At 34.3% G+C, this 243793-nt stretch overlaps 1 protein-coding gene across 4 annotated transcripts; it reads left to right on the plus strand.

The window, feature by feature from the left end:
• Positions 1-61571: 61571 nt before the first annotated feature.
• On the plus strand, positions 61572-242768 carry LOC150092458 (ectonucleoside triphosphate diphosphohydrolase 1-like). 4 transcript variants are annotated; one of them, XM_090414937.1, is made up of 13 exons: positions 61572-61847; positions 98515-98774; positions 99811-99867; positions 115967-116094; positions 124072-124189; positions 138271-138415; positions 157311-157476; positions 174367-174561; positions 191983-192123; positions 199575-199724; positions 211014-211121; positions 228660-228794; positions 239721-242768. In XM_090414937.1, the coding sequence occupies exons 2-13, from the start codon at positions 98540-98542 to the stop codon at positions 239943-239945; spliced, it is 1803 nt and encodes a 600-aa protein (XP_090271063.1). In that variant the 5' UTR covers positions 61572-61847; positions 98515-98539; the 3' UTR covers positions 239946-242768. The 4 variants fall into 4 exon arrangements, with proteins under 4 accessions (XP_090271063.1, XP_090271062.1, XP_090271061.1 ...); XM_090414936.1 differs by lacking the exon at positions 61572-61847 and adding an exon at positions 71838-72011; XM_090414935.1 differs by lacking the exon at positions 61572-61847 and adding an exon at positions 92440-92558.
• The last annotated feature ends 1025 nt before the right edge of the window (positions 242769-243793 follow it).

Below are 243793 nucleotides of genomic sequence, written 5' to 3' on the forward strand. Positions count from 1 at the left end.
AAATAGAGAAACAATACAAGAGTGCTGTCAGTATTGAGTCAAAGAACGCATGATCACGTGATGCAAGCGAAAAGCCTTATCTACTGCAAGCACAGGCTTTTCATTGTATGTTTCGATGTTCACACATTTATTCTTTCTCTCCTTCGGGCAGTCCCAGTATCTCGGGAGTTCCTCGCCAGCTTAAACTAGTCTACATGTGATTATGTGATCGAGAAAGTGTACCATAAGTGGTCTATTGTGTAAACCAAGCAGCGATAATACAAAGAGCAAGTTGACTTTGATGTAAGCCGTCTGGATGTTCAACTTGAAAGATGTTTGACGTATATGCCTTGTTGAGCTAATTCATACATAATTTTGATTAATTAAATATGCTGTTACAGTAAGACCACGATATTACTTCATTCTGTACAGCACAATATTTTTTTTTTTTTGATAAGTGATGTACCGCAAACAACAAACAATGTTTTCTTTGTAAATTATAATAGACAAGAAACCATTTTCTTGGGTAAACAAAGTTTGTGCGTGAAGTTACTTCAGACTAGTTTACTTGTAAGTAGAGTCTTCACCTCAATTACTTCAGAAAAAAATATAAAAAAATGTTCAAATACACATATATCAACACTAACTATCGAAGTGAATTCAGAATTCATATACTTCTCATATACAAATAATATGATGGTGTATTGTCGTATTATTAAAATATTTTGTATTAGAATCAAATTTAGAAAAAAATTTTACTTGGTTACTAAGAAAATTATAAACGACAAGAAATTATATTCTAATTTTAATCATTTACATTTATAGTGAGTGTTTTATAGCTCAGCATATCCGAGTCTTTTAACGTGTTTTATTTTCATTTCTCTCTTTTGGCCTGATTTTAATGGGCGAATTTAAAATTCTCCTGGATTCCGATTTATAGCATCTCTCCTATAAAAAATTACATTTTAAATATCGCGCATATTATCAGTAGAATTTTAACTTCCTCTTTATTCAACAATGTGTATAATAAAAAAATAAAGTCTCCGCATTTGTCTCTTTCTGAACAAAGTACTAGTTAAGATATAGCAATTGCGATAATTACAGTCAACTTATAGATAACGTATAATATATTACAGACTCCGATTTATAGCATCTCTCCTATAAAAAATTACATTTTAAATATCGCGCATATTATCAGTAGAATTTTAACTTCCTCTTTATTCAACAATGTGTATAATAAAAAAATAAAGTCTCCGCATTTGTCTCTTTCTGAACAAAGTACTAGTTAAGATATAGCAATTGCGATAATTACAGTCAACTTATAGATAACGTATAATATATTACAGACGGTGTCTCGCGTTTTAAAAATTCATATACAACTAAAATATATTTTTATACTTTAAGAATACGTTGTAAACTTTTAAAATGTTTCACAAGGTTATAAATAAATCTATTATAATATATTGAAAAAATAATACCGCTTAGAAATAATAATGTATTATTATTTTCAGTAGGTATTAAAATAACATGGCACACATGCGCAAAAGTTGCATCCATGACGTCACTTCCGTCTTCAGACCAAACATGATATTGATATTAAATTATTCCCCTATGAAAATGTACACAAACTGTATATATATTGCTATATTATCTTTATAAATAAAGTACATTTACGTCACAACGTAAAAGAAATATTTTATATATAAAGATATTTCTGTAGCTATCTTTGAAAAGCCTACATATTTATTTATTAGGATTTTCACATTTATATTATGTTCTGTACGTATGCAAATGCTAACCTAGTCACTGCCACGAATAAATAAGGCAGTCTGATACAACAAACTATTTTGGTCGTTAAGTAATTTTGAGATCTCGTGGAAACGAGTGGCCACAAAGCAATCCAATCAATATTCATTAGGCGAAAGCTTACTAGTGACGCGGGGAATAAACTGCTTTTATTAGAGTCTTAAAAATATCCTTGTGTAATGATTTGTCGATAACATCCATGAATTATTTGTCATAAAGAATTCTATATTAATCTGCGATGTTCTGGTGGAAGTTAGGAATCTCTCGTTATGAGATACGATAACAGCTTAGGACTAAATTGCTACTATTTCTGCTTACCAATGTTGATTAGTATTTATGTAGGGTTGCCAGACAGATTTTCGATTGCTTATTTCTACTAACTTTCATATCGGTAATATAGTTTAGCGAGTATGCCAAGAATGGAGGATTCAAAGAGACAATTGTCAATAGAAAGATAAGGTGAGCCTGCTCTTGTCGTTTCGACCAGTAACATTTAAAATTGGCTTCGAAAGGGTTTCTGGGCAGCGGATTTTTTTTTACAAAAAAATTCTTTGAACACCGGCTGTATACACGTAAAATTTGCTAATTTAACGTAGATTGACTGACGGATTGATGCGTCAAGAGCTGCTAATGATTGATTGTTCTACTTGCAGCATAAAATTATAGCGCACTCTAGTGTTGATTGATTAATATTTAAAATATGGTCCTGTAAGGTTTGACAAATTAATTGCCACTTTGGCGTCGAGAGGGCGCTGTTAATGCAACAAAATTGGCAATATCAAATCTCGTCTTGTGTTGGAGATTCCGTGCATTCTCCAAAGATCCAAAATTCCGCTAAGAAAGTGACATTTTCCGAACGAAAATTACACAACAATTTATAGAAACGGATTGTATTGTATTTACTTGTTCTAGCGAGTAATTCTATTATTCTACGAACAGCCGAGAATGTTCGATGGATTGATCTGTTTTAAAATATTAACGGTGATGTCATGTAATAAAATAGCAGTCAGCGACAGCCAATGTGGCGCGCATTCTCTGACAACGGAGACTGACACGCCAATCGATAAAACGCAATATATTTATATACTGCGTTGCTTTAACAAGTCTGCAGGTTTATTAACAGGGGAAGAAAAGGGGGGGGGGATACAGAAGAGAATAACGTATCCAGGGAGGTGGAGAGAGAATAGAAATCTTGCTGTCTGACTTTTAACAGTGGTATCAATGTAATTACGTCATATTTCAATTATAAGAAACTCAGTTTATATTTTAAATACACACGCGGCTACCAAGAGATTCAAACTTGATTATTATTTTTGGATAAACAAGTAATGTTGAAGAAATTTAATTATAAATGAATTTATTTTATCGTAATTATGTTAGTATTTTAATAAGGCTTTAGAATAATAGGATTTATGTCAGTAAACATTTTACGACTTATGAGTAAAATGTTTAACATTCAAGAAATATAAAGAATATATTGATTTGGAAAAGGTGTATTTGTAAATGCCATTTTTTTACTTTTAAACTTTTTTAAAAAAAGCTGTATACACTAATTTACTTTAAGATTTTATATATATAAATTTTTATATAATTTTTATAAAGAAAAAAAGCAAATCGATATTCATAACTTTAAAATAAAAAGACTGAATACAAACATTTTTGAATATTTATTTCAAAATATGGAAGATAGTGTTTGGGGAAATAATAATAATATTCTTATTAATAGTTTATGTATATTAAGTACATATTCATATTAATACGTTTACAATTAGATTGAAGTGGATACTAAAAGTGGCGTATTTAAATTTAACTAAATAGCACGTATATATTATAATACTCAGGAATATCTATAAAATCTTAATATTCTATTTTTATATAATATTTAGGAATGTCAACGTAAATTTTATTATTATGGCGTTGCATGTATATAGTGGATAGTGTTTTGTGTGTAGATAAAGGATTACGTAATGAGGTAGGTTGTGTGAAACGGAGCCCTCTCACAGGAGGCATCACGTAATAATAATTTGATACATCTAGAAAATTTTAATTATTATTTTGAAATATTGTATAATATCAAGGGATTTCTAGAAAATAATAATTTCATACATCTAGAAAATTTTAATTATTATTTTAAAATATTGTATAATATCAAGGGATTTCTAGAAAACATTTTAATATTCTAGTACAATTCGATAATATACATTTAGGGAAAAAGTACTATTCAATTTAATAATAAACCATCTATTAATATTAAGGAATGTTTACAAAAAATTAATATTCTTGAAATAAAAATAATATATTAATTTATAAAAGGTGTATTTGTAGATGTCACTTTTTTGCGTTAAACTTTTTTTATAAAAAGCTGTTTACATTAATATACTTTAAGATTTTATATGTATAAATTATTATATAACTTTTATAAAGAAAAAAAAAGCAAATCGATATTCATACCGACAAGGACAGACTTTACTGAGAGTATACGAAATATATGTCTAGTTTAGAGTGATACGTGCTAAACAACTTCTTGCTTGGTTTCCAAATGTGTGAATATTTATAAATTTATTATTTTTTTAAAAATGACACACACATGAGTCAGTTGGAGACTGGAGAAGTAAGCACAGGAGTAAAACATCTCCTAGGTTATACATAATTTGAGATGCGACTTACGAGGGGATCTAAAAGTCATTTTAAGTTTGGAAAGGGGGCTTGATGGAAGCACGTGTAAAATAAAATAATCAAAACCTTAACACACACAAAAAAGCAACATATAAAATTATAGTTATAATTATTGAAATTAAGGGATTTCTAGAAAACATTTTAATATTCTAGTACAATTCGATAATATACATTTAGGGAAAAAATAATATTCCATTTAATAATAAAGCATATATTAATATTAAGGAATGTTTACAAAAAATTAACATTCGTTAAATAAAAAGAATATATTAATTTATAAAAGGTGTATTTGTAGATGTCACTTTTTTACCTTAAACTTTTTTTTTTAAAAAAGCTGTATACATTAATATACTTTAAGATTTTATATATATAAATTATTATATAATTTTTATAAAGAAAAAAAAAGCAAATCGATATTCATACCGACAAGGACAGACTTTACTGATAGTATACGAAATATATGTGAATATTTATAAATGCCTTCGATTTGATATTAATATTTCTGTAAACAGAAGCACTTTTGAATAATTTTTGAAGCAATTTTACTCTAATTGCCTCCTCCCGGGATCTGTCCTTGTCTATTGTACACCTTTCTCTGATTACCAATACGCTCCCGTACATATACTAGCGATTTGGGTTCTATTGGTCTTGTTTGCACGTAACCACGCTTTTCAGTTGCCCGCGCTGACTTTCCCCTGAGGGGAATGGATATTCTCCTCCACACTAAAGGGGGGGAGAATGATCACCGCATCAGTGGACGGGAGAGAGAGAGAGAGTCACTAAGCAAGGATGGATTCAAATTGTTACTGACGTGTACTATTCAGCGATGACGTAGATAGGTAAACAGCATCGTAGATCTGACGTCTAAAAGTAAACAGCTCATTAAAAATAAATAAATAAAAATAAATCTTATGTTGAGTGTGTAGGCTACTGACTCCATTAGAAATAAGAATTAAATGCGATACGCTCTGAGCCAACAATTAAAAAAATGAAGCCCTAAAATCAAGTCCCATTCATCTGCACCACTTAAACTATCCAACTTCCGTTCTTTAAAAAAATCCTAACAATTTCCTGAAGTACGATTTCAATTTGAAAAGAGATTAACATGTTTGTGTTGTTTGTTAAGAATTTTCTAAATGCTTTATTTAATTTTTACGCTTACGATGTAATTGCTTTTTTGATTATTTTAGACAAGCAACTTCCTTCACTTTTGTGCTTTGTTGGCCAAACAATGAGTCATCCCTATTTAATGCAACCATAACCCCCATGTTGCAGTTGTGCAACTTAGGGGATGCGAATTTTGTTTTCCTTCTAAGCTAAGAATTTCCGATTGGCAGACAAATTCACAAATTATGTGATCAGGACTAGGATTACCAAGTCGTCCATTTGGGGCACGCTGATCTTTCTTTAAAAAAAAAAAAAACCTTCTACAATTTTATTTAAAATAATTTCAACAGATAAAAACTGAGAAATTCTATAAGAAATACACAATCTTTTTTTTTTTTAAATAATAACTCTCACCCAAGAAAGGTTGAAATCCATGATACATTACTATCATGGGTCGGCTAAGGATTATTATTTTTTGTATAATCCACAAACCCTGCTGTTAATTGGTTGACGAACTTGGTCTCTCACCTAAAATGGAATTCATCTCGCTAAAATGAGAGAAATTATGCAAATATCAGTTTAATATGCATATCTACTGCCTACACACATCTCCCAGTATCAGGACCCTGAAGGAGAAAACTACTGCAAGGTCTATTGCTTTTACGTTTTTTTTCAGGGACAACTATTTGTTGTAAGTAGCAATAGATCATGACCAGCTGGACGGCCATGGTATTCCATCTTACGAGGTGTCACTCTGATGGTCGTCAGTCCACGAACTATCCTGTTCTCTTGATGACCTCGTATGTAATTTCAAATCATACTGATGGCAATCTTCATCTGCCAAGCTCCGGAAAAGTGATGACATAATCTGGGTTTTCAGAATTTGCTGTGTGTCTACTCAATATTAATCATTAAAAAAAATACTTTTTTTTTTCACATGCAAACTTGTGACACAATTCAATGTTTTCCTGTTGATTTCTAGGTAACGTTATAGTAGCGCCACTGCCATCAGATCCTGTTCTGAAGGACCGCTTCTGACAAGACTGAATGTTCGTGTGAATAAGTAGACGGCAGGATGGGTTCAAGTTTATGGCTGCGTTCTAAATATTTCACTTAACAAAACATCAAATGGTTACTTAATATAGAATAACCAAATATAGATAGAACTCTACCAGGGAGTTTTTGTAGACAGCACACTGAAATTCCAGATGGTCCTTGAAAGACAGGAAGCATTAGGGGAAAAGCAATTAAAAAACAAAACACACACACCATGGGGATGGGTGGGTGGGTGGGTGGGGGAGAAGTAGAGCATACAATGAACAATACAAGCAGGGACTCGGAGACATCAAAAATGCCGAGTTATGGCCGTAGCCAGGTGGTAAAGTGAGACACACAGGGAGGGAGCAGTAGGACCTTTCACTAAGAAAGAATATGGTCACAGCTACGGAGGCAAATTTATAAACCTATATTTCGAAACGCCAGTTTTTATAGATTACATTTAAATTGGAAATGCTGGCATTCCTTTGTAATCTCGATAGTGGGGTGCACTTTGGTCGCAGTGAGTCCGAAATCAGTTAGGCTTATCTCTTCGTATAGCAAGAAATAAATTCATTCCGGCAGAAATAGAAGTTCGATTTTAACATAACGAAGTATTATTAAGCAGTTTGACAGCATACAATTGAAATTCTAAAAATTTGAAAATGGCGAAATTCAATGGGAGAAATAAAGAAAAAACAAAAATAAAGAAAAATAAAGAAAAATAAGAAAAGACGTTGTTTTCTTATTTTTGAATGTCTACATTTATTAAAATCAACTCGAGCCTGATTTTCCTTGCATATTACGGGTTTAAATTAAAATTAATGGAATTAATATTTAAGCAACCCCCCATATCGCGAAAAGACTGTCCTTATGACTCATTCATGTACTGTACATATAAGCCTCCGTAGGCGCAGAAATTTCTCTTTGGGTGGTAGACCTGAGCTCGATTCCTTCATACGAGTAGACCTTGATAAGGATTTTTAAGTTAAAGGTGAGTTCTGCATAGCACACAAACCAGCCAAAGAACTCAGGTAATTTATAGACAATGTACAATCTCCCTTTAGTTATTGCCATACATTAGAAGAATGGCAAGCCAATGCATTAAAATGACAATTCCCACGATAGGGAACCCAACCCTTCTACTAGGTAGAACAGATAATCATATCCCTCAGGGTGTGACACACCTCACAGTACCTTTCCTGTGTTAAATAAACGTTGAATTGGGGGGTTAGCAAATTGTTTAGTGAGGGTTTGGTTGGTTGTAATTTGAGGAGGTGAGTAAAAAGGTAAGAAGCGCTGGAGTATTGTTTGTTAACTTCGTGTGTTCCACGTACAGTTGGTCTGTTTTGCTAACCGGAAAAGCCTCAAAGGTTCATTGTGTAACAACTCCTTTTTGAATTCTAGTTTTTCTAACCGAATGACAAATATCGCGATGTCCAGACAATATTGGGGAGGGACTAATGAATACTAATAAAAAAAATGAAACATTACATAATTCTTCTGTTATTCCATCCAGTTCTGATGGAACTGGATGTTCACTACGTCCTAGCGTGTATTTACAAGGTTTTATTTCATATTCACGTTTCATATTCCCAAAATAGTTTACATATCAAATCATAGCACGTACTAAATGTTGACTGCACTTAGCCTATTATTGAAAATAAGCAAGTCCAGTTCGTGTCGTTTTGGAAACGTGTCCCACATGCAGATATAGTTGACTTGCGAGAGGTGGAAATAGTTCAAATGTTAGTTTATCCTGGAAAGTAGCATTTTTTTTTTTCAATTTTAATTGAATGTCAATTTAAAATAATCGATTTAAAATATATATACAATTGTAGAGAAGAATTCTGTTTGGAATCCAAATACGTTTTTAATAATATTTGAATGTATGTTTAAAACATACTGATTTAAATATTACTTGTATGCGACATTGACATCTCAGATAACCAAATTAATAACATATGTAGGGAAAGAAATACACGAAAATAGTTGCTTTTCCATATAATAATATATAACACAAAACTCTAGATAAGAAAAAAAAAAAAAAAAAATCGATGTTTTTATTTAGTAGTTTTGGCCTGACCGCCAAAATTTAGGCTGCTAAATCTTGATTTTAACAAAATGAGGACAAAATGGCCAACTACTAGCTAAATCAAGATGTATGAGAAACCTGTCATGTATAATTACATGATAATTAACAAGATATTTATTAACTAGATAATAAATGTAAACAACGAATGTCTAATAATAATAGACTACACTAGATAATAATAAAAACGGCTAATATACCAGAAACATATCATTATCCTATAGTAACAAACTGTATAAAGAAAAAAATTAAATAGAACTCCAACCATGCGACCACCTATTACTCTATCAGCATCTGGAATGCATTCCAGGAAAGGAAATGTGTGTGTGTGTGTGGGGGGGGTATAGCTACATTCACACAATACGTTGGCAAACGTATTGTGTGAATCTGGCTAATATTCAATGTGGTATTAATTCCTGAATTTTTAGACCATGTGACTAGGCTGTCACAGTTTATTAGGCTTCGCAACATAACCAATGTTCAACTGCAATTACTATTAATAATCAGAGCAATAATTTCAAGTGATTGAATTACAATAATCCGAAAAGAATTACGAAGTTAAAACAAATAATCTTTAAGGTTTTTAATGGCCAATATATATTTTTAATATTTCCAAAGTTATTGTTATTAAATATTTTTTATCCATTGACACAATATCTTTTATATCCAATGCTGAACTCCTAGATACATTTCTCAGTTTATTAGACTTTTATTTTTGAATTTAATTCTCACGCAAATTTTAATTTTATTATTTTTTCGAACAGAAAATAAGTCAATAAATAAATATAAAAGTGCAACAGGTTGTCGAAATATCAATGTTTGCAATACGGTAAAACACATATGCAAATTGGAAAAATTAATAATAACAATCTAGCAAAAAGAGAACAGATTTTTTTAATTTACTTTTTTTAAATTTATTATTATTTTTTATATTAGTTGGAGGTCGTAAATAAGCAGTAGTCACCAACAGTGCAAGAGAGCAATCATTCAAATAAAATCGGAAGATGCGAAAGAAATACCAACAGAATTCAAGATAACAACTTGTATTGAGTCCAATACGTTTACAACAAATCATTATAAAAATACGAAAAATAAAGTTTTCCTGCTATGTCCACAATCAAATATATGAAAACTGTTTATAGCGGTAGTTAGCCTTTTTTTTTTTTTTTTTTTAAAGGGGTGAAGGATTTGCAAATAAAGAGCATATAAAGAAATCCTTATTACATTTTTTTCACGTTGATTTTATTAATATAATATCGATTCAAAATTTTTACTTTTTTACAATATTTCAAATTTTTAATTTGTATTAGAATTCACACGTGCAGATTTCTTAAAAAATTTAAAATCCGAATTAACATTTTAATTCCATCCCAAGCTCAACACACACAGCAAACCTTTTTCCTTTACATTATCTGATAATTACTCATCCAAGCTGCTATTTTTTGGAGTAAACTCTCTTGATACGAACCGTATTTATTATTATTATTGTTTTAACTGTACAGGTAATAAACTATAATGGCAATAACAACATTCTTTCGCTCAACTTTTCACCTATCCGCGTACTGGTATTAGTTTGCATACATAGTGATCAACTCTCATGTTTGGTATCATAAAAAAAATAAATAAAAAATTAAAAACACAGTCCTCTGAAATTAATGCCATGTTTAATAATAATAATAATAATAATAGATTTCTTAGTTCTTAATTATCAAATAAATTATGATAATTTAGCATATGCAATATTCATGTTAGTAATAATTAAAAACATTAACTACATTCAGTAGGATTAAGTCATTCTATTACAATATAATTATCATAATTGTCAATAATTATTGACAATTATTTATGTTAATAATTGTCAATTAATCACACACTTTTATTAAATGCAAATATTATGATTCACGTTCGATACACTAATCTTTAATATTTTCTTTAAGCGATCTTTGCTATCCACTTGCAGAACTCGATCCTTATCAATATTTGTTTACCGCTAAAAATCTAAAGCGAATCTCAAGTACGAACGTATCAGCTAATCGTGTTGGTGTGTTTATCGTTTCGATGTGTCAATGCAAAGCATTCTAGTTTGTCTTTAATTGCATACAAATCCGATTTTACCTTCCGCTAATTATTTTTACGTCACCTACACCTTTCCGCTATCTACGAGGCCTTGTGTAACTGTTTTTATTTATTTATTATTATTATTTTCACAACGCAATTCAAGTTACTCTTTTTTCTTGCATTCCAAACCATCTGATAGCCACATTAAGTGCTGGAATAATTCCAAGGCTGCACGGGAGGAGCGAATTTCTGAGAACCAGCTGTACACGACAACTAGCGTTCTGGTAATCTATACCATTACAGAAACATATCATCTCTGTGAACTTCCCATCTGCGCCATTATGAAATTTTCTACAATAAGAATACATTAAAGAACAGAGAAGGTAAAATAACGTAGTTGAAAGAAATGCAGACTATTACGTATGAAATGTTGGATAAATTTTTTTAATTTTCAACCTCTTTAGATGAGAACAATAGGCCAATATTAACTGAAAAATATTTGTATTGGCTGTCGAAAATCTTTTCATGTAAACTGCGTCATTAATCTCACTATAAATTACTTAAAAATATTTCGAAATCTACATATTCATATGTTATTATTATTGTATTATACGACGCCACACTGGTTGACGACAGGCGCCACCTACCAATATCACTCCGAAAGACAGAAATTGTAAACAATGTTTTATCGCTAAGCCTAAACGCGTGTAAATAACGAAGTGTTACTGAAAAAAAAAAACTAAAAAATCAAGTAAGTTATTATTATTGACTTGATTTTTTTTCGCTCTGTCAAGAACTATTATTGATTAATAATTGCATTAAATAATTATACTGTTTTTTTTTAATAATTGGTAAGTTCTGAGAAACACAATAAAAAAAAACGAATCGTTATCTAAATAATGTTTAATCGCTAAGCCTAAAAGTGTGCAAAATAATAAAGTGTCTAAAAAAAGACTAAAAAATCAAGTAAGTTATTATTATTGACTTGATTTTTTTTCGCTTTCTCAAGAACTATTATTCATTAGCAATTGCATTAAATAATTATATCTTTTTTATATAATTGGTAATTTCTGTAAGCGTGGTTCGTAATGCTACTCAGTTGTCAAAGCCTTGCGTCCACTCGGTCGGGTTTTGACTGTTTGTTCTGTAATCGCGAACAGTTACCTAAGGAAATAGCTTATTGGATAATGTCGGCGCAGGTAAGAGTGCACCAGCCGACAAAGATTTAAACCCCAAACCTAGCAGAAGCGTTTAATCTACTAACCGCTAGCAAATGCATATACTACCTAACAAACTTTTCAAGAATACAACTCGGATTAGGAAATTTTAGCGTGTTCTTGTCAATTTGTTACAATGACAAGTATTCTGTGCTTACGGGATACAGTAAAAGGGATGACATTCAATCCCTTGGGGGTAATTGCGTAGCTAAAGAGACGCGCAATGTGGAACGCTAACAGCAGGAACGCGCCGCTCAGCCAGCAAGCACCCCTCTTTCCCCCCATGTCATATACCAGTACACGATTTGTTAGAGTCAGAGGAACGCTACGTTCAGTTGAACCTATGCACGGCATGCTGTCAGCCATTCGCTCGCATCGCTTTCTTTCCTCTTCACACATTATAATCTGCTGTTTCCTTCCTGTCCAAAATTATCATAACCAGTAACTGCTGAACAAGTTTTGATATACGAAACACCTCAATGCCTCATATTAACATGTTAATGTATTTATCATTAATAAATGGGCCACTTTTTTCTTTAAGAACTCATTAATTTTTATCAATTTTAATTAAAATTTTAATTAAACATCGAATCTAATTTTATTGATTTATAGTTGTTAGCTTTTAGGATTGTGTCTGTCACTGCATATTTATTTTATAAGCGCGCAGAAGAAATATCAAAAAATAATAAAATAGGCAGACGAACATTGCGTGACGTCATCAATGCGCACGCACAAAACCTGTCAATTCTGTTTGCGAACCAAAACAAACAAGATCACTGCATTAACGCTAAAATATGTTAACACAATTTTAACTCTTATTAAAAATGAAATATTCATCAGTTTATATTTTATGAAAATAAATACTCAAAATTAATATTATTTTATTAATACTCATTCAACTGAGCTAATATATAACAAGCAAATATTAAATGCTCCAAAATTCAGTTCTACGACTCAGTTTAAAAATAATAAACTAAAATTTATTACATTTTCTGATTTTATTTTTATATGAATGATATTAGTCTCTCCGAATCATGTGAATATTACTGATTATTATATATTTATTACGTGAACATCTAATATTATTTTCAGTATTTTCATGTATTTAATATTCTTAGAAATATTATATTAATATTATTCTAGATCATATTTAATTGCTGGAATTATTGATATTTGATATTCACTCCACTAAAATATTAATTATACAAATATTTACACGACTAATGCATTGATATTGTAATACGACATAATATTGATTCAAAAATCGATCCGAAATATCGACGTGGTTAATATTCCATCTTGAATATTAATAATAAAATTCTTTTATTGCCGTTATTGTTAATATTTTCAATTTTATTTATTTCAGATAATTCAATTCTTAAAATAAAATTAAAAACTATGTGATTAATATTTCTTTTTTAAATATTAATAATAATATTATTTAATTGTTAATATTTGTTATATTTACATTTGTTAATTTGGTAATATTTGTTTATGAACTTTGTCAAAAAAAATTAAATTTTGTATATAGCAGGAATTTAATTGATAAAATAAATTCTTTCGGCTATCATTACTTTAAAAATTTTAATTATTTAAACAATATGGATTAAAAATCAATAAAAAGTAAATAAAAAACAGTCGTTTGTTTAAATTAAAATCCGATAAGATGCAATATTAAAAAAAATTATTCAAATCATTAATAATTCAATTTTTACTAAAATTCACGGGTTATTTATATTTTAAATGAATTATATTCATCGTTGATTTAAGAATAACGCGATGCAAAAATATAGGGATTTAAAAATTTTGTAAAAAATATTAAATCGTTCTGTGGAAATTAAATAAATTAAAATCCGATACGTTACAAAATTAAAAATTATATTTAAATCATTAATAATTAAATTTGAATAAAATTAAAGCGTTATTTATATTATTAACAATTTTATTGCACCGTTGATGTATTAACGTGATATAAAATACCTTAAATATTATCATTCGATCCTGGAATTTAAAATTTTTTATTAAATATTACGTCATTGTATCTGTAAAATAAGCGACTATTTTTGTTTCTAAAAAAAACTATCCAATTTGCACAAACGCGACGTATTTTAGACGAACTATATCGAGCGAATAAAAAGCAATACATATGCAAGCTTATCTCGGAGAATGAGGGCAGTAACACTGAGCGTGATATCGTAGCTAAAATAAACAAACTGGAGCGCCGTACTAACGTAAATATTATAAATAATAACGTACACTGCTAAGCCAGTCGCATTCTTCGACTTACCGATCAAAGTTAACGAAAAAAAAAATATCTATTCAATTAATTGAACAATTTTAAAATACTTACTTCGCCGTGATGCGATTGTCGACCCTCTGGTGTTTGTTCCGGTAAGAAATAAAGACGCATACTTGATAGGAGTTGATCGCTGTTCTGGTCGTCCCACAGCAACTGCAGTTCTCCGATACACGGGTCTTCGGAAGGTGATATCCGTATAAAGAAAAATTCTCCTAGTGTCAAGATCTTGTATTTTCCGTTTTTGAAATATTTGAAGGCTTTGTAAAATGTGTAAGGGCCATGGTGGCCACAAGGAGCTCCTACAAACTGTGGAAACGACATTTAGAAATCAATTCACACCGCCCGCGATCAGCCAGCCACTGCTCACAACACGAGAGCGCACATGCTACTAGTGCTTACCAGATCGCAACGCTAGTACACCTACAGCCCTAAGGCCGACCCCCCCCCCTCCGCTCCATTCCCCGCGTCTCCGCTCCACTATCAATGGATAAAACACACTGGCGTGTGCAACAAGTGTTGTTCTATATTCGGCCATGCGCAAATTTATTTGAATATAGTTGTTTAATAATAAAGATTTTATTTTCAAAGCGGATATTTAGTTACGACATTAAAATCAGAATTGACGATGTCTCGCCAATCTACTACTGGAAAGACAGGAAAATGAGGCCGCTATGTTAACGTATTTAGCGACATGTCAAATATTAATATTAATGATTAATTAAACAGCAAATTAATTTGATACAATTAATATAAACAAAATATTATTTAATATTTAATATATATTTAGATTATTCTAAGCATCTCAATCGATTGTTTGCCATAATTAAATTTTACTTTCTCCTTCTACGAGATCTCGTTTGGTAATGTTAAAATTTGATGACAAATAACTTGCCTTTGTTTACGTTTGAGTCAAAATACATTTCGGCGCAATGCTGTTTGGGAATAATATGCGCGCGACATCTATTGTTGTGTTTTTGTTTGAATTTTAATTGTCTCATTTTCTCCAATAGACGAAGTTAGCTAGTGGAAGTTAATTCGTTTATTTAAATAAATGAATTAGTTTGCACAATATTTAAATTCTTCGGGTGGTTTAATAGAAAAATATGTCTTTTAATATCATTTATGATAAATTGAATATTTAAATATTTCTATTTCTCGTACACAAGTAAAAATGAATTGTAAATTTGAAAAGTAAATTAAAAATAGATTTTTTTTTTTTTTGAAAGTCGTAATTAATTAAAGAATTCTGTAAATTAAATTTTTGGTTCTTTGATTACAAAATAAAAGAAAATATCCATGCGGTAATTTGTTTTTAGATAATTTCTAATGCATTTCATTAATATTAATTGAAGTCAATTAATATGGAGCCAGTATTACAAGTTTCGTAAAAATTTCATTATTCTTATGTTAATAAATCATCTTAAATAAATTTTGAATATTATAATCGTAAAATGTGGATATTTGGGTGGATTGATCCCAATCTCAAATAAAAAGTTAAGAAATCCTCTCCCCCCCCTCCCAAAAAAATCAATTTAATTGTTAATTAAAACATAGAAACATGGTTTTAAGCTGCCTAAGCCACGTAATAAAGAAAATTATGTACTAAATTGATGATGGGTGACCAAAATATGCGTAGGAGGGGACCGGATCCCAAAGTAAAGTGTAATCATAAGGAGGAAGTTTTTTTTTTTAAATATATTTTTATGAATATAATTTTAATTTTTTTTTCAGACCACCTGATTGGTTAAAAAATACTGCTGCAATATGCAAGATATTAATTTATTTGAGGGTGTTTTTTCATATATGAAAATAATTATACACTATTTTAATAGTATAAATTAAATAGCATGTAGTTAATGTAATAAAATAAAATAATATAATTAAAATGCTAAATACGTTGCTGTTTTATCGTAAGATTTTAATACCAGTATAGACACATTTTTTCCGAGAAAAAAAAAGCCGTAATACCTGAATTTTAAGCATTTCTAGCAAAAGAAAAAAAATCTCAAAATAATGGATTTATTTATGTTTTAATTTGAACATTATTTTAAAAAAAATAATCATAAATTAGATTATTCTAAATATTAAACATTTTTTTAATGTAAATTTTATTGTGTGAAACAAAATTACCACCCAACATTCCACACATGCGCACTTACGACGTCCAATTTCGATTGTTTATTTAGTAAGCGTTTACAATTAATTTGATATCACAGAAAAGGTGTAAGTTCGATATTTACTATCGCTTCGTTATTGGACTTTATGATTTATTTGTGTTACACTTTATGGTGTCGGGCTCAAGAAATGCGACCTTTAGTTGCCCAATACGTAGTTTATCGTACGTTTTCAAAATATAAAAATACTCCTATTACTGTCGATAATTATTTATTAAATATAATTTATTATTTAATATTATTATTAAATAATATTAATAATATTATTTAATAATTAAATATAATTTATTATTAAATAATAATAAATAAGTATTCCAGTAATAAGTGATCACTGTGAATAATTACTTTAGTAGTACGTCATTGATTTTTTTCTCATTGCATTCACCAAAATTGAGAAATCCTTAGTGTATTAGTATTTTGAGTGCGGATAGCGAGAATCAGAAAAAATAGGGGGAAGGGGGGGGGGAAGTAGAGAAACTGCTCTGAGAACTACAGTTTAATGTAGGCTCCAGTAAGCACATAGTGAATCAACTACTTGGAGTGACAGAAAATGATGGGTTAAAAAGAATTGTCGATATTTAGTTAAACAACCAAAATAAAATCTATTTCTTTATGTATTTTTCATTATAATAATAATCATAAAAATTTTAATATTAATAAAAAAAGAAGAAACTAAAGGATTGTGAAAATTTCCATTATTGTTCAGTTTTTCAATTTATTACAATTTTCGGTTTTGAATATTTTTTTATTTAAATTTGTAATTTTATAAAAATGTCATAAATATAAATTAAACGTTTTTCAGAAATTTTTAATTTACTGCAAATATTTGAATTTTTTTCAGTTGTCAACAAATTTTAATTTTTTTTTACTTTTTATTTATTAGTTTTAATTTTTTTCTTTATTGTACTTAAAATACATGAACATGACCTTGTTGTGGTGGTATATGTATTTCGCAATATATTTTTACTCTTTTTTGTGTAGATAGGATCATTCCCCCATCCGTTAGTATTTTTTTCCAGTGTGTTGCAGTTTAACACTTCATTTTCCTAAATTTCGCTTCAAAATTGAGCTTAAAATTTTCACTTTTACTACAGTTTAAAGAATGGAACAAGGTGAAACATTAAAATAAATTATAGTCGTAATAAAACATTAAAAAGAAGTATATTTTGTTCACGATCTCTCTTAAACTTGCCACTTTCCCCTAAACTGTGTATTCATCTCTCCCACCCCTTAAAGGGGTTGTATTTTTAAGGGAACCAGTTTTTCCAGAAATGTTTCCTAGTTTCAATCTTACAAAACATTGTTGCAACTCAGCTCCCAATAACTCTAATCTCAAATAAAAGAAATTGTTGTGTTGAGTTAACTTGGTGACCTCAATAGGTTTGATATCAAAAAACGAAAAAAAAAAAAATGTAAATTCACTAAAAATTAATAATAATATTAATAATATGACAATGTCTCAGATAAATTACATACATATATTTAGTACAGAATGCTAAGAAAATATCTTATTTAAATTGCATAAATAATGATATTAACGATGTGTTTTACATCTTTTTTCACATTCATATTTACAATAATTCATTTAAATTTCCGATGATTCATTTTTTATTAAATTGTTTATAATATTTGCTTGTTTCTTTGGGTGGCTTCTTCCTCGAAGCTTTCCAGAGCTTATCTGAATAATGTTATCAAATATCTTCCATAATCTACAGTCTTTGATTATGAGGATTATGTATATAATAATACTATTAGTAATATCTTATATTATTTTAAGTATAATTATATCTGGCACTTTCCTTACTAGGTATTAAGGAAAGTGACAGACTCTTCTCTTCTATGGGGAGAAGACGTCTGTAAATAAAACTTTGGTTACCCTGCTACAAGATTTTAGACACTCAACTTATCGAATACTTCAACTATCACATGTTTCTTTCGATACATGCGATTTTCGTTTATTACTCATTTTTTCCATAAATTAAACTGTACCATCATCAAGATAATTAGATTTCCTTAAAACCGCATAAAATCTAATTTAAATTCATGCAATGACAATTTTATGCATGGATGGGATGATTAAACTGAACGCTGTTTAAGATACTAAAAGTTTTAATCTCACACAATCAGTGATTGCGATTAAAATCGAGATTTTAATTGGCAATTAAAATTGTCTCCAATCTAAAGACGTTCATAAACATCCATGCCAAAGTGGATTCGAGTCCACGGTGTCTGTGGTAAAGCATCTTAACCTCCCAGTACAAAGAAGGAATTCAAAATCAACAATAAAAAATTGTGATTTTTTTAAGCAGTACAATCTGTAGTTTCCGTAGTCTGTATCGTCCCGTCGAGGACGAACCTTTAAATGTTTTCTGCTTTTTTTTTCTTCTTAGAGAATCTCATACGGAGGTGGATGGGTTTTGATTCCCAGAAACGGGGTTTTTATTCTGCAAAATAGGCAGATAGTACCTCGTTATCCTTAGCTGCTTCAGCCATGATTCCAAACAGTAACAATTAATGCATAGTTTGCTAATGTTCTCCATGGATATCATAAAAAAAAGGGATAGAATTTTCTAAAAAATCAAGTGTTCCAGAAATTTAAAAAATACATTCTTAGAGATAAAGTCAACAGAATTCTCAAAAGGGCTTTGTCAATTTAAAAGAATTCGGTATTATTTATTGTATCAATTTTAAGACTACTTTTTTTTGCTTGAAGTATTTACAATCTCATCAATGTCATTTAAACGAAAACCTAATCGGCTTTTGTTCTAACAAAGTAAGCATAGCTGAAGTGTTTTGGTTGCCAGTTATGTTTCCCTTCTTGTTTTCAAAACTATCATTATTATACTTCCGCAAATTTGATACGATTACCATCAAAGAAATAAATGGAGCACTTAAAAGGTTTTGAAACAGACATGATTAAAACTAAGCAAGGTTTTATACTGTCAATGTGTTCTTTATGTTCTCCGAAGTGCTACAACACTTTGAGATATGTGGCAAGTGTACCCAGCACTTTGCAAACGTTTTACCCAAGTATGATCTAATTAGAATCAAAGAAGGAAAAAAAAATATCGTTTTTATGAAGGCCGATTGTTCTCGTGAATCATCAGACGAATCATGTTCTGTTTTTATACCGTGTACAGAGTTGGGAAACGACATTAATCCAAGTGTGCTTCACACAATTTTAAAGTTATCCATATGCAAAGCATCTCATTTGTAACAAATGCAATTACTTCAAGCGTTCGCTTGATTAAAAGTGTTATTGGCAACGTAAAAAAAAAAAAGGAAGAGGGAAATGTATAATTTGTAAATAAATAAATAAATAAAAAGGAAATTGGTCACACACACAAAAAAATGGGTCCTTGTGATCGTACCCTGGGCTATATACGTAAATTGATTGATTATAATCAATATAAAATGAATTAATAATTATTCATTCATTTTATATTGTAAAAACTTCATATAAACATAGATTGCATATTGAATTATAACGGAGCTACCTTGAATAAATAGAAACAGAGATCGACATAGATTTAAAAAAATAATAATTCAAAAAATGTTCTTTTTAAACCGGAAAAAACTCCCAGAACAAATCAATTATTATTATTTTTTAAATTCAGGAGTATATTCTTCCACGTCATTTTGGAACATCCTATATACTGCATCTATGCCAATCTTAGCAAGTACTCGCATTGCATGCATTGGTATACTGACTGGATTTTGTTTGGTTTCCTCGTTCGATGAATTCATTTCAAAATTTCGTAATACTTTAACTGAAACGAATAAAACGTGTCACAAATTACAGTAATTCATTAGTTTTGTAACATTCTATTTATAACTGAAAGGCTTACAACGCTAAGTTGTCCTTGAGAAAATGCTATCATTTTATTGCCATCCCTCAATTGAACCGTTAGTTGTAGCATTTTTGTTAAGTGCATCGGAGTACTTGATCAACATAGCTTCATGTGTGTTACAAGAACTCAGTGATGCTTTACTACAGTCAGGCAGTGCTGACTTTTCTAGAGCTTTACTATTGTCCATAGAATATAAGTACTGTATTTGTTTAAATAGTGAATACAGTTTAAGGTGTTTTTTCTTACATACTTACTTACATACATACTTTATTCACAATATGATACAATGCGAATAAACTATGTAATATTGCAAATTATGGTCTTCCAAGTCTCTCTATCTTGAGCTAACTGGTAGATGTCTGATGGAGTTTTGCAGTTCAGTCTACTGATGGTTTGACATATGAATTGCCAAAATTGTTTGCATGGGCTTCCTCTACTGCGTTTGCATCTCCTGGTTTTGTACAGGATGAGGGATTCCAAAAAGGGCGAGACTTCAGGATGTCTGAGTTGATGCCCAAGTCATCTGAGTTGTAGTTTTTTGACTATACTGACAAGTGGTTCTTGCTTAGCCAGACTTAGCACAGCAGAGTTAGTGACGCGGTCCATCCAAGGATCAGTCTGAGACATGTAGTTCCAAAGAATTAATTCGATCTGTAGTTTTTTGGTGCTTAATGTCCAGGTTTGAGAACCATACAAAAAGATGGATCTATTGGTTGCATGGTGTAGTCTTAATTTTGTCTTTAATGATACTAATGATGAATTCCAGATGGGGCGGAGTTTGTTATGGAAGACTAAAGCCAGCTGTTTATGTTTTCTGATATTGTTTTCTGTATTGCTGATGTACGATCCAAGGTATTGAAAGTCCTTTACTCTTTCTAGGGGTTTATTGTTTATATCAAGTGTAAAGTTTTCACAACCTATTGAGAATACTTTGGACTTTTGGATGTTGATCTGCAGACCAATAAGTTTAGCCTGTGCCTCTAGTAGACAGATGTTTTTGTGCATTTGTTGGTTCTTTATCTATAAGTACTACATCGTCAGCAAAGCTAAGATCAGTTATTTGCATGGTGTGGATGGATGTTCTAATATTAAAAACAAAATCTTCTGTGTTGATGGTCTGGAAGATGTAGTCCAAGCATACTAAAAACAAATAAGGTGCTCGTACATCACCTTGCAGGACTCCTGTTGTCACCGAAAAGAATTCAGATGTGTCTGTTTTAAAGATTACTGTAGCATTGTAATCTTTATAAGGCGCTGAGATTGCTTGTATGAGTTTTGAGGGTAGACCATAGAAGCTGAGTATTTTAAACATTGCTTCTCTATTAATGGAGTCAAAGGCTTTTTTGAAGTCTATAGAGGTTAAAATAAGTTGTAAGTATTATGCATACAGTTCAAAAAAGTACTCATTATTTAAATTAACTTTATGTCATTGTTTACATTTGAGTTAGGAAATAAATTTTATTGCCCGGTGTGAAACCACCGTCCTGCTCATCGGAGACTTGAAGTGGTTTAAAAAAGTTCCATGTTTGATCTCTAGAGCAGGATTTACGGACTGTGTAAAAATGATGATAAAAATTCATTAAAAAATAGAAAAACCTTAGCCCACTCACGGTACTGATGTACTATAGGCTTACAACCTTTCATGAGAGAGAATTAAAAAACAAACAAAAAAAAAACGTATAAATATCTAACAGAAGGATTTATTTTACAAGTTCAACTTTTCAGTGCTGTTTCAAAGGTCGTTTCGGAATACTTTTGCTTCATCAACAGGTACTGTATTTGTTAGAATTTTGTACGAAACAAACAAGGCTATGAGACCAGTATATTGTTGTGGTAATTATGTGTTCCGAAACAAACAAGGCTATGAGACCAGTATATTGTTGTGGTAATTATGTGTTCCGAAACAAACAATGCTATGTGTTCACCAGCTGGATTGTCTGTTTTTAAACGTCGAAAAAACCCTTCAATCCAAGTAAGAGACCGACTAACTCACTTGGAGTTTAAAAAGTTCTTATAAAAATTCCTCTCATTCCAGATTCGATTCGAACCTGGGTTTTTCCAATGGAAAGACAAATAGTGCGTCGTTCTCTTGACTGTGCTATCCATTATATGTTGTACTGAAGATAAGAAATTGTGTTTTTTTTATTATAGTTGTGAGCGAAGAGAAATATCGAACTGCCGCAAATATACAGGGATTGTTAGAGAGCGGCAGTGATTGGGAAACAGCACAGCTGTCACTGACACAGTTACAGAATAAAACCCTGCACTCTTATAGCTGCTGCCACATGATAAAGTAACGAAGTTTAAAGGGGTGGGGTGTAGGTAACTACAAGCTAAAGTAAGAATGTAAAATTCTATTTGTGTTTTCGCATTTGAAACCCTTCCAATGCATGGCAAGATGCTAACGCTCAAAGACTCTGCACGAGAAGAAAAGCCAATGGATGACGAAATATTTAAGGAATTAGACATGAAACTGTGCTGGAAAATATTTATCCAACAAAACACTTTGCAATAAAGCAAGGGAGGAGGCCATGGAGTGCAATGAGTGACGGGTAAAACAGGAGGAGCACGGAACGCATGATTAAGGAGTCAAGAGGTTAAAAGTTCCACCTACAGTCACGTGGTTTAATAATTGCGAAAATAAAAAGAGGTAGTGGGCAAATCAGCAGCTATTTCAGAAATAGGACATCACAAAAATTTCTCATTACAAATGAGATAGACGCTTTTTGTCAGTAACGTGTTTTTACATAAAAAAAGGGTTACAAAAACAGTGTGTAATCCACCGAATATTTCAATATGGCTGCCACACTGAACTTGGTAATATTTATATTTTAGAAAAATTAACTGGGTGTCGTAATTATTGATTTAAAATACGTAATCATGATTTTGATAATTAAAAAATATTGAATTTAAAAAGAATAAAGATAGCATTCCCAACATGAGTCATAAAATCGAATTAGAATCCATGAAAAGAATATTTAATCAACTTGGTATTCATCGGTGGATGACGTCATGAACAATGACGTCATCCACTGTTGTTGTTGTTTACTTTCTCTTGTAGATATTACACGCTTTGGGCTTTCGTAGTCATGGTAATCCAATATTGTAATCAGAATCGAGGAAAAAATTAAAGTAATATTGACGTGTTTAGAATATCATCTATTGTTAAAAAAAAAAAAGTCAACTCTAAGTTGGAATATCGTTTGTCATTTAGGGTCATTGTAAATGTTGACACACATAAATAAATAAATAAAATTGCTGCGCCACAAAATTGCAAAAAAATTTGCGTGTCCTCTTGCTGTATCTGGATGTAAAAACCCAGTCTTAGAGCTCATTCTAATATTTAACACCGATGGAAAAATGCTGAAGTTATTAGGGACACCTAGTGAGTAATACAGGAACTCGCATCTATACAGAATAATTTCCCAATTCTAGAATGAATGTTTTGTTCATCACTCGTTGTTTTTCACTCGAACATTTCTACACACTTTAACCGTGTACTTAGCATTAGCCCGATATTATTTGATACTGCGAATTCTCCTCTCTATGAATATCCTATCTAATTGCAATTTTTTAAAATTGTCGATGCACTTGACTGCTCGATGATTTCGCTGCATATTATGTTGTCACTCATTGACAGAGTGTGTCTAGACAATTCGTTTTCATAGTAAACACCTCTTTCCTTGTCTACACATGTTTTCTCAGATAATGGCAATGGATCGTTCTCAGTCATGTTTTCTTAGATGCCGATGTAGTCTTTAATAATCTGTTTTCGTTGAAGTTTGATTCATGGGTGGTCATTTCTTTCCATTCACCGAACATCTACGTAGCTTGGGAAGCAGGAAAAGCCTTTGAAATGTGGAATTCAACTCCTGTCTGTAATATTTTAAAGAACTCTTTTATATCTGCGTGGATTCTGTTTATTCTCCGATATAGAGATTGCTTCGGGAATGTCTGGGCTACAGATGGATTACCTACGACAGCATTGAATATTCAGTTTCTGGCTTTGAAAATGTTTTCTTTATAATATAGAAAAAAAAGCACGGCTCTTCAGAGTGGTATTAACGACTCTCTTTCAATAAACACGGTGATACGTGATAAAAATGTTACTGTTTGGAGAAAGATTTGGCAGAGGAAAAACAATTATCTCTTTGGGATCTCCTTCCGATACCAGTGGATGTTTTTATTTGGGCTGATACATCGTGAATTTTATGTGATCCTACTCATACGTCTAAATCGCTCAAAAATATATTATTATATCCCCAACACTCAACTTGGGTACCTGCATAGCCTCACAGCATTCCCTGATGCTAAAAACTTCTCTTATAGGTTATAGATTTTATTCATTCGAGGACGCGAGATACATCATTTTCTTGGATTTTTTTTTTAGTAAGTTTCTGAGTGAGTCTAACTTTGGTATAGGAAACTAAGTTTTTATTTATTTATTTTTTAAATCCCGGAAACTCACTCAGAAAAATCGACTGCTAAACTCATACCATTAGACACAGTAATATACGAATTAGGGTTAAGGATAAGATGGCCACGAGCGTATTTTCTATGGAAGTCTATAATATTATTCATGGCCTGATACGCCATGTTTGTAATAGAAAAAAATATCCCGAATTCAGCAACGCACCTCAAAAGACATCTTATGATGTTACTGATTGTTCTTGTTGTATCATAATTATTAACTCATAAAATATATTAACATTTTTATTTGATACTTCTATAAAGAATTTATTTTAATATCAAATATTAAACAAAATAAATTTTGACCATTATATAAACATTGTTATAATAATATTGTAACATTAATGTAAATTAGCATTAGTATAAATTGAAACATTATTGTAAATATAATAATGACATTATTCCAAATTACTTATCACTCTGGCAAAATCAGTTATCTGATCCATTAGTTGATCAAACGACGTATTCTTTCAAGATCCAGTTTCCGTTTTGTTTTATGGAGGTGTTCAGTTTTTCCTCCTGGAAACTCAAGTTCCTTTTCCACGTCAGTAGACAAAAGCGAACGGAAATCCATGTACTTAACAGACATACTCACCTTATGCGCTGTTTCTTCATTGTAATCTTTAAAAAAAAAGGAATAAAAAACACTGAGAGAAACAATTCCAGTTTCATTAGCCAACGGAAATAAAATGCCAGTTGATGCTATGCCCATCGATAGACTAACCTGCTTATTTATGGCAATTAAAGTACTATTTCGTCGGGATAGGTATAATTATCCCTAAATACGTCATTGAATACCTTCTTAGTCACATTCTTACCTAGTCAAGAACAACTACAAGTGGAGCTACACAAGGGCTAAAGACACTAATCTAAAGATGTACATTAATTTCTTGCGAAAAAAAAATTTGACTGTAACATTTTTTAGTATTTTTAAATGTTAGCACGGCTATTAAGCATATATTTAACTTCGCGATCATTAAAATAATTATGATTAAAAATGGGGTCATGCGAAACTTGACAACATTTAAAATGAAACAAACGGGTTTATTTTATTTCTTTTTAATTTTTCATAAAGACATTGAATTAAGTTGGTTTATCTCACTGAAATCTTATATTGGAATAAATATTTTGTTGTCTCTTTCTTTTTTTAGTTTTTAATTGTGTAATAAACAATAAGTTACAACTTAGTATCACGTTACCTAAATTCCCCTCAATTTCATTAAAATGGCGTCGCTTTATCAGTCACCAAGGGAAGGAAACAAACAATATTAACTGCAGCGCCCTCTCAATAAGGTTCATAACACTCGGAAACGTAAGAAAACGATTATAGACGTATAAATAAATTAGAATGTTAATATATATAAAGAAAATTAGCATTAATTTTCTTAATTGCTCATATTATAATTAATATTATTATAACATTAAATCTTATACCACAATGCGCAACCCTCAGTGCGTATTTATGCATTTGAAAAACGTTACCAAACAACTAAATTTCCCTCATTTCATTAAAATGGCGACGAAACAAACAATATAGACTACAGCGCCCTCTCAATAAGGCTCATATCACTCGGAAATTCAAGAAAATGATTATATACATATAAATAAATTAGAATGCTAATATATATATATATATATATATATATATATATATATATATATATATATATAGAGAGAGAGAGAGAGAGAGAGAGAGAGAGAGAGAGAGAGAGAGAGAGAGAGAGAGAGAGAGAGAGAGAGAGAGGAGTGGTGTGGAATTTGTGGATGTGTGGAGTGAGTTCGATGGGTGAAAGGATTTATATAAGGTGGATGGTTTACATTTGAATGGATTTGGTGTACGGAGACTTGAAAAGGTGTTGTTGAATGAAGTGGATGTGCAGAATCAGGGAAACTAGAGTTATTAAGGGAGGGGGGGGGAGCAGATATGCAGACTTTAGGTAGAGAGTTGAGTGTATGAATGTGTGTAATATGCCCGAGCGAGTACGAACGACAACAAATCAGAATGGGATAGTTAGTATAAGGCATTAAAATAGGGATGGGACAAATGGGCTTCTGCAATTCAAGTATACTAATGCTAGAAGTATTAGGAACAAGAAGAAAGAATTTTTGGCCTTGGTTGGCACTTCCAGACAGCAGGTTATTGGCATTAGTGAAACATGGCTGACTGAAGATGACACAGTTAGTGGGATTGAATGTGAGGGGTATAGTGTGTTCAGGAGTGACAGGGAGAATAAAATGGGGGTGGAGTGTTATTGATGATAGCTGATGAGCTGCAGCCAAGGAGAATAGAAGTTGAACTGCAGGATAGAGAAAAGAGCACATTTGAGGCTATTTGGTGTGTGATTGAAACTAGCAGAACAAAATATACAATTCGGTGCTGCTATAGACCAGGTGATGGAATAGATGGTGGAGATAGTATGCATAACCAACTAGAAGAAATGAGTGGAAGGAGGGTAATTATTATGGGAGATTTCAACTATGGTAACACTGATTGGAAGGAGGAGAGGACACATGGGAGGAAGGAAATTCATTTTATGCGGTTATTAAGGAATAACTATCTGCAACAGCATGTAATACTAGGGGTCAGAGAGTGCTTGACCTAATAATTGCATCTGAGAATTTGGCTGTAACGAATATGACCATGTTGCCACTTATTGGTGAGAGTGATCATAGGGTCTTGACTTTGGAGGTGGCTAAAGGTGTGGAATTTTCAATTAAGACAGGGTACATGTGGAATTATCGGGCTGGTAAGTATGACAAGCTTAGGAGTTTGATTGGTTCAGTGCCATGGCATGTACAACTGCAAGGACTAGAAGTTGATAGTGCATGGGAGGCAGTGAAGAAGTGTTTGCATGAAGCAGTGGCTGACTGTATACCTAGAGTCCGAATAATAATTCAAGTAGGGGTTAAATAGATGAATAACACCATTAAGCTTGAGCTGCAAAAAAAAAAGAAACAACTGTGGAGGGAATTTAAGGAGAAAGGTGACCGGCAGGCACATGAACGATATAAAGCGCAGGCCAGAAGGGTAACGAGTGTGGTAAGAAAAGTAAAAACGGACTATGAAAGAACATTAGCCACAGGCTAAAGAGAATCCCAAACAGTTTTTTCGATATGTTGCAAGTAAAAGAAAAAATGTATATGGCAGAATGATTTTAAAGAATGCCGATGGTAGGGAGGTAACCGAATCAGTTGATATAGTTGAGTTACTGAGCGAGCACTTTGCAAGAGTATATCATCCAGGTGGTGGTGACATTGCATAAATGGAAGAACCACCAGCTTATACGGGAATTGTGGTGAATGAAGTGGAGGTGAATAGTCTATTACAAAACCTCAATGTGAATACATCTGCGGGATTGGATGGTATACCAGCTCGTGTAGTACGAGAAGAGACTAAAGAATTATCAGTGCCCTTGACCATTTTGTTTAATTTGAGTCTCGGGTCTCGGTTAGTCCCGAGGGGGTGGAAAGAGGAGAAAATAGTTCTACTGCATAAAGGAGGTTCAAAGACTGCTGTTGTAAATTACCAACCGATCAGCATATCAGGAACCGTTGCCAAGGGTTTGGAGAAAAGAGTCAAGAGGAAAATACAAGATTGGATAGATGAAAATGAGATAATGTATGGGGGACAGCATGGTTTTGTGAAGGGTAGATCATGCCTCAGTAACTTGCTCACGTTTTATAACACAGTGACGGCTGAACTGGATAAGGGAAATGGGTTTACGGTGATTCTACTAGACCTTGCGAAGGCCTTTGACAGGATACCACATGGAATTCTAATCAGTAAACTGCAGCATATGTAAATGGATATAGGGTTGGTGAGATGGATAGGAGGGTGGTTGATGGAGAGATATCAGAGAGTGGTTTATTCAGGAGTAGAATCCAAAAGACGGACTGTGACTAATGGTGTGCCACAGGGATCTGTTCTTGGAGCACTGCTGTTTAATCTGTTCATTAACGATATAAGAAACGATCTGAGAGGAAGTGTTCATTTGTTTGCATGATGCAAAGTTCGGTAGAGTAATAGTGAGTGCAAAGGATGTTAAAATTTTGCAGGATGATTTGGATAGTTTGGAGGACTTGGCTAAGGAGAATGGATGTCAATTTAATGTGGCAAAGTGTAAGGTTATGGATTTTGGGGTGAAAAGATTAGCAGCAGTATATCACGTTGGTGGAACCGTACTCCAGGAGATTGACGAGGCCAGGGATTTGGGAGTGTTGGTGAATAATGAGTTGAAGTTTAGGGGGAACATCACAAAAGTGGCTAAATCAGCTCATCAAATCACTTGATTGCTGAAAAATACTTTAACAAGCAGAGACAAACAGGTTATTATTCTTATGTATCAAGCCTTGATAAGACCCCATCTAGACTACTGTGACCAGATATGGGATCCAGAGGCGAGTGACCAAGATGATAGCAGGTCTATGGAATGAATCTTATGAGAACAGGTTGAAGATTTGTGGGTTTCAAAAATTGGTTGATAGGCGGAAAAGGGGTGATATGATTCAGACATTCAAATTACTGAAGGATTTCTATAAGATTAATCCGGAAGATATTTTTGAGAATAGGACGGGTGGTGGGAGGACTAGGGGCCATACATGGAAGCTTGCCAAGAGTGTGGTTAGCAAGGGTGTTAGAGCTAAGTTTTTTACTTGGAGAGTGGTGAATGAGTGGAATAAGCTGCCAGAGTCTGTTGTGGGTGCCATGACTGTAAATGAGTTCAAGGCGAAGTATGATAGATACTCTGTGAATGTCGAATAGTTGTTCTTGACATGATGTTGGGTCTCTCTTGTTGAGTCTGTGGATTCCTTGGAGTTGCCCGTAATAATAATAATAATAATAATAATAATAATAATTATTATTATTATTATAACATTAAATCTTATACTACAATGTGCAACCTTCAGTGCGTATTTATGCATTTAAAAAACGTTACCAAACAATTAAATTCCCCTCAATTTCATTAAAATGGTGTCGCTTTCATCAGTGACCAAGGAAACAAACAACATAGACTGCAGCGCCCTCTCAATAAGGCACATTACACTCGGAAACCCAAGAAAATGATTATAGATATAAATAAATTAGAATGCTAATATATATAAAGAAAATTAGCATTAATTTTCTTAATTTCCCATATTATAATTAATATTATTATAACATTAAATCTTATACTACAATGCGCAATCTTCAGTGCGTATTTATGCATTTAATCACAATAACTTTGTCAATAGTCTGAATTATTATTTTTTTTTTTTTAACCACTCGACATAGGAAAGGTTTTGTTGCATTTTTCCTCCACCTGTTGAATCTTTTTGTAGAAACAAATGAAATTGAGAAGCAGCTGAATCAGTGATTTCATGTGATGGCTGAGATTTCTTTTAATAATTGAAACACACGCACGTTTTTAGTTTAAATCAGTGGCGACTTGTACATAAGCACTGCGACACTGCAGCGCCCCCAAGGAAAAAATGAAAAAAATTAAATTTTGTCCGTGTTTATAAATAATAACAATGCTCACAACACGTTAAAGGTTACAGCTTATGTTTTGACATCGATTGAATAGTTAATGATTGGAATTGTTCGATTAACGCTTTAGATTACGAAACAAATGCACTGCCATCTAACGCAGTGTCGATATTATCACGTTCGATCAGTTGCGGCTAGACTCGCCTATATTCATTTGCGCATGTCACTGCACGTAACAAGTGAATCCGACACTGCTCGTTTGGGCAATGTCGCTCACATAAATTTATGCTTTCTCGCGTTATTTCCGTGTACCAAACTTTTATTATTAGTGTGTGTTCGTGGTGAAATATTTAATAAAGCATTTTTTTTAATATGTAAATTTACTCATTATAATAATGAAAGTTTCACCGACCGCCACTGGTTTAAACGAAGATGTTCTTGTACTGAACCCCCCCCCCCCTTTACTCCGCGGGAGTTCATTCTTCCATTCCGTGAAACTTGACTGATTATGTCTTTTTTGTCTAGTTAAAAAAATTCTTTTTTTTATCTGAAAAATGTTATAAAGTTAAAAATCATACTTATGTTGTTCATAATAAGGTTTACTCATATACTCGAACAAGTCTACAGCAACGCCTACCACTAGGAGATCAATATTCATCACTAGGCTCTATACTACGCAGTATTAATTAATTACTGAAAAATAAATTAAGATCCAAAATGCTATTGTTATTGGCTTTTTTTTGTAGTGGAGGCTGCTGTGTAATGTAGGACTTTTTTTCTATTTGAAGCATTTTTATTTAAATGATGGTCCAAAATGTTCGAAGATTTTCGTAATTTTTTTTCGTTTTTTTTTTTTTTTTTAATTTTATTAATTTTTCCCATAATTTTTATTTTATTAAAATTACTTTTCATTTTCGAAATATTTTTTATTATTTTTTGGCTTTCTTCATTTTTAGTTCGAAAAAAATATTTTGTATTTTTAAAACTATCGGAATTAAAATGCAAAAAAAAAAAAAAAAAACCACCTCATCCTTCTTTAAACGAAAACAGGTTTTCTCATCAATCAATTCGAATATGTGATCACTGACGACCTTTGATCATAAACCGAGAAACACTCGACCAGAAAATAACTGCCAGTTTTAACTCGGACCTGCTAAGAGGCATGCAAAATGTATACACGCAACAAACGCACTGAGCGGACATTATTGCTAAACACATCAGACATTTTGCAATAGGGATTCCGTGAAAGTATGTATCAAGTATTCTATGAACAACTGGAGGTTGGCAGAAACCCAAAAGTGCAGCGAACTTCCCCAATGTCTACGTATAAAACTATTAAATCCCTAGGGTTACTCAATCGAAGATTACAACACTATAATAAATAAACAATCGATTTTTGTATTATAACAGATAACTGTTGTAATTATAAGAGTGTTTTGTGTCTCTTCATCATTTTTTCCTTCTCTCTTGTCCCTTCCATAAAAATCTGTGAATGACGTCAATCAATGATTAAGCTCGCTAATTTTCCATGCTTCTCCTGATTCATTCCTGTAATAGCACAAAAGTACAGTTGGGAATTGTGTTAATTCTAGGAGTTCACAATGTTTTTTGGGGAAAAAAATCCATTTTACTTTGCGTGTTAGGCTCAATGGCCTGTCACAAACAAGTAAGTTGGCTTCTTTGAAAATCTAATCAATTCTCTTTTATAGATCGGTTAATCCTAGGGGCGGCTCGTGCATAGGCACTAAGGAACTGCAACACCCCCAATTTTTCTCGATATATAAATATATTTATTAATTTATTTATATTTGCTTGTAATATTTAATTTTATCATCAACAATCCCATACAATTCTCTTATTTTGTATAAAAAATAATAAAAATCCATCTTGTAGCACTTAAGAGGGCGCTAGCAGCACTGTGTTTTTCCACAGTGTCATATTGCTACGCGCGCAAGCATATGCACGTCATAGTGAGATGCGAGCTATTAGCGTAATGCGGCACTGTCCGTCGCGCAGTTCCACTGTTGCTTCTATGCAGTTTGCGCCAGTAGTAGAGTGTTCGTAGTGCTTATGGTGTTTACTCCGTCTCTTTAAATATTTGGACATTACAATTAAAGACATAACATTTGTTATAGTTTTTATTTTAGAACATTATTGGGGTTATGATAATGGATTTTATTTTTAAGTAATTTTGAATTATACCAAACTGTATAATTTTATCGATAACAAACAATATTTTTTCATTTTTATATTTTTTTAATTTTTACCATAATTTTTATATTTTATTCAAACACGTATACTGTACTTACAGTGTGTATGTATATTTCGAAAGTTGCAGCGCCCCCACGATTTCAAGCCACGAGCCGCCAGTAGTTAATCCTATTGGTCTTCTTCTTCTTCTGCTTAATGTTTTAGATAGAAAGATTCTTCGCACTCTAGACGGGATCGGACCAAACAGTATCGCTGTTACCGACTGAGCGACAGACGCTCTAAAAAATCATAATTGACTAAGGTTAAAATCCTTTTTTTTAGGTAAATCCCAATTTGTTACGTCACCCATCATGTCAATCTCAGCTGTACATAGTATATAAAGAAACCTAATATGAATTCGGTAGTACAGGATGAACAAATGAAGAGAATAAAACCGAAAGAATAGTTGAAAGTAAACCTCGTAATTAACTGAAGGTTGGGAGTTGGATTAAGGGGAAATTCTAGAGGGCGGTTGAGTTATTTCATATTAAAGACATGTTTCATGTCGAACAAGCAACTCAAATTTCGTTAAACAAATTGCTATTTTATTTTCTTTGCGCATTAAAATCGCAATTCTTGTGTAGTACTGTTGCGTTTATAATGGAAACGAAAAAAAAAAAAATTGCTGTTGCTCATTATGTTTTGTTGCCAATGGCAACCCATCTAAGTCATGTTTTCCGCATCGGTTTTTAAGCAATTGAGAAAAAAATCAAACTTGTTTATCAAAATTATATAAGAACTACATCAGACTGGAAAAAATTATATTTCTTTGATTGGAATATACTAAATGGACATTAAATAGCTAATTGCAATAATTGAGCAGTTATTACATTGATTCTACGTGCTTTTCTTTTTAAAGATAATTTCATACACGAGTGGTTGTTTAATTTGAAGCAGATTAGTATCATGGACGGGAATAATTAAAAGTTAAGGAGAAACAAGAAACTTGTCACGAGTTCGAATCCCGCCATGGACATGGATGTTTGTGTTTGTCTTTAGATGGCACATGACTTCATTGTCCATTGTACCCCCCCCATTGGAGGTTTGAAGTTCTTGTTACTTCCAGATTATGTAAAAATAAAAATACAAAATAAATAAATAAATAAATAAATAAAAATAATGATGAAAATCCTTGGCTTGTCCTCGCTACTGATGTGTGATGGGTTTACAACCACTCGGGGTTGTAATCATATCAAAGATTTTTTTTTTTGTATACAGAAATAATGAATCATCATAGCACTAATTACGGGTGTACCATCTTGGTCTGTTCCGGTCTCATTATCCATCCAACATCCTTTTTCGAGGTCTCCCCTGCCTTCTCTTTCCAATTGGCTTATATTTTAGTATTGGTTTAGGATGCTGGGTGTTGGCCATCTGGTTTACATGTTCAATCCATTTTTGTGTTTATAATTGTTTAGTTTTTCTTCTATTGATTTTGTTTTTAGTTCTTATAAAATGTCTTCGTTCCTTTTTTGATCTAAAAATGTGTATTTTGCAGTTCTCATAAATCTCATTTCGCTTGTTTTTATTCTTTGTTTATCTTGTTTGTTTATTGCCCAAATTTCACTGCATTATAATAATGTGGGCACCGCTAAAGTACTGTATATTTTCAAGCGTGTTTCTTTTTGTACTAGATTTGGGTTGAGTGTTCTATTTATCAGGCCTATAATCTGTAAAAAGTTTTTAATTTTATGTCTTTTTCTCCTTCATATGATATTTCACATCCAAGATAACTGAAAGTATTTATCTGTTTTATTATTAATAACTATTTTGCTTCTAACTGGAGTTTGTCCACAAAATGCCCTTGTTTAGTTTTATCTATGGAAATTTTCATTCCAAACTGTTTTACTATAATGTTTATTAAATTATATATTGCTTTTTGTAGATTGTCTTCCTTATCTGATATTATTACCTGATCATCTGCAAATAATAGCGTATTTATTTTGTTATTCCGGGGGATTTCTATACCTCGATTGTTCAAAGTGTTTCACTGTATTAATATTTGATTAATGTAAATATTGGAAAGTGTTGGAGACAGAGGACACCCCTGTCTTACTCCTTGGTTTATAGATTGTTTTTCAGACACCCTTCCATTTATTTTTATGTTTTATTTCATTATCTTTCTGTATATTCAATATTGCATGTAGTAGAAATAATAAACATTTAATGTATAATAATACATTAAATATATATTGCAATACATACAGCTAACCTTACAACTTTTTCTTTAACTTAGGCGAAAACCCATTACTGGGTCCTCAATCATTTCCTGGATTATTGCTAAGGTTACCATCGAAGTGAGCGGAAATGGCCGATAGATTTAAACATGAATGGAAAAGAACAATAAGTTGTATAATATTTGTCAATTTAATAGGTGAATAATAGATTTTTATTAAAAATGAAAAAGCAACGCCCCCTTCTAGGACATTAAAGAGACGAAAATGATATAAATACAAATGCCTATCTCTTATAGACAAAATTGAAATTTTCCATCGAACAGGATACTTAAAAATAGAACAAAGACTGCCGAACAAAAAAACGCAACGTAAAAACATTATTTTCGTAATAAATTTATATAAACAAAGATTAATTAATTATTTATAAAAAAAAGTAGAATAAAATGATCCCGTAAAAAGAATGGAATAACAAACGAAAATCATTATTGGTTAAAAAAAAAATCAAAATCATAAATAGTATAGAACGAATAAACAAAAACTGTAATAAAAATAAAAAATGTATGTGTGGTTTAAATAATATAGTAGGCTAAAAGAATTTCTTGTAAACAATAAAATACATTGTTTTATTGTTTGCAGACTGGTGGTATCAGATACAAACAACCTGGGGTATGTATAAGTGATTTAAACCAGTACAAACATTTCAATAGAAATGTTTCGAATTTTTTTTTTTTTTCAAATAACATTTTAAAACAAAAGCCTTTTTTTTTGCATCATATTAAATCTTTGATCAGGATAGTAAGATAGTATCACATGATTAAGTTTACATCATTAAAAATCTTTTATGTACAATTTTCCTCTAAATCAATCTGTTACGTGTCAACATTATTCGATTCTCGCATTGAGTTTAGTTTTTCTTTTAAAAAATGGATAATACAAGAACACAATTACCTGAAATTCGACTTTCGTACCAGTTCTCGAGAAGTTTTTAAATATTAAAAAATAAAATTAAATTAAGCGTCTTTAAAAAAATAAATTTGTAAATCATTGCCCTTTTAAAAAAACCCCATTTGTAACATTCCATTTTTATAATTATTTCACGAATTATTCTTATTATAAGTACGTATTTTAGGCATTATTTGCGATGATTTTTGTTGTTTTAATCGGTTACAGTAATGCATACGCTATAGTTACAATTCATTAACAGAACTATAAATATAATTTATAAAATATATATAATTAATAAAATAAAATTAATTTTTTTTAAAATAAAGTATTTTAAAAAATATTTTTCTATTTTTTTATAATTAGCAATCGGATAAACACATTAATTACATTTACTCAAAATTACAAATTTATTTTTCAGTTGCATATTACGGTAACACTTGTTAATCCGATGAAACGCCCCCTGCCGTAATGCATCCATCGTATAGCACTATTAAAAATTATCCTGAAATCCTGGTTTTATTAGATGCAGTGTTGTGTACAACAGGATTCCCCCGTTTTTACTGGCATCAAAATACCCTAGAGGCGGGGAGCTTGCGTTCGGACTTCAAAACACAGTGTACCACATTTTGACGCCTTCGACAGAGGGAGAGGAGGGTATGGAGCAGATATGTACGCCCATTGAACCATTCTCTACGGTGCTTTTCTGTCTGTGGGGTTATCTTGACCCAGACGTACGCGGTACTGAGAAATCTCGGGATTATTTATCATTCCGATATTCATTGGTTTCATATTTGGTTTCGTGTTTAAAAAACAGTAGCAATAAAGGCTTTATTAAAACGCTTTTTCAAGGTTTTTTATTATTTTTTATTATTTTTATTAATATATCTTTATTGCTACTGTTTTAAAAACAATAGCAATAAAGGCTTTATTAAAACGCTTTTTCAAGTTTTTTTTTATTTTATTTGTATTTTTTGCAACAATATTTTGTTGCAAAAAAGCAACAAAACTTAAAAAGCGTGTTTCAAAATATTACCCGATATTTATAGAAACACGCATAAAAATGATACAAAAGCCAACAGCAATTTCTCAACAATGATATCACATGACAGTGCACGAGTAAGCTCGTAGATTTCAGAAACGTCATCGAAGTAATTTGAAAGGTTAACACCAGATGTCAGGATAAGTAGAGAAAATTACATTTAATGGAAATCCATCTAGATTAATTCTTTTTATTAATTCTACAATTATTCTCCGATAAATAATATTATCGGAGAATAATTGTATTAAAAATAACACAAGGAATCAACTATGCGTTTTAAATTTTTATTAAACTAACTAAAAAAAGAAACACAATTTATTTTTAATATATAAATATTAAAAATATTTGTTTTTAATATTTAAAAATCTCAACAATGATATCACATGAGAGTGCACGAGTAAGCTCGTAGATTTCAGAAACGTCATCGAAGTAATTTGAAAGATTAACACCAGATGTCAGGATAAGTAGGGAAAATTACAATGGAAATCCATCTAGATTAATTCTTTTTATTAATTCTACAATTAATAAAAAGTATTAATTGTAGAATTAATAAAAATTGTATTAAAAATAACACAAGGAATAAACTATGCGTTTTAAATTTTTATTAAACTAACTAAAAGAAACTAAAATATTATTTTTAATATATAAATATTTGTTTTTAATATTTATAAAAAATAAAAAAATATAAAATAATATCTGTTTTGTCACTTTATTAAAAGTAATTATAGTGTCGAGTTCCGGGCAACTTATTTTGCAATCCACTTTCATTCATTACTGCTTTGTAACTGCCAAATACGTGAAGGTTGAAGCTATTTCACATAAATTTAATAATTAGTTTATTGTATGCGACAGAATGATTATTTCGAGGCACAATATTGAAGTCTTTTCTTCTAAAATATGCATCTATTCATGCAAAATATTGCGACCATCCCTGTTGTTATCAAGGAGATAAATCGTGGCGAAGACTGGAAGAATAAAAAGAGTTAAACTGTCACTACTAACATGCATGCTAGTCACATTTGTAATCAACAGCCCCTTATCGGGTCTTCGTGTGATATGTAATCTAGAATGTCAAGTAATATAATGCACTCCAAAACAGGCCAAGAATATCTAAATGATGTTGCTAGTTATCTCGTAATTACCATAGCAACGAGGCAAAATTGATTGTTTTCCTAGGAAAGAGCTAAAATATCATCTCATTATTAGACACAGTTTGTTGAATCAGATATGCGTTGTTTTTAAAATCTCGTTTGTTTTTAGAAAAACAGTTTTAACAAAAATTCGGAGTGGGCAGCGTATCAAACCCCTATTCAAAAATACGGGGGTTTCCATAAATAACCTTGGTCGGTAGCAATTTTTGCGTTAATTATTATTAACGCGCGCGCACACGCACACCCACCCACCCACCCACCCACCCACACCCACACCCACACGCTGATGCTGAGTTAGGAACCATAGATTCATGGGTTATTTGGAACTACACAGACTGGGAACCTTCGCGAGGTTCATCAATTGCTCTCCTTCTAACATTACTTATAATTAACAATGACATTATGATTAATTATAAGTCACGTGATTGTTTTCTCGTCCCTCCTTAAGCGGGGGGGGGAGAAATTCGATGCATTTTTTTTTCCCATTTTAAGCAGAGTTTAAGACGTAATAATAATAATAATAAAAGACTTAATACATTATAAGTCAATTAAATGGCTTGCCGAAGTTACAGGAATACTTTTATCTGGAAAAACGTTATACATTGATGTTGCATTTATTTATTTTAATTTGTGACGTCACACAAAGAAGCAAAGAGAAGTTATGGGGAGGTGAAGGAAGAGGGGGGGCCCAAAATTCCTGTAAACAAGTGTGTAATAACATCATTTGAAAATTATTATTATTATTATTATTATTATTATTATTATTATTATTCCTGACACCTCCAAGGAGTCCGAAGACTCATCGCGGGAGGACACCTACAACTGGCTCAACCACCACCAACGCCATCTACCGCCCACCACAACTAGTATTTTTTGTCTGTAAATTGCGTGTGTTCTGAAGGGCCGATTTGTCTGCATGCGGGATGAAAAACCCGAGTCTCCGGGAGAAAAAACCCTGCTACTTCCGTATGAAATCGGCTAACTCACCTTCGATTGAAAATCGTCCAGATAAAGATTCCTCCCGTCGCGACGAGAATCGAACTTAGGCCTATTCCAATCGAAGGACGCAATGTACCGTTGTTCTTCCAATTGCGTATACGGAGGCGCTTATCCTTTAAATTATCCTTCAAGTTTCGGTGAAGTATACTTGCCATCGTTGTATTCTAGATGTAACTTGTTCAATAAGTAAGCGCAAATGAACTTGAAGAAAAGAAAAAAAAAAAAAAAAACTTTTTTGTTTTTTTTTAAACTTAGATTATCTGAGAAAGGTGAATGGTGAAACTTTTATGCCCTTTCCTAGTTTGTGGTATTATTATTATTATTATTATTATTATTATTATTATTATTATTATTATTATTATTATTATTATTATTATTATTATTATGACGTGACGCCTCCAAAGAGCCCCAAGGACTCATCTCAGAAGGGACTCCACACCATCCAACCCATCATCTACAGTAGTACTGAATCCTCCAATTAGATATACAAGGGCACCATAAATCATCCACACACAACGCCACCTGCCTCTCATCAATAGTAATTTTGTATATTCATTGCGTATGTTCTCTGGTCGATTTGCCCGTACGAGGAGTGAAAATCTCGAATTTTTGAGCAATAAAAACTTCAATCGAAAAAAAAAATCAATATAAAGATTTCTCTCCTCATGACGAGTGCCTTGTTCCATCAATCTTTTATCTGCGCTAAGGCCTTTAATAATCAATTTTTCTTTTAATTTTTTTATTTTATTACAGCTTATTTATTTATTGTAACCATTTTAAGACACACACACACACCACCTTTTATACATGTTTATATATAAACCGCCGATAACATTTTATTTACGTGATATTAACCATTGATTTTTAAAATATTTTTAAAATTTAAAAAGTATTTTTAAAGATTTAATCGATGACTTGGCGGTTTCATGTTTTAAAACCACGACCTACTTTCCCCCCCAATATTATGCCAGTTAATACAGAGGAGATCTTAAAAATAAAGTTTAAAAGTTATAATGTTAAATAAATTTAAATACAAAATATTAAATTACTATAAATATATACTAAGCACGAAATGTTTAATTATTATCAAAAATCACAATAATTTAACGTCATGAGTGCAAAAATAAAATAAATAAAATAAAAATAAATAAAATAAAAATAAGACAAATACTTTTCAAGAATTATACGGATGCACTCTATCAATAGAATAAAAAAAATTGGTCGTTTTACTGAAAACTATAGTGTGTTATTTTATTTGAACATTCTGCACGACTGCATGCCGTATTTCATGCTGCAAAGCACGATATCTATTAGAGAAGCTCCTGTCTGGTTTATTTATTCTTAGAAGTTACCGTGACTCACCAACAATTCCCCTAGTTATGCATACGAAAACTTCAATAACGTCACACCCATTATACTGCCAAGAAAAATGATTTATTAACAATGATTAATACATCAAGAAGTAAACATCGCAATAAGTATTTCATTTTTTAATTAATTAATTTTAATATTTGCTTAGCATGCTGATTAAAAAAAAACGACAAAAGAATTATATTCATAATCCAAATTGTAATTTCCATAAAATTTAAAAGACGCGAAAAAAATGTGTACATTTCTTTTTTATTTATTTATTTATTTTTAGTTTCATTATTTTCCGCTACGCTACAATGTACATTTCTTGATGCGCACGCATTGACAACCAGACTCACCATACAACAATACGTTCACTTTCACTTCCACGAGATGCACATTTCTTCATGCGCACGCATCTCAACAATAAATATTTCATTTTCACCGGACTTTGTCTGCTGCTAACTGTACATTTCTTTTTTCTATTTTTTATTTGTTTTCACTTTTTTTTTTTTTGCAATGAATACCGCATGTAAGAACAATGCAAGTAAATTCTGTTCTTTTCAGCTAAATAAACAAACAAATGAAGATAACAATCGAAAGCTTTTTAAACTAGATATTCCACTTGAAGTAAGTTTGTGTATTTATGCATATTTAGTATACTAATTACTCGATTTAATTTTTATTTTTAAAATAAAGCTTTGTTATCATCGTAAAAAACAACTTTTTTTTGTCTTTTAACAAATTAAACTTGTTTCATTGTTAAAAACGTGCTTCTATAGAACTGTTACAACAAAGAGGATTAAATTGAATAGAGAAATACCGAATTCATCGTATTTAATAATGGCAGCTATTTCAATAACTACAAGTCTTGTATTTCTATAAAATGAAAATTTCCGCAGTTTAATTATGAGCAGAAGCAATTTTAATATCCTGTCTGATCTGTTACTAGGCGACTACTATTACGTTTATTGATTAGAGTTTAAAAATATTCAAGCCTCTTTAAATAACCGGGTCGAAGATACCGATTTCGAAATTGGCATTCATATTGTGCAATATTTAAATAATTATGTCTATTATTAAATTTTAAATATATAAATTACTTATTTATTAATACATATACCTTAATTGTTCTATATTTCATGGAAAGTAATATCTTTTTATTTATTTATTTTATAATTATAATTATTTATTTATTTTCTTCAATTTCAAATCAAAAGCAATTTATTCAAGGCTTATTTCGCGACAATTTTATGTTTAAAAAAAATAAACAAATTTTGTTGGATATATTTTATTATAATTTCTTTGTTTCGATTGGCTAACGTACCGTTGCTATGTTTAAACATAATTATAGCACGCTATTTTAGTGGCGCCCTCTCTTGGTTGTGAACGAAACTATATCCATAAATTCTCACACAAATGATTATGATTGTCATGTAGCTAAGGCAAGCTGTTATTTTTAGGTGAATTTTAATTAATGCTGTCTCTTTGTCGGGATTTTTTTCCTTCTTTCAACATTTGATTTAGTATATATATATATATATATAATTAAATTTTTTTTAATCAAAAATCATTTTCGTTTTGGTTTAAACAAATTTAACCAGACTTACTATTTATTATTTATAACATTTTTTTTATCTACTTTCTTTAACCAAAGTAGGCTTATGAGCTTGCCATTGCCTTTCTGTGTGTATCGTAATAACTTTTGCATCCGTGAATACCAATCTCTCCAAATCACTTTACATAAAGATCACGTCACCCCAGGGCATTTCATTTTCTTTTACCAGAGTGATGAGCCATCTGTATGTGCCGGGGAGAAGTTTTTTATTTTTACTTTTTCGTTTTAAATAAGCATTCAGGTAGAACTTAGATCTGGTACACACGTAACAAATCTTGGATTATTGTCCAGAAAAAAAAAAAACCCACTAAATTTCACATAGGGGTCGCTGGATATTCTTTAGCGAGAACTTCCATTCTCAAATTCACATTTGAAATTTAAGATCGATCTCCAGGGGGTGCTGTAAAGAGACATTAGGAAATCAAGTTTAAAAAAATTCTATATATAAATTTTCAGCTACCTTGGATCTTTCAAATTCTTTGAGTAGATCCAAGTTTGGCATGTTATATATGGAGCGGACCCCCATACCGGTGGTCAGGGGTGGCTCGTGCTTAGGCACTGCAGTACCCCCAATTTTTCTCGATATATAAATATATTTATTAATTCATTTATATTTGCTTACAATATTTAATTTTATCATCAACGATCCTATACAATTCTCTTATTTCGTATAAAAAAGAATAAAAATCCATTTTGTAGCACTTAGGAGGGCGCTAGCAGCACTGTGTTTACCACAGTGTCATAATGCTACGCGCGCAAGCATATGCACGTCATAGTGAGATGCGAACTATTAGCGTAATGCGGCACTGTCCGTCGCGCAGTTCCACTGTTGTTTATATGCAGTTTGCGCCAGTAGTGGAGTGTTGGTAGTGCTTATCGTGTTCACTGCGTCTCTTTAAATATTTGGACATTACAGTTAAAGACATAACATTTGTTATAGTTTTTATTTTAGAACATTATTGGGGTTATGATAACGGATTTTATTTTTAAGTAATTTTGAATTATACTAAACTGTATAATTTTATCGATAATAAACGATATTTTTTCATGTTTAATTTTTTTTTAATTTTTACCATAATTTGGATATTTTATTCAAACACGTATGCACTGTACTTACAGTGTGTATGTATATTTCGAAAGTTGCACCATCCCCACGATTTCAAGTCACAAAATTGTCTTATATTCCCATTTGCGATGTTTCTAATTACGATCATCTGTTCGTTAGGAGGTTATTCATCATGGCTATTCACGTGATTACAGAAAAAAATTCGTACGACCGATCTGTAAAGTGGAATGTCCAAAACTATTCAAAGACCATCATTACTGGATTTACAAGAAATCGGCTTGCTGGATGCACTCAAACGAATAAAAGCGTAACATGGAAGTAAGTGACAGAAATGGTTCGTATGAGAATTACAGAAGCAGTTAGGGTTTTGAGACTAGGTGTGTTTATGTGTTCTGAGGCCTGTTTGCCTATTTTTTTGCTAGAAGAAACCTGACTTTCCAGAAAAAACTCTTCGCTTATGTATAAGACTGCTTAACTCATCTATATATATGTATCCTTTTCCATATATATATATATATATATATATATATATATATATATATATATATATATATATATATATTCAGTTCGCCGAATCTTTGTCTGTTTTTTTTTTTTTCGGATTTTTTTTAAATTATTATTTTTTATTGGTTTAAAAGCTCCAAGTGTATTTTTTTGTTTAAAATTTGTAATTGTATTTCTTTTAATAAAAGGCACTCCTTAAAAATACTGTCACATAGTTGGATTTCATAGATACACTTCAATGGGGGACCCTTAGTAGTATTAATTATCCAAGTAGTATTTTATCCATTCGAATAAATAATCACTGTTTTTTTTTTTTTTTTTCATTTTTCTCATTTAATATTCCAGTTCGCCCTTGTGTAATTGAAAATTTGTCATGTCATTTATTTATTAATTTATTTAAATATTCTCTTTAATAGCGTTTACGGTTAAGAATGTTACTTTTATAGATTCTAATATCTTTAAGGATGAGAGGTCCGCTGCGTAGATTTGTGGAATCTATTTACTGGATTATCCTTAACCTGTTTATGTCACGTGCACTTAAGGTCGCGTATCTCTTTAGATGATCCTGTATTTATTAAGAGTTACAGCAGGGACTTTTGAAACTAAGCCCTATAGGCTGAGTAATGTCATCATTCGCAATGAAATTCGACCAGTTAGAATCCTTGCCACTGTTATTCAACGTACCAGTGGTAGCTCGTGGCTTGAAATCGTGTGTGGGGGGGGTGCTGCAACTTTCGAAATAGACCATATATGAGTATACAAGCATATACAGAAGAAAGACTAAGGTTCGACTTTAGTCACCGTCTAAAAGAACCTTCTTTTTCTACGTTTTTACAATTCCAATTCCGAAGTAGTCAATCCTCATCATACTTAAGAAGGGGGTTTTCTTAACGAGAAACGAACTCAGTGGGTTTAACTGCCCGAAACTCAGCAAATTCGACCACAAAACGCCCCACGCTATATACGAATATATATTTTTAAAATAAATCTTTGTTTTGATAAATACTTGCAAGTCTGGTTGATTCAACAACCAGCATTTATTCTTTATTTGTTTATTTTCTGGTGTCACTGCCACCCACGAAAGGTTCTAAAACTGTACGTTAATACTGGGGTTGGGCTAAGGATTCTTTTAAAGTAATATTTATATATATTTTTATTTTTTTTTGCATTTTTTATCTGCTTGGAAAATCCTTCTGCAGACACCAAACATTTCGGAGCCACTTCATGCCTCCAGTAAGCGGGGAGGTCGACTCACACCAAACGACGAGGTTCATCTAACCATCTAAAGACAATCCCAAACATCTATGTGGTCCAAAACATCGTAAGCACAGTTCTTTCTTTGAAAGATGGACTTGCCAGTCGTATACTTCAGTCACGTTTTGTTTTCTCGGATTTTTCCTCGTAAAGAATACAGTAAGAACACATACTTACTGAACCCCTCCCATTTTCAACCCATCATATGGAGATCTTTCAAAGAATAAAAGAAAATCTTGCTTACAGGCTGCTGAGACGTGAGAAAAATCAACAAATGCTTTCTCACAGTGCTCTTGAATAGATTAGAGGGGGAAATATGAACCACAACACCAAACGAAATCTGAATTATAATTTTATAAATTATACGTGTTTCGGATGCAGATTTTTTAATTAATTTCCCACATCCTTAGAAAAAGAAGTCTTCGATTTTACAGGCAACACCGTAAATAGAAAACAAACTGCCATTGTACAACAATGGGAATATTAAATAAAGCTAAACCAGAATACAATCATCCTCGGATATAGCAGCCTCGGTTATAACGTTGTAAATATCTTTCGACAAAATAATGTGCAGCTCAGACACAACATACCATTCTCCAAATGAAATGCAGTGGCGCCCCCTACATGCCTTTCTCATAAACAATTATTACAATAAGCATTTTGCTTATGTAAAATGTATTAAAAATTAAATGACTTAGGACTTAGATCGTATGTAGGTAGAAAAAGAAAATTAATTCATAAAAATGAATACCTCACGTATTTCAAATAATATAATGAATGTCAAAGGTGATATTTATTAATATTTAGACTTGTATTTTCTGCGAAAGTTTCTCCAATCACAGAACTTCTAAGATACACCCTCAGTTGAAGTTAATGTGCGCAACTAAGATGGTAATTGTTAGTAAAATTATTTAAAATAGCACCACCACCATATTTTCTTCTTCAACCTTTTGGTTCTGTCCACTGCTGGACGAAGGTCTCCCCCATGATTTTCCAGACCACTCGGTTTTCTGCCTCTGACTCCTGCAATTTGTTCCAGTTCATCCCTCCACCTTCTCGATCTTCCTCTTTGTCTTGCCCCATCCATTGGTCTCCACTCTGTTGTTTTTCTAGTCCATCTCCCGTCACTGCATCTGGCAATATGGCCAGCCCATCTCCACTTAGCCTGTTTATTGTATTTTACAATATCCATGGCACCTGTTTGAGATCTTATCCAGGTATTTGTCTTCCTATCTCTTAATGTTATTTTTAGCATACTTCTTTCCATGCGATGTTGTGTTGTTCTCAGCTTTTTGTTTAGGGCTTCTGTTAAAGTCCATGTTTCTCCTCCATATGTTAGGACAGGAAGTATGCACTGGTCGAAAGCTTTCCTTTTTAGACTCATAGGGATGTCACTTTTGAATATGTCTCTCATTTTCCCATAAGCCATCCATCCAAGATGTATTCTTCGTTCAATCTCTTTTCTTTGGCAATCCTCAAAGGATAACAATTAGCCTAAATATACATACGAAGTAACTTGTTCTATTTCATGGTTTTTAACTTTGACAGTTCTATGGTTTATGTATTTTTTCATCATTATTTTTGTTTTTTCTCTATTTATTTTTAATCCAATTACTCTGGAGGCTTCATTTAGCTGATTTAGCCTTTCTTCCAGATCTTCAAGGTTATCTGCTATTAGGACAATATCATCTGCATATTTCAGATGATGCAGCCTTTCACCATTCATGTTTATTCCTTTTGTTTCCCAATCAAGGCTTCTAAAGATTTCCTCTAATGCAACTGCAAATAGTGTGGGAGATATGGTGTCGCCTTGCTGGATGCGTTTTTGTATTGGGAACTTTTCACTGTTTTTATATAATTTAATTACAGAAGTTGCATTATGGTAAATATGTTTTAGTGTTTCGATATATGGTTTTTCAGTTCCCTGGGTTTCAAGTGCTTTCAGTGTTTCAGATGTTTTATCTGAATCAAATGCTTTTTCGTAGTCTATATAAGGCCATACATGAGGGTTTATTGTATTCAATTGATTTTTCAATGAGTTGTCTTAATGTGTGAATATGGTCCGAAGTATTGTAATTCTTCCTAAATCCAGCTTGTTCACAGGATTACATTCCTTCAAGTTTATTAGCAGTCAAAATTTTTAAATATTATTCTTGTCGATATAAGCGATTCAAGTTTGTAAAAGAGTGATATGGGACAATTTTGTTTAAAATTGCATATAAAATATTGTATAAAAATAGCGTCCAAAGTGTAGAACGCGATTGATGAGTCTACCTGGATGTGCCGAAGTAATAATAATAATAATAATAATAATAATAATATATTTATTTATTTTTAATTTTTCCGTTGATTAGTATCTACAATAACCCACCTGTTCAAAGAAACAAATAAACAATACACATATATTTATTTATTTTTTAAAGTGGAATTGAGCAAAATGTATGTGCTTTTATCATTCTGTATATATTATGCATACATATATGCGAGAAAAAAAAATGAATTTTTAATTTTCATTATTCGTAAATAATAATAAATTGCAATTAAAATAGTTTTATTGGCGAGAAGAGAATACGTTTAAAGCAAAAAAACTTATCGTTGCCATGGCAACACCAAACATTGCTTCACATCCGTCTTAGTAAACAACAAACAAACCAAAACCGATCTAGGGATGGCGTACACGATCTGCTAACAGACCCAGTTCAATTATTAAAAACAAATGTCTGGGTGAGCGCTCCTACTAAGATGACCCCCGCAGGGTTCGAAACGGTGGCTTCGGTTAAAATCGCGAAGGTTCGAGCGGAAGCAGAAGTTCCCGACTAATTCCGTACCAACATCGCTTGTATGAATGAACAAAAGGGGGGTGTTTATTGTGGGAAGCTCAACCCTCAAACAGCTACGTTATCTGCTAACTGCATTCAGAGTGCACAACAAAAGACAGCGGTTTGGAAACCCCAGCGTCGTTATTTAAAGCGAGAGAAGTCTCACAAGTGAGAATTGGCTTCGTTAAGTTCTCGTGCGGAGTTCATTTCCATTTACGAGTCTTCAAGAGAACAAAATCTTTGCTTGCGCGTTAATTAAGTTATACAATTTTTCGCCAGCATTTTTGCTTTCTCGGAGAGCTTCCTGTAAAAATAACGAGGTTTTCTATAAAGCAAATAGCTTGTGCAGAAGCGCAATTAAAATCTTTTCTCCCCATTCAACCCCCCACCCCACGACTTTTTTTTTTTTTTTTTTAATTTTTTTAATTTTACTAGTTCGAAATAAATGTATTCACTTTAATTTCTTTAGTTTGTCGATATCTACAACCAACCGTAAGAGGGCGCACTGATCTCGTTTTGACTTATTGTTGCATTGCGCTAACAGTAAACATTTGTCGTATAACTTAATGACTTCAGACATTATTTGGGTCATTTATTATAAATTACAGTGTTCTATTAAATAACGGTATTTGCAATTTCCATCTAAAAGAAAATGTCTGTGATATATCTGAGTGGATATTACGTGCGGGATATTTATGGGAGCCAACTGAATGGCTTGTAAAACCATGAAAGATTTTTATCATTAAAAAATAAAACACTATTAAAATATCTCCGGTGATCATTGTTGTTGGCGTAGTTATGGTGCTGCCCTCTAGTGGTAGAGGTGGAATACAGACCTGCTGTAATATGGTGTTTTAAAATACGTGATTATTTAAACATATAATTAGCTTTAAGTACAGTATCGTGTTTGAACTACGATTTGTGATTTTGTGTTTCTTTTATCATAGATTTTAGTCATTTTTATTGGAAAAATTGTTCGAAATAATATTCATAAGTTCTGGACATTCTATTATTAACTTTTTTTTTTTTTTTTTTTGTTTTCGTGTATTAATTGATGTGTAAACAGCGCGTTTTGCGCCCACACTCCATATTATTTCTAGCAATAAAATTGTCTTGCTTGAATGTGGATTCTCTGAATGTTCTGTAACTTTTGATAATGAGAAACGTATTATTACACGTCACACGCGCTACGAAACGCCAGCAGCGATGCATCAACGATGAATCAAGGCAGCGGTTGTATACAAGAACGTAGACATTCTCAGTGTTAATTACCCTCAGTCAATTTAGTTACTTGTTTAAAGTTAGTTTTTGGTGCAAGTTTAAAAGGTCAGATAACTATGTATATATATTTGTCATTCTTACACGAAATGATAAAAAAAACTATCATATAGATTTGAATATGTTTGATAATTCTGTTTTTATTTAGGTGTTTGATGCCAGGATACGCTGTAATAGTGTTAGATTTTCCCTTTATAAAGTGTTCGCTTTACGTCTATTGTATTTATCGCTTAAAATTATAAATAGACTTTATATATATCCTTTTGAATTCAGAATTTGTACATCGATGCTTTTTTTTTAAAAAAAAAATATTTTTTACTGCTTTTGTTTTGTAAATCGGCGCCATTTTGAATTTTCATGGAAAAAATCCTCCAGATGCGAAATTGCCTATCGCTGACTCCATCCCTTAAATCAGCAACAAAATATCACTGATAAATATTGGGATAGCATCGAGGAATCTTCATGTTTCGGTGAATAATAAAAAATAACCGAAATCAAATGAATAAGAACCACTATTGTTCAAAGTGGAATATTTTTAATGGTGTCTCATTTTTATTTTTTTGGGGGGGGATTTTTTTTTAGCACTTATCTCCCCAGTCTATTGCAGAATGACATGAATGATTTTTATGATTTTGAAAATGTTAAGGAAATGTTATGTTTAATAACATTTTAGTCCTAGGTGTCTATGAGAACTTTTCAGAATTTGCCTTGTATAATTTGAAAAATTCATTTTTTTTTTTAAGAAAATTCTTTAACCTGGTAAGGGGAAGTGTCACCTATTTAGAATTAATTAAAAAGAAATCGAACATTTATAACAAAATCATACATAAATAATAACAGGAAGAGGTAGCAACAAATTAAAGGTCATTTACGTATTAATCTTTTCCGTAAATCAGCAGTTAGGTTGATCTGCATCGGCGAGTTGTTAACAATGACGGTCCCATAAGACAAGGGCTCACTTCGCATTTCAGTTTTATCCCACCAGACCTCTTCGTGTGGGGTCAAGGAAGAAATGTTACAGAATGTAAACCCTATCACTACCAAGATCGTTTATTGAACTCAAAGAATCATTTGAACTAGTCAATGTGGATTATGCCATGAATCCTGGCTGATATTTCTCGTGTTACTAGGGAGAGGCACATATGGAATCTTTGAAACATCTTGAATCAAAAAATCCATTATCGTAACCCCAATAATGTTCTAAAATAAAAACTATAACAAATGTTATGTCTTTAATTGTAATGTCCAAATATTTAAAGACACGGAGTAAACACGATAAGCACTACGAACACTACTACTGGCGCAAACTGCATATAAACAACAGTGGAACTGCGCGAAGGACAGTGCCGCATTACGCTAATAGCTCGTATCTCACTATGACGTGCATAGGCTTGCGCGCGTAGCAACATGACACTGTGGTAAACACAGTGCTGCTAGCGCCCTCTTAAGTGCTACAAGGTGGATTTTTATTATTTTTTATACAAAATAAGAGAATTGTATAGGATTTGATGATAAAATTAAATATTATAAGCAAATATAAATAAATTAATAAATATATTTATATATCGAGAAAAATTGGAGGTGCTGCAGTTCCGTAGTGCGTATGCACGAGCCGCCCTATATTTTTCGAAGTTAAAGAATAGACTTTGCTATTAAATAACAACTCTTTAAATTTATAAAGAAGCCACTAAAAAGATTGTATTTGTTTTTTTTTACAAAGAAACCCGATCTTTGCGAAAGTGCTTATCCAATCTATCTGATGTAATAAAATTTTTGCCGAAAAAAAAAAAATATATAAAAAATAAAAATAAAACACTTATTCAAATAATGGAAGCCCGGATGTAGCTTTCAAACACAATCCACTTGTGCAGCTGAAAGTAAAAACCATCCAAGTTAATTGTGTGTTTATGACAGCATGGGCGACCGTTAGTTTAAAACTCTATTCTCTTGCATGCAATGCTGTCGCTACACACGCTCCAGGGAGAACAGAGAGTGAGACTAGAAAACAAATCGATAGACGAAGCTTTCTTTTTAGAGAAAGAAGTTTATGCCTGTAGATAACAGAAAAATATCTCCACCTGAAATTCTATCAGTCTGTTTTGTTCGACCGATAGTGGATTATAAACTACATGGCTCTGATAACATCAACGGACTGTTATACAGAAGTAGGCTTAGCTACAGATACTGTAATAGTCAATAAATGTTAATTTTTTCCCTTCGAATGGCCTTTCAGTTGCTATAGCAACCGACCAGGGGGGGGGAAATAATGTAACTGATTATTTTGTCATATCGAGCTGCTAACATGAATTAGATAGACTCGCTTATAGAAATAGGATTTTAGAGAAATAAAAAAAAAAAAAAAGAACGAACTCTGATTTTTTTTTTTTTTAAATTGCTTTCAAAAGAGTTTATGATCTTAGTTTTTAGACAGATGAACATTTTTTTTTTAAGTAACATCAACCGATATGTCATGAAAGGGTAAAAAAAAAAATGCTACTATCAGTGCCACCTGGCGGTGATGGTTATCAACCACCTTTGACCTCTCGTTTTTGAAAAATGCTACTAGCAATATCACCCACCTAGTAGATAATGTATCGTTGCGCGCCCGTTGACATCAAAATTTAATCACTGGCTAAGTAATTTTTAACCTTCATTAATTTTTATGGCACCAACGTAACCTAAGAAAATACATGGCCACGCATTAGTTTCTACTCTGCCAACAAACCTGGGCAGTGTAACGTTAAAACATAATAAATTTTATTCCAAGCTGGTAATTTGTAAGGGGGGGGGGAGAATATATTTTTTATCGTAACAATGTGATCTATAAAAGCAGGAGCTCCATTGTAGAGATATAATCAGACAGCAGTCCAATCTGTCAGCGTGCATTAACTTTTATTGTTACGATAAAATCTGCCAATAATGTATTCTGTCAACGCGTAGACATTTTTTTTTTTTTTTTTTTTTTTTTTTTTATCCTCGCACCCATTATGATGTGCGAACAGTATAATCCGTCAATGGATAATGAGTGTTTTTTCACAGCGGACAATGTAATCTGTCAGAGAGCAGGCATGCTTACAAGCACACACGTTTAGGCAATGCGAGTAAAAGTGGGCTTCAGTGAATTTTTGGGTTTTGGAAGATGATGAAAGTCCTAGTAACGACTTATCGATGTTTTCCATGCTTACAGCACCTGTGAATTGAAGAGAGTGTTGTCTAAGAAGCTATTCAAGAACTCGATGCTCCTATCATCGTTTTTTTTTCTAAAGCCATTGGTGTCCACAACGTCTCTACCAGAATTCGAATATTAGCTTGGCTATATCTCCATTTATCAGCGGTATCAATGGTAAATATATACCAGGCAATCGGGCTTTGTGTATGTGTGTTATTCAGAGCCGCGTGCTTCTAGAAGCTGTGTGCATGTGGGAATGGCTACAGTGCATTGAAGATATTCTTGGAGAAAGAGAAAAAAAAAAAAAAATTCGAGTGTATCGAGCAATAGAAGTCCCGCGTACGGCACGCACGAGCGAACACGTATCCCCCCCCCTTACACACATATACACAGTGTTGTGGGTGGAAAATATTCTGCACACAACACTTTAATGATAGAAAAGATGACTAGGCAGCCTCCAAAGAACATAAATGGGTATTGCTTGCATTTTTTCGTGTTTGCTTACAAGCTAGTCTAAAGAGCAAATATGGGGGATTTTTTTTTTTAAAATAAAAGTTTTATTTATTTGGAAGATGATGTTTTTTACGGTGTTTTAAATAGTGGCTAATTATCTAGCAGATTTTTATGCTAGAAATGATAAATTCTACAGTTTTATAATATATTATTTTCAAGAATATTTCATGTTATCGATCATCTGCTCACGAATTTAATTTTAATCTAATTTTTAAATTTTAAAATAAATTTTATTTTAATATTAATAACTTAATTTGAAACGGAAGATTAGTATTTTAAAATTTTATATTCAAATTAAATTATTTCAATACATAAATGAATTAAAATAATAATTTTTTTTTTCAATTTCTATAAATTAATTTAAAACGAAGAATTTCATACATAAAATTAATGAAAATTGAAATCTTTAATAAATTTAAATTCTTTTTACGATTAAAAATTTCGAACGAAAATCAGTAAACTGTAGTGAATTTTTAGGATTTTTAACAGTAAAGGAAAAAATAGAAATAAAAAATTGTAAATCTTTAATTTAAAAATTTGAATCGAAATTTAATAATACATAATAAAATCTTAATGTGAATTATCTAATACGGAGACAAAAAATTATTGTCAATTATTTATTTAATAGGGGCAGAAAAAGTTAGCCATAAGCTAAGTTTTGAGCATTGTTGTTAGATATTGTAATTATCATTACATTGTTAAGCCTATTTTATTATGCTTATTGTTAACATTAGTATTATTGCTGATTACTAATACTAACATTATCCAATAATATTATTAGTATGCACTACTACTGAAATATAATGAATTGAATAAATTATAATAAATAATAGCAATTTGAAAATATTATTAATACAATTTATCCATCTGTAAACGATAAAGAGACTTGCAGAGAAAACAAATACTTCCAAGGTTGAAATCGAGTCTTGCAGCTCCCAGCGACGCGATCTTCTTAATCAAGATTGACAGAAGACATTCTGGGGGTGCTAACGAACGTATGGATTTAAATGACAACCATCTTGATTTTAAAATAGGTAATTATGTTTATTTCCTTATCATGCTAGTGGAAACACGAGAGCTGATTGATTAAAAAAACGAGCCTCTCTCTCTCCGCGCTCGCGCGCGCGCACACACACACACAGTGTTGCTAGGTGGATCTAAAATAAGCCGCAGGCAACATTGATTGACAGGAGGGTTGCTACCATCTTAACTTTAAGCTATTTCGTTTGGCTTCGGAGCCCATCTAAACCCGCTTTCATTAGCGAACAAGAAATATTACTTTATATTCCATTAATTAATTAAATTATGATTGGGAAACTACGCTGGCAATAAGAAATTGCCAATTGAAACACGATTCGGTGAGGAAATATTCTTCGCGTTTCTTGGCTGAGTGTTATTTATTCCAATGCTTCGCGCGCGAACAAACCACAACGTTAAGCCTAAACGAACGCATTACATTTTCTCAACACGAAAAGATCGATTTTCCCCCCTCTTTTCTAAACAGAATAACATTCACAGACTCCCTGAAAACCTCTTTCACAGGTTGGGGAATTAAATTGAGAAAATAATATGCTTTGCAGTCTGAGACGTAATCTCTTACATTAACTTTATATTAAGATTTAAGGGATGGTTGGATAAAAGTTCTTTTGAAATACTCCGTTTAATGTTCCTTAGTTGTTTTTTTTAATCTTTTTTTTATTAAGAAAGATATCTGTCTTATTTTGTTTTTTATTTGCTATTTTCTTTCTTTTTTTTCTTCATTTTTTTTATCCTCCCGTATTGCTATCTGTTATTAGCAATTTGGCTATTTTTTTATCGCATGTTCTTCAATTTTTTTATGTTTATGTAGCTATTATTATTAAATAAAGTTTAAGTCTATATTTTGATAATTCTTAAGAAAAAATATTATTTTTTCAATTTTTCAATCAAGACTTTGTTTCCCACGTAAACCTTTCATTTCAGTAACGATGTAAATTATACAAGAAACATAAAATATCATTTTCTGCCTTTCAATTTACTCCTCTGTTCTTTCAGGAGTGATGAATTTTTTTTTTTTTTTTTTTTTTTTTTTTCCAGCTCTTATCACTTTTCCTTGATCTGTTTTTTTTGCTTCACGAAGTCCATTATCACAGTACTTTTCGATTCCAGTTGCGAATTCGCATTGTTTGTTCGAATAGACGGTAATTTTGTTTCTTGGAATTCCTTAAAACACTTAATAATAGCTAATGGGCTTTTATAGGCAGTTTGCGAAGCGAACTGCCTTTGATTTTATATTTCTTAATAAAATATAAAAATATTTTATTAACAAACTCAAAATAAAAATATTATTTTGAGTTTGTGTGTTCTCTGCCAGAGACAATTTGATTGAGCCCCTCCCATCCATACACGGCGTCGATTACGTGTCTAGTTGCAAAATGTTTTTTTTTTCTTTCACTTTTTTGTTGTTTTATGATTATCTTTACGAAACAGGTAACATTATTAAAAAAAAACGAGATTTATCTTTATTTATGTATGATAATCAATACCTCAATGCAACCCCCCCCCGTCCACCGCTTGTTTACTCAACCTGTAGAATGAGAGTCCTTGGAAGCCAGTTCTTCCCGACCGCTGTGCTAATATAAACTATTACGTGTCTAAAATTGTCGCTGTTCTAATGTAATAGTGATGAAGGACATTTGAATCCAGTTTTTTTTTATATTTTTTTTTTATAAAATTGTACGTTAATTTTATACAGCAAAATGATCGCTGTTTTACAACATTAATTCAATGTTGTCCGGTCTCCATTAGATAAAAATTCTTCCGAATAAATAAAACTGGATTCAAAAGTCAATTTACGAATAAAAGCAGACAAAGATCAAAGATGAAATCCACAAACTACTGTAATTGTTGCATTTCATAACAATATCATTGTTATGAAATGTAATTCATAACACGGATTACATATCACTAGATGAAATCCACAACGTAATTTTTTTCCCACTTGCTTCACGTGAACAACATCTAATAAGGAAAACTACTATTATTGCTGTATATTTCATAACAATATCATTGTTGTAATTCACGAGATGAAATCCACAACGTAATTTTTTTCCCACTTGCTTCACGTGAACATCTAATAGGAAAACTACTATTATTGCTGTATATTTCATAACAGTATCATTGTTGGAATTCACGAGATGAAATCCAAACGTAATTTTTTTCCGCTAAGAAGGAAAACTATTATTATTGCTGTATATTTCATAACAATATCATTTGTAATTTACGAGATGAAATCCACGAGATGAAATTCACGAGATGAAATGCACAACGTAATTTTTTTCCCACTTGCTTCACGTGAACAACATCTAAGAAGGAAAACTATTATTGCTGTATATTTCATAACAATATCATTGTTGTAATTCACGAGATGAAATTCACGAGATGAAATCCACAACGTAATTTTTTTCCCACTTGCTTCACGTGAACAACATCTAATAGGAAAACTGCTATTATTGCTGTATATTTCATAACAATATCATTTTGTAATTCACGAGATGAAATCCACGAGATGAAATCCACAACGTAATTTTTTTCCGCTAAGAAGGAAAACTTATTATTGCTGTATATTTCATAACAATATCATTGTTGTAATTCACGAGATGAAATCCACAACGTAATTTTTTTTCCACTTGCTTCACGTGAACAACAGCTAATAAGGAAAACTACTATTATTGCTGTATATTTCATAACAATATCATTGTTGTAATTCACGAGACAATTTTTATTGTTTAAAAGCTGCAACGTGATGAATTGTTATTATTACAATCCTCCATCAAAATAACTACGTATCTCAATCTCAAAATAGAAAAAACAAAACAACAAAAAAAAAACTATTGAATTTTGCAAAGAACTTTTTCTCTCTACCATATGATTTATAGCGATATTAAGAAATCAAATATTTTATAAAGAACTGACAATATCGTACCAAATCTTACTTTTTTTCTTGCTCATCAAATAACAATCTTATATTTTATGAGATAAATTTGCCACAGGAAAAGTGGAAGTGCTGTTTCGCTCTGCAGAGTTTGACATTAAATGATAGAAGACAATAAAAATGTATCGCAGAACTGCTTCCTACGAAATAAAAATAAAAAAAAATCTCAACTATTAAAAATTTAATCAGTTTTTGAGTTTACCAATGTTCAGATAGGAATCGTCTGCCTTTCATATTTTATGAATTAATTCTATTCTCTCTATCACCTTTTTTTCCCCGTTCAAAACACGACGTTCTATAAACTTTAGCTAGAAACTCCCTTTCATGATAAATAGCAATCTAAAAAAAAAAAAAAAAAACTTTTATAAAATATCCACTACTTTTATGGTCGAGACGTTTTCTACGTCATCTAAGATAATGCAGTAAACTTGAACATATTTAACAGACTTCAGATAACTTGGAGTTATTTCTCTGGATATTGATATGCTTATTGCAGGCACAGATAAGAAAAATAAACATGAAACTAATCTCCGATGATAAAAGGGATGGTTTTGTGAATTCTAAATAACCCAAGCCTGCAAGCAATGGAGAAGCATTACGTGTAATGCTATTCATAAAAACCGAAGCCTGGCGAAAATACAGGTTAATAAATATTGCACCCTTTTCAATTTTAATAGCTAAACTCCGTATTTTATATGCAAAAAAATAACTGGAGGCAGCTCTTTGTACGGTATTTGTAAAGCGTAAACATTACTATCTTAAATATTAACGGAAAAAATCCATTTCTTGGAAAATTTTTCTGTTTTTTTTCTTGAAATAAAAATACAATCAAAGAGAAGCAAGTTCATGATATTGATTTCTCTTTGTAATCTCTTTCGTTCGCTGTGTGCCTGTAGAGAATGTGGATGATACATTTTTCACTCTTAACTGTGGATTTTTTTTTTTTTTTTTTAAAGAAAAGAGACAGTGATTAAGTGTTTTTTTTTTTCTTGGATACAAATAATAAGATAGATCGGACATCCTAGTTAAAAAATAGTTTAATTTTCCTGTCTATTAAGATTTTAATTTGAGAAAAATGGAAAGACAATTGATCGAAGAAATATCTATGACCGCATTCTTTCTTTATTTTTTTTTATTTTTAATTTGTTTTTCCTGTCTGGAAACAAAGACTTATGACGTTACTCCAAGAAAGGAAAACTAAGACGATATTTTGTCTCTATAGAATTCGCTGTTAAACAAATATACAGATAAAAAAAATATACTGTAATACTGCCTTACGAAAGATAAAAAACAACAAAAAAAAAAACACGAATATTAATATTTAATCTGTTTCCTAGTTTACCAATGAATTTCAGTTGGGAGTCGTCTGCTTTCTTTTTATTGGTTGATGTAACGATTCGCTTGCATTGTTGAAATTGCTTTATTCAATACCCTTTGATTTTCAAACAATAGAAGAACATTATTTATTTAATGTTTATTTTTATGTTTAAATCTGTTATTCAAATAATTATTAAGAAAACACGTTTACAAATCTATTTATTCTACAATTTCGTTTTATTCAACAATAATTATAGAAGTACATTACTTCTTGCTGTCAGACTACAATTTCTATAGTATTACGGCCACTGTAGTATTTTTTATTTTATTTTATGTTAAATATTCTCCAGAAAAATGCCGGTTAATTTATGAAAGCTATGAAAACTAAGTGACGCCATTAGCGGTTGTACACGAATATGTATTTCTTTATATGTCTACAGAGTTAGGTGCCCTTTACACAGTACACGTGGTGCTCAATAGATAAGATCGTTTTAAGTACTTAGCGACCCAAGAGACTCTAAAGAATGGGTATTAGCAAGGTGTAAGGCAAAGGAAGGAGTCATTATCCTGCGTTCCTTAATGGTAATACTCGGGAGATGATGAAAAGGAGAATTAACTTATCCGGATATGCAGTCTCCTCTCTTTGCTATTCCATTTTCGCATTTTAAGGCTATTTTAGAAGCAGAAAATGATGGTGTTCCCAGAATGACTTCAACTGGCGGGTTAAGAGTTCGAAATTAATTCTCTAAATAGAGTTGGATGAACAATTTCAGACGTGGCTAATACATCGCTATTAATGCAATGGAATTATAGCGAACATGGTAATGTCTCTTATCGTTCTACGGCTGCAAGCATCTAAGTTGCTTTCCTTGTAATCCATCAAGTGTGCTTTGCAGTGTCTTGCGCTGTAAACAGGGGACTATTCATCATATTTGTAATAGTGCGGTGTGTGGAGGGGGATATCGTGCAGGCAGTTTCCTTCCTGGAGACGACTCTACTTTAAATGTAGGTAAATGTATCATTGCATGGTAACATAAATTCGTAGAAATGTGGCTTCGTGTTCTAAGGACTTTTGTGGTAATGCATTAAAAATGTCCCTTAACCACAAGAAATATTTAAGAAGTGTACACTTTGATAGCTTAGCTGTGATAAGTTCGGGTATTAAACTTAGATGGAGATTCAATAATAAATCGTTTCCTTGGTTATTTATTTATTTTTTATAATAAGAGGATCAGGATCTTGATCGGGAATGAATAACTGAAGTACTTCTCCCGTTATTCATTTACAAACAGTGTTTGTAAATGAATTACAAAAATGTTTGTAATAAACTGTTACAAAATTTTCATACACTTACGGTTATTTTGATTTTTTTATGAACATTTTTAAAGGTTTGAAAATCAATAATCACTTTAATTTTTATGACAGCATGCAATTATTATATGCTGTCATAGAAATTAAAATTTTAAAAAAAATTAAATTAAAAAAATTAACGTAATCAATTTGATGGAACGTTACTCCTAAATGATGTAATCATTTATATATTGTTTTGATTATTGTTAACTTTTTTTCCATCAAGACACTTTAACGTCTATTTAGAATCATGTTGTGATCCTAGATCCACGTGGTCCGTTTGCTATTTTCTGCTTTCGAAGATTGGTTTTATGTTCGTGAGAATAAAAACGCAATTAGTATGGTTAGAGGATAATCAACTCCATAACTACAATTCGAGACCAAACTATTTTGGTCTGCTGAAAAAATAAAGTAAGAAAAAAAAAAACAGGAAAAAGAAAAGAAAACCGGAATAGAAAAAAAAGCTAAAAAAATAATGAAAAACAAAACTTGGAAAACCAGAAAGAGAAAGAAAAATGGAAAATAAAGAATGAAAGAAATGAAAAAGCTATAAAAAGAAAACAGAAAAAGAGAAAAAACTGAAAATAGAGAAAAGAGGAAATGGAATGGAAAAGAAAGAATGAAGGAAAATAAAAAAACTGGAAAAAGAAAATAAAAAAACTGAAAACAGGAAAAAGAAAACTTGAAAAAAAAGAAAACTTGAAAAAAAGTAGAAAACTGGAAAAAGAAAGAAAAAAGGAAAAAAAAACTGAAAACAGGGAAAAGAGGAAAGGAAAAAAAAGAAAACTGAAAAAAACTTGCAAAAAAGAAAGAAAATAAGTAGAAAACCGAAAAAAGAAAGAAAAACTGAAAAAAAAGAAAAAACTGGAAAAAAAGAATAAAGGAAAAGAAAAAAGCTGGAAACAGGAAAAATAAAACTGAAAAAAAAAAGAAAATTTGAAAAAAAGAAAGAAAATAAGTAGAAAACCAAAAATAGAAAGAAAAAAGAAAAAAACTGGAAAAAGAATAAAGGAAAAGAAAAAAACTGGAAAAAGAAAATAAAAAAACTGAAAACAGGAAAAAGAAAACTGAAAAGAGTAAAGAAAACTTGAAAAAAAGTAGAAATCCGGAAAAAGAAAGAAAAAACTGCAAAAGAAAGAACAAAAGAAAAGAAAAAAACTGAAAACAGGGAAAATAAGAAAAGAAAAAAACTGAAAACAGGGAAAATAAGAAAGGAAAAAAAAGAAAACTGAAAAAAATAAAAAAGAAAACTTGAAAGAAAATAAAGAAAATAAATAGAAAACCAAAAAAAGAAAGAAAAAACTGAAAAAAAAAGAATGAAGGAAAATAAAAAAACTGGAAAAAGAAAATAAAAAAACTGAAAACAGGAAAAAGAAAACTGAAAAAAAGTAAAAGAAATCTTGAAAAAAAGTAGAAAACCGGAAAAAGAAAGAAAAAAAGAAAAAAACTGGAAAAGAAAAAACGAAAGAAAAGAAAACTAAAAAAAGAAAAAGAAAACTGAAAAAAAGAAAAAGAAAACTTGAAAGAAAATAAGTGGAAAACCGAAAAAAGAAAGGAAAAAACTGGGAAAAAAGAATGAAGGAAAGGAAAAAACTGGGAAAAAAGAATGAAGGAAAGGAAAAAACTGGGAAAAAAGAATGAAGGAAAGGAAAAAACTGGAAAAAGAAAATAAGAAAAACTGAAAACATGAAAAAAATTGAATAAAAAAGAAAAAGAAAACTTGAAAAAAAGTAGAAAACTGGAAAAAGAAAGAAAAAAGAAAAAACTGGAAAAGAAAGAACGAAAGAAAAGAAAAAAACTGAAAACAGGGAAAAGAAGAAAGGAAAAAAGAAAACTGAAAAAAAAAAAGAAAACTTGAAAGAAAATAAGTGGAAAACCGAAAAAAGAAAGGAAAAAACTGGGAAAACAGAATGAAGGAAAGGAAAAAAACTGGAAAAAGAAAATAAAAAAAACTGAAAACAGGAAAAAGAAAATTGAAAAAAAAGAAAAAGAAAACTTGAAAAAAAGTAGAAAACCGGAAAAAGAAAGAAAAAAAGAAAAACTGGAAAAGAAAGAACGAAAGAAAAGAAAAAACTGAAAGCAGGGAAAAGAGGAAAGGAAAAAAAAGAAAACTGAAAAAAGAAAGGAAAAAACTGGGAAAAAAGAATGAAGGAAAGGAAAAAACTGGAAAAAGAAAATAAAAAAAACTGAAAACAGGAACAAGAGGAAAAAAATAAAAGAAAACGGAAAATAGGTCTAAAAACTTTCTCTGTTTTTTTTCTTATTGCGTAAATAGATCCAGAAGAGAAAAGTGCCGAAACTCACGAGGTAGTGCAGATGAAGGTGATTCATTTTTTCCACCACAGTTCCTTGTAGATCGCTTTCAAATCAGCCTCGTTGTCTAATCCGCAAAGTTTGTGTATCAGATCTTGTTCACTGTATAAATATTTTAATTTTACACATACATTTTATTACACGTCACTTTTTTTTTATTTTTTAGCGTAGATGGAAGCATTCGTTTTGGAGAAGGAAATACGGGGAATTTGAGGTCTGTAGAGACAGTATCCTTGTAAAAGGTACAGGGAATTAATTTATCGATTCCACTCTTTTGTTGCAACTTTCACTTCCTGTCGGGACCCGGATGTCAACTTCTCTTGCGATTTTATCAACTCTGTACACGTTACAAATAGACGAGGCTGATGAATCGGTGATGCAATCGTTAGCTGAGACAAACGACAAAAATGATAACATTAAGAAGATAGCGATTAAAAACTGCTGCCAACATCGCACAAGTATCGGATACAAAAATTATATTAATTAAATCCATTAATTAAACTCAGCAACCATAGATTCCTCAGTGGTCAGGTAAGTGGGATTTTTATTTCTATTGTTTCTGTAGCTCCTTTTTGTGGTCTTTCTCAACGCCTTCTCAGGGACATTAAGCTCATTTTAGCTGTCTTCACACCTGAGTAATGTGCTAACGATGGCTTCCTACGCTTTTTAAAGAGTAAGGCAACGATTGAAAATATTATTCGATATGTAAATATGAAAAAAAAAAAGAGAAAGGTAACATTTGCGATCAAGTGGCAGTTTCGTTGACTACGTATCCCAATGAAGGCTTCCATGAATTATTTTAATTAGCTAAGTACCGCTACTTAGTACGGGAATAATCTCTCCATATGCCATTTATTGTTTGAAGGCGGTCGAGTGTACAAATATTTACAATCCTGATCTTTTGAGTATACTGGGTTTACGATAAAAATTAAAAACAAAAGAGCAACTTAAAGTATGCGGTGTTTGTGTGATAATCTGAAGTTGCACAGGAGCACTTGTAATTATGAGAAAAAAATACTATTAGTGTGCGGTAGATGGCGTAGTGTGTAAACAAAGACTACAATGTGTATGGGTTGTGACGTTTCCTCCCATGGTGAGTCCTTGGACTCCATAGAGGTGTCACGCAATAATGATGATAATATGCCTTAATCCTGCGGTTCATTTTCAATAAATATAAATTTATTTTCACTTATAATTTTGAAATTATTGAACAAAGACAGAAAAGCAAACTAAACCAATACGCGGTCTCTCTCATATACAATTTATACCACCTACCTTTACATACCACGTGTTAAACCCAAACTAACTAAACAGTGTGGAATATCACTCGTAATATACGCATGCGCCAGCTTGTCATGACCTCCAAGCAGAACCGGCGCTAGGGTCTTTGTCGCCCGCATGCAATGTCTATCTAAGCGCCCCTGTAACGATCCGGGCGTGTGTGGTTCTTTTACGATAATAAACATTTAAATTATTTGAAATTTCTTAAATAAGTTTTGACAGAACAGCCACACGTGGGTTCGCTAAATGTAACGAACCCGAATTAAAAACCTGAATATTCAAAAAATTCTCAAATGTTAAAGCAAGTTCTGATAAAGCCACTTCACTTTAATCGTTGAATATAATGATACAGGGATTATAGCCTTCTCATCGACCCGAATCGCTAACAAAATTAAAATGAATTTTTAATTAAAGTTAAAATTTATTTGAACTAAAGTTTAAAAAATTCTTGCATTTTTTTACAAGTTACTAAATTCTTAGTTACTTGTAAAAAAATTTTAATAATTTTTATAAGTGGAACTCTCTTTTTGGAAAATAAAAGAAACTGAAGATAGATGAGAAAATAAGAAAAGAATTCAGAAATAATTAGAACATTTAATATAAGTATTCAAAAAATAACATCTTTACAGAATAACAGAAAATAAATTAAACTGCACAAATATACTTGAAATTTTTTTAATTAAAATTTTAGGGTTTTTGATTTCATATTCACAAAATTAGAAATAATGGTCTTAACGTCTAATTCCGCACATATATCATTTTCAATAGCTATTAATGGCAAACTAACAAGCTTTTTTGCGACATACTTGTTCTTAAGTAGGTTTTAATCAATTTCAACTTGGAAAAGGAACGTTCACCGCTCGCTACACTAACAGGAAAGGCTAATAGTATTCTTGAAGCAATTGAAAAGTTAGGGAAAGATAAATTATTGGACACAATAAAATTAAGAATATCGAAAGAGTTTTGAATATTTAAATTATCCTTCCGAGTTATTGCTATCCTTCCGGAAAGCACATAACTCGTCATATAGTTCTATTGTATTTACCTCTTTATTGTCGCAGTCCTTCAAGAGAATCTCTAAATCGTCACAATTTCTTCGTAAATCTTCGTTATTAATTTGTAGTAATCTACACAAGAAATTGAAATTATCATAATATGTTTTTAGTTGTTCAAACGTTTTATTAACGAACACATTGCAACGTCTAGAAGTGTATAAAACACATTCACTCTGAATTTATCTTCTGGCGATTGTGGCGTTTCGTCATGAAGCTCGTAGTCAAATTGTCGTGTCTTCTTTCGTCGTCGGACTTCCGTACCAGTTTTAAATTCTTGTTCTCTGTCCACCTCTTCACTCAGTTCTTTTGCCGTTTTTAGAACTTCTTTAAAATGTGTATCTGATCGATACTCTTGTAAGAATATTTTTAAGTTTTCGATAGATTCTAAAGCAACAAATGTTTTGTACGAAAATTCGTCTCTGCGCATAAAACCGTTCACCGTTTCACTTTAGATAGACTTCAGCAGACACAACATTCTTTAGGCAAACATTTAGCCTGCTCTCGCTGCAAAATTGTAAACAGCCGGCTGATCAAAGAGGCGGCAATATACAATTTTTTAAAAATTTTTATTCGGTGTATCCGGCCTTATTTATTTTAATATTGATCATTCTAAGAACTCTTTGTTTTTATGATAAAAATTTTGTTTCTTAAAATTAAACTTATGAACTGTTCCCTGACGGCAGCGCCCCCTTTGTACCAGCGCCCGCATGCTCTGCATGCCAGCTTCCGCCGGCCCTGTCTCTAAGCTATACACTGGATATGTGAAGAATATTTATATAAACAATTTGCATGTATCTGTCCGATCAGCTGCGACCTCTGCAGGGTTAATATTGCAGAATATAGAATAATTCGTGAAAATAATATTATTTTGACGTTTATGTTAATTTAAAATTATTATAATAAAGAAAGCTTGTTTTTCATATTCCAATTTTGAAAATTATAGACTGTAGGGAAAAAAAATTATATATATATATATATATACTGACCTGATTTTAAGAATTCCCAAGGGGAATCTCCCTCGCCTAACTTCAATGGGCATGTTGGGAGCAAACACGTGACCATACCTTCACTGGAGGAGTGAAGTTCTTGCACACAGGTCATCGAGTTCTGAACACACACTAAAATGCACAAAATATCCGCGATGAAAATATCAAAATGATGAGAAAACATAAAATTAGTTCCATATATTTAGCTCTGAATATCAGTAGGCCTAAGTTCAATTCTCGTCATGACAGGAGGAAGCTTTATATGGACTTTTTTCAATCGAAGGTGAGTTAGCCGATCTCATACGGAGGTAGCAGGGTTTTTTCCCTCCCGGAAACTCGGGTTTTTCGTCCGGCATACAGTCAAATCGACCCTTCAGAACACACGCAATTTACAGACAAAAAATACTAACTGTGGTGTGGGCAATAGATGGCGCTGATGTAGTTGATTGGTAGTAAAGGATCGGTGTAGTGGCGGAGACAGAGAGTTGTGCAGTAGATGTCCTCCCGCGATGAGTCTTCGAACTCCTTGGAGGTGTTAAATAATAATAATAATAACAATAATAATAATAATAAATCAGGAAAACAATCTTCAATTTTCGTATTCTTAAGAAAAAATTAAAACTGAGTCCCTCTCCTTTTATGGCCTGAACGCAGAACGTTTGAAATATATTTTTTTTTATTTTGTTTTAACGTTTCCATTATTAACTAATAAATATATAATTTATTTATTTATTATATTATTTATAATTTATATTCCGATTCCTGTTATTATGTTTAAGTATTGAAGCACTCTTAACATTCCCTTCTCCAAAACACGGAAGTATTTATTGAATTTATTTCAATTTGTAGTTTTAAAAATGAATTCTGTTCTAGAAAAATCAAATTAACAAAAAAGAAAAGAAAAAAAAACTGAAAATCAGAGGATCACGTGTTCCAGATAGAAGGTAATAAACATCGATTTTCATTGCACTGAAATATAAATTTAAAAATAATCTTGAAATACTTTTATTTGTTGCATTGTGTCAGCGATGATTCATTAAAATGACTGGTAACCTCTTTTGGGTGAAAATATGTCGCATCTGACAAATATTTCCATTTTTTGGCACTAGCGAATACACCCATCTTTCCTTTTATACAAGGGAATAACTAAAGGGAAACGTAAGGGGGGAGAAGACTTTTCGATCGTCCTATTCCCCCCCCCCGTAGTGTACTTAACAAAAGGGACTGGCTAAACTACAGTTTTTCTGATAACCTGAGTCAGCATTTTGTTATTGATCGTTCAGAGTGTCTGCTGTGTCTTCTTACGTACCATTTGTCCAGTTTACATAAGCGATCAATCCATTTTATTGGTCTTTGAGACAGTCAATCTACCTTGCAGTGTACCAATTCAGAAACATCTGTTTTCAAGTATTCTCAGTCATACATGGGTGAATAGCAGAAAATTGGGTTTCGCTTGTATTCAACTGCTCACCAAGAAAATATGGAGACTCAGCTATCTCAGCAGCCGAAGGGACCGGTCGCTTGCTATTCTATAGGTAAATATTGAAAATCAAGTATTCACAGACTTTCTCTACCTGCACACACACACACACACACACACACACACACACACACACACACACACACACACACACACACACACACACACACACACACACCCCCACACACACACCGTTCAATCAGAAACGACTATGCGGGGCAAATCTGTATTAGCTTCCTCCCCATTCTACTGCAGCTCTTTCATCTCTATTTGGAGAGAAAGAATAAAATAAAATTGAATATGGTAGTAACATGTCATGAAATGCATGGCGTGTTTATTTTTTATATTATTTCTTCATCGATGTTTCGAATTGCAGATTGTTGTCTATTCACATAAACTGTATACATTTTTTTAGATTAAAAAATGCAGACTATTTATTTATTTTTTTCCATTCAAAATAGCAATGCGACATCAAATTTAAGTTGCAGGTTTTAAATTTACGTTAATTACGTTTCTCGATATATAAATATATTTATTAATTTATTTATATTTGCTTGCAATATTTAATTTTATCATCAACAATCCCATACAATTTTCTTATTTTGTATTTAAAATAATAAAAATCCATCTTGTAGCACTTAGGAGGGCGCTAGCAGCAATGTGTTTACCATAACGTCATTTTGCTACGCGCGCAAGCATATGCACGTCATAATGAGATGCGAGCTATTAGCGTAATAGCTCGCATTTGTTATAGTAATTTTTAAGTAATTTTCAATTATACTAAACTGTATAATTTTATCGATAATAAACAATATTTTTTCACGTTTAATTTTTTTTTAATTTTTGCCATAATTTTGATATTTTATCCAAACACGTATACACTGTACTTACAGTGTGTATGTATATTTCGAAAGTTGCAGCGCCCCCACGATTTCAAGCCACGAGCCGCCACTGGTAAAATTCAATAACTGTCCCATAAAGTTCAATGAATTTTAATTCCGTGCTAGTCTTCTTTAAAAATTGACTACATACTGTAGATAATATCTTTAAAATCACTGATTGATTGTTATTATGCTAGCAAAGAATTCCAAAAGGTAAATAATATTTTAAATGTGTTTAGAACTCAGGTAGTGAAAACTTATATCAGTATATCCAGCTATACTTAATTTCGACCGACTTCAAATTTCATTATTATTATTATTATGTGACATCTACAAGGAGTCCAAGTACTCCTCTTGGGAGGACGGTCTACTCCACCACACACAACAGCATCTAACACCTACCTAAGAGTATTTTTTACCAATGATATTTTTGTCTAAATCGCGTGGCCTTGTTAGCCGATTTGAATGTATATCGAGAAAAAAAAAAAAAAAAAAAAACGTGTTTCCAGGAGGGAAAAACCCCTGCTATAAGAATCTTATTTTTCCGTGGGAAGAACAATTAGCATACTTCCTGCAAATTAATGAAAATCAATTTAGAAATGATCGCATTTATTCAGTTGGTTTTATCATTATTTTGGTTTCTTAATTTTTTATGTCTTTCTCACTCATGGTTTTTTTTTTTTAAGAATTATGTTTTCTATTTTATGTATTTTTGGTATTTATTTTTTTACTATTATTTTACTGACGCATTTCCCACACAACACATGTAGTTCCTAGTGTTTACACGGGTATAGTATTGCCATGATTTGCAATTAACCTTTGAATTCATTGAGTTGAGATCAATGGCGGCCGATCAAATTTTTAAGTGGGGATGCTGCATATACAAAAAAAAAAAAAAAAAAAAAATACACCTTTTATCCCTAATCAGTAACCAATTTATTAATAAATAAATTTACATATTAAAAAATTGCTTTATTCAAAATATTTCACCATCACCACGAACAAACATCAATAATAAAGTTACTCGTATTAAATTCATTTTATTGGTTCGTACTCAAGTTATGCCGGGACCCTGACTTATGGTTTTTAGAATCCTTACAATCTTTTAGCAGTCATCATCGATTTCAGTTTGAAATTGGACCAAGCACGTAACCTAGCAGCGAAAAAGAGGATGATGTTAACTCAAGGATCTGAGATAGTGGTATGGCCAGCACGTCAAGATAACACGATACTAAAAACGTTGCAGCATCATATTTTTAGATGGATGTAGCCTGTGAAATAAGCATTCTCTTCCCCTTATCTCTGAGTGGGGTCTCGTTTCGATGACTCCACTGATCGAAGAGTTGGATTCGAAATACAAGAGATAATCACAGATTGAAGACTGAAGATCTGAGAGCTTTGAGGGAAAATAGGGAAGTGAACACTTGGTATCAATAACAGAAGCGCATGTTTAAAATGAAGATGCTGATCTTGACGTTGTTAATATTACTGAAATGTATAAGAAGTACAATTGAATTTAAGATGGTATGGTCACTTCAAGCAAAATTGGAGACGAAACATATCACTCAAATATATTGAAGAAAATGATCTGAGAAAACCATGATGTAGATAGTTGATGCAGCTAAGAACGTATCAGTTCATTTATAAGAAACTTACAAGCCAGAAATCCATTAATTAAAAAAACAAAACAAAAACTTGGATGGTAGAAAAGAGAAGATCAAAATTCACTCCTCCAAATTCACTCCAACACATTTTTGATGGGACATTCTTCGTCGAAATAAAACACGAGATAACTGTGATATCTTCATTGTGTGTTATGTTCCATCGACTCCTGGCGACTCCACGAACATACTCAGATCTGTCCCTGGCCATATCTTTCAAATTTTCTAAGCGAACTCCAGTTGCTTCTTTAACTCCATCCACCCATCTAATTCTTGGTCTTCCTCTTCTCCTACTTCCATCAACGTTAGCAAGCATCATCATCTTCTCCAGACTGTCATTTGCTTTCATAATATGTCCGAAGTATGGCAATTTTTGCTCGATGATCATAGCTTCGAGGGAGCATCTGGATTTATTCTCTCTATCACTGATTTATTGGTTTGCTTTGCAGTCCGTGGTATTCTTAGTAAGCGTCTCCAAACCCATAATTCAAACGCATCTATCTTCCTTCTTTCACTCTTTCTGAAGGTCCAACTTTTACATCCATACAGCACCACAGGGAACGCCATTGCTTTCACGATTCTGATTTTTGTTGTGAGGCTAATATCTTTATCTTTAAAGATCTTGCTTAAATTTGTCGTTGCTTTCTTTCTGAGTAATAATCTCCTTCGAACTTCTTCGGGTACAAAAACTATCTTTAAGAATTCTGGCTCCTAGGAACACAAAATTGTTAACCTTCCATTTTCTCCGCATCTACTTCAAAATCATTAAGTTCACATGTTGCCATAACTTTTATCTTTTTGGGGGTTAAGTTTAAGACCATATTTAGCACTTTCTTTAACTTTCATAATAAGTTCCTTCAAATCTTCTTTGTATTCTGCTAGCAAGATGGTATCGTCTTCATACCTCAAATTATTAATGTTTTTTCCACCAATTTTAATTCCAACTGAAGACTCCTCCAGCCCTGCCATTCTTAAGATGTATTCGCTGTACAAGTTAAACAGGTACGGAGCTAAAATACATCCTTGCCGCACCCCTTTACCTATTGTGAAATACTCAGTGTCTCCAAGATCTGTTCGAACAGCAGCTTCTTGTTCATAATAAAGATTCCTCAGAAGGATAATGAAATGCTCTGGGACTCCCATTGTTCTTAACACATTCCACAGTTTCCCATGATCTACAGAGTCAAAAGCCCTGCTGTAGTCAAGGAAACAAAGGTAGCCATTCTTGTGATACTTCATTACCCGTATGAAATTGATAGTATTGACTCATTTATGGTTTCGCTTTTTCATTTTAGTCAGCTGTAAAGCGTTACTAAATAAAAAATACAGTCATATTTTATATCGCAATCCTAAATAAGTACGACATATTTTATATCTATTTCACATATCATACTTGGTTACGTTTACAATATTTCATGTTGAACGTAATCGGAAGTCAATAGGAAAAAAGTCAGGAAACTGGAGTAGGTGAGAATTATTATTATTATTATTAATACGCGATACCCATCATAGAAATCACTTCACACCCTATCGTCCATAACAGTATTTCTTAAACTTTTTAAGACTTCGGCATCTTACATGGGAAATATTTCTTCGCCATGAAATCCCTATGAAAATTTTCATTCCGATTAAAAATGATCGGAAAAGACATTATGACAATGTCTGTATGCTCTGGGGTAAACCTGTACATTTTTTCGCAACCCTAAGGTTCCACGGAACACAGTTTAAGAAACATCAGTCTAAATTATTTAATTCACCATTTACCATAATACAGAGCGGCCATAAAATAACTTTCCCTCTTTGGAGGCATCTGTAGCTAAAACCAATGAACGGAATGAGACCAAATTTTATATTTAGACTTTCGAAGGCATGGGGAGATGATTTCCGCGAAATAAAGATTTAGTACCAAAAGTCGCCGATAGGGGGAATTTTGGTGCTGGCGGAGCCGAAAGCTGTCAAATATTTGCAGTAAACGCAGGTTAAAAAGGATTATGCGAATTTCACTGTGCGTACGTGACAGCAGCGCCAACAATGCCACTTAAAAAGGGATTGGGAACGTTCAGGCAGTTATTCGAATGATTGACGAATCGGACATCACTCCATGTGACTTTTGGCTGTGGGGTATTTGAAATCCGTTGTGTATGTTGGTGGTGTTCCCAACTTGCATGTCTTGAAAGAGAACATAAAACGAGTTGTTATGAACATTCAATCCGACTCCTTACGCTCAGCTGTAGAGCATGTCGCACACCGGATGCAATTTGTTGTACACAAGAAAGGTCAGCACATTGAAAATCGTGTATTTGGTCCAGGGGACCCTGATCCTAATGAATAAAACATTATTTCCTGTGAGTTCAATCACTACATTCATTTCTGCGTCTCTCGCAAGTTGTTGTTTTAGTTGAATTATTATTATTATTATTAGCATTGTGACACGCCACATATCCAGCTGGAATAAGTGACTCGGCTGTCGCTTACCGCTTGTTTTCGGCTCCGCCAGCGCCAAAATTTCCCCTATCGGCGATTTTTGGTACTAAATCTTTTTTTTTTCGCGGAATCGTCTACCCATGCCTTCAAAAGTCTCAATTTCCCCTATCGGCGACTTTTGGTACTAAATCTTTTTTTCGCGGAAATCGACTCCATATGCCTTCAAAAGTCTCAACATAAAATTTAGTCTCATTCCGTTTATTGGTTTTAGCCACAGATGCCTTCAAAGAGGGAAAGTTATTTTATTCCACCCTGTACGTTATCCGTTACACATGTACTTTCCACTAATAGTATTTACGGCTGTTAATTGCGTGTATTCTCTGGCAGATCTGCCTGTATGCAGGCTGAAAAAATCCCTGTTATCTCCGCATGAGCTTTTAATATAACGTTTCCAAGTTCGTTATATTCAAAATATATATAAAAAATTAATAGAACGAATTTAGGTCCTTGTAGGGCATAATAAAAATGCAAATATAGAGAAGTATGTTCGTGCACTTGACTTTGATATGATGTCCGTCTCTTGTTACACTGAGCACAAAGCAATTCGTGTACTTTGTGGCTGAAGGGTAGTTATGCTATGTGACTCATATGTGGACTCTGCTCACGAATTCCCTGTAGATCGCTTCCTTAAATTTCACAAGGTAGCCATTCCATGAATTATTCACAACACTTAACAAGCACGACTTTCTTGAGTATGAATAAATGCGCTTGTTTAAATTTTAATGAGATTATGCGCGACTTTGTCCTCAAATACCCATTCACTAAACATTTAAAATGATTCCGCCGATGTGACTCCAGCGAACAACCGACCCATTTTAAGATTTAATGGAAAATATCCAACGTCTTGAAGAGATTAAGGAATTTAAAGTAAGTAAGAGTACAGATCCGAATAAATTTTGTTAGGTGATTAGCAGTTTCTGTAAATTTGTATTTTGAATTGTTTATATATAAATGCATCAACGAATAGTCGCAATATAAATATAGAATTACATTGGTTATATTTGAATATTTACGAGAATTATATACATAGTATAATGAGTTTTTTTCCTTGTAAGCATTGGTTGCATTTTTTTTTTTATTTCATTTGATTTTTTTTTTTAATGAGTCGAGATTGTTTTCGTTAAGAACAATTCCATGGTTGGACACGTGCCAAGTTGCTAGTTCATATTCTGTGTTTGATTTAATTGATCATGTAAGGAGACCATTATATTGATCAAATGATTCATTAGATGAAGCAATAATGTATTGACCCTTTCTTTTGGGCAGTTTGCCAAACTTCGTATAGTATTGCATTTTTTTTTTTTTTTTTTTACTTGGATGATTATGTCTGGCTGCCAAGTTTTACTGGCAGACAGTGAGGACACAGATGATACTTGACACAGGCAGGACGTGGGCAATAACGCATATGAAAAAAACAATTAGGTTTACGACTTCTTTACACACACACACACACACACACACACACACACACACACACACACACACACACACACACACACACACACACACACACACACACACACACACACACACACACACACACACACACACACACACCGAAAAAACAAACAAACATTTTTTGATCTTAAATTTTGTCCAAGAAACTCTTGCTACTAATTCTTATTATAGGCCTGATTGTAACGTATTATACTTTGACGTTATTCAGGGTCCAATTAAAGTCTTATTGGTTCCCTTGGGTTTATGGATGGCAATGACGACTGTTTTTTTTTTTTTTTTTTTTTTTAATTAGATTGCAGGTAACCCTCGTATAACGCGGATGTTAGGTTCCATAGAAATGCCGCGCTATGTGAATCGCGTTATGCGAGACTCCGATCACATCGAAAAAGTAGGTTTATGTTCCTAAATAGTTTTTTTTTAAATTATATAAACAACAGTGACCATTGGCGCACCCAGAGAGGGAACAACGGGCCCTGCCCCCCCCTCCAAATGAAAAAGGAAAAAAGACTAGAAACATTTAAAAAAAATTTTCCTTATTAAAATTCATTTTTTTATGTTGTGTCGTGTCTTCTATTTCTATACCACTTATGAATTAGGGGTAACATAAGGTGGGAATACCCTCTGACTCTCGGTAATCACGGTCTTCGTTCGCCTTGCGTTCACAGCGAACGCAAGGCTAACGAAGTAGTGCTCGGCCTCCTCCAAGATTAAATCCTGGGTGCGCCACTAACAGTGACATATCCAACAAAAAATATTTTTATTTAATCTTAATATTTTTATTAAGATTAAATAAAAATATATGTATTTTTCTCATTGTTCATGTAAGTTAAGAAAACATGAACTATGAGAAAAATACATAGTATAAAAGTATAAAAATATGAATTGTACGTAAACTTGATTGCACATCATACATAAATGTTTTAGGCAAAATAAAATAAAGTGCATATTTTACTCGTCATCACTCTCTTCAAAACTAACATTTCGTAGATGGTCTTTATTTACGAGTGGCCCGGACGTCGTCATCACTTGATATCGCTTGGATATCATTTGTATAATTCTCATTGCATACTTCGGCTGGTTTAGTTATCAAGAAGTCCGTAATAAGACCTTGCTTACCACTATGCTGCACTTTTTTATTAAGTTCATAATATGGAGCTAAACAAATACTATAAAAATTACTCACTAGAAAATATAAAGTGCTCATCTTGAGATGAACACACTTAGGATTTTTAATGCACTTTTCTGGAAGAAAACGAAGACAATTTTTAACAAAAAAAAACTTTGTACGGTAAAGAATGGACGTGCATGGGTGCTTAAAGGGTATTTCCCCTAATATAAATTCGCTACTTACAACTACGTGCGCGATGCGGGCAGACGCAAATTTAATAAAGATAAAATTTGATTTTTAAGTCGCGCGATTAAAAAAACCAAAACCAAACAAAAAAAAACAAAAACAAACAAGACTTTTGTATAAGTCTTGATTTTTTTTCAGACGCGGACTTTTGTATAAGTCCGCGTTGAGCGAGGGTTACTACAATTTGTAGATCGCGTTATATCGAAACCGCGTTGTGCAAGTATCGCGTTAATCGAGGATTACCTGTATAGGGTATTCCGAGACTCTATTTACATTTAATCAAAAATAAAACAGCCTCTAAACAGTAGAAAACTAAAATTTACATAATTTGTAGCATTTTAATAAGGCAAGGATTACTATTGGACGTTAATGTTGACAGTATTTCTAGAATTTCAACTAGTGATCGCCGATTTACAATGCAGTTCGATCGTAGAATAAATTCCAAAATGTTCACACTTCTTCCTTTTTATAAAATCGGTTTATGTGGAGATGAGTTTCCACCATTTTTAGTAACCATGCTCGACGCATGACAAGCCTTTTCGGAAGCACATCTTTGTGAGCACAAGACTGTCAAGAATAAATCAAGAAAGCAACTCGACGATGAAAGATTGGCGAGTTGCTACTTCTTAAATAAAATACTCCTAGATAGCGAGAACTTGGCGAACAAATAACCATCTCTAGCGTCTTACTGACAAGCTTCTGCCGTCAGATTAGAAGTTAAACCCGAAGGAATACGATCATTAATCCAGTTTCTTGTTATTCATATTTAGTTTTCGAGGAAACATAAAATGTATTCAGAAGAATGTCTTACAGCTTGGGCAAGGTTTGAGTTTTTTTTTTTTTTAAATAGCTTCCTATTTCACGCAACCCTCGTGTTTTAAACCCCCTCCATGAAAACTCAATGCAGTCTGCTAGGATAAACACATTTGTCGCCACAGCTGTAAGAGGTAGACGGTCTTACTGTTACTAGAAATATTTTCTCGAAGTTTTAAAGTCACCGGAATAATATTCTTTTTTTAACATTCAGTTTTAAAGACAATAAATGTACTTTTTATATTTTTATTTTTCAATTTTAAAGCTGTTCTTTTTTAATAAATGTCATACATTCTAAGAATTGTTCCTTAAGCTCTTGGGTTCCCTAAATTTCCGATCTTGGAATGTTTAATTCATTAAAAATGGGAAGTTAACAACCTGTCTTTTAAGTGTTTAAAAAAAAGTCATCTAACATATTTTTATTCCCAAAACAGACTACATGGAGCTCTTTTAATTCTAGTACTTTTTTGAAAATCGATACTCAGCCTTTTTCCTGCTGTTATCCATCATTAGTAGCTGAGCTCATAACTACTTACGATTTCAAGGTATTAGGACAACAGTACGGCAGACAATTACCACCATCTTGTGATCCTAAACCTAACACTTGTATGTTTGTCTAACAGTGACTTCAACGGGTGATTTTTTAAAGCTGCGGATAAATACGATTTCAAGGTATTAGGACAACAGTACGGCAGATGATTACCACCATCTTGTGATCCTAAACCTAACACTTGTATGTTTGTCTAACAGTGACTTCAACGGGTGATTTTTTAAAGATGCGGATAAGTAAAAATCCGTATTTTTAAAAATAAAATAAATTTATAAATTATAAATAAAATAAATAAAAGCCCAAAAAGAAAGTTCTGGTTGGCTAGATTCGGACCTCTTTCTTCTTACGTTATGACATTATTAAGGCTGTATACGGCCTTTGTAAATAGTATATAATATAAATGTGTATTTTCATAATTTAACTCTCATCTGATTAACGTCGACTAGCAGACGTTAATCAGATCTTCGATCTGTCCAAAGGTTCATTAACTTTTTATAAAGAGAAAACAAACTTGTTTAATAAATAAGCTTCTATTTGTGTCTCTGTAATTAAAGTTTAGTGCACTTTTATAATCTATATTTTATTAAATTTCTGACAGATTATAATACAATTTAGATTCAAATAAGGTATTCTCATTATTTTGTTTGTTCGATTCAAACGTAGTGAATGCCATTTATGATCTAGACTGCGTTAACTAGTTTTTTTCATCTATGTAATGATACTTGCAAATATGACCGCCAGGGGCTTGCAACAAACAAAGTAGTTGATGTAGGATATTCAAGTGCCTATGTCAACAGTGTCACGCTTATCACATAAATAGATAATCGTAGTTAATGTCGTTTGTAAACATATAGTAAAGAGTAGCATTTACTTTTCTAAAAAAAAAAAAAAAAGAAATTATTTTTGTTAAATACAAACAACTACTTATGAAATTTTTCGTCTCACAGCATTGTTAATTAGGTTTCTATGAAGTTATGTTGCTTGGGCGTGACAGGTCATATAGATAAGTTCTAATAAAAGCTAGAAACGAAAAGTAACGAACAAACATCTAATAAACAATTTAAATTCACCTCCAAGAACAGGAGAGAAGGTATAGAAGAAATAGTAATGGAAGAATTAGAAAAATAATTAAAAAAAACTCAAGAAATAGAAAAAACCCCAGACCTGTATGGAATATGCGTTGAACTCTTTAAATATGCAGATAATAACTTAAAAGAAAACCCACTTAAACTCTTCAGTAATATCTGGAAATATCAAAAGATCCTAAAAGGATGGGAAACTGGAGCAGTAATAAATATTCACAAAAAAGGTTGCAAGGACAGATGTGGAAATTACAGAGGCATTACCCTCTTAACGGCATCTAAACTATATGCAAACATCTTAAAGAACAGGCTGATTATACATACAGAAAATTATTTAGAAGAAGAACTGTGTGGTTTTAGAAGAGGGAGAGGATGCACAGATGCCTCTTTCACAATACAACAGATCCTAGAAAAGAATTTAATCTCTCACTTTTCTTCTATTTATTGACCACGAAAAGGCGTATGATAACTTGAATAGAAATCTACTCTGGAAAATATTACAAGATGATAAAATACCTCCTCAATTAATGCAATAGAAAGTCTATACAGAGAAACAAAACTTGGCATCAAATTTGCAGATGGAACATTATCGGAACCTATAACTATAAATAAAGGAGTAAGACAAAGCTGTGGCTTATCCCCAATCCTATTCGATATTTATATAAACAGAATCTTAAAAGAATGGAAAACAATTGTCCAAGATGGAATTGAACTAACAAATAATAAACAGCTAGATACAGTACTTTATGCAGATGATCAAGTACTAATTTAGGTTTCAATTAGTACTGTTTTTTCCAAGGTCATCGCAGAGACGTAGAGGGGGGGGGGCGTCGAAAATATATATGCCAATAAATGAGATGAAAGCTTACGATTTGGATTGTGGGATCGGATGTGCCTAAGATAAGGCCGAATTATTTTCGGCAATACTAGTCGAGGTTTTAAAATAAAAACACCATCATTCTGGAGTTTCATGGACGACGCAAATTTGACAACGTAAATGTATCTGAAAAACTATTGTTATATAAGGGAAATATCGATAAATTGAAACAGCTCTGAACAATTAAAATAACTTTAGCCCAGGTTGTGTTAGCCAAGCTGATTAGGATTGGTTGAAGAAATATTAATTACCTTTTTTTTTTCCGGTTTTTTTGGCGTTTTAAATGATAAAGAATATAATTCTTCTCTTTTGCTATAAGTCTGCCAATTTGAATAATAATGTCTTTATTGCTTGACGGAATTTAATTAAATTATTGGCTATAGTTAGAATCACTGTTTAAACTTCTCACGTTAATGGATTTTATTGGCAATTGTTTGTTTCAAAATAATCTGTTTCCAAAATTTAGCATCAACAAGTAGTGTGAAGTAACTATCTTCATCACTGACTGCTTTTAGTACAAGAATCATTAGGGCCAAAACTTGTCTGTGTTCAGTATTAATGTTGTCCCGTAACTATTATATGATCCAATGATCCTCCTGACATTATTATGGTTAAGGTAACATTAATTAAATAGTAAAACATTTAAAATTAAACTGGAAACGATAAAGCTATAGTAAAACGAAGACATGACTATAGCTTTAGTTTTCAATGTAATCAAAAATTAATTAGTCATCTTTTATGAGGTTGGTGTACTGATGTTGGACACTTGTGTCGAAGTAAATATATGTGAAATAGTAATTTCTCATGTTTAGTAATAAAAAAAAATATGAAAAATAAAATAAATTGCTCTAACTGATTTTAAGGTATATTAGTGAATGAGTTGTAAGATCGGTATTGTGTGTGTGTGTCATTGGTTGATTATCCCTGAGAGTTGGTTTTGTAGTTTTAAATTGTAAATAAAGTCTAAATCTGTTGTACAATAACTAATGTTATATGTCGAGTGGAGGTACAAAGGTGTCAGAGCCAAAAGGCTTCATTTGGGCGATGTAAAATTGCATAGATAGAGTGAGTATTAAATCCAGCATTATTTCAAAGCCTAATGTTCGTAGAAACTATGAAAGATTCGTAAGTTGACGTGAAATGCGGAGGATTGTATTCTTGTAAGCTCTCAGGTCAACTTACGAAACTTTCAAAGTTTCTACAAACATTCAGCCTTGAAATAATGTTGGATTTAATATCCACTCTGTCTATATTGTGTTTCGGAAGTTTTAAAAACATTATCACAATAAAACGAAAAAAAAAATCGTAATGAATAAGCCAATATAATAAAATATTACTTCATTGATACTCAGGGGCAGCTCGTGCATAGGCACTACAGAACTGCAACACCCCCAATTTTTCTCGATATATAAATATATTTATTAATTTATTTGTATTTGCTTTATATTTAATTTTATCATTAACAATCCTATACAATTGTCTTATTTTATATAAAAAATAATAAAAATCCATCTTGTAGCACTTAGGAGGGCGCTAGCAGCACTGTATTTACCAAACGTCATATTGCTACGCGCGCAAGAATATGCACGTCATAGTGAGATGCGAGCTATTAGTGTAATGCGGCACTGTCCGTCGCGCACCGCTGTTGTTTATATGCAGTTTGTGCCAGTAGTAGAGTGTTGGTAGTGTTTATCGTGTTTACTCCGTATCTTTAAATATTTGGACACTACAATTAAAAACATAACTTTTTTTATAGTAATTTTGAATTATACTAAACTGTATAATTTTAGCGATAATAAACAACTTTCGAAATATACATACACACTGTACTTACAGTGTGTATGTATATTTCGAAAGTTGCAGCGCCCCCACGATTTCAAGGCAATGAATAAAATGAATGAATAATAATTTTTAACACTTTATTTTCACAAATAAATTGCAATTTCCAATTACAATTATTCATTTTTTCAATCATAATGAACTTATTAATTCTTCTTTTGGAGGATTTACAATAAAATACCGGCTAAACATCTTAATATACTTTTCAAAACGCTTTCACTGAATAATCTTCCTCATAATTTCTCCCGATTCTAGCAATCTTCGGCCTGATAAGAGTATTTAGTGCTATTTCAACACTTATTTGTTTCTGATTACAAAACTAACCATTCTTCCTTAACAGATGAGCAAAGTCTTCGAAAGATAATTTTCTAAAACTATTGTGAGTACATATAGTATCGAGGGTGGAGTATTTGGCACCTATCTGCAACAGCCACTTAAACACATAATTAAAGAATTACCGGAGACAAAAAAATCGAACCGGTTTTTCTTTCTTTACTGAATTTTTTTTTTAAAATTAAATGTATTTGTTTTAGTTTTCTCAAGAATTTTTAGATTTTAAACTTAATTAAAAAAAATATTTTTTTAAATTATTATTTTTTAATTTTAAAGATTATCTCATCGAATTAATAATTGGACAACATTTACTATCGTTAGGCGATACTGTTAGACAGGGAAAGTAACTGGGTTCAGGAAAATCACACACACACACACACACACACACACACACACACACACACACACACACACACACACACACACACACACACACACACACACACACACACACACACAAATCATCCCTAGAGTCAACTGTGAGGGTTTGCTGAGAAGTTGTTATAATCAACGTACAGGAGCGAATTCTCCATGCTTGCTGCGCAAGCTCATTAATTGAAAAAGAAGTAATATTTATTTGTTAATAAATGCACGCATTTATAAGCATTCCATTTAGGCTTTTATTTTTGTAGACAGAAGATGTTTTAAGCTTGCGCGGCAATAATTGAGCTTTGCGTTGTGTATCGACGGCCGATGCTTGCTCATCTATTCAAAGCTACCTTGGCTTGCTCGGTTGTAAGAGCTTCCAGGTCCTCGCAGCAGCATTGTGATTTCATGCGCGCGCATAGCCATTTCCGCTCCCTTCACTTCGTCTTAAACACAGTCCATACGCAGTCAAAGTAGCTCTAGCCAGTGAGCTTCAGTCAATCTTTACAAGTGTGCGTGTTGCTTGGGAAAATTAAGTTACAACCAACTTTTTATGACGATGTTATTGACCAGTTCATAAAGAAGAACCGTAGGGTAGAATTTGTATTCAAGTAGCTAAATTGAAAAAGATAGAATATCATTTGTAAAATAAATGTTGTATTTGTATGTTTAAATGTACATAAATTTCTAAATATACAGTTTTAAATGGTCAGTAATTCATTATTCTGCTAATCAGACTTCAATCACACATCTGACTCCCTGAATGATAACATGAGCAAGCGTAAATTTCAAGACCAGCATTTGCCCGTGGTAACGTACACATTATTCTAACATATTCCCCACGAAGTGTTATACACTTGTTGCAACGCTTCTGCATCATCTGCAATCCTCTGAGAAAACAGTATTTCCTTGTTGCATAAGCCAGCCATTTTTGTTCTAGGTGTTTATCAGAACTTTTTAGCTTCCCATCTCGTATATCTGCAGCTCGCGCCCCAATTTTTCTCGATATATAAATATATTAATTAATTAATTTATATTTGCTTGTAATATTTAATTTTATCATCAACAATCCTATACAATTCTCTTATTTTGTATAAAAAATAATAAAAATCCATCTTGTCCCACTTAGGAGGGCGCTAGCAGCATTGTGTTTACCACAGTGTAGTATTGCTACGTGCGCAAGCATATGCACGTCATAGTGAGATGCGAGCTATTGTTCACTGTTGTTTATATGCAGTTTGTGCCAGTAGGAGTGTTCGTAGTGCTTATCGTGTTTACTCCGTCTCTTTAAATATTTGGACATTACAATTAAAGACATAACATTTGTTATAGTAATTTTAAAGTAATTTTGAATTATACTAAACTGCATAATTTTATCGATAATAAACTATATTTTTTCACGTTTAATTTTTTTTAAATTTTTACCATAATTTCGATATTTTATCCAAACACGTATAAAAGACGGCAAAGTTGCGGCACCCCCACGATTTCAAGTCACGAGCCGCCACTGTCCATGATGAAAATAATTTTAGAAAAAGGAATTTGAAAGGGTTCAAGTATTCTTACAGTAAATTCTAAGATTTGGATAAGTTTCAGTTGAAGTCTTTTTAATTTCTTCCCTATTCCATATGACTAATTGATTGCCATTATATTTTTTGTACTTACTAAATATTAACTTTAGTAAAAATTCCGATGTTACAACACATTTCTTTCTAAATAGTTGAAGTAGCTAAAATGAATGTTTCAAACTGAATCACGTAACATTAATTTATCACGTGGTTCACTAAACAGGTCGTCTGCTTTCATGTCTTAGTACTGTATGGCCACGTGGAGCGCATGAATTATCGGCGCTTGCAAACAACAGCAATGACGTTATATCAATAAAGTGGCAATACAAGATTTAATTGGGTTGAGATATAGTATAACAGAAGCAATTCAGATTGGCCTGAAAATACGGTAATCTTACCACAAACATGTAGATGATTAGTTAGGCAGGTATTTAGGTGATTTCGTTATTAGCTCGGATGGCAAATGAATCGCTTTCAATTGTACATTCACTTGTGTGAAATCTTTTGCAAAATATCTCCTGTAAACGACGCCGTTGTGTGACGTATTTGTCCTCTGGACGAGCGAAGACTGTGGCTTCTATTACAGAAGAGATGAGTAACCTTTTATTATTTCATGTTTCCTATTATTTGTCTGCTTGTGTTATTTTTTTTCTTCATATTTGAATTCGCATACTTTTTGTTTGTTTGCTTCTTGATATTCCATTGTGTAATATTATGTTCGTTGATATTAGAGGCAACTGCAAAATGCCACCTGCCGGTACCACTATCCATAATAGGTATCAATATTCAGAAAATTTATAAATTCAGATATGCATGCGAGCTGTCAATGAAAAAAAAAAAAAAAAAAAAATCAAGTTATATATATAAACGATAAGAAATAAAATTCAATGACAGAAACGTGCTGTAATCCCCCCCCCCCCAAAAAAATAATAAATAAATAAGCCATATTCATTGTCTAGCGAAAATTTACTACATAGATATATGTACTGTATGTGTACATAATACAAACAATTATACTGAAAAAAATTAAATAATATATATATATATATATATATATATATATATATATATATCTTAGTTCGTCTCTTAGTTCCAAATATTCTAAATAAATTCATCCATCCAATTCTCGTCCGTCCAAGATGGGTCGAGTCCCCTAATTAGGAATCTTAAAGCAATTAATGTAACTGGCTTGCCATTCCTCTGCTACATCCCAAAAGAACTATGCTTATAGATTTGTGTGTTCACGGGGCCAGTTCGGCTGTTTTGAGGGATGGAAAACCGGAGTTTCCGGGAGAAAATCCTTCACCGAAAACAGCTGATAATGGTTCCTGATGTCATAGAACGGGATTTCAACCCGCATCTTTCCAATCAAAGGGCTCACCTATACCAACTGAGCTGAGGAGGTTCATTTTGTCTCCTTTATCTCATTATTGTTTTGTATTTTGTCTATATTTGCATTTTGTTTTTATTTGGTTTTACTGTATGGTGCCTGTGTAGTTCTGTAGTTCAGTTAAGTAGAGCTGTTCTCACTAAAAAAAAAAAAAAAAGAAAAAAAAAAAAGAAAACCACTTGAATTTTTAACTTATTAGGTAAAAAGATAAAACTTAGATCGTTTGGACATGATCTAACGCAATGTTTCCCAAACTTTTTCTTCGACGGAACACTTCACAAATCCTGAAATTTTCACGGAACACCTTGGTTATTTTGTAACGTATTAATTAATAATTAATTGTTAATTTAGCTGATTTATTATTATTAATAAATAGTTGATTATTAATTAATAATTTAATTAAAGATCAATTAAACATAAACATCATTAAATAAATTTGTGCTGATTTTCATTGACATGTCCCATTCTGATTACCAAAAATTTATAATATTATTATAAGTATTTACGAGTGAATGCAGACTTTTTCTCTTGTGTGCTGGTAGTTTTCCCTTCCTTTTGTACATCCTGGAGATCGCTTTGTTGACTGGTGGTGGATGAGTCACTATCTGTTGCGTCACAAACACCTTCAATAAGAGATTTCTTAATACCAAAATTGAACAAAGTGCCTTGTCTCTTATTCATATTAGAATTTAAATCTGTATTTCTATTACTTTTAAAAATATGACGGCACTCTGGTTTCAGAACAAGCACTTACACGCTGCAATACGAACTGGCGAAGAAAGTATTCAGTATTAATAGATATTAGAACCGGATACAGACCACCTTGATCTTCAATTTCAGTGGAAAAATTTTCTTTATACTTCCTTGCTGATTGGTCACTAACATTTGCAACACAAACGTTATTTCTGTCAGTTTTGAGAACAGAGGATACGCCACCCATTGTTGTAATCGGCTTGCATGCAATTTTTATGATCGCTCATAAACAGAAGTACAGTATTCTCTTTCCCGATTGTTGAAAGATTTCGATGTGTGAAAATTAACGATAATTCATGAATATTTCCATGTTTAAAAATATGCCGCTTGGTCACCAGCATTTGCTACATAGATGTCATTTCCTTCAGTTTTGAGAACAGAGAATACGCAGCCCATTGTTATAATCAGTTTGCAGGCAATTTTTATGACCGGTCATAAACAGCGGGATTCCCTTTTCCAAATGTTGAAAGGTTTCGATGTACGAAAATTAACGATACACAGATGTTATTAGGCGTTCTGGGTCTGAGCTTTTCGACATATTCACGAATATTACTCTCCTCAGAATATTTCTACTATAAAATATTTATTCATGAAAAATGCTTAGAAAACTAAAATGACAAATTCCAGGAGAACTTCTCGCGGAACACAGTTTGGGAAACCCTGATCTACCGAATGGAGAAAGACGTATAAGAAGACCTAAACGGACGTTTAGGTCTTCTTATACGTCTTTTTAGGTCTTCTTATACATCGGAGCATTTAGAGAGGGCGCAAAGTCATAACTATATAGATGCAGCTCTTCACGATAATGCAAAGTTTCCTACAACCTAGCAGAGTTATGGAACAAACACCAATGTCTCTTTCTATAGGATAATGCACCATCTTATACTGAAGGTGCTACGAGGCATGAGGAAAATCTTGGGAAAATCTAACAAAATAGTCCTGCACAAACTTTCACAAAATCTCTACCTCTATTCATTAAAGGATACCTAAAAGGATGAAAAGTGTAAATGTGATAGGGGCTAAAGGAACGCCTTAACTGTATTGAGGTGTATAAAATTTCTCTGAAACATGCTGTTAGAAAACTTATTTTAACGTGTAAAGGATTTAAAGTTAGAACAAGATTAACTTAGAACGAATGAAGATGAAAATGGTCTGAAAGAGTAAGGAGTGAGGAGACAAATGTACAAATGTTAAAGAAAGCAACTAAAAAGTATGGTAGGTACAAACTTGAAAACAAAAAACAAACAAACCAAAAAAAAAACATGTCAATATACGAAAATTTCGATATTACTTTTAGGTTGTATCAAGATATTCGTGTTTTATCTTAAGATCTACCGAGACAATCTTCGATTAGAGAAGGGCTAAGAAACGACTTGTGAGCGGTAGGCACATGAATAAAAAAAAAGAGGATGAGAACGAAGAATTAATGATACGAATGGGTAAAAGCACTATGATTTTTAGTCCATATACTCACAATCTGTCCTCGTAAGCTAAATTCCACAATCCCGAATCTTTGTAACTTTTCTTTGCACCCTTTCCACAGCTTCTTTATCCCCTTGAAACCCAGGAAACGAAATCTGTGCACAGTAGTCTTATCAAGGCCTTATGAAGAGACAGAAGGACTTCCTTATCATGTCAAGGTTCAATTCAACGTCACAATTATCCTTTGAGTCGTATTTAGAATTTTTGCTATGTGACTCTTGAATTTCAAATTCTTATCCACCATTACGCCAAGATCCATAACCTCATCAGTTTCTTTTAGCATAATCGGCAAATATAATATACTGTTTGATTTGTCATCACGCTAAAGTGCATAACTTTACACTTACTAACATTACTAACTGATAGCAATTTCCGTTTGCCCAAATTTCCAGCCTATTCAAACCATTCCCTAAATGCTGTATACCTGTAGCATCCCTGGCTACCTTTGTACCATCGGTAAAGAATTGCACATCGAACACATTGCACACGTAGTTCAGTCTGCAACGACGATGACGTTATTAAAATTGTATGACGTTATTCTTATTGCTTTATGAAGGAATGTGATTTGCAAAGTTTAACATTAGCAAGTAGAGAGTCGATATGTTGCGGCACCCTTGGTGTGAAGAATTTCACCATTTTTACAAAGTTAGCGAACACTCTACACGTACACACTGTAAGTACAGTGTATACGTGTTTGGATAAAATATCAAAATTATGGTAAAAATTTAAAAAAAAAATTAAACGTGAAGAAAATCGGCCGTCGAACCCACACTATTTTCAGACATTAAATATATTGTGTTAGGATTAGGGACTACCAGATGGCGGCACTTACTATTCGCCTTCTTCACTGAGTGCCGATTAATTAGTGATAGCCTGGGGTTAGCTATCTATGATTGGCTACCAGTGGAGATTGAACTCTCCACTCAGTCTCCAAAGAGTTATATAGGGCTAAAAAAACGGCCTCGCATACTCCCTATACCTGAACAAAAAGGCGTCAGCTGATTATTATTTTATTTTATTTTTATAAAATAGAAAATAAAATTATAATAATCCCATGTCCTAACTTAAATAGATAGTCGTCATCGCCTCGCCATTCTTTGTCTGTCTCAAGTCACAGAAATTTTAACATGCAACTGTAGGGTGATTATATCTTTTATTTTTAACGGAATCCCTCCGTTTTTCTTGTGCATATTCGATTATCACAATAAAACGAATAAAGTCCTGTTATGATATTTTAAAGTTTTTTTATTTATTTTTTATTAGCGTACCGTTTGTAGTATACAGTCGTGCGAACAATTTTTTTTTCTTCACTTTCTTTAAACACATTTACTTAATATTGTATATGTACAATTATATTATTATTATTATTACATCTGAGTACTTCCATGGAGTCAGTAGACTGATCACAGGCGGTCCACTACATCAACAGCCCCCATCAATACCTGTACAATGATCTGTCATATTTTACTTCGAACCCATTCACCGACAAAGCATTCACAGCTAACTCTGGCAATCCATTCCACTTATTCAGAACTCCAAGCAAAAATATTAGTCCTCACGCCCTTACGAACCACATTTTTATTTCGTTTCCATCAATGATCCCCTAGTTTTTTTTCCACATTATTCATGTACTGAAATATTTTCTCCACATTAATCCTATAAACTCTCTTAAGAAACTTATATCCCTCTTCTCTTATCCATCTAGTAACCAACCTTTCAACCCATAAATCTTCAGTCTCTTTTCATATGCATATATGCAAAATCCCACGATCTGCCACCATCTTGATGACTCAACTCCGAATCCGTTCCACCACTTCCTCATCTTCACGAACCATGCAACCAGATCCAAGCGGAAGAATCCAGATGAGGCCTTATCAAAGCCTTATAAACAAGAATAATAACCGACTTATCTCTGCTTGGCAGGGTTTTCTTCAATAACTAAGTAATCCTCTGCACTGTTTTAGGCACTTTGAAATGTGTCCTCTGAACCTCCTCTCCCCAAATCTCTAGTATCATCAATTTCCTAGTTCCATCCATATGTTACATAGCTGGTAATCGTTTTACTCCAAATGCATAACTTGCATTTAGCCACATTAAATTGACATCCATTCACCTTGCTCATACTGCCAGTTTATTTAAATCATCCTGTAAGATGTCAACATCGTCTCTTACTATACCTAATTTTGCATTATCTGCAAACAACTGTATTGCCATTATAATTGTAATAATGATTCATTTGTATATATCCGCGAACTATACCAACATCTTTGATACAAAGTATGACTTATTGATTAAATATAATTCTATGGTATTAAAAGTGATCTTAATCCATTAGATCACATTTTGGGAAAACTATATTTGGGCGTTAGCCATATCAGTGCATCAAAAAATAGAGTATGAGTTGGTGTTGTTTCAGGAGCGTGCCAAAATCCCTCGCTTATGTCATCATAAACTGATTATATGCCTAGAATGGCAAAACGGTGATCAGAACTAGAGGACTACACCTTGTGAGATTTGTGGGACTCACTTTTCTCTAATCTAGTGCTTTCCAGTACTAATTTCAGCATTTTAATCCATATTCTTTGTAATATGTTAGTCTCTGTTAATTTTAGCATTTTATTCTATCTTCTCTTTAATACGTTTGGTTCAATGATCTTTCAAAACCAAGTCACTGTGCTACATATACACCTATTTTTCTATAATATGGTAATTCAGTCTACAGTGACTGTCAAGGCTTATATTCAAAGGTCAATTTGGTTGTTTTGGGAATGAAAAAATTGAAAAAAAAACTGAGTTTCTGAGAATCACATGCAAATGAGACCAGATATACAACCTTCATTCGAATTCTTATAAAAGTTAGAACTGGATTCGAATTCTGGTGACAAAGGTATCATTGCTGCTGACTGAGCAATGGAGACTTTTTGTTTTAACATACTACATATGTGTGTGTGTGTGTGTGTGTGCGCGCGCGCGCGCATATATTTGCTTTTTTGTATGCTCTCTGAAATATTTTGCATTTCATTCTTCATTTATTATTTTTTCACTTGAAATTAATATTTCGTTTTATAAGGATCGAACCTAAAATGGAATATTATATCATTTTCATTTCAAACGCGCCGTTTTGAAATAAATAAAATAAATCCCCTAATGCCTTTTATTCATCAAAGGAAGTAAGCGACGCCATTGAGCTGCAACTAACTTTTTGAAGACAAGTGGACAGCCAGCTGTCTTTTAGCCAATCATTAACAGACAACATGTATCAGTGATTTTAGTTGGCAATAGGGTAGGAAAGTATGGCAGACAACTACTGTCATCTCGTTGTCCGTAACCGTAAAATATATCATTGTCTGGCATAGAATGATTTCTCCAAGCCAATCAGCTATCTCAAAGCGTTGATTATTTTCTTTTATTTATTTAATCACTCCTACACACAGTGGTGCACTCAGGATTTAATCTTGGGTAGGGCCGAGTTGAGTTGACGATTTGAGAATACACCCTACGCATTGCATACGACCTATGACTGAGCATCTGCAGTGATCACCAATACATGAAACCCGTGATCTCCTCTGGCCCAGCTCGGGCAAACGAAGTACCACTTGGTCCTCCTGAGCACTACTTCGTTCGCCTGAGGCCGTGATTTCCGAGAGCTATAGGGTATTCCCATCTTATGTGCCCGCTAATTGATAAGTAGTATAGAAATAGAAGACACGACACAACCTAAATAAAAAAATGAATTTTAATTAGGAAAAGATTTTTGGAAAATTTTCTAATGTTTTTTCCCTTTTTCTTTTTTTTTTGGGGGGGGAGGGAGAGACAGGACCCCTTCCCCCTAGTGCGCCACTGCCTACACACGAGAAGTTTCGGAACTTATAACAAATCGAAGCCGTTTTAATTTCTATCCTGGTGATGGATGGAAATTATGTATTGTTGTCTGCTATGATTAGCGAAGTTATATTATATATGATATCGCTAATCGAGGCATTCCAAGTCGAAGTATGTTTAAAGCGTTTTCTAGAAATTACCAGAGAACGGAACATTTTATATCGTTTATATTCCACTTGAACATGTATTTCGAACAGTGGTCACTGAACGAGAAAACAGCGCAATAACTATTTTAAGTAGTAAAAGCTTTTCACCATAGCATGTAGATCATTATACGAAGAAGGCTTTATCCACAACATGCAGCGTATTCATCACCTCGAATCCGGGGATTATGTAACTGCTGGCAATTTGTAAATTTCTCAATGCGAATTGTTTATCGTCAATGGACATTGATTCTCGAAGTATCTATGGGATATTGCTTAACTGTCAATCTGTGGGGCATCCTGTACGATAATTTCATTAGTTCGTTTATTTTCGAAGGCCTTGTAGGTAATATTTATTGAAATAATTTTGTAAACTTGTAATTTCAAATTGCAAGCCAAGTCTTGAATAAACACTTGAATATGCAGAAGAGCGATTTTGGTGAAAAATACAGATGACAGCGTGATACTAGATCATTTGGTGTTGTCTGAAAGAAACATTAATTATCCAGTCCCACTGGAGTTTAAAGAATTTGGCGACGGTGGCGACTCAGGCATATACCTGGATTCATTTACCATGTTTTTTTTTTTCTTCTTTCCCCCGAAACTTTATTATTATTATTATTATTATTATTATTATTATTATTATTTACATTTATTATTATATTATTAATATAATAATAAATTAATTAATATAATAATAAATAATAAATAATAAATAAATAATAATATAATTATTATTATTTACATATATTATTATATTATTAAATATTATATTAAATATTATTATAAATATTTACACAATTACAACAATTGTTTTTAGTGACATTCCAGCTTGTAATTTTTACAAAATTCAGCACGTAGTGTTGCATATGTGATTAATTTTCTACATTGCATTTCAATTAAAATTTTGATAATAATACTTTTTTGCATCTATATTTACGTGTTCTTCTAATATTGACAATGAAGATTGCACGGAATTTTTTAATAATGGATAATAATAATAATATGATAAAGTCGCATATAAATTTAAAGTTTAACAGTTTATTGGCATCACGTATACAAATTATACATATTATACTATTCAACTTGTATAATTATAAATATTTCACAATACAATTCAATGCACAGTACAATATTACAAAATAAAATTTAAGTATTACTATCATATTCTGTTGGCTTACCAGTTATAATAATGCACATGTTGATATTTTAATTCCTAATTGAATGAACCAATTTGTAAATCAATACCTTAATTGGTTATGATATATGAGTTCTAATGATCTCTTTTACTATACGTTTAAAGTAATTGTTAACATTGTTTAATCCCATAAGGTAGTTTCTCAATCTTTTTCTGAATACATATTCTGAGGTTGTGGATTTAATTTTATTCGGAAGTTTATTATAGCTACTCGTCGCAATGTACTCGAAAGATTTATGAAAAATTTCTTTGTTAGTCTTAGGTAATTCCAGCGTGTTTCGACCGCAGCGCAATCTATAGTCTATATTATATACCAAGAAACTGTCACCGTTCATTTTTACGTATAATAGACAACCATAGGTATAGTTTCTGAAATATGAACGATATACAGATCATTGGTGTGTGCGAGGTCGGTAGTAGTTATGGCTCTAATTATTCTGTTTTGTATTCTTATTAATGGAAGCAGACATTTTTTGCGTTTTACGCATTATGTATAAAATAACAATTTCTCTATTTTCATCGTACAGAGTATTTACAATTAATGCGTATTACACTTGATTCGCTGTACATTATACTGCACGCAGTTTAAAGCACATTATTTCTTTTCAATATTTTTTTTTCTTTGGATACAAATTCATATAATTTTTTTTAAATATCTGTATTATTATTATTATTATTATTATTATTATTATTATTATTATACACCGTAATGACTGTTTTGTTACGTAATTTGTTGTCTTTGATTATGAGGATTACGTGTAGATGAATGAGGCGGATTAATCCCACCTACTTCGAAGCTTTGGTTAGCTTTTATGAAGAGAGTGGGATTAGCCTTCACTATTTATGCTGTGTTTACTGTTTATGGGTGGGATGTAGGCATTGGATGCTGGTGATTTGTTCCAGAGTTCGTGTTTTAATGTTCTGTAGTTATCGATGTGTTTTAAATTACTTGGTAGGTTGTTGAGTAGTGTGGGTATCTGATGTGATCTCACCAAAGAACCATATAAGTTGTTGAAGGGTGTAGGGATGTAGAGAGTTGTTGTAGGTCGTGTTATACGATATGTGTATAATTTTTTTTAAAATTAATAATAATAATTTATTACATATGATATATACATTACATACATTTGTTTACATATGATACATACATGTATTCTGATAATTAATAATAATAATAATAATTTTTTTTCTCAATAATAATTATGATAATTTATAACATATGATACATACATTACATACTTTTCATTACATATAATATAACATTATATACATCTGATTACATATAATACATATTTTTTATCTTATTTTATTTATTTATATTTTTATCTTGGATGAGATGTTATTTCTCAGCTTTCATCCTCGAAGCTTACTTGTTAGCTTATCTGAGGATGACACCAGTTATTATTTATTATTATTATTCCTGAAACCTCGAAGGAGTCCGAAGACTCATCGCGGGAGGACACCTACAACTGTCGCAACCACTAAACCGAACCTTTACTACGAATCATCTCCATCAACGCCATCTACCGCCCACCTCCACCACCACAGCTAGTTCTTTTTGTCTGTAAATTGCGTGTGTTCTGAATTTATTGGTTTCTTTGCTGTGTTGGGAAGCTATGAAATCAAATCTGTGTTTAATAAGCTTGATTTCCTCTGCACCCGTCGATTGAGAAATTCGCGCGCGCACACACACACAAACTTGGAATGTATTGATGCGTCGCTGAACTGGAAGCCTGACCGAATATATTCTGTTTCATTGAGTTTGTATGGTATTTTGGGTGCGTGTTTCTTGTTCATAGTATAATAATAATAATAATAATAATAATAATAATAATAATAATAATAATAATAATAATAATAATAAATTGATCGATATTCATTTCTAAGGAAATTTTTAAAATATTAAAATATGGTTTCTTAGAAGAACCTTACAAAGGTTCTTCTAAGAAACCTTACGTTTGTAAACTTCTTCCTGTCTTAAATGGGATTAAAAAGCAGTTTTTTTTAACCACTGGCTATCAGACTTAACGACAAATCTCTACAGAATGTCTGCAGTATTTCTTATTTTCTCTCAAATTGTAGTATTATTTTAAGTTACTAGATGGCGGTATACTACACTACAGGCTGTTTCTGTCACTATACTCTAACAATTTTTTTAAAAAAAGAAGAGAAAACTGAAAGCGGGTGTACACACTAGCAGAATGTGTGTTTGTGTTGGATGACTAGAATGGGAGGGCAGGGAAGCACGTGTCATTATCTCTTGAGACTTGGTCAGTACGTTTAAGTGGAACTGTGTTAATGTGCAGAGCTGAATCATGATAAACAGGTATGCGAATTAGCGTGTTCTATATAAAATATGATGAAAAGTAGTTTATGTACCATCATATGTCAAAATTTATTTGGATTTTTTAATTTCCTTCTATTTCTTATTTCCATTTGTTCTCATTCAAACTGTTATTAAGTTGCAAGACTAATATTTGTTCTATAGGAGTGTTCATCGTTATCATCAGTGATAATTATCTTAATTCTAAATCCAGGTATGCCTAAGATAATACTAATTTAATATTTGGCTTAAAATGTGTTACAAGTGTGCGAACATAGGCCAGATGCCTTTAGAGTTCAGAAGCTTACATGGATTTGTTAAAGGGCGACTTTGTTTTAGTAACCAGGTCGCATTTTACAATGCCGTTATAAGAATAGTTGATGAAGGAAATGCACATACTGTGATTTTTCTGTTATTGCAAAAGCATTTGATAATTTGCCACGTTTAGGTATGATTTCTGTAACGCTCAGTACCGCTGTGTGGGCCCTTACTGTTAATTTTATGTTATTGATATTGTGAAAGGATTGTAAGGGAATATGCAATAAATTATATAAATATGCATAAATATAAATATAAATAAATATAAATATAAATTATGCAAATAAAGTAATGTACTGATTCTTCAGGAGGATTCCTGTAGGTTTTAAATTTAGGAACTCAAAGAGGGAAGAGATTTGTGCTCAGTTGATGGAATTGCATTGTTGGTTAATTGAAATTAATTTTCAATACTTACAGACCCTTAAGTCCTATGACATACCCAAATTGACTTTTGTGACCATAATTTTATCTTAAATATATAATTTTGTGTGTAAATGGTATGTGTTCTTCTTATTGTTTTGCTTATTTGTGAAATGAAAGCTCTTCTGCCTCTGTATGAGATTAGCTCACTCACCTTTTGTTGAAAAGCCCTGGTAAAAGTTTTACATGGAATTTGAACTCAGATTTTTCAACTGGAGGACTTTGGCAAAACCTGCTGAGCTATGGAGGCTGGTGATATATGTGCAGAAGTGAGGATAGTATTTTATGCAAATAAATGGAGGAAATGTAAGCTGCAGAGTTTAATAGTTACAAAGAACGGCATGTTTAGGTAGATTTTCCAAAGGACAAGACCAATTCTGGAAGTTACACAAGGGAGTTGGAATTTTTTTTTAATCATCAACATACTCATCCTCTCATGCAATACAGTTGCATGAGAAGATGATGAGTATGCTGATGGTTAGTGATTTTAAGGTGTAGTATGACCAACTTTGTGAAACAAGAGCTGACATCTGATGAGTTTCTTACAGTTCATGTGATGATGATGTTATATCCAGGGGCGAATGCTGGTCTTTAAATTCACACTTGCTCTTGTTATCATTCAGGGAGTGAGAGGTGTGATTGAAGTCTGATTAGCGGAATAATGAATTACTGACCATTTAAAACTGTATATTTAGAAATTTATGTACATTTAATCATACAAATACAACATTTATTTTACAAATAATATTCTATCTTTTTCAATTTAGCTACTTTAATGCAAATTCTACCCTACAGTTCTTTATGAACTGGTCAATAACATCGTCATAAAAAGTTGGTTGTAACTTAATTTTCCCAAGCAACACGCACACTTGTAAAGGCTGGCTGAAGCTCACTGGCTAGAGCTACATTGACTGCGTATGGCCTGTGTTTAAACAACAGTGTGAAATGACCATGCATGCGCATGAAATCACAGTGCTGCAGCGAGGATCTGGAAGCTCCTACAACCGAGCAAGCCAAGGTAGCTTTGACTAGACGAGCAAGCATCGGCCTTCGATACACAACACAAAGCTCAATTATTGCAGTGCAAGCTTAAGATATCTTCTGTCTAAGGAATGCATTTATTAACAAATAAATATTACTTCTTTCTCAATTAATGAGCTTGCACAGAAAGCATAGCAAGCATGGAGAATTGGCCACTGGTTATGTCTTATATTATACATCGGCTTAACTTGCTAATATTGTGAGTGGTTTGCAAGAGATATTCATGTTTGCAGATGATACAAAGTTGGACAAAAAAATAAAGAGTGAGCTGATTTAGTGGCTCTTCAGAATAATTTTCATAGATTAATTATGTGAGCCAAAGAATGATGGATGAATTAATCCTAGATAAATGTAATCCCAACTTTTTTGCTACTTATATATGGATAATATATGATTTATACATTAATTAAACCTTTATCTTTATGGTCTGGCTACTACTAATGAGACCTCAATAAAGGTTGAATCCACTCTGGTGGTGACTTTTCCCATAATGCATAGTAACATATACCTCTGAAAGGAAGTGTGCATTATGGGACACTAAGGCAATTGATGTGAACTTAACAGCCTCTGTATACAAGTAGCATAGTTGTGAAGATAATTCACATGCAAGCATTGTTTGCTTACATGTGAATATTTTGGTAAAGGTTTAAACAACAATATAATTTATTGACAAGAGAGCTGTGGCAAGGGCGAAAACGAGGGCAGTTGATGAGGTTTATGAAGAACTGGAGAGAAACGGTGGCGAAGCTCAGTTGTTGAGAATAGCGAAAGCCAGAGATAAGGCCTCGAAAGACATAACATCAGTCAAGCAGATAAAGGTTGCCTCAGGAGTAGTATTACAAGACGAGGACAAAATCAGAGGAAGATGAAAAGAATATTTCTGAAAACTACTAAATGAGGAGAATCCAAGAGAGAGGTGCAAGGATGGAGAGGTAAATGAGAGACCGGTGCAAGACATAAGTAGAGAGGAAGTGGTATGGGTACTGAGAAAAATGAAGAATGGAAAGGCTGTGGGAGCAGACCAGATACCTGGGGAAGTGTGGAAAAGTTTGGGCAGTGAGGGCATGGATATGTTATGGGATCTGATGTGTAAAATAGCCCAACAGGAAAAGATACCAGAGGAATAGAGGAAAAGTATTCTCGTCCCAATCTACAAAGGAAGAGGAGATGTTCAAGACTGTGGCAACTATAGAGGAATCAAGCTGATGTCACACACATTAAAAATATGGGAAAGAGTAATTGAAGCAAGGTTACGGCAGGAAACAAATTGGTGAGGAGCAGTTTGGATTTATGCCAGGAAGAGGGACAACGGATGCAATATTTGCACTAAGGCGATTGATGGAGAAATATAGAGAGATGCAAGTGGATCTGCACATGGTGTTTATAGACCTGGAAAAGGCACACGACAGAGTGGCCAGGCAGGAGGTATGGAGGTGTATGAGGAAGAAGGGGGTGTCGGAGAAGTACGTGAGGTTGGTGAAGGAGGTGTATGAGGGAACAGAAACTCAGGTCAGGTCTAGTGTCGGCATGACAGAAGGGTTCCCTATTGTCATAGGGCTACACCAAGGGTCAGCTCTGAGCCCCTGCCGCTTTGACCTGGTCATGGATGTACTAGTGGAGGATGTCAAGAAGGAGGCACCATGGAGCATGCTGTTTGCCGATGACATTGTTCTATGCGAATCATCCCGAGAGAAGCTTGAAAATACCCTGGAAGAGTGGAGAAAGGCATTGGGGGAAAGCGGCATGAGAATTAACCGGGTGAAGACTGAATATATGTCAACGGGAAGTGAAGAGGATATCGTCATATGACTCCAGGGTGAAAGGCTAATTTCAGGGAAGAAATTCAAGTACCTTGGGTCGGTTGTCGAGAGGAATGGTGACCTGGATGAGGAAATACAGCACCGAATAACATGCGGTTGGATGAATTGGAGGAAGATGAGTGGGGTCCTGTGCGACAAGAGAGTGAGTTGTAAGAGAAAAGGAAAGCTCTATAAGATGGTGGTGAGGCCGGCGATGCTCCATGGTGCGGAGACGTGGCCTATAACCAAGGCACAGGAGAGGAAGATGGAGGTAGCGGAGATGCTGATGTTGAGATGGATGAGTGGTGTGACAAAGAAGGACAGGATAAGGAATGACTACATCAGAGGGACGGTTAAGGTGGGGCCAATTGGCAAGAAGATACAAGAAAGTAGGCTGAGGTGGTTTGGACATGTTGAGAGGAAGGGTGAGGAGTATGTTGGTAAACAAGTGGAGTATATGGAGTTGGAGGGAAAGAGGCAGGCCCAAGCTCAGGTGGAGGGATAAGATGACAGAGGATCTTAGGGAGAAAGGATGGAGTCCGAAGGATGCTCTGGACCGGAGAACTTGGAAGAGGAAGGTTAAAGATTGGTGCACCAACCCCGTTTAACATGGGATAAGGCAGAGTGAAAGAAGAAGAAGATAATTTATTGGCAAGTATAATCTATCCAATATGCCAGGTTGATAGCTCTTAGCAAAATGGGCATTCGTTATTTGTACAATCATTTCTGCATCTGCTACCAGCACACCATCCACATTCAGGAGAGTTATTCTTTTACATCTTGTTTCTTTTACTTGCAATTTAATGAGAGAATTCTTTTTGGGTTGTTTTTAACTTGCAAATCTAGTTCTTTGCATATATTAGTTGTAATTCTTCTGGTCTCTGTCTTATAATTTTCATAAATGACATAATCCTTATGCACTCGATATTTTTCGATATCTTTTTTATTTTTTCTTAAGAATCTCTTGCTTAATAAGATTGCACATCCATTTCACTTCCACCTGGTTTCTTTGAATTTCTGATATTGCATCATTGATGTATTTTTTAGTACTTCCCATGCACTGCCAATATCCTTCCCATCTAGCAGCCATTATCATGAGATATCAAACCTAGCATTTGCCTCAGTTAGTCATCATTTCCTGCTTTGTGGTTTAGCATGTAACCTTCTCTGAATAGAATATGATACACTTAGCTTCTTCCCAGGTCAGTACAGCATGATTTCTGTTTCCAACACTGGAGGCAGAACAGTCACCTACTCTGACAGTATAATCAGGTCTAATATTCTTTGACCTTGTTCTTTTTGTCACATGTTGCTTAAGAAAGTTGTGTTGAAAGAACTCAATAAATTTAGATAATGTTTGGATAATTAAAGTCATCCATGCTGATTAATCATTTTGTAACCATTAGATTTATTGGACAGTGCATTTCTTTGACACTAGCAGCTGATCCACCAGTTCTGTAGCAATACCTTACCACGTATTTGATTTTGTTAGACTCCACCTCTCACCAGATAGGCACAAACTCATTCTTATGTGGAAAATCATTACAAATTTCCATCTAATATTGCAATCATAGTTTTCTATCCTAAGTGGACTCAAATCATCTAATATCATTAGCAGTAGACTTCCCCCTCTCCTATGCAGATCACAGAGGCGAGTATACAAAAAAACATGAGTTACCCTCATGTTTTTTGTATACTCGCCTCTGTGGTCTGCACGAGCCAGTTTTACAACTTTCAGATTCTTCTTTCATATATAGTGCTTTACTTATACATTCTTACAAGCATCCTTATATATACATTATACAGATCGTTGGTGCACCCAGGGAGGGGGCCAAGGGGCCCTGGCCCACTCAAAAGAAAAAGGAAAAAACACTAGAAAATCCAAAAATCTTTTCCTAATTAAAATTAATTTTTTTTTTTTTAAAATTTATGTTGTGTTGTGTCTTCTATTTCTATGCTACTTATGAATTAGTAGTCACATAAGATGGGAATACCCTATAGTGCTCGGGTGCTACTTCATTTGCCCGAGCCGTGCCAGAAGAGATCACAGGTATCATGTATTGGCGATCATTGCAGATGCTCAGTCATAGCTCATATGCAATGTGTAGTGTGTCTCAAATTCTACTCAAACCCCCCCCCCCCAAATGAAATCTTGAGTGTTCCCCCTTACAAGACTAAATTTTGAGTGCTCGACCCCCCCCTCCAAGATTAAATCCTTAGTGCACCACTGATACAGACATCCTCGTGCATGTTAATTATGACATTAAGATTTGTCTTTCTTGATGGTATATAGCTAGCTGATCTTAAATTAATTTTTATGAGTGACATTTATACTTCTGAATGGGTATATACTAACATTTTCATTTTTGCTATTCTTCTAGGGACTCTTATGAGCAAATCACCAATATGCAGGTCCAGGTACAAAGCTGGTTACCTGGATCTGCTGGTGGAATTGTTCATGTAGATACCTGTTCAAATGCATCTGTGCAAACATTAATCAGTGCCTTTTGTTCATACAAAGATATCACTTACAATCCTGGTTGGGCAATTTATAATGCTAATAATCAAGTTTTAAAGCCACATCTCACTTTGAGGTCAGCAGGAATTGAGGATGGAAAAACTGTATATCTTGGCAAGAAAAGTAAGTTTTATAGGTTTCTTACAAAGTCTGTTTCCTTTTGCTTATTTTTTAAATTAATTTCAGAATCTGTTGAAATCTGATTTGTAGTAAAGAAGTATTGTGATTTAGATAAATTAAAAGTAGTAACAAATGATAAACTTGATATATATTTTGAAAATTACAATGTATTACATACTATCAGTCGCTGACTTGGCATTACAAGACCTGTTTGTAATATGAACTGGAATATCACTTGACTGACTGTATTTATTAGAAGTTTAATAGAGATATGCATGTTTAGACATAGCATAATGTTTTAAATAATTGCTTCACAGATGTAAGAGAAAATAAATGTAATTTATTACTCCTATATATTTTGCTCAATATGTCGTTAGGGAAATTATTATTATTACCCCAAGATCTCATGGAGTCAATGACTCATCTGGGAGGTCCCTTCACACACATATGCACAGCTCATCATACTGTGTCTTAAACACACTCAAACTCCTTGTAGACACCACACTCTCGGCAAGGCATTCCAATCTACCTGTAAATGCTGTAGAGTTTCTTGAAGTGGTATATTGTAAACAATGAAACTATATAATAAGGAAACCATCTCAAAATCTTGAAGAAGATCTTTACTTTTTCTGTGAAGACTATATTTGAGACCTTCCTGGCCTTTCTCAAGTGCAGATCTGGCTTTAAAAAATTAAAAATTTTTAAATTTTTAATTTTACTTGGCTTAATAAATTGTTTCAACAAATCAAGGGTATTGTAGTGGATAGTCCATATCACCTGTTTTAGCCAATTATTTTATGGAGCATTTAGATTATTGGATTTATAACACCATTTCTCCTTGACCTAGTATTTGTCTACATTTTGTGGATGATATCTTTGTAATCTTGACAATAAAATTAACCATTTATACACTTGCATTAAGTACACATTGAATAAGTAATTTTCATTGAACATGAATCTAATAACAGTCTCTTTTTTTTTTTTTTGAATACTTTAATGCATCTAACTCTGCTGGTAATATTTAATTTTTTGTTTGCAGGAAGCCATCCTTTACAGGCAGATATATCCACACCTCTTCATCCTTCACAAAAAATAGGTATCATCAAAAACCTTGTGCACTGAGCATGCACAATTTATTCTTTTGAGTATTTTCTATTAGAAGAATTAAATAAAATCAAACTTGCTCTTGTTAGATCCTGAATGGAGAGCTTTACAAGTAAATTCTTTATTCAGGATTTAACATGATAAATACTACTAATTAAGGAGATATCTGCACATCAGCTAATAATTATGAAGTATTATTTTATGTTATGTAATAATGTGTAGTCCATGTGTGCCATATAGTGAGAGTTATTCCTGCATAACTGAAATGAGAAGCAGAGAATTTTGTGTCAAAATAGTAAGAATTGTGTAAGCGAATTGTTAAGTTGTTTGCAATTCCCATTAAGCTGTCTAGTACATTACGAAATTCTGAGAAAAATTATAAGTAGTAATCCGGAATAATCGTGTATAATCTGTACGAGTCGAGCATAGCGATGGAGGCTATACCTATGTAGAAAATGACGTCAGAATGGCTACCTGGATAATGTAACCTAACAGATTAAGGAGAGTGTAGGATCACCCATGGGGCATGAACAGTGGAGTTCGTGGGTGAAAACCACATCGAATAGAGGGCGCCCAAAAAGGGTGAATAAAAGACGAAGCGCATCATTTTAGGGGGCTTTTTCTTCTTCGGTTCCTGGATTCGAGTTTTAGGAAGATTGTCGTGGGATTCATGAGAGAGCGGAGGATTGACTACAGTGATGATGGACGGTAGGTTCTTTTCTTGAGAATGCTTGAAGATTTACAAGCGGAGCTGATTGCGATGTGACGGCCTATGCGGAATCGAGCCTTAGCAGAATGTCCCATTGGAGAAAGTTTCCTTGGAGCAGTAGACAGCACACCACAGTCGGAAACGATTAAAAGAAAAGCGTAGTGCATCGCCAGGCGAAAAGACGGCCGATGAATATACAGTAAGATAATCCAGATCTACATGAGATGGCGGCATGAAATCTGAAAGGATCCGATAATGTAAAGATTTTCATTCTATGTTAAAAATCGCTTAGAAGAATAAGAAATTTGTGTATACTGTAAATTAAAGGACACTAGTAGAGAACTTTTAAGTGAGAATTTGATTGAATTAATTAAGACCCTGTGGAACAAATAAGAATTGTTGATAAGCAGTATTTTGATTGAGAATGGCTAGGCTTGCTTAATGAAATTTAGAATTAAGATAGTTATTGATAGAGTATTAATGAAAATGTTCAATGCGTGTTCCGTGAATAGCTTGTGAAAGGAATTATATCCTAGTAGTATTATGCTTACACTTTATCTTATCCTTTCGTAATTGAAGGATTTAGCATACTCAGATTCATTGTGATTTAGTATGAACCTTAACTTAGAGTGAATTTTGATCCATTGCGTATTTCAATTTTCTTAACTGTAAATGTTTTATGTTTTTCCAATAAACATGTTTTGTACCTTATACCTGAGTTTATGCCTGATTACGAATTCGAACCACCACTTATAAAATAGAACCTTTTGGCGGGAGGAATTTAGATATAATTGCTTAAGTAAGATTCGAGTCACGACTGCTAACTGAATCTGCACAGCGCTAGTGTAAGATTAATTACTGCGCATATCCCTTTTTAAATTTAGAATTGTTTCCCTGAACAAGAGTCTCTTCTGTTATAGGATGTTGGCTGGCGCAGCATAATAAAAATTTTGCCACTATCCGAAGAGGAGATAAAATCTGAATTAATATTTTAAGGGCACAACAGTAGATTAGAAGGAGGGCTATTTAGAGGTAGTCAAAGGTAAAATATAGACGTAAACAAATGACATAACACTCTATTACTTAATGGAGACAGCAAAACCTCTATACAGAAAATAATTGCTAATTATCATCTTTCTCAGATTGCAATCTGATGTTAAAAAATATCTGCATGCCTTATCTTAAAGGAATATCTGAAAAAAAAGCAAGGACTCTTTGTAGATATAATCTGTATACCACCTTTTAACTGGTCCAGAAGTTATCTTTCTTACTGCCTATCACCTCTATCCTTGTCTGGTGTTTATCAAATATCCTGTAATTGTCATCTTTGCTACTTTGGACTGGCTGTTCTGCTACAATTAGAATCCAAGAACATCAAGATTTCAGAAATCAAAAGGTTCAGTCCTTGCTTCTTATGCCATCGACACCAAACAGAGTTCACTGGAACCAAACAAAATGCTACACTGCAGTAAGTTCAAATTTGATTGTCTATTTTTGTGAATCATGTGGAGCCCTATGCCACCATCCTAATCTTATCCAGACAGACTATATGCCTATTTCTAAGTTTTGGGAAGTGGTTACTAGTAATTATAATTTTTAAAAAATTAATTATACATCTCTACTTAGTTCGCTGAACTCTAATAGGGGGTTTCCTTCTACTTGTACAGCTACGACTGAAAGATGCGATATTATATCCATGCTGTATGACTCATTCATAATTTAAATGTTGTTGCTGTGCTCATAATTTAAATGTTGTAGCCAATTGTACCTTCTCCCTAAATGAAGCTTATGACATATTGAGTGAAATATATAGAAGTAACAAATTCTGTTTTGAGTGTGAAGCTGTTATTTAAAATGTTTTACTATTACTGTATTTATATTTGATATAGTGCATAGTTTGGTTTGGATAAGTAATTTTCAATTATTTTATCCTATGTTTACTTTAACTTTATAAAGTAAACATATGAAAAAGAACTAAATTACTTTTTCCCAAGACTTTTTATTATAATGATTGATTTAAATCAAGTCTCTTTGAGCAAACTGTTGTCACCCAAGTTAAAAGCCTGATATTCATAATAGTGAGCTGAGATTAGGCTTTTCTTTTCCTTGATATTGCTTATTCAGGATGATATAAAACTTGCACATTAAAGTGATTATGAAATGAAAAGAGATCTTGTGCTTATCCTTAATTTTGAATTAGGCATATAACATACTCAGGTTAGATATGATTTTTGTTACTTCTGAAAAGTTTGTAAAGGCTATTTATTTGTTTCTGAGACAAAATATAAGTATTTTTATGCTGAAAGTATTTTCTAGAAGAAATTTTTAAAAATAATCTGTATTGGAAAAATAGTGGAATTACAGTAAATGAGAAAGAACTAAATCCCCTAGGATTTACTGATGACATTTGTTCTTTTAGGAAATTCTGCAAATGCTTCAACAAAAAAACTAGAACGAAAAGATTAAAATAAACAAAGACAGAACCAAAATAAGACAAAAAAAAATAAATAAATAACATAAACAAACAAAAACAAGAAATAAACTAAGAAATTTATATAGTGACCTATGTTTACTTAAGACAAAAGATCACAGTAGAGGTAGGTTGTAAAGAAGAAATTACACATAGAATTCAACTTGGTTGGAGCACCTTTAGGAAAACACCATGAAGCACTCAAAGGAAATGACATAATCTGCCTTAAAAGAAAAATATTTGACAGTTGTATACCTCCAGTCATGATATATAGAAGTGAAATATGCCTTGACTAAAAAATTGACCAAGTTGAGGCTTACTTAGAAGAAAATGGAAGAATCATTGCTTGGTATCATCATTCTAATCACTTCAATCATTGAAATACTTTAGTCAGAGTTCAGAGTAGGGTGAGAAACATAACAGCCATTAAAAGATTCAAATGACAACAGACAGATTGTATTTCAAGGAGGAACACTGAAAAACGTGCGAAGTTAATATCTGAATGGTATCCCACAGATGAAAAGAGTTATAAGGAAGATTAAAGAGATGGCTGCAATCTCATCTTTTTAATCTCATCCTCCTAGCATCTCTTTAATCTTCTTATAACTCTTTCCATCTGTAGGATACCATTCAGATATTAACTTCGTACATTTTTTTTGAGTGTTACAACAGACAGAAATACAATCTGTCTGTTGTCATTTCAATCATTTCTTGTTTGTCATTTGAATGAGATTAAAGAGATGGCTGCACTCACTGGCATAGAAAAGCTCAAGATAGGACAGAATGGAAGACTTTGGGGAGGCCTTTGTCTAGCAATAGACAGAAAATGGCTGAAGATGAAGAATTTATTTATAAATTTGTGTACTTAACATTGCTAACCTGTCATCGAGTGGCTGGTTGATAAAGGTGACCTTTTCATCCCCACACGAGAGGAAACAAAACCTATAACGTAATGGTGCCAAATGTGAGTTCATATTTTTCTTATATGTATTAGGCACAGATGGTGGAAATCAACTTTGTGACCTTCATATATACACAAAACAACTACAATGAGCATAATTACAATGATTTTAGAGTCTCAGCTGCTTTGGTCTTAATCCAATAAATAAATGTCAAGAAAAATGAAAAATAATTGTATTACTGAGATCAGTACAAAATTGCAGTAGTCAGAAATTATAATCATGCATAAGTGCATGATTATAGTTTACAAATACTGCTTTTTTTTCTAGACGTAGCTTTTTCTTTTCAGCAGTGAGTCAGTTTTCTTTCATCATCAGTAGATTTGCAGCATTCTGTAGTCTTCTGATTTAACGGATTCACTGTTTTTGTACCCTCACATATTTAATGACTTTCATGCTGACTATAATTTTTTAATATAATGGTTTTAATATAAAATTTTTTAAAATAAACATTACAGTAGTATAAGTTTTTGAATTAGTATTCTATTATTTTAAATTCAAGTAGAATATTGTTTTGTGTATGATTCTTAGAGTCCTGCATATATTTACACATGACCTTGGTTTAATGAAATTCATTCAGTGGCTTGTTTATGCCTTGCCAGTAGGTATAGTGATATGAGTAAGTAATTGAGATTCTATTTTTAATGCTTACGTATTATCCAGTGGTTATCAAAATCATAATAGGTCTATTAAAAAATAATTCATTTATCTTCTTGTCCTTTAGTCTTTTTTGTTTGTATATTGCATTTAAAGAGCATAGTGAAATTTGAATTGCAAATATGATAAAGCCAGTTTTTGGAGACATTCATTCAAGGATTGTTAGTAGCTTTGTTTTTTTTTTTCTGTCAATCAAGGGAGGGAGAGAGGGCACTTTGTCATATCAGAAACCTGTTCTGTAGTAACTCAACCCACACTGTTTGTTGGCTGATCAGAAACAGTTAATGCAAATTTGTTTCTGTCAGTAATTATAAATAAATTATAAATTCCAAGTTCTTTTTAGTTGAAAATAAAATTAGAAATGGAATTTGTATTGTTATACAGTTCAGATTTTTTTTAAAATAAATCAGATACGTAATTTTACAAATGTACCTTGTAGAATTTTATTATTATTTTTTTTCACGCAGAATTGAATTTATAAGTGGATGTTTTATGAATAAATTTATTTATATTTTTATTAATCTTCCTCCATAAGAAATTGTTGGTGTCAATTTATTTATAAATAAAATAAATATAACTTTATTTTATTTATAAACCTATACAGAGCTTATATTATGTTCATGGGCATCAAACGTTCATTATGGAAAGTCCTTACTAACCAATATTCACACAATGCCTATTGTACCTCTCCTTGAATACATTCATTTACTGACAGAGTACTCAACTGCCTCTGTCAACTCATTTCATCCATTCACCACCCTCCAAAAGTAATCTAGTCCTGACACTCTTACTAACAACACTCTTACAGTTTTCAGTGGTGACCCCCTTCTCTGCCTTCCTGCAATGCAGGAAGGGCGAGAAGTTTTGAAAAGTTTTTCTGTGTCAATTCCTTAATATAGGTTTCTATCTGTTCCCTGTTTTTTACTTATCAGCTAATGTTTCTAACCACAGACTTTCAGTTTATCCTTATAAAAAGCATTCTACAAAATGCTTTTTGTGAAGAGAAACTGAAGGTCTGTGGATAAGATGTGGTCTTACAAAGAGGAATAATAACCTCCCTATTCCTGTTTGTCAGTGCATTCTTCAACTTTCACGTTATCTGATGAGCTGTTTTGGCCACTTTTGCAGTATGCTTTCTAAACTTCAACTTCCTGTCTACAATCATCCAAATACCTTGTCTTATAAATTATGAAATACACCGCTTATGTTCTCTCTTTATCCGAAAGTACATGATCTTTTGCTTTGCCACATTAAGCTATTAGCCATTATCCTTTATCCATACTGTCAATCTACTTAAAATCATCCTACAGGATCTCTGTATCATCTTTGTTAACTCTTGCTCTACCTAGTTGACAACTGGATTGGATATTTCTCTTTAAATCATTTCCTATATCTGATGTACAAAGTAAATGGTTGTGGTCCAAGTACAGAGCATTTGTGGTACATCATAGTCCCTTACCTTTTCCTTGATTGTTTTTCCCATATACTACATCTTTGATGTCTATCCATCATCTTATTCACATCATCAGCTTCACATCCACCCCATTTTGTCTTAAATCATTTTTTATCATCATAATGCTAATTACAGATATAGATCATATTGGTCTGTTCCAGTCTTATTATCCATCTAATATCCTCTTTTGAGGTCTACCTGGCATTCTCTTTCCAATCGGTTTATATTTTATTATTTGTTTAGGATATTGGGTGTTGGCCATTCGATTTACATGTGCTGTCTAATTTTGTTTGTGATTGTTTAGTTTTTCTTCTGTTGATTTTATTTTTAGTTCTTTTAAAATATCTTCATTCCTTTTTTTTGTCTGTTTATTTTATAGTTTTTCTCATGAATCTCATTTTACTTGTTTTTATTCTTTATCTTGTTTGTTTATTGCCCAAATTTCACTGCCAAATGAAAAACTTACTTCATTACTAATTTCCTATCTACAATTTTCCTCCAAATCAATCTATCTGGTCAAGACCGCAACATTATCAGATCTTATATTTCTCTCTTCTAAGGCACTTTTTACTGTATCAGTCAACCTATCTCTTGGTCTTCCTTTGGGTCTTTTTCCTGCCAACCTGGCAGAGAACACCTGTTTTGATAACCTTTCCTCTCCCATTCTGTTTAAGTGACCATACCACCTGAGATTAGCTCTGTTAATGCATTCCTGGATGCTGAAATGTCAAGTTCTTTCCTAATATCCCCTTTTTAATATGAAATTGCCATTGATGCCATTTGTTCACGCCACTAATTTTTCTCAGGACCGATATCTGCGATCTCTAGTCTTAGGTCAAGTTTTATTTCTAACCCAGCTCTCAGATCCATAAGTTGAAATTGGCTTGAACACTGTCTTGTATATAGGTAATTTAGTGTTTTGACTAATTTCTCTCTTATTTTCTTGTCTTTACTTGTTAGTGTGTTATTCAACATTCAAGTAATCCTTTGAGCTGTTTTGCCAACTTTTGCAAGATGCTTCCTGAACTTCAACTCTCTGTCTACCATTATTCCCAAATCCCTAGCCTTATCAATTTCCTGGGATCCAGTACCACCTTATAATGCACAATATGCAATCTTTTCAACCCAGAGTGCAAAACCTTACTTTTTTAAATAAATTATAATACCAGAATAAGCTCACATAAATGATTTTTTTATTAGTATAATTTTCTTCTAAGCATCAAAGGTATCTTCAGTACAAGAATGTAAAAAACTAATCGAACAATAACTGTCAATTCCAAAAGGCACCACCACCTAAGTACCTAATGTAAGATAACTAAAAAAAGGTCATTAACTTATTAAAAAAATAAATAAAATAATGTTAGGAAAGATTAGCTGATTTAGAAAGTACTATCTCTCACAAAAGGGATAGATGTAGACCTTCAGATCTGTTTTAAGTTAGAAGAGTAAAGTAAAGTTTCAGATGTTTCTTTATAAAGCCATTCCACAAGGAATTGACTTTTGTGAAGGACTTGTCTTTTTCTAATGAACTGTCTAGTCTTGATAGCATGCTCTGCAAGTCCAGACTGTTCAGGCTCAAGGTATTGAATATAAGACTTGCCTTCTTGTAGTTGAATAAAAGCAGATCTTCCTGTTTGTCCAAAATAAGAGCAAGAAATGCCCACAAGAGCAAGGAATCTGGTAGACACCTGGATAACTGAGATGTGGAAGCTTGTCCTTAGGATAAGTGAGAAAGGTGGAGATTTTTCTGATGGAGGCGAAAGGCAACAAAAATATTCAGTGGTTTTAAAACCTTTCATTATGCATTCACTAATAGTCTGGACTTGGGGAGCATTCTATCAAAACCAGACATAGAGTTCATTGGAACTTTTGTGAAAGATGAGTCTTTCACCAAAGTCCATTCCTCATAGAACGGCTTTATAAAGAAACATGCGAAACTTTACTTCACTCTCCTAACTGATGACAGATCTGATGACCTACGTCTATCCCCTTTGTGGGAGATAGTACTTTTTAAATCAGCTAATCTTGCCTAATTTTATTTAATTGCATAATTTTAATTTATTTTTTATTTTTAATAAGTTAGGAAATTTAATGACCTTTTTTTAGTCATCTTACATTAATTACTTAGGTGGTACCTTTTGGAATTGTCAGTTATTGTACAGCTAGCTTTTTACATTCTTGTACTGAAGATGCCTTTGATACTTGGGCAAAAATTATTATATTGATGGTGTGTTTTTTTTTGATGGGGGGGGGGATTTTGGTTGTAGCATTTACAAGATTCCTGACTCAACTCCATCCTTTTCAGAATAAATCGCCTAGCATGGAAGATGGAGTTCCTACTCATACTTTTCCGTGGGAGCACCTTCTCCTTCTCAGGATGGAGTCGACAGACATGAGATGAACTCTGATGTCTTGTACCACCCAGGACTATCATCTTTATGTCTACCATTTACCACCTGGGTGGTACAAAACATCAGAATTCATCTCATGTCTGTCAACTCCATCCTGAGTAGGAGGAGGTGCTCCACTCAGAAGAGTATGAGTGGGAGCTCCATCACAAAAATGGCAAAGCTGTGACAGGCAGATGAAGCATGGCTATATTTCTCTCACCTGATCTTAAAGGATATGGGATATAAAGTGAGAGAAATATAGCCATGCTTCATCTGCCTGTCACAGCTTTGCCATTTTTGTGATGTGGCAGTAAAAAACATGAAACAAAAGATGCACACAAAACAGCTAAATGCACAATATGCAAGGGAGAACATTCAGCTTACTCATAATCTACTTTATTTTTCACTCCATACTTCAGAATATAGAGCCATTAAACCATCCAGTCTTCCTCTTAAAAAAGCTGATTAGGATTTTCAGAATCCACTGTTCATATGTCATGTACTATGCAGTATAAAATGTTATGCATATCTACCTAGTGCATTGAAAAATTGAGATTATTGTTCATATCAGCTGTCATTGTTCATCAAAACTTATACAGACAGGGCCATCACCAGATTAGATCATGCCCTGAGGCAAACAATTAAATATCGCCTCTGATGGATTATAAGACAAAAATATAAAAAAAAAATCTCCAATTGCTATTTTGTTTTTATTACAAGAGAAACATTAATGCAAAATGATTACATAATAATATTAATTAAATGTTTGCTCTACGCGGATATTGCACAATAAAACTGTTTATATAAGCTTTTATAAATTTTGATTATAAGCTATGTCTACCTCTATCGATATAGTTGCTAGACCAAGCAATCTTTCTTGGGTCATTGCTGTTAGCAAATAATTTTTAATCAGTTTAAGTTTGGAAAAACTTCTTTTCACACTTGCTAAGCTAACAATTCCTGTTAGTGTAGCAACAGCGCCTACCACAATATGGCTGAACAAGCGCCCTCATTAAGCTGTGCCGTGAAGCAGGCATTGACGGTAAATCATATCCAAGGTCTGTATGCAGTACCGTTGGCAGGGTGTAGCATAGATGCTGCCTGCCTCACTCCTTGGAGGTGTCACAGTATTATTATTATTACGTTACACCTCCAAGGAGTCCAAAGACTCATCAAGAGGGGGGGAACCTACTCTACAACTCTCCATCTCCACCACTCAATCCACCAATTACACCAATGGCATGCAGCAACACTTTGTGAGTGTATTTATATATATGCCTCAAAGACCTTGAGAAAAGGCCCATTGACACCAAAATGCAGTTCGATGCATGGTTTGTCGAATTGAAGAGATGAGCAGTTTGACAATCCAACCATGAAGAGTGCATAAATCTGGAATTCCACCAATGAAGATATTGCAACTGCAGTTGTTGAGCAGTCAAATGAGAATAATGTAGGTTCATGCAATGCAGGTGCCATAGCAAGGCAATTAGATTTGCCATACACAATGGTATGGAGAACTTTGCATAAAGCATTGCAACCCACAAACTCAGCTACAGCAAGAGTTGCAATTGGTAAATGTCAGTGTCTGAGAAACATCTGCATTGACATTTCTGGTACACATGGAGATGTACAAGGAGTGAGGAAGTACATTTTCATGCTTGTGGAAAACAGTAAACACTCAAAACTGCTGCATCTGGGCTGCAGAGAATTTCCGTGAATTCAACAAGTTCTCTTGCATTCACTAAAGATCATTCTATTTGGATTTACAGCCAAGTTCATTATTGGGTTGTTTTTTTTTTATTTCAAAGAAATCCATTGAATCAGACTTGTGACCTGTACGGGTCATGGCTGCATGTTATTGGGACATGCTGGGAGTAGCTTCGTCATTCCGAAGTACATTTCACATAGAATTTGATGTACGCATCTTATTCCTTAAGGCCCACTGTTATCTTGAGATCTATACATTAAAGATGCCAAGAAATTATATTCATGGTTTAATCCTTTATCCAAGTGTAACAAACAGTGTTTGTCTGTGAAGTATCTTCATAACTTCTGGATAGCATAATGTGTATTTCAGATGTGTATAATATTTGGTATGCACATCTGAAAGGGTGTGTGTGTGCTTTGCATAATGGGATACTAAGGCAATTAATGTTAAATCATTAGTCTCTATATACAAGTATCCCAGTTGTGAAGATACTTCATATTGTTTGCTTACATTTGGGTAAAGGATTAAACCAAGAATATAATTTCTTGGTGTCTTGCTATACCAGGACTCAGGTATAGCAGTACACATGATATATGGGCAGTGATCCTTCATATAATTATTAGGTGATGCTGGGAAATTGATTTGCTGGTAACTTAATTTGAGAGCATTGTTAATGCTGTTTTTAATAGTTGCTTGTCGTACTAATTATCCATTCAAAACCAGTTAATTAACTTCTGGTTATTGAGGGTCAGATAATTGATCAGTTACGATATATTATACTTAAAGACATTTTAGTGTTTTTTTTTTTTTTTGGATGTAGATTTTGAATTTCATTTTATCATCATCAAATTCCTGCCATGTACCCTCAAGGGGTGTACAGGATACGATAGTACTACATGAAAAATTTACATCATTACTAACTCCCTATCTACAATTTTCCTCCAAATCAGTCTGTTACTTGTCAAGCCTCCAACATTATCAGATCTTATATTTCTATCGTCTAAAGCATTTTGTACCATATCAATCCATCTATATCTTGGTCTTCCTCTGGGTCATTTTCCTGCCAACCTGGCAGAGAACACTTGTTTTGCTAATCTTTCATTGTTCATTCTGTTTAAGTGACCATACCACCTGAGATTAGCTCTGCTAGCATTCCTGGATGCTGACAATGTCAAGTTCTTTCCTAATATCCTCGTTTTTAATATGATATTGCCATTGATCCCATCTGTGAACGCATCTAATATTTCTCAGGACTCTCATATCTGTGGTCTCTAGTCTTTGGTCAAGTGTTTTAATTCTGACCCAGCTCTCAGATCCATAAATTAAAACGGTTTGAACACTGTTTTGTATACAGCTAATTTAGTGTTCTGACTAATTTCTCTCTTATTCCATATGAATTTATTCAATTGACTTTCCTGCCATACCAACTTTGTTGATTCTGTTGTCTATTTCCATATTTAATTTACAATCTTCACTAAAAATCATGCCTGAGTAGCTGAAATATTTTACTTGTTCCACAAGTTCCCCGTTCACAACATAGTTGACATTTTCAACGATTCTGCCTATTTTCATTTTCTTTGTCCTTTTATTGCTGACCTTCATACCATATCTATTACAACAGTTATTCAATTTAGTCAGAGAATCTTGCAGACTTGTAGGAGATTTATTTAGAAGTATAACATGGTCTGCATAAAGCAAAGAGCTGACATTAATATCTCCAATTTTGATATCAGGTCCAATACCACTTTCTTTCATAATATGATCCATATAGATAATGAATAAAAGTAGGGATAATGTACATCCTTGTCCCACACCAGATTTAACATTAAACCATCTTCCTGTACTTCCTTCAATCCTAACTGCTGATTTACAAATCAGATAAAGACTAAGTATTGCTTGATACAATGTCCCAATGACACCATATAACTGTACCATATTGAATAGCTTCTCTCTTGCCTTTTCCAGATTGACAAAACTTAAATACAGATCTTTGTTATATTCCCATGATTTCTTTACTATTTCTTATAGAGTGAAGATCTGATCCTGACAGCCTTTATGTGGCCTGAATCCAGCTTGTTCTTCACCAAGCTTGTCTTTCACAATTCTTCTGAACCATTTTTCAAGTATACTTGCATATATCTTACCAGGAACACTCAGTAGGGAAATACTTCTTGTTCTCACATTCAGTTTTATTTCCCTTTTTATATATGGGTACTATGAGAGCTCTACTCCAATCATCGGGAATTCGTCCCTCTGTCCATGCCTTCTGAACTTTGCAGTGCAGCCTCTGTAAGACTTTTATACCACCATACTTAAGCATTTCTGGTCGGATGTCATTTACTCTTGCTGCCTTTCCACATTTCAAGCCTTTCATGGCTTTTTCTACTTTAAGTAAGGATATGTATTCCTGACTGTATGCCTGTTGAGTGTTTTTTTACCAATGCGCTATCACTGCTTGTTTCATTTAACAATTTTTTGAAGTAATTACTCCATACTTCAAGGATATGTTTTTCTTCTGTTTTTCATGTCATCTTTATCATCTCTAATTCTTTATATAGCATTCTTTCCTCCATTTCTGAGCTTCTTCAACAACCTCCAGAATATCTTGCCATCTTCACGATATTTATTTTCTATGTTCTTACCAAAGTCCTCATGACTTTTGTTTAGCTAGTTTACACAGTATTTAGCTTTCTTACATTTGTCTCTGTATTCTCTAAGAGCACAAGCAGACTTATTTGCCAGGGACTTCTGATATGCTTCCTGTGTTCACCATGTAGTTCTGATTTTTCTATCCTTGCAGACAACCTCACCACATGCATCTCTGGCTGAATCAAACAGAGTTTTCTTCAAGGTTTGCCACTGAATCTCCAAGGTTTGATTCCTGTTCTCAAACTCTTTCATTTTTTCTTCAATAATATTTGGGTATTTTAGTCTACAGCTCACATTTGAGAGCTGCTCAACTTTTATTTGCTTTAAAACTTTCTTACATGCTATTCTTTTCAATATGAAATTCAATTTTATCCTGCTCAAGACTAAATAGTGATCACTTCCAATTTCAAATCCTCTGTACACTCTGGTGTCCTGCACCAGGGAGAAAACATCACTATCAACAATAACATAGTCAATGAGACATTTCTTATTTCTTGCATCTTCTCTCCATGTGAATTTGTGCGCATTTTTATGTTGTAACATGGTGTTAGTAATAACCAGTCCATGTCGTGAGCAGAAATCAACAGGTATTTGCCATTATTATTAGCTTTGCTCTTTTCTCCAAATTTTCCCAAAATATTTTTGCATGTCTCATGATCACTTCCTATTTAGTTATTTAGACATGCTATTTAGATCCCCAACAAGGATCAAATTTTCCTTTTTCATTGTGTCAGTAACTTTCTCTAGAGCCTCAAAAAAATTCCTCCACTTCTACCTTAGTAGAACCTTCTGTGGGACCATAGGCACAAATAAGTCTCATTGTCCAGTTCCCCATTCTGATATTTGCCCATATCACTCTACTTGAGACTGCTTGCCATTCAAGAAGATTAGCCTCGTATTTATTGTTGAATACTATGGCTACTCTTCTTTTCCTTGATTGTCATTGCCTGAATATAACATTTTGTATTTATTGCTCAGAAAGTTTTCACCAGTTTTTGTCTTTTTTGTTTCAGTCACCCATGTTATTATTATTATTATTCAGGCCTCCATGGAGTCAAAAGACTCATCGTGGGAGGTCCTTTCTAAGAAACACAAGTCTATCAAGACTCAACGAGGGAGGTCCCTCCTAGGAAACACAAAGTTTATCATACCACTCCTTAAATACATTGACCGTTCTCGCTCTCACCACTCCATCAGGCAATACATTCCATGGTTCAACCACCCTCCATGCAAAGAAACCACTCCTCACCCTCTTTCTCACAGTTTCCTTTCGTAACTTCCAGGGATGGCCCCTTGTCATGACTCCTTCCCGCTGTTCAACTAAGCGAAAGAACTCCCTAGTGTCAACTCTGTAACCACCTCTCAACAGTTTAAAAGTCTCAGTCATATCACCCCTCCTCCTTCTTCTACCCACCAAACTTTGCAGTCCACACTCCCTCGGTCGATCCTCATAACTAACATTGTACAGCACCAACACCATCTTTGTTATCTGCCTTTGTACTCTTTCCACAGTTAATTTATCCCCTTCAAATCCTGAGGACCAAATCTGAGAACAATAGTCTAAGTGTAGTCTGATCAGGGTCTTATACAACAGAATGATAACTGTTTTATCTCTGCAGGTCAGCGTCCTTCTCATTATTGCAGCAATTCTCTGTATTACCTTCACCACCTTTGCAATATGTCCCCTAAATTTCAGGTTTCTATCAATCATCAACCCCAGATCTCTTGTCTCCCCTAACTCCTCTCATAGAGTATGCAGTGTCCCATCGATGTTTTCCCAAACCTCAAGACCTTACATTTTGCTGTATTAAACCGACACCCCCCCCATTCATTTGCCCATCTATCTAGCTTATTCAAATCCTCTTGCAGGGTTACCACATCTACACTATTACTAATAACCCTTCCCAGCTTCGCATCATCTGCAAACAACCGAATATCCCCTTGCAATCCACGGACAATGTCATTGATATAAAGGTTAAACAATATAGGTCCCAGTACTGAGTCCTGTGGAACCCCACTTGTAACCTTCTGCCTCTTTGATATTGCTCCACCATACAGAACTCTCTGATACCTATTGGACAGCCAATCCTAAATCTAGTTGACCAATCTGACATCCAGACCCATGTGCTGCAACTTGAATATCAGCTTATCATGTGGCACCCTGTCAAATGCCTTTGCTAAGTTTAGGAAAATGGCAGTATATGCCTTTCCCTCATCTAATGCTCTTGTAACTTTATCATAAAAGGCTAGCATATTGCTAAAACAAGTGCACCCCTTCACAAATCCATGCTGACTCTCACTGATAACATTACCCTCATCTGCCCAATGCTATATGGTCCCTCACTATTTTCTCCAAGATTTTACTAAGTACTGATGACGATTATGTCGATCTGGTACTTATCTAATTCCTCAGCTAGCTCCATTTCTTTGCCATTCAGACTTCTTATGTTGATAGTACTGATCTTCAACTCTGTTGATATTGAGTTGGGGTTTGTTTTAGGGTTTGTTCCACTAGCTGACTTTTCGCTGTTTGCCCTAGTTCCCTGGCAAAAACAACGGGAGGCCTTGTTGAACCGGGCGACACCTCAGCCTACATGAAATTTTGTCATGTTGTGCCATCGTTTTGTATTTTGGTTTAAGCCAATAAGAATATAATTTGGTCGGCTAAATCCCAAATTACCAACCCATCCTCATTCGTTCAGTATCCAGGTAGATACCCAACAGGGTGCACCACGAGAAGGTGAGGATTGGACATTAGGTCAGAAGCCTTGGTCGGTTCTTCGCATTCCTTTAAAGGCTATGTGGAGGTCTCCTCTCAGTTATACAGCTTTGACCCTTCATTTTATATATAATTATTATATATAATATAATTTTATATATATATATATATATATCACATAATTTGTAGTTTTAAAACAATTTAAAGAGTTTAGATAATGCAGATTTTTCACTTTAAAATCTAGCAGAGCATATTGTTCTTGTACTTTATTCATAAATGCCTGCCTCTCTGGAATATCTGCCAAATAGAATTTGTAATCATTAATCTGACGTTTGTATCAAAGAAACATTGTACTCAGAAAAATTATTCTTACTTAGGGCCTGATGATGAGTTCTCATTTGTTATGTGGTGGGTAATCGCTGTTACTGCATTTGTTATTGGTATTGGAGGTCTTATTGCAGTTGCTTTGGTGTATGGTCTTACTGGTGGTGGTATTCCTTTTGATGTAAGTAATTTTCAGTTTTTGTTTGTATACATAAATGTTATTGAATGTAAAAAACTTGACTTAAAACCTTTAGGAGTTGTATAAGTTAGCTGAGGAGAAAAGAAAAGCTTTAAAATTATTAGTTTTTACTTTTCTTTATATATTTGTTAACCGTTCACTGTGGTTACAAGAAATTTAAGTCCTTATTCTTTAGAAGTTAAAGAATATGGAATTTGTATTAAGCATGATGCCAAATACAAAGATGCTTGGGGGCTCAAAATTTAATTCTAATTTTCATCCTCTCCCAAATATAACACGCACGCACGCACGCACGCACTGGTGTCCAAAACCTAAAGATGAACACTATTTCTGAAGATTACAACTGCAAATTCAGACGAATCATGTGGCAATTTGTATAACTGACAATTTCGAGTAGGTACACATTCAAAATTTCAAATTGCACACAAAGGGGTCACGTGGTAGCACTCAACAGGATTTAAAAAAAACAACAACAAAAGACTACGCTAAGTGAAATGTGTTTAAAGGAAGCTCTTATCATGAAGGAATAAAGTTGCTGACATTGGATATCTTGTAATGTCTCAGACATCACTAGATGAATTCATGCAGGGAAGAAATTATTGGAAAGCTTGAAGAAGGCTGCACAATTACTGATATTGCCAGAGAGTTTGAATCTCACATAGTATTGTATCCAGGCTCTAAGCTGCATTTCAAACCAATGGAATGTGTTCCAGACGTTTGCTAGAGGTCACCCTTGCTCTACTATGAGCATGGAGATAGATTTTTGGTTATAACAGCAAAGTGTAATCGACGCACCACTGCAGGTAAGCTTGCAAATTGGTTCCATACAGGTGTGCTGAACTCCCTTTGCCTTCTATTTAATACTATAACAATTATGTTATTGTTATAAGACACTTCCAAGGAGTTAAAGGACTCATTGTGGGAGGAGACTATTCCACACAACTTGCCATCCTCTCTACTTAAATCTCCATCTATGGGAAGGACACTTTTACTTCTATAAGAAATTGCCTAACTCTTCTCAAACTCTCTTTTTTTTTTTCAGTTGAAGGGCACAATGTTCTGTCATTCTTCTTCCAGATTGCATCATCAAGCTTCTTAATAATAGTTAATATTATTTAATAATATAATACTTAATATTGTATAGCTGTAAATCTTCCATGCACCCACAGGTGTATAGAAAATTATTTAAGATGTTTTAAAATGATGGTATTCATTATCCAAACATCAAGGGAAATTCATTGTTAGATAATGTTTAGTTTGTGTGTTTATAGCATCTCCTTGATTGAATTGGTTCTGATAATTATGATGCTATTTGGTTTCAAAGATTTCAATTCTAGTACAGTCCAGTACTTGAAGAACATTCATAATGATTTTTCAACTGAAAGGTAGTTTCCTGGTATCATATATGGGTGGCAGGGTTTTCCTCCTAGTAGGATTGACTGCTCCATCATAGAATAAATTAACTTAGAAAGGCTAGGTTAACTAGGTTTGATATTTCACTGGATCTAAGATGTTAATGGATGATGGGAGGCTTGTTTGTATGACAACTTTTCTTTGAAAGGTTTTGCAATATAATTCAGAACACCAAAGGAAAAAAATGAATAAGATATTTATTTTGCTGGATTTCTAATCAGTATCTTCAGCACGATATTTTGTAGTAGTTATATATTTAGTTTAATCCTTTATGCAAGTGTAAGCAAACAAAGTTTACGCCTGAAGTAATTTCAGGAGTGGGGCAACTCATGGCAAAGGTATGATTTCACATCGCTTGCCTTAGTATCCCATAATGCAAAGCACATCTCCTTGTGGGCATGTATAATGCTATGCATTAAGGGAAGGGTCACTACCCAGACTGGTTTCGACCTTTATTGAGGTCTCATCAGTGGGAGCCAGATCCAGAGGTGGTGATACCAAAGTGGAAGTAATACAGAAGTCATATTTCCATATACAAGTTGCCAAAAGGTGTCATAACTTATTAAAATTCTCTGGATTAGAGATAGTTGATGGAAGTTTGCCACGAGTTGCTACACTTGGATAAAGGATTAAACCAAATATATCAACCAAGTGGAAAACAACTTCCATCAACTATCTCTAATCCAGAGAATTTTAATAACTTGTTTGTTACTTTTCTTTAATTCCCTCCACAACTTTTTTTTTTTTGCAGTTTATTAGCTCCTGCTTAATGACGCTCTACTCATCCATTTAATTCCCACTTGATTTTTCCTTCTGACCTAGGTATGTAGTCTACTAAAACTTCCTTCACACATCTTTCTTTACCCACCTCCTCCATTTCTCATGCACTGCAAACATTTAACCCCTGCAGTAATTCCACATATACTCCTTCTTAACCTAAAAATTATACGTATTTAGCCACTTCCCAGGTCATGATTGCATGATCATTTTCATTGGTGACAATGTGGCTACCTTGCTTATAGACAAATCATCTGATATACTTACTAGATCCAGCATTCTCAAATCTCTGGTACCTTTCATCACATCTTGCCTCAACTAATTATTCCTTTAGTAACTACATAAATTCCATTTCCCTTCTCTTGCATGTCCTTTCCTTCTTCCAGTTTGTTTCCATAGTTTGAAGTCACCATAATAATTATTTATCCTTCAATGAGCTTATTTGCTGATTCATACAGTCCACACATCCTTTGCATCTCTTGGCCTGTAGCAGCAATTGACAATATATTTCTTCATGTTGGTCTCTATTTCATACCATATGGTTTCAAATGCAGTCCCTTCTCTGATCACCTACTGAACTACTCTTTTTGGCCACTGTTCATCGGCTATCATCGTCATCATCAGTTCCCATTCACCGTCCTGATCTCTCTCTCTGTACTTGGTGAAAATGCTGTACTCCTCACTTTCTATCTAAATAACTATATCGTCTTCTGCCAGTCCTAATCCTATTGATGTTCACCAGTGTCGATAACTTTCGACCAAGAATTAATCAATACTTAATGTTTTTGATATTATTATTATTAAGAGAGACCTCCAGAGAGTCAGAGACTCGAGGGAGGCCACATACTACACTCACCAGCTATCATACTTATTCTTGAATTCATTCACACTGCTTGCACTCACAACATCCAAAGGCAATCCATTCCAATCACGCACCACCCTCTGAGAGAAAAATCTAGCCCTCACATCCCTCTTGGTGGCCTTCATTCTCAGATTCCAAGGATGCCCTCTCGTTCTTTCCCCACCCTCCATAAATTGAAAAATTCCATCAATTGAAATCCTGTATAACCCTTTCACAAGTTTGTAAGTCTCAATCATATCACCCCTCTTTCTCCTGTTTGCTAGCGTCTACAGTCTTCAAATTCTCAATCTGTCTTCATAATCAGTATTCCACAATCCTGGTTATCATTTTTAATACTCTCCTTTGTACTCTCTCCAATATATCAAAATCATGACGGTAACCAGGAGATCAGACCTGCGCACAATAGTCCAAGTGAGGTCTTGTCAAGGCCTTGTAAAGAGGCAAAATAATATCCTTATCTTTACACGTGAATGTTCGTTTCAGCATTTTGTAATTATCTTTTGAGTTGTATTTGCAATCTTTGCCACATTGCTGCTAAATTTCAACTTCCTATCTATTAACACTTCATTAACACTCCCTAGCCTCATCAGTTTCTTCTAGCCTAATCCCACCAATATAATACGGCATTGGATATCTAATCATGCTGAAGTGAATGACTTTACATTTACTCACATTGAACTGACACCCATTTTCTCATGCCCACAATTCCAGCCTATTCAAATCATTGAAATCATTGTACAGATTGAATAACAGTGGACCAAGCACTGCTCCTTGTGGTACACCACTTGTTACCTTAAACCTTGCAGACTCAGATCCCCTGTATACTACTTTTTGATATCTGTCAGTCAGTGATCCTCTTATCCATGCTAATATTGTATAACTCAAACCCATTTTCTCCAATTTATGCAAGAGTCTACCATGCTGTATTCTGTCAAAAGCCTTAGCAAAATCCAAAAGTATCATGGTGTATCCATTCCCCTTTGTCTATTTCAATAGTAACATTGTTATAGAATGTGAGCAAGTTGCTAAACATGACCTTCCCTTAGTAAACCATGTTGTTCATTGCAAAGTAGAGATTCACTGTCAACCCATTTCTGAATGCGACCCCTGACCAGTTTTTCCAAAATCTTCACCACCACTCCTGAGATACTAATTGGTCGATAGTCAGATACATCAGTCTTTGCACCACCCTTGTGCAATGGAATTACCATACATTCCTTGTATTTCTGCAGAATCTTCCCTGTTCTGAGACTCCTGTTAAACAGCTTGGTCAAAGGAATGGCTCAAAGTTAAGCTGAACACTCTTTTAGCACATGGGCTGATATTCCATCAGTCCATATTGCTGAATTCTTATTCAGTTTGTGCAACAGCTTTAAAACCTCGGCCTCACACACCTGCGTTTCTTCATCTAGTGAAGAGGTAACAGTGAGCTCAGTGTTGCATTCACCAGGTTGATAGCTTTTAAAATGGGCACTCATTAACTGAATAACCTCTTCTGCATCTGTAACCCTCACAGCATCTGGATTTATAAGAGTTATTCTTTCATATTCATTCTTTCTTTTACTTGCAGCATATTGATAGAATTTTTGTGGATTGTCTTTAGCATGCAGAGCTAGTTTCTTTTCGTACAACAGTTGTGACTATTCTAGCCTGCTGCCTATAACGTTCATAACGAATGTCATCCTTATGCAAACGGTATTCCTTCCACATCGTCCTTTTCTTACGAATCTCTTACTTAATAAGATTACACATCCATTTGCCTCCTACTCTATTTATTCTTCAAATACTCGTCACATATTCTGATATCGCATCATTTAAGTATTGTTTAAATGCTTCCCATGCACTGTCGATATTCTTTCCATCCAGCAACTGATCCCATTCCACTGAACTCAGTATACTCCTCAGTTGGTCATAATATCCTGCTTTGTAGTTCAGCATGTAACCTTTTCTGAATGGAACATTCATAAACTTAGTCACTTCCCAAGTGAGTACCACATGATCACTGTCACCAGCCGGTGGCAGAATAGTCTTTAACTGAAGTGCTCTCTGACATTATAATAAAATCTAACACTCTTTGCCCTCGAGTTCTTTCTGTCACATGCTGCTTGAGGAAGTTGTCTTGCAACAGCTCAATAAGTGCATTTTCATTCTTCTCATGAGATTCTACTGACATTAACACTCCATTACCCAATCAATATTTGGATAATTAAAGTCTCCCATTATGATTACTCTTTTCGTGCTTATTTCTTCTATTTGGTGATGCATTTCTTCATCACTAGCAATCGATCCACCAGGTCTGTAACAACACCCCACTACGTAATTAGTCTTGCTAAATTCCACCTCACACCAGATGGCTTCAAACTCAGTGCCACATGAAATATTGTTATTAGTAGTACTACAATCATAGGTCTCAACTCTAACTGGATTCAGGTCATCCGATATCATTAGCAGCACATCCCCTCCTCTCCTATCCTCTCTATCCTTCCTAAAAATACTGAACCCTTGACACTCAATACCAGTTAGTTGGTCTGAATCTGATAGCCAGGTCTCACTAATACCTACAATCTGAGGTCGCAACATATTAACCAAGGCAACAAACTCTATCCCTTTGTTTCTGATACTCCTAACATTTCTGTACAGACATAATAATCTACCTGCATGTTCTTTTGTATAGTGTTGTCTGCAGTCTGTCTGGCACAGTTGGATAACTTGCAAATCTCTTTCTCTAATGCCTTACATATGTAGACATCTTTGCACACATTTGATGGTTCCGAACCGGAAGAACACAAACCCGAAGTAGTTCTCTCCTCATCAACATTCCCATGACCAAGCTCATTTGCATCATTAACATAGTTATATAACATTGATTATGACATTAGCAATGTTATAGTTATATAACATTGCTACTCTCATACCTATTACAACTAAGATTTCATTTACTTTTCTTTTCTGTTTTTGAATTGCTTGCATTATATTTTTAATTTTCGTTCCAGGAAGACTGAATGTTATAACTCACTCATCTATTCACACCATTTCTCCCTTTGTAATTTAGTTTCTCTGACTCTCTGTGTGTTAGGTCTCATACCAGTTATTAGTTTTTCTAGACTCCTGATACCAAATGCATTCAGGTGTAGGCTGTCCCTCTTATTCAAATCCAGTCTTTCTTCAAACTCACTCCACACATCCAAAAACTCTCTCCATTCCTTCTACACAGCCCATGCATCGAATCGTTTGCCATCATAGCCCTTCTTCTTAATTCATTTTTATCATAGCGAGGTAAAATACTAACTATTTTCACTTTCTCACTCTTCACTCTCTCTCTCACCTCTTCCAACAACCCTTTCATGTCCTCTCTCATACTGAATTTATCGTCAGTTAAATCATTCATACCTACTACAACTAAGATTTCATTTACTTTTCTTTTCTGTTTTTGAATTGCTTGCATTATATTTTTAATTTTCGTTCCAGGAAGACTGAATGTTATAACTCGCTCATCTATAGCATGTTTTATTATAGAGTCACCATAAACTTCTTTCTTTTTATTAACATCACTTACCTGATTTCCGTTATTTCCTGACTTACCTGTTTCCTTGCTTTTTTTTTTTTTTTTTTCCTGTTCATTTTTCTTTATCTCCCTATGCTCATTTAAATGCCTCTCAACTTTTTGTAATTCCTGCATCATCTCTCTGATGATATGCTTTAACTTTGCTATTTTGGCGATTAATTGATTTTCATTAACCTCCTCCATGTGCACAATAACTTCGTTAGCAGGGTAACCTTCTTGTTCTTACCTTTGGTCTTTTTTTAGCATTACCTTTCTTGCCCTTTTTTGGCTCCATTTTAAACATATACTAAATATTGAAATATCTTAATAAAATATCTGATAAAATACTAAATACACTATAAAACACTAAAATCTACACTAGTATACTACAAAATACTAATTTTCTAAGGGAAATCACAATAAAAACAGACAAAAATCACCAACTTTACAGGGAGCACTAAATTTGCCGACCAACCACTATGTATCCTCACATTATATGTATGTACATAAGCCAGCAAAGGTTGGTCGATTGGTAGAGCCTCTGCTACTAATGGCGCACGCAAAAAGTTAAGCAAGTTTGAGCGCAGTTAGTGGTTGGAAGGGATCGATCGTTCGATGCTGTTGGCACACTCTCCCTCGATGAGTCTTTGGACTCCCTGGAGGTGTCACATAATAATAATAATAATAATAAGTGTAATTAGGAGCTTTGACTATCCTTACACTTTCTATTAATTATATTCTTCCGACTTGTTACCTATAATCTCATACTTACCTCATTGTTGCCTGCATGCATGCATGCACACGTTCACATGCATTCCCCTAATAGATGTGGTTTGTCTGATATTGCATCTCCATTCAGAAGAATGTTTTTCATATTCCAAATATCAAATCCACTCAAGTAAACATCAGCCATATATGAGTCCTTTCATTCATTGAACTTTTATCTACCCATCTACAAACTGCATATCATTCCTTTTACACGACCTATGTATTACCTAATTTAAAATCATGGCCCTCCTCTTCAACTCACCTCTGTCATACCTTGGCAGTAGATTCCTTATCTTTACTCTCGTCTTGCTTTCTCTTGCTACATTCAGTAACTTTCTTGTTCTCCTTCTTGCCATACTCTTCACTAATACTATTAATGTGTGCACCTGGCAAGAACTATTTCATTACATTTCATCGTCAGAGTTTGCACTATCACCCACCATAACCAGCTATTTCTTGCGTTCCTGAGTTGTATGTAGTGAGCGTTAACTGCATATACTTATCAGGCATAAGTTTATACTGTATTTTGTGTGTTGATTATATTTCAAAATGTGGCTTAAATTACAAATTATTTATTTTATTTTATTTTTTTTAGTATGGCATTGTTCTTGATGCCGGTTCTAGTCATACGGATGTGTTGTTATACAAATGGGAAGGTGACAAGGAAAAGGGAACAGGACGAGTAATGCAAATTGATTCATGTTCCTTGCAGGGTAAATTTTTAGATGAAAACAGAAATATTTAATGAATTATAATTAATCATTAAATTTAATTATTTAGTATGATCAATTACTAATTAATATTAATAGGATCATAATCATATTACTATATTTATTATTTTATGTTCCATTACATTAACAATGTTTTCTAATACTTCTGTGGTTTAGTCTTGTCTGGGAATGCATTGTGGGTTCAAATCTCATCTGTGATATACAGTTTTTATTATGTATGTATAGATAATGTGATTTTTCCTATGTTAAGCACATGCTATATGGATTAAAATTGCATGCAGCAAACCTGAAAGATGCATATGTGACATACTGCATGTACTTTCCCTTGTCAAATTATCGGTTATATTTATGATGTAATTGGATCTCCTTGTCTTTGTGGGTGCGTGCTGAATATTGTATTTGGATATTAAGGGAGGGAGATAAAAAATAGTGACTTTCTTTTAGTCTTGAGTTTGTTTCCAGTAAATGCAAAAACCACTTCTTTTTTAATCTTGTTTTGGAAATCAACTCGGAAATTACAAAGCTTTATGCAAGATCTACATTTCAAAACCTGTTTATGTGAGACTTATTTGATACAAAAAAAAAGTGTGAAGTATATTCTTGATAAATGAAAACAAAGAAAATATATATTACCTGTTATTTTTAATAAAAGGAATGAAATAAAAAAACACCACAGCTAACGGTCATACAACATGCTGTAATAACTAGGCTCTAACTATGCATAATATGTATGTATGAAAATCTCCATATCATAATCAGTCAATCCTTTGAAGATCTGGGTTCAAGTCTTGTATAGGAAGTGAAGAACCTTTATAGTGGTTTTCAGCTGTAGGTGAGTTAGTTGGTCTTATATAGTGGTGGAGAGGTTTCCTTCTGAAAATGAGGTTTTACCTCTTATAAAATTAAATGTAAGGAGAATGAGGAATTAAAGTGTATTTTAGATCGTGAGTGTGATATTTTTGTCAAACTTCAGAATGAAGAAAATTGTGATATGACAAGAAATGGCGAGGTTGTACCAGAGAACTGTGAGGGCATGAATGTAGAAAGTGTGAATGATGGTATTAATTCAGAGCAAATTAATGGTTTTACAGAGAATAAAAAAGATGAGATAGATGCAATGAGTGAGATCGCATTGTTGAGCGGAGCGATACAAAGGGAAAAGCAGCAGCTAGAGCGTATGAACAAAAGTTGAATGAGTGTACCAGCCAATAATAAAAAGTATGATAGGAAATATAAGCGTATGAGTGTGAATGTAAACAAAATGAAGGAAAGAGTGCTGTATGGAGACTCTTTAGTACAAGGTGTGTTAGTAGAGGATTTGACAAAATCATACCAACCTGGTGCGACCTTAAAGGATGTAACTGAGTCTATTAGAGAGCAAAAGGAAAGGGTGAAAGAATTGATTGTTGTGGCAGGTACGAATGATTTGAAAGGAGATAAAATGGAAATGATAGAGGACCTGAATGAATTGTTTGAGGTAGCAAAAGAAAAGAGTGAGAGAGTTAGGATGATTAGTCTTTTGCCGTGGTATGACAGTGAAGTGTTTAAGAGGATGGCCATAATTACAAATGACTTTATGCGTGGGTTATGTATGACGAGTGGTGTGGAATTTGTGGATGTGTGGAGTGAGTTCGATGGGCGAAAGAATCTATATAAAATGGATGGCTTGCATTTGAATGGATACAGTGTAAGGAGACTTGAAAAAGTGTTGCTGAATGTAGTAGATGTGCAAAATCAGGGAAACTAGATTTATTAGGGGGGGGACTGGATATACAAACCTTAGGGAGGCAGTTGAATGTATGAATGAGTATAATATGCCTGAGTGAATAAGGATTGAGATAGTTAATATAAGGCATCAAGGTAGGGATGGGGCTAATGGGGGTCTTAAATTCATGTACACTAATGCTAGGAGTATTAGGAACAAAAAAGGAAGAGTTTTGGCCATGGTTGGCACTTCCAGACCACAGGCTATTGGCATTAGTGAATCATGGCTGACTGTAGATGATATAGCTAGTGGGATTGAATGTGATGGGTATAGTGTGTTCAGGAATGACAGGGGGAATAAAATGGTTGGGAGTATTGTTGATGATAGCTGATGAGCTGCAGCCAAGGAGAATAGAAGTTGAATTGCAGGATAGAGAAAATAGCACATTTGAGGCCATTTGGTGTGAGATTGTGGCTAGCAGAACAAAATATACAATTGGGTGCTGCTATAGACCAGGTGATGAAAAAGATGGTGGAGACAGTATGCACAAGCAAATAGAAGAAATGAGTGGAAGGAGGGTAATTATTATGGGAGATTTCAACTATGGTCGCATTGATTGGAGTGAGAAGAGGCCACACGGGAGGAAGGAACTGAATTTTATGCGGTTATTAAGGGATAACTATCTGCGACAGCATGTAATGGAAAATACTAGGGGTCAAAGAGCACTTGACCTAGTAATTACATCTGAGGATTTGGCTCTAACAAATATGACCACATCCACCAATTGGTGAGGGTGATCATACGGTCTTGACTTGGGAGTTGGCTAAAGGTGTGGAATTTACAATTAAGACAGGGTACATGTAGAATTATCGGACTGGAAAGTATGACAAGCTTAGGAGTTTGATTGGTTCAGTGCCATGGCATGTACAACTGCAATGACTAGAAGTTGATAGTACATGGGAGGCAGTGAAGAAGTGTTTGCATGAAGCAGTGGCTGATTGTATATCTAGGGTCCGAATAGTAAAACAAGTAGGAGTTAAATGGATGAATAACACCATTATGCTTGAGCTGCAAAAAAAGAAACAACTATGGAGGGAATTTAAGGAAAAAGGTGACCGGCAGGCACATGAACGGTATAAAACGCAGGCCAGAAGGGTGACGAGTGTGGTAAGAAAAGCAAAAAAGATTACGAAAGAACATTGGCCACGCAGGCTAAAGAGAATCCCAAACAGTTTTTTCGATATGTTGCAAGTAAAAGGAAAAATGTATATAGCAGAATGATTTTAAAGAATACCGATGGTAGGGAGGTAACTGAATCAGTATATAGTTGAGTTACTGAGTGAGCACTTTGCAAGAATATATCATCCAGGTGGTGACATTGCAGAAATGAATGAACCAGTAGATTATACGGGAATTGTGGTGAATGAAGTGGAGGTGAGTAGTCTATTGCACATCTGTGGGATTGGATGGTATACCAGCTCGTGTCGTACGAGAAGCGACTAAAGAATTGTCAGTACCCTTGACCATTTTGTTTAATTTGAGTCTCGGGTCTGGGTTAGTCCCGAATGGGTGGAAAGAGGGGGAAAATAGTTCCACTGCATAAAGGTGGTTCCAAGACTGCTGTTGTAAATTACCGACTGATTAGCATATCAGGAATCGTTGTCAAGGTCTTAGAGAAATTAGTCAAGAAAAGAATACACGATTGGATAGATGAAAATGGGATATTGTATGGGGGACAACATGGTTTTGTGAAGGGTAGATCATGCCTCAGTAACTTGCTTATGTTTTATAACACAGTAATGGCTGAACTGGATAAGGGTAATGGATTTACAGTGATTCTACTGGACCTTGCCAAGGCCTTTGACAGGATACCACATGGAATCCTAATCAGCTTGCGTTTAGTCACGTGACACTCTGGCACATCAGCCCGTATACGCCATCTATCAATCTCTTTTGTTAATACAGACAGCAACATTTCTTTATTCCACAGAAATTAATATTGTGGTGAGTGGTTTCGCGACAGTAAAATTAGTCTTATTACTTATTGAACAGCCATCGTACAACAGTTATTCAATTTAGTCAGGGAATCTTACAGACTTATACTGGATTTATTTAGAAGAATAACCGTCTACATAAAGTAAAGAGCTGAGATTAACATCTCCAAGTTTGATATCAGGTTTAATACCACTTTCCTTCATAATGTGATCCATATAGATAATGAATAACATAGGGGATAATGTACATCATTGTCTGACAAAAGATTTAACATTAAATTATCTTCCTGTATTTCCTTCAATTCTAACTGCTGACTTACAACTCAAATAGAGACTAAGTATTGCTTGATATAATGCTTACCTGACACCATACAAATGTAGCGTTTGAATAGCTTCTCTCTTGGCATCTTGTCATATGCCTTTTCCAGATCTATAAAACTTAAATACAGATCTTTGTTATATTCCCATGATTTCTCAACGATCTGTTGTAAAGTGAAAATCTGATCCTGCAACCTCTGTTTGGCCTGAATCCAACATGTTCTTCATCAAGCTTCTCTTCCACAATCCTTCTCAACCGTTTTTTTAAGTATACTTGCATATATCTTAACAGGAACACTCAGGAGAGAAAACCTGTGTAATTTTCACATTCAGTTTTATTTCCCTTTTTATATGTGGGTAGTATGAGAGTTCTATTCCAATCATCAGGAATTCGTCCCTCTGTCCAGGCCTTCTGAACTATGCAGTGAAGCCACTGTAAGACTTTTATACCTCTGTTACATCCTGAATGAAGAACCTTAAAAGAAAACAATTCATTCAGGATTTAACAAGTCAGAAAAATCAGCTGAGAGAAAAAACTTGTACTCAAGCAGAAGAAATAACTATTTATGTCTAATTAGAAATAGAATTGCCTCCTTTTAGTAGAATTGTAATACCATGTAAAGAACTTTGAGTATAAATTAGTATTATATGAATGCATCATATATACAATGAATGGGTAAATTAGATGTAAACAATAGTCCAAAGGTCATGGGTGGGTCCGAGGCATTGACAATCTTGGAAAACAACGCACATTCGTTTCCCAGAAGATGCTGCTAGTGATCTCATAATGTGCCGAAAATCCCGGGGATGAAGAAAGTAGCGAGCGGGAAAAGATTGCAGAAAGTAAGAGGGCACTATCGCAGCTAGTAACAGGGTGCTAAAATGGGGGAAGCGAAGGGAGAATAAAAATTCTCCTTCTTCAAACAAAGAAGGACAGTTCAGATGGACCTGGAGATCCTGCCCCAAGAAATGATAAAGTAAAGATTTTGTTGTATAATTACTCAGTTGGTAAAAGGAAAGATCATTGTAGTGTAATAATCGAGTATGGACAGTATTTAAGAACTTTAAGTGATTATTTAGCAGTGGCTAATGTCCATATGACAAATTGTCTGGAATGATTATAGATGATTGTGACTAGTTTAATATGCAAGACTAACATAATAGGTAGAATATTGATTAGAAGTGTATAATGTGTATATTATGTGTGTTTAATCTCTAACTTAAAAGGAGGATTTATTGTTCATGCATTAGAGTATTAATCAGTTTGATACAGTTTGATTTAGCATGTCATTGAATTAATTGAAAGTGAGATTGGTCTAAGTGTATATTATGTCTTTAGATTCCAATAAATATGTTTTTTCTTCTATACCTGAGTTTTGCCTGTTTATGAACCAAAACTACCACTCATTAATCTGAACCATAGCGGGGGGGGGGGGGGTAATTGAAAGAAAGGTATAAGATGTTTTATGGAGGTTACGACTGCAAACCAGAATTTACTTACCCACAGTAAAGCGTTTGATTTATGAGTATAAGCACTAAATTTATTCACCTATGTGCACCAAGAGCCTGGAAAAGTCTCCCTGAATAAGAGTTCCCTCTATTCTAAGATATTGGCTGGTGCAGCTTTAAACAATAAATTTGTCAATATCTGAAGAGGAATTAGAAATTAGGAATCGGCTAGAAATATAGAATTTACTTTCCTTATAGAATGAACACGTAAGAAGTGATACAGATATTAGAGTCAGGGAAATTTTGTAAGTCTTGTAGTTATTGTAGCGAGGAAATATTCACAAAAGAAGTAAAATTATTATAGGAAAAGAAAATATTTAACACCTCCATACTTGAACAATTCAGGTCGTCATATACTCCTGCTGCCTTTCCACATTTCAAGCCTTTGATGGCTTTTTTTCTACTTCAAGTATGGACATGTATTCCTTACTGCATGCCTGGTCAGTGTTTTTTTATGACTGTTCTGTCATGACTGCTTGTTTCATTTAACAATTTTTTGAAGTAATTACTCCATACTTCAAGGATATGTTTTTCTTCTGTTTTTCATGTCATCTTTATCATCTCTAACTCCTTTTATAGCATTCTTTCCTCCATTTCTGAGCTTCTTCAACAATCTCCAGAATATCTTGCCATCTTCGTGATATTTATTTTCTATGTTCTTACCAAAGTCCTCATGACTTTTGTTTAGCTAGTTTACACAGTATTTAGCTTTCTTACATTTGTCTCTGTATTCTCTAAGAGCACAAGCAGACTTATTTGCCAGGGACTTCTGATATGCTTTCTTCTTTTCCTTCACTGCCTCTTTAACTTCCTGTGTTCACCATGTAGTTCTGATTTTTCTATCCTTGCAGACAACCTCACCACATGCATCTCTGGCTGAATCAATCAGTGTTTTCTTCAGGGCTTGCCACTGAATCTCCAAGGTTTGGTTGCTGTTCTCAAACTCTTTCATCTTTTAAGTTTTAAAAGAAGTATACCTTGAGTAGACATATCAATACATTTTTTTCCATGTTATTAATTTTGTATTTTTCATGTTTTCTTGATTAACGTTTGGGTATTTTAGTCTGCAGTTCACATCTGAGAGCTGCTCAACTTTTATTTGCTTTAAAACTTTCTTACATGTTCTTGTACTCAATATGAAATTTAATTTTATCCTGCTCAAGACTAAATAGTGATCACTTCCAATTTCAAATCCTCTGTACACTCTGCTGTCCTGCACCAGGGAGAAAACATCACTATCAACAATAACATAGTCAATGAGACTTTTCTTATTGCTTGCCTTTTCTCTTCATGTGAATTTGTGTACATTTTTATGTTGGAACATGGTGTTAGTAATAACCAGTCCGTGTCCTGAGCAGAAATCCAACAGGTATTTGCTATTATTATTAGCTTTGCTTTTTTTTCTCCAAATTTTCCCAAAATATTTTTGTATGTCTGACAATCACTTCCTACTCTGCTATTTAGTTCCCCAACAAGAACCAACTTTACCTTTTTCATTGTGTCAGTTGCTTTTTCTAAAGCCTCAAAAAAATTCCTTCACTTTTACCTTAGTAGAACCTTCTGTGGGACCATAGGCACAAATGTCTCATAGGTGATCCTGACTTTAATTACAGGAATATAGACTGGAAGGAGGAGATAGTGTATGGGAACAAGGAGAGCGAGTTTGTGGAATTTCTGAGAGATAAGTATCTTATGCAGCATGTGATTGAAGCAATTAGTGGCCTTAATATTTTGGATGTGGTGATAACTTCACAAGATGTAGTTGTTAATGAGGTGTTGACACTGCTGCCAGTTGGTGAGAGTAATCATTGAGGTACTTGTTTGGGAAGTGATGAAACAAGAAAAGGTCAATGCCAAAAATGGATACATGTGGAAGTAGAAAGCAGGTGATAGAAGCTCTGTTGCCAGTTAACATCAGTACATTGGGTAGATGAGCTGAGCAGAAAGGATGTTGACAATGCATGGAAACTCATAAGGCAGTATCTGACAAAAGCAATGTATGACTGCATGCCAAGGGTTAAGTGAGTAAATAGAATGAGAGTGAAATGGATGAACAGCAAAATCAAGCAAGCTGTGCTGGATAAGAAAATGTTATGGAGGAGGAGGAGGTACAAGACAGTTGGTGGTGATCAGATTCATGAAGAGTATAAGATGCAGGCTAAAAGGTGACGAGCATGGTAAAGAAGGAAAAGGTGCAGTATGAGAGGAGATTGGCTGGTCAGGCCAAGGTTAACTCGGGGGAATTTTTCTGCTACATTGCAAGCAAGAGGCAGAATAATTGTGACAGACTAACATTGGTGGATAGTCATGGCAGCAGACTAACAGTTTCAAAGGAGGATGTAGTGGAATTACTGAATGAGCACTTTATCAGCATACAGGGTGATAAATTTGACAGTTTCGTAAGGAAAAAGAAAATCTTCTTTGTATCTATTAAATTTAATGAATTGACAAAAAAACATTACAGGCAGAGTTAATTACAATACTATCAACAAGATTTACTCAAAATAACCACCATTAGCATCGATCACAGCTTCAATTCTGCTTCGGAACCTCGAACAAGCTGATGCTACAGTCTCCCTGGGAAGGGCCGCAAAAACTGTTTTAATTTTATCCATTAACTTGGCTTTTGTATTACTGGAAGTGCGATTGGTGTCTTTTTCAACTGCGCCCCATACAAAATAATCCATGGGGTTAAGGTCTGGGGAGTTTGGAGGCCAAACATTTGGACTGGTGAAGTCGTAGAAATTTTCAGACAACCATTTTTGACTTTTCCCAGAGGTGTGGCAAGGGGCCGAATCCTGCTGCCATACATACGGCCTACCATTGGCTACCCTTGTTATCCAGGGCTTGACTACAGTTAGCAACTCCACGAACAAAGCCCGAATTCCAATGCCAGGGTTCTTCAACACCTGTTCCTGCAGATTTGCGAGGAATTCTGCTGTACGAACGCAATCAGATCGTCTGCTAGGGATCTTTCTTCTTGCTACATCCTCGTAGTCACCATTGCAAGTCTCTAGTTCATGCCTGATTGTTTTTACTGTATTCAGGGAGCATTGGGCAGCAGTCGTAATATCCTTATTTTGATGGCGGGCACGAATCATCATGATACAAGTTATTCTCTTCCATGATTCAGGTGGGTTCCAGCTATCCATCCTTTCTGACATCTTGTATATGAATGAAGAAGGGTCCAAACTTTTAAATGAAGAGAAGTGTGTGTTAATACATGTAACTTACGGAAAAATATAATTAATTATAAATATGTCAAATTTATCCCGAACACCCTGTATATCATACTGGCATAAATTATCTAGCAATATATAAGAAGAGAGATAAGCATTAAGAGAATTGGAAGTGAGAGAAACAGAGGTGTATCAGATGTTGGTTAGGTTAGATGTGAATAAGGCTGTAGGAATGGATGACATATCACCACCATTCCTTAAGCACACACGTATGCTTAAGGAATGTGCACCACAGTTGGTTATGCCCTTGACCTGGTTATTTAATGAAAGTCTTACAGTGGGTAGGGTTCACAAGGAGTGGAAAGAGGAAAAAATAGTACCACTCCACAAATTCTAAGATAGAAATCTCCAACTATAGGCCAGTCTGTATAACTAGAGTTGTGGTCAAGGTGTTGGAGAGATTGGTAAGGAATAGAATACAGAATTGGGTTGATAGACATGGCATTCTTTATGAAGGTCAGCATGGATTTGTAAATGGGATCATGTTTCAGTAATTTACTTGCATATTATGATAAGGTGACGAGTGTGTTAGATAAAGGAAAATCATATACAGTGATATTCTTAGACTTTGCGAAAGCATTTGATAGATTACCACATAAGTTGGTGTACAAGCTGCAGAGGATGGGAATAGTAGTATATTGGTTAGATGGATCAGATATTAGCTCTCTGAATGATACTAGCAAGTTGTGTATGATGAAGCAGTGTCTCAAAAAAGGAAGGGTAACCAGTGGCATGCCCCAGGGTTCTGTTCTTGGGCCCCTGCTGTTTAACTTGTTTGTAAATGATATATCATGTGGACTGACTTGGGGGTCTTCAGTTATTTGCTGATGATTCAAAGCTGAGCATGATTATAAGTAGCACTGTTGATGCTGAATCCCTTCAGGAAGATATGAATAGACTTTTTACTTGGACAAAAGAGTGGGGGTTGTAGTTTTAATATCAATAAGTGCAAGGTGTTGCATTTTGGAGTGCAGAAATATAAGGTCTTTGGGCTGAAGTTCTTCTGATAAAAGTTTCCCAAATTTGGGGCAGTCTCATGCATCCAAATTTGTTGAGGTTTGGCATGTTCCTAAGGGCCGAGGCCAATTCCATGAATAGTCTTTCATACTTGAACTTGCTGCGGTGTATTACTGTGGCTTTCTTCCATCTTATTCTGTGGCGAGTATCCAGAGCATGGTCTGCAAGCCCAGAGTGGCTGTACTGGTGAAATCGGATGTAATCCTTGTGTTTTGAGATTCTGATATTTGCTGTCCTGCCTGTTTGGCCAAAGTAGGACAATTTACAGCTGCAAGGGACCTGGTATACAGCAGGTAGGTCTAGGGGAAGTGGTTGGTCTTTAGTAGAGCGGATAAGGGATACCAGTTTTCTATGTGGTCTGTAACCAGTGGTCAAGTCATGTTTTTTTAAGATTTTATTGATTTTTTCCGAGGTGCCTCGGATGTAGGGAATGGTGATGGATTTGGAGTAATCTTTTTTGTGAGGGGGAGGGGGTAGTGGGTTGTGGATAACTGGGTTAAGTATTTTTTGGATTTTTTTGAGGGGGTAGCCATTGGCTGAGAAAGTGTCACGGATGTGATTTAGTTCAGTGGTTAGGGCTTGATCATTTGAACAGATTATTTTTGCCCTGTTGAATAGTGTCTTAATAACTCCATATTGTTGTGAGGGGGGGTGATGGGATTGTTGGTGAATGTATCTGCCTGTATGGGTGGGTTTTCTATAAACTGAGAAAACCAAGGTTCCATCAGGTTGGCGGGTGACTAGTGTGTCTAGGAAGGGGAGGTTATTGTTTTCCTCTTTTTCCAGGGTGAACTTGATTCTGGGGTGTTGGTTGTTTAAGTGTGTTAGGAAGGAGAGGAGTGAATCCGGGCCATGTGGCCAAATAGCGAAAACATCATCAACGTAGCGAAGCCATATGGTAGGTTTTTGTGGGGCTGAGTTTAAGGCTTTCTCTTCAAACGTCTCCATGAAGAAGTTGGCCAAGGGTGGGGAAAGTGTTGAACCCATGGCTGTCCCCCTCTATCTGTTTGTAGAATTTTTCCTGCCAAATGAAATAGCCTGAGTTCATCGTAAACTGAAATAGGGCTGAGATATCGGGAGGAAATTTAGCTTGGATTAGTTCTACGGTTTCTTTGAGGGGGACATTCGACCGTTATGTCATTATGTTGGAGAGCTCTAGACCCCCCCCCCGCATATATGGGCTCCCAAAAATACACAAAGAAAATGTGCCATTATGTCCCATAGTGGATGGCATTGATTCCCCCACTTACAAACTAGCCAAGCATTTAGCCAAAGCGCTCTCACACTATACTGGCAACACACCATCACACATAAAAAAACTCAGCCCACTTCAAAGCCAGTATAGAAAACCTTACACTCCAACATAATGACATAATGGTCAGTTTTGATGTCTCCTCCCTATTCACGAATGTCCCCCTCAAAGAAACCCTAGAGCTAATCCAAGCTAAATTTCCTCCCGAAATCTCAGCCCTATTTCAGTTTACGATGAACTCAGGCTATTCGTTTGGCAGGAAAAATTCTACAAACAGATAGAGGGGACAGCCATGGGTTCAATACTTTCCCCACCCTTGGCCAACTTCTTCATGGAGACGTTTGAAGAGAAAGCCTTAAACTCAGCCCCACAAAAACCTACCATATGGCTTCGCTACGTTGATGATGTTTTCGCTATTTGGCCACATGGCCCGGATTCACTCCTCTCCTTCCTAACACACTTAAACAACCAACACTCCAGAATCAAGTTCACCCTGGAAAAAGAGGAAAACAATAACCTCCCCTTCCTAGACACACTAGTCACCCGCCAACCTGATGGAACCTTGGTTTTCTCAGTTTATAGAAAACCCACCCATACAGGCAGATACATTCACCAACAATCCCATCACCCCCCCCTCACAACAATATGGAGTTATTAAGACACTATTCAACAGGGCAAAAATAATCTGTTCAAATGATCAAGCCCTAACCACTGAACTAAATCACATCCGTGACACTTTCTCAGCCAATGGCCAACCCCCCCCCCCCAAAAAAAATCCAAAAAATACTTAACCCAGTTATCCACAACCCACCGCCCCTCCCCCCTCACAAAAAAGATTACTCTAAATCCATCACCATTCCCTACATCCGAGGCACCTCGGAAAAAATCAATAAAATCTTAAAAAAACATGACTTGACCACTGGTTACAGACCACATAGAAAACTGGCATCCCTTATCCACTCTACTAAAGACCAACCACTTCCCCTAGACCTACCTGGTGTATACCAGGTCCCTTGCAGCTGTAAATTGTCCTACTTTGGCCAAACAGGCAGGACAGCAAATATCAGAATCTCAGAACACAAGGATTACATCCGATTTCACCAGTACAGCCACTCTGGGCTTGCAGACCACGCTCTGGATACTCGCCACAGAATAAGATGGAAGAAAGCCACAGTAATACACTGCAGCAAGTTCAAGTATGAAAGACTATTCATGGAATCGGCCTCGGCCTTTAGGAACATGCCAAACCTCAACAAATTTGGATGCATGAGACTGCCCCAAATTTGGGAAACTTTTATCAGAAGAACTTCAGCCCAAAGGCCAAGAACTACCAATATAGCCCGCCAGGGGCACCATCAGGACTTTAGGAAAACGTTAGCTTCCTAACTTCAGTCTCAGTTGCTGTTATTAGTACTTGTGTGCACGTGTCTTTGTATTAAGACCACACTTGGACTATTGTGCTCAGATCTGGCCATCTGGTTTTCAATCTAATGTGGAGACATTGGAGAGTGTTCAGAGGTGAGGGACTAAGATAATATTGGGACTTTGGAATGCTGACTATATAGAGAGGTTGAAGAGATGTGGATTGCAGAGTTTGGTGGATAGGAGGAAGAGAGCTGATATGACAGAGACGTTTTAAGTTAGTGAGAGGATTTTATCAGATTAATCCAGAGGGGATTATAAAAAGAGTAGAAGGTGAGAGGAGAAGAATAAGGGCATGAGGAGATTTTTTACGTGGAGAATTGTCAATGAATGGAATACATTACCAGAATGTGTTATTAATGCAAGGAGTGTTAAGTACTTTAAGATTCCATTTGATAAATATGTTGTCAGTTGAATGAACCTCCTATGATGAGTCTTTTGGGGGGTGTAATAATAATAATAGTCCAGTTCCCCATTCTGATATTTGCTGATGTTGCTCTACTTGAAATTGCCTGCCATTCAAGAAGATTAGTGTCGTATTTGGTGTTGAATACTATGGCTACTCCTTTTCCTTGATTGTCATTGCCTGAATATAGCATTTTATATTTATTGCTCAGAAAGATCTCGCCAGTTTTTGTCTTTTTTTTGTTTGTCACCCCTATTATATCGATTTGGTACTTATCCAGTTCCTCAGCTAGCTCCATTTCTTTGCCATTCAGGCTTCTTATGTTATAGTACCGATCTGGAACTTTGGTGATATTGAGTTGGAGTGTGTTTTAGGATTTGTACCAGTAGCTGCCTTTTCACTGTTTGCCCTGATTTCCTGGTGAAAACAATGGTGGGGGTGGGTGGGTGGGGGGGGACTTGTTTATCTGAGCGATGCTCCAGCTGGCATGAAATTCTGTCGTGTTGTACCATCATTTTATGTTGTGGTTTAAGCCAATAAGAATACAATTTGGTCGGCTAAATACCAAATTGTCAGCCCATGCTCGTTGTTCGTTCAGTATCCAATTAGATACTTAACAAGGTGCACTACAAGAAGGTGAGGATTGGACATTAGGTCAGAAGCCCTGGTTGGTTTTCTGCATTCCTTTAATGACTAGGAGGTCTCCTCTCAGTTATACAGCTTTGACCCTTAAGCACTACTTACTTTTTTTGTTAAAAAAAAAAGTACTTGATTAAATGTGTAGACATTAAATAAAAATTTAAGCAATTGATTTTTATTAACTTTGGTGATTTTATCCTCTAATATAGCTTATACTGTAAATTTTGTTCTTTCAAATTTATGCTAACTGATAGATGAATTATAATTATTGCTATTGCTTATTGTATTTGCTTAACGTTACTTTGCTTAGCACACACATTAACTGATGGATTAATTAATCACTTTAAGCAAAGTTTTCCTGTGTTTACCTTTGTTTAGGTAAGACCAGATTTAAAATGTATATTCTAGAAAAAAAAAGTGTGTGTGTGTGATAGGATTTTTGTGAGGACATGTTTTACAAATGAAAAATTTAAAGGAATGGCAATTATAATGGTAGCTTACTGTAACTGACCAGCTCTCTTATGATTTTTTATATTTTCAAGTTATTGTCAATGCTTTCCAGGTGGAATAGCAAGGTTTACAGATCCTGAGTCTGCTGGTAAATCTCTTCTTCCTTGTGTGCAAAATGTTACCACATTTATTCCTTCAGACAGACGAATGAACTCTCCTATATATTTTGGTGCAACTGCTGGTATGAGATTATTAAAGTGAGTTTAGATTTCATTCTTCTTCTTATTATTATTATTCAACTTATTATTAAAATACTTTATCAGAGATGGTTGTAGAAAGTTTTTTTCACTTGGTTATAAAGTAAACTATACTTGCCAAGAAATTATATTCTTGTGTAGTTTAATCCTTTACCCATTCTGCATTAATTCAATCTTAGTGTCTTTCTTGGTTGAACTCTCACTGACTCCTAAACAGAGGTCACAACTGGTCTGGGCAGTGATCTTGTCATTCATGCACATGCATAGCCATGTCTGAAAGGAAGCGTGTGTGTGTTTTGCATTATGGGATATCGGGGGTAGAACAGGAGGCTGACGCTGGAAACTCTATAAAGAGGGGGATGAGCAGCAGGATCTTTGCATGGAGAGTGATTGGTGAGTGGAATGCATTGCCTGAGTGTGTTGTGAATGTGGATACATTGAATCATTTTAAGGCACGGTTGGATGAGCATTGTGTGCACTAGTGTGTACCTCCCACAATGAGTCTCTGATTCCATGGAGGTTGGATGTTAATAATAATAATAGTAATATTCAGGCAACTGATGAGAAGCCAACAGCCTCGGTATACAAGTAGCCTAGTTGTGAAGATACTTCACACACAAACTTTCTTTGCATACACTTGGGTAAAGGATTAAACAATATTTTAAATTCTTGGCAAATATAAGATATGACTGTGGAATTCATAAGTAGTATTACTTATGAATTATTATTACATGAAACCTGTCATGCCTATATGCTATGTAAAAGTTAATGGCCAGAAATATTATTTTTAGAGTTAGCAATAGCTATGTGAAGTATTCTCCTAACCCAAACAAGTATGATTGTGTTAATTTGCCAAACATTTCAGAGACTGTTATTTTAAGATCCACTACTACTACTACACCATAATACTTTTTTTACATTAGAGGATGCCAACTCTAGATCTTTTGTCTGTTGCAATTTGAATTGTTTGATTTACTCATCGTTGCTTGTAAACTGTAATGACATGTTTTGTGCTGTGAAGATGCTGTTAATAAACATATTTTTATAATTTAGTTTTTGGTGTTGAAATACCATTAAAATAAGTTATGAATCACTACAAGGAGTATTGCAATCACAGGTCCACTTGAATGTACATGCTGTGGAGGTGACTTGGAACCCAGTCATTTTTGGATATTGCCATAAACTGGATTGTAGTGTATGAATACAAACTGCATGTGGTAGATTATCTTAGCTCAGACTCCAATCCATTTCTACTCCAGTTAGTTTTAGATCAGAAGAACATCCCAAATTGTTTACTTACTGTCAACTAGGAGAAGCTACCTGCCTCCCTGAAGTCCATTGGTCCAGTACTGTCAATTTTATGACACTGTCATAAAATTGACAAAAGAAGAAATTGACACTGCAATATTGAGTCTGAAAAACATTAATGACCCTAGCAATTATTGTTTGTACCACCAGCTCCAGGGTTAAAATTAAATATCTCATCCATGAAAAGAATACACAGCATTCAGCTCAGACTGTCACTGAGAAATAAATCTCCACTCACTAAATTCAAAAGATCACTTGTAAACAGTTTTGAGCCTGGAAAATGCTCAAAACTGTTTACACTGATTGTAAGCCCATTTCCCTAATCCAGATGAGTGGGCCATTATATACTGTGATGCAGATAAAATGAAGCATTAGCCAATAGCCTACAAAACCAATGTAGCCATAGCTTTACACTGCCGATTTGGATTTCATTGGTAGTGTCCACCCAGAGGTGTGCTGTAGGATGAATTGATCAATTCGCCATTTAGGCATTCAGCCTACATTTCCTGCTGAAGGTTGTAGAATTATCAAAAACTCAACATGAAAGCACCTAATCCAGGTGGAAATCTCTACCAAAGTCATAAAATGCCTACTGCACAAAGAAATTCATCACACTCGACATCACAGAGTGTTGAGATTTCATTACTTCCCATCATGTTTGAAAATAGCTGCAATTATATTAATTGCCCAACTCAAAAAGGCTTTGCAGTTCTCTTAGAACAAGATAGTTTTAAGAGAACTGCAAAGCCAGTCAGTGTGCTTTCCAGTTTTTGGAAATTATCTGAGAAAGTAATCCTAATGTGAAAATATAGGAAGTAGTAGATGAAATAAATATCATTTTTGATGTGTGGTTTGGGTTCTTCAAAAGTTGCTGCACAGTGGATCAGGTCTGCAGAATCACTGAACATATCACAGATTTAACTGGAATCAGCCTGCAAAAGCTATAATCCTAGATGTGGCCAATGCATTTCATAAAGTTTGGCATAATGGCTTCCTGTACAAGCTTGTCACCACTAACTTCCCACTTAGTTTGATTTAAGTTATCAAGCCCCCTCCTCTCTCTCTCTCTCTCACACAGAGAGAGAGAGACAGAGAGAACTACATGGTCAGATTGCCATCATGTAGGATCATAGCAGGCATTCTATCCTCCCTTCCTTTCTCTATCTATATGGCTGACTCCCTTCACATCTTTAGACTGTCATGGATTTTTATGTGGGTGGCACTACAGTTCTGACTAGATCCTTGCATCTCAACCTAGTAACTAAGAGACTTCAGTCTTTAATGATAAAACTTGTATTCTGGTTTTGGAAATTGCACACAGAATGTAAATACTGATAAAAGTGCAGCCATATTCACAAGAAGGCACACCTCTTTGAAGAGGTGAATTGTTGTTAAATGCCAAATGTTTAATGGAATGAAGACAGCACAAAGAATAAATTGAACAGTTTAATTCATTCTTTAATTTGTGATTACATTTCTGCAACAGTTAATGCTTCTAATATGCTGGTCTGGTTGGCCGAGTGGTTAGCGTATCTGCTCTCCAGCCAAAAGGCTGTGGATTCGAATCTTGCCCTAGGCATGGATGTTTGTTTGTTAAAATACTAGTGGTGGTGGTCGGCGGTTGATGCCGTTGGTGGGGATGATGAAAGTAGTTGCAGCTGGTGGAGTGGTGGAGACGGAGAATTGTAGAGTGGGTACTCTCCCTCGATGAATCTTTGGACTCCCTGGAGGTGTTTTGTAATAATAATATTTCATCTTTACTACAAAAATTTCAGGGATACAACATGAATTGTAACATAAATATGCAAAAGCAACATAAAGTAAACAAACTTAGTAGACTAGTCTAGAGTCCTAGCTAGGAAGGCTGACCTCTAGGTAGGAAGCCTAGAATAACTCTGGATGGATTTTAACTTAGTTGTAACATGAAAGTATAGTAGTTTTATACCATGTGTGTAGTGTCCAGCATAGTCTTTTATATCTTGACTGTTCATAGTTATGATTCCTGATGTAATTTTTATGTTCTTCCAAATGGATGTTGGCTAATCTTTTAGTCTTCCCTTAGTAGGCCAACTTGCAGGATATGGAACTCTGTACATACCAGGAACTGAGATAGGATGAAGTTGGCCTAAGAGGACAGCCAGTTTTAGGCAGTGCAGAGATTGTATATTTTTTTTTTTTTTCAAAATTATGGTTCTATTTTTTTCTGATGTACCTTGGACATAAGAAATAATGATTGTATTACTACAGTCTTCTATATGTAGAGAAAATTGAATATTGGGGGGGGAGGAGGAAGATTCAGTATTTTGTTAATAATGTTGGAATTGTAGCCATTAAATAAGGAGTGGCATATACAGTATGGTTAAGTTCAGCATTGAGAGATACCTCACTTAAACAGATTCTCTTAAGTGATAAGACTTTTAATAAGAGTTTTAATCATTCCTACTAGCACCCACAGAGAACACTCGAATAGCTAAGACTCTAGTCAGTTTATTAAATTTGTTTACTTTGTGTTACTCGTATGTGTGTTACAGTTTATATTGTTCTCCCTGAAGATGTCTCTCTGGTGAAGACAAAATATTGGAGACATTTTAAACTGTCGTTTAATTCCTTTTGCTACTTTTATTCTTTACGCATTCAACATGAATTTTAACCAGCACCTAAGCCAAAACATATGTTCATGTTCAATATTCTCATTCTATGGCATTCAAGGGCCAAATATTTGGATATATTCTTATACAAAGGGCTCTGATTCTTAGTTGGTGCCAACTTTTGTCTTCTCCAAAGGAAGGAGGGTAATCAGACATCTTTCCACTGTTTAACTGGAACAGCCAATTAAGTACAAAAAAACTTCTAATTTATAGATCAGTGATTAGACTTATTCTAATGCATAGCTCCTCAATCTAAGATCACACTTGTTGAGCTTCATTATCAAGAAGCCCTCACTGTACAAAACAAGTGTCTGCATATATTATTTGATGCACAGTGGTTCATATAAAAAAAAACAAAAAAACTCACAGCTGCACCACCGAGAAGCTTTATCATTAGGCATCAATGCATTTTTACATGAAATGTCTAGCAAATAATTTGAGAAAGCTGTCATTCATCCTAATTTTCTAGTCCATTAGGCAGTGGACTACAACACATTGGATGTATTGAAGTACAAACACCAAAAAAAAACAGCACTTTCTATGTAAGTCCCACCTCTGTTGTTACCTGCACGAGGCAAACCATGTGTTCACTAATCTTCCCTATACAGCATGATACACATCTTGTTAAGGGTTTAAAAGCTCCAGGCTTATTTCTTTTAGCCTATTGACTGTTCCAAAGGACAGCAATAGAGAGAGAGAGAGGAGTATTTCAGAAAACAGTCAGGAGTCTAACTGCAGAGGAGTTGATTACGGGCTGTATATGTTTTAACAGATTTAGAGATGATTGAAAGAAGGGAGGGAATTAACAATTACAATTCTACCAGGGCTTCTGACCTAATGTCCAATCCTCACCTTCTCATAGTGCTCCCTGTTGGGTATCTACCGGGATACTGAACAAACGAGAATGGGCTGGCAATTTGGGATTTAGCCAACCAAATTGTATTCTTATTGGCTTAAACCAAAATACAAAATGATGGTACAACATGACAAAATTTCATGCTGGCTGGGGCGTCGCCCGGTTAAACAAGGCCCCCGTTGTTTTCGCCAGGGAACCAGGGCGCACAGCAAAAAGTCAACTACCTGAACAAATCTGAAAACACCCCCCAACTCAACATTAGCAGAGTTAAAGATCGGTACTATGAACATAAAAATCCTGAATGGCAAAGAAATGGAGCTAGCTGAAGAATTAGATAAGTATCAGATCGACATAATAGGGGTGACTGAAACAAAAAATACAAAAACTGGTGAGATCTTTCTGAGCAATAAATACAAAATGTTATATTCAGGCAATGACAATCAAGGAAAAGGAGGAGTAGCCATAGTATTCAACACTAAATACGACACTAATCTTCTTGAATGGCAGACAGTCTGAAGTAGAGTGATGTGGGCAAATATCAGAATGGGGAACTGGACAATGAGACTTATTTGTGCCTATGGTCCCACAGAAGGTTCTACTAAAGTAGAAGTGGAGGAATTTTTTGAGGCTTTAGAGAAAGCAACTGACACAATGAAAAATTAAAAGTTGATCCTTGTTAGGGAACTAAATAGCAGAGTAGGAAATGATTGTCAGGCATACAAAAATATTTTGGGAAAATTTGGAGAAAAGAGCAAAGCTAATAATAATGGCAAATACCTGTTGGATTTCTGCTCAGGATGTGGACTGGTTATTACTAACGTCATGTTCCAACATAAAAATGTGTACAAATTCACATGGAGAGAAGAGGCAAAGAATAAGAAAAGTCTCATTGACTATGTTATTGTTGATAGTGATGTTTTCTCCCTGGTGCAGGACACCAGAGTGTACAGAGGATTTGAAATTGGAAGTGATCACTATTTAGTATTGAGCAGGATAAAATTGAATTTCATATTGAAAAGAATAACATGTAAGAATGTTTTAAAGCAAATAAAAGTTGAGCAGCTCTCAGATGTGAACTGTAGACTAAAATACACAAAGATTATTGAAGAAAAAATGAAATAGTTTGAGAACAGGAACCAAACCCTGGAGATTCAGTCGCAAGTCTTGAAGAAAACCTTGATTGATTCAACCAGAGAGACATGTGGTGAGGTTGTCTGCAAGGATAGAAAAATCAGAACTCCATGGTGGACACACGAAGTTAAAGAGGCAGTGAAGGAAAAGAAGAAAGCATATCAAAAGTTCTTGGCAAATAATTCAGCGTGTGCTCTTAGAGAATACAGAGACAAATGTAAGAAAGCTAAACAGGGTGTAAAACTAGCTAAACAAAAGTCATGGGAGGACTTTGGCAAGAACATAGAAAATAAATATCAAGAAGGTGGCAAAATATTCTGGAGTTGTTGAAGAAGCTTAGAAATGGAGGAAAGAGTGCTGTAAAATGAATTAGAGATGATAAAGGTGACATGAAAACGGGGACAAAACGATATCCTTGAAGTATGGAGTAATTATTTCGAAAAACTGCTAAATGAAACAAGCAGTGACAGCACAGTGGCAAAAAACACTCAACAGGCATACAGTCAGGAATACATATCCATACTTGAAGTAGAAAAAGCCATCAAAGGCTTGAAATGTGGAAAGTCAGCAGGAGTAGATGATATTCGACCAGAAATGCTGAAGTATGATGGTATAAAAGTCTTACAGTGGCTGCACTACATAGTTCAAAAGGCCTGGACAGATGGACGAATTCCCGATGATTGGAGTAGAGCTCTAATTAGTACCCATATATAAAAAGGGAAATAAAACTGAAAGTGAGAATTACAGAGATATTTCCCTATCGAGTGTTCCTGGTAAGATTTATGCAAGTATATTTCAGGAATGGTTGAGAAGAATTGTGGAAGAAAAGCTTGGTGAAGAACAAGCTGGATTCAAGCAAAAAAAACAGCTGTCAGGATTAGATCTTTACTTTGCAACAAATAGTAGAGAAATCATGGGAATATAACAAAGATCTGTATTTAAGTTTTGTAGATATGGAAAAGGCATATGACAAGGTGCCAAGAGAGAAGCTATTCAATACGCTGCAGTTATATGGTGTCAATGGGACATTATATCAAGCAATACTTCGTCTTTATTTGAGTTGTAAGTCAGCAGTTAGAATTGAAGGAAGTACAGGAAGATGGTTTAATATTAAATCTGGTGTCAGACAAGGATGTACATTATCCCCTCTGTTATTCATTATCTATATGGATCACATTACGAAAGAAAGTGGTATTAAACCTGATATCAAAATTGGAGATGTTAATCTCAGCTCTTTGCTTTATGCGGACTTTGTTATACTTCTAAATAAATCCGCTACGAGTCTGCAAGTTTCTCTGACTAAATTGAATAACTGTTGTAATAGATATGGTATGAAGGTCAGCAATAAAAAGACAAAGACAATGAAAATAGGCAAAAACATTGAAAATTTCAACTGCATTGTGAATGGAGAACCTGTGGAACAAGTAAAACATTTCAGCTACTTAGCACTATTTTTAGTGAAGATGGTAAATTAAATATAGAAATAGACAACAGAATCAGCAAAGTTGGTATGGTGGGAAGTCGATTGAATAAATTCATATGGAATAAGAGGGAAATTAGTCGGATCTCTAAATTAGCTGTATGCAAGACAGTGTTCAAACCAGTTTTAACTTATGGATCTCAGAGCTGGGTCAGAAGTAAAACACTTGACCAAAGACTAGAGACCGTAAATATGAGAGTCCTGAGAAAGATTAGAGGCGTGAACAGATGGCATCAATGGCAATATATCATATTAAAAATGAGGATATTAGGAAAGAACTTGACATTTTCAGCATCCAGGAATGCGTTAGCAGAGCTAATATCAGGTGGTATTGTCACTTAAACAGAATGGGAGAGGAAAGGTTAGCAAAACAGGTATTCTCTGCCAGGTTGTCAGGAAAACAACCCAGAGGAAGACCAAGATATAGGTGGATTGATACGGTACAAAGTGCCTTAGACGATAGAAATATAAGATCTGATAATGTTGGAGTCTTGACAAGTAACAGACTGATTTGGAGGAAAATTGTAGATAGGAAGTTAGTAATAATGTAAATTTTTCATGTAGTACTATCATATCCTGTACACCCATTGAGGATACATGGCAGGAATTTGATGACGATGATGAATTCAGATCAACAAATGCCCATGGAAACAGTCTTGTGAAAGAGAGCAGAAACATTCCCTTTCAGTTCCTGCTGTTTGCATTTACTTCAGTTGTCAGCACCTCTGCAGTTCAACTCCCAACTTCTAATCCACTCATTCCCTCTACTACCATCCTTTGGAACAGTCAATAGGTTGGAAGAAATAAGTTTTTAAACTCTTAACCCAAATGGCTACATGGATAAAATATATCAAAAACATATGCTTCATATCTGTATTATTTCTATAACATCCAAAGGTCATATTGATTTCAATGGACACTACATGCACATCAAGGCTGGTACGGTGGTTAATCAGATGTGTATCATGCTGTATAGGTAAGATTAGAGAACACGTGGTTGGCCTCATGTAGACAGGTAGCAGCAAAGGTGAGACTAAAATAGTACTGCTGCTTTGGTGTTTGTACTTCATAGTCCGCTGCCTAATGGACTGGAAAATTAGGACGAATATCAGCCTTCTCAAAATATTTGGTAGACATTTCATTTAAGAATGCATTGATGCCTAATACAACCCATGTTATCAATGTTATCACTGCAACGACTACAGTATACACCATATATTTCTTGGAAAGTTTAACATATGAACATTTAGCATTCAAGAAATGAAATAGCTCACTTTAAAGTATAAAAAGAAAAGAAGCTTTTATGTATGATTCAAAGATTTAAAGGTTGATTTAAAGAAAATAAATTATCTGTGTTAATTAAAAAAAATAAATTAGAAAAAAGTATCTGATCAAGCTGACAGTTGGGAAAAAGTAAGTGATTGCTGAGGAAACAAACATATATCATTTCCCAATATGCAAATTTACAGTTGTCTATGCATGTGTAAAACACAGAGAAAATATATATAAGGAGTTTATCATGGTTACAAAATCTGAATTCAATCTACAGTGTTAAAGGATGGCTCCTATGAAAGAACTTAGAGTGATTTAAAGAACAGTATGACTGAATATCTGAAAGATGGAATGTCTCAAAGACAAGTAGCTAGATTACTAAAATATGCTTAGAGTACTGTATGTGACATTTGCAAAAACCATGCAGTTTTCACCATCCAAACAACTTAATGCTGCATGGTCAAACTACAGAGTGAAGGTAAGTGATCGCATAGTATAAAATTGGCTGAATAGTCAAGGTTTTCACTTTTTGAAAGCTAAAATGAGACCTTTTTTTTTTTACAAAGCAAAACAAAAAAAATGTATTTCCAATGGTGTAAAAATCATGTAATTTGGAAATTTGATGACTTGAAAAAAAGTCATTTTTAGTGCCATATCTCGAATTTGCTTTGGAACCAGTGATGATGACTGTTCCTTTTTATGGAGGAGTTGGTGAAAAGTTTTTCGATGAGTGCAATAATAATACCAAGGCTAAATTTTCACCCTCATTTACCATTTGGGGTTGCATGACATCACAAGGTGTTGGAAAACACAAGATATTGTGTTATGTGGAGTCAACTCCAAAGCCTACGAAGAAATTTTAGAGCATTTTTTTGGTTCCTAGTATCAAAGAATGGTTCCAGGCTTCCAATGACTTCATTTTCAAGATGACAATGTATCTTGTTATTGCAGCAGATGAATCGAGAACTGTCTGCAAAACATTAGAAACACTCCATTAAAACTATGACCTGGCCTTCGAATAGCCTGGACCTTAATCCGATCGAAAATGTTTGGAATATTTTAAAGCGAAAAATCGACCCCAAAATGCCCACAAATGTTGTTAAATTATGTCAAGCAATCATATAAAGCTGGAGCGAAATTCTGCCGACTGAATGTCAAAAGCTTATTGAGTTCATGCCACGAAGGATGAAGCCGTCATTTCTGCTAAAGGACAGATACAAAATACGGAGTTCAGTGATCATGATCAGATATATATTTCTCAATCGAAGTATGATCTCATACTTTTTTCTTCAGTGTTTGATTTTCATTTACGTAATTTCTGGCTAAAAGTGACTATAAAATATTCTTTATAATAAATTTTCTTTCTTTGTTAATCATATTTATAACCATTCAAATTGAACAAAATTTGTGTATTGAGGAAAAATAAATCCCAATATATATACAATGTTAGTATTACAGTTGTTGATCGAATAATTTTTGCCAGGGGTTGTATTTAAAATCTTTCAGTGTAGCTGTGAGTTGTTTTTTTAATAAACCGTAATGTATTAAATATACAGTCTGGGCTTCTTGATAATGAAGCTCAGTGTGTGTGTGTGATCTTAAACTGAGGAGCCATGTGTTAGGATTAGTCTAATCACTGATCTGTAAGTCAGTAGTTTGATTTTTATGTACTTAATTGGCTGTTCCTGTTAAATAATAGAAAGATATCTGATTATCCTGCTTACTTTGGAGAAGACAAGAGTTGGCACCAACTGAGAATCGGAGACCCTTTGTTTAATATTTTCAAATATTTGGCCCTTAATCACCATGGATTGAGGTTATGCATTAAGTGCTAGTTTAAATTTATGTTGAATCTTTGAAATTAAAAACAGCATAAGGACTGAATTAAACAACACATTTCCATTATTTTGTCTCTTCATCACAGTGATATGAATTGTTCTCTTCTGACTTAAGAATTTTGGGAATTCTTAGAGTCACTACCCCAAATATGTGCCCAGTATTCAATGGTGTAATGAATTTGTGATTTATATGGAGAAAGTGTACGGAGTGAGAGAGAAGACTTAATTTTTTGGATGCCGAGGATTCACTAGTTGTGATATGTTTTGCCAATGATTAGATATTCCAAGAAGAAAAATCTCAATTCTAATCTTCTCCAGAGATAGGCATCTTGTCAAAAGCAATGAAAAATGGGATTCTTTTTTAAAACAAGTAACACTAGATTGAGTTTTACATCATTCAAGTTGTCAGAACTGGGTTAATCAAGTAATTTGTAAAGAATGGTTTATCAATCAAAGTTTAGAGTTGTATAAGTTGATATTTTGGAAGTTTTGTTGATTTTTGTTTATCATAAGATTTATTAAACAATATATAGGAGCATGCTATGTTGTCATAAAAAATATCATCATCAAATTCCTGATATATACCCTCAAGGGGTGTTCAGGATATGATAGTATTCATGAAAAATTACATCATTATTAACTTCCTATCTACAATTTTCCTCCAAATCAGTCTGTTACCTGTCAAGACTCTTACATTATCAGATCTTATATTTCTATCTTCTAAGGTTTTACCGTATCAATCCACCTATATCTTGGTCTTCCTCTGGGTCTTTTTCCTGCCAACCTGGCAGAGAACACTTGTTTTGCTAATCTTTCTTCTCCCATTCTGTTTAAGTGACCATACCACCTGAGATTAGCTCTGCTAAGCATTCCTGGATGCTGACAATGTCAAGTTCTTTCCTAATATCTTCATTTTTAATATGATATTGCCATTGCTGCCATCTCTTCATGCCCCTAATCTTTCTCAGGACTCATATCTGCTGTCTCTAATCTTTGGTCAAGTGTTTTACTTCTGAGCCAGCTCTCAGATCCATAAGTTAAAATTGGCTTGAATACTGTCTTATATACAGCTAATTTAATGTTTTGGCTAATTTCTTTCTTATTCTATATAAATTTATTCAGTTGACTTCCTACCATACCAGCTTTGTTGATTCTGTTTTCTATTTCGATATTTAATTTACCATCTTCACTAAAAATTGTGCCTAAGTAGCTGAAATGTTTTACTTGTTCCATAGGTTCTCCATTCACAATGCAGTTGAAATTTTCAATGTTTTTGCCTATTTTCATTGTCTTTCTCTTTTTAATGCTGACCTTCATACCATATCTATTACAACAGTTATTCACTTTAGTCAGGGAATCTTGCATACTTGTAGCAGATTTATTTAGAAGTATAACATCATCTGCTTAAAGCAAAGAGCTGAGATTAACATCTCCAATTTTGATATCAGGTTTAATACCACTTTCCTTCGTAATGTGATCCAAATAGATAATGAATAACAGAGGGGATAAAGTACATTCTTGTCTGACACCAGATTTCACACTAAACCACCTTCCTGTACTTAATTCAATTATAACTGCTGCCGTACAACTCAAATAAAGACTAAGTATTGCTTGATATAATGCTCTATCGACACCATATAACTAGCTTCTCGAATAGCTTCTCTCTTGGCTCCTTGTCATGTGCCTTTTCCAGATCTTTGTTATATTCCCATGATTTCTCAACTATCTGTTGTAAAGTGAAAATCTGATCCTGACATCCTCTATTTGGCCTAAATCCAGCTTGTTCTTTGCCAAGCTTCTCTTCCACAATCCTTCTCAGCCGTTTCTCAAGTATATCTTATCAGGAACAGTCAGTAGGGATATACCTCTGTAATTCTCACATTCAGTTTTATTTCCCTTTTTATATATGGGTACTATGAGAGCTCTACTCCAATCATCGAGAATTCGTCCCTCTGTCCAGGCATTCTGAACTATGCAGTGCAGCCACTGTAAGACTTTTATAACACCATACTTCAGCATTTCTGGTCGAATATCATCTACTCCTGTTGCCTTTCCACATTTCAAGCTTTATTGCTCACAAATTATATACTTAATTTAATCCTTTATCCTAAGCAAATAAAGTTTGTGCCTGAAGTATTTTCAGGACTGGGGCAACTCGTATAAGGAAGCTAAGACTTCACATCACTTGCCTTTGTATTTCGTAATGGAAAACACATCTCCTTGCAGACATGCATTATGTCATTGGTCACTACCCAGACCAGTTTCGTCTTTAATTGAGGTCTCTTCCTTGAGCGCCAGACCCAGAGGTGATACTAAGGTTTAAGTAATGCCCAAGTCATGTTTTCATATATAAGTTGCCAAAAGATGTTTCATCTTATTATTAAATTACTCTGGGTTAGAGAAAGTTGTTGGAAGTTTTTTCACTTGGTTATACTATAAATTAAAGATACTAAGAAATTATCTACTTGGTTTAATCCTTTATCCAAGTGTAAGCAAACAAAGTTTGCGCCTGGATTATTTTCAGGACAGGGGCAACTCGTGTAAGGAAGCTAAGACTTCAAATCACTTGCCTTAGAGTATCCCATAATGCAAAGCACATCTCCTTGCAGACATGTATAACCTAACCTATTATTTTGAAACCAGTTTTTAGGGTATTTTGCTGTATTTACTGCTATTCAACATGTTTACTAATTTGCGTTGCTTATACCTGTGGAGTGCAGTGGTGATTATTTGTTGGGGAGGGGAAGAGGAGGATTTATTCGCTGTATACAGTTTAGTCTCATTTTATGCACACGTGTGTGCACGTGCACACACACATATGCATAAAACTTCATCTTATTGCATAAAAACAAATCCTTCTATGTTTTATGAAAAAAGTACCATCTGGTTGTCTCCAGCAAAATTCTTACACATATTGATTTATTCACTAAGAGCTTAATCAACATGTGTAATTAATGCCATTCCCAAACTAATTATGTGATAATATTTTGTTCGAAGTTTTTTCACTTGGTTATACTATAAATTAAAGATACCAAGAAATTATATACTTGGTTTAATCCTTTATCCAAGTGTAAGCAAACAAAGTTTGCACCTGAAGTATTTTCAGGACTGTGGCAACTTGTATAAGGAAGCTAAGCCTTCACATTACTTTCCTTAGTATCCCATAATGCAAAGCACATCTGCTTGTTGATATAGATGTTAGAGAGGGTGAAAGAATGGAGTCTTGTGGAATCCTAGCATTAGTTGCGAATTTGAAGAATAAAGATGCAGCCACTGTTATATTTAATGGAAATATATATCAGTCAATTCTTGATATATTATCCTCAAGGGATGTACATGATATTAAGCTAGTAACTAATTAATTAAGACATTATTATGATTAGTGGGGTTCTTAAAGATCAAAGCCAAATCAAGAGGTATTCATGTAGCCTAGAAGGAACACAGAGAACTGATCTTTAACCTGATATCCAATCCTCATCTTCTCATTTCATATTCTGTTAGTGTATATCTACATGGCTACTAAATGAATGAAAATTGCCATGTAGTTTCAGACTTACCTGAACAAATTATATTCAGAATTAGTGTCAGCTCAAAAATGATGGAAACAATATGTTGCATAGGTACCTGGAAAAACAAGGCAGAACACAAAATGAATTCCTGGCATATAGAAATGTTTTGGAAAAATTTAGAGAACACAGAAAATCTAATAATAATAGTAAGTGCTTGCTGCATTTCTGTTCAAGTAATGGATTAGTCATTACTTAACACCCTGTTGCAACAAAAAAGATGTGCACGAATTGACATGTTCAGGTGATGCCAAAAAAAAGTAAGGAAAGTCTGATTTATTATGTTATCATTGATAACTTCTTCGTGCTGGTTCAGGGCACAAGTATACAGAAAATTGAATAGGAAGTAATTAGTATTTAGTTATGAGCAGGATAAAAGTGAATATCACCATGAACAGAAAAATGTGTAAGAAAGTTTTAAAAAGAATCAAACTTGAGTAGCTGTCAGAGGTGAATTGTAGATTTAGATACATAAATGTTATTCAAGAAAAAATGAGTTTGAAAACAAGAGCTGAACCCTTGAGATTCTTAGGGTGATCCTGAAGAAAACGATTGATTTGGCCAGAGATGCATGTGGTGAGTTGTGTGCGAGGATAGAAAAATCGGAACCCTATGGTGGACCGACGATATTAGAGGTAATCAAGGAAAAGAAGAAAGCATTACAAAAGCTCTTCCTGATAAGCAAGTCAGCTTGTTTTCTATGGGAATACAGAGAGAAAAATGTAAGCAGGAAGCTCTGTTTAAAATTAGCTAAACAAATGTTATGGTATGAACATAGAAAATAAACATCAGGAAGGTAGTAAAATTTTCTGGAGGCTTTATAAAAAGTTTAGAAATGGAGGAAAGATTACTGTAAAAGGAATTAAATGATAAACGTGACATGAAAACTGAAGATAAAGATATTCTAGAAGCCCAGAGTAATCGCGAAGCTTGCTAAATGAGACAAGCAATGATAGCATGGCGGTAGAAAACATTCAAGAGGAATGCAACCAGTAGTACATATCAATACTTGTAGTAGAAAAGGTTATCAAAAACTTTTAAGTGTAGAAAATTTGCAGGCTGATTGAGGGATGATAATTGTAGGTAATTTTCTGGATAATGGTTTTTTTTTAACCATTAGTCACCAAAGGGATTTATATCTTATTTAATTTGTCTAACAGAAGGGAATTAGAAGAGCAGATTGCAGAAGCTCATGTGCAGGACATTTGATAATGTCTTCTGTGTTGGATGATGGTTAAAGGCAGGCAGATAGATGTATTTGTCAGTAAAGGAGAGTAAAATAAAGGAACAGAAACTTTGATATTGCTAGTAGGAGGATGAATTATTAAGTATCCAAAATGAAAGATCTGTTGGATTCCTATTCAGTAGTGAATTTGATACAGGAGTACAAGGAGTTTAGTTTATTCAGATAATGTAATTCTGTCTTTGAGTGGGAACAAACTCAGAACTGGCCTGATTGGCTGAGTGGTTAGCATATCCATTCTCCAACCAACACATGGCAGGTTCTAATCCCACCTTGAACATTGATGTTTGTGATTGTCTTTAGCAGGAGATGAATTTCATTGCCTAGTGTGAGACTACTAGCCTGTTTATTGGAGGCCGATTGATGGTATATTTGCAATCTGGCCTCATTCCAAGGATACACTCTCTGTGTTCCTAGAAAAGATACATGGTCTACATCCTCATATAAAATTCACAAAGAAAGTCTAAAAAAAAGGATAAAATGGCCTTTTTGAACATTTTGCATTCTTGCTCTCTTTCTGTATATTGCAAACTGGCCATTACATACTTCATAATTCAGCTTATTATCTTCACCAAAAGCTTGGCATTGTAAAGAATCTACTAAGCTGTGGATGTTGTTTGTTCCAACCCTCAAGATCTCCAGCTAGAAACTTATATAACATCCAGAATATTATGCTCATAAATAATTTCTCCAAAAAGCAAATGCAGCAAAGCAAATCTGTGATTCCTATACATCAGCTCCAAGAAACTGTGCAAAGAGTTCAGATGCTTTTCTCTGTCTCTGAACATGTTTCAAGAATCTCAAAGAAATATAACTTGATACGAACATTATTTCTGGTTAATAAACTTATCCGGCTATCTTCCTGTAAGGATACAGTATTGTCTTACTCTTCCAGGCATTTACCAAGTTTCATGCAATTTCAAGTTTTTTTATTTTGATAAAACTGGTCATTCTGTGGAAAAATGAATACAGGAGCATCAGTCTTGTATCGTATATAATAAACCTGAGAAATTTGGCTTAGCACCACATGGTGGAGATACTAAACATAGAATCTTCTGATCATGAACCCGATTTAAATATAAACATTTAAGCAAAGTGCCGAATATGGGAAAGTCTAATTTTTCTTAGTCATTGCTAGTATTTTTTATTATATTCATATCTCGATGTAGTTATATCAGATGCACATGCAGCTAATACTGTTTGAAATAATCCACTGTTAGCATTCTACCTTGTACAACAGTTCCTATATCAATGGCTTGTTAGTTTCAAACCAAAATATTTGTAAATAAAATGTTATTTTTTCTTGTGTTTTTATGTGTTAAAAGTGTATTCATTATTATGACACAAGTGTCCCCCTGACAACAAACAAATGAACACCAGTATTAATTCTGCCATTTTTTTATTTCATAGCAGATCTTCTTGCCAACCTTATTGATTTTTGGATATAGGCCATGGTAAGATTTGGAGAAATTAATGTGATTATTCTTGATATTTCCAAGACCATTGTTTGAATTTTGCATTGCAACCTTTTTACCAGGCTGCTATGTTATGGTCTTCCTCTTACCCTTTGTGTGAGTGAAATTTCCTCTTTGTTTGTTTGTTGCATGTCACAGTGAATGGTTTCCTCTCATTTCATTTTTCCATCAATGCTGGAGTATCCCAAGAGTCTGTGCTTTCACCTATGTTCTTTCTCCTATATATGAGTGATTTTCTCTCAGTAATGTTCGGTCTTATCCGGAGCTTTGATGACAATGTACTCCATTACTGTTCTTTGTTTATCATACCTTGTGTTGAAATGATTCAAGCTTCGTGATCTATGGTTAATGCCTTAAACACTGATCTTCTTACCATTCTCACTTGAGATGAAGATAATCTAGTGAATTTTAATGCCACCAAAACATAATCCTGTTTTATTTCCCAGAAGAAAGACCATGTTTCAATCTCCCTCACTTTTAATAACATTCTGTTCACCAATCAAGATCAGTTTCTCTTCTTGAGTTGACTTTCATGTATAACTTTTTTCCTGTCATAAGCACATCACATCCATATCCTCTTCAGTCTCCAAACCTTGGTAATCTTATTTGTTTTCAATATGACTTCTCCTGCTCAACTCCTAACATTTTATAAATATCAATCTGCCTAACCTTAGAATATTGTTCTCACATTTGGGTTAGTGCACCAAAACTCTCCCTCAGAATGCTTGTGTATATCTACAAGAGAACTGTTTGCTTGATAGATACCTCCCCTTCGGTGATTCTCTCTAGTTGCTTTCTTATAGGCATTCTGTTTCTGCATAGTCTTTTCTATAGGTGTGTTTCCATGGACGCTGCTCTACTGAACTGGCTCCCACCATTCCTCTGCTTCTCTCTAATGTATGAACAAATGCAGCTGCTGGTCAGTATCCTTATATGGTTTGGTTCCAAACTCAGTGAATCAACTTCTTTTCCTATTCCTTCATTCCATATGCTTCTGTCCTTCCATGCCATTTCCTCCCTATGAATACAATCTCCAAATCTTCATGAAGCATATTAACAGATTATTTTCTTTATTCTGATCACTTGCCCATTCACATGACACTGTTGTGTTATAGGTTGAGATCTCTCATATGTGGATTTTGTATTAAAATATTTAAAAAAAAAACAAAAAAAAACTTACTAAACAATTTTTAGGGATTATTTGTAAGAAAGGTCTGCTAATTAGATCTTGAAGTTTTACAGACCTAAACTATTCCAGACAATCGGTATCAAGCAGTGAAAGACATCTGACGTGTAACACATGTGCAGCAATCACTCTACATTCTGTTTCTAATGGCAGATGTATCATTATGATTTTGCATTTATTTTAATAATTATCCTAAAGAAGCTACCAGTCTTATTAAGTAGCTAAACATATTGGTATTTTATCATGTGTAATGATATGAAATACTGTTTTTTCAAATATGCAGTAGTCATGAGATCATTTCAGTATAGGAAATATTGTTATAGTGAACTTGTTGAATATGATGAAACACTGTTTCATTTTTGTATTTAACAAAAAAGAAAAAAAACTATTGAGCTGGCTTATATATCTTCAGTGGTGTTACTAATGTGACTCCCAATAAAGGGCAAAATCTCTAAAAGGTGACTTTGATATGCTGAATACTTGGGGCAACTTTTGGTGAAGTCAGCTCTTCATGATATAGTTATGCAAGCATAAAGCTTAATTGTTGCCTTACACTGAGTTAAAAGATGGATAAAAAGAATAGAATTTCTTGTCAAGTATACATACCACTGAGAAAGGTTGATGTCCCTTTAACAATTTCATCTGGTGTGTTTGCATAGACTTAAGCTGAAATCCATTCTTACTACAGTGAATGTGTCAAGATGATATTAATGGAATGGTCTTGTATGGGAGAAGATTTGCTGTAGTGAAATTCCTTAAAATGGCAATGGCACTCTTTCACTTGGACTTTTAATGGTGAGTTTGATTGTTGCTTTTAGAGTACTTAAAAGAAGTATGCTCAGTTTTTTGAAGTTTCTAAATTTATATTGTTACTTTTAATATTTTTATACAGCATATCAGATCCTCTGATGTCAAAAGCTATTCTGATGTCTGTAAACTGCAGTTTACCAAACGCTGGCTTGCCAGTTAATAAAGTGAGCATCATTAGTGGCCAAGAGGAAGGGATCTCAGCTTGGATTACAACAAACTTCCTGCTAGAAACTATACAAGATGGAGTGGTAATAATATTTTAGATTAACTTCATGTATTATAAAAATCCTAAATTATCATATTACATTCTTAATCTAAAAGCACATGGTACTAAAGATGCTTTAACCACTCTCCCTGACTAATGTGTGAGGGGCTTCCGAAAAGTAAGGCAACACATTTTTTTCCCTTGAGGATGTTTAATAATAGGAAGCTGAAATTATACACCAAGAAATAAGTGAACATGCACTACCTTTTCCACAAAGTCTCCAAATTTATTGATGCACTCTTGTTCAATGATAGATCAGTTTATCAATACCACTACCGAAAAAGTCTGTGCCCACACCAATAACCAACATCGCACTGCCTGATGAACTTCCTCATCCATAGTGAAATACCTTCTGGAAAGGTGTTTCTTGAGGGATGGGGTCAAACAAATGGAAGTCTGAAGATGCTAAGTCTGGGTTGTAGGGATGATGTGGCAGAGTTTCCCAATGATCACAGTGCAATCACTCATGAGTGATTATTATATTTATAGCTATTTGCCTGCTTCTGTTTAGGAGTGCCCCAGTATAAATGCCATTGGCTCTTTTCTCACGGATTCTTAGGGCATTGTAGATGTATATTTATCAATAAATATATGTTGCATAGAAGACAAGAAATTTGCACATACCTTTTTCTGGGTGTTGTGGCTCTTCTTCTTTCGCATTGTCCAAACTACTGTGTGTGGGAGGGGAGGATTTTGGCAAGTGGGAGAATTGAAATAACAAATGGAAAAAACCCGGGTTTTTTTTGAATAACATATATATACATATATATTATAAGGGATGGGCAGAGCGTTTTTTATATTTATATGAGGTGGGAAAGGGGTTGAAAACAGCAACTGATTTTTAGAGGGGGGTGTGGTCCGTTTCGACTATTCTTGGTCGTCTGAACACATGGAGGAAGTGGATACTATGTCAGGTCGGGTAGGTGCTTCTGCTTTTGAAGTGTTTGTGTTATCGCCTATTGGTCGGGGGTGTTTTCAACCCCTTTCATCCTTTCCCACCTCATATAAATATAAAAAACGCTCCGCCCATCCCTTATAATATATATGTATATATATGTTATTCAAAAAAACCTGGGTTTTTTCCATTTATTTCAATTCTCCCACTTTCCAAAATCCCCCCCACACACACACACATACATACAGTAGTTTGGACAACATGAAAGAAGAAGAGCCACAACACCCAGAAAAGGTATGTGCAAATTTCTTGTCCTCTATGCAACATATATTTATTGATAAATATACATTTACAATGCCCTAAGAATCCGTGAGAAAAGAGCCAATGGCATTTAAACTGGGGCACTCCTAAACAGAAAATAGCCATAAATATAATAGTTTGTTAAGAGGAGTGACATGGGAGTTTTCCCAGAAATAATATCCATTCATGAGTGATGTTGTACAGTGTGTGAAGTAGCATTGTTTGCATCAAAATCACACCATTTGTTGAGAGTCCTGGTTGTTTCTGTCGAATGTTTTGCTGTTCAGTTTGCCCAATGTTACATAGTAAACCTCTGCATTGATTGTTCCTTCCTTCAGCAAGAAAATCCACCAACAGAACACCTTGTCCATCACAGAACACTGGGCCATGACTTTTCGGATAGTAGGAATAGTTTTGAATTTTTTGTGTACATGAGATTGTAGATGCCTCCAGGTCATGGAGTCTTGTTTACTCTCCAAGGTAAATTGATGGACCTATGTTTCTCCTGTGACTGCGACTTTGTTGCTGTATCACTGCCGTTGTCAGGGAAACCCAGCAAGAGCACACCACCTTTTGAAAGCCAAGGACATCATGAACAAATTTGTAAACAGTAGACTTACTCAAGTTTACCACTTTGCAATTTCACACAGTTTCAAGTTTTGCTTGCTAGTCTCCAACAAAGATGCTTCTAATGTCAATCTTCAATGTCACCATGGCCTGTTTTAAATTCATTTGCACTGTGTTTCTTTGATGTTTTAATGTTTCTTTGAAAGCCAAAATCCCCCCCCCACACACACACAGTAGTTTGGACAACGTGAAAGAAGAAGAGCCACAACACCCAGAAAAAGGTATGTGCAAATTTTTTGCCATAAACAGCAACTAGTTCATGGTGAATATCACTTGGTAAAGCCCTTTTTGCTTGCAAAAAATGAATATCTTGTTTTTGAACCCCACTCGCATGGTAGTCACCACCTTGCAACTGGAATTAGCTTGAAGCGACAGTATCCTAATACTGCAATGACAGTATTTTTGAACGTTATTAACAGGTCTATCTGTCTGCTGTGTTTTATCTCATTCCCTTTCACCATTATTAAGAAAAAAAAATGTCTTGCATTACAATTTGGAAACCCCTCATATTTGTATGTCATTTAAAATATGGATATTGATGTGTCTGTTGAAATTTAAATTACATTCAGATAGCTTTGAAGTAAAATGGATACGAATTATAAAATTGTTGATATATTTCATCCATATGGATGGATGGTTAATAACGAACTCTACAGAGTATTTCACCTCTTGTTTTCTTCAGGCATGTGTTGTACACACTATCAACAGAAACTTTTTTTTTTTTTTTTTTTTTTAACAAAAAGGGGGAATCTTCAGATGTGTGTAAACTTTGGAGGAAGATAGTAAAATGGTGAAGTCGAATACAGCTTTTAGAATAAAACAATAATTGTTCATGCATGTGGACATAGCATTGCGAAAAGAGCATGCAGAATAGATCCTATTCTGCATGCTCTGTTCATATCTTTCAGAATGAAATATTCCTACTTAGAATCACAAGAATCTTTCTTGAAATCAAAATTGAGACCACTCATAAAACAAAGAAATAACAGATATATCATCCTGTAATTTTAAAATGATGCTTTGCATGTCAAATGCTTGTCTCCCCCCCCCTCCCCATCTATCTATCTATCTATATATGACGATGAGGAAACTGTACTTCCACATGATGACCTAGAAGAAGAGGAAGCTGAGGGCAAACTTCCCCACACTGAGTCCCCTAACCATGAAGCAGCTTTCATCCTTCATACAGAAAGTATGAGGCTCTCCTCACAAACTAACTATAGCCCTTAAATACACCACAAGAATCCCAGAACTAATATCTCAACTTCAGGACCTACACTCAAAACTGAAATGTAAAAAGAGCAGAGCTTAACAGGAGTAAGCGAATCTATTACCTAATTAATGAACTACAAACACAGTACCAGGACCAATATTAAATTAAACTTACAATCAAACTTTCATAAATCATAATGTCTATAAGCCTTTTCTCTCTCAATGCAAGAGGGATGCGCCTCTGCTCTATGCAACAGAATAGTCTTTGACCAGGTACAAAAATATCATATAGACCTAATACTTCTGCAAGAAACAAACATCAACTCCTCATCCAATTTATCCAGAAGATGGGCAGAGTGGCCTTATGACTTACAGCACTCTGCAACCCAACAACATCGTGGAGCAGGAGTTAGCTTAGGTGTACATCATAGATCTCCCTACAAATTAAAAATGATTGCTGATATACCAGGATATGCCTTGTATGCTCACATAATAGCACCCAATCATAATATCCTACATACGTTCAACATCTATATATCACAGCAGGATGTCTGGCATCACAAATTCTGGATTTCGTTCAAAACCATCTTTCTAGTATAGACCAAGAACATATCATAATAGCTGAAGACTTTAATTGCACACTTGACCAAGAAAAAGACAGACTTCAGTGTGCTGAACATCGTAGCCAATTAATAAACAAACTTCAAACACTGGTAAACGATAATGAACTCATCGACATCTTTTGGCATCAACATCCTGATAAGAAATCCTACACATGGAGGTCATCAATCACAGCGATAAATAGGCCACTCTACCAAGCACAACTGGACAGATACTACATTTCCAAACACACCTTGCCTCTAGTTAGAAACATCTCACACATCCCTTCCTACATTTCAGATCATTGTTTCGTCAAGCTGCAACTTTCATTATCTTTGGAAGCATCCGAATCAGAAAGTGCCTATTGGATCTTCAACAATACTCTCCTGAAAGATCCAGCTTATATAATAAACACTCAGGCTTTAATAACAACCTCACTCACTCAAAAGTGGATACAGAACCAATGAAAACATGGTGGCCCCACCTAAAATCATGAATAAAATCCTTTACACAGATCTACAGTCACCAGAAAAATCAACAGAGGAGCATTAAAATCTGACAACTTGAAGAACAGCTCAAGAGTCTCCCAGAAGAAAGCCCTGAATATCATTCTGCCTTCCAAGCCATGCAAAGACAGGCAGAATTATCAGCAAAAGGTGCCCTACTTAGATCACGGCATACACAAATAAATCTTTGAGATGCCCCCACAAAATATTTTTTCTCTTTGGAAAAAAAATGCCAGGCAGCAAACTCCATCTCTGCTATCAGACTTCAAGATGACAGCATCACAGAAGATCCAAGTAAAATCGCCTCTGAAAACCTACGATACTACAAGAATGCATACAGCACTGCAGGAACATCCCATCATGCCATTCACGAAATACTGAAAGAAACAAAAAAAATCTCTGCAACAGATCGGAACCACTTAGAAAACAAAATCATGCTAAATGAACTGAAAACCTCATGCACATCTTTGCTAAAGAACAAATCTCCTGGCCTTGATGGTCTCACGTCAGAGTTTTTCCAAGTCTTCTGGAATCAACTCGGACCACTTCTCCTCAGAGCACTGCAAGAAGCCTACATCAGTGGCCTCCCACAATCCATCACGACCTCAGTAGCATGATTGATACCAAAGAAGGGAGCCCACACGGATCCGAAACTGGCATCCAATCTCCCTAATTAATACCGATTGCAAAATCATTTCCAACGTTATAGCAAACTGAATAAAGCCAACACTGCCTGAAGTTATTGGCCAACATCAAACATACTCTGTCTCAGGATGATCAATACATGATAACCTCCATTTAATAAGAGATCTCACCCACATCGCAAACAGCCAACATGAAAACCTAGCACTCGTCAGCCTTGATCAGGAGAAGGCTTTCGACAGGGTAGAGCACGAGTACCTTTATGAAGTTCTAAAGGCATTCGGCTATGGTCCTCTCATCATTGAAACAGTGAACGTGCTTTACAGAGATGCACACTTCTGTTTAAAAATCAACAACAGGCTCACTCGCACTTTGTCATACCCTTGAGGGATCAAGCAAGGATGTCCTCTCTCCAGACAATTATACACACTTGGCCATAGAACCCTTCTTAAAAAAAGTACACGACATCATCATCTCCAAACGAACCAGCATAATAGAGCCACATCAAAAAATTACCCTATCAGCATATGCCGATGACGTCACTGTAATAGTCCGAAATGAAGAGGAAATGACAGTAACTGAAGAAGCACACAGACTATATGCACAAGCCTCAGGGGCCAAATTAAATTCTGCAAAAACCATGGGCTTGTGGTCAGGCAGATGAAAGTCTAGAAATGATTCTCCGATCGAATGTACCTGGTCAAGCGAAGGACAAAGATACTTAGGTGTACACCTTGGCAACACCAAAATATATAACACACTGAACTGGACACAGCTGCACAACCGTTTTAAACAGGTGCTAGGGAAATGGAACAGCGTTCGTTCCATGTCTTCACTTAGAGGAAGAGTACAACCAGATGGCTGTGAGTGTCTTATGGCATACCCTCAAAGTACTCACACCTCCTGAAGAATTTCTCTACCACATTCAAAAGGAAATCAAACGTTTTCCTCTGGAACAAAACTCACTGGACAACATACCCTCAACTCTGCAAGCCACTCAGCAAGGGAAGTCAAGGCCTGATTTCCCTTGAAAACAAGATTAGATCCTTCAGGATAATCCTCCTCCTAAAGACACTTCAATGCAATCACACTTATGTAACCACCTTCGATTACATCAAGAAATCATCCAGAGGACTTGCACTTTCAACAATCCTCCGAATGGCCAGTCCTGCACCATCTCCTCCTAAACTACCTCATTTTTACAAAGATGCTCTACAGCGGTGGAAAAACACAGGACTTCATCACACACTTACAGGATCAACAGAGTCAGCTGTACTTGCAGAACTACTATTTTTGAACAGAAACATAACAAGTCTCACAACTGACCAGCACTTTCTTTTCTCTACATGGAACTGGGCAGGAATAAGAGTCATAGGGGACCTCCTAACACAGACCCTAAAGTGGAAAGCATTCACAAGCCTACCAATGAAGAACCCAAAAACTGAAAAGCAATATCAACAGCTGCAAGCCTCCATTATAAAAGCCTATCCAGATATCGCTACACCTCAGGAAATCTGTATTCCTTCTAGAAACTGCTCGGGGCTGATATTTCATCTTGTACAATCTGAAGCCTAACTTCCAATTCTTCCCTCCAACTACAAGAAAATATACCACTTCCTCATGTCAGTGTCTCCAACCCTGCCCTTCTTATATTTATCCTTAACCCTCTCTTCTACAAGGCTGCATATGCCACTCAGTTTTCAGTGGGATCTGCCATATAAATCGAAGTGTGCCAAACCAGATTCCGACATACAATGGAGACTATGGCATAACATCTTACCAACTCTTTCTAAGCTCTACAAATTTCAGCTAAGAGAAACGGATCTGTGTCTATTCTGTGACGTTTCAGGTACCTTGGAACACATATCTAACCTGTCCCGCAAACAAAGTGATAATCACCTATGCCCTGAATACTGCCTCTAGCACCTGTAACTATGCACACAGCCAAGAAGACTATTGGAATTTAGTCCACACAGAAGAAAATAGACACAGAACATGCAATTTCCTCTTCATCTGCACTAAGGCATCTACAGCTTCTACCTAAAACAGACAAAAAAATAAGCACCCATCCATCACTGAAACTGCACAAACCCTCATGTATATCCTCTGTTGGAAACTAAAAAGTAGGCTTTTATTGGAACTTGAGTACTTCAAAGAAACAAGAACTGTCGCGAAATTCATAGAGTGGAATCCAACTGGTACCCTCTTCTGGATTGACGATGACAATACGCTTCATCTGAAAGATAACTCAGGCTGAAACTGAACTGTAAATTTTGAATCCATTTATTGCATTCTCTATTGTATACCCGAAAGGAAAATGTTTCTTTCTTTGTAATATATATACTTATAATATGTAAATAGTCCTTGTTACCTATCAACTAATGTATATTTTAACAAGTTAAATAAAAAATTTAAAAAAAAAATATATATATACAGGGTGTTCGGGATAAATTTGACAGTTTCGTAAGGAAAAAGAAAATCTTCTTTGTATCTATTAAATTTAATGAATTGACAAAAAAACATTACAGGCAGAGTTAATTACAATACTATCAACAAGATTTACTCAAAATAACCACCATTAGCATCGATCACAGCTTCAATTCTGCTTCGGAACCTCGAACAAGCTGATGCTACAGTCTCCCTGGGAAGGGCTGCAAAAACTGTTTTAATTTTATCCATTAACTGGGCTTTTGTATTACTGGAAGTGCGATTGGTGTCTTTTTCAACTGCGCCCCATACAAAATAATCCATGGGGTTAAGGTCTGGGGAGTTTGGAGGCCAAACATTTGGACTGGTGAAGTCGTAGAAATTTTCAGACAACCATTTTTGACTTTTCCCAGAGGTGTGGCAAGGGGCCGAATCCTGCTGCCATACATACGGCCTACCATTGGCTACCCTTGTTATCCAGGGCTTGACTACAGTTAGCAACTCCACGAACAAAGCCCGAATTCCAATGCCAGGGTTCTTCAACACCTGTTCCTGCAGATTTGCGAGGAATTCTGCTGTACGAACGCAATCAGATCGTCTGCTAGGGATCTTTCTTCTTACTACATCCTCGTAGTCACCATTGCAAGTCTCTAGTTCATGCCTGATTGTTTTTACTGTATTCAGGGAGCATTGGGCAGCAGTCGTAATATCCTTATTTTGATGGCGGGCACGAATCATCATGATACAAGTTATTCTCTTCCATGATTCAGGTGGGTTCCAGCTATCCATCCTTTCTGACATCTTGTATATGAATGAAGAAGGGTCCAAACTTTTAAATGAAGAGAAGTGTGTGTTAATACATGTAACTTACGGAAAAATATAATTAATTATAAATATGTCAAATTTATCCCGAACACCCTGTATATACACACAGGTAACCCTCATATAACGCAGATGTTAGGTTCCGTAGAAATGTCGCATTATATAAATTGCATTATACGAGACATAGATCACATAGAAAAAGTAGGGTTAGCTTCTGAAATCGTTTTTTTTTTTTAAATTATATAAACAACAATGAACATATCCAAAAAAAACAATATTTTTATTTAATTCAAATTCATGTAAGTTAAGAAAACATAAACTATGACAAATACGTAGTATAAGAATTACAAATTGTACATAAATTTCATTGCACATAATGCATAAATATTTTAGACACAATAAAATAAAGCTCATATTTTAATCGTCATCACTGTCTTCAGAAATAACATTTCGTAGATGTTCTTTAAGTGGCCGGAGGTCATCGCCACTTGAAATCTCTTGGACATCATTTATGTAATTCTCATTGCATACTTTGGCTGGTTTAGACATCAAGAAGTCAGTAATTAGACTTTGCTTTCCACTATGTTGCAATTTTTATCAAGTTCATAATATGGTGCTAAACAAATATCCAATTGTCTTGTGAATTTTTCCGAGTGCTCCATTGAGGGATCATTATCCATAAAATAACTTCCTAACTTTCTTGCCAAGTCCAATCCTTCTGCTGATTTCTTTAACGGATTAATCCAATCAGAATCCTCGGCAGAACTTTCCCCGCCATATGGTTCGATGCCATCTATTAATTGTACCAGTTTCTCCTCATTTAAATCTGTTTCTCCATCAATTAATTCACTAATTTCTTTTTTTTTTTCAACCATATCGCAAAAGTCCTCTCCACCAAAAATGTGTGTGACGTTTATTATACGACGTAGCTTGGCATCCACTGGAGGTATGAAAAAATATGGCCTGAATCCATTATGGCTTCAGGCCATATTTTTTTCCAGCAAGCATTCAGGGTTGTAATTCCTTAATGGACAGAGAAATAATTTTTACACAATTCCATATTGAAAACTCTTTCCATGCTTGAGACAGTGTCATGTTTGAATTAGATTCCATTTTTTCCAAAATTAATTGAAATGTTCGCCGAATATAATATGACTTAAATGTTGATATTATTCCTTGGTCGAGTGGTTGAATAAGTGAAGTAGTATTAAGCAGCAAAAAAGTTATTTTAATATTTGGATGGCTTAATTTGTTGGGTGGCGTGGTGCGTTATCTAAAATTAGTAGAATTTTGAAGTCTATGTTCTTTTTCTTTGTGTAACTTTCTACATCGGGTACAAAACACTTGAAAAACCAATTTTCAAGCATGCTAGCTGTAACTCATGCATTTTTGTTGGCCCGCCAATAAACAAGTAGGATGAACTTGTCGAGCCCTTTCGTTGCACGAGGATTTGCAGATCGGTTAATAAACATTGGTTTTGTCATGTAATCATCTGATGTATTACTACAAAACAGTAGAGTAATTCTATCTTTGGAAACTTTGAATCCAGGAGCTGATATTTCATTTTTCGAAATATAGGTGCATTTTGGGATTTTTTTTTTTCCAATACAACCCAGATTCATCCACATTGAACACCTGGTCTGCACTGTAACCACCTTCTTTAATGATTTTTAAAAGTTCTGTGGGGTAGCTTTTTCCGGGCAGCTTCAACATCTGCTGATGCTGATTCTCCCTGGATTTTAAGATTATACAAAGAAAACTGCTTTTTAAAGTTTTCGAACCAACCCTTATTGCAGAAAATCCATGCTGAGAGATTTCTTCTGAAGAATCTTGATCAAGTTCTTTAAAATGTTTATAAACTTTGAGAGCTTTTTGCTTAATAGTGTCCATCCAAAGGAATTTTCTTTTGAGTGCAATCTTCTATCCAAATCATTAGAGATTTCTCCATTTTTCTATTAGAATATCGCAAACACGAGCAACGAGCAATGTGCTTTGTACTTACCGTTGACCCAGCAATAATACTTTCTCAGATTTTATGTTCATTTTGTTTGATTGTTCGAATTGTTGATTCCTTTAAATTCAGAATCCTTGCAACAACTCCTGGTTTTTCTCCAATTTTCAACAGATCCAAGATTTTAATTTTTTCTTCCAGAGAAATGAATTTCCTCTTCAATGCTGGTTTTTTCCCTTTTGTTACAGTTGTAGTGGCCATTACAATAAAAATAAACTTTTACATTAAAAAAAAGCATTACATTGTACTCATGTATGTATGTAACTCACCAGAAAATAAACTGCTCTGCTTGAGAATAACACACTTATTATTTTAAATTCGCTTTCCTGGCAGAAAACAAAGACAATTTTTAACAATAAACACTTTATACAGTAAACCCTAGATGGCAAACCTGTGGCATGTCTGAGAATTTTGCTGGCACATCAACGATTTACAGGTGATATCCTTTTATACGCTTATAAATTATTCAAGTTTTTTATTAATTGTTACAATACGTACAAGCTGAATTTTGTTTTACACAAGACAGCAGCTATAAAGATGTGCATATGATTGGTGCGGTATTAACAAAAGATCGTGCGACCCAAACACAAAAGCAACCGACAAGTGTTGAGTTGAAATGCTAATTCTCTTCAATCGAATTCCATAACATCTGAAACTGTCATAACAACATTCACTATTAGTTTTAACACATTCACAACAGGGTGTCATTTATTGTTCCGATGGAACTTCTCATTACTGACTGGCTCAACTCACACAAACGTTTCAACCCTTGGTTGAATTTTATGGGTTTTTGTTTCTGTTTGAGGTGGCAGGCGAACTCACACATTCATTATATGGCATGTTTCAATTCTTGGTAGTCTTTTATTTTAAGTTAGCCTTTGTGATTTGTCATAATGACATCGAGAATTTCAAATGCAATAAAAAAACACTTATTTCATAATTGAAAAATTGGACAATAGTTTTCAGTTAGATACTATTTCGGTGTAACATATGGTTTTGCTTAAATCTATACAGCATAATTTCTGTGAGAGGGGACATGTGATTTATTAGTTAGTGACGTTTTTATTCCATCTGTCTCTAATTGCACTATTTGTTGAGAAAGACACAGACTGCAAAAACCCTCTGTACAATACCTTATTCAGTGATACAATAAAACTAAATTTGATACTTTTAACTACTTGCGCGATACGGGCAGACACAAATTTAACGAAGATAAAATTTGATTTTTAAGTCCTGCAGTGAAAAATATGAAAAAAAAAAAATTAAATAAAGGGTTACTAAAAATTGTAGACCGCGTTGAACAAGGGATACTACAATTTGTAGACCACGTTATATCGAAACCGTGTTGTATAAGTACTGTGTTATACGAGGGTTACCTGTGTGTGTGTATGTGTATATATATATATATATGGGAGAACTTTAATGACTGATATATATATTAGGATTTCCAAGTAATTTTATAAACTTGGTTATTTTACTCCTAATCCCAAGTAAGCAAACAGTTAAGTTTGCACCTGACCAGGGCAACTCATTGTAAAGGTGGGTAAAGCTTTGATCACTAGTCTTAGTATTTTCCATAATGTAAAGCACATCTCACTAAGAGATGTATACTGCAATGCATTATGGGTGGGGTCACTACCCAGACCAGTTTCAACCTTTTTTGAGATCTCTTCAGTGAGTAGCTAGACCCTAAATACCAAGGTTTTAGTAATACAGAGCCTTATCAACTTTACCTATACACGTTGCTACAAGGTGTTTTTATTTTGAATAAGAATCTCTGGAGAAGATATAGATGTAAATAAGTTTTTTTTAACTTGGGTAATGTATATTAGGGTTACCAAGTAATTTTATAAACTTGGTTATTTTACTCCTAATCCCAAGTAAGCAAACAGTTAAGTTTGTGCCTGAAAGTAGTTCAAGTCTGAAGGTGGTGCAACACCAGGGCAACTCACCTTTAGACTTGAACTACGTTCAGGTGCAGAAAGGCTTAGAAAAGTTTTTTAGTAAGGGGAAATGAGATTTTAGTATTTAATTAAGAGACTAAATATTTATAAAATCAATGCTTTCTAAGCTAGCTAGTATTACCTAGATCAGGGGTTCCCAACCTTTTTGTTTCCTTTAGCACATCCTAAAATACCAGTAGGGCAACAGGCACCATCTATTTTTTCAAGCAAATTTTTTGAATTCGTTTGTTAAATGAATACATATAAAGTTTACATTATAATCAAATGTTTTATTACTTAAAAGTTTACATTATATAAAAACTTAAATATATATATGTAAGTTAGTGTGATTTTTGGCATTGCATTTCATTGGCCAGTGCTTCATAATTAGGAGAATATGATATTCCAGTTCTTAAACTGGAATGAACAACTTCGAATGCACGTCTACTTTACATTGTATGTTTAATACTCGTCATGTGTCATTAACGCATGCGTCATATAGCATGCCATGAATTGTTGCGTGATTATTTCAAACTATACGGCACACGGTTGAACAGCGGCGGGCACACACAAATTGGTCAATGGGCGCCATGGTGCCTGCGGGCATAGGGTTGGGAACCCCTGACCTAGACACTTAAAAAACAGTCTTGTTCTTATTGCTAGAGCATGTGTTACTATTGCAGTCTTTGTTGGTAATTTTACCATTAATAACTTTGGTTGAAAAAAATTTAATGCAGTATGTTCAACTTTATTTAAAATCAGTTCATCAGTCTTATTGCAGTGAAAAGGTTTAGAACTTGAGTTGTTTCCAGAAACAGTGTTTAATTTTATTTTTTTTTTTCAATCTCAAGAAACGATAATTTTCCAAGACAGATGTGTAGCAAAACTTAGGTGCCAGCTGTTGTTTGTGTTATTTTTACTTATTTATTTTTAACTTATTAACAGTCTGAGGCAAAAAACTTATTTAAGTAGGCTGATATTTTGGTATATTCAAATCAACTTCCTTAGAGTGTCAAGCTGGTCAGAAATGCTAGACATTGCAATCAAATTATAGTAGAAATACTTGAAAATTGCTGTAGAAAAAGCAAAAACCGAAGTTACTGTGCGTGCTGTGGTAGATAGCCATCCTGTGGGCTGCAGGTATTTAGAATTAGTCTTCTCCCATAATTTTTGAGTTACACAATTAAAGCAGCCGTACTTGTTAGTAGCATGCTTCATTGTTGCTGACTCCTAACATAGATAAGACTATCTCTATGCTTCAGTGCTTATTTTTACTATATAAGTGCTATTAATGACTTGTTTAGCTTTTTTAACAAGGAATAGCTTCTGTTTAATATAGATATGTGTATGTATTAATTTTTTCCCCTCCCCATATTCCCCTGTTTGAAAGAAAGTGGAAAGCACACATGATCTTATTTGCCATGATAATTGCGATGTTCTTCAAAGCTAATCATAAGTTCTCAGTTCTTCCAATCTCTCTTCTCTCTTCTTGAAAGAGACTAAACCTGCAGACACAATGCACTTTATACATTCCTGGATGCATATACTGTGTGTGTGTACTTATATACACACACTTATTTGTGATATCAAATACACTAGAAGTTATCCAACCTGTAGTAAATTACTACTTTGATAGACAGAAAAACTATTAACATTAGTTTGAAGATATGTAGATTATATACTATAGGAAATATTCAAGAGGAATGACTTATTCCCAGTGACAGCAGTAGAAGAAATGACTTGAAGAGGACAAAAAAAAAATTGTTCTGTGAGATAGTTTTTAATGAACAGTGAACATAGAAATATTTGAAAAAAATGCAAGCAGCAGAAACTGAACAGCTGTGTAAAAGAGTGGAGTTAATTGGCTTAAGATAGTTTAACAATTAACTTAATTGCTCTTTTCTGTGCTGAGTTAAGGATTTTTAGGAATCTTTGAGGAGCACCACTCATTGTGAAGAAAAGCATCCAATGTTGGATGAATTTGCAATTTCTTACAGAGTTAATAGTTGTGCAGAGATAAAGTAACGCTTGATTGAAAGCAAGAACCTAATTTTTGGATGTTTAGTAGCAATATTTATAACATGTTTATGCCAAGAAAAGATTAGAGGGTTAGACTGAGAAGAAAAACCTAAACTTGTCCAGAGATTTCAGTGTTGTTAAAAGTAAGACTGGAAGAAGAGTTTTGGAAAGAAATTAGTGTATTGAATTTTACCAACATCAAAATTAATAAAATTATAGAGCCTTACTGAAGAATGGTTTGGAAATCACAGTTTATCATTTTAGTAATCAGTGAATCTCTAAAACTTCTAGGTTTTGGAGATTCATGTGATATATAATGAGAGAGGAGTGAAGTGTACTATCATCAGCAGAACTGCATGTTGGGTCTGCAGTCAAGCAAAAATTGTTGATGTACAGGAAGAGAAAGAACATGGTCTTGTGGAACACCAGCATTAGTTGATCCTTTGAGGATAAAGATTCATCCACCACTTCATGTAATGTTTGTCCAGATAGAAAACTGATAATCTATCTGCATAAGCCAGGAGATGGTCCATCATGTGAGCCTATCACAGAAGTTCTCATCACAGATGGGGAATTTCTTAATCGACTTTTGTTCCAAACCCCAGTCAGTGCCTAAGATATCTATCAAGAATAGATATTTGAGATTTCTTATATTTTTTTTGCTTGGGGAATCTCATGCTATTTGCTCAAAGGTGGGTGACAAGCAAGATCTCCCATTGATTGAAAGCAATAGAATTAGTACTGTCACTTGTTTACTAGTTGCAGGACTGCAGGATAATTTGAAGATGTGAAATAAGAGAAATTGCATAATTATTTAATGGTTAGAGATTCGTCATCCTTTAAGAATGGAATATGTAATCATTTCCAGGCTGCAAGATAAATGCCAGTCGAATAAGAGAGGAGAAAAAGGCAACACAGAACAGGAACCAACTCTGGAACACAATCTTTTAGAATAGTTGGAGAAATGCCATCCAGATCAGGAGACACTTTTTTTGTTGTCAATCTTCTGATTTCTCTCTTTTTGGGAAAATTCAAAAGAGCATTGAATTATTGCATGTCTGGAAAGGTAGGAGGACATTTACCAAAGTTGTCTGTGCAAGAATTTGAGAAAAAGTGAAGAACCTTTTTTTCATGGATAGTAGAACTATTCATGTGCAAAAGAAGTGGAATCAAGGTTGGACAATAATTAGAGACCAGAAAGCTCAGCTGCAATTTGAATATGATGAAAGTTTCCAGCTTTTAGTCCTTTCAAAATCAGCTTTGGATGTAACAATGGTTTGCGTGCAGATATTTCAGGTCTTTGTGTGAATAGAAAAAGAAGAGAGACTGATAAAAGTTAATTGTGATATGCTTGGTTATTTCATTTGTACAGCCTTTCATTTCTGATAAATTAATATTAATGGTTCTCTACTGAAGTGCTGTAATAAAATAGCCCATGATAAACCAGCATTGCTACCAAACGGTCTAGCCTTGCAACAGTAAAGTGGCATCAGAATAAAAATAATATAAAGGATTATGAAATTACTATTGTATTAATCTAGGACTCTTGTGGGCATATTGCATCATTTGTAATTCTTTTTAGCATTTTTTTTTTTAATAAGGGGAGCTGGACTGATATGTCTCAAGAAGGTATGGATAGCTTAATTGAAAACTTGATAATGTGCAACAGATATTAATAGCTCTATTTGTATATATATTTTATATTATCTTGTTTCTTGATGTTTTTGTCAGAATATTAACTGACTTGGGTTGAGAACGTTTTGAAACAATATTTTTGATCAAAGATTAGGGACCAAAGATATGAGAGTTCTTATGCAAACTATGGACTGAACAAATGAATTCAATGACAGAATTATATTGCTTATTCCTTTCTTCCTCTTTTACCTTGCGGTGTCGAGGATTTTTTATTAATTTAACTGCAGCCATATCGCGAGAATAAGGTCGTCAGTCCCATGCCTCACAGCATATCCTACATCTGTAGATGCGTGTGTTCACAGGCAGTTTGTCTGTTCTGGGGGACAAAAAAACCTGAGTTTCCAGGTGAAAAAAAACCCCTACCTCTATATGAGACCAGCTAACTAACCTTTAGTTGAAAGAGACCAGATAAAGGTTCCTCACATCACTGATGAGAATCGAACCCAGGTCTTTCCAACCAAAGGGTTTTATCTATACTAGCTACAGAGGCTATTGAAATGAAAATATTAGAAAGAACTGGACTTTTGAGAATGTGTATGCTGACGTTAGGATGGTCAGTTAAAAGAATGGGAGAGACGAGATTAATAAATCAGGTATTCGAAGCAAAAATGATAAAGACTTGGAAGAAGACAAAGATCTAGATTGATGGATCATGTAGAAATATATGAGAGGACAGAAATATGAGCTAATCATGTCAGAGACCTGATAAGTAATAAACTAATTTGGGAGATCAATTCATTGTGTTGGACTATCATAGCATCCTGTAATATCTTGAGGATGCATATCAGAAAATGAAGATGATGTTTGAATATTATTTTTGCTGGTTTCTTGCTTTATATAATACTCTCTCTCTCTCTCTCTCTATATATATATATATTATTTTTTTATACCAGTATTATAAATCCTTACATTATTGAGCAACTTACTAATTTCTTTAGTTTTTGAAATTTCCACTTGGATCTGATCTTTCTCCATGTGAATTATTATAAACAGGATGTGACATTTTTTTATATATTTATTGATATACACTTATTATATACACTTATTTTAAGTTCTTGTATGTTTCTTTACAAATTGCATTCAGATATCAGCATTTCTTGCAGCACTAATTTATTTGGGAGGGGAGAGAAAGAAAGCAAATTGTTAATTGTTCACTTTTTTTTTTTTTTTTCAGACGGAGCCTACTGTAGGCGCACTTGATCTAGGTGGTGCATCAACACAAATTGCTTATGAAATGAAATCCAGTGATGAAACTTCCGACTTGCAGCATATCAGACTATATGGAACTAGTCGAACAGTATTTTCAAGAAGTTACTTGTGCTATGGGGCTAACGAAGCTCACAGAAGATACTTATCCAATTTAGTAAAGGTAATAGCACGTTTTTTTTAAAATTTCTTTTTTGCTGATTATTATTATTTTTGTGTTTTCTTGAATATATATAATCTCATTTACATATGTATGCAGCAAAGGGTTAGATATCCACAGATGTTATACCATAGATGCTTCATGCAACTTTTTCTTTTTTTCTTTTCTTTTTTTCTCCCTATGTGTATGTCATTAAAATAAATAAAATGAATTGACATCTTGTCCCTTTGTGAACATGGCTGCTATTTGCATGCAAATAGTGGTTATTCATTGTTCTGCTATCAGTGGTTCTTGTACTGCATTTCTCTATATTAATTTTTGCTGGCTTTTGTTTAAAACATATGTCTGTTGCCTTGTAAAAACCATTAGATTTAGATTTTAAGTTCTTGTATGTTTCTTCACAAATCACATTTTCACAACAGTGAAACATGTTGATAAACTGTACTATTTATTTGACATTAAATCTCAGTTATTCTTGTGCAGCTTTAAACATTATGAAAACAATCATAATACTTGAGAATATTGATGATTTCTCTTTTACTTTCATAGTTTTTTTTTTAAATGAAATTAATGATTTTCACACAAATTTGCATAAAGCAAAGATGAAGTAGATGATTCCTCTTTCTTTGTGTTCTAGGTAGTAGATGATTTTTATTATCTGATGGAACACTACCATATTGCTTATTGGAGGTTTAAAATGGCTGATGCCATGTCTGGATTAAAGAGCAGGGGTTCCATTTTTTTTTTTTTTTTTAATCTCTTCCCCTCTTTTTCAAGCAGTGTGAGTGATATTCTTTGAGGCATGCATATGTACAGTAAATACCCAAATCCTCCATAGTTCAGTCAGTATTGATTGAACTAGGTTTGATGGTTTGAATCCCACCTAGGATGCAAATGACCTTTCAGAGTTTTTCATTTGGAGGTGAGTTAGTCTCATATAGAGGTGGCAGAGTTTTTTTTTTTTCTTAAACTGTTTTTCATTCTATAAAACAAGCAAACCAGCCAAAAGAACATATATAATAATAACATAATACACTGACATTATGGCCTTATTTACTTCATAATTCTAAATAACTCAAAACCTCTTCTCTTTGAAAGCACAACAGTAAATTGGTTCTTCAGGCTGGCTGGCTGACTGCAGATAATACATAGGACTGAACCTAATGGTAATGCATCAGGTGGCTTCTCATTCCTATATAATCATGAAACCCATAAAACTATTCACAAATTATGAATAGTTTTGTGGGTAGTCACTGTCGAAGCCACCATATGGTAAGGAGATTGGGTAGCATGTCCAGGAGTATTTCTTCTTGAATGTTCCCTCTTTTTTTCAGCTTATCACAGTAATGAACCCTGCATAGAATAAGTTATAAGTTGTCACAGTTAACTCCTTCAAAAAAAAAAAAAAAAAAAAAAAAAAAAATAAATAAAAAATAAAAAATCTTTTCCAAATCCATTTCAACAACATGCATGGCACAAATATAAATAATGTTCATCAACATTCACAGACATCCAAATCTAACTTCTTGTTTCTGATTGAACCTCAGATAATCACTGAAGCAACCGGTGTATACATTTCCTGTCACAAATTAGCACTTATGCCTTCATGTGATGTCCTATGCTGAATCAAATCTCCAAATTTTCTGTTTTTAAAGTTTCTCTGACTTTTTCCTTGTCCTGTTATTTACATTCATTTGCTGTTACTTCTCTTCAAATTCTGAAAATTATTCTGACTCTGCAGTCTCTTAACTTTGAAGCTTGTTGATTTGCAGTTCAACTATCCAGACAGTGATGTTGACTTTAATGTTCACACTTCTGCTCATCTGTGCTTCTACCTTTTTCTCAACCTGACAGGACTGCTGCAACACTACTTAAAGATAAAGCTGATCTCCTGGCATTATGGGTATCCTGTGATCTTTTGCCAAGGTAGATATCAGAAGAATTTTAAATAATTTAGATACTAAAATGTATTTTGGTTCTGATGGTATCTCCCAAAATATATTCAAAAATTATGCTTCACAACTAACACCTGCCCTGTATCATCTCTATATACTTTTATACACTCAGTTTGCACCTACCCTAGCACATGGAAGCAAGTCTATGTTTAGTTCATTTCATAGATGAAAGATAAATCTCTCATTAAACCAGTGACCCATTGCACTTATTTCAGTCCTCTCTAAAATAATGAAGGTCATCAACAATTCAACTTCACTATCTGGAGGCCCAGGGACGCGCCAACCCGAGGGTGCAAGGGGTGCCCCGCACCTGGGTGGCAACATTGATAGGGCAGCATTTTATGTAGCTAATATCTAATTTGGATTATAAATTCAGTATTAGGGACGGCAGATAAAAGTTTGCACCCGGGCAGCAAATACTCTTGGCGTGCCCCTGTGGAGGCCTACCAGTTAGACCACCAGTGTAGTTTTTTCCCTCTATACCAGCAGGAGATTTTGGATCTACGTTACCTTCCTATGGACACGTGATAATGGAAAAGTTTGGATAAACCTATTTGCTGCTTGTGACATTTCAAAACATCTGGTTGGATCTGACATTAAAGCCTGCTAAGTAAATTATCATTGTTTGATGTCTACATTTCATACTGTGTAATTGGGGGTAGCTGGTTTTCTCTCTGGTTAATCACTATGCATCATGCTGGTTGGCTTCCTCTCTTTGGACTTCTCTACCCATGCATGAGTAGCCAGGTTCTGTTGTACCCCTACCCTTTTTCTTCTATACATAAACGAATGTCTGTAGTTTTGCTGATGGTTGTATAGTCTTTCTCCTGCCTGTAGTGTCTCAACATCCCAAGCTTCAAAATTTTCTACGCCTGGTACCTTAAATACAGACCTTCATGCTGTTCTGTAGTGGAGTGAGTATAATCTAGTCAATATAATATTATTATTATTATTATTATTACACCTCCAGGGAATACAAGACACTCATTGAGGGAGGACACCTACTCTACAACTCTCTGTCTCCACCACTCAATCCACCAACTACAACTACTTTCATCATCTACACCAGGGTTTCTCAGACTTTTTCTACGACGGAACACTTCACAAATCCTGAAATTTTTACGGAACACTTTGGTTGTTTTGTAATAATTAATTGGTAATTTAGCTGATTTTTTATTATTAATTAATAATCGACAATATAATTAATAATTAATGAAGCATCAATTAAAGTTTAATTTAATTATAAGTACTTACGAGTGAATGCAGACATTTTCTCCTGTGTGCTGGTAGTTTACCCCTCCTTTTGTACATCCTGGAGATCTTTGTAGGCTTGAGGTGGATGACTCACTATCTGTTCTGTCACAAACACCTTCAAGAAGAAATTTCTTAATAGCAAAATTAAACAAAGTGCCTTGTCTCTTATTCATATTAGAATTTAAATCTGTAATCCTATTACTTTTAAAAAAATCACAGCACTCCAGTTTCAGAACAAGCACTTACACACTGCAATACGAACTTGCGAAGAAAGTATTCAGTATTACTAGATCTGAGAACCAGATACAGACTACCTTGATCTTCAATTTTAGTGAAATAATTTTCTTTATACTTCCTTGTTGATTGGTCACTGACATTTGCAACGCAGATGTTATTTCGCCCATTGTTGTAATCGGCTTGCAGTCAATTTTTATGATCGGTCATAAACAGCGGTATTCTCTTTCATGATTGTTTAAAGATTTCAATGTGTGAAAATTAACGATACTCAGATATTATTAGGCGTTCTGGGTTTGAGCTTTTCAACATATTCACGAATATTATTCTCCTCAGAATATTTCTATTATAAAACATTTATTCATGAAAAATGCTTAGAAAACTAAAATGACAAATTCCAGAACTTCTTGCGGAACACCTATTCACCTTTCGTGGAACACTGGTGTTCTGCGGAACACAGTTTGAGAAACCCTGATCTACACCAACACCATCTACTGCCCACCACCACTACTGATATTTTCATAGACAATCATAAACATCCATGCCAACGCCGGGATTCAAACCCATAGCCTTTTAGCTGGAGAGCGGATATGCTAACCACTCGGCCAACCAGGCTGGCATAATATATCAGTATAATATCTCTGAGTATAATACTATAACCTATAGTACTACCAAAACACAATCCTGCATTTTTTTCACAAAAAAAAAAAATCTCATTGCCTTTTCTCACGTTGATAATAAACAGTTCACTAAACAGGATCAGATCTTTTCTCATGGACTGACATTTACCAACCTTTCTTGACATAATCGCATTATATCAATAGCTTCCATAGCCTTTAAAAAAACTTTGCATCCTTTTCTATTCAAGATGCTACTTTTCACCCATCCAGCTACTTACTCTGTACAAATCTCATATCTGCTCAGTCTTAGAACACTGTTGCCATGTATAGAGAGGCGAACAAAAAATTTCCCTAAAAATTCTTAATTCTGTGTAGAGAATGGTAGTCGGACTGATCAGTTATCTCTCCCCTCCTTCCCATTGGTTCACTTCATCATCAAACAGATCATTCACAGATGATCTGTTTCAGTCTTATATGTCTTTCTACAGGTACATTCATGGACATTGCTGCATTAAATCATCATTCCTCAGCTTTATGCTAAGCCTGTTAGAGGGTTAATAGCATAAAAACAGCACTGTGAAAAAATTATATCCAATGTTTAATGCTTCCAATGTTTGTCTGTCATAGAGATCTCTTCAAGGAGTATAACATAGAATTGTAATGCATATATTAAAGGCGATACAAAACAAAGTGAAACTCAGTAGACACAGTTACAGTCCTAATTAGGCAGGGTGTCCTTTATTAGCGCTAGTCAGAGGCCTCAGTTGTAACACAGGAACTCTGAGAATTAATGTTTGCAATATTTTGGGATATTTAATGCATCCATATTTAGATTAGGTTGGCTTTTGAAGGCAGCTGCTGATTCTGAAGTCCTTCACTCTTAAACTTGCTGTGATGGGGCATGGTGGTTTTTCCCCATTTGATTCTGAGTGTCATATCCAATGGATGGTCTGCTAGACCTGATTGACTGTAGTTGTGATTATAGATGCATTTTTTTATGTTCTGTGTAGTTGGTAGCCAATATTCCAGTTTATCCATAGTAGATCAGCTTAACAAGGAACTCTGTATGCACAAGGAAATGAGAGAAGACGGAGTTGGTCCTTAAGTGAACGGACAAGGGTAGCCAGTTTCAAGCTAGGCTTGAAGGTGGTGCACAGACTGTTTTTAATTTGGGCTGTTTTTTTTTTTTTTCAGATGTACATAGAGAATGGTTATAGCTTTACCAGATGGGAAAGTTGATGATAAGATAGTGATAATGAGATAGTTTGTGAATGCCTGTATCTATAAAGATACAGAAAAACTGTTTTGAACAGGTTTGCACTATCTTTGTGAAGAGAAGGTTGAGGATTGAGGAAAGGATTAAGAATTTTTTTGATTCTGTAGGAACTAGCCATTAGGTAGGAAGTTGTGTCATACATGGTTGAGTTCAGCTGTAAGAGAAGCCTCATTGGAACAAAGATTGTTGGCACTATTGGTTAGTTTTTATAATACTGTTGAGAAGTAGAGAGAGAAATGATTAGATAGTTTGTGAACAAATCTGCCTGTTTGAGCAGGTTTTCTGTATACTGTTGTAAAAAAGGACACATATATTCATAAACTATTTCCTCCCTTCCCTAACAGTATGTTATTATAAAAACTTTGACCAACAGAATAACAAGCAATCTTTGTTTCAATCATATTTGCCATACATGGCAAATATGATTGAAATACCTTTAGGCTTCACCTATAGGTATTTATGAGGCCTAAAGGTATGCCATACCTTTAGGCCTCAGTTCCTGGTGTTTATAATTTCTTCTTGCAAGGTGACCTGCTATGAGCAGACCAGAAGATCAGCTACAATCTTCATAGAAGACCAGAAGATCAGCTACAATCTTCATAGAAGAACATAAAAAATACGTCTATAATAATGACTATGGTAAGTCAGATCTTGCAGACTATGCATTGGATATGCCACACAAAACCTGCGGTCTTATGCGGTATTGAAATATAGTCACTCTCTACTAACATAATACTTAAGTAAATTCAACTTTATGAAATATTTTTGTTGGCCAGTTCAAACTTAAAAAATTATGGAAATGTATTTTGCATCCCATAGGAAATAAATGAAGGGCTTCAATGAGGACAGAAAAAATACATAGACAGCATAACTCCATAACCCTTCAGTTGCTGGCACTTCTGGGTTAGCTGTGATAATGAATTAAAATAGTTGAATGAATGCTTATTATGTGTTAGTACTGTCTCAGATCAGATACCTGCAGTTTGTGCTATCAGCTTTCTTTTTTAACCCTGTCAGTCATCTTCAGTGCTTTTAATATATATATATATATATATTTATTTATTTATTTATTTATTTATTTATTACAGGTGATGAAGGAAAAGATTTTCCTTTGGTCACTTTTCCTTCATCATTGTAATATCAAGTGGTGACAGTACTAGGAAACAAAACAAAATTGATTTAGGAATGAAGATTAAAATGATTAAGAAGAAGTACAAAGCATGGCAAAATTTGTCATTTATGGTATGGGAATTTACTGCTTTTAACAATGAATGATATTTTAAAGGACAGCACTTGCATGAAAGCACAAGTTAAAGGATGCATTTAAGATCAACGGTGAACATTAAATACATCCATGTTCTATATCAGAGATTGTAAAAGCTATTAATAATATCGATGAAAACATTTTTTGCTTCAGTCATATTCAGAGTGCATAGTTGAGTCCTGCATAAGCATTTAGGGAAATTCAACATCATCATCAAATTCCTGCCGTGTATCCTCAAGAGGTGTGCAGGATATGATAGTACTACATGAAAAAAATTACATCATTATTAATTTCCTATCTACAATTTTCCTCCAAATCAGTCTGTTACTTGTCAAGACTCCAATATTATCATTATCAGATCTTATATTTCTATCGTCTAAAGCACTTTGTACCATATCAAACCACCTATATCTTGGTCTTCCTCTGGGTCGTTTTGCTACCAACCTGGCAGAGAACACTTGTTTTGCTAATCTTTCCTCGCCCATTCTGTTTAAGTGACCATACCACCTGAGATTAGCTCTGCTGACACATTCCTGGATGCTGACAATGTCAAGTTCTTTCCTAATATCCTCGTTTTTAATATGATATTGCCATTGATGCCATCTGTTCACGTCTATAATCTTTCTCAGGACTCTCATATCTGCGGTCTCTAGTCTTTGGTCAAGTGTTTTACTTCTGACCCAGCTCTCAGATCCATAAGTTAAAACTGGTTTGAACACTGTCTTGTATACGGCTAATTTAGTGTTCTGACTAATTTCTCTCTTATTCCACATGAATTTATTCAATTGACTTCCTACCATACCAGCTTTTTTTTTGATTCTGTTGTCTATTTCCATATTTAATTTACCATCTTCAATAAAAATCGTGCCTAAGTAGCTGAAATGTTTTACTTGTTCCACAGGTTCTCCATTCACAACACAGTTCACATTTTCAATGATTCTGCCTATTTTCATTGTCTTTGTCTTTTTATTGCTGACCTTCATACCATATCTATTACAACAGCTATTCAATTTAGTCAGAGAATCTTGCAGATTTGTAGCAGATTTATTTAGAAGTGTAACATCATCCACATAAAGCAAAGAGCTGACATTAACATCTCCAATTTTGATATCATGTTTAATACCACTTTCCTTCATAATGTGATCCATATAAATAATGAAAAACAGAGGGGATAATGTACATCCTTGTCTCACACCAGATTTAACATTAAACCATCTTCCTGTACTTCCTTCAATTCTAACTGCTGACTTACAACTGAAATAAAGACTAAGTATTGCTTGATATAATGACCCATTGACACCATATAACTGCAGCGTAGTGAATAGCTTCTCTCTTAGCACCTTCTCATATGCCTTTTCCAAAACGACAAAACTTAAATACAGATCTTTGTTATATTCCCATGCTTTCTCAACTATTTGTCGTAAAGTGAAGATCTGATCCTGACAGCCTCTATTTGGCCTGAATCCAGCTTGTTCTTCACCAAGCTTTTCTTCCACAATTCTTCTCAACTGTTCCTCAAGTATACTTACATAGATCTTGCCAGGAACACTCAGTAGGGAAATACCTCTGTAATTCTCACATTCAGTTTTATTTCCCTTTTTATATATGGGTACTATGACAGCTCTACTCCAATCATCGGGAATTCGTCCTTCTGTCCAGGCTTTCTGAACTATGCCGTGCAGCCACTGTAAGACTCTTATACCACCATACTTCAGCATTTCTGGTCGAATATCATCCACTCCTGCTGCCTTTCCACATTTCAAGCCTTTGATGGCTTTTTCTACTTCGAGTATGGATATGTATTCCTGGCTGCATGCCTGGTCAGTGTTTTTTACCACTGTGCTGTAATCACTGCTTGTTTCATTTAGCAGTTTTTCAAAGTAATTACTCCATACTTCAAGGATATCTTTTTCTCCTGTTTTCATGTCACCTTTATCATCTCTAATTCCTTTTACAGCACTCTTTCCTCCATTCCTAAGCTTCTTCAACAACCTCCAGAATATTTTGCCACCTTCTTGATATTTATTTTCTATATTCTTGCCAAAGTCCTCCCATGACTTTTGTTTAGCTAGTTTTACACAGTGTTTAGCATTCTTGCATTTGTCTCTATATTCTCTAAGAGTACAAGCTGAATTATTTGACAGGAACTTTTGGTATGCTTTCTTCTTTTCCTTCACTGCCTCTTTAACTTCCTGTGTCCACCAGGGAGTTCTGATTTTTTTATCCTTACAGACAACCTCACCACGTGCCTCTCTGGCAGAATCAATCAATGTTTTCTTCAGAGTTTGCCATTGAATCTCCAAGGTTTGATTCCTGTTCTCAAACTCTCATTTTTTCTTCAATAATCTTTGTGTATTTTAGTCTACAGTTCACATCTGAGAGTTGCTCAACTTTTATTCGCTTTAAAACTTTCTTACATGTTATTCTTTTCAATATGAAATTCAATTTTATCCTGCTCAAGACTACATAGTGATCACTTCCAATTTCAAATCCTCTGTACACTCTGGTGTCCTGCACCAGGGAGAAAATATCACTATCAACAATAACATAGTCAATGAGACTTTTCTTATTCCTAGCATCTTCTCTCCATGCGAATTTGTGCACATTTTTATGTTGGAACATGGTGTTAGTAATAATCAGTCCATGTCCTGAGCAGAAATCCAACAGATATTTGCCATTATTATTAGCTTTGCTCTTTTCTCCAAATTTTCCCAAAATATTTTTGTATGTCTCACAATCATTTCCTACTCTGCTATTTAGATCCCCAACAAGGACCAACTTTTCATTTTTCATTGTGTCAGTTGTTTTTTCTAAAGCCTCAAAAAATTCCTCCACTTCTACCTTAGTAGACCCTTCTGTGAGACCATAGGCACAAATAAGTCTCATTGTCCACTTCCCCATTCTCATATTTGCCCACATTACTCTACTTGAGACTGACTGCCATTCAATAAGATTAGCCTCGTATTTTGTGTCGAATACTATGGCTACTCCTTCTTTTCCTTGATTGTCATTGCCTGAATATAACATTTTGTATTTATTGCTCAGAAAGATCTCACCAGTTTTGGTCTTTTTTTTGTTTCAGTCACCCCTATTATGTCGATCTGGTACTTATCTGATTCCTCAGCTAGCTCCATTTCTTTGCCATTCAGGCTTCTTACGTTGATAGTACCGATCTTTAACTCTGGTGATGTTGAGTTGGGGTTTATTTTCAGATTTGTTCCAGTAGCTGACTTTTCGCTGTTTGCCCTGGTCTTACATAAATTTGACTTGTGTAAAGTTCCATGGAATGCTGCAAGCCTTGTGAAAGTTGGGGATGTAGGCTGTATATAAAAAAAAACTAACCTTAATATCTTCAATGCTGACTTCCAGTTTATTATCACTTTCCTTTATTGTGTGGTTTATAGAGATTACAAATTGCAGATAGTGTTTAATTCTGCCTTATACCTAACACTAAATCTTTTTTTTTTTTTTTTTGATTATTTGATTTCTTGGTACCTTATTATTATGCTTTTTTGAGATTAAGAAACAGAGTTGGATCCTTTTCTTGAAGTAGAAATATCTTTGGCGACTCATGGTTTGGACAGCCTTCATCTTCACTAACCCTTCAAAAGTTTTTATTAGAATTTTCTCAAATATACTTGGGAAAATTAAATAAATCTTTTCCAGGAATACTCAAATTTGTGTATAATATGCACCTCTACAGTTTTATTTCTCTATGTAAATTGATGCAAGGAGAGCTCCGCTCCTTTCACTTGGGATTTCACCTTCTAACTAAGTCTTGTTAATTATACAGCTTAAACACTATAAGACTTTTTATGCTACCATATTTAAGAGCCTCCATAGCTCATTTGGTATTGATGATATCCTTTAATTGGAAAGACCTGAGTGTGAATCCCATCAAAGATGCAAATAATCTTTACCAGGGCTTTTTTGGATGAAGGTGAGTTAGCCTGGTCTTATATAGTGGTTGCAGGATTTTTCTCGCAGAAAACTCTGATTTTTAATCTTGCAAAACAAGCAAACTGGCAAGAAAAGCACATGCAATTTACAGACAATGTAGATAGGATTAATTGCTCTATCATGAAGTAATTAGGTTTCTAAGATGCCATCTTAGAAACTTATTTCATGTCAGGTCTTTAAGTCTGACAGTCCTGAAGCTTTGTAGTGGATTCATTTAGGAGGATAACATCTACATAAAGTAAGTTGAATATTTCTGATTTTAATATTAAATTGCACTTTCATAATGAACTCCATGATCCATTTAGGCCGCCTGGTGCTGGTTAACATATCTGCTCTCGAACCAACAGACTTCGGTACAAATCTTACCATGAGCATGTATGTTTGTGATTGTCTTAAGGTGGAAGATGCATCGCATCACCTGGTGGGCAACCTCTGCTCCATTTATTGGAGGCCTGAAGTGACATGCAAAAGTTCCCTGTTTGGTTTCTAGATTAATAACATAAGATTAATACATAATATCCATAATACTAATACATAATAAAAACTTAAATCCAGAGCCACTTTCATTGATCTAACATCAGCTTATGACACAGTCTGGATCAGGGGCCTTCTCCTAAAGTTAGGAAATGTTATAAGGTGCAAAAAAACTTTCCAGCTTTTTGAATCCATTTTCTCCAACAGAAAAATCCGGGTCCATATTGGTGGAAAAAAGAGTAGGCTCAAATTCCTTGACAACAATCTCCCACAGGACTCTGTGTTAGCCCCTTTACCCTTTAATATCTACGTGTATGACTTACCACATACCAGCTCGAGCAGGTATATGTATGCCGATGACCTAGCAATCCTACATCAATCTACCTCCTTTGCCAACCTGGAATCAACCTTGAACACAAACCCGAACATCCTGGAAGAGTACTTCATGCAGTGTTACTTGAAGCCAAATCCAACAAAAACTGTTTCCACAGTATTTCACCTGAACAATGTAGAGGCAAATTGACACCTCAATCTTTTTTTTCTGTGGAAAAATGGTAGAACATAAGCCTCACCCAAAATACCTTGACTTGAGCCTGGACAGAACTCTAACCTATAAAAGGCACATCACCAACCTGTCCAATAAAATTAAAACGAGAAACAATATAATTTCCAGGCTTGCTGGAACAACCTGGGGTTGTGGTGCAGAAGTCTTAAGGTCATCTGCACTAGTCATCGTATTCTCTGCATCAGAATACTGTACTTCTGTCTGGGAAAGAAGTGCACACACTAACATTATAGACACCCAGCTAAATTCCACCATGTGCACAATTAGTGGGACAGTGAGAAGCACCCATCTCTCTCTCTCTCCTGGCTGCCTGTCCTATCTAACATTGCTCCACCAAACATACGGAGAAGACAAGCGTTGATTAAAGAATTTAATAAAGTGATGAGCAACCCACTCCTGCCCCTGCATCAGACTCTCATAAATCCACCTAGTCTTTGCCTAAAATCTGGAGAGCCTTTCTGGTCCATGGACGAACTCTCTTCATCTGCCCTACCATCAACACCTGACATGTGGAGAGAATACTGGTCCAACAATCTTCTAACAAATGGCTTCCTGGTAGAAGATCCCGATGCTCTGCAGCCTAGTTTCACTCTTCCCAGGAAGTTTTGGTCATCTATCAACAGGATCAGAACTAACCAGGGCTGATGTGGTTACCTACTACATAAGGAGGCTGTTAGACCATCCTTATTGTGATTGTTCTCCCATGGTCCAGATGAGATTACTCATATTGTGAACAACTGCCCAAGATACCCATTTCATGGTGGTGGCCTTCAGGACATCCACAAGGTGAGTGATGAGGCCCTGAATTGGCTTTCCAGATTGGACATTGACCTGTAGATGTTTTGTATTCCTTTTGCCATAAGAATAAATAAGGAAAATAAATACATAATATACAAACCCTGTTTGGATTTCTAGATTGTGTAAAAAATTAAATAAAAAAAAAAACATTGCTTATTACACTCATAATACTGATGAGTGGGATAAGAAATGTTTTTTTATTTAATTTTATTACAGGTTACAGCCTTTCATGGATAGGAGTTTTGTGTGATACAGGGCTCTCGTCTTAAACCTGATTTTTACATAAAAATTTTTTCCATATATTGCTCTATATATAATATCCCATTTATACCACATAAATGTAGCATTTCAGGCATCCTTCTTGGCAACTTATTGTATACCCTTTTACAGATCATTGTTATATTCCCATAATTTCTCAATTATTTGTCTTAAAACAAATATCTGATCCTGACAATCTATTTATGCCAAATCCAGTTTGTTTTTCCTCAAGTTTTCTTCTTCAATTTTTTTAGTCTTTTTCGAGTATTCTTGCATAAATCTTTCTGGAACATTCAGGAAATTTATCCATTCTGTTTATAGTTTTGGTCTCACACGATGAATCTTAGGGCTCAGTAGAGACGTCGGTTCAATAATAATTCCTTAAAAGTATGTGATGTGTCATCCATTCCCAGTCTTATTAATCATCAACATAGCCTAATCAACACTTGATAGACTTCTGATTCTATCAGAATCAGGGTTGCTTAAGGGTCAAAGCTTGATAACTGGGAGGAGTCCTGAATAGCTTGTATAGGCTATTCAGGTCTGAACAGGCAGAGAACTAACCTAGGCTCAATGTTCAATTCTGATCTGCTTATGGTATGTCATATTATTAGGTATGTATATCACTTGTATTCCAAATGAATATGCTAGCAATTTGGAACACAATTTAGAATGAATACTGAATGATGTGCTAGCAATTTGGAATGTAGCTGATTAGTATTCTGTATAGGTCTGAGTTCAAAACAAGCCAACTGTTTGTTGTTTTAAGGATACTTGCGACATAAGATTGAATGATATAATCACGTAATCACAAGAAAGATATTTATTTAACCAAATATTTCGGTCTGGAAATAGCAGACCATCGTCGGTGGTATTACAAGAACAGTTTAAAAAATATACAAGCTAGAATACTAACAATAGATCGTTGAAATTAGAACATGCCACGTGATGTTATATCACTAAGTATGAAACGAAATATTTTGAAGTAGAAACATGATTGAATTTGCTATAAAAAAAAAAAAAAAAAAAAAAAAAAAAAAAAAAAAAAATTAATGAGTAATCTTGATTAGGCTTTCCCAGATTTTTGATATAGATATGCAGTCATTATGATTCAGGTTAGGATGATGGAGCAAGGCCTCCACGCTTTCCTTGAACAAACGTTCGAACCTGTAACGGGATCTATGTAAGAGGCGCGTCTTGGACCAAAGGATGCTGTGGTCAGTTTCAATCCCGTGTTGAGCCAAACCAGACTTTTCAGGTTTATTGTGAAGAATGGATGATTGATGTTCTTGGATTCTTTTTTCAAGAGAACGTCCAGTCTGTCCAAAGTAAGAGAGATCACAGTTGCAAGGAATTTGATAAACTCCAGGAAGAGATAAAGTTGAGCGTTTGTCTTTAGGAGAAGGAAAATGAGAAGACAATTTGTTAATAGGAGAATACGTAGCTGTTAAATCATATTTCTTCAAAATTCTTGCGATAGGTTCTGAAATACCGGAGATATAAGGAATAGGTACTCGACGTATTGAATCTTTGTTGTTTTGTGGAGGATTATAAGATGTAAGAAGACGTTGAATACTTTTTTCAGAAAAGCCATTGAGTTTCATGTGTTGCTGGATAGTAGAAAGTTCTTTCTGTAGATAATCAAAAGTAGAACAATTAGTTTTGGCTCTTTTGAAGAGACATTTTATAATTCCTGTTTTATGACATGGATGATGGGCTGATTCTTTCAGAATATAACGACCTGTGAATGTTGGTTTCCTGTATACTGTAGTTGTAAGAATATTTGAAGATGATCGGATGAGGAGAACGTCTAAAAAAGATAACTGGTTGTTTTCTTCTAATTCCATAGTAAACTTTATGCGATGATGTAAGGAATTAATACTGTTTAAAAAGGAAGATAAAGTGTTTTTACTGTGAGGCCAAATAGCAAATATGTCATCTATATATCTTACCCAAAAAGATGGTAGAGGGAAACTAGATGTGAAGAGGACTTTTTCTAAATGTTCTAAATAAAAGTTGGCTAAAGCTGGAGAAAGAGGACTTCCCATGGCTGTTCCTTCTACTTGGCTATAAAATTTGTTTTGACATATGAAATAACCAGAATGTATAACGAAATCGAATAGTTTTATAATATCTTGAGGAAAGATGTCAGCAAGTAGTTTTAAAGTTTCCTTAAGAGGTACATTGGTGTATAAAGATTCTATATCAAAACTAACCATAAGATCTGTAGGTTGTAATGAGACATCTTTTAATTTTTCTAAGAAATCTGAGGAGTTTTTTAAAAAAGAACTCGAGTTGCCAATGTAAGATTTCAGTAATTTAGCTAGATATTTGGCTATACGGTAAGTAGGAGAATCAATGCAATCTACTATTGGACGAAGAGGATAGTCAATCTTATGGATTTTTGGAAGGCCATAAAATCTAGGAGGTCTTGCAAAATGAGTTTTAAGTCTTTCAATTGTGTCTTTATCCAAACTGATGACTTCATCAAGGAGAGAATTTAATTTCTTTAGTTGTCTGTTGGTTGGATTATAATCAATTTCTTGATTATAATCCAACAGAAGAAAACTTTCTCTTTTGCTTCGAGATCGCTCCACATATCAAGAAATTGATTATAATCCAACCAACAGACAACTAAAGAAATTAAATTCTCTCCTTGATGAAGTCATCAGTTTGGATAAAGACACAATTGAAAGACTTAAAACTCATTTTGCAAGACCTCCTAGATTTTATGGCCTTCCAAAAATCCATAAGATTGACTATCCTCTTCGTCCAATAGTAGATTGCATTGATTCTCCTACTTACCGTATAGCCAAATATCTAGCTAAATTACTGAAATCTTACATTGGCAACTCGAGTTCTTTTTTAAAAAACTCCTCAGATTTCTTAGAAAAATTAAAAGATGTCTCATTACAAACCTACAGATCTTATGGTTAGTTTTGATATAGAATCTTTATACACCAATGTACCTCTTAAGGAAACTTTAAAACTACTTGCTGACATCTTTCCTCAAGATATTATAAAACTATTCGATTTCGTTATACATTCTGGTTATTTCATATGTCAAAACAAATTTTATAGCCAAGTAGAAGGAACAGCCATGGGAAGTCCTCTTTCTCCAGCTTTAGCCAACTTTTATTTAGAACATTTAGAAAAAGTCCTCTTCACATCTAGTTTCCCTCTACCATCTTTTTGGGTAAGATATATAGATGACATATTTGCTATTTGGCCTCACAGTAAAAACACTTTATCTTCCTTTTTAAACAGTATTAATTCCTTACATCATCGCATAAAGTTTACTATGGAATTAGAAGAAAACAACCAGTTATCTTTTTTAGACGTTCTCCTCATCCGATCATCTTCAAATATTCTTACAACTACAGTATACAGGAAACCAACATTCACAGGTCGTTATATTCTGAAAGAATCAGCCCATCATCCATGTCATAAAACAGGAATTATAAAATGTCTCTTCAAAAGAGCCAAAACTAATTGTTCTACTTTTGATTATCTACAGAAAGAACTTTCTACTATCCAGCAACACATGAAACTCAATGGCTTTTCTGAAAAAAGTATTCAACGTCTTCTTACATCTTATAATCCTCCACAAAACAACAAAGATTCAATACGTCGAGTACCTATTCCTTATATCTCCGGTATTTCAGAACCTATCGCAAGAATTTTGAAGAAATATGATTTAACAGCTACGTATTCTCCTATTAACAAATTGTCTTCTCATTTTCCTTCTCCTAAAGACAAACGCTCAACTTTATCTCTTCCTGGAGTTTATCAAATTCCTTGCAACTGTGATCTCTCTTACTTTGGACAGACTGGACGTTCTCTTGAAAAAAGAATCCAAGAACATCAATCATCCATTCTTCACAATAAACCTGAAAAGTCTGGTTTGGCTCAACACGGGATTGAAACTGACCACAGCATCCTTTGGTCCAAGACGCGCCTCTTACATAGATCCCGTTACAGGTTCGAACGTTTGTTCAAGGAAAGCGTGGAGGCCTTGCTCCATCATCCCAACCTGAATCGTAATGACTGCATATCTATATCAAAAATCTGGGAAAGCCTAATCAAGATTACTCATTAATTATTATTATTATTATTTTTTTTTTTTTTTTTTTTTTTTTTTTTTTTTTTAATAGCAAATTCAATCATGTTTCTACTTCAAAATATTTCGTTTCATACTTAGTGATATAACATCACGCGGCATGTTCTAATTTCAACGATCTATTGTTAGTATTCTAGCTTGTATATTTTTTAAACTGTTCTTGTAATACCACCGACGATGGTCTGCTATTTCCAGACCGAAATATTTGGTTAAATAAATATCTTTCTTGTGATTACGTGATTATATCATTCAAGCCAACTGTTATCTAAGTATCATAATAATTCCCCTCTTTTCTTCTTGCATTGGTGTTGAAATAGGCGGAAGAATCACCCCCCCCCCCCAAATGCTTTGTATGATACAGGGCCAGAAAAGTCATTTGCTTTTTTGAGTGCTTTTTTGGGTATTCATTCCCAAAAATTACCTAATTGGGTGTGTGTTGGGAGAGCTCCTTGTGTACCAAATTCCCTGCAGCAAAACTTTTGGCTATAATTAACCATTTCTTCAGGTTCTGTTGTTTTAGTGTAGTTAGCATCTGTTGTATTATGAATAAATTTGCATGATATGTTTTAAATTACTAGAATTTCTTTAATTAAAATGTTTCTCATTTTTAAAATTGAAGTCTGGAATTGCTTTTCATTAATGACAGGATCCAAATGAAACATTTATTACTGAACCATGTGCACCTGAAGGATATTCAAAAAATTATACTGGGAAATATCTTTTCGATCAGCCTTGTACACATTCATTAGAACATTTAAATTGGTTGAGAAATAATCCAAATATTCAGGTAAGTTGTGTTAGTTATTAACATATTCATAGCTTAAAAATGTTTTGCTTGTTGATTGTTATTTGAGTAATTGATTATACAAAGTTATTATAAATAACCTTTATACTATAAAATGTTCATTAGAGCAAAACTGAAAGATTTAGAGAAGTGAAACTTATCATTAAGAACAACTCTCACAGTTTTATTTACTTAAAAAAATGTTCAATGTGAGCTGTGTTGGTCACTGCAGATATCATGATAGTGATTTCTTCTAACACATTGCTTAATATTTGTATATTAGGTGAATCATAATTCTTTTGTAGATAAGCTTATATGTTGGTTACATATAGCTTTTAATTTTTCAGGAAATGATAACGTATACTAGAATATTAATGATAAAAAAACTAATTAATACTTTGATATATTTTGGCAATGTTACATTGCCATCATCACGAATCACAAAAAACAATATATAGTTGTAGGTGTCCTCCCGCGATGAGTCTTCGGACTCCTTGGATGTATCAGGAATAATAATAATAGTAATAATGTTCACAGTCACTAACACTGAGCAAATAAGGCTGAATAAAGGCAACAGAGTTGGGCCTAGAGTCCTAAATGATGTCCCCTAGTGGGCTAAATTGGGTTGTCTTGGCCATTGGGGCTGATGATCTCAAAATGTATGCTTCCCAAATTTGGGGAAATCTTGTGTACCCAAACTTGTTGAGGTTTGGAAAGTGTTTCAGAGCTGAGGCTGATTTGAGGAATAGTCTTTCATACTTGTATTTGCTGCAGTGTAATAGAGTGGAATTCTTCCAGTGTATCCTGTGGTGGGTGTCCAAAGCATGATGGAACCTGTATTGGTGGAACTGGATGTAGTCCTTGTGTTCAAATATTCTGATATTGGCTGTCCTGCCTGTTTAGCCATAGTAGGACAGTTTGCAACTGCAAGGGATCTAGGATACTCCTGGTAAGTCTAGGGGATGTGGTTGGTCTTTGGTGGAGTGGATAAGAGATGCCAATTTCTTATGTGGTCTATAAAAAGTTGTAAGGTTATATTTCCTTAGGATTTTTGTTAATTTTTTGAATGTGTCTCAGATATGGAATGGTGATAGATTTTGATAATCTCTGCTTTGAAGAGGGAGAGGAATGGGGTTGTGGTTACATGGTTTTAATATTCATATTTACAAATTTAGGGATTTGTAAATATAAACACACATTTTGAAATTATTATTTTACTTATTATTAATTTACAAATGTTTATAAAATAACACTTGATTTTTTAACGATACTTGTGACATAACGATTAGAAATATATACACGTTTGCACAAGAATAATGTTTAATTTGCCAAATATTTCGGTCTGAATATTACAGACCATCTTCAGTGGCTACATAGGAATAGTTTTAAAAAAACAAAGTGGAATACGAACAGTTGATCATTCACACATAGAACGAGCTGCATGATGTCATATCATCAATTCAACAAATAAACCTGAGAAATCTGGATTAGCTCAGCATGGATTAGAAACAAGCCACAACATCCTTTGGTCCAAGACTTTCCTCCTACACAGATGTCACTACAAATTTGAACGTTTATTTAAAGAAAGTGTGGAGGCCTTCAATGTCCTAACTTGAATCGTAATGACTGTATATTTATATCAAAAATTTGGGAAAGTTTAATCAGGATAACACATTAATTTTTTTTTTTTTTTGTAAAATTTCTATATTATCATCATCATCATCATCATCAAATTCCTGCCATGTACCCTCAAGGGGTGTACAGGATATGACAGTACTACATGAAAAAATTACATCATTACTAACTTCCTATCTACAATTTTCCTCCAAATCAGTCTGTTACTTGTCAAGACTCCAACATTATCAGATCTTATATTTCTATCATCTAAGGCACTTTGTACCGTATCAATCCACCTGTATCTTGGTCTTCCTCTGGGTCGTTTTCCTGCCAACCTGGCAGAGAACACTTGTTTTGCTAATCTTTCCTCTCCCATTCTATTTAAGTGACCATACCATCTGAGATTAGCTCTGCTAACGCATTCCTGGATGTTAACAATGTCAAGTTCTTTCCTAATATCCTCATTTTTAATATGATATTGCCATTGATGCCATCTGTTCACGCCTCTAATCTTTCTCAGGACTCTCATATCTGCGGTCTCTAGTCTTTGGTCAAGTGTTTTACTTCTGACCCAGCTCTCAGATCCATAAGTTAAAATTGGTTTGAACACAGTCTTGTATACAGCTAATTTAGTGTTCCGACTAATTTCTTTCTTATTCCATATGAATTTATTCAATTGACTTCCCACGATACCAGCTTTGCTGATTCTGTTGTCTATTTCTATATTTAGTTTACCATCTTCAGTAAAAATTGTGCCTAAGTAGCTGAAATGTTTTACTTGTTCCACAGGTTCTCCATTCACAACACAGTTGACATTTTCAATGATTCTGCCTATTTTCATTGTCTTTGTCTTTTTATTGCTGACCTTCATACCATATCTATTACAACAGCTATTCAATTTAGTCAGAGAATCTTGCAGACTTGTAGCGGATTTATTTAGAAGTATAACATCATCCACATAAAGCAAAGAGCTGACATTAACATCTCCAATTTTGATATCAGGTTTAATACCACATTCCTTCATAATGTGATCCATATAGATAATGAATAACAGAGGGGATAACGTACATCCTTGTCTCACACCAGATTTAACATTAAACCATCTTCCTGTACTTCCTTCAATTCTAACTGCTGACTCACAACTCAAATAAAGACTAAGTATTGCTTGATATAATGCCCCATTGACACCATATAACTGCAGCGTAGTGAATAGCTTCTCTCTTGTCACCTTGTCATATGCCTTTTCCAAATCGACAAAACTTAAATACAGATCTTTGTTATATTCCCATGCTTTCTCGACTATTTGTCGTAAAGTGAAGATCTGATCCTGACAGCCTCTATTTGGCTTGAATCCAGCTTGTTCTTCACCAAGCTTTTCTTCCACAATTCTTCTCAATCGTTTCTCAAGTATACTTGCATAGATCTTGCCAGGAACACTCAGTAGGGAAATACCTCTGTAATTCTCACATTCAGTTTTATTTCCCTTTTTATATATGGGTACTATGAGAGCTCTACTCCAATCATCGGGAATTCGTCCCTCTGTCCAGGCTTTCTGAACTATGCGGTGCATCCACTGTAAGACTCTTATACCACCATACTTCAGCATTTCTGGTCGAATATCATCTACTCCTACTGCCTTTCCACATTTCAAGCCTTTGATGGCTTTTTCTACTTTAAGTATGGATATGTATTCCTGACTGCATGCCTGGTCAGTGTTTTTTATCACTGTGCTGTCATCACTGCTTGTTTCATTTAGCAGTTTTTCAAAGTAATTACTCCATACTTCAAGGATATCTTTTTCTCCTGTTTTCATGTCACCTTTATCATCTCTAATTCCTTTTATAGCACTCTTTCCTCCATCCTTAAGCTTCTTCAACAACCTCCAGAATATTTTGCCACCTTCTTGATATTTATTTTCTATATTCTTGCCAAAGTCCTCCCATGACTTTTGTTTAGCTAGTTTTACACACTGTTTAGCTTTCTTACATTTGTCTCTGTATTCTGTAAGAGTAAAAGCTGACTTATTTGCCAGAAACTTTTGATATGCTTTCTTCTTTTCCTTCACTGCCTCTTTAACTTCCTGTGTCCACCAGGGAGTTCTGATTTTTTTTATCCTTGCACACAACCTCACCACATGCCTCTGTGGCAGAATCAATCAATGTTTCCTTCAAAGTTTGCCACTGAATCTCCAAGGTTTGATTCCTGTTCTCAAACTCTTTCATTTTCTTTTCAATAATATTTCTGTATTTTAGTCTACAGTTCACATCTGAGAGCTGCTCAACTTTTATTCGCTTTAAAACTTTCTTGCATGCTATTCTTTTCAATATGAAATTCAATTTTATCCTGCTCAAGACTAAATAGTGATCACTTCCAATTTCAAATCCTCTGTACACTCTGGTGTCCTGCACCAGGGAGAAAACATCACTATCAACAATAACATAGTCAATGAGACTTTTCTTATTCCTAGTCTCTTCTCTCCATGTGAATTTGTGCACATTTTTATGTTGGAACATGGTGTTAGTAATAACCAGTCCATGTCCTGAGCAGAAATCCAACAGATATTTGCCATTGTTATTAGCTTTGCTCTTTTCTCCAAATTTTCCCAAAATATTTTTGTATGTCTCACAATCATTTCCTACTCTACTATTTAGATCCCCAACAAGGACCAACTTTTCCTTTTTCATTGTGTCAGTTGCTTTTTCTAAAGCCTCAAAAAATTCCTCCACTTCTACCTTAGTAGAGCCTTCTGTGGGACCATAGGCACAAATAAGTCTCATTGTCCAGTTCCCCATTCGGATATTTGCCCACATTACTCTACTTGAGACTGACTGCCATTCAAGAAGATTAGCCTCGTATTTTGTGTTGAATACTATGGCTACTCCTTCTTTTCCTTGATTGTCATTGCCTATATTAGTCTAATTAGTCTAATATAATAATTTCTATATTAGTCTAATGATATTTAAGATTGTAATTAAAATAAAAAGCCAAAAGGTTAGTTTTCTGGCAATTGAATAGATATTAAATGGATAAGAATCCTATATTGTTATATAGCCAGTAAGTGAAACTCAAGATCGATAACTACGATCTATGAGTTTCAAAGCCGAAAAACTATCGGCGAAGGCAATTCGAAGCAAAGGTGGAACAAGCTCCCTCACTATTCTTGATATTCTCTCATAATGTAAAACACAGCTCCTAGGAGATGTAATACTGTCATTACATTATGAGGGGAGGTCACTACCCAGACCGGTTTCAACCTTTTTTGAGGTCTCATCAGTGTAGGTAGACCTGGAAAATATCAAAGCTTAGTGAAAAGAACTTACATACCTTCACTATACGAATGCCACAAAGGTGTGCTTGTATTTTGTAATTAAAATAATTTTTAATAGTTTTTCGGCTTTGAAACTCATAGATCGTAGTTATCGATCTTGAGTTTCACTTACTGGCTATATAACGATATAGGATTCTTATCCATTTAATATCTATTCAATTACCAGAAAACTAGCCTTTTGGCTTTTTATTTTAATTACAAAATACAAGCACACCTTTATGGCATTCGTATAGTGAAGGTATGTAAGTTCTTTTCACTAAACTTTGATATTTTCCAGGTCTACCTACTCACTGATGAGACCTCGAAAAATGTTGAAACGGGTCTGGGTAGTGACCTCCCCTCATAATGTCATGACAGTATTACATCTCCTAGGAGCTGTGTTTTACATTATGAGAGAATATCAAGAATAGTGAGGGAGCTTGCTCCACCTTTGCTTCGAATTGCCTTCGCCGATAGTTTTTCGGCTTTGAAACTCGTAGATTGTATTTATCGATCTTGAGTTTCACTTACTGGCTATATAACAATATAGGATTCTTATCCATTTAATAGTTATTTAAGATTATTATATGAATTTCTGAATTAATATCTTTAATTATGACTTTAAAAATGTTTACTCTTTTAATACTTAGCGATATGATATCACGCAGCTCGTTCTATGTGTGAATGATCAATTGTTCATATTCCACTTTGTTTTTTAAAACTATTCCTATGTATTGTTGTTTATTATTTTAACGGTATAATAGAACACAGAAACTAAGTAAATAATTAATTTATTAACTTGATGCTGATATTTCGCTGGTATTATAACCAGCATCTTCAGAGCACAAAAACACTGTCACAATACGCGAGACTAAAACAAATGGTGTACTTAAACAAAATTATTCCTATGTAGCCACTGAAGATGGTCTGTAATATTCAGACCTAAATATTTGGCAAATTAAACATTATTCTTGTGCAAACGTATATATATTTCTGAAATAACACTTGACATTTTGACCCCTGTATTGAGGTCATCATCAGAAAGATACATGTGTATAGGACCAAGCTACATGCTCTTGCAATCTATAAAGGTAAATTAAATCTACGCTGTTAATTATTTTTCTTAGCCTGACCTCTAGTGATAAATAAATAAATAAACAAAAATAATAAAAAACTAAAATAAACTCTGCTAAAGTCCTCCTGTACTAAGATTCTTCTGGATTTGTACAGTTCAGATTGTCATACTACAATTTTCTTCTGGACTTGTACAGTTCAAGTTGCTATTGAATGTTGAGGGGGAGCCACTTCACCAAGTCTTGTATTGAGATTTTTCTTTGCTTGTTTTCGGTGAATTTTCTGGATACTTGAGAGAGACCCATCAAATATGAGAAATGTATGCATCACTCGGTGTTCATATTCAACTCCTTTCTGTGATAGTTTATTTTCTTTTCATAATGTTTCAATCAGTATTGCAGCTGACTTCTTCAATAAGAACCCACTCCCATTTTTTTAATGGTTCTTTTTAGGTGTTGTTCATTCACAAAATTCTTATGTTGTCTATTAGATTCATTTTGTTCTTCCATCTGTACACAAGTCATTCTGGGAATCTAGTTGGATGGATATTATTTAAATTTGATATTTGAATCCTTAAATAAATGAACTTTGTCCAGCCATTCCAATTTTTGTTTCACTCAAACTTTGCAGGACCACATAGGGACAAAACATGTCAAAATTATATATTGCAATAACAGAAATGTTATTGCAATATATAAATTGGCTGCATGGAATTTTAATAAAATTTAGGATGCACACAAGATGATATTTAGGTAATTTAATTTTGGAGTTATCAGATCATTTTTGTTGAGAAAAAGCTTTGAACTGATATTAATAATTCTGCACTGGTGGATTGAATTTAAATTATTTAGTGTAACGTATCTGTTAAGATTTGTCAAGTTGTTTCAGTTTTAGCTTCAGTCTCATACCATTTGCATGACAGAATTAAATAAAATAAATTTTCTTAAGTATGTAAGCCTTGAACTGTCAACGTAAGATAAAAATACATTTTAATTCTTGACTAACTTTGGCATTTTTACCAAAAGGTCACTACTTGGAAGAGCTTTTTGTATAATGTAAATTTGTTACAGACGCCATGATAGTCCTTGCAAAAACAATAGAGGTATTAAAAAAAGTGAGCTGTAAGCAAAGCACTTTCAAACTTTATTTATTCTATGTAAGCAATTGTGAAAGAGTCTACTAAGCCTAAGGTTCACATGATTCTCTGTGACATTTCTTTGCTTGTTTTTTGAGTATGTTTAAATAAAGTTTGTAATTTGCTAATTTATGTTATGTTTATTGTTACTATCCCTGTATAAGTAAGTTAAATTTTAAATAAATCATATATTTTTGAATTGCTTGAAAATTTTCACTATAGTTTAAATTGCTTTTATTTTAATATATAGATATATTTGTTCTTTAGATTTAGTGCCTTTTTTTTTTATCCCCCTCTCTCTTTCTTTGGTGTTTTCATTAGGCAAAAATCTTTACCTTTGAAGGGAGCAGTGACAACAAAGGCTGTAAGAATTCACTATTTCAGTTGTTCAATTGGACTCAGTGCACTCAGCAGAGATATGAAGAATGTTTCAAACCATTGCCAAAGCCAGTGATTAATGAAACATTTATGGTAAGGGATATGATATGCTGTACACACTCAACATACAAAATGAAAATGGAAAATTTTAATGTTGTACTAATATAGCAGATTATATAAATTCTAGTTGATATGCATATCAAATAAATATTTTTAATATCCATTTTGTTTCACCAGTTGATATTAATGTTAAATTCATGTAGTTTTACCAGAATGAAAAAGTGTAGTTAATTTTAATGTACATATATAATCTTTTGGTAAAACCATACTCATATCTGGAAAATTTATAAAATAAAAATGGAAAATTTTTTAGAAAGAAATCCAGATTATTACAAAATCAAGTTTGTTGTCAGTTTTCAAGAGGCGAATATATATAGAATGTGGAACAGAATAGAATATTTTTATGGTTTTTTGAGTTTTTTAAATTTTTTTTGGGAGATTTATTTATTTTTAAATTGCAGTGATAGTATATTTAGTTATGTTTATTAGTATAGTACAGAGGTGTTTCATATACTAATACCAATAAACTTATGTTTATTACTATGGAGGTGAAGAAAAAAAAGTAGGGAACATGCTGTGGGATGAGATAGACTTTTAGACATATCTCCCATACAGAGAAGCTTTGACAGTGCCCCTTGCATACCATTATATAGCTTCCCTCCAGGCATGACCTGGCAGTGTGTGTGTGTGTGTGTGTGTCAGCTGATCAGGAAACTTCCTAAATGCATTACCATCATCTTGTTTGGTCTCATTCAGCCAGCATGCCGAACTGCTTTACTTCTGTATCCTTGAAGATGGGTTAGATGCTTGATCTCTGCAGTATGTTTGCATTTCCTTGGGGGTGTCACTCACATTGCATGTTGGAAAATTGGAGTGAATAACAGAAACCTGAAGTTCTTCAAGAACCAAAGATAGCAGCCACTTTGGATCTACGTATGATTTTGGTATCTGTAATAAATATTTTGAAAGAAGAATAAGCACAAAATATTAATTTAATTATTTTTCACTAATAGTGATTTATTTAACTTGTCAGTAATGGAATGCAACATTGGGTGCACCTGTGTAAGGTTTTAATATGTGATTATTTTCTTGCAACATCATGTATACTTTTCAAAAATAAGCCTGCTGATCTGTGAAAAGTCAACTCTCATAGAAGAGAAGGGGCAAGGGTAGTGTACATTGATGTAGTAACTCATTGCTTTGGTGTTGTCATAATGTTTCTTATTATAAAATGGGATTATGTTTGACAATTGAGCTACCAAATACAGGTCAGTTATGCATCCCCAAAAAACATTTACATGATGGTAAAAAAATATATTGAAATGTAGGATAAATTGTATACATAGGATATCTAACAACTCTGTTTGACTTCAGGGATATAACAGAAAGTAATGATTCTAATAGTTATATTAATACTCTTATTTTGTTTATTATTAAGAAATCTCAAGGGAGGCTACACATCACCCTTCCTCAACAGCTGTCATACCTTTTCTTTCATTCACACAACTTGCAAAGGCAAACCATTCTAATTATGCACCACTATAAGAAAAAAAATTAGTTCTTCACTATATTTAGTTTCACCTTCTATGGGTGCCCTCTCATCATCTCTCTGCTTCCATAAAATGAAAAATTCCATCTACTGGTATCCTGTATGACCCTTTCAGAAGTTTTAAGTCTCAATCAAATCACCCCACTTTCTCCTGTTTGCTAGTATCTTGTCTGTTAGTAATTGTCAGTCTGTTTTCATAATCTGTCTTTCACAATCCTGATATCACTCTCTCTCACAACACTCTCCTTTGCATTCTTTCCATTGTGTCAGTATCATCACCACCACCACCACCATGGAAACTAGGAGACTAGACCTGCAAACAGTAATCCAAGTGAAGTTGTGTCATAGCCATATAAAGAGGAAAAATGACTTCCTTATCCTTGCAGGTCGAGGTTTGTTTCAGCATTACAATTACTCTTTGCAATCTTTGTTATGTGGCCCTTGAACTCTAAGATCCCTAGCCTGATCAGTTTCTTCTAGCATAATCTCACCAGTATAATATGTCATTGGATACCTCATCATACTAAAGTGCATAACTTTACATTTACTAACATTGAACTGATAGCCATTTTCACATTCCAACAATTCCAGCCTATTCAAATCATTCTGTAAGTATGCATATCTACTCTATTCCTGATTATCTGGCCTATTTTTGCATCATCAGCAATAGCTGTATATCACCTGTAAAATCCTTCCCAATGTTATTAAAGATATAATAACAATGGACCAAAGACAACCCTGTGGTATACCATTGGTCACCTTAAATCTTGCAGATTCACACTCCCCATCATATACCATTTTTTGATATGTCAGTCAGCTTATCCATGCTAATATTTTGCATGGATAAGATTTTGCTAATATCCTTTCCTCTTGTGTAACTCAATGGTAACATTATTATAAAATGAGAGCAACTTACTCAAACATGACCTTCCTTTAGTAAACTTATGCTGTTCATTGCAGAAGTATAGATTCTCTCTCAACCCATTTCTGTACATGAGCTTTTACTAACTCTTCCAAAATCTTCACCATCACCACTGCAGAGACTGATAGGGTGATAATTGGATATACCAGTCCTTGTTACCACTCTTGTGCAATGGGATTATCATACATTCTTTCCACTCCTGTGGATTCTTCCTCTGTTCTGAGGCTGAAATTATGTAGTCCTTGTCAAAGGAACAGCCATTATAATAAATTTAGTTTAATCCTTTATCCAAGTGTGTGCAAACAAAGTTTGCGCTTGAAAGTATCTTCACGACTGGGGTAAAGTGGTACAACACCGGGCGACTCCTTGCAGAGGTGGAGCAAGCTACCAACATGCCTATCTCAGTATCTCCCACAATGCAAAACACATCTCCTTGCGGATATGTATAATATTATGCATTAAGGGAAAGGCCACTACCCAGACTAGTTTTGACCTTTATTGAGGTCTCTTCAGTGGGAGCCAGGCCCAAGTGGAGATACCAAGGCAGAAGCATTAGCAAGGTCATCTCCTCCTATAGGAGCTGCCAAACGGTGTGTCGCCTTTTTATTAAATTACTCTGGATTTAGAGAAAGATGTTGAAAGTTTATTTTTCACTTGGTCAGACTATAATAAATTTAGTTTAATCCTTTATCCAAGCGTGTGCAAACAAAGTTTGCACCTGAAAGTATCTTCAGGACTGGGGTAAGGTGGTACAACACCAGGCAGCTTGTTGCAAAGGTGGAGCAAGCTAACATCACTATTATCTCAGTATCTCACATAATACAAAATACATCTCCTTGTGGATATGTATAATGTTATGCATTAAGGGCAGGGCCACTACTTGTTGCCCGGTGTTGTACCACCTTACCCCAGTCCTGAAGTTATTTTCAGGCACAAACTTTGTTTGCTCACACTTGGATAAAGGATTAAACTAAATTTATTATAGTCTAACCAAATGAAATATAAACTTTCAACATCTTTCTCTAAATCCAGAGTAATTTAATAAAACAGTGGCACACCGTTTGGCAACTCCTATAGGTAGAGATGACCTTGTGAATGCTTCTGCTTTGGTATCTCCACTTGGGCCTGGCTCCCACTGAAGAGACCTCAATAAAGGTCGAAACTAGTCTGGGTAGTGGCCCTTCCCTTAATGCATAACATTATACATATCTGCAAGGAGATGTGTTTTGCATTTTGGGAGATACTGAGATAGGAGTGTTGGTAGCTTTGCTCCACCTTTGCAAGGAGTCGCCCGGTGTTGTACCACTTTACCCCAGTCCTGAAGATACTTTCAGGCGCAAGCTTATATATCTGGGTTTCTTTATCCATTGAAGGAGTAGCATTAAGTTCAATGTTGCATATAGCAGATTAATAGCATTTTAGCTAAAAATGGGCATTCATTAGTTAAATAATCTCTTCTGTATCTGTCACAGCATAGCATACCATCTACATTTAGCAGTTACTATTTCATACTCATTCTTTCTTTTACTTGCAGCATATATAGAATTCTTATGGGTTACTTTTAGCTTGCAGATCAGTTTCTTTTCATACTCAGACTTAAGTGGCTTTCTATACAACAGTTGTAACTCTTCTGGCTTGCTCTATAATTTTTCATAGCTGATATCATCCTTATGCACATGGTATTCCTTCCGCATCTTTTTCTTATAAATCTCTTAATAAGTCTACACATCAGTTTCACTTCTATTTATTATTCGAACACTAGGGACACATTTTCTAATATTCCATCATTTAAGTATTTTTTTAAATATTTTCCATGCACTATTGATATCCTTCCCATCTAGCAAACATTACTATTGGAGAGACCTGGTATATATATACTCCTCAGTTGGTCCTTATTTTCTACTTTATAGTTAAGCATGTAATTTTTTTTTTAATGGAACATTCATAAACTTCTCAAGTGAATACAGCATGAACACTGTCACCAACTGGATGCAGAATAGTACTTAGCTAAACCCATTCTGACACTATAGTTAGATTTCACACTCATTGACCTTGAGTTCCTTTTGTCACATGCTGCTTATCTTGCAACAGCTCAACAGATTCAGTTTCATTCATAATGATTTTTTTTTATACCTATTATGTGTATTTGGTAATGCTTCTCTTAGTCGCTAGCAACCATTCCACTGTCTGTAACAACACCCCACTAATGTATTTGATTTTGTTAGGTTCTACTTCATACCATATGGCTTCAAACTCACTGCCACATGGAAAATTGTTACTAGGCTTGCAGTCATAGCTTTCCACCCTAACTGGACTCGAATTGTCTAATATCATTACCATGACATTACCTCCTTTATTGTGAAAGCAAATATGATAAAAGTGATCTATATAAAACAGACACTCAAAACTAACACATGTAATTTAATGCTTATAATCTGGGGGAGAGGGAGGGAGAAAGACCTGTGCAACTGAATTAAGGTCTTCCTTCTTTCATCCTGTATGTTCAAGAATGAATTCCTTCTTTGCATCTGTTTCAGTTAAATAGCATTTTCCTTATCAAACTTTTTTGATAAGGAAAATGGACTTTGGCCACGAAAAATTATGAGAAATTAAATGTATTTGCTAAAAATGAATTCAATAATTATTTTGATATTTATGATGCCGTGAAAGTTTATAATGTAGACTATATATTATTCTTCTTATATAATGTATGTATTCATCATCAAATTCCTGACCCTCAGGGAATGTACAGGATTTTTTGTGTGTGTGTGTGTGTAATGCAGGCTTAAACATATTTGCAGCGTTACAAATACTTCACTCAGCTGTTTTGAAAGAATTTTAGGGTAATATGATTTAGATGTAGAAAAACAGCATGTTCAAAAGTGAAAGAGCAGTAGGCTTTATTGTCAGAGATAAATGTTGCTGATACTGAAAATTAAATAGTGTTACATTTAACATTAAAAGTTTGAAAAAATATGAAAGATTTTGAGTTGATCTTCATGTCCTTGAACTTATTATAATATAGTTTTAACTAGGAGAGTTCTAATACAGGGTTGAAAATGAAAAACAAACCATGCTAAAATAAAGTTAAGAGTTCCTTCCTTTCCGTATGATGATACACTTCCATAAGTCCCTTCTATGGGGAGGGACAGCACCATCTAAGTCCCCCAAAATTTTATCCGGGAACCAGCATAGCTGACGAATCAGACCTATGGCTGGGTCAGTATTCCTGACTGTAATCCATGTGTGTTCATGGGACCGGTTTACCTGCTTGCGGGATGATAAACTGGTGGAAAAAAAACCTGCTGTCCACGCCCAAGACCAGCTAACTTGGCTATGGCTGAGGAAGATCCTTCAGCTCCTCACGTCACTGATGGGAATCAAATCTAGAACACTCCTTCCCCGGGCATATGGTGCGAAACGCATAGCCACTAGGCTAACTGCGCGGACAATGAAGAATTGAAATTATTGATTTGACTTAGAGTTACATATAGGAGAGGGGAACGGCCATACACAAGTGAATGCTGGAATATTGCCTCTCTTCTGTAGTGAATCATGGAACTAGGCAGATTTCAAACTTTGTAATTTGATTCCATGAATTATTCATTTACTTAATAGCAGATAACTCATGAGCTAATGCTGGCAGGGTTTGCCAATAAATTTTTATTTTTATAATATTCATAAGATATTTCTAAATAACATATAATGTAAATATTCACAGTATTAATGTAACTGTCTTATTTTATGTATAATTGTGGGTTATTCTATCTGCTCCTAAATTATTATTATTATTATTGTTATTATTATTATTTGACACCTCCAGGGAGTCCAAAGACTCATCGAGGGAGAGTGTGCCAACAGCATCGAATGATTGATTCCCTTCCAACTACTAACCACGCTCAAACTTGCTTAACTTTTTGCAAGCCATTAGTAGCAGAGGCTCTACCAATCAACCAACCTTTGCTAATGTTCATAATTTTGTCATATAACTAAATTAAAGGCAAGTTATTTCACTGAACTTGGATGATTTTAATGTGCTTATAAAATACCCACATTAAACGTAATTCACTTATTTTGCTTCAAAAAAATTTGATTGGTTCAGTATTAGAAATATAGTTGTGGGTTAGCTCAAATTAATATTTTCATCCTATTTCAAAAGAAAAAAAAAAGAAACTTCAGACAGTAAAAAAAGATTGCATTTTCTATTTTTGACTTATTTTAACAGTATTACATCCTTAGAGCAAAATTTGGAAGACAGTCATCTTGAGATTATGTAACATATCATAAGATCAACTCATGAAACTGTAATACTTTTTTATATAACATTAGAGGGTGCCAAATTAGGACTTCAGATTTTATGTCCATCACAATTTGCATGTTTCATTTACTCATTGTCATGTGTAAGCTGTAACATGTTGTTTTGTTCTAAAGATGCTGGTTTGAAATCCATATATATAAGCCAGTTTTAGTTTAGAATTGTAATACTGTTAAAATCAGTTATGAATGTCAGTCAACTAGATATCTGTAAGCTTATATAGTGATTTTATATGATTCATTGACATAAACACATAAATACAAGGGAATATAACAGTGTTTATTGACCATAGAAATTTGATATTTCAGATGCCATTAATATTCAGATACAATACAACATCCTCTCTTGGTCATGTCAATCCTGCCTTCTCATGTTGTGACCTGTTTCCATCAAAGTTGCTCTGGTATTCTCTGCAAGTATTCCTACTCTAAAAGGATACTGTTGTAGTTGGAGGAAATACCACTTAGAACTACTAGGTGGTAAGTCTAAAGTCCTAAAATAGTGCTCCCTAGCAGATTGGAATGGGTGTTCTTGGTTGTTAGACTGTTTTATACAACAACCATAAATATAGTTTTATACAACTATATTTATGGAGGTTCAGGTAGTTGCTTAAGGCTGAGGTAGATTCCAGTGGAGTAAGGTGGCCTTTCTCTAGAGTATCTTGTGAATGTAGTCTTCATGATTGGGGATTCTTATGTTGACTGTTTGGTCATAGTAGGACAGTTTACAACATGGAACCTGGTAGATACCTGGAAGGTCTAGGGTACTGTGACTGGCCTTTGGCAGAATGAATAATGGATACCAATTTTTTATTATCTTATATAACCTTATAGCCACTTACAGTGGCTATATCTCCAGTAATATTCTAAATCTAAAGAATATTACTGCCTCCCTCCTTCTCCAGAATGATGATTACACCAAATCTGTTACCATTCCTGTATATCCTAGGTGTTTCTGAAAAACTGACAACAATTCTAAAAAATTTTTTAGAATTCTCGGTTGTAAGGAACCAAACTTCCATAAATATGGTCGTATAAAACTCCCTCAAATCTGGAAAGCATTTATCCTGAGAATTTCAGCTCAACAGCCAAGAACACTCATCCCAGTCCACTAGGAGATAATATTTTAGGAGTTTAGACTTACCTTTATTGTTTTTGCTGGTCATACTTACTTCTTCTTCTTCTGCAGCTTCTTCCACTTAAGTGGGGTCACTGTTGATGATGAGTCTCCTCCACATCCTCCTGTCTTGGGCTGTCACCACATCCACGTTCTTCATCCTCAAGTCCTCTTCTACCAGCTCCCTCCATCTCTTCTTTGGCCGCCCATGCTTCCTCCTTCCTTGCAAATCCATCTGCATGACTCTTCTTCCCACATATTCATCCTCCCTCTTCATCACATGACCAAATCATCTCAACCTTGCCTCCTGTATCTTCGCTCCTAAGTTCGTAACTTTCACTGTTCCCCTTACATAGTCATTTCTCAGACGATCCTTTCTGGTCACACTGCACATCCACCTAAGCATTCTCATCTCTGCTACTTCAATCCTGCTGATGTTATTTTTCCTCAGGGCCACAGTTTCTATAGCATACGTCATAGCTGGCCTCACTACTGTCCTATAGATTTTATCTTTCAGATTGATTGGCACCCTCTTATCGCATAACACTCCAGCCATCTCCCTCCAGTTCTTCCAACCCACTTGTATCCTGCATCCCACTTCCTTCTCAGCTCCTCCATCTTCTTCCACTGTTGAACTTAAATATCTAAAGTCCCTCACCTTCCTGATGACATTTCCTTCCAGCTCCAGATCTGTCTCCTGGCTGCCACCCACTGTGCAACACATGTACTCTGTCTTACTTCTGCTCAGTCTCATACCTCTCTCTCTTCCAGTACTTTTCTCCATCTTTCCAGTTTAGTTCCCGCTTCTTCTCTTGAATCTGCACACAGCAAGATGTTATCTGCATACAACATTGTCCAAGGCACATCTTCTCTCACCTCCTCCGTCACCACCTCCATCACAATGTTAAACAGAAATGGACTTAATGCTGACCCTTGATGCAAGCCAACTGTTACTTGAAAACTTTGTCTGTCCCAGACAGGTCCGAACACTTTACTTCACATTTCTGTACATCTCCCGCACCAACCTGACATATTTCTCCGGAACCTTCTTCTCCCTCAGACACCTCCAGACTTCTTGCCTTGGCACTCTAGTGTATGCTTTCTCCAGATCAATAAATGCCCGATGTATCTTCTGTTGTTTCTCTCAAAACTTTTCCATCATCTGCCGTAACCCAAAGATAGCATCTGTTATTGATCTACAAGGCATGAAACCAAATTGTTCCTTTGCAATCTCCACCTCCTTTCTCAATCTTCCATCAAGAACCCTTTCTAGGATTTTCATTGTGTGGGACATCAACTTTATTCCTCTGTAATTTTTACAGTGTTGTGCATCCCCTTTACCCTTGTAGATGGGGACAAGAGTACTCTCCCTCCATTCCTCAGGTATATTTTTCTGTTGGCAAACTTTCATGAACAGGTCCCACAGCAGGTCAATTCCCTCTTCCCCCAGTGCCTTCCATGCCTCCACTGGAATCCTGTCGGGGCCCACCAATTTTCCATTCCTCATCCTCTTCATGGCGTCCGTCACTTCCACTCTACTGATGTTCTGTACCATCCCCTCAGAAGGCTGCCCATCTTTTCTGTGAGTCCTTGCATTTTCCTCATTCAAAAGTCCCTCAAAGTATATTCTCCATCTGTTTCTTATGTCCAAATCCCTCCATAATACTCTTCCTTCAGCATCTTTGATCTGCCTCACATGTAAGATGTCCTTTGCTGCTTTATTTCTACATTTTGCTAGTTGGTAAATTTTTCTCTGTCCTTCCTTTGTTTCTAATTGATCATACAGATCTTGATATGCCATGGCCTTTGCCACAACTCTCTTGGCTTCTTGCTTTCTCTCTCTGTACACCTCTCTGTCCTCTTCCACTCTTGACTCATCCCACTTCTGCTTTGTTTGCCTTCCTCTTAGCTGTCACTGCCACTTGTACATTATTATTCCACCACCAACCCTCCTTCTGCTTTCTAATCTTTCCAGATGTCTCACCAAGCACCTCGATTGCACAGCTCAGGATTACTTTTGAATTATGTTTCCATTAATCTTGTGCACTTTTCAGTCCATCCGAAATCCTCTCTAACACCCTCTCCCTAAAACGATTCCTCACACTCTCTTTTTTTAAGCAAAACCACTTAATTGTCTTCATCCCATGGCTTCCAGAGGTTCTTATCTTCAATCTTATTTTAAAGTCTGCACACAGCAGTCGGTGTTGCTGTGCCACTTGATCTGTTGGAATTACTTTACAATTTGTGACAACCTGAAGATGTTTTCTTCTAGTCAAAATGTAGTCAATTTGTGAATTGTTGTTACCAATCCTAAATGTTATCAAATGTTCTTCCCTCTTGTAGAAAAACGAGTTCACAATTGCCAGATCAACTGCTACTGCAAAGTCCACAACCCTTTCTCCTGGTTCATCATTCCCATACTTACTATATGTAATAAACCAACATGTACTTGTGTGCACATCAGTTTATTCTTTGTTCCTTGATAAGAGTAATTTGACTTTGCCAAAATATTGGAAGGATTAAGATTTTTCTGATTTATGCATAGTATACATTGTTAATTTCGTTAAGTAATTACCGTCATGACCAAGCCTCATGTTGCACAGACCTGCTACATTATACATTAAGTGTCTAAATTGCACTCTGATTGCTTCCACTACAAAGATGCTACATGTGCTTTTGGGTGTGGTCTGATATTCCTTTGCGAGGATGCTACACCTTGAATCTCTTCTTTTTGAAGATCTCTTTGACTTCTTTATCCTTGAAGCTTGATTTCCTGAAGTCCAACTTCCCAAACATTTTATTCAAACTCTTTAAACACTGGTAAAGAGTATGTCTAGAATGCCATATTCTTGATCAGTTAGTAATAATAAATTGGACCATTCTTTATTTCATCATAATCACTAGTCCTTTTTTGTTTGACACACTGCTTTGGTGCCTATAACTCAGATTCCAGTTTGTCCTAGAGATGTTCTGTTGCGTTGAGATTGGGGTTCTATGCAAGCAGTCAAGGTTTTCCTTATTTCCCTCAAATCGCATTACTAGCACATGTTGTTTGATATAATGCATTGTTATGTTAAAAGAGGTTGTATTGTATTACCTAGAAGAGTCACATATACATTGAATTCATATTCCAGACACCTCTACCACTAATCTTCATAATTGGGATAATGGTACCTAAAGGCCTGAAAACATTCCATATTTAGCATATGGAATATGCCAAATTCCATATGCTAAATGCTTTAGCATATGGAAATTTAATGCAATTACGATACAAAAATGATTGTAATTGCATTAAAATATGATTTAGCATTCAGATTAATTTTTCAGAGAAAATTTCCATAATTATATTTTTTGCTTAATTTTGTACAGATGTTTATTAAAATATAAATGCTTAATTATAAACTGCTTGTAATCTTACAGGGTTTTTCAACTTATTATTTTGTGGCTCAATTTTTAAATATTACAAATGTCACATATGATGGTTTTATGAATGCTACGTCAGTACTTTGCAACAAAACTTGGAAAGAAGTAAGTAGTCATACAAAAACTATTTCCGATTATTATTTATGTAATTCTTTATTTTGAAGTTGACTGAAAAATTTATGGATTAAATTTCATCAGAAATGTTTAAAATTATGATAAATTATTTACTTTAAATGCCACATTCTTGTGCTTATGTTATTTAATGATAAAAAAAATTACTACATTGAAAACATGTTAGAAATGACAAGTTTTGGAAAGCTTTATAAATAAAAAAAAAAAATGACTACTTTAAACATCAGTAAGTTAAAAGAATTTAATAAATTAAAAAGAACTTCAATTTTCAGAGAGAGAATGAAATTGATTTGCATGCACCTTCCTAGTGACATTGACTGCTAATTTTGAAGTAGTGTTGGATATGTGTATGTTAGTTCTAATGACTGTCCACTTTCTGAAGCTGGCCATCAGTTCTTTTTTTTTTTTTTTTTTGGGAACAGGATTCAGTTCTTGCATCTTGTTTACTTTAATTTAATTAAACAATATTTTTCTGCATTCAGAGAAATATTCAACCTTAGGAAAAAAAAAGTGTAGAGTTACTGCAATTGTTGTTACTGTAATCACAATAAACAATTTTCTTTCTGATCCGTGAGAGTAAGAATACTTGTAAACAAATTGTATTGATGGCTACATTCCAAAATCATCAGATTCCTACTGTGTATAATCATGGGGTGCGCAGGACATTATAATAGCACTAACTACATAAAAAAGATTATATCATTACTTCCCCAACAATTTTTTTTCCAAAATAATCTTATCTGTTAAGACTCCAATATTGTCAGATGTTACATTTTGATCTTCTAAGACACTTCTCACTGTCAGTTCTTCTAGACTTGTTCTGGTCCCTCTAGCCAGGTACTCAAACATTTCTCCTGCATCTCTTCTATAAAATCCTTTAAGCAACTTAAACGTTTCTATCATATCCCCTCTTTTTTCTCCTATCAACCAACTTCTCCAATCCACACACCTTCAATCTATCCTCATAGGGAACATTCCACAGACCACTCACCATCTTGGGCACTCATCTCTGAATCCTCTCCACCACTTCCTCATCCTCAAACCCAGGGGACCAGACTTGAGTACAGTAATCCATATGTGGGCATATCAAGACCTTATAAAGAGGAATAACAACTTCCTTATCTCTACTTGTTAATGTGTTCTTCACTAGCCAAGTATTTTATGGACTACCTTAGCAGTATGTCCTCTAAACTTTAACTCTCTGTCTATCATCACCACCCCTAAATCTCTAGCTTCATCTATTTGCTAGAGTATAGTGCCATCAATGTGATACACAGCTTGTAATCTATTTATCCCAAAATGCATAACTCTACATTTCTCAACATTAAACTGACACCCATTAACTTTTGCCCATACTGACAGCCTATTTAAATCATCCTGCAAGCTCTTCACATTGCCTTGATTAATTATTACTCTATCTAATTTCATATCATCAGCAAACAACTGAATATTTCCTTTCAGGTTATTTTCTATATCATTTATGTACAAATTAAACAGCAGTGGTCCTAGCACCGAATGTTGTGGCACACACCTCTAGGCACTTGTTTTTGCCTCGATTTTGCCCCTCCATATATGACTTTTTGATATCTGTTCAGCAGCCACCCTCTTATCTACTTAACCCGAGTCACATCCATCCCCATTTGTTCTAATTTGTGTAACGGTGTTCCATCTTGTATTCTGTCAAATGTCTTTGCAAAATCATCGTACAGCCATTTCCTTTATCCAACTCAGCTGTTTTTATAATAGAGTATTATAAAAAGTTAGTAGTTAGTAAATTACTAAGGCATGACTGACCCTTCACAGCCATGTTGACCCTCATACAGTATCATATTTTTATCTACCTATTCTTGAATTCTCTTTTTTACCAATTTTTCTACTTTTACCACCACGCTTGAGATACTGATTGGTCTAATTTGCTAGACCAATCAGTAGTCTTACTGTAGTCTTAGAACCTCCTTTATGCAAAGAAACAATCTTGTCCTCTTTTCACTCCCTTGGAACTCTACCAAAGCTGAGACTTAAATTAAACAGCTATATCCCATGCACTACTAACATCCTTATCATGCTGTGTTTTGTTAAAAAAAAAAAATCTTTTGTTATTACTGAGATAAGAGCCAACAGGATTCACTTCTGCAAAGTAAATTTATTAAAATTAAGTAGATATTGAATCCACTTAATTTGAATGAGTCTTTTCTTATGTTATGTTCATACTATTAGACATTAAGATGAACTGTGTCACTGTAGATGAAGCCCTAGTGAATATATTTGTTTCCTGCAGAATCAAAAAAAAAAAAAAATTACATATATACAGTCATACCCCGAAGTTATGCTGTAGGTGGGACCAACAAAAAGCGTGTAAGTTGAATTCATGTAACTCGAGTATAATTTTGCATACAAAATATTAGTTAATTGGGACCAAAGGTTTACTAAAACACCTATATTTTTTAAGAAATATAATCATAATTGTAGTTTTTCGTACATAAAAAAAAAAAAGGAAGTTATTTCGATGTCAATGGTTTCATAAAATCTAATAGATTCACCTGACGGCATAATGTCTTTTTCTTGTCACACAAAATTTCTTCATAGCAAGCTAATGATTTTTTTATTCCTTACCTTGTGGCTACAATTCGTTCCTCATTAGAATCTATGTCCTCCAAAATCTGTAAACTTTCCTTTTATGATTGTTCTTACTCTGGATTCCTGTAGATCAAACCTCTTTGCTAGCTCACAAATTTTCATTCAAAATCTTTAATAATGTTGAGTTTTGTTTCCAAAGTCAATGTTTTTTTTTTCTTGCTAGCTGGCTGTAGAAGAATCGGACTTGCTTCCTTTGGACGACATTATTATTTTTTATGTGATAAAATTTTTATCAAGAACATAACATTAAACAATCACAAGGTTTGTAGACTATAAAAATCGTGTATGAATGGAGACTGCGCGAAACACGTTAGTGCTTGTTCACAGCATGTGCGACACTGGCGAATGTGGCCGGCGCCGGAAAGATACGACTAGTCGGGGTAGCGTAAGTCAGGATATGACTATATATAAGTTTGATTCTGCAGGAAACAATATTTTTATTTGCAAAATTTTAACAAAATTTTATTTGCTAGGGGCTTACTCTATATATTAAAATATGCTTGATCGGTAGCTATATGTTTCATCTTAATAGTATAGAAAATAAGAGATTTTTTTATGCTAATATTTTGATGGATTTTAAACTAGTAGCTTTACATCACAGAACACCTTGTCAACATAAGGCACTAACACAATCAAGTAATTATGGAAGTATAATAGTTCATTTGTTCACAGTTTTAAATTAACATATTATCATTGTGACCTTTAGGGTTGTATAAAATGTTTATAATTGTTAGGTTGAATGCAACCTTAAAATGATCACTTCCCAAATGTTTGGTAAATTAATGCTGCCACACTTGTTCAGAGGGGGAGTGCAGTTTGTAGAGTGCTCCATCATTGCTGCTGAACCCAAAAATCTTTCAGACTTGCAGTGACTTCTATGTAACAATGTAGTTTTCTTTCATTTAATTCGGTGTAATTGGGTGTCCAGAGTATGGTCTGTCAGACACAATCATCACCTTCTCACTCTTCAGTTTTGCCTCTTCTAACAACTCCTTTACATCCTCTCTCATAAAATACTTCTCACCTCTCAAATCATTGGTACCAACCAAGACAATAATTTCCTTCAATGTACCTTTTTGCATCTAGATGGCATGGCTAATATCGTGAATTTTTGCTCCCAGGAAACACGATTTTGTCATACTTTCATTAAGTACTCCCCTGATTATTGAGTCTCCATACATAATTTTCTTCTTAACTTGTTTTTCTTGTTTGTTCAGTTGGTCTTTGTTGTTCTTTCGGATCATCTGCTTCTTTCTTTTTTCAGCCCTGCTTAACTGTTTCTGCTTCTGAAGTTTTTCAATTTCACGCTTTGTCCTATGAAAGATAACATTTAAGCACACTATTTCTTTATTGATATCCATTTCGTTCTCCTCTATTTCTATGGCAGCACGTTCAACATTATTAACATCATTTTCCATCAGACACTCACTTTTAAAACACTTGATACATACTCTATCTCCAGTTTCAATTTCCTTCCACATATTCTTTAATTTTCTCGATGCATACATTTCACATACACTGCAATGAATGATATCCTGCAAATTCAAATCGCCGGATGTGGTCTTTGCCACCATTGTTCATCGTGTTGCTGCCATGCCATCACGATAAAAATGTTATAAATATAATAATACTCTAAAAACATGAAAATCTACACTAATACACTATAATACTCTAATTTTCTGATGAATAAACACAACAAAACAGATAAAAATTGCTAATTTCACACGAGTGCCAAGTTTAAGTGACCATACCACATGATTTCAGCTCTGCTCACACATTCCTGAATACTGTGTTTAATATGATTTTGCCATTGTTGCCATCTGTTCACTCTTCTAATTTTAGAACTCTTACATATATGGTTTTCAAACTTTGATCAAGTGTTTATTTCTAACCTGACCTCTCTCTCATATCATAGGTTAAAATTGATTTGAACACTTCCTGGTATATAGCTAGTTTAGCATTTTGACTAATTTCTCTTTTATTTCATGCAAATTTATTCATTTGGCTTCTTACCTTATGAGTTTTACAAATTCTGTTATTAATTTGCCATTTTCATTAAAATTTGTAACTGTGTAGGTTCTCCATTCAGGATACAGTTGACTTTGCCAATATTCCTGCCTACTTTTTTTGTATGCTGATTTTCCTACCAAATTTATTATGTCTGCTATTCAATTCAGTTATGGAAGCCTGTAGATTTGTACTAGATTTATTTAATAGTATAGCATCACTTGGGGATCAGGGATTAGTGAGAAGATCTAGAGACAAGTAAACAAGGTGAGGAGAGGTCTGTTGAATGCCTCTAATATGATGTAGGTTGCAAAGTTTAGTTGATAGGTAGAAAAGAGAGGAAATGATATAAACTTATAAGTTACTAAAGGGATGCTATAAGATTGACTAAATTTTTTTCCCCAATATATGGCAGATAGGGATGTAATAAGAGTGTAGTTAGTAAGGGTGTATAGACTAGATTTTTTACTCAGAGTGGTGAATGAGTTGGAATGGATTGCCAGAAGAGGTTGTGAGTGTCTTGACAGTGCATGAGTTTAAGAAGTGTGATAGGTATTGTGTGTATAAAGGTTAGTGTGAGTTTCCTGGGATGAGTCTTCTGACTCCATAAAGATATGTGTATAATAATATCATCTGCCTAATAAATAGCTGAAATTGAATATCTCCAATTTTGATATCTGGCCTAATACTACTTTACATCATAATGTGATCTATATTGATGATGAAGAGCAGTGAAGGTGATAATGTGCATCCTTGTCTCGCACCTGACTTCACATCACCCAATCTATACCTCATTAAATTCTAACTGCTGACTTACAACTGAAATGTAGACTATGTATTACTCAAATAATTATCATGTTCTGTACAGCTTTTTTCTTCCAACCTTGTCATATGCTTTTTCCTGATGTACAAAACTTAAATACAGATCCTTATATTTGGCATGAACCTAGCTTATTAAAGTTTCCCTTCCACAATTTTCCTTATTCTTTCCTCAGGAATGCTTGCATAATCCTTACCTGGAAGAAAACTCAATAGAGAAATTTCTTGGTAATTCTCACATTCAGTTTTATTTTCCTTTTTATATATGAGTAATATGAAAGATCTACTCCAGTCATTTGGAATTTGATCCTTTGACTAGGCCTTCTGAATTATGCAGCCACTGTAAAACTTTTATACCTCCATAATTGAGTATTTATGGTTTGAATATTATTATTATTATTATTAAGAGAGAGACCTCCAGGGAGTCAGGGACTCATCAAGGGAGGCTACACACACACTAGCTATCATACTTATTCTTGAATTCATTCACACTGCTTGCACTCGCAACATCCAATGTCAATACATTCCAATCACGCACCACCTTGTGAGAGAAAAATCTAGCCCTCACCCCATCTTAGCTTCCAAGGATGCCCTCTTGTCTTTTCCCCACCCTCCATAAATTGAAAAATTCTATCAATTGAAATCCTGTGTGATCCTTTCAGAAGTTTGTAAGTCTCAATCATATCCCCCTCTTTCTCCTGTATGCTAGTGTCTGCAGTCTACAAATTCTCAATCTGTCTTCATAATCAGTATTCCACAATCCTGATATTAACACTCTTTTAACACTTTTTAACACTCTCCTTTGCACTCTCTCTCTCTCTCTCAAGTATATCAGAATCACAATGGAAATCAGGAAACCAGACCTGTACACAATAATCCAAGTGAGGTCTTATCAAGGCCTTGTAAAGAGGCAAAATGACATCCTTACCTTTACATGTGAACATTTGTTTCAGCATTGCAATTAACTTTTGAGTTGTATTTGCAATCTTTGCTACCTGTCCCCTGAAATTCAATTCATATCATTTTGACATTTTAGGTTTTTGATGTTTTTTTACATTATATATTGATAACTACTTCTGAGTGCATTCATGTGAAATGCTTTCTATCACCTCTTATCTCATTTATCATTTTTTCAAAGTAATGAACTCTGTACATCTAGATGATCTTTATCTTTAGTTTTCATGTAACCTTTATCATCTCTGTTTTCTTTTACAGTAATCTTTGTTTCATTTCTAAGATTTTTTTCATAGCTTCCAGAATATTTTGCTTCTATATTCTTATCAAAGTTTGTCCATAACTTTTTTTTAGTTATTTTTACACATTGCTTCACTTTCATACATTTTTCTTTGTATTCCCTCAGACCATGTGCCTTTGTTGTGTCGCCTTTTTTCTTATTACAACTATTTTCAACCTTTGTGCTATATCTCCATTATACACTCAATCGGGTAACACATGGTACCTCTGAGGGACAATGGAATTTCCTTGAGATCGAGGCAGTACCAGATTATCAGAGTGTCTGAGATTTACCTCTCGTAAAACGCCAAGAAATTTATTTGTTTTGCTGCGCCACTTAGTGCTATTAGATTATTAATATTAATAACCAAGAGGTAATCTCAGGACAGTACTTAATGATACCTATCAACTCTGCAGACGTGGCCAAAATTTACCCTTTTCTAATATCCCGCATAGGTTCGTAATATTTTATAAGAGGTGCATCAGATTCCAGAAATCACAGAAAGTCTTTGTTAGAATCAAAAGCAAGGTTTATTATATCTCAAAAGTTGATACACTTAATAACATTAGTTTAAATCCCAGCTTAAGGGAGTTCCAGACAAAGTATAAAATATTCAAACACTACTATTATACTTATAACATATTATGCAGTAGCTTCCTAAAGTAAGAATTATATTAACACTCTCTAATGCATTAGTCATGTATTATTATCACAGTCAATCTAAAACTCCGTAGCTCTGTCAGACTACACAAGCTAACATTCATATCTTTCACAATCTCTTTATAATTTATCAATTCTTTACTCTAACATATCCGTAACTTCATTCAATATAAAAGCGAACTTTAACACATCGACAGACAGTAAGATTAAATTCAATAGCCTTCTAAAGTGATAGCAATAAATCTTATCCTATATCATTAATGTCCCCCTTTCATAACATATCAGCGTGGCACAAATCTTTCATTCATATTCAGTGAAACACAAATAAAGTCTAGTTATCTTCCCCTCTTGGTTCTTTATTGCATCATAGGTTCATAGGAAACTGGCCTTCTGTGGACAGCCAGACTTGCTTTTTCCGTGGAGAATACGGCCGCCGAGACCCACAACTGCTTTAATCGGATCCTCCAGTATGGAGGCACTGCCACCCCTTACCACTATGAGAGACGAACACCCAGGAGATCCAGGAACAAAAAGCCTTGTTTCAGGGTCGCATGACCCTTATATTTCCCTCTTTTCTTCTCGGCGTTTCTCGCCCTTTTCGATGTCCAGCCAACTCTCACGTGCTATTACGTCATGGCGTCCATCCTCTCCCCCGCTATCACACGTACACTGACGTCACGTTGTTTGCTTGGGGCGAGCCACTCCCTCGCGTTACGGCCCCGTGACCTTTGGACTTCACTCCCCCCCAACTGTTGAATTTGTGCTTACATTCTATAATTCTTTTATACATGTTATTTTATAATGCTCTGGTAATGTTTTACACTTTCAATATTAATTTAATCTCATTCGCAAATGGCACAAAATATATACTTATTTAACCTCTTATAACAGAACATGCTTGATATATCTATATACATAGTACTTATTTTACACTTAGAGGCAATTTACTGTATTTATCTCTCCTTTTTGTTTGGAAATGCATGTTAGATTGTGATAAGATAGGAGTTCATAAAATTCCACTCTATCACAATCCAACACCTTCTTACTTGCCAGGAATCCTGGGTACACATTTTTCTTTTCCTTGAAACGGGAGTAAAATAGATGTGTAACCTTATTAAGCAAGAGATCCATAAAAATATGATGTGAAAGGAAGATTGTGAAATATATAAAGTGCAGGCAATGAAAAAGGCAACCCAAAAGAACTTTATTATGATGGAAGTAAAAGAAAAAAAATGTGGATGCAGATAGTAACCCTTCCGTTAGAAGCAGATGAGATTGTTCAAATAATAAATACTCACTTTGCTTACATCTATCAACATGTAATGTGTATATAATAACATGAGTCAACTCAGGAATGATCACGCAGGAATGGAAAGAATGTACAAAAGTTTCATTGTACATGGTGCAAAAACCAATGTGTCGAATTACTGACATCATCAGTATCTCTGGAGTGTGGTAGTGAAGATTTTAGAAAACGTGAGAGCATACATGCATAAATGGGTTGACAGACAAGCCATACTTTGCAAAGAAGCATGAATGGATTTTCTAAAGTGAGATCATGTCTGAACATTTTGTTCTTATTTTATAATAATATATTTCACCTGAGTTGGATAAAGGGAATGGATATACTGTAATAATGTTTGATTTTACTAAGGCATTTGATAGGATACCAGATGAAAGGCTGTTATATAAACTGGTGAATATGGGTTTGGAATATAAAGTTTTTACTTGGATAAGCAGATGGTCGACAGGTATCAAAAAGTGCTATATAGTGGATGTGAATCGGCCAGATTTAAGGTGACCAGTGGAGTATCCCAGGGATCAGTTCTTGGACCATTACTTAATCTATACATTAAGGATATTTGGAAGGACCTGATGGGAGATGTTCGGTTGTTTTCTAATAATGCAAAGATAGGTGGGAAATCAGGGATGCTATTGATATATAGCATTTACAAGATGACTTCAGTATGCTGGAGCTGTGGACAAATGAAAATGACTGTTCAATTCAAAGTTAGTAAGTATGAAATAATTCACTTTAGCATGATGAGATTTACAGTGTCATATTATATTGGTGGGATTATGCTTGTGGATTATGGTGGATAGGAAGTTGAAGTTCAAAGGTCTCATAGCAAAAATTGCAAGTACAACTTAGAGGATAATTGTAATGCCGAAACGAACATTGACATTTAAGGATAAGGAAGTCATTTTTCCTCTTTTCAGTGCCTTGATACTACCGGACCTGGATTGCTTTGCACAGATTTGGTCTCCTGGGTTCTGAGGGGATAAAAAAAACCTGTGGAAAGGATGCAAAGAAAAGTTACAAAGATGGTATTGGGATTGTGGAATGTAGGTTATGAGGACAGATTAAAAATATGGGCTGCACACACACTGGTAAAGAGAAGAAAGAGGGGGTGATATGATAGAGATCTGTTATAAGTTTCTGAAAGGATGTTAATGGACATCAATTGATGAAATTTTTCCTTATATGGAAGATGGGGAGAGGGCAAGGGGATGTCCATGGAAACTAATTTTACCATTAAGAAAAAGGGGGTGAGAGCTAGATTTTCTCTCATAAAGCAGTGAGTAAGCAAAGCTGTTGAAGTAGCTAGTGCATGTAGTGTGAATGAGTTTAAGAGAAGGCATGACAGCTGGTGTGGGTGATGTATAGTATAGCTTTCCTTGATGAGTCCTTGACTCTCTGGAAGTCTGCCAATAATAATAATAATATTCATATATACTGTAAGATTGTTTATAATTATCAGCAATAGGATATTTCTGCAGTATGGCCAACATTTAGTTTACATAATTGGAAACAACTCGACACCACATCTGTTTCTCTGCACTTCATTGTTTGGGTGATGCATTGTGATAAATAAGTAATATTTACTGGATATTTCCTATACACCAGTTCTAGTTGTGGGTTCAAGGAACCCACAACTAATTCTAACAAATCATTCCACTCATTCACCCACTCTCCATGCAAAAAATCTGGCCTACACACCCTTACTAACCACACTGTCACACAACTTCCACAGATGACCTCTAGTTCTCTATTTGCCATATATCAAAAAATTTCCTTCGCATCAATTTTATAAAAACCCCTTTAATATCTTAAAATTTCTGTCATATCCCCTTTTATAAATTTAGTTTAATCCTTTATCCAAGTGTAAGCAAACAAAGTTTGCACCTGAAGTATCTTCAGGACTAAGGCAACTTGTGGTAAAGGTGGTCCAAGCTCTCAACACTACTTGTCTTAGTATCTCCCATAATGCAAAGCACATCTCCTTGCAGACATGTATAATGCTATGCATTAAGGGAAGGGCCACTACCCAGACTGGTTTTGACCTTTATTGAGGTCTCATCAGTGGGAGCCAGACCCAGAGGTGGTGATACTAAGGTAGAAGCAATGGAGAGGTCATATTTACCTATATGAGTTGCTAAAAGGTGTCTCACCTTATGATTAAATTACTGTGGGTTTAGAGAAAGATGTTGGATTTATTATTGTCTAACCAAGTCCAACTTGGTTAGACTATAATAAATTTAGTTTAATCCTTTATCCAGGTGTAAGCAAACAAAGTTTGCTTACGCCTGAAGTATCTTCAGGATTAAATTAAATTTACTATAGTCTAACCAAGTGGGAAAAAACAACAACAACAAAAAAAAAATCCATATGCATGTCAGTAAAGAGACTGGCTAATAGATTAAGATCCACCTTCTGTGAGGAAGAGAAGTAGAGATTTTCCACAGAAGGTATTTCTTGCTGTTTGATTGACAGTGAACATCTGAATATGCAGCAGTTTTCAGTTTAACTAGTCCCAGAAATTTTGAATTTTCTGACTGCATGAAATTTGATAATTAGAAGAGACCGCTACATAACCTTTAAGGAATGCAAAGAACTACTTACTAGGGCTCCTCACCTTCACGTGTTGTGTCCTGTTGGCAGGTATCTACTGGATACTGAATGACGGATGGTTGCCAATTTGAGACTTAACCAACCAAATAGTATGTACCATCATGTACAACCTGATGAAATTTCTTGCTAGCTTGGGCATCGCCAGATTACACAAGGCCTCTGTTTTTGTCAGGGAACTAGGGTTAACAGTGAAAAGTAATCTGCTGGAACAAAGTCAATTGTAGAATTGAAGTAGAAGCAATGGAAAGGAAGTCTATTTTGCAGAACTAGAGAAGTAAAACCTGAATGTAATTGGTGTTACTAAGATGAAAGACTAAAACAGGTGAGATACTGCTGGTAGGTAGTAAACAATTTTTGTTTTCCAGTGAGAAACACCGCCATCCTTATTGGAAACATGAAATGGCTTAAAAGAAGTATGAAGTATTTATTTTGCCAGAATAATAAATATAGGATGTTACTAATTATATGAAGAGCCAAAGGCTTCAATTCGGCAACATGAACTTATTTAAGTTAAATATAGGATGTTATACTCAGGCAGTAGTGATTAAGGAAAGGAAGGAGTAGCATTGGCATTTAACACAAAGACAAACTTCTTGTCTAACTTGACAAACTAAGGAAGAAGTGGAGGAATTTTTTGAGTCATTAGAGAAGGCAGCTGACATAATGAAAATGGAAAGGCTGATCATTATTGGAGATCCAAAGAGTAGCATAGGAAATGAATCTCATGCATACAGAAATGTTTTGGAAAAATTGGGAGAAAAGAGTAAAGCTGATTTTCATGGTAGGTGATTGATGGATTTCTGTTCAGGTTAAGGACTAGTCATTAACACTGTGGTTCAATTCATATTACTGACTATATTATCACTAATAGCAATATCTTCATGTTGGTTCAACTTCCAAGAGTATATAGAAAATTTGAAACCAGAAGTGATCATCACTTAGTTTTAAGTAGGATAAGAATGAATGAATATCATACCAAAAAAAATTAAGAGGCTGTCCTGGTAAAGAAGAAGAAAACATATCAAATTCTTATCAAGTAAGCCAGCAGATGCAAGAAAAATTTCAAAAAAATGAAGCAGTGTAAAATAGCTAAATAAAAGTCATGGGAAGACTTTAATAAGAATATAAAAGATATAATATCAGAAAGGTAACAAAATTTTCTGTATTAAAAAAAGATTAGAAATGGAAGAAAGAGTGCAGATACAAAAGAACTCTGCAATGATAAAGATAACATTAAAACTGAAACTAAACATATTCTGGATATCTGGAGTAATTACTTTTAAAGACTGTTAAATGAAACAAGCAGTGAACAGAACATTTTAGGAAATATCAAGATGAATGCAATCAGGAGTACGTATCAGTATTTGAGTTAGAAAAAGTTGCCAAAAGCCTGAAATCAAAAGCCAGTTGGAGTAGTTGATATTTGACCAGAAATATGCAAATATAGTGCTTTTAAAGTTTTGCAATGGATATACTGCAAGTTAAATTTTGGATGATTGCAGTAGTTCTCATAGTTCTCATCTGTAAAAAGATGAGAACTCTGTAATTCTCAAGCTGAATATGAGAATTACAGAGGAGCTTCTTTTTGCTCCAGGTAGGATTCACACAAGCATTGAAAACAGACTAAGAAAAATTCTAGAAACTTTAAAAACAAGCTGGGTTCAGACCACGAAGAGGTTATCAAGATCAGATTTTCACTTTATGACATATAGTTGAGAAATGATGGGAATATAACAGGATTTCTATTTAAGTTTTATAGGTATGAGAAAGGCATATGACAAGTGGCCATGAGAAAAGCTATTCAGGATGCTAGTTATATAGTTTAAATGGAATACAGGACAACATATAGTCTATATTTAAGATGTAAATCTGCAGTTAGAATTGAAGGAGGTACAGGAAGGTGGTTTGATGTAAAAATCATCCATCTTCCTGTTTCTTCTACAACTCAAGTTTCATTAAACTAGTGTAGCCTTCAGGATTTTTTTACTAAATTGAATAACAGCTGTAACAAACTTGGCATGAAGATTAACAATAAAAAGACCAAAATTGTGACAGTAGATAGGAATGTGGGCTGCTTCAACTGCATTCTCAATGGCGGAGGACCTATGGAACAAGTAAGATATATCAGTTATTTAGGCTCAATTTTAGTGAAAATGAAAATTAAATATGGAATCATATTTAATTTTCATTTTCCCTTTTAAAAATTAGTAAATGCTCTGTTTGAGGTCATTACTTTCTCGACCTTGTGTAAAACTTTTTTTTTTTGCCAGAATTGAACATTGCAGTTTTTATTGATAGCATTCAAAAAGCATGAATGATTTTGTTAGATTAAATTCACATGTTCATTTTTTTTTCTAATTTAATGCTCCAGAACTTGCCCATATTACTTGATTGCAATGTTTTTAAATTATGTAGTCACAACAATTTTTTTAATGGATTGACAATACTTCCTGGGTTGGTAACTGGAAGCAATTCCTTTTATGCAATATATATGGATAAAAAGATGCTTGCACTCCAGTTCCAGAAGACAGAATATTTGTAATTATTCTGTCATTTAGAATATGTACATTTTGACATCTGAGACTTCTTTAATGTGAATTGATTTCATTATTTCCTACATCTAACAGAATTATAAGTTATCAGTAAAAAAGTCTGTAGGCTTCTTTTCATGTAAAATTACATGTATGATATTGCTTTCTATATAAAGAGCAATGGATTTGCAATTCGTTATGAGTTATTTGGAATTCCTGTTGTGGAAACGCTGATATCATTTCTTATGCAGAACTGTTGACTTATAAGTTTTAAATAAAACTTAATGCACATGCATTTTATTTATTATGACTGACAAAGGCAAAGAAAGTAATCCTTGATAGTGGTAATTAATACACTGGGTATAACATTTATAATTTTTTGTACTGGAAAGAATTAGGGGTTTTTACTGCATTTAAGTGTTAATCCAAACATTCTGATTTTTTTTTTCTTTTTTTTGTTTTTTGCTCTAGCATTCTGAAGTTTTGATGATATATAACACTTTTTGACATATAACGCTGCTGAATACATTCAGCAGTGTTATATGTGAAGTATAATTAGATCAGAATTTATCTAAATTATCTGATTTTTGTTTGTAATCATCTGGTGATTGATCTATGTCCAGCAGTAAGTAGTCTAACACATTTTAAGTTTTGTTTTCATCGATAATGTCTTTTCATTGTATAAATATCAAAAGCTTTCCTTAAATTCATCACATCTCTGATAATTGGTAGGAAGAAATCTAAAGTGGAATGGAACGATGATGAACAATTCAAGCTTCTCAAATTCAGGTGGCATCCCTCTTACCACAATGGATAAAAATGGTGCAGATAACCTTCTGCACCTTTCCAGCTCCTGCATAGATGACCAAGGCATAAAGTATTTAATAGAATAAAGAGCCAGAAGGCTTTAGTTCAGTTCAGTTAAAAATATAATGCTGGATATTTGATCCAGTATTATATTTTTTACAAAACTTTCATAGTTTCTACATTCGACTTTGAAATAATGCTGGATCTAATATTCACTTATATAATTTTGCATCACCGAATTGAAGCCTTTTGGTTCTTTAATTTAGTAAATACTTTACACATCGACTGAGAGTTCACTTACGAAAAATACACCTCTCTGACATTTCAAGTTCCTTAGTACTGAACGAGAATTTTTGCCTGGTCTCTGAGAGAACCAGCCAGTTTGAAACAGCTGTCAGGCCAGTGAAACCTTATCAAAATGACTAATAAAAGTGAATATATAGATACTCGGCCAGCCTTTATGTTTTCGAAGTAGTCCATGCTAAGGCAACTCGTGAATGTATTCCAGGGAGATAAGTATGTTTTCAAACTATATGTATGTGTTCAAAGGCATGTTGGAAGTTCTGAACAGGAATCTCCTTCAGTGTCTTGGTCACATGATGTTGCATGTCCTCATTGTTGCTGAAGTACTCCTCCAAGGCACACTTCATCTTTGGGAAGAGGAAAAGGTCTGTGGCAGCCAAATCTGGCAAATAGTGTGTGATGTTCGATCATACAGATTGACTTCGAAGCCAATTGTTGTTGTGGAACAGTTATTTCCTGACATGTGGGTGTACAGATGTTGCATTACTTCTAAATAATAGTGACCATTCACTGTGGTGCCCTCGGGAACAAATTTGTAGTGGATAATTCCAGCAGCATTAAAAAATAATGACCATTGTCTTGACACATGATTTTTGCAATCCTACTTTCTTCTGCCGGGAAGATGTCCCACGCCATTCTATTTTCTGGTATTTTCATTTCTGGATCAGACTGAAAACGCCAACTTTCATCGCTGGTGACAATTCTTTCCAACACATCACGATCTTGAGCAACTGCGTGGATGAAATTTTCACAACATGCAATGCAACTTGGTGCTCTCTCTATCCATGTTCATTGTGTGTGACACAAACCTTGAACAAGTCTTTCTCTTGTGCAAATCTTTTTCTAAGATTAATCGGGCTATTTCCTTACTGACATCCATGATTTCCATTATTCCCATGACAGGCAAATAATTTCATTATTTGCCTGTCATGGGCAACAATTTTCCTAGTTTTCGCCACATTTTCATTTGTCTGTACAGAAACTTGCTGTCCACAACATTATTCATCCTCCAGGGATTTCCTCTCTTTAAATGTTGAAAACCAGTGGAACACCTGTATACATCTCAGACGGTCATTTCCATAAACTTTATTTTAGGTCATGGTACACTTCTGTAGCAGTTTTTTCCTCATTTACAGTAAAACCTTATCACAGTCCTTTGTTCCATGATGCAACTTCTGACACACTGACTTCAACAGTTGCCACATGAAAATTGCTGTGTCACCGAACTTGAAAGTTGCACCTGAGATTACAACACACTCTTGTAGTCAAAACTCTAAACATGTTTGCTACTTTTATTCAAAGTGCTGTCCTGTAAAAAGTCAATCTCATTACATAATGGGCACGCTATGTAAATGACCCTCTCTCAATTATTACTAATCCTCTCCACTTCTTTGATGATAGTACACATCATTCATCCTACTAAATTGACAAATTATACAGTGCTTTAAACTCTCATTTCCATTCCATCCTTTAATGGAACAAGGATAGGTTGCCTTCATTGTCACCCAAATGCAGTGTTTCGTTTTTCTCTTACAGAGAGATTTCAGCTCACCTCTCTTTACCATCAGTAATAAACAGATAACCAGACAGATTTGCTCCTAGCCTCTCCTGGCATAAACAGATTACCTCAGTAGCTTCCTCAGCCTCTATATATATATAAAAAAAAAAAAACTAGGTATTCTTTCTACTCGAAATCTTACTGTTCACCCATTTAGTTAATAATCCTGTACAAATCACAAATATGCCCATCCTTAGAATACTATTCATGTTTAAGATGGTGCACTTAAAACTACCTAAATATTCTTGGTGCTGTCAAGTTGAGTAATTCAGCTTCATAGCTGAATTACTCATCTTGACTTTTAACTTCTATATCACAGATGGACTGTTTTTGCTCTTTGTCCTTTCTGTAGCTACTTCCACAGACACTGCTCCACTGAAATGGCAACCATCATTCCTCGACTTTCTGTTGGGCCTTCTTAAAACAAGAGCAGCAGTTACCCAAGATCCCTTTTCAGTACAACTGCAAACACACTAAACTTGCTTTTTGTTTTCCTTTTTTTATTTTTATTTTGTTTATACCTGTCCTCTGAAACAGCTTTCCTCATGATATATTCCTCAACAGTCTCTAACACAATTTTTTTTACAATTTTTTCAATTTTTTCCCCCTCAGATATTGTATCAAAAGAAGTATTACTTAATTGTGCTTTTTAACTGCATAGAATTTGAGATGAAGTTTTCGTGTTATGTTGTGAAAGGTTTTTCTGTTTTCATTAAGAAAATTCTTCTGTAATATCAATGCTCAGATTTATTTTCTCTCTTTTTTTTTAATAGATTAATTCAATGAGGGTTCTGCCTGAAATTGAATCATTCTGAATTGTTTGTTAACGAAAGTTTCTATTCCTGTATAGTTAAGCCTTTCATGTCAGATTTCATCCCTGCATTTAACTAAACAATCCCTAAATTGATTTCAGTATAGTAAATTCTTCACTAATTTCTATAAAGATTTTATATATAAAATCTTTAGAAATATATAAGGTTATAGAGAATAAATTAAAAAAAAAAGTCTAATTTAATGGCTTGATTTGTTTCCTGTTTTTTAGATGAAGGAAATTCCCTCATCGGACAGCAGTTTCCTTCCTTTATACTGCTTTGATGCATACTATATTTATAGTATTTTGCAGTATGGATATCAGTTCGCACCTGCTATGTGGGAAAATCTCAAGTTTCAAGGAAAGGTAGATATAAATTTTCAGTTTTAAAAGTATATTCAAAAAGTTCTGTAATGAGGAAAAAAAAAAAAGGAAAGAAATCCTTTTGTCTTACAAGGAGAAAAGGAGGGTGGTTCAAGAAGCTAGATTCAGGTGGTATGAAAACTAAAAATGATGTTGCAGTGGAATTTTACAAAAATATACTAAACATGCTCACCTTTCTATATATTTCTGCCAACATTCTGGTAGATTCATATGTCCTGATAGAACGGTGTCTTGTTTGACCTCATCTTACATGAAATGATGCTTTCTCCAATGTTTCTTCAGTTTCAGGAACAGATATAAGTCATAAGGAACCAAGTCTGGACTGTCTTTCAGGCAGTGAATCTCAGTATTCATTGACAATGAAGTCAATAGAAAGCTGTTGTGTGTGTCAGTGCACATTTTGAATCCATGCCTTTAATTTTTGTAGTTCCAAATGTAGTATTTGGAGCTACAACAGCAATACTACTATGCGTGAATGTATTGTACTATTTATATCCCTAATACCAGGTGCCGATGTTTACAAATTGTGACCAGAAACAACTTTTTATTGAACAACATTCATGCAGCAATGATTGTTCTTTGAGTTAGAAAATTCATCACAGTAAGCTGTTTTATTTGCACTGATATTATGTAGTCACATGACTACGTAGATTTTTGTTTAAAAAAGAAAAAAAACAAGAAAAGAGGCATTGAACCTAAGGGAAATTGGCAAGTCCTGACTCTTTCAAAACTAGTTAGTGCTTTCTGTTGATTTTTGAGTGCCTCTATAGTACAGTGAGAATCGAACTCTGGTCCTTTTCAATTGAAGGAAATAATGTGAGTTTGATTCTCACTGTGATGAAAGTAATCTTTAAGTGAGCTGTTTCAGTTATAGGTGGATTATAAGGTCTCATATGAAGGAAAGTGAGAATACAAAGTCCTTAAAGAAGCAGAAACATTAGAATAAAACCATGAAATTTTAAGCCTTCATGAATCTGGTATGAAAGTGATTCTAAGTTTAAATTGTCTCATTCTATTTTAAACAATAAACAGACTTTTGGATGACTAAACACTGCTAGGCCAATGGAGTCTACTACTATTTGTGGGTGGGGGGTGGATGGAAGGCTTAATTGTGAAGTTGATAAAGTATTATTTGATTGGATCTGCCCATGAAACTACTCACACATGTTCTTAAATCAAGCTCTGTTTCAGTGATGATATCTATCAAATGTTAAGGAACCACTATGGCAAGACATCAGAGGGAGAGATTTTTAGTGCAAGCAAAGGCTGAGATGATTTCTTTAGGAAGATAGCTGGTTAGCATAACATCAAAATTCAAGGTGGGGCTGCAAACACTGATGATGAGGCTGTGAAAGATTTCCCAGATTTTTAAAATTGGCTGAAATTACAGCCAATTTTAAATTTTACTGCTATTCATGATAATTTTTAATATTGATAAAACAAATTTTTTGAAAAATGGGCACCTTTGCATACTTACATTGTAAAAGAAAAAATATTTCTGCCTGCCTTCAAAGGATCGAATGACATTCTTGGTGGGTTCGTACAGCAAGTGATTATAAATTGAAGCTCTTGTTGATCTGTCATGAGAGTCCAAGTTAAGGGAATGTACAAGACAACTCTCCTGGGCTTTAGAAATAGAAACTAGGATGAGAGCATTGACTTTTGTAGAATAGTTTTCTCATTACTTTTTCAAAAATATTGCAATGACAGTGATTTCCCTTGTTAGTTGCTGCTGCTTTTTTGATAATGTACCTGACTGTCCTGTAATAATCTTTAACAATTTATCCTAACCATATTTTTATTACTAGAGACATCCAGATTCAAGCAGTGACAGCGTAGCGGTGGAATACATATCAGTGCTCGAAGTTAAAAAGCTATCGAAACCTTGAAATGCAAAATGGCACTGGAGTAGATAATGTTTGAAAGCTGGTAAAGGGTTGAATTCCAGATGATTACAGTAGAGCTTTCATGGTACCATCTAAAAAAGGGAAATAAAACTGAATGTGAGAATTGCAGAGGTATTTTCCTACTTAGTGTTCCTGGTAAGATTTAGAAATGACTAAGAATTATGGAAGGGCAGTTTGGTGAAGAACAATCTGGATTCAGGCCAAATAGAGATTGTCAGGATCAGATTTTCACTTTTAGACAAATAGTTGAAAAATTGTGGGAATATAACAAGGATCTGTATTTAAGTTTATTGGAGCTTATTAGAGATCTGAAGTGGCAAATGCTATGTTTGATCTCCAGAGCATGGTTTCTGTTGCTCCCCCCTCTTTCCCATGTAGTGTAATACCCTTCAAGGCCATGACAAACATACTTATAACCAACTCCATTTTGAGGATACATCAGTTAAAACAGTGATGCCACATGCTGGCTACCAATTAGTGTAATGGACGAACCTCTCAGTAACAAGTCAGGAGGCGTCCTAGTCAACTGGCAAATAATTCTGCTGCCACATACTCTGCATGTTGGAGAGGGAGTTCAAGTAGTGGTATGTGGGGGGGGAGACTATCGAGGCCATGTCATGGTATGGAGACAGGTTTCTCTCTGTATGGAAGTTATGTCTGAGAGTCTTGATGTTAAATTGGAGATGCTAAGAAATTATATTTTTGGTTTCTGGTTCTTATCCATGTGTAAGCAAACTTTGTTTGCTTACACATGGATAAGAACATGTGGGTAAACTTCACGACTAGGCAACTCACATATAGAGGCTAATGACTTCGCATCACCTGCCTTAGTATCCCATAATGCAAAGCACATATCCTTACGGACAAGTATAATGCTATGCTTTATGGGAAGGGTCACTACCCAGATCAGTTTCAATCTTTATTATGGTCTTGTTAGTGGGAGCCAGACCTAAAAGTATTACCAAGATTGAAATATTGCAGAAGTTATATTTCCATATACAAGTAGCCAAAAGGTGCCACACCTTATTACTAAAATACTATGAATTAGAGATAGATGTTGAAAGTTTTTCCACTTGGTTATACTAGAAATTAAAGATGGCATCTTTAATGTCTGAGAGTCTGTGTCTCGCTCTCATTGTCCCTACTATATTTTTCCTGGTAATCACAATGAAGGTTTTTACAAACAATGATGGTAACACTGAGAAAAATGAATCTCCCTCATAAACCAATCCCATCAAAAAAGTCACATCACAAACAGACACAACACACACAAACCAAGACAGAATCTCTTCACTAAAAATTCACTTTCACATCCATTTTACTAACATCCGTGGCATTAACACAAACATAAATGACATTCACCACCACTTGCGGTCTTCCAGACCATACACCTTATTCCTGACAAAAATCCAGATTGCAACTACATCTCCTACTGTCCACATTCAGTGCTCAAACTACACACTTTATGTTCACAATTCTTTTCACCATAAGGATATCACCCATGTCTTTGTGAAATCTGACATAGCCTGCCAGAGAGTGGTTAATTTAGAATCCCCCACTTTTGACATTCTCTGGCTCAAGGTTTTCTTGCTCCATTTCGTAACGTTCATTTATTGCATTTACCAGTCTCTAAACACTGATAACCATTCTGACCTCATCACATTCCTTTCTGTGAATCTCGACCATCTACAGTCCAGCTATCCAAATAGTGAGGTCATCTTCCTGGATGACTTCAAAGTCCACAATTCCAACTGGCTCTCCTATGCCAACACCATTGACCAAGGATGAGAAGCAGAAGTCTTTGTTATAAGTAACGACCTAATACAAATCATACATCTATCTACTTGAATTCCTGATAATCCTCTTCACTCTCAAATTACTCTGGATCTCTTTTTGACCAGTTCTTCTTCCAGATACGTTGTAGAGGTCACCTATTCTCTCGGCAACTCTGACCCCAATCTTGCATAAGTCTTTTCTCATAGAACACCTATCCACCCTCATCCTCTGGCACTACAAAGGAGTCAATGGGGATGACCTCCAGAATTTCTACTCTTCCTTTTCTTAGTCTATTGACTATTGTTTCCTCTCATCTGACTAACACTTACTGTGAATGAGTTACAGAAATTATTCTCGCTGGCATGTGAAGACCTTCAACCGGTTTCCAAGCTCTGGTTCAACTGAAAGTGTACAAAAACAGTTGAAAAAAAAAATTAGCTTACCCCAAGTGGTTCACTTCAACATCATAGTCTGCCTACACCAAAGCATACAACATATGCAAATCAGTCATCAGCAGATCCAAATCTGATTTCATAAAGGCCAACAGCAAAAACTTGCCACCTGTCCAAATGGAAGCCCTGCTTTCTGGTCCCTCACCATGGTCACTGAATGCAACTTCTGTTCTTTTGCACTTCCACCACTCTCTCTCATCCTAATGGTACCACTGTTACTTCACCCAAACAAAGATAAAGATGATTTCCTGACATCACTCTTTTCCTTAAACTCCTGCATTGAAGACAAAGAGAAATCACCTCCTACCATACTGGAATCCAAATGCTGTATGCCCACTTTAGTTTTTCGACAAAAAATAAATCGGGAGAAACTATTAAAAACCCTGGGTACTAAAGAGTCTTCTGGTTCTAATGGCATATCTCCAATTGTTCTCAAACATTGTGCTCCAGAATTAACACCCATCCTGCATTATCTCTACAATCTGTTATACATATCTGGTACTTATTCCAATGCATGGAAGCAGTCTCATGTCCATCCTCTTGCTAAAAAGGGTGATAGAAGCCACCCATCAAACTACCGACCAATTGCCATCACCTCGGTCCTCTCCAAAATAATGGAGAAAGTCATCAATAGCCAACTCCTCCATTACTTAAACCAATTAATCAGTGACTACCAATACAAATTCTGCCATTCAAGATCCACAGCTGACCTTTGTAACTTACATCATCCACCACTGGACAAGTGCCATGGAAAGGTTCAGAGAAACTTGTGCTGTCACCCTTGACATCTCCAGAGCCTTTGACTGTGTAACCTGCTTAACAAATTGCCATCCTTCTCCCTGCCACCTTCTGTAATTGGTGGCTAGCTTTCTCTCTGATTGTTCTCTGCTAGTCATGGTAGATGGCTCCTACTCTTAGATCTTCTCCATCAATTCTGGAATGCCTCAAGGCTCTGTCCTATTGCCTACTCTCTTTTTCTTGTTCATAAATGACCTACTTGCAATCACCACTAATCCTATCCATGACTTTGCTGATCATAGTATTCTCCATTCATCTACTCATTCCACAAACCATGCAGTACGCTGACATTCCAGGCTACAAGATCATCTACAACCAGTGCCTTAAACATTGATCTTCATACTATCCTTCATTGGGGCAAGGACAACTTTGTCATGTTCAATGCCACCAAAACAATCTTGCCTTTTCTTGTACAAAAGAGACCCCAGCTCACCTACCTTTACCCTCAGTAATATGCAAATCACCAGATCTCTTTGCTTGGAATAATGTTTACTTCGTCTTTCCTGGCATACACACCCACATGTCAATAGCCTCCTCAGCACCCAAGAAACTTAGCATTCTCTTTCGTTCAGGAGCCTATTTTACACCCAACCATCTCTTCACTATATACAAATCCAAAATCTATTCATGTTTAGAATACTGCTCACATGTTTGGAATGGTGCATCTAAACTTTCCTAAAAATCCTTGAATGCCATCCAGGGATGTGTGATTAAGCTCATAGATGATCTCTATCTTACAGACTCATTTCAACCTCACATCATTACTAATTTCCTATCTAAATTTTCCTCCAAATCAATCTGTTACTTGTCAAGACTCTAACATTATCAGATTTGATATTTCTGTCTTCTAAGGCACTTTCTACTGTGTCACTCCACCTATATCTTGGTCTTCCTGTGGGTTTTCTTCCTGCCAACCTGGCAGAGAACACTTGTTTTGCTAATCTTTCCTCTTCCATTCTGTTTAAGTGACCATACCACTTGAGATTAGCTCTGCTAACACATTCCAGGATGCTAACAATGTCAAGTTCTTTCCTAATATCCTTGTTTTTAATATGATATTGCAATTGATGCCATCTGTTCACACTCCCTAATCTTTCTCAGGACTCTCATATCAGCAGTCGCTAGTCTGTGGTCAAGTGTTTTACTTCTAACTCAGCTCTCAGATCCATAAGTTAAAACTGGTTTGAACACAGCTAATTTAGTGTTCCGACTAATTTCTCTCTTACTCCATATGAATTTATTCAATCGACTTCCTACCATACCAGCTTTGTTGATTCTGTTGTCTATTTTCATATTTAATTTACCATTTTCACTGAAAATCGTGCCTAAGCAGCTGAAATATTTTACTTGTTCTATAGGTTCTCCATTCACAATACAGCTTCTGCCTATTTTCATTGTCTTGTTAAAAAAAAAAAAAGAAGGCCATCCATAAACTTCTCAGTGTTCATCTGCACCCCACATATGGTACTGATTGCTTCTTGATCTCTTGTGTATTGGATCAATATATAAAAAAAAATTTTTTTTAGATCTGGAAAAGGCATATAACAAGGTGCCAAGACACTATACTTATATGATGTAAATGGAACATTATATTAAGAAATATTGTCTATATTTGAATTGTAATTCAGCAGTTGGAAATGAAGGAGGTACAGGAAGATGGTGATGTTAAATCAGGTGTGAGATGAGAATGTACATTATCCTTTGTTATTCATCTGTATGGATCACATTATGAAGGAAAGTGGTATTAAAACATGATATCAAAATGGAAGATGTTAATCTCATTTCTTTACTTTATGCAGATGATATTATACTCCTGAATAATGTAAGATTTCCTGACTAAATTGAATAACTGCTGTAATAAATTTGGAATGAAAAAAACTAAAAAAGACAAAGACATTGAAATAATTAGTTGCATCCTGAATGGAGAACCTATTTGTGACTAAACTCTTTAGGCACAAATTTTAGTGAAGATAGTAAATTAAATATTGAAATTGATAACAGAATTAGCAAAACTGGTATGGTAGGAAGTTCATCTTGAATATATATTTATATGGGATAAGAGAGAAATTAGTCAAAACACTAAATTAGCTGTATGCAAGACAGTGTTCAAACTAATTTTAACCTATGGATCTGAAAGCTGGGTTAGAAATAAAACGTATGACAAGACTGGAGATCAAGAAACGAGAGTTCTGAGAATGATTAATGGAGTGATCAGATGGCATCAATGCAATAGTATATTAAAAAGAGGATATTAGGAAAGAACTTGACATTGTTAGAATTCAGGAATGTGTTAGCAGAGCCAATCTTAGATGGTTATGGTTCACCTAAATAAAAAGAGAGGTGAGATTAGCAAAACAAGTGTTCTTTGTCAGGTTTGAAAGGAAAAAGATCCAGAGAAAGACCAAGATAGAGGTGGATTGATACAGTAAAAAGTACCTTAGTGAGATCTGACAATTTTGGAGTCTTGACAGATAACAGATTAATTTAGAGTAAAATTGTTTATAGGAAGTTAGTAGTGATGTAACTTTTCACATAGTACTATCATAATTATTTTGTACATCTCCTGTGGGTACATGTCAGGAATTTGATGATGAGACCTCCAAGAGTCGGGAACCCAAGTGAGGCCTATATTACCCACACTAGCTGTTATACCTATTCTTGAATTCATTCCACTACTTGTCACAACCTCCAAAGGCCATTGTATTCACACACTGCTTTTCAATAGAAAAAATTGAACTTGCCCTTTTCTTCATTGCGTTCATTCTCAACTTTCATTGATGTCTTTTCTTCCTTTCTTCATCTTTCATAAAAGTAAAAAAATTTCATCAACTGGTATACTATTGACCCTTTCAGAAATTTGTAGATCTCTACTCCCCCCCTCCCCTCCTGTTTATTAGCTATATGCGGTGTACAAATTCTCAATTTATTGTCATAATCTACATTCCACAGTCCTCATATCATCTTTAACACTCTCTGTTCTACTTCCTCCACTCTATCTCCATTACTTTGTAAACCAGGAAACAAGATCTGCACACATAAGTCCAGCTGCTTCATGTCAAAGCCTTATAAAGAGGTAAAATGATTTCCTTATTCTTACATGTCAATGTTTGTTTCAGCACTGTAATCATTCTCTGAGTTGTATTTGCAATCTTTGCTGTTATATGGCTCTTCAACCTCCTATCTACTACCCCCCCCCACCCAGACTCCTACTTGATCAGTTTCTTCTAGCATAATCCCAATTTACTAACTTTGAACTGACAGCCCATTTTCACATGCCTACTGTTTCAGTCTTATTCAACTGCAAGTACTACATTCCTGATTATCTTGCTATCTTTGCATTGTGAGCAAATAGCTGTCACCCATTAAATCTTTCCTAATATCATTAATGTAAAGATTGAGTAACATTGGACCAAGGACTGATCCATGGGGGCACACCATGGTCAGCTTAAATCTTGTACATGCACATCTCCTATACACCACATCTGTCACACAGCCATCTTCTTATTCAAAATAGTGATTGACAATCCAATCCCACATACTCCAACTTATGCAACAGCAAGCTGAATCCTGTTTTAGCCAAGTGAAAAATATCATGGTGTGTCCATTTACTTCTTCTGACTCAGCAGTAATATTATTATAAAATGTGAAAAAGTTACCCAAATGTGACCTTCCCTTAGTAAACTCATGCTGTTCATTGCAAAGTATAGATTCTTTGTCAACTCATTTCTGTATGCAATGTGCTACTAACTTTTTCAAAATCTTAACCACTCCTCCAGAGGTACTAATGGGTCAACAGTTTGACACATCCTTCTTTGCAACACCTTTGTGCAATGAGATAATCGTACATCTTTCCACTCCTGTAGGATCTTCCATGTGCTGAGACTCAAATTATACAGCCAGGTCATCAGAACAGTCAGTTCAGCTGAACCCTTTTAACATCTGTGCTGAAATTCCATCAGTCCATATTGCCAATTTCAAATATTAAAAAAAAAATAAAAAATCACTGGATAAACATTGGAATCCATATTCGTACATGGACATCTAGTATTTTGTTGTAATATTTCATCATACACTCAATTAAAATTAAAATTTTTAGTTGAAAGTTGATAAAACAGACTCAACCTTGTCTTTTACTTTGAAATAAACTAGACTGCAGAACCAGAATAAGAATTTTGGTAGGGGTGGGGAGAAGGAAACCTGCAAGTTAATGATAACTTTAATGCAGTCTGCATCATCCTCACTGAATCAGTTTTTTTCCCTCTATGAGAAAAAAACCTTTGAAGATTTCATGTATGTTGCTGACCTGGTTTGGTTTTTGGCAACATGGTTAACATACTTACTATCCAACCTGCTGACTGCAGGTTTGAATCATTTTGTGTTCATGGGTATTAGTGATTATCTTTAGATGGGAGATGAGATTGTGAGCAATATATCATGAAAATATGGAAACAACTACCATGTTAGAGTAAAACTTTAGTTTAATATAAACCAAAATAAACACTTGATGTTTTGACATTCACATTAAGGTCATCATCTGGAGTATACACATATATACAAAGAAACAAGCTGCACTACAATCTATATGGCATGCTAAAGTTACTGATCAACCGTTACAACTATTGGCCTGACCTCTGGTTGGGTCAAAAAAAAAAAAAAAAACTTACTACATCAAAGCTAGACTCCTATTATTATGTTAGCTCCAATCCTTATAAGGACATACAATCCTTATCCGTAAAAAAAGAGCACAAATGACACATTAAATTTAACAATTTTGGTGAAGCAGGCCTCTTAGATCATTCTCTTAACACCCTACACCAAATTGGTTGAAAAAGTACTTGCTCGTTACATCATACTAAAACCTGGTATGAATGGAAATTTAAAGAAGCCTGTGAAATTTTAATTAACTACCCTAATCTTAACAATAATGGTGGCATAAAAATCCCAAAAATTTGGATGGCACACATGCAGCCCAGTAGTTTCCAGCAAACCCTAACTTTAGGATTCTAAGCAATTTTTCAGCTTTTATTGGCCACTATCCATACCAGTTGGTTGTAATTTATATGTATAATTATATAGTAATCTTTTATTTATTAATTTTTTCCTTTTTGTAAACATGTTGCTCTCCAGCTTAATCTAATTTTGTAACCTAATAGATAATAATAATAATAATAGGACTCTAGCTTTGATGTAGTAGTTTTTTTTGCACCATAGGTCAGGCCAGGAGTTGTAATGGTTGGTTCATGCCATGTAGATTGTAGTGCAACTTGTTTTTTTGTATATATGTGTATACTCCAGATGATGACCTTAATGTGAATGTCGAGTGTTTATTTTGGTTTATATTAAACTAAAGTTTTACTCTAACATGGTAGTTGTTTCTATAATTTTCATGATGTATTCTGATCACCATGTAAGCATGAAGGAAAAGAATGTGAGCAAATTTGGCAATGGTCTCATTGCCCACTATGAGACCATTGCTCCAATTATTGGAGGCTTGAAAAAATTCCATGTTTGGTTTTTTAGAGTAGGAGTTCTGGGTTATGTAAAAATTATTAAACTCCTTACCCCACCACATGGTATATTGATGTACTATAGGTTTGCAACCTTTTGTATTGTGGGAGACACATGAAAAAAAAAAAAAAAAGTAAGATATGCTTGCATTTCTGCATTTCATAAGATTATCTAGTTTGTTACATTTTTATCGCATTTGACCATAACTGATTTTATTATTTTTTATGTTTAATAAGTTAAAGCAAGTGATTAAAAGTCACCCTCTTGTAAAAATTTATGTATTGTAATAATACAAATTATTAAGCTATATCAATTGGCGCTCATATAGGGCAAATATTCTATTATTAATGGAACATAGAAAACATTTTATGCATTTGCCATTAATGCAAATATGTTAGATCCTTAAGCTAGCTATTCAATTAACTTCACAGTTTTGGTATCCACTAATCAAAATTTTTGTTTTTTAGGTTAAAGGAGCTGATGTTGGTTGGGCACTAGGATACATGATTAATGCTACTAATGCAATACCTGCTGAAAAGCCAACTCCGCACTCTATTTCTCTTGCTGCTTTTGTTGTGTTAATTATACTGTTTGGAATGATTCTCTGTATTGGGTTTGTGTTTGTGTATAGTTCTTGGTTCAGTAGAAAAAAATATAATGTATGTACGAACAAGAAAATAGAAGTAGCATGACAGTTTTGTCTCCTGTAGATTTTTCTTATGGCTCACTTCAGGGAATGCTTTCATGTTTAATTTTTTTGATGAGATTATATTGCAGAACATTCCAAGAATAAATGGCATAAGTGTTTATAATTTTTATTTGCCAGTTATTAAATTATAACCACAAAACTGATATGATAAAGTTTTATAAAATCTTCTCTCAGAAGATTCTTTGATGTTTTCCTAATTTACCCAGTTTTCTTAGGATCATTTTAAGAATTTTTTATACAACTTTTTAATGATTGTGATTTTATCAATCCTTTGGGAATCATGGTACTTAGTTTACAGAATGACTTCTGTGTACTTTTTTATTTTGTGCATTTAATTAATTGGTCTGCTAATGTTGTATATATGGTATTTTATCCATTTCCCCAATTACTTTTCTTCTATTCATACGCAATTTCACAGCTTGTTTCTTAATATTCATGTGGAGTAAGGAATTTTGCAAACATACCATGTAAGTTAAATACAAATTCTCTTCTGATATGAAAAAATTATTCCATGTTAAAATTCCAATTTTCTTATTTGATATATAATTGCAGAATGGTTTCTTTTTCACTGACAGTTTACACGTTTGATAACATTGATTTTGTATATATATTTAAAGATTATAATATTCAACTTCTGCTTGTATGTTTATTGTAGCACACATTAATATCCAATCTCACTTTATTAGGCCAAGATGCCTCATACAGCTAAATTACTTAGTTTCTTATGAATCCAGTTTTAATAATGATAGGATGACTAATGCTGTTTTTATAGTTTCTGTATGTATTCTCTGGCTGGTTTGTTTTGTAGGGAGTGAGAGTGTGTGTGTGTGGCAGGGGGGATCCTTTGACTATTGTACAAAAATGGGTAACTCGCCTTCATTTAAAAAGCTTATAAATGTTTTGCATTCTCAGATGGAATTTGACCTTAGGTCTTTTCAACCCCAAATCACCATGCATCAAATCACACTTGTGCAGTCATTTGTGGTCTATCTATCAGATATAGTTCATTTATGCTAAGTGATCTGAATCTAATAATCTTATACACCAATAGAAGACAGGAAGGTTGAAGACAAAATTAAACTGACTGTACATATTTATGCCTATGTTTAAATTGTGATACAGTAATAAACAGTTGCAATGTAACTCAAATGAAAAACGCTCAAATTGTTTGCAATATTTATAGTTCTATAAATTACATAGTGTTTCCCCTTATTCATTATATTAGACAGTGCCAGGATAATTCATATATAAATATAATTTCATCAAACCATTACTGGGCCATGAACCTCCATGTCAGCATTAAAACAGACAAGCAAACACTTTGTTGAGCCAAGGGGCATAATGATCTTTTGTTCTCTTTGTTTTTATACTTTGGAAAAAATATATTTTCTATCTTTAAGGAAATCAACACTCATTCACACTAATCTAATGGATTCACGATTAATATTGTTAGTATTAACCATATTAGTAATATTGCTTCTGCTGTTAGTAAATCTTTTAAATACAGTCATACCTCAAAGTTACGCAGTAGGTGGGACCAACAAAAAGCACGTAAGTCGAATTCGTATAATTTTGCATGTAATTTATTAATACAAACATACAAAATATTAGTTAATTGGGACCAAAGGTTTACAAAAATACCTATATTTTTTAAGAAATATAATCATAATTGTAGTTTTTCGTACATAAAAAAAAGAAAGTTTATTCTTTTCAATGTCGATGGTTTCATAAAATCTAATAGATTCGTCTGACAGCATAATGTCTTTTTCTTGTCATGCAAAATTTCTTCATAGCAAGCTAATGATTTTTTTATTCCTTGTCTTGTTGCTACAATTCATTCCTCGTTAGAATCTATGTCCTCCAAAATCTGTAAACCTTTCTTTTGTTCTTACTGTGGATTCCTGTAGATCGAACTTCTTTGCTAGTTCACAAATTTTCATTCCGCCTTCAAAATCCTTAATAATGTTGAGTTTTGTTTCCAAAGTCAATGTTTATCTTTTCTTGCTAGCTGCAGAAGAATCGGACTTGCTTCTTTTGGATGACATTATTATTTTTTATGTGATAAAATTTTTATCATGAACATAGCATTAAACAATCACAAGGTTTGTAGATTATAAAAATCGTGTATGAATGGAGACTGCACAAAATACGTCAGTGCTTGTTCACAGCATGTGCGACACTGGTGAATGCGGCCGGCGCCGGAAAGATATGACTAGTGGTGAAGCAGGACGGGAATACGTACATATAAGAAACCGCATAACTCTGGATTCGCGTAAGTCTGGGTAGCGTAAGTCGGGTATGACTGTACTATAGAAGTGATACAGCTTTCTTAGCAAAAAAATGAGAATAAAACTGATTAAGAAAAAGTTAAGGGGTGGGGGAAGTGATTCCTTTCTCAACGAATGTGTACGTAATATATATATATATTTCAATTTCTCAATTTGTTATTTCAATTTTATTTTTTCAGGTTACTCAGTTTATTGTGTACTTCACCAGAATATTATTGATTTGAAATAATATGGTATTACTGTATCATGAGATACTGTATATAATGTCTCTTGTTATAGCTATAAGTAAGAGTAATAATATATGTTTCTTATGCATCCTCAACAAATGTTCATTATAATGTACCATATATTTCATGTACTTTCCAATGTGGCACATCTATTATGGGATCCTAGCAGCCCTCCCCATCATATGCCACTGTTTCTTTCATACTCGATAAGAAATTATATTCTTGTTTTCACCTTATTTTAACTAAGTGTAAGTCGGTGAGAAAAAAATAATAAAGTGAATTATCTTCATATCCCTATGGTGCCCAGCACATTCCCTTTTTATGCATGTATTCTGGTGAGAATTCAGTTCTTCCTTAGCTGTTCTCATATGGTGGCAACAAACTTGGGTTTTTTATCCTGCAAAACAGGAATGGAACAATTAATTACGTGTGCTCTAACAGACATCATACACTTGCCTCATAGACTGAGTTGCTTCAGCAATAAATCCAAATCAACCAACTATTAATATTACTGTTTCTTTTTGATGCGTATAGAATACTAATGATACCTCAACACAAATATACTGATTTCTCTATCAACAATTTCTTTCTAGATTGCACTATTATTTGTAGTCTGGAATATGAACAGAAGTCTAGGTTTCATCAATCTTTATCATCTGTCATCTAAGCTGCAGCTTTTGTTTTTAACTCAATTCTCTTTTTATGTTAAAAGTAATTTGCAATTTCTTAAGTGTGCAGATTAATTTTTTGAGTTTTGTATTGCTAGTTTGGTATTTTAGTAGTCTTTTTTTTTTTTTTTTTTTTTCTTGCTTGGCAAAATTGCTATTTTCTTAGAAAAATTGTGACGACTGTCATTTAATTTCATTAATGACTCTTTCTGAATACTTGAGTTATTTAAGGTGGTATTATTTGCTTAGCAATGAATTCAGTTTAACATAGTCTCCCTTATTGTGATTAATATGGATGACATTTAGAGATAGCATATTAATTCTTTTTTTTTTTTTATTTTATTTTATTTTTATTTTTATGCCAACGAGATGTAACCGCAACTTGAAGAATGATGGGAGTGTGTTATTCACTTGGGAAAGACCAGAGTTTGATTGTTATCATGACAAATAGGCCCCCCCCCCCCCCAGAAACTTTCATCCCATATATATAGGCATTATCTGACACACACACATTTAACAGGCAGATGCTATATTGTACAGTAGATGATAGATTGGATTGTGTCGTGTGGATGGTGGGTTGAGCAGTGTAGAGTGTCTTCCTTTGAGTCCTTGGACTCTGTGGGGATGTCATGTAATAATAATAAAATT

The sequence above is a fragment of the Typopeltis vanoorti genome, chromosome 26 (assembly GCF_054136105.1).
Source record: "Typopeltis vanoorti isolate ZY-2024b chromosome 26, IOZ_Tvanoo_1.0, whole genome shotgun sequence".
In the NCBI taxonomy this organism is placed as follows: Eukaryota; Metazoa; Arthropoda; class Arachnida; order Uropygi; family Thelyphonidae; genus Typopeltis; species Typopeltis vanoorti.

What these genes read in the sequence shown, in the direction of transcription:
- LOC150092458 (XM_090414935.1), top strand. An exon ending in GTGGTGGTATTCCTTTTGAT is followed by an intron (nt 116,095 to 124,071) that starts GTAAGTAATTTT and finishes TATTTTTTTTAG; the next exon opens with TATGGCATTGTTCTTGATGC. An exon ending in TGATTAATGAAACATTTATG is followed by an intron (nt 199,725 to 211,013) that starts GTAAGGGATATG and finishes GTAATCTTACAG; the next exon opens with GGTTTTTCAACTTATTATTT.